Here is a 243,793-nt window from a genome sequence, read left to right as displayed (position 1 = left end):
ATCCAAATGTTAATTATGGCAGGCAGGAGCGATGGAAGCTCTCTAAAAGTGTGTGTGTGGGGGGGGGCACTGGCACCTGAACCATGGCCCTGCCCCTGCCCTGCCCCTTTCACCCAAGACCTCACCCCCCACTCGCTCCTCTTCACCCCATCTCCTCCCCCACCTTGCTTGCCCTTATGGCTGGAAAAAAGTGATGGGGCCAGGGTGCCCTGGCTCCCCCAACCACCTCTGGTCCCAGTTCATCTGATGGTAGGCAGAAATCTGTATACCAGAACCTGAAAAAGAAGAATGAAAATATTTTACCTGCCAACTGCCCAGCCCACATTGTGCATAATGCAGTGGCTCTAAAAGTGGACAATGAGTCATTGGTGATTAAGACATTTAATCACTTCAGCAGTTCTACTAAGAGAGTGGCTGTGCTGAAAGACATGTTTGAGTTTATGGACATTGAGTAAGCTGCTTTGCTGCGTCATGTCCCAACACATTGGTTGAGTCTTTCCTATCTGTGAACAGACTGGTTAGCACTTGGCAAGCAGTCAAGAGCTGCTTTGTTTTTCTGGGCAGAGACAACTGTCCACGGAGTTTGTGGCCTGTGTTTGCTGAGAGTGAGCCAGGTGAAGGAGTTCAGGAAACCAGCAGTGTTGAGGGTCACCTTTATTTTCTACAAAATGTACTTAAAGTGTTCAGCAATGCTCTGCCTGGAGAAGGCTAGTGTGACTCTGTGGGCAGTGTATGCCATAATAAACAGTCTGTGAATGAAGCTACAGCAACAAAAAAATGACCCATTCTTCGCTGCTAAAGTTGAGAATGCGTTCATTGGAATGACATCTTCGTATTCAGTCCTTCGCAAGGCCTTTACCAAACTTTATGATGTTTCGGTCAAGTATCTGGAGAAATAGTTTGACTCTTCCACTAGCGGCTATTTGTACAACATTCAGTGCTTTAATATCAGCCAAGAGAAGGAGTTGGGCTCAGGTGCCCAGCAGTAAGGGAGACGGTGCTAATCTTCCTAACATGAAGAAGCTGGTTTCCTTCATGCTCAGTATACCAGCCTGCCATGCTGATACAGAGCATGTATTTTCAGTGACAAAGGATGCATGGACTGATGTGAAGAATCGAAGCAGGATTGAGCTGGTGAGGTCCGAAATGCAAGTAAAAATGAATTTCAATACAAGCTGCAAGGAGTTCTACACTTATGTTAGGGTTACCATACGTCCGGATTTTCCCGGACATGTCCGGCTTTTGGGGGCTCAAATCCCCGTCCGGGGGGAAATCCCCAAAAGCCGGGCATGTCCGCGAAAATCGGGAGGCTTGGCCGGGGCCTCTTTGTGCGGGGCCGGGGGCATGGTGCCGGGCCGGGCCGGGAGCCGGGCCCGCGGGGCGGGGAGCCGGGCCGGGGAGCCGGGCCGGGCCCGCGGGTCGGGGAGCCGGGCCGGGGTCGGGGGGCTGGGCCCGTGGGGCCGGGCCCGTGGGGCTGGGAGCCGGGCCGGGCCCGCGGGTCGGGGAGTCGGGCCGGGGGGCCGGGCCTGCGGGGCGGGGGGCCGGGCCGGGATCGGGGAGCCGGGGGCTGGGCCCGCGGGGCTGGGAGCCGGGGGGTGCGCCGGGCCGCCGGGGGTGGTCGGCCGGGGCCAGCACCCCAGGGCCCGAGCCGACCCAGGCTGGAGCCGCCGGGGGAGCCAGCCTGGGCTGAGCTGGGCTGGGCCGCGCCTCCTCCCCCCCACACCCCCCCCTTACCTGCTTCAGGCTTCCCACGAATTAAATGTTCGCGGGAAGCAGGGGAGGGGGCGGAGACTTTGGGAGGGGGCGGAGTTGGGGCGGGGGCGTGGGCGGGGCCCCCGGGAGTGTCCTCCATTAGGAGGGACAAAATATGGTAACCCTAACTTATGTAATCGTCAGAAAGGATGTTATGTGCATGGCCAAGTCATCCAAGAAGTATGAGACTGCTGGTGCTGAAAACTGAGAGCTGTGCAATCTGTAGTACAAGGTAGGCCTATATGCATGTTCTAGTTTTATTTATTTTTTTCAATCTTATATATGCACCTCTACCCCCCTGGAAAAAGGTGTCCTGATTTTTCACACTTGCCATTTGGTCACCCTAAACTGATCACCATCTCTGGGGTTGGGAAGGAATTTTCCCTCTGGCCAGATTGGCAGAGACCCTGGGAGTTTTTCACCTTCCTTGCAAAGTGGAGCATAGGTCACTTGCTGTTTTTAACTACAGTAACTCCTCACTTAAAGTCATCCCGGTTAACGTTGTTTCGTTGTAACGTTGCTGATCAATTAGGGAACATGCTCGTTTAAAGTTGCACGATGCTCCCTTATAACATTGTTTGGCAGCTGCCTGCTTTGTCCACCGCTTGCAGGAAGAGCAGCCCGTTGCAGCTAGCTGGTGGGGGCTCGGAACCAGGGTGGTCCGGCAGCCCCGCCACCACACCCCACCCTCCCATCAGCTCCCTATTCCCCTAAGTTCCCTGTACAGCAGTCACCCAGCAGGCTATCAATTGCCGGCAGTTCAGCTGTCCCTCCCCACACTGCCCTGTGCTGCTCCTGCCCTCTGCCTTGGAGCTACTCCTGGGAGCCTCCTGCTTGCTGTGCGGGGGGAGGGGGAAACAGGACGGGGGCTCAGGACGGCGGGAGCTTGCTGGCAGCAGCTGCTGTCTTAATTTGCTAATCTACTTAAAAAGGCAATGTACTTAGAGTGGGGTCAGCATACTTAAAGGGGCAATGCGCGTCTCTCGCTCACACACAGGGTGTGTGTCTCTGTGTCTCTCTGCCATGCTGTCTCCCCTCCCTCCATTTGTGCTGCCTTGTAGAGTGTGAGGCTAAATTAACAACAATGTGTTAACACCCTTGAGGGCTCAGCCGAGTGCTAGTTCATCATTTAGCAGTAAGGCATTTCCTGGGAAATATCCCACCCTCTTCCACCCTCTGACTTCACCACCTCAACCAAACTTCATAATCATCATCATTGCTGTGTACAGGATTAAATTGTTTGTTTAAAACTTAGAGAGAGAGAGAGAGAGAGAGAGAGAGAAAGTGTGTGTGTGTGTGTGTATATATATACACATATATATATTAAAAAAACTAGTCTTGTCTGGCAAAAAAAATTTCCCTGGAACCTAACCCCCCCCCCATTTACATTAATTCTTATGGGGAAATTGGATTTGCTTAAAGTAGTATTTTTCAGGAACATAACTACAACGTTAAGCGAGGAGTTACTGTAGTGTAAGTGGGTGGATTCTCTGTGAATTGAAGTATTTAAATCAAGATTTGAGGACTTCAGTAACTCAGCCAGAAGTTATGGGCCTATTACAGGAGTGGGTGGGTGAGATTCTGTGGCCTGTGATGTGCAGGAGGTCAGACTAGCTGATCATGATGGCCCCTTCTGGCCTTAAAGTCTATGAATTAAGGTTGTCATAAAATGAATCTCTAATAATTTCTGCCCCAACCATCTATTCCTGGACACAGCCACCACATGAACAAGTATGTTCTCCTTCCCCTGCAACTCCTCCAACAGAGCATCTCCTTGGTAACAAAAATATGATAGATATTTATTGTATAGATGTCATTTGACTCCAGTTATTTATTAAAAACATTGTTTATGAGCTTGTAGAGGTGCGGACTCACCTCTGCGGCACCTCCTGCTGGTGACTTCTGGGAATTAGCTCTTCCAGCATCCAGAGCACCTCCTGTAGGCTGGTGACCCGCCTGTCCTCTGGCCCCCCGTGTCCCTCCCTGGACCCCGGTGCCCTTTTACCTGGGGTGCTGCCCCCTGGCAGTACCCGCACAGTTCTGGGTCTCCCCCTCCCAGGGGAACCCCCACCCACTATCCCCACTTTACCTCAGTCTTGGCAACTGCCCAGTCTCCATCTAGCCCCCGTTCACTGGGGCAGACTGCAGTATCAGCTACTCATCACAGGCAAAGGGGTTCGGACCTGCTGCCTCTGCCTACCCATGGGCTGCCCCCTACAATCCAGTACCTAATAGGCCTTACCAGGCCTGCAGCCTGGGACTTTCCTAGGATGGAGCTCCCCAGCTCCCTTGGCCTTTCCCCAGCCCTGCTCCACTCTAGGCACTTAGTTAAGCTCCCTGCAGCCAGGCCCTTTTCTTTCTTTCTTTCTTTCTTTCTTTCTTTCTTTCTTTCTTTCTCTCTTTCTCTCTCTCTCTCTCTCTGTTCAGAGAGAGAGACTGTCTGCTTGAGCTCCTGGCTCAAGCCTTTATAGGGCCAGCTGGGCCCTGATTGGGGCGTGGCCCAAGCTGAGCCTGCTTCCTCTCAATCAGCCCAGGCATCTTGCCCTTCCACAGCCCGCCTCCAGGGCTGTTTTAAACCCCTCAGGGCAGGAGCAGGGTAACCACCCCGCTACAGAACTACATAAATTGAAGATTCATAGATTCTAGGACTGGAAGGAACCTCGAGAGGTCATTGAGTCCAGTCCCTGCCCGCATGGCAGGACCAAATACTGTCTAGACCATCCCTGATAGACATTTATCTAACCTACTCTTAAATATCTCCAGAGATGGAGATTCCACAACCTCCCTAGGCAATTTATTCCAGTGTTTAACCACCCTGACAGTTAGGAAATTTTTCCTAATGTCCAACCTAGACCTCCCTTGCTGCAGTTTAAACCCATTGCTTCTTGTTCTATCCTTAGAGGCTAAGGTGAACAAGTTTCCTCCCTCCTCCTCATGACATCCTTTTAAATACCTGAAAACTGCTATCATGTCACCTATCAGTCTTCTCTTTTCCAAACTAAACAAACCCAATTCTTTCAGCCTTCCTTCATAGGTCATGTTCTCAAGACCTTTAATCATTCTTGTTGCTCTTCTCTGGACCCTTTCCAATTTCTCCACGTCTTTTTTAAAATGCGGTGCCCAGAACTGGACACAATACTCCAGCTGAGGCCTAACCAGAGCAGAGTAGAGCAGAAGAATGACTTCTCGTGTCTTGCTCACAACACACCTGTTAATACATCCCAGAATCATGTTTGCTTTTTTTGCAACAGCATCACACTGTTGACTCATATTTAGCTTGTGGTCCACTATAACCCCTAGATCCCTTTCTGCCGTACTCCTTCCTAGACAGTCTCTTCCCATTCTGTATGTGTGAAACTGATTTTTCCTTCCTAAGTGGAGCACTTTGCATTTGTCTTTGTTAAACTTCATCCTGTTTAACTCAGACCATTTCTCCAATTTGTCCAGATCATTTTGAATTATGACCCTGTCCTCCAAAGCAGTTGCAATCCCTCCCAGTTTGGTATCATCTGCAAACTTAATAAGTGTACTTTCTATGCCAATATCTAAGTCGTTGATGAAGATATTGAACAGAGCCGGACCCAAAACAGACCCCTGCGGTACCCCACTCGTTATGCCTTTCCAGCAGGATTGGGAACCATTAACAACAACTCTCTGAGTACAGTTATCCAGCCAGTTATGCACCCACCTTATAGTAGCCCCATCTAAATTGTATTTGCCTAGTTTATCGATAAGATGTATATCCCCTTTCCCACATAAAGACCCAACTCAACTAGTTCAATGTTTTTGTCTAAACCCATCTTTTCATCTGGGTTGTTTTCTTATCAAGATCTTTTTCAACCAAGATTGTGGTGCCCAGAATTGGACACAGTACTCCAGCTGAGGTCTTATCAGTGCTGAGTAGAGTAGAAGAATTACTTCTCATGTCTTGCTTAGAACACTCCTGCTAATACTGCCCATAATGATGTTCCCTTTTTTGAAACAGTATTACATTCATGACTCACTTAGTCTGTGATCCACTATAACCGCCAGATTCTTTTCTTCCGTACTCCTTCCTACACAGTCATTTCCTATTTTATATTTGTGCAACTGATTATTGCTTCCTAAGTGTAGTTCCTTGCTCATCTTTATTGAATTTCATCCTATTTATTTCAGACCATTGCTCCAGTTTGTCAACATCATTTTGAGTTCTAATTCTGTACTCCAAAGCACTTGTCACCCCTCCCAGATTGGTATCATCTCCAAACTTTATAAGTACTCTCTATGCCATTATCCAATCATTTATGAGGATATTGAATAGAACCAGACCCAGGACAGATCCCTGCAGGACCCAACTCGATATGCCCTTCCAGCTTAATTGTGAACTATTTATATCTAGTTACCTGGAATCTTGTTCCCCGGCAGTATACTATTAAGCAATTCAGTTAAAATAGGGAACACCTCCTATTTTAGAGCTCTATAATATTCTCTCCCAAAAAAACATTAGAACCTGGTTTTTTTGGATTTTAAACTCTTCATGATAAATTCAACTTCCTCTGAAGCAATTACCCTATCAAGAGCTGCCACATCATCCTCTGAAAACTGACATAGTTTCACACGTCTCAAATATCTATTTATAAATTCAAGATTTGAATGTTCAGAAGTGTACAAAGTATGGAAAAAGTTAGCACATATTTCAAAGATCTGTTTGATGCTGGTCACTAAATCCCCCTTTTTATTTTTAATCAGAGGGATGGCTGACTTTTCTTGTTTCTTTAACTTTCTGGCTAAAAGCCTATCAGCAGTATTGCCCTTAATATATTTAAGTATTTGCTCACCCTTTTGTTTGGAACAGGTTAATCTTCCCTCATCTCAATTATTTTCTTATACACTTTTAGATCCTGTTGATTTATGTCTACTTTCTAAAACAGTAAGTTCCTTAATCAAACTCTCTTCTTCGAGTGCTCTCATTTTATTGAGGTATGATTCTTTATTTACAAGGATCCTCCTTCTTACTGCCTTTCTGGCATCCTAGAGAACACCGGATCCCTTCCTTACCATTTTCTTCTATTTCTGAAAATTTTCTTCCAACTCTTTAATTCTAAAGCCAGTGTTGCAAGGTCTTTACGTGCCAGATATGCTAAACATTCGTATGCCCCTTCATTCTTCAGCCACCATTCCAGAGGACATGCTTCCATGCTGATGATGCTCGTTAAAAAAATAATGTGTTAATTATGTTTGTGACTGAACTCCTTGGGGGAGAATTGTACGTCTTCTGTTCTGTTTTACCCGCATTCTACTATATATTTCATGTCATAGCAGTCTCGGATGATGACCCAGCACATGTTTATTTTAAGAACACTTTCACAGCAGATTTGATAAAATGCAAAGAAGGCACCAATGAGATTTCTAAAACTAGCTATAGCACTTGACCCAAGGTTTAAGAATCTGAAGGGCCGTCCAAAATCTGAGAGGGACGAGGTGTGGAGCATGCTTTCAGAAGACTTGAAAGAGCAACACTCAGATGCGGAAACTACAGAACCCAAACCACCAAAAAAAGAAAATCAACCTTCTGCTGGTGGTATCTGACTCAGATGATGAAAATGAACATGCGTTGGTCTGCACTGTTTTGGATCGTTATCGAACAGAACCCGTCATCAGCATGGACACATGTCCTCTGAAATGGTGGTTGAAGCATGAAGGGACATATGAATTTAGCGCATCTGGCATGTAAATATCTTGCGGCAACGGCTACAACAGTGCCATGTGAACGTCTGTTCTCACTTTCAAGTGACACTGTAAATAAGAAGTGGGCAGCATTATCTCCTGCAAATTGTAACCATACTTGTTTGTCTGAGCAATTGGCTGAAGTAGAATTGAGTGGACATGCAGGCTCTAAAATTTTATATTGTTCTATTTTTGAATGCAGGGGTTTTTTTTGTACATAATTCTACATTTGTAAGTTCAACTTTCTTGATAAAGAGATTGCACTATAGTACTTGTATTAAATGAATTGAAAAATACAATTTCTTTAGTCTTTTTTACAGTGCAAATACTTGTAATAAAAAATAAATATAAAATGAGCACTGTACACTTTATATTCTGTGTTGTAATTGAAATCAGTATATTTGAAAAATGTAGAAAACATCCAAAAATATTTAAATAAATGGTATTCTATTATTGTTTAGTAGTGCGATTAATCACGATTAATATTTTTTTATATGGCGATTAATTTTTTTAATTGCTTGACAGCTCTACTTTTAATCCAATATATTAGGGGCATGATCACACTAATGTACAACTCCCAGATTAGCTTTCTTTGACTAAATTAGCCAAGGGACAAGAAACAAAAATCATATCAATCCTGGAATAAGATCCATGAGTAGCAGTCATCTCCTGCCAGACATTCACAGGTCTTCATTTTCTAAGTGATGGAACAAATTTGTACTTGATCCTCAATGGCTTGTCTGGTGTCTATAAGCTCTCTTTTGTTGGGGAGGAGATAATGCTTTTTGTGGTGATTAGTATTTGGTAACTTGGTAATGCTTCTCCCCTGACTGTGGGGGTTTACAGTCTTAGCAAACGTTTTTATAATTACAGAGCAAATGTTATAACTTTACCTTATAACAACCTGGGATACAGATATTATAAGTAGGATTAACACATGCAGCCTCCTACAAGTATTCCAGTCAGTCTAAACACATTCTTATAACCCTAATATCTATTCAACAATACTAACACACAGGTGAGTCAGAGAGGTTTCCAGCTATGCATTTGTCAGTCTGAGGCCCAGTGGCCTTGGCATGAGCTGGCAACTGATCTGCCAGCATCAAACCCTCTCACATATACCTCCTCTGCTAGTCTTCTTAAAACAGCAAGCACTCATCAACTTATCCTGTCCATCTGTACAAGCAAGCTGCCACGGACAGACAAGAAAACAGAGAGAACTCAAGAAGAAACTAACCCAAGGAAAACCTCCCCAAAACTTCAACAAAGATTAGTGAGAGGAAGTTTTTCCTGTCAGTCACCAAGCAGTTGGACCATGTACCTCCTGGAGAGGAGACAGGGGCTAAACATTGATAAACAGAGAAAAAATGGGATTTAAGATTCTGAATATTCATAATTGGCCTGTTTTAAGACAGCTCCTCAAATGGTTTCTTCTAAGTAACTGATTTAAACTTTTTCTTTAGTTTCATAGCGCATAGTTAAGATTGCTTATTTTGCCAACTATAAACTGGCTGGTTAGTTATTAATAACCAGCAGGTCCACCTGCCCTGAAACAAAATTATTTTTGCCATCTATAAATATTCTTAATTACCGAAGGATATAATAAGGAATGGAGTCACAATAATTTTAGGAAGCAATATACTTTGATCTTAACTTTCCCACAGAAAAGAATCTCCTCCTCGCTCCGGAGGTGGTTCCCTCAAGGGTGTAGTGTCTGTTTAGGCTCTCCACTGAGAGACATACAGCAGAGATTGTAACGGAAGCCACCACGTTATCAGTTGTGTGGTTTGTTTAAGGTTTTCTTTCTTTAATAATAAAATAGGTTTGGATAATGATTGTGATTATTTTGCTTAGTCTTGATCATGGTATCCCCTAAATATGTCGAAGAACCCCTGTGACTAAATAGTGGGAACCACACCCCTGAGTTGGCAGTAAGAAAAACAATTAGGCCCTACCGTTCCTTGTTTCTCTAAACTAAATATTTGTAGTCATTTTTAAAAATACAATTATTTGGCTTGTCTAGGGACCTGATATAACTCCCAGTGAAACTAACCTCAGTGGGGCAGGATCAAAGCCTGGATTCTTAATGAGATGCAGTAAAATACTACGTATGGGTCCAGCAAGTGAGACATGCAGAACAGTTGCTGCCACTGAGCCAGGAAATGGAATAAGGAAGAAAGGAAAGAAAAGTGAAATGTGCTTCCTAAGACCAAGGTGGCAGTTGCTTGTTTGAAGTAGGAGCTATCAACATGAAAAATATACTGACTACTGAAGAAGGATCAGAACCAAAATACTGGATCCAAGCATCCAGATTTAGGGGGCTTATACACCTGTGAATTTTGCAGCTTGGGCTGTTCCTGTATTACATTAAAAGAAAAGAGGAAAAAGTTGGTAGACAGGTCACACTCTCCAAGTCCCCAAGGAGTAACCTATACAAAAATGACCTTTTCTCAAATGCATAATTAAGCGCTCTCAAAAACAATGTGTTCTCCGTTTAAGCAGAGATGCAAACCACATGCTTGCTATTACATTTACGTCAGAAGCCTGCACTTCTGTATAAAGTTTAAATAGTAGAGATGGGATCGAATCGCCAGCAAATCAAATGGGAGTTGTATGCAAGTGCATGATTCTTCTCAGTGTGATAAAATCACTTTTTTTACAACTGATTCATGAAGAATACTGTTTCAATTATAGTATTAGTGTTTATTGTAGGACCTATTTTGCCTCCCTTACTCATGCTGGTAGTACCTTACTCTGCCAGTAGTCTAACTGATTTCAGTGAGACTACTTGTGTAGTAAGGCACTAGGCTGTTAGAGACCAGGACATGGGCTGGCTGGTCTAGTGGTTAACGTGAGAATTCATACTACCAATTACAGCTGGGTCTAAGATGGGCAGAGTTCAGGAGCAAGCCCTGGACCAGTGCTGGAGGGACAGAAGGCAAATGCCAAAGCCAGAGGGTAACCAGAGTCATAGGTCAGATGCAGAGTTGAGGATCAGCCCTGGAGAGACAGAAGCCAATAGGGAACTGGAGCGAGCAGGAGCAGGGACAGGCATGACACACATTGCGCAACTAGCCAGCTACTGCTGGGCTTAAAGCCAGCCAGCTGCCCTTCCTGACCGTCAGATGGTGCAGTCAATCAGGTAGCCTCCTGCAGGCCAGCTGTGCTTGTAGGGTTACCAGGTGACTGACTCTGCTGCAGGCCCTGACCCCTGACATAGGCAACAGGAATAAGAATGAATGGATTATGCCACATGTGTTAAAATGTAGTTCTACTGCTTTAATTATCTTTAAAGGGAGAGTCATTGGTGAGAAAATGGCTCTACCCCTTCATGATGAGTAGGAGACCATGTGGGCAGGTAGTGAGTATGGCCAGCAACAAAGGAAGATAAGGAACTGGTCAGTTTAGGGGTCCCCTAAACATAATTCATGAACATTAAACTAAAATATTTCTTTTTGAAAGACTAGTGACTAGATCCCCAGCTGGTGTAAAGTGGCCTGGCTCCACTGAAGTCAATGGTAAGTTACATTAGATGAGGATCAGACCCTAAGACTGGCCACTTCCGCTTCCTGACCCTCACTTTCATGAAAACGATTGGTTGGTGTAAAGGCAATAAGAGGTGCTGGTGTGCATGGCGCTCCATAAGACAGAGAAGGAAATCCGGTACCCTGCCTGAGAGCAAAACTCTTTTCTGTAAGCTTTATTTCTCTTTAAAGTGTTGCAAACATAAAATGATACCACCCTAGCAGAATGTGGTAAATGTTTCCTGTGGTTACAGTGCTCTAATGAGGTTAACACTGCTACTGAGGTTAACTCTTAAACTTGTCATGAAAAAAGAAGCCACCTCTTTAGAAGTGTTTTATAATGGAGAAAAAATCTGTCACTGATTGAGAAAATATTATGCTAAGGTAATCCTCAAACATCTCACCCCAATCCTCAGGCTCGTGTCAAGTCTAGGTTCTCTCTCCCCGCAATCCTAGGGGGTTCAGCTCAGGTCTTACTTGTTCTCAGATGTTGGCAGCAACCAGCTGCTGTCTGAAGACCCAGTTGATGAGGAATCCAAATCTCCAGTAAAAACCTGCCTCACAGACCTAGATTCCTCCCTGTAGCTTTTGTTGCCAACCCCACCACCTCAACTCTACCCTGCTGGGGACAGTTCTCACTTGTGATTTAGTGGGGTCCTAGCCAGCAGCCTTTCTCCTAAAAGGAGCACCTCTACAACAGGGTTTTTAGAAAACTGCCTTGTATAGGTCAAAAGCAACAGAGGGTCCTGTGGCACCTTTGAGACTAACAGAAGTATTGGGAGCATAAACTTGCATCAGATGCAAGTCTTGCATCTGAAGAAGTGAGGTTCTTACCCACGAAAGCTTATGCTCCCAATACTTCTGTTAGTCTCAAAGGTGCCATAGGATCTTCTGTTGCTTTTTACAGATGCAGACTAACACGGCTACCCCTCTGATACTTGTATAGGTCAATGTCTCCTAGAATCCATAAAGGTTCTTCTGGAGCACGATTGTATTTATCCAGACTAGCTAAAGTTTTGAAGAAAATCTGCAGAGTAGGGTGACCAGATGTCCCGATTTTATAGGGACAGTCCCGATTTTTGGATCTTTTTCTTATATAAGCTCCTATTACCAGGGCCAACTCCAGGGTTTTGGCCGCCCCAAGCAGCCAAAACAACAACAACAACAACAAAAGCCGCGATCGCGATCTGCGGCGGCAATTCAGCGGGAGGTCCTTCGCTCCCAGGCGGAGTGAGGGACCGTCCGCCGAATTGCCGCTGAATACCTGGACGTGCCGCCCCTCTCCGGAGCGGTCGCCCCAAGCCGGCCCTGCCTATTACCCCCCACCTCCTGTCCCGATTTTTCACACTTGCTGTCTGGTCACAATAATCTACATTAATGGGACCCTCTAAACACACATCACCCTTCAAGTGCTCTTTTTGCCTTAATGCCACATACAACAAGCAATGTATCAGATTACAATGTCTACCATTGTTTTAGAGCAGGAGTAGGCAACCTATGGCACGTGGGCCGAAGGTGGCACACGAGCAGATTTTCAGTGGCACTCACACTGCCCGGGTCCTGGCCACCGGTCCGGGGGGCTCTGCATTTTAATTTAATTTTAAATGAAGCTTCTTAAACATTTTAAAAACCTTATTTACTTTACATACAACAATAGTTAAGTTATATATTATAGACTTACAGAAAGAGACCTTCTAAAAACGTTAACATGTATTACTGGCACGTGAAACCTTAAATTAGAGTGAATAAATGAAGACTCGGCATACCACTTCTGAAAGGTTGCTGACCCCTGCTTTAGAGACTTCATGTTTTCTCCTGATTTCTCCTTCCCCCTACTTTAAAAGAAAGGGCATCTACTGGAAAGCACATACTAGGGCTACAAGGGGCAAGAGATCTCTCCTAAGGGACTTCTTCATTTCTTCTAGAGAACACCACCTGTAAAACAGGCCTCGGCAGAAATACTTTTTCCTCCATGTGGGTAACTTTCTGGAGAAAGTCTCACCTTTCAGGGAAATCCCTTACTGCCTCTTCATTCAAAAGGGATCTTCTCGTCATACAATTCTTCTTTGCCTGGAGCATTCCTTGTAGAACTCTGCACCTTATAATGAATCCATTGGCGGCTGCCTCTGTGGTGTGAATGGACTATAATCCATAGACTGGAGTAGGAGTTGTGGGTGGGCTTTGCTGCCCCCTTCCACCTGGCACCACTTCTCTCACCCACTGCACTTCACCAGATTAGAGCCCAATTAAAATTGGTCTGTCTGGGGTGAAGTGTACTTCTCCCTGTAGTAGAGGAATGAAGATGCTTGTCACAATAGTGAGTTTACTGTTCTATACTGACCTAAATGACAGGGCCAGAAGTTACAGGCAACACTATGAACTTACTTGTCAAATGGGATGGTCAGAATCTCATGTTTTAATGGTAAAAATGGCATTTGTGTATCCAACTGTCCATATGAACACTTGAAAGCAGGTTTGGTGCCAGGGCCGGCTCTAGGTTTTTTGCTGCCCCAAGCCAAAAAAATTTTGTCTGCCCCCCACCCCCGTTCTTTATTTTTGGCTTTTACACATGTTTGCACTTTGCAGTTTTGTTTTGACTTTTTAAAATTAAAAAAAAATGAAAACAGAGAATTTGTAGTTAGTGAAATAAAACAATTTCCTACTAGTGTAATTTTAACATTTAATTTTAACAAAAACACAATTACAAACAATTTGAGTTCAACTATACACTGTAATGAAAAACTTTAGTGTCTTCCAGTTTCTCATAAATTAAAAGAATTTATATGAACTGAATTTTTCTGGTTTTTATACTTGCATAGTCTTTTAATAAGTCAGTGAAATCTAAATTTTTTGCAATAGTACTTTCAATTGAAATTAATGCCAGTCCTGACATACGATTTTGAGACATGGTGGACCTCAAATAATTTTTTAGTAATTTCAGTTTTGAGAAACTGCGCTCACCAGAAGCCACTGATACTGGTAATGTTAAAAGAATGCGTAATGCTATAGCAGTGTTTGGAGTGAAAAAATCATTTCTTGCTATAAATTCTAATACTTTTAGAGGAGAAGTTTTAGGACTTATTAGCTCAGATAAAGCTATTAATTCATCATACAATTCTACTGCATCAATGTCAGCAGCGTTATCAGTACTGAGCGCTAAATGTAGGTCTTGGCACTGCTTCATGAGGTCTTCTTTGGAAAACTGATTTTTAATATTTCCAATATTGTATAAAAATTCGAAAGTTTCACAATGACCATGCAACTGACAAAATCTTTCTTCAATGGAAGTTATAGCTACATCCAAAATACAATAGAAACATTCAACTTTAAACCTTTCGTTTGGATCGAGAATAGGATCATCATGAGCCTCATAACAAAACTGTCCTGTTTTTTTCCGAGGACAAATGAATTTTTGAGGTGCAAACGTTGGTTCAAAATCAAGATCCTCTGCTATTGTTGTTGCTTCTTTGACACTTTCTTCAAATCCTTCATCTGAATGGTATTTTTTTAAATATTCCAGCATTTTATTCAAAATCATCTTTGCCTCGGATATGTCTATGGTTATGTTCTGCATAACTTTGCTGGTCAAATTAATTTGATTTCGAATATTGTGCCAAATAACCGTGCAACATGAAAATTGAAACTGCATCATTTTCTGAGTCAATGTTTCAGCTTCATGTTGAAATGAAGGATCATACGACAAGTCCTGGCTTATTTCAAATAGTGCATCGTAAATCTCTCCTGATGAATATTGGAACGGTCTAATAGCTTCTATCCTGCTTTCCCATCTAGTTTGACTCAGAGGTTTAAGTGTGAGTTTTTGTTCAAGATGCTTCTTCAAGACTGCCCAACGGTGTGTGGAAGCACTAAAAAAGTTGTAAATTGCTTGCACTGTGGTAAAATATGAAACGGCATCTTTAGATGATTTGGCGGCATCACTGACAACCAGATTGAGCGAATGCGCATGGCAAGGAATGAAAAAAGCTCGATTGTTTAAATTCAATATTCTTTGCTGTACACCTGCATGTCGTCCTCGCATGTTTGAGCCGTTATCGTACCCTTGGCCGCACATATTTTCTAAAGGTATTCCATAGTGTTCCAATCTCTGTAGAATTACATCTGTGAGGGCTTTCCCAGTGGTTTCATTCACTGGTACAAATTCTAGAAAGTGTTCACAAATTTTCACTTCTGCATTTTCATCAGTTTTCAGAAATCGTAACCCTATTGACATTTGCTCAGTTTTGCTCAGATCTTGAGTACAATCAACTATAATTGAGTAATATTTGGCATGTTTCAAATTCGATAAAATTTCATTATGCACTCCATTAGAAATTAATTCTATTATCTCATTTTGTGTATTTTTACCCAAATAATGGGTGTGAATCTCTCCATCTTTCACTCTTCGTACATGCTCAGCCATAACATTATCAAATTTTGCCAATAACTCAACCAATTTTAAGAAATTTCCATTGTTATTTTCATATAAAATATCTGACGATTCATGGAATGCGAGGCACTGTTCGGCTAAGAAATTAATGATTACCAGTAAACATTCCAACACTGCTTGCCAACGTAGAATTTCTGAATTTAGTTGACGTTGCTGTACCCCATCGATTGTTGTACCGGTACGTAATCTGTTTGACAGCTCAATCCAATTTGTCATTGAGCATAAATGATTTTTTGATGTTTCATGTTCTTTCAAATGCTGATGCAAATTTCACCAGTCATTAAAACCTGTAGTTGCCAGAAAAATGTCCGAGTTACAGAACAGTTTGCAGGAAAAACAAAAAACTACATCTTTGGTCTGTGAATACACTAACCACGATCTATTAATTTGTTCCCCATTTTTCATTTTTTTCTTCAGACTGGATGGCATAAATCGACGATTTGACTCATTAAATGGATATTCAAATGTAGGATCTAGTTTTGAAGGGCCTTTTTTCACAATAATAATTCACGGTCCTGCCCCGGCTTCACAGGACGGGCCGCTCCTCGGCTTGTTCGCGCCGCTCTCCTGCGGGCAGCGGCCACTTACCCCCCAGGTGGGAGCCAGTAGCTCGGCATTTTGCCACCCCATACATTTTGCCGCCCTAGGCACCAGCTTGTTTAGCTGGTGCCTAGAGCCGCCCCTGTTTGGTGCCCACATTAGGTGCCCATATTTTAAACTTGTGGTAAGAAGCTACTCTTAACCACAGCATTGGGATATAATATTAGACATCCCTGGAATCTGCTTCTTAAAACATTCAACCAGAGGGGGAAATTCTGTAATAAATGCAATTTAGGAGATAAGTGAGAAAGGCAGCAGTTTGGGATGGAGGGATGTGACTGGTGGAATGCTGTAAGGTAAATATTAGGAACATTTCTGTTCATTTCACACATAAATTGCCTGGAAAGAGGGGCAGAGATAGAATGTAACTAAATTTGATGCAGCTGAAAGCTGGAGCATTTCAGAGGGGGAAAGATTTTTGTAATAGGTTGATGTGTGCATTATCAGAAAGATATTTTTCTTAACAGCTGAATTAAGCCTAACTCACTGCTATCTAACAGTAAGTATGAAATATATCAGATTTCTTTTATATATAACTGACAAACATTAGGAAATTGAGAAAGGTGGTTTGTTTTTTAAAAACATTGAATAATTATAATTTAAAAATAAACTTTCCCAAAAAGCCATGAGAGAAAAAATGAGGCTGTTTCTTTAAGGGCTGCTGGGTTTTCCCACAGAATGACTCAAAGTCAAAGATACTTATCAAACTGGAAAAAATAAGCTATTCTTGAGTGATCAGTAATGTAGGTCAGGGTTTTGCTGATAGTTTCTGTTATAGCAGTGAACTCTGAATTAGTCCCAGCCTCTTAAACATGCTGTGAAGTAGCAGTGAGTAGAGAAAACAAGGAGCTGACTACAGAAATGGAACAATGGCCTGATAGATGGCAAGGTAAAAAATAATCAAACTCCTCAAAACTTTGATAAGATTTTTTTTTTAAATATCTGAAGCTGTTAGCAGCAGGCGTAGGTATTTTACTGTTTTCTTGTTCATACTTTCTGTAAACATACGGCACAGCATGTGTTGCAGAGATGGTACAACTACTTTGTCCAGATTATGTGTTGTAAATCAGTGGTTCTCAACCAGAGGTCCGGGGTCCCCTGGGGGCAGCGAGCAGGTTTCAGGGGGTCCGCCAAGCAGGACAGAAAGCCTAAGCCCTGCCATGCAGGGCTGAAGCCCAGAGCCTGGGGCTGAAGCAGAAGCCTGAGCTACTTAATTTCACGGGGGGCCCTGTGGAATGGGGCCCCAGGCAATTTCCCTGCTTGCTACCCCCTAATGCCAGCCCTGGCTTTTCTATGCAGAAAACAGTTATTGTGGCACAGGTAGGCCATGGAATTTTTATAGTATGTTGGGGGGGCCTCAGAAAGAAAAAGGTTGAGAACCCCTGCAGTAAGTTAAAATGCAGTGTTAGTGTACTAAGGTATTGGAGCACTCAGCAATGCAGCAACTAACTGATTTAGGAGCCCAAGTCTCATTTTCAAAAGGGATTCAGACACTTAGGAGCCAAAATCCAATTGCTAGACAATGGGATTTAGGGTCTTAAGTACCTAAATCACTTTTGAAAATGAGACTTAGGTGCCTAAGTCAGTTAGGTGTTGCGATGCTGAGCGCCACAACACCTAATACCTTTACAAATCTGGACCTAAGAGGTTTTTAGTAGTCAGAGTTCTTAGTAGAGATGGGATCGAATCGCCAGCACCAGATACTTCTAAATTATCAGGATGTTCAAATTCCAAGCCTGCATCTGATTCCAAAGTTTGCAGGTGGCCCCTATGAATTGGAATAAAAACGTAAATTTGAATAACTCCCAAATCAGGTGGTGTTTGAAATCCTGATCTAAATGTTATAGCTGGAGGCTAGAAAGTTCTTCTTAAAGAAGAACTTTTTCAAAGCATGTGTGGGTTTCGTATTTGTTTAGTTTAACTTGCAGGAGTGTAGCAGGATGTTGGTAGGGTGTTAAAATTCTTGTACCAGATCAGATAAGGAGAGAGAGTATGAAAGTTGATGAAGGGGATTACCAAGTATTTTTGCCATCTCCAATACAGAGGAAAGTCTTAGGACACTGGGGCAAAGGCAATACAAGGAGAAAAACCAGGATACTTGTTATGCATTAGACATTCTAGATATGTAATATTAATCTAAAGCCTTTTGAAATGTATTCTAGATCACTAAGTACAGCAGTTGAAGAATTACCATTTCCAATGGAAATATTTTTTTTTCAGATCATTGGGATTATTTAAAAAAAATTATTTGGCAATATCTACTTTTGATCATTTTTCTATAGCCTTAAGTACCAGTTTAAACAGAAGGGTAGAGCTATCATTGACCTTCAGTTAGTGCCAATCCTGTATCTCCTAGAGCTCAGTTTCAAACTGAGATCCACAAATGCATAGACTAACAAAATAGAAACACCGCTGGCTCCCCTCAGAGAGCCAGCTGCCCCAGCATACTTTCATGCGCCTCAAAGTTGTGCTTGGGTAGCTAATGAGTATGTGCAAAATGGATGTGGTACAGGTCTGTCGCATCTTACGCGCATTTAACATGCGCAATTTCAACTTTACGTTGTTGACAAAAACAAAAACAAAAAAAAGAGAAAAACAACAGTTTTAATACTATACCTGTAGTGCGGGCGATTTCGCCTGCCATTGAACTCAATGGGGTTTTGGCTATACACGGTTTTCGCTTTACGCGCTAACCGCGGAACGGAACCCCTGCGTAAGATGAGACAGACCTGTATCCCAAGAAGAGGTTTCAGCCCTGCACATCAGTCATTCTTGTATACCCATCAAAAATAAGCATGGCTGTGCCAAGTTTCACCAGCTCCAGATATTTCATAGTCCAGCCCCTTCAGAGGCATTATCAATCGAGAATTCTCTGATTTTACCCATGTTACATCTAACTTGGGTCTCATCTCAATGTAAAAGTCCAGCACTGAGAAACATCATGTAGATTTCTGGCATTCTCTGGAGGGCTGTGGGTTCATAAAAGAGAAAATGGCCAGGGACAGGCTGGTATGGAGGGATTAAAACTAGGTGTAAAGGGATCGAGTTCAGCAAGGGAAAATTGAGACTGGGTATTAGAGAAGACTTCCTGAGAGTGATAAACTAGTCTCCCAAGGGGAAAAGTGGAAAACCTATTGCTTGGGACTTTTAAAACTAGACTGGATGACACCCTAGAGAAAAATACCAGAGTGATTAATCCTGCACAAGTTAGGGGAAAGTAAAACCAACCTAATAGCATTAGAGATGGAAGAGACCTAGGAAAACAGTTACAGCTCCCACTGGATGAAGTAGTCAATAGGTGGACCGTTGGCCAAATCTGGATTGCCAGATGCTATTGAACGGACTGTGAAATCTTTTTATTTACTTATCATTATTGTGGTGTGAAAAATGTTTCTTTGGAGACTGGACCTTGACTGTACCTTGACCAAAAAATAATTTGGACCTTGACAAAAAATAATTGACTACTCCTTGCATAATCTTATGCATGTGAGTAGTCCCATTGAAGTCTCTAGCTCTGCTTCTAATAAAGATTATTCATCTGTAACTGGAGCTTTCCAAGTATATTTCCTCTGCAGATCTGATCTTGTGGGAAGATGCACCTTGATTCCATGAGCTTGCTACTAGCTGGAATGTTGTGATATTTGTGGCCATTTTTATTCCATTGCATGCTTCCAGATGTTTGATGCAAGACTAAATCTCCTTAGGTCCTTTTCCGACTACCGTTAAGTGGTGCGGTCTCAGAACCATGCTCCATTCATTGGTCTTTTTGACCCTTTAATCCTCTCCCTTTACCCATTAGTTAATTTTAGAATTATTGTAATTTAGCTAACATTTTATGTTTTTTTAAAATAGTTAGTTTTTAAATGGTAGTCCATAGTGGTACACAATTATGGACCGGTTCCTATCAGTGCAGTTGAATGGATCCACACCAGAACTATAGAAGAGATATTAGTGGGTCTAGACAAGAAATGACTTGCAAGGCTGTGTTGATTTAGACAGACACAACAGTGCACACGGCAGTCAAATAAATGCATGAATGTGAACCCAGATTCATCTGTGGGTTTAAGATTGAACATGCTTCACGAAAATGTAACACCAACAGATGCCGGTTGTCACGGGATCAAACTGGGGACTTCCGGAGCTTAGTGCATGAGCCTTTACCGCATGAGCTAAAAGCCAACTGACTGTTAGCTAAGGCTGTAGAGCAGATTCATTTCAGTTCTCTCTCTAAGTGGTCTCACTATCACTGGATGGGACAGAACACCCCACCCAGGAGGTGTGGGGGTTATATAAGCACACATATGAAAACTAGGGCTGTGTAAAAATGATTACAACAACCCCCAAAATTCAACCCAGGATTGCAAAAAGCTTTGGGGGTATGTCAACCCTCACCCTCCAATCCATTCCCAGGACACAGCTGCCACCGCTTAACAGGCTGCTGTATTCCCCATATGTCTGAAATCATCCATGGAAGAGCTCCATTCCCCCTTCCTTCTTGTCTTGACTTTGGGGGACTGTCCCCTTCCCTCCCTGCTGGGAACCTTCACAGTAACAGCAGTGCTTGGAATGAGGGGACGGGAGGGAGGAGGTAGCTCTGTTTCTTGCCATCCTACAAAAAGTCTTCCAGGGAGCTGGAAGCCACCCATTTCCATCATCCAAATGGGGTAGGAAGCAATGTACTACTGCTGCTGATGACTCCCAGTGTCACTCTACAACCAGGAGCCATGAATGCAGAAGTTTCCTGCCACACTGCTGCCTGATAAAGGGAAGAGAGTCTTCCAAACACCCCCCATCCTTAAAAGACCTTCCCAGGATTGGGAGACAGCTGTCTTATCAGACAACCCCCTGAAAAGGGGCGATAAGGAGGCCTCTACTCAGCATGCCTTTTAGATGCACAGTAAAGGGGCAGTAACCTTGTCCTTGAAGACCTGGAATGAGTGTGAGGGGAGGGCTTGCAGGCCATTGATCAGCCTTCAGATTAGACTCCAAAGAGAGGAGATAGGAAATAGCACTGGGTGAGGAGTAGCTGTGGATAGAGAGAGAAGGGCTTAATGAGGATGGAGCCTGGCCTCCTGCCATTCTGAAATTTCACATCACCTGGATGGTGCTGAGTTCACCAAATACAGTAACCCTGGAATAACACACCCAGCTCAGAGCCAGATCCGCTCCCATGCCAGATAGCAGTACCTGGTGTAAGCTCTGATGCCCTTAGGGCACAGAGGGATGTAGCACATTTTTGCATCTATTCCTTTTGTTTCTAAGCAAGTTCAGATTCAAGCTCTTAAAGTGGTGAATACCAGTGGCCTACAAGGAAGTGATGTCTCTGGATGACTTTACCAAGAAAATAAGTTTATCCAAAATCCATGCATGTCATGAATTCATGAGAAGAATGTGGGTACATAGTGAATTGCCTCTCTCTTCAGAACACTGATATATTTCCAGGCCCAGTCTATTTCTTCCTCTATGGGACTCGACATCAAACCTCTAGATCTTTACAAGCCTCAAAATTCCAAGTCCCTGCAAATGCTGGCAGAGATGTATCCAGAGCAGTGGTCCCCAAACTTTTTATGTCATGCTCCCCTTATCCGTAATGAAATCTGTCCGCGCACGCGCACACACACACTGGGAGCCAGATCCAGGATTGGGAGCTGAGGCCAGGGCTGGTCCTGCGGCTGTGAGCAGAGCCAGGAGCGGAGCTGCAGCCAGGAGCGGGGCCAGAGCCAGAAGTGGGAGCTGCAGCCAGGGTCCAAGGCCGGGGCCAGGACCCAACACCGGGACCTTGATTGGGGGTGGGGCTGGAGCGCTGGAGAAGAGACTGGGGGCAGGTTGGAGCTGAGGGGGCACTCCCTTCCCACTCCCCATAGGGGCTGGCCCAGTTCCCATCGCAACCCCCCTGAACATTCCTCTGTGCCCCGCTAGGGAGGCATGCCCACAGTCTGGGGAAAACTGATCTAGAGCAATCAGGTTGCAGTGGGGCTTAAGGTCAAGATTTTCAAAAGTGACTAGTGAATTTGGGTGCTCAGCTTTGAGACTACTTTAAAGGGGCCTGATTTGGAGAAAGTGCCGAGTACCCACCCTTTGGCCACTTTAAAGGTGTTTCAAGTTGGGTTCCAAGAGACACCCAAAATTACTAGGCACTTCAGAGGCTTAATCTAAATCTTCTAGAGTCTGATGGCACCTGCACAATAGGTCAGGTGTAGGAGGGGTAAAAATCACTGTCTCCCTACCAAAGGGAATGTGGGTGTTTGAAGATTACTGGGAGTAAAAATCCCCTTCACCATCAGAACGTGCCAGAAAGTGTCACAGGAAAGTACTAAGTAGAAAGTACTCAAGTGAATTTGCGGTAGATGTGACATCTTTCTTAAGAAGTCAAAGTCTATCTTCAAAATAAAGCAGAATAAAGGAAAGAAATAGAAAAATGAGAAAGAAAGTCATAACCAGTAGGCAAATTAACCAAGGGCTCCTACAGCAAGTCATTTTCCTTTTCTCTAACTGACAGAAAGGAGCCAGATAAAAACAGGAGCTGTGGGTGGTCCTCACTTCTGAAAATCAGGCCATATCTACTTTAGGTACTCACCGTTAAAGATCTAAGATTCCACATTATAGCTTCTGTATACTTTCCTCTCTAGCAAACCCTAGTCCTGGAACTCAGATCTCTGAATATTGCCTCCTCTGTCCAGCTCTAAACAACGCCTCGCCAAATTCACACCTCTATTAACTTCAATGGAATTGCACCAGTCATGAGTTTGGTCCACTGTATTTAGCAGCATCTAAAGATTCATCCTACTGTGGCCCACGTTCAATTTTTGCTGCTGTGGATGTGGAAACTAGCCTGAGGCCCTTCTATACGTCTGGTACAGTGAGGTAGGACCAGAGCTATAGCAGTGTGTACAGATCCAGGAACTAGCAGGACCAATGACATTTGTGTATTTGAGGTTCTGATACTGGCCTATCATGTTATTAGTTTTGTTTTGTCTTAGAACCTGGTCTCAACATTGCATTGTTTATTGTGAGAAAGGTCTAATATTAATTTCATTTTTTCAGAGGCCATGCTTTCCCACTGACATCGGCCACGAATCAATCAGGCCATGGTTAGATTTAAAGTGGCAGTGGCACTCCATATACTCTTCAGCTGGATTTACAGAGGTATAGTCTGTCTTCCATCTCACCACTTCTTAGTGCTGAATTCAGGAACTATTGTTAGTATAGTTTTGTATCTTAGAGAAATCAATCCATTTCCACTAACATAATGGAACACAGAGCTGATAAACAGCCAAGCATAAAGTGAATGTAGTGGAAATAAGATGAACAGAAACTATTTTGGGGGCTTCTATTAACTGTTTGACACCTACAGACATACAGATTTGCCTCGTTTTATTGCATATCTTAGAAATCAGAGGTTTCAATGCAGCCACACCTTTCCAGGAAGAACAGATAACGTCTGATATCGCTCAGAAGCTAAATTTGTCATCTCTGGTGCAGAGCTGTAATCTGATCATATGGGGCCCTTGTGCTTCTAATGTGGAGCTGCCTTAATCCACTTACATTTGCTTTAGCTCAGATCCGTTTATAAAAGGTTATCTCCCTCTAGTCATTACTAAAGCACAATCTGAAATTTGTGAAGTCAGGTGATTCCTATCTGAGTTATTACTGCATACCGCTGACATTTCATAGGGCCAGGTTCTATGTGCCCTCACAGGAGAATGTGGGGCATTGGGGATGAGGCACCCCTTAATCTCTGCACATGACCTGTACCAGCGAGAGCTGTGCAGAAGGGAGAACAGTGTGTATTGAGTCACTATGTTCCCCCCCTCCCACACAGATGGAACCTTGGCTTCATGCCCACAATGAATCAGTCAGTGTAGTACAGGATGTATGATAGACCACATACTCAGTACCAGTACTGCCCTTACTCCATTCAGTATCTTTGTTTTAGAAGGTATGGAAGGCAGGGCTTCTGTACTCCAGGATTCCACGGCCACCGAAATCTTCCCCTTAGCATGACACTGTGATCTTAACTCTAAGCTCTCATTAGCTATCAATAGCTTTGCGTGTGTACATGCACCCACATGTAAAATCCTGGCTGCACTGACTTCAGTGGCAAAACTCCCATGGACTTCAATGGAGACATGATTTCAGACCTTCCCCCCTACTCCATTTCTGCTCCGATAGTGTGATGGCAATCTAGTACACATCCCACTAAACATGAATGCCAAGTAATACCCAGCCTGAAATACCACCCATTAATCCCAATCAGGTGCTAATGACAAATTGTCATAAGATTGTAAATTTTCATCATAAACTATTTCACTGCTGATCCTTTTGATAGAAACAAACAAAAGGAAGTATTTCTTCACAGAATGCACAGTCAACCTATGGAACTCTTTGCCAGAGGATGTTGTGAAGGCCAAGACTATAACAGGGTTCAAAAAAAGAACTAGATAAATTAATGGAGCATAGGTCCATCAATGGCTATTAGCCAGGATGGGCAGGGACGGTATCCCTAACCTCTGTTTGCCAGAAGCTGGGAATGGGCAACAGGGGATGGTTCACTTGATGATTACCTGTTCTGTTCGTTCCCTCTGAGGCACCTGGCATTGGCCACTGTCGGAAGACAGGATACTGGACTAGATGGATCTTTGGTCTGACCCAGTATGGCCATTCTTATGATCTTATGTTCTTAAATATGTATTTCTCACACAGTCTCAATGCAAAAATCCGTGGCAAACTGAAACTGCAAGTGCAGGGTAAAACAGATTACATTTAGTATCAAAATAAATAATACAAGGGATATTATACTGATTGCCTTATTCATTTTAACAAAAGCAACACCTAACTCCTATATAATGCTTTTCATCAGTAGATCTCAAAGTGCTTTACAATGGAGGTTCATAACTAAAATCAGTAGATGTCTCCATTGTTTAAACTATACCTGAAGTGGGTATAGAACAGGGGTCTCAAACTCAAATGACCACAAGGGCCACATGAGGACTAGTGCATTTGCCCGAGGGCCGCATTACTGACACCCCCCCTTGCTGCCCCTGGCCCCGCCCCCACTCCACCCCTTCCATGAGGCCCCGCCCCTGCCTCCACCTTCTCCTCTGAGCGCGTGGCTCCCTGCACCTTCCTCCTCCCTCCTGGAAAGTGCTAAGCACCACCAACAGTAATGCACCTCACTCAAAGGACAAAACACGTGCTTAGTTAGATTTACTTCTGTTAAAGCCCCCCCACTGCACTGGGCTGCACCACCACTCCACCTTTGCTCTGCAGGGGTGAAGGCTGGGGATGAGGGGTTTGGGGCACTGGAGAGGCTCAGGACTAGGGCAGAGGAAGGGCAGCCTGCCCTGGCCATAGTGGAGGGGGCACTAGGACCCTGCGGCAGCAGGTGATGCTGGAAGCCGGCAGAGCGGAGTGGAGTCAGCATGAGCTGCAGGCTCCGGGGCAGTGAAGGGGCAGCAAGTGAGCCCAGGGGACACTCGGGGAAGATGCATGGGGGTGGCAGGCGGGGCCGGGGGAGAGACCCGGCCCCAAACATTGGGTAGCAGCGAGCAGGGAGTTTAGCTGCCACATAAAATAACTCGAGGGTGGGGGGAGCTTGGCGGGCCGCAGAGAAGAGCTCTGCGGGCTGCATGTTTGAGACCTCTGGTATAGAAGTTCCCGGATGCAGAGCACTGCAGAAACCAGGGACAATTGTTGGATTTAGGTCTGACGTCGTTCATTAAGGTCTGGTTTTAAGCAGCATCCACTAGAATCATTTGACTAGTCAAAAAGAAGTGCAGCCAAATATGCTGCATAACTGAAACATTAGCTTCTTCTATTTAAATAAGCAATCAGAGCCTTATTTTAATCAATTTATGCTTTCACAGGAGTCTCAAACGTTCACTGCTCTGGATACGTGTGGATAGAGCCAGCTCCAGTCATTCAGATGGGTTTGAACATTTCTATAAATTGCCACTCTACGGTAAACTGTCAAATGGCAAAGTTATACATGATGCTAAATAATACTCATATAGAAGACAAATTATTAACAACAATAAACAAAACTACAGTGCAACTTCAGCTTCATGATTTCAGAAAACCATATTCCATTGTCCTATGTTATGCCAAGTGTCCCAGCAAAGCTGCAGATATGATAGTATGTGGAACACAATTTTTTGCAGGACGTAAGTAATTTGCTGTATGAATGATGGTTTTTCCACTAATTCTACTTCATCCCATTTAAGATGGTATAAACTGTTATTCCTTCCTAGACAGTGTTAGCCTGCAGCCCCCAAAATACTATTTTCGGATTTACAGTATTAAATCTTTTAATATTTTTAGATGCCGCACCCCCAAAAAAAAATATCACACAAAAGCAGCGCTGGTATTTTTTCCAGTTTTCATAGATTCATAGATTCTAGGACTGGAAGGGACCTCGACCAAATACTGTCTAGACCATCCCTGATAGACATTTATCTAACCTACTCTTAAATATCTCCAGAGACGGAGATTCCACAACCTCCCTAGGCAAGTTGAAAAGTGAAACTTCCATTTTTATTTTATTTATTTAACAATAAAAGGTTTGGGGTCTTATTAGTAATTAAACCTAGATTGTAGTTAACCAGCAAGTTATGTTGTAACTGGAGTCAGCTGATATGCATCATTAATAGCAACGTCAGTGCATGTTCTGTCAGGTGGCTGTGTACAGGTAAAGTAACTCCTCACTTAAGGTCGTCCCTGTTCATGTTGTTTCGTTGCTGAGCAATTAGGGAACATGCTCGTTTAAAGTTGTGCAATGCTCCCTTCTAAGTCGTTTGGCAGCTGCCTGCTTTGTCCACTGCTTGCAGGAAGAGCAGCCCGTTGCAGCTAGCTGGTGGGGGCTTGGAACCAGGGTGAACGGGCAGCCCCCCTATCAGTTCCCCACTCCCCTAAGTTCCCTGTGCTGCAGCAGCCCAGCAGGCTACCAATTGCCGGCAGTTCAGCTGTCCCTCCCCCCACTGCCATGTGCTGCTCCTGTCCTCTGCCTTGGAGCTGCTCCCAGAGACTCCTGCTTGCTGTGCAGGGAGAAAGGGGGGCTGTCAGGGTGTCCCCCTCCCCCCTGCTCCTGCACCCCGCTTACCCCTTCTCCATATAGAGCAGGGAGGGGGACACAGACGGAGAGAGACAGAGAGTGCTTGGGGCAGCAGCTGCTGTCTCAACTTCCTGATCCACTTAAAAAAACAATGTATTTAAGAGTGGGTCAGCTTACTTAAAGGGGTAGTGTGCATCTTTCTCTCGCACACACAAGGTGTGTGTCTGTCTCTGTCTGCTATGCTTCTCCCCTCCCTTGTGTTCGTGCTGCCTTGTGTGAGAGGCTACATTGTGTTAACCCTTGAGGGCTCAGCCGAGTACTAGTTCATCATTTAACAGCAAGGCATTCCCTGGGAAATATCCCTCCCTCTTCCACCCTCTAACTTCACCACCTCAACCAAGCTTCACAATCATCATAGCTGTGAACAGTATTAAATTATTTGTTTAAAACGTATGCTGTGTGTATATCTATATAATATATAGTTTTTGTCTGGTGAAAAAAAATTTCCCTGGAACCTAACCCCCGCATTTACATTAATTCTTATGGGGAAATTGGATTCGCTTAACATCGTTTCGCTTAAAGTCCCATTTTTCAGGAACGTAACTACAACGTTAAGCCAGGAGTTACTGTATCTGGATGTGACACTGAAACTATCCTTCTCCTATCACTGTCATGTGTTTGCCAAAATGGCAAGGAGCTATTTAACTCCCTGAGTCAAGTAACAGAAGTGACTTTGTGCATCATTACAGGCTATAACACCACCTAATGCTTATACAGCAGTCTTCAGGGGTAGATTTCAAAGCGCTTTACTTTACTAGGTGGTCACTACCATTATCCCCATTTTATGTATAGGAAAACTGAGGCACAGAGAGGCAAACTGATGTGCCATGGTTTACTTCCTTCTGCATAATCATTATCATGGATACCCTGACATGTGGAGTTGAGAGGAGAAAGATGGGGCAGCCAGAGTGTGGAAAGAGTTGGGAATCAGATGGTTTCCTTTCCAAATCTGTGCATTTTATGCAGACATGGCTGCAAAAGTAAACACTGTTCTGTGTAACATTAAATCCCTCCCCCCACTCCAGAACCCCTCACTACAGCAGCCACATGAACACTTCTGCTGGCAGGAGAGCTGCCGTAAGATAGCAGTACAGCCAGATTTACCACCAGTGTGCTTGAGTGTGCTGGAAGTCACACATCTGGCCTGGGATTAATAGAGTTTGGGCAGTCTTTGCTTTCAGATCTTTGGCCACCGCCTATGAGCATTTGACAGGCTGTCCCCCGCCCCTTCATGCCTACCTTTCTCACTGTACCCATCTGTAAAATAATACTGATCTACCCCACAGAGGTGATAAATCTTTGTAACAAAGAAATGCCAAGATGCCCATCCACGTGGTATCTGGCCACACACTGACATGGCTTAAACTGGCTCATTAACATTCTAAATTAGAGGAGCAAACACACTACATTTCCCTGGTACCTGTAGCTTTAAGACTGAGCGAAGGATCTCTGGACTGTCAGCTAAGGCCCTGGATTTCATAGTTCAGTTGGACAGTTCGTCATTAGCTTGGGCAATGGGAGGTGTCTAGTAAGATTTTCTAATGTGGTCAGGTTCACGTTTTAAGTGTGTTTCTGGCAGAGTGAATTGCGGAGGTGCCAGGAATCTGGAGCCTGGAAGCTCCATCCTTGGGACAATGAGTTCCAGCATCCCAGCCCAGTGGAAGATTAATTTAATGAATACTAGTGGAGTACTTTAAAATCTCAGCTAAAACCCACTATGGAAAGCCACAGAATAACACAATCATCTGATTCTGGTACAAAAAAAGGGTAAAATGCAGCACATCTTCGTAACTTCTGTTCAAAGATATAGACCCCTATGTTTAGGTTCTACAGGACATTAGTTTCAAATGTCTAAATGTTCAGTCATTGGATGAGCTGCCCATTAACTACTGAACTGACATACATTTGCATATAATCTCTCTTTGTAGATCCACCGGACAGTCCAACCAATTTAACTTGTGTCATTTATGAACATTCAGACCACCTGACTTGTGCTTGGGACGCAGGGAAGTACACCTACATAAGTACTAATTACATTCTCTACCTGAAGAGGTAAGTCCTGCCAGGACAGCTTCTTGCTGTGTTTAGTTGAAAACCAAGAACAGTTGAAGTAGAGGCTCTCTGCATGGCTTAGAATGTGGCTCTGAGCATTTGAAAGGAATAAGACCAAGAGGATCGGGGGGGGGGGGGGGGAGGGAGGGGATAGCTCAGTGGTTTGAGCATTGGCCTGCTACACTCAGGGTTGTAAATTCAATCCTTGAGGGGGCTATTTAGGAATCTGGGGCAAAAATCGGTCTGGGGATTGGTCCTGCTTTGAGCAGGGAGTTGGACTAGATAAAACTCCTGAGGTACCTTACAACCCTGATATTCTATGCTCTCACTGATTCTCACTTGCTAGTGTGCTTTGTGGTAAAGGTGTTAATGGTATGGAAAGAAAACACCAGAACAAACTAGGTTAATTGGTGGCAATGGTTAAGACTGGGGAGCTCTTGTAACCTGAAGTACCAGTATGACTATGCGGTCTAAACATATGTGGTCGGAGTAACAGCAGCCACAAGCCAAGCACGATTATACAAATGCTCTAGTTTTGATGACTGGAAAGACAGAGTGTCCTACTTACACTTTCTAGAACACCACCTTACAGATCTCTTCAGGTGAACTCCCAAGTGTACATGCCTAGCTCTCACTTAACGCAAATGAGGTGGTATTTAGGATTTAAATCTTTTAAGACCTAGGTTTCCACACAGTGTTGTAATTATTTGTCTAATCAGTGCTATTTACAGGGCTGGCCCACAACATTCTGGCACCTAAGGCAGGGAGATCAAATGACGCCCCCACAGGGCCGGCTCCAGCATTTTTGCCACTTCAAGCAGCCGGGGGGGGAAATGCCGCGATCAACACTTCTACCACCGCTGCTTCATTCTTCGGCGGCACTTCGGCGGCAGGTCCTTCCCTCCAAGAGGGACTGAAGGACCCACCGCCGAATTGCCGCCAAAGAGCCGGACGTGCCACTCCTTTCCATTGGCCACCCCAAGCACCTGCGCCCCCATGCCCCTCGATTGGGCCCAAACTTTGAAAGATCTCAATCCTGCCTTCTTCCTGTTCTACTCCTCTCATGGTACTGCTCTGTTACCTACCCCAATAAAGGAGAACTAACAACTTAAAATTCCTTGTTCAAAAATTTTAAGTAACACTTAACTTTCAAATGCCTGAACAGCAAATGTAACTTTTTTTGTCTGCATAGTAAACACTGGCATTTTTATCTGTTTGAATAATCAAAGTGGTGCTTTCCGTGCCTTCTTGATTGCAAAGATTTGAACTGCTTCCTGAAGGTCCACAGTCTGGGCCAGCTCATGCTCTATTGAGATGGTTTCAAGGCCGACCAGCCTCTCCTGTGTCATTGTGGAGCGTAGATGTGTTTATTAACTTCAGCTTGGAGAAGCTGCGTTCTCCACTGGCAACTGTTACAGGAAATGTTAGAAGTATGCGCAGAGCAACAAAAGCATTTGGAAAGAGGGTGCCCCTCTTATTTGTGCACATATATTCCAGAACAGCCTTTGGAGTTGATCCTAGGGTGACCAGATGAGAGGAACAAAATGTCGGGACACCAGAGCAGGGGGATCTGCCGGCAGAGCAAAAAAACGAGTGCTGCCCTAGTTGATACTGCTGAAATGTATCTTGAAAGGGCTTTCAGTTTATCACCTAAATCACTTGCATCAATATCGCGCATGTCATTACCGTTGTAGGTCTTCTTCAGGTATAGTGAGGAGTTTTGGAATATCATACAACATCCCTAATATACTGCTGTGTTCCTTGAACTGCATGAAACGTTCTTCAACTGACTGTATTGCACAATCTAGCACCTGGTTAAAGAATTCAACTTTGAATTGTTGTTTGGGGTCTCTTATGGGATTATCCTGTGCCTCATAATCAAAATATCTTCTTCTTCAGTGACTCTTGTATTCTTGAATGTGTGGGAAAATAGCTTCAGCGTGAAGTTCCTCTGCCAACTTCTGTGCTCTCTTCAGAACGTTTTGAAATCCCTCAACTGACCAGTAAGACTGTAGGTATGACTTTGCTTTGTCCTGTTGTTCCATTGCTCCAGATATAGCAAGGTCAACACCTTGGAGTTTCTTGCTTACAACATTTATTTCAAACAGTATGTCATGCCACAACACTCAGCCACACAGAAATTTGAAGTTATGTATGTTTCTGGTGATTCCATTTCCCTCTGCCACTGTTCTCCCACGAACAGTTCCTGTCATAGCATTATCCTCCATAATGGCAACTCTGGCATCATCTATCTTCCCAATTTGGTGTTTGATAGACTTTCTTGCCTCCGCTCGACTTTCCCATCATGTGGCACTCAGCGGTTTCAATGTCAGAGAGGATGTTCCCAGATGTTGCTTCAAAATTTGCCATCGATGAGTTGATGCAGAGAAAAATACATAGATGCTTTGAATTACATTAAAAAATTCAGCAGCCTCACTAGAAGCTGATGCTGCATCACTGAACACCAAATTCAATGGGACAAAAAAAGCTCGAGGGTTTAACTCTTGGATCTGTGTCTGCACTCCTCTGTTCTTTCCTCTCATGTTGGCACCATTATTGTAGCCCTGACCTCTCATGTCAGCTATCGCAATTCCTGTATCTTCCAGCTTTTTAAGAAGCACATTTGTCAAACCAGCTCTCGTAGTATCATCAATGTCAATAAATTCTAGAAAATTCTCTGACAGTCACCATTGCAGGGACATTTTCACTAGGTTCTGTTGTTGTTACAAAATGCTCCATTAAAGTCATTTGTTCCGTATGGCTGAAGTCAGGTGTGCAGTCCAGAATAACAGAATAATATCTTGCTGACTTCAGATCTGCCACAATCTTCTGTTTGACTTTTGTTGCCAGTAACTGTATGATCTCATTTTGAATTGTTTTTCCGAGGTAGTGGTGTGTGTACATTTCTTGCTCCTGGAGTACAGCATCAAACTCAGCCATCAGCTCCACAATTTTAAGGAAGTTTCCATTGTTTGGCACATACAGCTGATCTGAAGTGCCACACGGTGCTAGGTTTTGGGTAGCAAGCATTCTCACAATGGCAATGAGCCTTTTCAGAACATTTTGCCAGTAAAGAGACGCTGATGCAATCTTCTCTTGATGCTGATCATCTGTGGTGGCCTTTAACCTTAGTCTCATCTCAAGTTCTTTCCACCTATGGAATGCTCTCTGGTGATTTGCTGCCTTTTCATGGCATGCCAGATTTCTAGCCAGATTTTTCCAGTCCTTTGTTCCTGTAGAACCCAATGTGGCTGGAACGTTAGACTGGAAGAGTTTGCAACAAAAACACTATGCAGCATTCTGGGTTTTTGAGTACGTAAGCCACGGCCTCTCCACTTTGTCACCATTGAGGATTTCACGCCAGTAATGTGTTGGATGGAAACTTCTATTTTCATTGTCTTTGGGGAACATGAAGTTTTTCACTTGCTGTGGTCCATGCAGTACAAGGAAGTCCCTCAGGCTACTGCTGAAGTAGGTCCACAGTCCTGGATCATCTAGACTTAAGGAACTAAACTCAGCAGCAGCTGTTTCTTGTGCCTCCACCACACTCTTTTCTGATCTACACTTTTCTTCAGGACTGTGCATGGTTACATCCATTTGAGATGGAGATATGGATACTGCAGTAGCTGCCAGGTCACCTGCACTCCGACTAACTGGAAGATCAGGCATCTCCTCACCACTCACATTCTCAATGGGGCTGGAAGGCTCACCGTGAACATTTGTGTCTATGTATCTCAGGAGAGCTCCTTCCTACTTAAATAGAAAAGCTTCCTTTGCTTTCTTTCTTTTTCTGAATGCTGCCCCAGAGGGGCGTTTTCTTCTTTCACTCATGACTGCTGTTCTGTGCCAGCTATAGTGGCTCTCAACACTCAATTGAAGGGGACAAATAAGCAGGCTGGTAGCAGGGCCTGAGTGAGGGAAGATATCCGCATCTTAAGGGCCTAACTGGCTCCTACTTCTTCAGCCGACTGCCTGTTCTCCTCAAGTGGGTTCAGGGAGGCAGCAGGCAACAGGAAGCTCCCTGAGAAGCTGGTGTTAATCAGTCCAGGCTCCTGGGGGTGCTAGAGAGGTAAATAAGAGGCTCCTCCTCCTCTCTCTCCCTGCAGCTCCTGCTGCTTTCTGTTATTCCCTCTCACCTTTTCTCCTGCCTCCCTGTTATGTCTCTTGTGCCCTCCTTCCTCCAGCACAGCACTCCATCATCTCTGTGTATCTAAAGCAGAGAGAATACATATGCACCAGCAGCAGACACAATTTTCTACACTCTGTGTCCTAGCTTGTATCAGTGCCCGCACTATGTCATCCATTGTGGTAAAAAAAAAAACTCTCCCTTTTTTGTTTGTTTGTTTGTTGTTTTTTTTTTTTAATCACCCTCCTTCTTCCACCGCGCTGTGCACCCCAAGATCCCACTGTTGGCACCAGTGTGACAAAGTTCCTCCTCTATCTTGGTGGGTCCTGCGCTTATTGGCGGATTTTCTTGCCTCAGAGATTCACCACGTGGGTTGGGGAACAGCCCAGAGACCTTCCCCTTTGGAAGAACCCACAGTCCAGGTCAATTGGGAGGTTTGGGTGGAATCCAGGCCTGCCCTCTACTCCGGGTTCCAGCCGAGGACCCTATGGACTGCAGCTGTCTAGAGTGCCTCCCGTAACAGCTGCATGACCGCTACAACTCCCTGGGTTACTTCCCCATGGCCTCCTCCAAACACCTTCCTTATTCTCACCACTGGACCTTCCTCCTGGTGTCTGATAACGCTTGTGCTCCTCAGTCCTCCAGCAGCACACCCTCTCACTCTCAGCTCCTTGCACCTCTTGCTCCCAGCTCCTCACACTCGCACCACAAACTGAAGCTAGCTCCTTTTAAAACCCAGGTGCCCTGATTAGTCTGCCTTAATTGATTCTAGCAGCTTCTTAATTGGCTCCAGGTGTCCTAATTAGCCTGCCTGCATTACCTGGTTCTAGCAGGTTCCTGATTACTCTAGTGCAGCCCCTGCTCTGGTCACTCAGGGAACAGAAAACTACTCATCCAGTGACCAGTATATTTGCCCTCTACCAGACTCCTGTACCCCACTGGTCTGGGTCTGTCACAATCCACAAAAAGTGAATACACCAGATTCTAATTTATTCAGAAAAAACAACACGGTCCGTACAACGATTCACAAAAAATATCCTGTGAATGAGAAATCACCATCTTTCTTTTTGTTTAGAATTCTGGACATGGATGGCAAAATGAGAAATAATGGGATTATGATGCAATGAAGTAGTAGGAAAAGCCGTTATTACATCAGCATCAATTTGGCAATGGTATATATTGCTAAGGAAAGAGGTGGCATCACTAGGCCGACAGTCATCCTATTAGGTCTGGATGACCAATTGTGGGTTGTTTAGGGATGCAGGAGACTGCCACAGTGCAGGAGGATTAACTTATTATCATACCACTAATCTTAAATGAGTTGCTGGGCTGCATTTGCTGCAGGAGATAAGACTGACAAAACTGTTGTAACCATGTGGTGGCCCTACCATCCCCATTCTCAGGGATTTTTGTTTTTAAATTATATTGGTTTAAACTGGCTTTTGTGCTGTTTCTTTCCTCGCTTCATTGAAGTCAATGACAAAATTCCCATTGACTTGAATGGGGCCCAGAATTTACCCCGGTGCTTTTTGCTTTTTTAGTTTACAGACAGGTGAGGAGAAAGCATTTCCTTCGAATGCAGCAATCAACATTTCATTGAGCAAATTACAAGGAGGCAAACTGTATTCTATTTGGGTCCAAGCCAAAAATGACCTAGGCACAGCACATTCGGATCATCTGCAAGTTAACCTTGAGGATTTAGGTAATATATGGTAACTCAGTAATGGCTTTGAAGGCAGGTTGTAATATGTATGAACTAAAAAAAACCCTAACCAAAGTGATAAAATCTACATCTAGATGGATGTGCAGTACTGAAGTTTTCTGAGAACATTGGTGACAAATTACACATTGAGTACTGTTTAACATTAGGGAAATAGCTGCTGATGTACATTTCGATACACTGTCTTATGGCCCTCTCTTATTTGTTCTTTTCAAAGTGGTCTGTAGTATTTTCCATAAATATTCTTTCACTGGTCACTATGCTCTCTCCTTAGTTTTTTGTGATGTGCTGGATTTGACATTGAGGCTCACAGAGCCTGTGATTTGGTAGTACGTTTCAATTAGCAAGTCTCATGCTGCCCGTCTATTAGTTCCAACATTAAATTCCCAGCATACATTAATGAAAGTATAAAACTGATTAATGGGAAGTTATCTTTAACTGACAGTAAAATTGTCCAGCGATTGTTCTCTGATGGGGCTTTTTAACAGGTTAAACTGAAAAATCAAGATACATTTTTCTCAGGAGAGAACAGATGTCTTCTGTAGTAAAGTATATTAAAAGATCATTGTAGCAGAACCTAACCGTGATAGACTGGCACCATTTTCTTCATGGGCTCAGAATAGATTCACCATTCTTTTGTCTCTCTTCTAGTGATACCAGCCACACCGGTTATCACCAATGTTGAAACTACAGACAGTTCAGCACCGAGAACCATACTCCACTGGAAAAAGCAAACATCCATGGAGAACGTTTATTGTGAAGAGAGATACAAAGCACTGGCAGACCAAACTTGGCATGTGAGGCAACCCTTTCTCAACTACATAACATGGGCCTGCTGCTGTTCCCATTGACTTCAATGGGAAAACTCCCACTACCTTCAGTGGGAGCAGGATTTGGCCCTGCGTGAAAGATTGCTGGGCTAGGTTATTGATACCAGTTCTCTGGTATCTGGTTTTTCATGCAGTCATTTGCTGTATTCAAGTAAGGAGAGGAGAACGTCTACGAAACAAGGATGTGCAAGCGATTGCATATACTCCCTACGGACATAATAGCACCATAACGACAAGGGTATTTGGGGGGTTGTTTTTAAAACATTTTAAAATGAACTAAATTCTTGTGAAAGGTGAAAAGCTACTAATCCTGGAGACCGAAGTCTTCTGTTTATTCAGACAGGTACAGCAGTAGCAGGACAGTGCAAGCTTCTTTGCACTCTCCTATCTGTGTGCATCAAACCCAACCTGGAGACATCTCCTCTGAGGGTTACTCTAAGCTTTTCCACTGAAACGCCTACCAGGAGTCAATTAGTGACGTTGGTTTTGTGCGGTGGACTTGTCCACTCATACCTGGACTGAGACTATCTAGTTACTTCACATAGTAATCTCATGGCTGTTTGAGAGTCTAACAACATTAGGGCATTTGTGATGTAGGCTGGATTCAAACCAGTGATTTGGAAGGGAGAGACTCCAACTGAGCTATTCAGTAACACCCACTCACTGCCGCATGCAGACTTGCATTGCTTTGTAACTCAAAATAATTTACCGCTGTACTTGCAGAATTCTTTAGATAAACCCTATACTACGCAAAAGAAAATTAACGCAATATTCAAGATATTTCCCAGTGCTACAGTTTAATTTAAGTCACTTCCAAAGTGACAAACTGAGCTAGAAAAGCCACTCATACCAGAATAAGAGTGTCCACCAGGGGAGTTATACCACTATAACTATTGCGGATGAAATTCACACCATCAGACTGGTATAATGTCCCATGCAGAAAATCCCTAAGAGATGAGGCTGCTTTTGTAGGTCGATTTAACATCAGCTGCTTAGGACTTAATTGTGCCCCACTCCTGATTGACTGTGCAAAAGGACCTATGTGGAGAATTTCCTCCACCCCTCACACCCTGCCAGAAGGACAGGGCACAATCCCAATCCCTCCATTTGGGGGGGCACTGCTTCCTCCTGACACCCCCAGAGGTGCAAACCCGGCCAGTACAGATAAGGAGGAGGCAGGGCCATGGCCACACCCCCCTCCACATTGGCATGAGGAGCTAGCCACGAACACAGCCCTAGGCTAAGGCATGGTCAGGAGCGGCGCCAGGATTTTTGCCGCCCTAGGCAGCAGCGCTCCTCCTCAGAGCATTCGGCGGTGGGGGTCCTTCTGCTCCGCGTCTTCGGGGCACTTCGGCGGCGGGTCCCGGAGCAAGTGAAGGACCCGCCGCCGAAGCGCCCTGAAGACGTGGAGCGGAAAGACCCCCGCCGCCGAATTGCCACCAAGGATGGCAAAATGCCGCTCCCCAAAATCTGCCGCCCTAGGCGACTGCCTAGGGTTGCCGAGTGGAAGCGCCGGCCCTGGGCACGGGGCAGTGCCCACACTGATCCTGCACTCCTAGGAGCTCTGGGGAGGCAGGTGCCTACTCCCTCAGGGCTAGGGCACTTGGGCAGGGATTGTTATAGCATCATTAATAGTTCCAGTACATGTTGTTGAAAGGATGTCTAATTTCATGAGGCTAGTTAGTACAGCTTGGAAAGTTATATTGTTTGTCAATTTTAGATGAAAGAATGGGACATAAATGTGACAAGAGGGCCACATACAGAGTACAGCCTGGAGTCGAACACAGAGTATGAGTTTCAAGTGAGATGCCGATTAATTCTTGCCAAAAGCTATTGGAGTGGATGGAGTGCGCCCTTTATTTATACAACCCCAGAAGCAGGTGAGTTCACACCCAGGCTTACAAGGGGATTGCTCCATCTCCTGCTGTCATGCATCACTTTTTCTTATTTTTTAAAAACTTTGAATGAGATCACCCCTTTTTCTGGGGCAATTGTCAAAGGGAGTGGAATGGTGTGGGCTTCTAGTTACCCTGCTATTGGAACATGTGGGATCAGTACACTGTCAGGTGTACCTTATGGGAGCAGCAGATTATATATATGTACATATGTACATATACACAAAAAAGAACTAGATACATTCATGGAGGACAGGTCCAGCAATGGCTATTAGCCAGGATGGGCAGGGATGGTGTCCCTAGCCTCTGTTTGCCAGAAGCTAGGAATGGGCGATATGGCGACTTGGTGATTACCTGTTCTGTTCATTCCCTCTGGGGCACCTGGCAGTGGCCACTGTTGGAAGACAGGATACTGGGTTAGATGGACCTTTGGTCTTACCCAGTATGGCTGTTCTTATGTTCAGATTCCCTGATCAGTGCATGCCAGCTGGAAGTCTAGCCATGCCTAACCCCTGCCGGCTCATCAGAGTCCCTTTGGGCCAGGGTGCAAGGAATGGGAATGTTAGCTGGGCCCACCTCTTAGTGCTCTTAATCACTGATGAGAAATCCTGCATCTGCACTATGGTGGTGATCAAGAAAGCTCCTTACATCTTCTTCCACCTTAATCCAACAAAGAGACCAGGATTTGTCCCTTACCATGTAAAACAGGAATGTAGCGTTTGATTTTCTAATCAGACTAAATGTAAAAAATAGTCACTTAAGCCAGGCCCTGTGTGACAATCGTTTGCTACAAACACTTCCCATTCCTCCTGGTTGGCAGGCTATAGGGGAATAAAGGTCCACTGTAAAGATATTTGTGATCGCATGTGATACATCATTTCCCACTTGACAGCATAAAGGGTACATTTTTAAAGAAGGGCTGAGGTGCGACCTCTCTTTTGACAGCTGCAGTTAGGTAGCTAGAGATGCAGGTATCCAGGTTTGCACCTGGGATTCAAACACACATGCAAAAATACAAATACAAGTGTATCTGCAAAGAGGAGATTGACCGTTTGTAATGTTTGGGCTTTCACCTTTTGGTGATGTTTAACCAATCAGGATAGATGTCATCAGAATAGTTAGTGCCATTTTTTAAATGACTCAGTCAATGGAGACACAAGGTGAGTGAGGTAATATCTTGTATTGGGCCAACTTCTGTTGGTGAAAGAGACAAGCTTTTGGACTACACAGAGCTCTTCTTCAGGTCATTTGTAACTCAAAAACTTGCCTCTTTCTCCAACAGAAGTTGATCCAATACAAGATATTACCTCATCCACTGTGTCTCTAATATCCTGGAGCCAACATGGCTACCACAGCACTACAAACAACATCAGTCAAAGGAGACAGCATATCTAATGGTTAAAGTAGGAGATTTGGAGTGAGGACATCACAATTGTGTTCCTGGCTTTGACAATGACTTAGGCAATCATTTAAATCTCTCTGTGCCTCAGTGTACATACCTGCTAGATGGGTACAATACTCATCTACCTCATAGGGGCATTATGAGCCTTCACGTATATAAAGATCTTGACATGAAAGGCATTGATCTGAGCACAGAGTATCAGCGCCAGTTACTGCCTCGTGTTTTAAACTGAGCTAATAAAATAATAATTGTACCCATTCTGCCTCTGCTCTAATGCAGCTGGCACCAGCCCTGGCCAACGCACTGTGACACCTTTCCTTAGCTCACTGCCTTCCAGCAGTGGCACATGCAGGAACGATACAGCTGCACCATCCAAAGCTTGAGCCAAAGCCACAGCAGTCAAAGGGAACCTTTCCATTTACTTCATTAGGCTTTGGATCAGGCCCTGGATTAGCATCTCATTAGTGGATATAGGTTTTCAAAGATACCAGGAGTACTTCCATCCAGGGACGATATATGACCCATGGTAGAACTCACACACTTGGCATAAAGGCACTATGTTTCTTATCTAGTTGCCGTGTGTCTCATCTTTGAAAGTAGAGCAGAGGGCTATTTCTTGGTATATCAACAGCATAATTAATTTGATCCGATTCTTATGTACAGTTGGATTATTCAGTCATTCTATGCGCTCTGCTGTCATGCAGAGTGCCACTTGATTCTGAACCGAATTACAAGTTAACCCCCCAATCCTGCAAACACTTACACTCCAGTCACTTCCCACATGTGAGCAGCTGTAAAGACTGTTTTCAAAGTGTTTTCTAGAGGAAAAGCTCTAGGTATTATTGTGCCAGGTACTGTATGTCTGTTATCAAATTAATTTTTTCCCCAGCCTGACTGAATCATGGAAACTACATACTCAGGGCTCTAGTCTCCTATAGATACAGAAAAAGATTAACGTTAAATACCTCCATAAGCAAACACCCCACAAATTGATGGGCAAATAGAGTTAACGGCACATCTAGGCAAGAAGTGGTCTCATGGTACTGTTTTACTGGTGCCCTCTGCTGGCTAATTCTGGGTATGACATTGTCAGTAGCCAGAAAACTTGCCGGTTGATTTCTGCTTCCATCTAGAGGTGATTTATCATGGGCTGTTATAGGAGCAAACTTCTCAACTCTTCCTTGAACAGTCGTGATTCGAGCCCCAGACATTGAAGTGATGGCTGCTCGGCCTCTACCCCTGTTGATTAGGGCATTCGAGATTCTGTTTTAATAATGCAGTCACAGGGTTTGTTTGTTTTTAAACAAGAACGTTACAGGATATCTTATGTGGCAAAAGTGGAGGTGGAGTTCAGGAGAAAGCAGAGGCTGTTGGAACATTACAGCCTCACAACCTTCTCTCTCAAAAGGGGAAATGGGATATTTTGTCTTCACCCACTCTGTCTCACCCTGTGGTCCCTCTCGCTCCAGGACTGCAACCTCCTCTTTGACGACTAACAGATTTATTTGGGCATAAGCTTTCATGGGTAAAAAACCACTTCTTCAGATGCATGGAGTGAAAATTACAGATACAGGAATAGAGATACTGGCACATGAAGAGGAGGAAGTTACCTTACAAGTGGAGAACCAGTGTTGACAAGGCCAATTCAGTCAGGGTGGATGTGGTTCGCTCCCAATAATTGATGAGGTGGCAGCAATACCAAGAGAGGGAAAATGGCTTTTGTAGTGAGTCAGCCACTCCCAGTCGCTGTTCAAGCCCAGATTAATGGTCTTAAGTTTGCAGATGAATTGTAGCTCTGCAATTTCTCTTTGAAGTCTATTTTTGAAGGTTTTTTTTGTTGAAGAATGGCTACTTTTAAATCTGTTATTGAATGTCCAGGGAAATTGAAGTGTTCTCCTACTGGCTTTTGTATATTACCATTCCCAATGTCTGATTTGTGTCCATTTATTCTTTTATGTGGAGACTCCAGTTTGGCCAATGTACATGGCAGAGGGGCATTGCTGGCACATGATGGCATATATCACATTAAAAAGAAGAACAGGAGTACTTTTGGCACCTTAGAGACTAACAAATTTATTAGAGCATAAGCTTTCGTGGACTACAGCCCACTTCTTCGGATGCATATGGGCTGTTATGCATCCGAAGAAGTGGGCTGTAGTCCATGAAAGCTTATGCTCTAATCAATTTGTTAGTCTCTAAGGTGCCACAAGTACTCCTGTTCTTCTTTTTGCGGATACAGACTAACACAGCTGCTACTCTGAAACTTATATAACATTAGTAGACGTGCAGGTGAACCAGACCCTGATGGTGTGGCTGATGTGGTTGGGTCCTATGATGGGGTCACTGGAGTAAATATGGGGACAGAGTAGGCAACGGGGTTTGTTACAGGGATTGGTTCCTGGATTAGTGTTTCTGTGGTGTGGTGTGTAGTTGCTGGTGAGTATTTGCTTCAGGTTTGGGGGCTGTCTGTAAGCGAGGACTGGCCTGTCTCCCCAGGTCTGTGAGAGTGAGGGATTGTTTTCCAGGATAGACTGTAGATCGTTGATGATGCGCTGGAGAGGTTTTAGCTGGGGGCTGTACATGATGGCCAGTGGTGTTCTGTTATTTTCCTTGTTGGGCTGTCCTGTAGTTGGTGACTTCTGGGTACCCGTCTCGCTCTGTCAATCTGTTTCCTCACTTCCCCAGGTGGGTATTGTAGTTTTATGCCCAAATAAATCTGTTAGTCTTTAAGGCAGGGCTTTGGAGCTGTGCTCCGGCTTCACTCCAGCTCCAGGCAAAAACCTGCAGCTCCACTGCTCCGGAGCTGCTCCGCGCTCCAGCTCCGGGCTCCGCTCCAAAGCTCTGCTTTAAGGTGCCACCGGACTTCTCATTGTTTTGGTGGATACAGACTAACACGGCTACCCCTCTGAGTGACTCGGCCCTCCGTCTGGGTCACCAAACATGTTCCCACCTTCCAGACTATTAAAGTCCCTCTTGGCAAATTGGCTCAGGCAGTCTTCCTGCTCACTGCCCCACCGGTGCCACTTTGTCAGCGGCTGGTAGGGGGACCCGGGTCCACCCTCTACTCCAGGTTCTGGCTCAGGGGCCTTCTCAGCAGCAGCCAAGGTTTGACCTACCCCATACCTCACTGCTCTTTGCCCGAGCCTTGCCTACCTCTCTGGCTCTCCCCCTTCTCTGGGCTTGCCACGCCACAGCCCTCTTCCCAGGGAGTAACTATGCTACTTGTCTCTAGCCCCAGACACGCCTCCCTTCTCCCAGGGAGCAACTGGAGACTTCTTCCCTCTGGTCCCCCTTCTGCTGTATGCTCCCAGGCTTTATGGAAGTCCCACCTATTCCTGCCCAGCGTCTGTTCCTAGTCAATCCCCTGCTCCCTGACTCCTCCTCCAGGTGCAGTCCATGGAGTTAATTGGCCTGTCTGGCAATCTGAACACCTTCCAGTCCTGTGTGGGGTAGACACCCCATCACAGGCCCATTCAAAGAAAATGCATTTTAAGGTAGTCAAGTGCAAAGTTACAATACACATCTAGGAACAAGGAATGCAAGCCACACCAACCGAATGGGGGGCTGTATCCTAGAAAGCAGTGACTCTGAGAAGGATTTAGGGGACAAAACAACTGAACATGAGCTCCCAGTGCGATAACATGGCAAAAAGGGCTAATGTGATCCCTGGATCTGTAAGTATGAGTAAGAATAAGGAGGCAATTTTACCTCTGTATAGGGCATTGGTGAGTCTGGTACTGGAATATTGTGTACAGTTCTGATGTCCACATTTTAACCAGGATGTTGAAAAATTGGAGAGGATACAGAAGAGAGCCACAGAAATGATGCAAGGTCTAGATAATCTCAAACTGTTTAGCTTATCAAAAAGAGTGAGAAGTGACTTGATTACAGCCTACAAGTACTTTGTGATGACAACATTCTTTAACAAGGAGAGAATACTTTAATTTAGTGGAGAAAGGCTAACCAAGAAGCAATGGTGGGAAACTGAAGTCAGACAAATAAGAAATTAGGCACAGATTTTAAACAATGACGGTGATTAATCACTAGAACAAACTACCACTGGAAAGAATAGTACACCTCTACCTCGATATAACGCGACCCGATATAACATGAATTCGGCTATAACGCGGGGCGGGGAGGGGGCTGCACACTCTGGTGGATCAAAGCAAGTTCAATAGAACGCGGTTTCACCTATAACGCGGTAAGATTTTTTGGCTCCCGAGCACAGCATTATATCGAGGTAGAGGTGTAATAATAAATAACTATCGAGTTGGGTTGTTTCCCTTTGTACAGTGGCAGGGCTATGTACCAGCAGGTCTCTGAGACCAGGCAGGCATCATCAACTCCTTCCCTGCTGTCTTAAGGAGCTAAACTAAAGGCAGCTCAGTTCTTAATTATTATTAGAAAGTTTATAGAAACGTATCTGCCAGAGCCTGTGTCTCAGAATGCCCCCAAGGGGGTGCTTTGAAAATACTTACTGACGCCATTTCATTTGATTTTAATACTGAACTAAGTCACATACCAAATCATGGCCATTACCTTGTACATTTAAATATTAATACCAGAAATCACCGATTCAGTTACTGTACTTCTTTTGATTGCAGCACCTTCTAAAATCCTGGATGTGTGGAGGGTTACGGGTCCAGTATACACGAACGGTAGCCAAGAAGTGATGGTCTTGATAAAGGTAATGCCATTTTCTTTTTCAAGCTGCATAGGATTCTAAAATACCATTTATTATTATTATCTGTATTACTGTTGCATCTAGGAGCCCCAGTCATAGGCCAGGACCCTGTTGCCCTAGGTGTTGTATGGACGCAGAACAAAAAAAAAACAGTCCCTGTCCTGAAGAGCTTACAATCTAAATAGACAAAAGAGACACAGGGTGGGGTAGGGGCAGAATACATCAGCAGCAGGAACAGTGTGATGACAGCAAACAGCATGTTAGTGCCACTACTTTTCTGGGGGGGGGGAGGATATCAGCGAAGTAGAAGGGAGAGGGGACACTGACAGACAGGGAGAGGGAGAAGAAGGTAAGAGGAGTGAAGCTGGGATGAAGAGACTATTGGTAGTCGTCTACACTGCCAGCTAGCTTGGGCTGTGGGGCTGTTCCATTGCAGTGTAAATCACAGGGTCCTAGAGCCCAGGCCCCACCCTGAGCTCAGACGCTGACACTGCAATGAAACAGCCCAAGTCAGCCAGCCCGGGGCCAGCTGTCGGGGCGGCAGGTTTGTATAATTTTTGGTGGTGCCCAGAACAGGTCCAAGTCTCCCTCCAACCCCCACACACCTGCCTAAGGCTCTGGGAGGGAATTTGGGTTCAGGAGGGGTGAGGGCTCTGGGAGGGAGTTTGGGTGCAGGCTCTGGGATGGGGCAGGGGTTTGGAGTGTGGGAGGGGGTGAGGGGTGCAGGCTCTGGGAGGGAGTTTGGTTGCAAGACGGGGCTTGGGGTGCAGGCTCTGGGCTGGGGCAGCGGTTTGGGCTGTGGGAGGGGGTGAGGGGTGCAGACTCTGGGAGGGAGTTGGGTGTGGGCTTTGGGCTGGGGCAGGAGGTTGGGGTGCGGGAGAGGGTGAGGGGTGCGGCACTTACCTCAGGCAGCTCCCGAAAGCAACCCATATACCCCCTCTGGCAGCGGCTCCTAGGCAGGGCAGCCGTGGGGTCTCTGCATGCCGCTGCCCACAGGCAGTGCCCCTGCAGCTCCCATTGGCCACAGTTCCCAGCCAATGGGAGCTGCGGAGTCAGCGCTCAGGGCGGGGGCAGCATGCGGAGACACACACCCCCTGGGGCTGTAGGACCGTTCTGATCACTTCCGGGAGTGGCACGGAGTGAGGCTGGGCAGGAAGCCGCCTTAGCCTTGCTGCATTGCTGGTGGTGGTCCAGGGGGCCCTTTTAAATCACCTGGAGGCGGTAGGTGGGGCTGGGAGACGCTTCGGGGGAGGTGTGCAGGGGTAGCAGGTGGGGCCAGGTGAGAGACCCGGCCCCGAACATTGGTGAAGCCAGGCCCCCGGGCCCTGAATATTCCTGGAGCACAGGCACCACGGGTCCATACAACTCACCGCCCCTGCCAGCTGTGGGGGTCTAATTGCAGTATAGACATACCCTATGAGGGAGGGAGAGGGTGATGGTTGGAGTAAGCAGCCAGTCACCAAAGGGCAGAGAAAGTCCTGTCGAAATGGTAGAAAGTTCTCCAAAAAGGACTAAGGTCCTTGCTTTGGCTGCTTCTGCCCCTCTGGCTCGCTGGTCTTTGCATCTTTCTCCCAAGCCCATGTGGTGGGGGGGAGGGAGGAGAAGAGGAGAGACACCCCTGGATCCTCATACCCCATAAGGGGGGGTGAAGGTGGCTTCCCTGCACAGTTATGGGCTCAGGAAGAAGGGGAGGGAAGAGATTTTAGTTTTGTGGCTCATCTGGGAGTGTTCCACATCCTGGTTATATGGGAGCTCAAAGCTACAAGGAAAAGTGATGTTTTTCTTGTACAAGCAGTAACCAGCCAATTTGTTTGAGGGAAGAAAGAGGACGAAGACGATGACATGCCTGTATAAACTTAAGGCAAGATTTGTTTGTGCCTATTCCTTTAGGAGACATTGTTCCAGAGTATTCTGCATGCTAAGTTGATGAGTCTCACTCCAGTCCTTTGAGATCCTCTGTCAATTAACAATACTCTTGGCACATAGTTACAATTTCATGCGGAGCACTACGCGTGGGGATGGTGAACCGAGGAATGTGTGCCCCAGCGGCAGCAAACAACACACTGTTCTATTCTATGTTCCATTCTATATGCATCCGAAGAAGTGGGCTGTAGTCAACGAAAGCTTATGCTCTAATAAATTTGTTAGTCTCTAAGGTGCCACAAGTACTCCTGTTCTTCTTTTTACTGTTCTATAAGGACATTTATTTTTTCATTGTTTTTAGCCTCTCGCTCCAAAAGATGCCAGAGGAAGAATTCTGGGTTATACTGTGTTCCATGAAAGCCGGGGAGAAATGGTTAACTTATGTAACACATCAGACACACAATGCAAAGTTCTGGTTTCCCCAGCAATGCGCACCGTCCATGTGACTGCATACAATTCAAAGGGAAGTTCCATGCCAGCCAGTATAACAGTGACCCAAGAGCACAGTAATTTTAACGGTAAGATTATGCACACATCATCATTAGCTTTAACTGAAATCTGGTTTTGTCAGAACTGGAAAGAAAAAAAATATCTTCTGTTTAATGCTTTAAATTGGAGAAAACCCTCTGGAAATTCTGCTCCTACCCACTTCTTTTTATAAATGAACTTAGTGCTCTCCAGAAGACGCCAGACTGTGTGCCCTGGAGACAATAAATAATCAGCCATATATTTCAAATGTTCCTCTCTGACATTGTTCAACAATAGCTTTAAAAATAAGTTTTGGACTGTCTGCATTGGCTGACACCAGCTGACACAACTGTGCTGCTTAATTAGGTCTTGAAAGCAGTCTCAGAACGTGGGCAATTTCCCTATGTTCACAGGACCTTAGTGAAAATAACTCCTTTCATTTCCAATAAAGGCACAGTTTCACCTTTGCATCTTGTCATTTAAAACAAACAACAACAACAACAGGGAATTAGAAGTAGTTTCAGGGTCTACATCTGCCTCAGATTCCCCAGGCCACTGACTGTGGTTTTCCACAACCACATTTTCCTGTTTTCTAAAATGTTTCTTGCATTCAGCAACGGGGGAAAGTCCCACAGACACTGCAAGTGAAAGGGATTATATAGTGAAAATGACTAAATAGAAAGTGCATTAGGTAAATAAAGTGGAAAAATCTGATTGTTCTTGAGTCTCTCTATTAGAAGAATCAGAGGTGTTTCTTGTAAAAAGCAACAGATACAGATTTTCAGAGAGAGAAAAGGTGCGATAAACTCAACAATAGGCGGTTTAATATATAAAATGCCCCAAATGCCTGTATAAAATCTCTTTCTTTGATTTCAAGATCATTTCTTAAATTATTTCAGAGCATAGGCAGTTTCCCTGTGCAGAATGGGCCATTTAATAGGCCTGCCTATGACTGGAAGGATCCGGCCCACCTTAGTCATATCACTCCTCCTACTTCTGTTTGCAGATTTCCTATCCCCCACCAACATGCAGATTAGCCATGATGACCATAGAGGAGTATCTGTCAAATGGGAGCTGCCTAAATACATTGGAAGATCAATCCTGTGGTTCATAGTTGAATGGATTTTTGCAGCTCAGCATAACCAGCAACACGATTTTTTATGGAAGAAAGTCCCCAGCCAGGATACATTTACATATATAGAGGGTAAGATATGGTAACAATCTTTTTGCTATCTACTTTCTGTATAGTGCTATAGATGTACACAAGGCCTTGTAGCTCAAAATACAACAAAAGAAAACAAAGGAACTGTGAATTTAAATTGAGCCCCAGGTCTCTGGTACTTTTAACAGTACACCTCTACCTCGATATAACGCTGTCCTCAGGAGCCAAAAAATCTTACCGCGTTATATTGAACTTGCTTTGATCCATCAGCGTGCGCAGCCCCTCCCCCCCCCCGAGCACTGCTTTACCATGTTATATATGAATTCCTGTTATATCGAGGTAGAGGTGTACAAATATGACAAAGGAGAGCAGGTGGATGTTTGTAGCAGATTGGCAGGAGGGAGGAGTTACGTGGTCTGAAAGAGGATGGGGCAGGAAACGTGGACATTAATTGGGAGGCTGTTCTAAATGTAGGATGCTCTGTGAAAGGAGGGACCAAGTCACAAAGAGGGAGAAGACATGAAACTTGGCTAGATTGTGGGAAGTAGTGAAGTCATACGTGGGCAGGGAAGAGTGGTACATATGGAAATGTGTCTATAAAGAGTGAAAATACAGGAGCAGAGGCAGTAATATGTGAGGCAGCAACTGTCTTCTGCAGTTATTGTTGCTGAACAATTGTATGGGACAAAACCTGCAGGCTTTACTCAGGCAAAATTCCTACTGAGGTCAAGCATCCAGCAAAATAAGGATTGTGGCATGTGTCCCATTATGCTGAATGCAGCGTTGTTGTAACCATCTTGATCCCAGGATATGAGAGAGAGACAAGGTGGGCGAAGTAATGTCTTTTATTGGACCAACTTCTATTGGTGAAAGAGACAAGCTTCAGAAGAAGAGCCCAATGTAGCTCAAAAGCTTGTTTCTTCTACCATCATCAACTTCTGTTGGTCCAATAAAAGATATTACCCTACCCTACCATGTCTCTCCGTTATGTTGACTGCAGATCTTGTCAGCAAAATGGTCCTGGTCCCCACATTTCCATGTGATCATTGGCATTTTACGCCCGTAAAATCAGTTGTCATAGGCTTGGTGAATTGCATGTAATGGGATCTGTATTCCTGAGCAGTGTAGCAATTTCTAGGATGAATCTCCAGTTAACCATATTAGTTGGAAAAAAGATTCTGTACTGATATATTATAAGGAAAATGTGAGAAACCAAATTCAAGTGAAAACTGGTAGCTGCTTTCATCATAATAAATACAACTGTATAATAAAAAATGAACACATCCTTTGTAGTCACCTTCTCATTGGATGCCATGTTACTTTACAAGTAAGACATGTAAATGACTATGAAACTAAAATCCCTTCCATAAACTGTTAACGAATATGGTCTTTACAGTGGAATGTACAGTGCAGAAAACAAAGCCTCACTGTAAATGACATACAATTACTTCTTCCATCTGATAAACCATATGTCACCACAGAGATTATAAAATTTGCTATGGCACATATGTACAAATGTATTTATTTTGCTAAATCTGCAGCAATACAGGTTCAGGAAATTTGGGTCTATAGTTTTATTACTGGTGAAAAGTTTGATACCCAAATTCTCTCACAACACAATTGTCTCCAGTGTTATGTATCAGAACAGATCGGTCATACATAAGTTAGCTATATTCAATATGTATTAAACTGCAATTTCCTTCTGAAGGTTTTAATAATACGCTTCTCTTTCTAGCATTTTTTATAACCACCAGTCACTGTGGTGTCAAATATCCACAGGGCTTTTCATCTTATACCTGGATTTCAGTAAAGCGTTTGATACAGTACCCCATGAGGAACTATTGGTTAAAATGAAAAACATGGGGATCGGTATGAAAATCCAGAGGTGGATAGGGAATTGGTTAATGGGGAGAATGCAGCGGGTCGTATTAAAGGGTGAATTGTCGGGTTGGAGGGAGGTTACTAGTGGAGTGCCTCAAGGTTCGGTTTTGGGACCCATCTTATTTAATCTATTTATAACTGACCTCGGGACCGATTGCAAGAGTGGGCTGATAAAGTTTGCGGATGATACGAAGGTGGGAGGAGTTGCAAACTCTGAGGAGGATAGGGATACTCTGCAGGGAGACTTGAATGAGCTTGTGAATTGGAGTATCAGAAATAGGATGAAATTTAATAGTAAAAAGTGTAAGGTGATGCACTTGGGGACGAATAATAACAATTTTAGTTACAAGATGGGGACGCATTGGTTAGAAGTAACGGAAGAGGAGAAGGACCTAGGGGTCCTTGTGGACCGCAGGATGACTATGAGTCGGCAATGTGACGTGGCGGTGAAAAAAGCCAATGCGGTCTTGGGATGTATTAGGCGAGGTATATCTAGTAGAGATAGGGAGGTCCTGCTTCCGTTGTATAAGGCGCTGGTGAGACCTCATTTGGAGTACTGTGTGCAGTTCTGGTCTCCAATGTTTAAAAAAGATGAACTCAAACTGGAACGGGTGCAGAGAAGGGCGACTAAGATGATCAGAGGAATGGAAAACCTGTCGTATGAAAAGAGATTAGAGGAGCTTGGGTTGTTTAGTCTGACAAAGCGAAGGCTGAGGGGGGATATGATTGCTATCTTTAAATATATCAGAGGGGTTAATACAAGGGAGGGAGAGGAATTATTCCAGTTTAGTACTAATGTGGACACGAGAACGAATGGATACAAACTGGCCGGGGGGAAGTTTAGGCTTGAAATTAGACGAAGGTTTCTGACCATCAGAGGGGTGAAATATTGGAACGGCCTTCCGAGGGAAACGGTGGGGGCGACGGACCTGTCTGGTTTTAAGATTAAGTTGGATAAGTTTATGGAGGGAATGGTTTAATGATAAAACATAGTAGCCAAGGAAAACCAAGCAATGGTACATGAACAGCATAATGGCCAACAAGGGCCAGGCTAGAGACTCTTGCCTATATGCTCGGGGTATTACTGATCGCCATATTTGGGGTCGGGAAGGAATTTTCCTCCAGGGTAGATTGGCTGAGCCTCTGGAGGTTTTTCGCCTTCCTCCGCAGCATGGGGCAGGGATCACTAGCAGGAGGGTCTCAGCCGATTGAAGTCACTAAAACACAGGATTGGGGACTTCAACGGTAGAGTCCAGGGAAGGGTCTTGCGGCCTGCAGCATGCAGGGGGTCAGACCAGATGATCATAATGGTCCCTTCTGACCTTAATGTCTATGAGTCTATGAGTCTATGAATCTTCAAAGCACTTTACAGACATTAACTAATTAATCTTCACCGCAATGTTAATGAGTGCTCTTCCATTAAAGATAGGGAAGCAGAGAGAAGTTTCCAAGAAAATTTGAATTTTTTGTCAGAAATTAATATATAAATACATTAATTCGTTTTAAAAGCCCCGAAAATGGAAATATTTCAGCCAAACCCCCAAAATATTTAGGTTTGGCCATGCTGCTGCAGGCAGTGCCTCATGGGAAGTGTTGTTCAGTTGCCTCACGTCTCCATTGTCCTCTATGGGCTAGGCTTCCCACCCAGACTACATCTTCCCATGATGCACAGTGCCAAGGACACCCATGATGCACTGCTTCCCCTCTCCAAAAGGAGAGCCCAGAGTGTATCATTCAGTAGTTGAATTTTCACTGCAAAAACAAACAAACAAACAAACAAAAAAACAACACAAGTTTTCCACCCCCCTACCCCACCCCACCCCAAAACAAAAATCTGACCAAGCTGGATAGTCAGTCTGAGTGATGGGAATAGAATTTAAGCATTCTTAGTACTTCCTGCTCCCATATAGTCAGACCAGCCTCTTTTCACTTTCTTTAAATATCCCATTAAAATTTTCGGCCGTTTTAACTTTAACTTGCACAGAAATGTTAAATAAAACTAACATTCGTTTCAGGAGACCTCACAGAAGGAATTCACATGAACATTTCAGTATATGCAGTGTATCAAGATGGAATAAGCAAGCCATGTCCTGGCCAACTTTATCTGGTGGATTTAGGTAAGTGCACTCTTGTGGTAAAGTCACTGTTGCTGGGATGGGAGTAACATTTCAGTGTTCAGTTTTATGGAAAACAGTCTTCCCCCAGGACTTTCCATGATTTGGCAATTTTGTAGAGCTACTTGATTTTATAAACTATCAATTTTCTCCCGCCTTCCTTGAACTATAGAGAAAGCAGAACTTTAGAAGGAGTTTAAAAGAAGGCAGGGTTTTTTTGGATACCAGAACTCCACCAGCAGGGACCTTGTCAATACAGTTGCACTTTGCCTTTGTGTGGGTATAATGTAGTTTGCAGCTCATCATGGGACACAATATAATTAAAGCTGATGCTCAAGGGAATCAATTTTCACTTTTCAAAATGGTACAAATACTGGTGTGTTTGTCAATTTTCATGAGAATCTGCAGATTTGTTCATGGGGAGAATTTGCACTTTGTAATAGAAGAGGACAAATGTTGCTTCTTTTGGGGGCACATTTGACAATTAAAGCCCATGCAATGTTGGGAAACACCATCATTTCTATGGGGAGAAAATGGCGAAGTGGTGACCCTTCTTAACCTCCCCTGGAGAAGCAGCTGTGTAGGTCCAGGGCCAGGCCCTATGTCATCTAAATACAGAAAAATAAGAGAAAGCTTTGCATAACCTCCAGTATTCTGAATGCCCCTTTCTCCCCTGTAGGATAATTGAGTGGCCTCTAGCATTGTTTTGGCCTCTGTTCTGCTTGGGAGCCAGACGTACAAAATTAATTGAGATGTTCTGTGCAACTGATCCTTGGCCAGACCACCAGCTGAAATGGCACACTGGGACAAGCCAATAGCCAATCAGGGATCTTCAGAACAATGTGGGAGAACACAAGTATTTCCCTCTCCTACAACTACGTCACATACTTTCACACCCAGATCAAAGGGAAAGGGTCCTGTTTTCTCCTGGCTTGGACTCATGCAATTTGTAATGTACACAAAGCCCAAACCTGATCTTTTGTTCTGGATCAATAGAGACACACTTTTGGAGGCCATCAGAATTCTACTGGCTGTTTTCTTCAGTAAAGAAAAGCTACTGTACCCATAACTGGAGACAAGGACAACATATGTGTTTTTTTCCATAAAGCCACAAAATCATTTTTCATGCTGCTCTGAATAGATTTCCAGATGAGCTACCTGAAGCTGTACATACATTGCCCCTAAGACAAACTGGCTATGTTTCAGGCCAGGATTTTTCTCAGGGGCAGTCCTGCCAATGTTTTCCACCAAGGAGGCATGACCTTGAGTATATACTCAAAGTTATTTGATCATTGTTTTCAGTGTTGTCCTTCCTCAAAGACAAATTGATTGTCTCCAATGTGGTGATCTAGTTACTAGATCAGCAGACAGGGTTCCCATAGAAACTAATCAGGCTACAGATATTCCATCTACTCCTTGTGAGGAAAAAAAAAAAAAAAAAAAAGGATCAGTATAAGCAAGACACTAAATCTTGAACTCTCAACAAAACATAGCTTAGGGTGATGTTTGCTGCACTGCTGAAGACACTACAGGATCTAAGTATAGAGTGTTATCGGTACAGCTGAGTTAATATATTCATAGGATTTAAGGCCAGAAAGGACCATCTAGTATGTAGTATGACCTTCTGCATTACACAGGCCATAGAATATCACCTGATAATTCCTGCATCAAGCCCATATCTTCTGGTTGCGTTAGAACGTATCAATATTTATATTGTGATTTTAAGCCACATATGTGAAATCAAATATGTGCTAGTCATGAGAAATACAACTTAATAACTGGGCTGGTGAATTCTGCACTTGCTGCAGCTATTGAATATTTAAATCTGCGTTCCCTTGTAGAGTAATCCAAGGTGACAAAGGCATGGGTGACATATATTATATATATTAGGGAGAAATAATATATTACATATATAAATGACTGGGGTAAATGATATATGTTATATAGCTATATAATTTATCCCCATCATCCACAACCACAGTTATCCAAGAGATTTTTTGTAATTACTCTAAAGCACTTAGCTAAATGAGTTTGTCTCTGTTAACAGTTGATTTAGGAAGCTCATAAATACGTCAAAGCTATTTCAAGTTCATTGGGAAAATAGGTAATATAGATGTGAATCATACTGGGGCAAAAACAACTGAATAGTTTTTCTTCTTCTTTTGTGAATTAGTCACATTCCCACCTTTGATTATAAACCATAATGTCAGCCTGAATGTCAGGTCAGATCAAAGACTGCACTGAAACTCGTACCAAGACAATTGTATGAAATAGTTTGACAGTTGACACAGCAGTGATATTGTGACACATACATTTCATCTTATATAACAGCTGTGGAGAAGGTCCAGAGAAGAAGAAGAAATCTGGTACAGTCTCTGAGTTTGGCAGTCTTCCTTTTTTGTCAAAGTCTTGGTTAAACAAGACATTTTAAAAAGGAAATGTTAACTACTGGCACTAGAGCCAGTTGAATAGCGGAAAAGGTGATTTGTGAGTATTTTTATGAAGAGAGGAGGAATACTGTGCAGGTGGGTGCACACCAGAGGTGCCCCTTTGTGATCGGGCTCAGGCATAGCAGGATCACTTCTTTTGCACTTCCACTGGTAATAGTGGCTCCAGCCATGAGGTGGTCTGCCCCTTTCAAGCTCTGGCTAGGTCACACTTTTCTATCCACCTCTTGGGGATGGTAGGGAACCCCAAGCCTGCCCTCTCCTCTGGGTTCAGATCCAGGACCCAGAGGTAGGCAGCTAAGTTCTGTGCCTGAAAGTGCCATATTGCTGACTCCTGGATTGCTTCCTTACCAGTTCCCTGTTTTCCAACAGGTAAAGCAATAAACATCAAATAAGTGAAATCAAAGAACAGAGGGGTAACCGTGTTAGTCTGAATCTGTAAAAAGCAACAGAGGGTCCTGTGGCACCTTTAAGACTAACAGAAGTATTGGAGCATAAGCTTTCGTGGGTGAACGCCCACTTCATCAGATGCAAGATGAAGTGGGCATTCACCCGCGAAAGCTTATGCTCCAATACTTCTGTTAGTCTTAAAGGTGCTACAGGACCCTCTGTTGCTGAAATCAAAGATAAAGTCTCAGACCTCCTGAGTGTGGCAAAGCTCTTCACTATGGGTTTAGCCAAGTCTCTACAACCAGAGTCTCAGGATCTCTTGTAATGCTCCTTCCCAGGAGCTCCAAGTAGATCAGTTCATCTCCACTGTCTACCTTCCTTCTGAGCTGGCCTATTCCCCTTTTGAGCTCCTCCTCCAAGCCATGAATGCTTTGATGGTGTGGCAGGGTAGGGCCTCTTGGGCTCAGAGCAACAGCTTAACCCCTTCCTTATCAGTGTGGAGTTTGAATAACCCGTCACAAGAATTCTGTTGTATTCTATATTGGTTCTCATACTGCCAGACTCTACAGAATAGAATACTCCTCATTTCTCCTCACTTGCTGTAAGAGTTTGTGTGTGTTGGGTCCCATTATTTGTTGTTTGAGAATATTTGGACAACCACTGGTTTATTCATGAAAATATTTGTGAATCCCAAATTTTTCACCTGAGCTCATCTGAAACAATAAGTTAATGGGCTTGATTCAGGAATTACCGGGTGAAATTCTACGGCCGGAGGTCAGACTAGATGTTCATAATGGTCCCTTCTGGCCTTAACACGTATCAAGCTATGAAAATTCATTCCAGACTGCATTATTTGCTATTCCTATAATTCATTCATTATTCCCAAGTTTAAAAGTATTTAGTCATCCAATCAGGGAACAAAAACAATGCCATATGCCTTTGGTGATCAATCACACATACCATAAATCACAAGTAGACAAAGACATAGTTGAAAGAAATGCTTTGTGGAAATCAGTTTGCTTTGATGAATGCTTGCAAAAACCTTTGATGAATGCTTGCAAAAACCAAATATATTCTTAGAAATCAGGACTGGGTCATGAACAGAACAAAGGGCCAAAGTGACCAGATAAACTATTTGCAATAACAGATTCAACTAGCTAAGTAACATCCATGGTTATAATTTGCAATTACCACCTGAGCCACATGATGGCAGCATTCAATGTAGAATACAGTAATTATGTGTCAACCCACTAATATTGGCTAAATATATTTTAATATATAGATCAATACATTTCTCATTTCACACCCACAACTTCCTCCCTCCCCCTAATTCTTCAGTGTTAACAAATGATATATTGTGAAAATCATCATACAACAGCAAGTCATCCTGACAAAATTTAACTTCATATAATGGGCGTTTCACATAGGCCAACAAATTACATCAGGTGAAGGTCATGTCCTTAACCCAAATAGAGCACAGATCTAAAGATAAAATAATTATGGTTAAGTCGTGCTCAATGACATGGCAAAAGTGATTTTGTGCTAGATACGGCCATTATTATTATTACTAACTGTATTGTAGTAGTGCCTAGAACAACAGGGGAACCAAAGAACCGAGTAAAATATACGGTGCATGGACTGAATTGTCCACAGTGATGACTCATTTGTATTCAATCAGTATTCAAAATGGTATTTCATATCCTGAGAATCAAACATATGTTCGGAATTCAATATATCTTGTAATTATGTTTATCATTAGCAGGATTAGCAGTTCTCGAAATCTAGTACATGTTCATGTGTAAACCTACAATATATTTTTCCTTTATAAAAAATATTGCATTACTCTACAGCAATGGCTCAAAGCTCAGTGTCATTCAACTCTACTTCTTACAACAATGTTTTATTATAAGACTTAGTGTAATGATATTGTCCTGTTATAAGATATAGAGTTCTGAACCTTTACTGTATTTTTTTTAAAAAAGGGATAAATTGCATCTGTAAACTCTTCTTTGTTAGCTTTAAAAGTCCTTCAAAATAAAGTTGGACTTGCTTGCCTGAACTGCCAGGTCTAGGGGCACAGAGTTTGAATGTAACTTTAAAAACAAAGTGAGAAGCATAGATTGGAACTTCGAAAATTAAAGGAAGAGGTTTTCCGTGGAATCAAAGACGCCTCCTATTGGCTGAGGGAAATGGAGATACCAAGGGAATTGCAACAATGAAACAAGAAACCAGGCTAGTGACTTTGTTCAGTATAAATGTACTTCCCTTCATGGAAGCTACTCACAATCACTGGCCATCGCTCTGCATCCAGCCAGTCAAAATGAATGATATCAAAAGGAATTCAGGCAAGGCTGCAGCATTCTTCTTTGCGAACATTTAGGTTGCAGGGAGAAATGATTGAGTGGGTGGAGAGTTCTCCATCTCCTGGGAGTCCAGATTATGGAGGCCTAAAATAGATATATAGATATGGATCTCCATGGCTGTAAATAGGGTTATTTTTAAATAAAGACAAGTTGTATGTTACAGTTTGTCATACCGGTCTGTGGTTTTGGCCATCAAAATCCACACTCTTTGGGGAAAAGCTAATGAAATATCTCTGATGGTATCCACTCACAGCAGAGTGGTGTAGGGATTTCTCTCTTTTACCATTTAAAAATTATACAAAGAGGCTCATTAGACAAGGATGTTTGGCAACCGATCTACTGGCAGTCAGCATTGGTAAGAGAAATCTCAAGCATCCACCCAGTTAGGAGCAGGAGAGCTGAAAAGGGTAAGTATGAGCATTCTGCACTTGTGTCTAAATTCCAGACAGGTCTACAAAAATCCATATTGAATTGCTTGGACACCAAGGCAAACAGGTGCCAACAGCTGCTTTGGGGCTTGAGTGAAACAGCTCTATTTTTTTCCCCTCAGTAAGGTCATGGGTAAAATGTTCAAAAAGCACCTAAGCGTCTTGGGTGCCTAAATGCCATTTGGAACAGATTTAGGCGCTTCGTACCCAATTTTTAAAGGAAACATATTCTGTAAGGTTGTCACCACAACACTGTTTTCTCTCCCTCATTAAATTATTTCAGTAAAAAGGCTCCCAAACACAAGCATTGATACTGATCCTGTAATCATCGCCACAGCTACAGGGAAGATTTCCTATGGTAAGAAGATAGTATTTCAGACTTGGTAAGCAAGAGTTTCTACTTGACCAGAAGTGGGTGGTTTCTGCTGTACTATGGGCTACCAATAGTATCTCAGAGACTGCGAGAGGGGAGGGCAGTTTAGTGACGTGATAACAGAGAAGTGAAAAGTTAGTAACACTTGGTTTGTTATTAGAGACATGGCCCAGCCAAAAACACACCCTTTCACAAGTACAAGAATGCTGCAGCCCTATAAAGCAAACAACACATGTTAGTTAGTCTAGGGCATAGTACTAATAGGTTGTATAAACTGTACTATTGCAACAATTATGCTTTAGGTCTTTTTGTTTTGTTAAGGCACTTAAAATTAAATGTATGGGACAACAGCTAGGATATGAGAAATTGAGACAAAAAATAAGATAGCATTTCCTGATCATACAGATAGGCTAAGCTATCTTGACTCCACAATTTGAGCCAAAGGCTTGTTTATTTCTCATGTAACACTAACCTCAGTTATTTTTCTGGTTTGTTATAACCCATAAAGGTACTTCTGTGTTGCTTGTTCAGAGTCAGGCAGCCAAAACCAAACAAAAGATCAATTTAAAAGCAGCGTACACATTTGTTCTTATGTGTAGCTAATGGTTAAACACACTGGCCATATTTCTCAGAAGTGCTTGCCTGGAAACTCCCTTCCACAGCTAGATTCTCACAGCCAGATCACAGTAGCAAATGTACATTAGTATGCAGTGTAAAGTGTGCTGCTCCTCTAGCCCCTGGTCCTGCACTCACTGAAGACAGTGAGAGCTTGGAGTGCACAGGGAATGCACAATTAAGACAACAGTGCACATTCATCTCCCTTGCTTTGTCATTTTTAAACAAACGGGCTGAATCAAGCACTAAATATTCTGTTTTGTGTATTTCATCCCAGATTTTCAACTGGTGTAAATCAGCATCGCTCCATTGACTTTAGTAGAGCTATGTTGATATATGTCAGCTGAGCAACGGGCCCCACAGCATTTCTTAAAGTAAGAAAGATTTCTTCAGCCTTTCTAAGCTTCATTTTTGGAAAAATGTTTGTCCTCTCACCAAGCCGCTGGTTTACAAATTAATGCCCCAATCCTGCAAACCCTAATGCATATTAATAACTTTATGCGTGTTAATAATCCCATTGAACTCAATGGGACTACTCACACACGTGTATACATGTTTTCAGGTTTGGGGCCTAGAAAAAAATCTTCCCTAAGATATAAGCAATTTGATTAATTCTTTTTTTTTTCCCTCCCTTTTCAGATAATGATGGAGACGTTTTTTGGGGAATAGGCACTGGTGCAATCATACTATCAATTGTTTTCTTAACTTTGATATTTAAAAAATCACTTAGAAAAAGGTACCGCTTTCTTTTCATCCCTCCTCCCCTTAGTCTCCAGAATATGCCTCTCTCTCAGAAAACCCTAGAATTATAGAAATTGATCCAGTTTTGTACAGCCCCCTGTTACCCAGGGCAACTTTTCCCATTCATAATCCTATGTTGCCAAAAGATGTCCGAGATTTTTGTTTTTTTTACCATAAGGTGGATAATCACAACACAAAATAATATGACCATTCCTCTGTAAAGCCCATATTTAGAGAACAAGGGGTATTTCATAATATAGACATACGAGAAAAAAGAATTGAAAAAAAAACCCCAAATTAAGTTTAGTCTATGTTGGCATATATTTGATCTTTTAAAACTTTATTGCTAAGGCATAAATGGAAATAACATAAGAACAGCCATACTGGGTCAGACCAAAGGACCATCAAGCCCAGTATCCTGTCCTCTGACAGTGGCCAATGCCAGGTGCCCCAAAGGGAATGAACAGACAGGTTATCATCAAGTGATCCATGCCCTGTCACCCAATCCCAGCTTCTGGAAAACAGAGGCTAGGGACACCATTCCTGCCCGTCCTGGCTAATAGCCATTGATGGACCTATCTTCCATGAATCTATCTAGCTCCCTTTTGAATCCCGTTATAGTATTGGCCTTCACAACACCCTCTGGCAAGGAGTTCCAGAGGTTGACAGTGCATTGCATGAAAAAATACTTTCTTATGTTTGTTTTAAACCTGCTACCTATTGATTTCTTTTGGTGGCTCCTTTTTCTTGTATTATGAGAAGGAGTAAATAACACTTCCCTATTTAGTTTCTCTATACCACTCATGATTTTATAGACCTCTATCATATCCCCCGTTAGTTGCCTCTTTTCCAAACTTAAAAGTCCCTGACTTATTAATCTCTCTTCATACAGAAGCTGTTCCATACCCCTAATTATTTTTGTTGCCCTTTTCTGAATCTTTTCCAATTCCAATATATCTTTTCTGAGATGGGGCGACTACGTCTGCACACAGTATTCAAGGTGTGGGCATACCATGGATTTATATAGAGGCAATATGATATTTTCTGTCTTATCTATCCCTTTCTTGAAGATTCCCAACAGTCTGTTCTATTTAAATTACTGCTTAAATAGAACTTACCTATCAAAATCCCACATTAGGATATTTAGAAACAGGAAGGGATCATAGGAGAGGGGCAGCAGAAAGAAAAATCAGTCAGAACAGTTAAAATATTTTACAAAGACTTCTTGACATCCATTTCACCAGTGATACAGTATCAAATGTATTGTATCCCCTGCTCCTTCCCTCTGAACCATGGACTTCACAGAACAATGGGCATGTTATTTGTGAATTACCTCAACATTTGAATCTTGTGCTTCACTAAGATATTGATACCTAGGAATTCATCCACTGCTGCATCAAACACACCTGTACAGGAAACTTGAATGAAATGCTTTGGTTCTTGGGCAAGCAGACTCCTGTGGCATAGACACCAAAATGGCTGATTGAAGATTTTCCTAATGTGGATTAACCTGCATATGGAGTTAACCTGCATGATCCAAAGGATGGCACTAACACAAAGTAGGCTTAAGAGAAATATGTGGACAGATGGTGTTAAGGGGTTCATAGAATCATAGAATATCAGGGTTGGAAGGGACCTCAGGAGGTCATCTAGTCCAATCCCCTGTTCAAAGCAGGACCAATGCCCAACTAAATCTGGTTCTCTGAACCAGACACAGAATCAGGTTTCATCTATTCTGCTGTTGATGCACCTATTAAATAAAAGCATTTAATTGAAACCAGAGACTCCCTATTCCCACAGGAACACTGTACCACACAGTGAAATCAATGGAAGTTTGGCTCACTTAAAGTTTCTTATAAGTAATTTTCTTTTGTGTAGGTTACAGAGCAGCTTTGATTGTAAGAAAGTCAAGTTTCAATACCACAGTTTTTCTGACCATGTGCCTGAGCCAATCTCAACAGATCAGGAAATATAGGCATCCTCTTCTTCTTAACATATGTTGTTTTTTCCAGTTTGACAGCTGGCAACAGTGTAAATTTAAACCTATACGTTTTGCACAAGAGCTTGGGCCAGACTAAAATGGCTTCCATAGCTTCTGATTCATGGGAGCACCATAGGCGTTGGAGGCTACACAGCTGCAAAGGCTGAATCAGAGAGGATATGGCCTCCTCAGTAGCAGCCACCTAGCATAAGACCAGAGTAAGCAATTTTCAGAGCCTGTCCCCTTCCCAGGGGTGAAGCCAGACTCAACCTACCCCATTCCCTCAGGCTCAGTCAGTCTGTTAGCATCAAACTGATTCACAGTATTAGTAAATGTGTGGAATTCAAACTATATACTCTGGGCTCAATCCCACAAGTAAACTTCAAATGGAGCTCTCCATGGTTTCCCTAGGAATTCTACATAGGGAAGGCTTTCAGGATCAAGCCCTGACTCTACCAAGCTACTTTCATGTTCCCAAAGAGCCCTGTTCAGTGTTTACCTTTTTCTGACTTCTATGGGAACTCTGTCTGAGAAAGGGATGCTCAATTGGGCACTTAAATTGAAATCAAGGGAAATTTGCCATGAGGTATCAACACTATTTTTACAATAAAAATGGGATTCAGTTTTCAAAGAAATTCTGAGAATTCACAGCACGCCATTATTTATATCACATTACTGTAAGTAAATGAGCCTTTAATACTCCTAGGGTAAATGTCACCCTTGGGCAGAGGGCAAATGCAAGGCCTATATGCCACTGAAGTGAGACATAAGTTGTGCATAAGTCTCATATTACCACTCTGTCCAGGGGCAATTTTACCCTGCTAAGTCACTAATACAATACACTAACTTTTTACTTAATTTTATTTTATGTAAGAGTTAGCACAGCACTTGCATCATTGACACCAAAATGGCTGACTGAAGATTTTCCTAATGTGGAAAACAGCAGTGTGGTAAAGTCACTCCAGGTAACTACTCAAAACAACATCCCAGTTGTTTTCATTTTTCTATACAGATCAACTTTAACTCCACATGCAAAAAGTCATAACAAATAAATACAGCCCAAAGTGAGAGAAATCTTCTCTCTCGGCTAGATATGCTCTGGTTCAACCAGGAATTAATTCAGGGAAGTACTATGATCTGCGTTAATAGGAGGTCAGATTAGCTTATAACAATGATCCCTTCTGGCTTTGGAATACATGAATCTATTTGAAACAGGTTATGCTGTGGTTATGGGTCGTGGCACACCGTGATTCCACAGCAAGCACTGGGACATTCTGGAGCGGCTCTGGAAATCAGATTGCAAGCTCTTGGGGGCAGGAACTGTCGTCATCTGTGTGTGCATGTACAGTGCCTAGCACCATCGGGCCCAACCTGGTTGAGATCTGGAGACTCTACTGCAACCTAAATATTAAATAATAGCGCTACAATCAGGACTGGCCTTGAAGTGTGTTGAAAAATATTCAGGCACACTCACATGTTCCCTTTCCTCTTCCCCTCTAGTTCCCTTTGCAGAGGTGGTTAAATGATGGTGTAACATGCTAACAAAGAGACTGAAAGGGAGAACAGTAAGGATAGGTGAAATGAGTAGGATTTTGAATCTGCGCTCCTGTCTCTTTCTTAGGAAACAGCAGTGACATTTCTACCATTTACAAAATATTATCTATTTGTTCATTTTATTTTATTTTTTTCAGGAAAAAAGTGAGTTAATGAGTAGCAATTCCACCCAGTTGTTCTTGGATAATGATGATCCAGTCGTTACGGAAGTACTAGAGACATCACTGCAGGAGGAGTGCAAGACCACAGACACCAAAAAGGGAAACAGAAAAGTGGCCACTGAGCATATGGCCATCTCCCAAAACTCACGGCTTGTCAGCGCTCTAGTCACTGAGCAGAACAATGGATATAAGCCCCAGGTTTCCAACCGAAGCCCACTGGGAAATGTATTTAGTAATACTTACGAAACACAGTCCCAAGCACTGGATCCAAACACGTATCTCTCAAGCCAAGATACACATGTTTTGTTAAAAGATTATACAAGTCCTATTACTTTCTTGTGGAATGCTGAAGGAACTGGGAGCAATACATTTTTACTTGAGAAGTTTAACCTCATTTTAAACAACAACAGAAGTGGACAGAGCAACATTTTCAGTACAACAGATGAGGAACCTAATACACTTTTGGAAAACCAGTGGAAAAGTCCACCGTCCACTGAAAATGTTCAAGAGCAGACGTTAGTTCCAGATGAGTTGGTCTCTTGCTTAGGAGCTGTGACTGAAGAATCCATAGGTATAAAGTCCTATTTTCCACAAACTGTTGGAAAACTATTTCAATAGAAATAATTGTAATAAAGAAATAATACTATTTTATGGCCATGATACATCTCTCTCTCTCTGAATTTCCAAGCATCAGAACTGAAAACCTAATTCAAAATCTGAAGTTCATTTTCTTAAATTGAATCAAAAGACTTTCGGATGAGATAAAACACTTTGGGTCCTTAAATCACTAATCATTTGTAGTCATTAAATTCCCTTGGCTTTTCAGAAGAGTAAGTATATAAATCAGGTGCCCTAGAGGAATTCAAATTTAGGGTATTTTATCCTGCCCGCTTCTATACTCCTTGCAGTTCTAACTGGATACAGAATTCTTCTCCTATCCTAAATCTTAAGTCATTCTCTAGTTAAATAGTTGCAATAGATATGTTTCACTCCAGAGCTGGTTGCATTTTAGTGAAGGATAAAATTATCCCTATATCTATTAGCTGAAGTTTGTAAAATATCTTGGGATCATTAGGGATGTAAAGGCACTACATTTAAGATTATTTTTATATATTGTATAATACAGGCCTGGAGGCTGAAATCACAAAATCTTTTCCATACAACTGAAAATCGATCTTTAATTGTCACTTCCATCCTGTAATAAGAACAGAAGAACTAGCCTTCAGCACACCTTGCCCTGCCCAGTTGACTTAAAACATCTTTCTAGACTTGCCACAAAACAACTTCTTCATACTAAATTAATGGGAACAATGTTACCAATTTACCACAATCACCTCCCCTCCACCAACTTCTCACTTCCTCATCAATTATTTTCTTTTAGTCCAGCGTCAGTGTTCTGAGTGACCTGCAACGTGGCAATGAGAACGTGCATTAGGTATGTTGCAGGGAATACAGATTTGTTGAAATCAAGATAATGAAAAGCCAGGCCTCTCTTTTCTGATATGTACCTATGAGGATGGCCTGGACTGCTATCATGGAAAATTCAGCCTGTGCTTTTAGAGATATCACACAGCATTCCCTAGGCATTCTAAAACTTACTTTAAATGAGACAGGGTTGTGTCATTGTGTTTAATATTTTTATTTCACATGGTGAGTCAAAACTTTAAAAAAACAAAAAAAAAACCAAATTGGCATGTGTTTTAGAGACTTAAATATGACAGTAAAGGGAGTTTAAATAAATTCTTTAAAGGAGTAATTCCACATAATTTCAAATAATTTTGTAATTAATAGAAAGTGTCAAATTTTTATATCAAACTTCCAGCAGCCCATTCAAAAACTGACTTGGAAACGTTTGTTTTCCTAATCGTTACTTTCACAGTCAGCTCTTTGGCACGGGGACCTTCATTTGGTTCTGTGTTTCTACAGCACCTCGCACAGTGGGGTTCTGCTCCATGACTAGGGCTCCTAGGTGCTACTGCACTACAAATAATAAAATAAGAATATTTTAATACCTGTAATTAAAATAAAAAAGTCTTTGTTAAGCGCGAGGTATGGACCTACAAACATCATCCAGTATTTAAATACACTGCTGGCTTATCATTGTTATATTAAGGTTTTTAGCCATCCAGCTACTCATATCCTAAACCATCCTGCTATAAACAGCATGTTACTTGTGAGATGTCTAGCTCCACCTATGGGGTTGTTTTAAAACACTATCCTGAGGCCTGGTCTACACTACAAAGTTAGGTTGATGACAGCAGCCTTGCATCAACCAATTCATGCATGTGTCTACACTCAAATTTGTCTCCCACTGATGTAAGTGCCCCATTCTGGTGATGCAGTAACAGGACCTCCCTGGACAACCTCGAGTCCTGGTAGATGTACTGAGGTTGATGCAGCGTGAGTGTAGACCTTGCATGACCTACGTCAACCCTACTAATCCTCTAGCAGTGTTTTTCAACCTCTTTGCAGTGGTGCTGGAAAATAATTTTTAATAGTGGGGGTGCTGAAAGCCAGCCCCCTTGCCCCTGTCCACACCCCTCCCCCCAGAGCTGGGGCTGGGAGCAGGGCTGTGTCTCTGGGAAGGGGAGACCCAGACAAGGGTAAGGGGGCCAAGGCTGGGGCCACAGCTAGGGGTGGGCCAGGGTTGGCAGCCAGGACCCTGTGTAAAACCTGGGGGTGCTGCAGCACCCCCTACACCTCTACTTCCCATGTCTATGCCTTTTTGATACTAGGAACCAGCTTGCTGCCTTCCTAAACTGTGTCAGGGAGATCTCAGGGATGGCACCAGTCCTCAGATCGGTCGTTGAGAAACACTGCTCTAGTGCATGCCTGACACTGACTGCTCTGGTCACAATTGTGGACTTCATTGCCCAGGGGTCTTGGAGACCAGAAGCCACTCCCCACCTTTGGAAAACACTGCATATTTTTGAAATGCTTTTCCCTGATTGTCCAGCATGGTGAGTGCCCCAGCAACTTTCCCGTGCTAGGTACAACTGCCCACCCAACCATGCCGGTCACATCTTCTAGACATGCTCCTGCCTGTAGTAGACAGGAGGTATTGGATCTCCTGGGCCCCTGGGGAGAAGGGACTGTTCAGACATAACTAAGGAATAGTCATAGAAATGTGGACATCTACAAAAAGTGAAGAAACTGTGGCAGGCATACGATGAGGTCAGGGAGACCAAGAGTTGATCTAGTGCTGAGCCACAGACCTGCTACTGTTACAATGAGTATGGCAGTCTCCACCACCACCCCTTAGACCACTACAGATACCTCCGAGGAGCCCAAGACATAGACCCTGGCCATGAATAGTGCCAAGGAGGAAAATATGGGCTATGCAGGGAGCCAGAACCTGTTTGAGACTCTACCACATTCTTGCCAGTCCCACCAGCCAATCTCAGATGAGCCCGATGCAGGGAAAGGAAACTTGGGTAACAGTGTGTATGTATTTTCCCATTACAATGTTTAAATGGAAAGATGGTGCCTGGACCATCCCAGGTTCCCAAAGACACATGCATCAACTTTTCATCAATTTACTTGTGTGAGAAAAGGTTGCAGTGCAACAAACTGAGGTAGAGTTGTTTTCATTCCCCTGTAGGATTAGGTGGGGGTGAGTAGGGAGGGCATGCAGAGCAGTTTGTTGATATACATAAGGATGTCCCTGGTATCCTCCTAAGAGATCTCGATGAAACTTTCATGGAGATACTCTGAGGTTTCTAGGGATGGTTGCCTTATTTCTTCCTCTATAGGAGGACACTTTCCCATGCTACTCCACGATGAGTTCAGCTGACACCGTTGTCAGGCCCTCTCAGAGGTCCAGAGAGGTCCGGGCCACTTCCAGTTTTTGAGGCCCCAAGCCATAATAAAAATAAAAAATGACGACACATGAAAACAAAATAAGGCACCAAAATAAAAAAAAGAGACATAATTTGAATATTTTTTTAATTAGCAAATGCTTTTCTAGTCTTTCTGTGCAAATGCACTAATTATTGAGGAAAAAATCTAGCTTTCATGCAATGTCACAGTTGATATTAAGCATGGCAAGCCCATTCAAACGCTCTTGTCCCATAGTTGAACGGTGATAGTTCTTTACCTTTTTCAACATGTTGAAGGTGCGTTCACCTGAAGCCACTGATGCAGGCAAACTGACAAAAATACACAATGCAATTGTGATATTAGGAAACAGTCCAGGGAGTCCAAGTTTGAGTATTTCTTGAAGCAATTCCTTTGGCTTGCAATCCAATTTAAAGTTTATGGAATATATTCGTTTGAGGAAGATGACCTCATCACTGAGATCTTTTGAGATTTCTTTGTTGCTGAAATTGTTCAGCTTCAGAAAGTAGATCTTCATTACTCAGTCTGTTGAACTGCCAAAGAAACCCCAAAAGGGTACAAAGTAGTCGCAGTGACTCAAATCGACATGTAAGACCTGATTGAATCAAATCAATGATAACAAGGAAGATATTGACCCTATAATGCTGCTTGGCATCGGATTCAGTAGGTAAGTTGTGATTGGTGGAGAACTCAGATGAAATGCCAATATTCTGTGCTACTAATCTGGACTCAGTCAGGATCGCATTCCATTGTTCATGAATCTATTGAATATCATCGATAAGACTTTCAATGTTTTCCCTCTCAACATCAAGTGTAACATTGCATGCTTCAATTACCAGATTAGTTTGGTGGATTGTTGTAAGTAGCTTCATCCACAAAGAGGACATCAGAATGCATTCAAATTTGGACATGTGTTTCTGAATAGACTGAAGTTCAGTTCAAGCCTATGCAGTGAGCTTGAGAGATTCAAGCTCATTTAAAGCCTTTCTCACTGAATTCAAATGCTGCGCAACTGGTTGAACACCATCAATCCGTGCAGGTCATCTAGTTTTGGACATCCCATGCAGTGAAACAGGAAGATATTGCTTCAGAATTTCCCACCTTTGTGGACTGCTACCGAAGAGATTGTACATTTGCTGAATAGTTCCAAAGTAAGTAATTGCTTCCATACATGATTCAGCACAGTCAACACCTACAAGGTTTAGTGTGTGGTTTCCACAGCTGGAGAAAATAGAGTTTGAATTATGCTCAAGCAGAACTGCTTGTACAGCTTTGTACTTCCCAGCCGAATTAGATCCGTTGTCATAGGCTTGACCAATGCAGTCTTGAAAAATTTAACTTAAAACCTTCTAGAATTGCTAGTACTCAAGCAGCAATTTCTTTTCCAGTTTTTCTTGTGAAATTATCAAAACAAAATAAACCTTTCTTCAATTGAAAATTTTGAGCGGTCTACAATCTTAACATATCGAATAACCATAGTAGTCTGTTCCTGGTGAGGACAATCTGGAGTGGCATCAGCAATGATTGAAAAATACTTGGCATTTCGAATCTCATCAAGAATTGTTTGTACGAATGACCCACATAGCTCAATAAACTCATTTTGTATGGTGTGGAGAGATAATTGACTTGCATGCGCTTTTGACTCTCTTGCGATTCTCGAATGCATTTAACATGCTCTGATAAAAGTGGGTCATATTTGCTGAGGAGCTCAACTATACCTAGAAAGTTTCCATTTGCACGATCACCAATACATTGACTGGAACCAAAGAAAGCCAATCCCTGCTCAGAAAGAAAGGATGACATTCAGGATGCGCTCAAGAAGTTTTTTCCAGTTATTAGTTTCTGTAGAGCGTTCAGTCAAGAGTAAATTCTCAACTGAACTTTCAGCTGATGCTGCCCTACTGGCTGATTTCCATGCAACATCGTTTTCTTTGTGTGACGTTGAACTCTCATGTGATGGTATTCGGTCTTTCAACTTCCTCCAACCTCTGTGGATGCTCCATCCTGATTGATCAGAGAGAACTAATGCATTTGCAGCACTTTTGTTCAAAATGAAGCAGGGTGCACAGTAGAGAGATTGTTTTTCCGTACTCCAGCATAACCAGTCTCTTGTGCAGGTCTCACTATTTGGAAGAGTTTTTGTCAGCAGACGAGTAGGGAAAGCATGATTATCAGCATCTTGTGGAATGTTACTTGGAATTTCAAAACAACTAATTTGAAGAAAAGATTGCATTTGGGCAGCATTGCTCTTGTCAATAATTCAACAGTCAAACCTGTAGTACTCATGAATTGCTCTTGCTGTGTAAGATCTACATCTTCCTGTTGCTGTTGAGTTTCTTGATCGTATACAGGATCTTCTGCTGCATCTGTTACTGTTGGCACATCTCCTTCTTGACTACTGTCCTCATGTTCAGGTATTGGCATTGAAATATCACCTGTTGCAGTTGCGGAGTTTTCATTATCTGTAGCATTGTTTGTTGGGTAAGGTGTGTTTTCCAGTGGTTTGAGAAATGAAGTTACTGGCTTTGAGCTCTTAGCTGCTGCTTCACTCAGTTGTTTTCTCCGTCTCTTGCTTGCACCACTTTCAAATCTCCTCTTCAAAGTGATCAATCTGGTCAGTATGTCGCCTATCCACACTTGAAATATTCTGCTGTAAATAAGTAGCTTATCTACACTTGAAATCTTCTACTGTAAACATGTACACAAATGCTGAAAAGACCTAAAATGAAGGAATACTAATTAAGAACACAAAAGGAAACAGTCAGACAGGTTATTATCCTTATTACTGAATCAAAACTCAAGCACGCAAGGTATAATATAACAGGTTGAGCTGAAGACAAAGGGATGACCCATATATAGTAACACAGACACAGATACAGACAGAGGGATAATGTGCAAAAATTTCAAATGTATGTCCTCACGAAACTCACTGTACAAGATTGTCCTCACAAATTTTCACCTTGAATCTGGACCTATAAACTACAAAAGCCTATGATAATGGCCTAGCTACCAAACTTGGCCAACCAACCAATCACCACTGTTAGCTACGATATGGAGATAATAATGAGGAATTCTCACACAAATAATTTATTCATCAACTAGATGTAAAACTATAAAGACACTAAAATGTGACAATTCTCTACCTTTCAACACGCACTTGATCCAGCACCAGCCACTACTAGTAGTTTGTTTATATAATCAGCTGATCGGAGAGGACACGTTCATCACGGTCTAATCTTGTGCGATCAGAACCGATATCTTTTTATTAATATTTATGAACATTTTAAACTCTTTAATATGACAAAATCTATATCAATTAACAAAAAAAAAATAAGTCTTTTACCAAATCACATCTCTTATTTGCTTAAATTTGCTGCTCTAAGCTGAGAGTGTGTGTCACATTTTGGCCCAATAGGGATGCGCATAAAAACAAGTTGCAAAACTTATCAAATGCCAAAAAATTAACAAGTGCCTAAATTTGAGGCCACCTTTGAGCTTGAGGCCCAGGCCAAATGGCCCTCCTGTGCCCCCCTCTGATTGGCCCTGGCCCTAGGCACCTCGGGTAACAGCTCCACATTAAGCTTTTCTAATGGCCTTTTTGTTTGGCTTGTCAAACTCAGCAGAGAGCCACTCCCCCACCTCCTGGCACCAACTTTTCCTCCTTGGCCTCACAGATATTACATAGGACACAACAGGCAGCTATAGCCACTGGGATATTTTTCTCACGAGAACCAATCCATAAGTACATTCAACAGTCATTTTGCACCTGCTAAGCATGTAATTGAATCTTTTCTTGGTGCTGTTGAGGTGGCCGATGTACAGCTTCATGTGCCAGGGAAGCAACGGGTCGGCTGGGTCTCCCAGGATCACTATTGGCATTTCAACATCACTAATGGTAATTGGCCAGTCAGGAAAGAATGTCTCTGGTTGCAGCTTTCTGGACAGTCCCGTGTTCTTAAAGGTGCAAGAATCATGTACCTTTCCAGACCAGTGCCACGGCTTACATAGAACAATAGCCCATGCTGCTGATGTACTCTGTTAAAAGGTTTGTCTGGTGCCAAACTAAGGATGTGCATGCCATTTGTCACCTCACTGCAGTTTGGGAACCCCATTGTTGCAAATCCATCCACTGTAACTTGCACATTGCCAAGAGCCCTGGTTTTGCATAGCAGAACACAATTAATGACCCAAGAAACATGAAAACGGCCCCAGCCATGGATTTTCCAAATCCAAAATTATTTCAGACTGACCAATAGCAATCCAGAGTGTTGCAAGTTTCCAGAGTGTGATCACCACTTGCATCTCAACTGTCAATACAGCTATCATTTTGGTGTCCATGCGCTGGAGGACTGGCCAGTGCACACAGATCCAGGAATATGGCTTTGTGTATCTGAAAATTCTGCAGCTACTGCTCGTCATGATGCAATCCCACAAATCGGTGCTTTTTTCTCGCCCAGAAGCAGCGCTCCACCATCTGAAGCTTTTCTGTGAATGACACCAACATCCTTGAATTATATTTTGCTATGTCACTCAGAAATCTGTTCTTGAAGAAATCGTCAGGTCCCCTGTTGTTTCGCTTCTTCCTGTAGCTCTGATAATCCTGGAGACTCGTATGTCCTGTATTTGCAACAGTCATGACAATAGTACAGAGCTGTGTGGGCTCCATGCTTCTGTCAGAGATGGCCGACACTGAATAGTGCCACATGGCTTTGTGGGATATTAAAAAAAGGCATAAAAATTATAGGATATGAATGCTAGTATGGGATGGCGAAAGTTGCATGCTGGGAATTTGACCCCTAGCTCCCAGTCACCATTGTGCTGCTTTGTTTCCACTCTACTATGCATTGCCCAAATTTCAGTGCACAGGACAATGGTGACTTGCACAATGAAACATCTATCCATGCACCTCACTGTAAATTGACACAAGGACACCTCATGAGTGCCGCTGCAAGGACCTAAGTATGCACATGCATGAGCAATATACTAACTGTGTCTGCTTTATGCCAATGTAACCTGTGTCAGCCTACTTTTGTAGTGAAGACATGGCCTGAATTTAAGTTTTTTCCTCAAGATCCAGATTCTTGATATCCTTACTTGGGTTGAATAGTACCTACCCCATGAATAGTTGGATTGTCTTCAAATGTGCAGTTCAGCTTGAGTAATATTATCAGTGAACCCAAGTGATTCTACGTAAACACAAATTTTGCATGTCCTTTCTAGTACAGCTACTGCAGTGGCTTTATAATTATTACCATAAAGCAATGAGACAAAGACTTACAGAGCTGGATTCTTCTCTTGTTTACACCAGTGCAACCTCAGTGGGGTTAATCCCAATTTACCCCAGTGGAAATGAAAACATAATTAAGCCTAATGGAGAAGTCAGTGGAGTTATAAAGTGAGTGTGATGAGAATCAGGCCCATTGCCTTCATTGCAAGCTTTACAATTAAGGTCTGAATAAGGGCTAGAGGCTTTGGCTTGCTGCCATTACACAATCTCGGGGGGAGATCTTTAGGCTCTCTCAAATTCTAAGATATTTTCAGCTCTGATGATATTTTAGTATCTAGTTTACATTGTTTGCAAATACATGCTCAGTCCTGCTCCATTTGAAGAGCATGGCAAGACACCCATTGATTTCAATGGAGCTGGCTTGGGTTCTGAGGTACTTAGATTACTTCCATGTGATACCCAAAAGACACTGAGAGTCACATTAGCAGCTTGTCAGGAGCCCAGGGCCCAATCTTATTTGCATATGGACTTAATTTTTATTACAAATAAATGGTCAGAGCCAAAATCTTTGGTTGTACACCAATTTTTATGAGTACATTCATACCATTTGTTGGTTGCTTTAGTTGACTAGAAATAAAATTCTGCAGAAGACCAAGCATTGTCCTTAACCTGCATAAGAGGGAAAAGGTGGGGGTAACCATAAAATGCATTTATTCCTTTTCGTTGTATTTTGGACATGCTTATTTTATTCATAGGAAGTACAAGCCTGTTAGGCTAGTTCTACTTAAATAGTAACCTTAGGCACATTCTTTTTACTATGTGACAAAGAAGCTTATACAAGTGTCTCTGACATGCTTGGAATCATAGAGGATACTGTATATAAATGGCTTAATTGGATACACAAATTGTAGGGCTATCCCTCTCTCGCTGTGTAATGATGAAGATAATAATAATATTAAAAGGAAGTGTTACCTCTGAATGCTTGCAACCAAACTGAAATGTAAAATATTAAAAGGAAACAAATACTGATTTTGTATGAGTGTATTAATAATCTTAAAGCTCAGATAAATTATAATACCCATACCAAGCTATCTAGGAACATGGCACTTAAATATTAATTATTACTACTACTATTTATTTTTTATTGTGGTGACACCTAAGAGCCCCAGTCATGGACAACGAACCCAATTGTGCTAGTACTCTACAGGCTTTTCTTGAATGGAGAGGCTCTGTACGCTCTTCTCAAATAACTGATGACGGAATGACTGATCTTTCTAATTGCTTGTCCTTGGCTTTTGAGCTGAGATAGTCGTGGACTATTTGTGGCTGCTTCCTAGTAATATGCGGTGTGCTAGTCAGATCTATGAAATCTGTCACCTTTCTACTTAATTTACAGAGTACTCTATTACCAGGTAAGTTTTTTAACCCGGAGGTTGTGGTGGTATTTTAGAAGCTGCAAACTGTCTCTAAGTGCAAGTGTTTTCCTAGCATGCAAGTTGGTCTAAAAGTAGTGATCGTTACTTGTGCAGGAAGGAAATTGTCAGAGCAGCCACACCACCCAAAATGCGAGATGTGGAAGTTAATAAACCTTTTTCTTGTCCACATCCTGACATTTCAGTTCAAGACACTACATGAGCAAGAAATGCACAGAAGTCATCACAACCTGGAAATGTCTCTTTGACAAACCAGAAGGGTCTGATCCTGCATTCCTTTTGTACTCCAAATCCCTGGAATGAAATCCTGGCCCCACTGAAGTCAATGACAAAACTCCCACTGGCTTCAGTGGGTTCAGGATTTCACTCCCAGTCATGCAGAACAGGGTCCCTACAATTGAACCCAGATCTTCTTTCATCGTAGTTGAATGGGTGCAACTCAAACATGGTGTTGGTTACAAACAGGCACTGGGTGCAGTTTTGTCCTGCGTTTGACTCTAAGAAATTGCTCCATCTCCAAGGCTGCAATGGATGGTCTGTGTTTTGACAGGTATATGAAGAAAATAAATATTTCAAATACAACATGTCACAAACCTCATTCATTCATAGTAGAAATCACCAGCAACAGGATAACTTAAGCACAACTCCATACAACTTTGTTGTATGTAGAAAGATAAGATGGATGGGGAAATATCTTTATTAGAGCAACTTCTATTGGTGAAAGAGAGAAACTTTCCAGCTTACAGAGTTCTTCTTCAGATCTGGGAAATATATTCCGTATGCGTGTCTTTTTCCTTATCTCTCTGTTTTGCCCTTTCTGAGCAATTTGGCCCAGGAATCGTGCCTTCTTTTGATTATGCACAGCACCTAGCCATCTAATCCAGTATGCTGACTAACAGTAACCATACCAGATGCGTCAGGGCAGTAGTGTGGTCTAGGTTAAACATGTGTAAACTGAGTTTACTCACTTCTCGTTTGGGGAATATGGAATTTTGGTTAGGTTAGGTTAGCTTATCCACTTCCACATCACTAATTCAGACAATTATGGAATAAGTGAGAAGTATCAATAGCCTGATACAATGTGGAATAACAAGCTGATGATGAAGTTTCTTTTTAACCCCCACACCAGTTAGTGGATGGCTCATGCCCTGAAAGATGAGAGTTTATATCCCTTCTAAAAATATTTTATGCTATCTAGTGTGACAGTGGATGTTCTCATTTCCCATCTGTCTGTCTAATCTTTTTGGAATTCTGCTATGCTCGGATATCTTGTGGTAACGTTACTTATGAGTGTGGCAAGAGTTCTACAGATTATTATGAATGGTCTAAAACTATTTCCATTTAGCAGTTCTAAACTGGTTGCTTTTCAATTTCATTGAGTGTTTCCTTATTCTTCTTATTGGGAGAAAGGATAAATAGGAAGGCTTGATTCATCTTCTGTATATCAGTCATTAGTTTACATTCCTCTGTCATGTCCCCTTTCACTAATCTTCTCTCTAAATTAAACCAACTTAATCTTTTCAGCCTTTCCTCATGCAGAAGTCTTCCCATGCTGCCTCTTTTCATCCTGTCTCAGTCCTTTCAAAGTCTGCTGGATCTTTTTGTGATGGAATGATCAGAATTACATTTCAAATGTGCATTATATTTTAGGTTTTAGAGGACCCTGAAAACCAGCTTGGATTCTGAGTCAGAGAAATGTCTAATCTTCTTAAATTATATATAATTTATCTCAAATTTATCTTGCAGCAGCCTGTTCCATGGGTTACTTATAACTTGGATGTTGGTGAATTTCCTTTTATTTTTTCTAAACGCATTGCCTTTCAGTTTCATAGTGTCCTCTACTCATTTTTGTATCACAGTACAGGGCAAAATTAATTGCTTTCTATCCCTTCCATGCATTCATAGGATGTTGCAGGGCTAGATATTGTGTTAGAATGACAGCAACTATATATACACGGGTGTATAGTTAGAATGAGACCAAATATACCACGGCGTGAGTTAAGTCTCTGAGTGTTCCCAATGTGACAGAGCTATTTCCATCAACTTGTGCACACTTTGCTTGAACTGAGAACTCATGTAGTTATAATTGAAGTGTCCTGCCAAACCTGATTCCTTACTAAATAGTACAGATACTGACTTCCCTAACAGAAACTACAACAAACCCAAAAGCGCAGAAGTTAGTGATCTTGTAGATAGTTTGATCATTAAAAAAATTGTTTAAATCTTGAAGTTATTACTCATGAGAGATCCCAGATCAACAGCCCAGGGGACTAAAATTCTAGATTTAGTCAAAAAACAGGTAAAACACAGCTACTGTTACGGTCTTAATTCCCCAGCAATTAAACTCAACTCTGACATGAAGTGACCTGTAGGGGCAAGAGGATAGTTCAGTGTCCATACTCCTCCAGTCCCGGACTTCCCTGCTGAGACGCTCATTAAGTCTTCTGATCATTGCCCATCGTGAGGGTGATTTTAATGTATGAACATTTGTTAATGGATGAAGAACATTTGCTAACTTCGTGCAGGCCATCACATTGCTATTAGTTGAAAGTCATTACAATCTATAACCAACATATGTTAGAATTCATCCTGTGACTTTATGGGCATGACTATATTTGTAATCAAAAATAATATGAAGTGAGCACTGTTCACTTTGTATTGTGTTGTAATAGAAATTCATATATTTGAAAATGTAGAAAAACATCCAAAAATATTTAATAAATTTCAATTGGTATTCTTTTGTTTAACAGTGCGATTAATCACAATTAATTTTTTAATCGCAGTTAATTTTTTTTTAGTTAATCGCGTGAGTTAACTGCGATTAATTGACAGCCCTAGTAGAAATGTCTCTGTGTTGCTGCATGCATCCTACCACTGAGCAAAATCTTTACCTGCTGTCTCATGACAGCCAGACATCCTCTTTCTGTGATATAGTGCAGAGGAACTGGCTGGTGTCAGAATATGGTGTGGGAGAGCTTCTCATGCTGATGTTGGCTTTTATGATGCACAAAAGCTGTGGCCTCACATCCTCCGCTGTTGGTGTCAGTGCAGACGCAAGCGAGGTAACAGGCCCACTCAAAATTCATACTTATCACCTTGTGGAGGAACTCCTGAATAACAGACCTACTGGTGCATGAAAATATCATGCCAGTACATGACATTGTTATGACTTTCAATCTAAATATAATATAATGGCTTAACTTAGCATCATATTCTACACAATAAAGAACTTAGATAGTCCCGTTATTATTGTTTCTCACAGCTCTAATGCAATCTCAAATGGGAGGGACCTATCAGTGGATAAAGAGAGGAAAATAATAAAAAAAAAAGAAAATACAAGAAACTGTACAGTAATCCATTAAGAGCCTGGATTTTGGATTTTACCCACAAGAACAAAAACATTCAAGCTCAAGGCTTTGATATCATCCTTAACTCAGCCCCGACAGACCTTTATATGACATATCAGAAATTCTCCTGAGACAAATACAAACTTTAGGCTCAGAGGGATCGATAGAACAGTAATGATTATGGAATCTGTTATTTTGCTTCAGTTGTTGTGTTGGTCTCTTATTTTAAGTGCATTTTAAAATTATATGTTATTCCATGAAATTAAACATGCATTGTTATTACACTGTAGATGCTATGTAGAGGAGGCAGTACAAGCGTGAACTAGTGTATAGGGCACTAGACCAGTGTCAGGAGATTTAGGTTCTGTTTCCAGATCTGCAACTAACCTGCAGTGTGGCCTTCAGCCAATCACTGTGCCTCAATTTCACATCTATAAAATTAGGATAATGATAATTACCTTCCTTTGTAAAACACTTTAGGCTCTACAGATGACAAGTGCTATGTAGGAACCAAGTAGTAGTGTTATAAAACACTAAACAGAATAGAATAATTCTTCTAATAATCTGGTATTGCTTAGTTTTACCGTGCATGTATTTTTGACATACATCACACTAAAAAGGTGTCAAAATATTATTCTGTAACTCATTAGTCACAGAGAATAAACCTTTCGGCGGGTAAGTATGTTGAAGTGACTAAAAATTGGATTAAAAGACTAAACTAAAGTTTTACAATGTTAAGTAGCTATGCTGAAGCACTAACCCATAGCATTTTTGGCTTTCAGAGTGCAAGGAAAAAAGGTTAAAGTTCAGGCAGACACATAAAAGCAAAACAGTAAATAAACTGCAGTTGGTATATCAAAATCACCCTGACAACAAAGCAACAGAAAACGTCAGAGTTTCAAGTGCTTACACAAGCAGAGCATGAATGTTTATTAGAATGATATGATTCAGTATGGTCTCTAGTATTTTTTGTTAGCACTATTAAGGATTAAGTACTTACAGGGCTAGGAGGACTGAATGCAACAGCAGAGAATGAAACTAAATATGTAGTTTCCAGAAGAGGATGTGAGAAGTCATGGCTGTGGTTTTATACATTTACCTGCTTCATTGAATGTTAGCTTTACAAATGTATTCTTATGAAAACATCACTTGTAATGTCTAGTAAAAGAATGGAACAAATATTAGGACAAACACTAAACATAAGGGATTAAAAGAACCATGAACAATTAGCATCATCTATCGTGGGGGTTTTCTGGACTGCTCCCTCCCCAACATAATCCACATATCTAAGAAGTAATAAAGAATCAATCTTACCACAAAGGGGGCGGGGGGAGAGTAGCAGCAGATTCAACAGCTGTTAGCTATTTGGATTTTAGTAGATTATTGTTACAATGTCTCACAAAATCATACTCTCAAAGTTAATTCAACTTGGCTTCAGTACTGAGGTGGATGGGAGAGCAGTTGAGGGGAAACTATATTTGATACAGATAAATAATTTTTTTCTACTGCTGGATAACTAACTTGCACTGAACAAAATTGTTGAGATAAACAATAGACACACCAGCAAAGAGCTAACAGTCAGAGTAGAGTTCATTTGTATGGCATTGTGAAGCAAACCAAGTGAGCAATACAGTAGCCCCAAATCATTCAACTCAGAGTTAAATAGAATGGTTGCAAAGAAGGGAGAAGAAGTGAGGAGATGTAGCTTGAGTCTTGGAAGCTGGTTGTGTGTGCAGGAAGCAGTAGGAAGAAAATTTAACCACCTCAAAACTGGACTACAAAGGGCCTGGACAACTGAATCACTAGCATGGGGCTCTGGAGGCCTGTCTCCATGGATACCATGGTTAGTCAGGTTACTAGGGGAAAAAAAGGAAAGGGGAGTGAGAGTAGAAGCATGAGAGCTGGCAGCTGAGTGATACTAGCTCATATGGTCAAATGGGGACACGAATGGCCTGAGGATTCAAGATTCTTTGATTTCCACTTCATTTAAGCTGTAACATAAAGAGCCTTTCCAGCTACTACATGAGGCCTGTGATAACTCTCAACAGCAATATGGAGGGGAGCAGTTTATTTGCCTTTATTCTATATTTTCAACATTAAATAAACTTTGTATTATGTAAGCTACTCAGTGTTACTGCTGCAAGCTGTTTTAATGACCTTCGCTCAACTTGTGTTCTGGATCAACCAATGGTCTTGGCCTTAAGGAGTTATTGTTATTCTGGCTACCATCAAACCAAAGCATGGGAAAGGCCCATAGAGTAAGAACAGGTGCAGAATTTGGAGGGATACAAAGAAGAACGACACATGGCGCAAAACTGACTGAATTACTGAAGGCAAAGGGTAATAGTAAATGGGAATGCATTGAACTGGGGAATGGGTGTCTATGGGGGTAGCACAGGAATCACTGTCAGTTCATGAGGATGTTAAATATGGCAGGAGCTATCTGAAAGAGGAAGACAGCAGCATGTTAGTGAAATTTGCATAGCTTCTAAATTGTAAGGGGTTGCAATCATCAGACAGAACAGAAAAATAACACAAAAGGGGCAAGAGAAGTTAAAGGTATGGACAAAGATAGCAAAATGAAAGCTTGGGGGGGAAAAGGTATGCTAATATGTTAGAATGAATCTCTGCAAGTTATGTGGAGAAAAGTAATCTAAACTACATAGCCAATAGGAGGGAGAATACTGGAAAGTAGTGATGACAAGAGTATCCTTGGCATAATAGTGAATGCGAAATTAAACTTGAATTTGTAATGCAACATGATGGCACTTGGCAATATAGCCAATGCATTTTTGGGTTGCTTGAGTGGAGACACTATGTAATTGTGACAAAGTCAGGCTGGAGAGCTGCAAGAGGGTGGTCTTCTCAATATACAGAATTGCTTGTATGTTTTTGTGAAGGTTTCATGTTCCACAATGAAACACAGTCAGTCCAGTTATACATTTCATAAAATGAACTTCAGGTTCAAATAATCCATGGGAAGATCAGTCAGACACTCTACGTTGTTGGCAGCCCAAGTCTATAATTCCACAGGAGCCCTGATCCTTCACTTCCTTATTGCTTTATGTTCCACTTCTCATTCGATAATAGACTCCTGTGTTTTTTACAGGATACTTCTGTTCTCTGCTTGGCATTGGAAGGCAGGTATATTAGCCCTAGAATGATAAAGATTATTTTCCGTATAAATTGTAAAGGGATTACCTCAGGTCAATTAGGGATCCCTACATCCATATAAAGGCTGCCTGAGACCTTTAAAAACTCCTCCTCCAGTGAGAGAGAGGGGGAGAGACAAGCTTCTGCAGCCAGGGCTAGTGGCAGCAGGAAGAAAAGGTGCTCCCGGGTGGATGGCTGCTCTCCTCTCCACAGAGGAAGCTACATAACAGATTGCCTGTTTAGTTTAGAGGAAGGAGGGGCACCCCCAGGGCCAATAACAAGGCCACCCACTCTCAGGAGTGAGGGTAGGGAAAGGTATTCCCCTCAGTTTTGTGTTGAAATTGGTTTCTTTTTGGTTTTGTTTGGTGGAGGGGCACTCTTTGGGCTTGCCCTGAGGCCTGCCTGGAAAATATTGGGAAATAACCCCCCAAGTGGGAGAGTAAACACTGTCCAGAATGATTTACTCTAGGCCCCCACTGCCAGAGGGGGAAGTGCTGAGCCAGCGGAGAAGGAGGAGGTGCATTGCCACAGTAATGCAATAGTGAAGTATGTCTTTCTCTATATGGCCCAGCATGTTATCACTCCTAGAATAGAACATTCAGTTCTGGTAATGAGGTACCAGAATAATATTGACTAATAGGGGAATATTCAGAGAAGAAAAATGATTGGAAGGAGTGACTTCAAAGAGAAGTATAAATAGCTTAGGTAAGTGATGGCAATATGGTAAGTCTAGAAATATTTGAATGTTTCATGGAGGGAGAGGAATTATTTATGGTGATACAAGAAAACATAGCTAGAGACAGTGTGGCAATATTATACAAAATTAAAAAAGAAAATGTAGGTTGACTGAGGTCAAACTTGCAAGCAGAGTGTGGGGAGTGGAGATGGAAGCATGGTCGCTTGGGACTTTTCTACATTGGATTGGACAATGTGGTAATACAAAGAACAATGGTTTGTATGGCAGGGGAATAGAGTTGATGATGTATTGTGTCTTTTCTCAGATTTGTGGGAGACATAGCAAGAAATGTTCATTCTTTCAGGGTTCAGTTCTGCAAGGTGCAGAACACTCTGGCCTCAGTCTAGAAAAGTGTTTAAGAATGTGCTTAATTTTGAACACAAGTAAGCCCAGATGATTATGATTAGCTGGATTGGGGGCCAGAAAACTCATCATATTGCAGGATTGAGCCCTTAACCCCATTGGAAGGAGTGGCTACTCAAGTTGTTCTCCAGCTTTGAACTGTCCTGTGAATAGTATCTCCCAGTTCTGCACCTGTTTTAAATTGCTAAATGATGTACTGATCTTTGTAAAACTGGCCTGCATAATCCTTTGTAGAGAAACAAAATGATGCTCAGAGACTACGGTGATGAACACAGCAGAAATGCTTATAAACAAACAACTATTTACTGATTTAATTCCCTGGGAAGAGTTTTGCTTTAATCTTTCATGACTGTCTAGTGCCTCCCCTTTTTGACAAGCTCAGTATATTGTCAGATTATATCCTATATATGCATATAGGATATAATAAAAATAATTTCAATTATAATAAAGCCTTGAAAAGGGCAGTGGGGTTTGTACAGTGACCAGCACAATGGGGTACTAGTCCACAGCACTACCACAATACACAAATAAAAATAAGAGATCTAATTACTCGAGCAAGTGTTTTTTTTTTAAAAGGCTAAAGAGATTGCATCTTAATTTCTAGTTTGACTTTTTGTTTTGTTTCCTTTCTTGTCAGACTCCATAACACTAAGCTGGATTCTGATACCCTTGCTCACAATGAGGTGCTCCTTACTTCAATGGCACCACTTGTATAGTAATGTGCTACGCATTTGCTTAAATGATTATTCTGAGAAGTGAGCGCTGTTCTGATTTGGAAGCATTTTGCACCCACTTTCCACTGATACAAAGGACTACACACAGTGCCCTGTTGATGAACTGAGCCCCAACATGAGCAAGGGAGTCAGAATCGGGTCTTTTAGGAATAGTAGGAATCTTTGTTTTACAAATGGTAGAAAGACTATGTTGGAACCAACTATAATGTAAAGAACTCTGCAAATAAGAGAGAAAAATTAAGTGTTCAGTATAAGAACATGTAGAAGGGTGTGGGGGGGGGAATTCACACCTAAAATGAAACTGGGGAAATTTGTGTTTTCATAATGTATGTGGTCCAAAACTGCACCGTTCACAGAAGCCAGCGCTGTGAATTGTCAGCAGTTTTTTTTTTAAACCAACGCTACTTTGGGGTTTGGTAAACGGAGGTGCTGAGGAAGCTAAAGTTCACAGATTAATCTTTTGGAGTCTGCAGACTTTATATGCATCTTTCTCTGGGCATTCATTTGGATGGCTGTCCTGAGAATACCTGTGTTCTGAAATTCAAGCTAGTCAAGGGGACGTCATTATCAACAGTGCCCTCTTGTTGTCAGATCCTGAAAAGAGAAGCGGCAAGGACAAATATACAAGTAAATTTTTTTTTAAAGCTAAAATTAGGTAGAAATTGACTATATTTTCCTTAATGTTCTGTAGTCTGTCCTATCAGATATTACTGAGCATGTGATTATAGAAAATTAACTCTTAAAAAGCTCTTTGGAACACATAGTTTGAGGGAGGAGAAACTATAAGGCAAAGAGTTTCCAGCACATGGAAAGAAAAAGTCACATGGGATTAAGCACAGAACAAAAACTACTCTTCAAGTTTTCCTGTTATAGGAAAATATAATGACGATAGCTTTGTCTTTGTGTCACTGCTCAGAGAAAGGAAAATATTAGGTGGGAGTGAATGTTTGAGCAAAATCCTTTCAGCAATTCTTTTTCTTTCTCTCCAAATTTCTAGATTGTTACAATAGGCATCCATCCTATGCTCTGGTCACCTAGCCCATCAATATTAAAAAAAAAAAAAGGGAGCAAAAGACTGCCACCCTCAGCTCATCATCTCCTTGAGAGCGCTTTGTGTTTTTTAAACACAATTAATATTTGAAGAGTGGGCCTACACAGTACATTTTGTGTTAGGTTAGAAGTTGCATTACAGCTGTTTAAGTGGGTATGTCACGGTCAGCCTGAAGTTGGGGAATACACAGTTTTCAAAAGTTGGTTAAGAAGCAGAATTGTTGTTTCTTAACCTGTCCTTTTCCATCTTGCTGCCAATGCTCCAGCCTCTTTGCTGTCCCCAAAAGCATTCTGGTTTTTTTGGGAATATTTTTGAAGATTAAAAATAGAATGTGTCCTTCAAGTGATTTAAGCAGCTTCAGTTGATTTCAAGCTTTTAGACTGTAAGCTTTTTAGCGCAGTGACTGTATATGTACAGCACCTACCACAATAGGGTCCTTGTCCATGGCTGGGGCTCCAAGGCACTACCACACTACAAATCATATAATCATTCCGAGGGGCATGATCCAACACCCACTGAAGTCAAGGGAAAGTCTCTCATTGGAGCAGAGCCTGTAGATTCAATGAAGCTACTGCAGAGATTTTAAACAACAATCCCCCCACCCCCAATCATGGGGGGACGGACGGAAGGTATGAGTCAAAGGGCTGGCAGGACACTCCCGAGCCATATAGCTGGCCCTGCATGGGCAGATTGCCGGTAAGGGTGGTTAAAGATTGCATTAATAAATACAAGCACCCAGAGGTGCTGGAACAATTTGCATAGTGTGTGTGTGTGGGGGGGGAGGGTGCTGAGAGCCACTGAACCAAACCCTAAACCATGAATATGAGGCAAATCGCTTCAAACCTGGGGGTGCAGCCGCACCCCTAGTTCCAGCACCTGCACCCCTGAGCTCGGCACAGTCGCTCCGTTAGTTAACAGGGGGCTCAGCCGGGTACCCAACGCCGCTTACCAGCTTCAGCCGCTCCGAGTAGTTTTAACGCGGTCCCCTCCCCCGCCCTGCGGCCAGCCCTGCCCACAGCCGGTGCCTACAGGGGCAGACAGGCGCCAGGTCAGGTGCGGGTTTCCGCAGCACCGAGCTCCCCTGCGGCGCGGTTTGCCCAGGACCCGGGCAGGCAGCGGAGGAGCCCGGCACTTCCCCCAGCGCTCGAGGGCTGCGCGCCCGCGGAGCCGCCGCCAGCAGCGTAGCTCGGCCCCTAGGGGCCAAGCCGGGCGCCGGAAAGGCCGGCGGGGCGGGGCGGGCGCCGGGGGAGGGCAAGGAGCGCTGTCCTAGGTCGGCTGGTGCTGCGCGGCGCACGCGTGTGCGCGGCTCCCTGCGCGCAGAGCTGGAGGAGCGCAGCGGGGCGGCGCAAGCAAGGAGCCCGGCCGGCGATGCTGGGCGGTGAGTGGCCCCCGGGCTGTGGGGGAGAGCTGGGGAGGGGGCCGTGCGGTCTGCGAAGGGTGGGGGGAGTTTCCAGCCTCTTTCCTGGGCAAGGGTCCCCTCCTGGAGGGAGTGGTCCTGTGCCCCTCACCTGAACTCAGCTCGCTGCAACCGGGGCACAGGGGGGTCCTTGTCCTGGGCGCCTGGTGGGGGTGGGGGGGAGCAGCTCTGCACCAGGCCCCAGAGGCTGGGCTTTGAGGGATTCTCCTGCAAGGTCAGACTTTGCCCCCTCTCTCCTTTCCAAATTCCCTCCGAACAGGAAAGCTGCGCGGTGAAGGGACACCCTCGAAGGGACGTGTCATGTTGGGTCAATGGTGGAGATGGAGCTGGCCTTTCTTGGTACCTCAGGAGCTCTCCCCTGGTGACTGGAGTCACATCAGTGAAACCAGGCAAGTCGATTCTGTGATCAGAATAAAAGGACAGAGAGAGAGAGGAGTGTCTTGCCCACAGAAGTTAGAAATGGAAAAGGCCCTGCTGGATCAGCACCTTGTTTTCAATTTGGCTGAGACAAGGTTTCAGGAGGGAGGAACGACTGTCCTTAATGATAAATATATTTGAACCCATGCTCTGCAGTTTATCCCATAGAAAGTGCTCACAAACCTTTTTGAGACATTGTACTCCAGGCTGAGAATGTCTGATCTCCTTATGCCCTTTGGGAGTCAGTGCAGGAGTATTAATAAGTACTGACACTACACCATTGCTAAACGCGATTATTAGCGATTCAATAGTTATTTCTGTTACTAAGGCAGGACACCCTGCCTTTTTATGTTACAATTATGTTTATTGTTATTATACCAGTGCATATTGGATGCTTCCGCAATGCAAATATGCATTTTTTTAAATAAATTTTTGCATGGCATTTATGCATAGGAAATTAAGATATTTCTTATGCGTCTGACGAAGTGGGTATTCACCCACGAAAGCTTATGCTCCAATACATCTGTTAGTCTTAAAGGTGCCACTGGACTCTCCGTTGCTTTTAAAGATATTTCTATTATCTAATGGGTCCAATCCAGCTCCCATTGAAGCCAATAGGAGCTGTGCTGTTGACTTCAGTAGGATGATCAAGCCCAAAGTAACCATATTAATGGTTAAAAAATATTTTATACATTTATTATTTGTATTACCATTGCACCTAGGAACTGTAGGCATAGACCAAGACCCTAATGTGCTAGGTACTGTACGGAGAACAACGAGACCATCCCTGCCCCAAAGAGCTTTTGCATAACTATTGCTAAATATAAAAAATCCATATTACCATGGAATCGTTTCTCATTATTGGATTCACACTATACCCTGTAATGGGTTCTGTTGTCAATAATCCAAATGAAAACTATAAAATGTAATATTTTGAATGAAAGCTCCACCTTCAAAAAAAAGTTGGAGGTTGTTTTTTTCCCAAGACCATATGATTGTATTAAGTAAGTTACAGGTATTTTAAAACAAATTATTTAAGATATGTTTACCCAACAGCAGAATGGTTAGGCTGCCATATAAACGCTCTAGTTCCAATCATTCTGACATCTGCATACGGCTATATTCACACCTTTCTTTGCTCAACATCAACGTCTGTCAACCCACAAAAGCGAGGACATTCCATAAGTGCTGCAACTCTATCCGTAACTCCTCGTAGTCTTGTCTAGAAAATATCTTCAGCAAAAGTGCAGCTGCAGTGGTGCTACCAGCAGTGTAAGCACTACCATAGACAAGGAGCAGGCAATTTTTTCAGACTACCTGTGAGGCTAGATGATACAATAGTAAACACTCCTATTCTTGGTGTCCATTAGATTTTATACTATCAGTACCAGTGTTAGTGGTGCTGAAAAAACAGATATTAGGTTTATTAGTATAGTATTCATGATCCCTAAATACACCTCTACCCCGATATAATGCTGTCCTCAGGAGCCAAAAAAATCTTACCGCGTTATAGGTGAAACTGCGTTATATCGAACTTGCTTTGATCCGCCGGAGTGTGCAGCCCTGCCCCCCCGGAGCACTGCTTTACCACATTATATCCGAATTTGTGTTATATCGGGTCGTGTTATATCGGGGTAGAGGTGTAGTACGTGATCTGTCATACTGCATATGCTGTAATGCATGTAATGTAATGCACTGTCAGAAATCATGCTATCATTAGAAAGACATCTCAATGTTCCTATCAATGGCAGTATATCCTGCTTAGAATGAAGTTTCTGCCTGAACTCTGAATTTCTTTGCTCTTGGAATGAGAACATCAGACTTAAAGGTGAACTGCAAAGCCTTTGTGAAGGATAAACTTCACAAACTATTTAAGAAGTAAAAATTAGTTGATCACATCAGTTACTTTAAGACAATTGTAATACTTTCATGGACACACAGAATTCACTGTCATCAGCATTTCTACATATCATGTAGACTTCATAGTTGTAAACATGCATAAGTACGGGGGAGCTTTCACTTTTTCTTCATAGGTCTGCTACCTCACAAGCTTAAAGAGAACCTCAGTTATCTTTTATTCAGTCAGTGTACAGGTAGCAAAATTTCCCCTTCCTGATATAGAATCTTAAAGGGTTTTTTTGTTTGTTTTTAAAGAAAGTTTGACGTTTATCTCTGATCTCCTTTGATATTTGCTCTTACATTTTATGCTGTATGAATTTTGCGTATGTAACTTGGTCAGTTCATTTTTATAGTGCTGTCATTGTCTAGAACTTAAGCAATAAGCAACTATCCAAAAAAGGATATGAATAGATGTGTTGTTGGCACATTGACTCAGGCAGTACGATGGCTATGGTTTTGCTGTCATAAAGCAAGCAGTCTGAAGGATGTTTACAGTTACTGGGCAATTTCAGTTTATTGGAAAACACACCATTTACTTGAATCACATTAGTGCTGTGATTGCTCATCAGTATGGTAGCTGAGGATTTCAGTGACTGCTGTAAGTAAAGTTTATGCAGAGGCTGAGGAATTTTACAGTGAGACTTAAGATTTCAATTTGAAGGACTTATAATTAGTGTCTTTATGAAAGATACAGTCTTTATGAAATATATAAGATTTTCAAAAATTACAAGCCACCACATATCAATTCCCCTGTCTTTCATCCTCAGATACCTCTCAAAAAAGGAAGAGTTCACATTTCCTTGCCTCCCCCCGCCTTCCTCCCCCAAAAAGCCTGGAAAGTAAACTTCATATTAATGTAAAAATAAATTAGCAAAGACTGGATTTTCCAGAACAATGTCTCCAGCTTGTCCCCCAAAATGTCATGCAAAGGGGTCAGGATTTACAGAGCTTCTAACAGCACAAATACTTTGTTGGAAATAAAGAATTAAATCATGAAAACATTGCAATAGAAGTATTTTCATTACAAAAGGTCAAACGATAAGAGTCATAATAGATTCACTCTGCTGTAACATACCTGATATGCCTTCACTCCTCCAATATATATGTGCAGCATTACAGGATAAAGATCAATGATCAATTACTAATGGCACTTTTAGATGTTAAAATAGGATGGAAAATAGTCCTACCTGAACTTGAAATATTTAAGGCCCCTTCTGGGAATTTTCTGGCCAAAGTTCAAACACTTCAACATCATCTATATTTTAAAAGTTGTTTATTATGACCAGAACTAGTATAGGTTTGCAGTTGAAGAGACAGATATTTATAATTTTTAAAAATGTATCAATCCTTTGGAAGCTTGAAACTTAAATCTTTTCGTTTAAAAAAAAAAAAAAAAAGTGTTTGCCTCCATTATATCTGCCTGGGCATTTGTTTATTGTAGGGTAGACTTTAACTAACAGTTTGAAAGTCAGCAGTGTTTTTATCATCTGTGCTGCCTTTCATTTTGTGGAAGTGGATGGATCAAAGAATTGTGGTATTGCCAACTTCCACAATTTTATTACTAGTCTTGCATTATTTGGTGTTTTTCGTAAAATTCTAGATCCTTGTATCTCAGGATTTTGTGAGAGTCTCAGGTTTCATTAAAAAAAAAAAAAATTGTTTATGGCCCTCATGTAGGGTTGCCAACCCTCCAGGATTGGCCTGTCTCCAGGAATTCAAGATTAATCTTTAATTAAAGATTATGTCATGTGACGAAATCTCCAGAAATACATCCAACCAATATTGGCAACCCTAAAGGCTCAAAAGCCAGAAGGCAAAGAAGAACCACCCCACTTTAGTGTTTAAAAAAAATCATGGATCAGGCCCTACACAATCATGATTTTCTTGGAGTCAGCAAGACTGATTCCTAGGAGAATATAGAGCCTTTGACTTATAACCTCTCTTTTGAATTTGGCATGGTTGAACTAATTTCCTCATGCTGGAATAGCACTTCCCATAGTGGCCTTCTCAGTAGCAAGGCTGGACTATGCCCTAATCCCTAGAGGAGTTTGGAGTTAATAGTATTCTCACACTTCTTATCAAACTGTCTGTACTCGGCTAGCTTGATTATCACTTCAAAAGTTTTTTTTCTCTTAATTAATTAACAGGGAAGCTTTCACTGCCCCTGCTACCTGTTCTGTGTATAGAGGACAGCATTCTGGTCCTTTCCACAAGCATCACTCACTTTAGGGCAATATCTTGGGTCACCCAAGAAAAGTCAGAACACAGATTTTGAAGAGTGGCGGCAGACACTATGTCCCTCCCAGTCCCTCCCCCCCTCACCCATGGGCTTTCTAACCAGTGGATCATCCAGTTCGCAAGACCACTTACTGTTCTCTTCTCACCATTCACCTGTCCTGTCCATTAACTCCTTCTCCCCTGGGCTCCTACAGAGGAAAATTGCGGAGTTTAATTCTGTAGCACACAAGAGTTGCAGAGTGCCCCTACTTGGCAGGTCTTCTTCCTTGTAGTTGTGCAAGGACTAAAATATGGCAGAACTCCAGGGAGCTGGGGAATGTCACCCTTAAGAAGTAATGGATGACTAGTCCTGCTCAGATATACAAAGTTGTGGAAGAAAGGGGAAGAGAGTAAGATGTGAACAGGGTCCCTTACGCCTACTTTGCACAGGGGCTAGTCTTCAGTCTGTCCTTGTGGTTCCTAACCATAAACACTACAATGGCTAGCACTTGCTAGTGGTGCTAACCTCCACATAGCCTTTTCAGACTGTTGGGCTGGTAAAGGAGGACTAGTGGTGGAGTCGGAAAAGCATATGCTATAACCTTTTAAAGTGCTGTGGAAGGAGAAACATTTAGTCCATATGTTCCCATGGATACAGTGCCTGCCAGAAGCAGTCAATAAGCTCTCTAGCCAATGCCTCCAGTAAGCCACAATTTATCCCTGTGTGTGAAAGGATTATTTTTTTTATTAAATATTGCAACAAGCATCTTTGGATGTTCTAAGTTGCAGATGTTGTAACATCAGGAGTATTTTAATATATTGTTTTTTATTTTTAAAAACAGGGCATTCATTTCACTTTAGAGAGCAAAATGTTCTCCACATGGCTTGTGCACATGACAATTTGGTGTTGGGTACAAGCAGTAACAGGTTAGTGTTTGATTTCTAAACAGAAACTTTGCTTAGAAAATCTTGAACACTTTAATTTGTTTCTCCTTCAGTCTTTGAGTGCTTTGTTGGAAAATGCCTTCCTTTTTTTTTTTTAAAGTTCCAGAGGGTCACGCTACTGTAACTTCGATGCCTACCTGGATTGTTTTCTTATAAAAAAAAAATCATTTTCAGTTAATTGGGTAACGCTGTTAAGAATAGTGGATGTGATTCTCTGCTGCCTTGCGCCTTGTCATTTACACCTGGTCATAGCGGATGTATGACACTACTATTCTGATTTTGCAGCATTTTATACCCATGGTGCACAACTGTAAACAACCCTACAAAGTTCAAGGCATTGGAGAATCAGGCTGGTGTTCGTTGAATGCACTTTTCAGAACCAAATGGTGCACAAGATAAGAGCCAATACATGCAACCATTGGCAACTCACTTTCATTTGTTTATACTGCATATAACTAAAGTTTCACTTCTGTTTGATGTGTGAATTCAAAGCTACTACAGGAAATAACTGCTAGTAAGTTATTTATTTATTTATTTAAAGTTAGAGGTTTGCTGTTGGTTACCTGAGAGGCACATCTTGCATACAATCCAAATAGACAGAGTTGACTAGGTTAACAAATAAATAGAAATGCTGCTCCATCATTTTCCAGGGCCACTGAGCAACATCAAATGTATATGCACATCTCTGTTTGAATTGGGTGTTACACCTACCTATCCTTGCATCTACACAGGAACTATGAAAAGGAAAATAAGGGATATCTCCCATGGAATTCAGAGGGAGTTTTACCATTCACCTCAATAGGGGCATGATTGCTGCTATTTCACCAATATGCATAGTGTTTTTTGTTAAAAGAGAAGATAAAGTTCTGCTTTCAGGTGGCTCCTTGGATTGTACTTTTTCAGTAAGAACGTAGGTTGGCTTTCATTCACGATGTCCCTTAAATCAGTGAAAATTTAGTGCCAGGCACAAATCATAATCCAGAGTTCTGAACTGGATTATGGTAGAGGATTATACTGGTGGAAGATTCTCCTTTGCTTTGTAAAATACCCTATACTTAAGGCCCTTGGTTTTCAGTTTATAACTGATTTTTTTCCAAAAAACTCCCAAGTTTTAGAAAAGCTATTACTTTAAAAAAAAAAAAAAAAAACACTTTTACACAAATTTTGGACCACTCAACATGAAAATACTGATTATGTTAAGAAAATCCAATCCTTTACATTAGGTAAATGTGTTTGTGTTAATAATAAATTAATCTAAGTATAAATGTGATGCTGTCTGTTAAAGTAAGGCAATGTAGTGAAGGATGTGCACGCATACAAATGCACTCCAGTGCTCAAGTCCTTAAAAAGAAAAGTGACAGAATTCCCTGGACCCAGCTCCCCACTGCGGAAAGAGAGATGGCAACTCAGTAATCTATTGCTTTTTTTCTGTCCTCCTGTCCCCCAATATTAACCCTGATATTTACCCAAAAAAAACTGAAGTTAATTTTTTGCACCTTTTTTCACCCCTTTTATAAATTTTTTGCAATAAATACTGATACCTTTCTAGGAAATTTCAAACAAAAGGCTTTACACATTCTAAGAAGGGATCATGTGAGTATAAATACCCAGGCGTCTGATGAAGTGGGTATTCACCCACGAAAGCTTATGCTCCAATACATTTGTTAGTCTATAAGGTGCCACAGGACTCTTTGTTGCTATATATACACACTGTTTGTTTTTCCCATTGTATTGTAGAAAATTGCAAAAGAGGAGACATGATTGCTAGCACAGATTCGGTAGTCCTTCCTGGATCAAACATTACCCTCTCGTGCCGGCTAAAACAGGGTGAACAATGCAAGGAGCTAATTTTCAATAATTCTGAAATGGTCCTTGCATATGGAAGACACACATTTAGTTGCAAATGTAAATCGAATGGAAAAATCATCTGTGGAATTGACATCTATGTTGGAAGTAAGGAGAAGCCATTTCCTATTCCTTATTCTAACACTTTCTTCCTAGGGTATCAGATGTGATGTACCTCTGAGAAGCACATCACAAAGTGGTAGTGGGATAACTACTTTAGTGAGTCCATTGCGTGATGGATAGGTTATTATAGTCAGAGTTAGTTAATTATTTACTCTGGGCCAGATTGTGCCTCAGTGGTCCTCCATACACTGATCTCCCCCCGTGCATGTGTGGGCATTCACCATTGTAGTATCATATGCTTTACTTTGGGAAGGGGTTGGACACATGCATCACCAGCCCACTGTAAACACATTGGCCCTTCCCCCTTTGTAAAATACTACATGAGGCTTTATTAATGTTTGTGCCTCTCCCACCCTCCTCAGTGGAATGCCGCTTTTAGTGTGAAGGGGACAGAAGATTCCAAGGCAGTGGTAGATGGAAAAATCCCCAACAGATTGCTCCATTGGAGGGTGCAGGGTTCCCCAAAATGCAGACATAGGGTCTCGGCATAGATGGATCTAGCCTCCAGTGGATCCCCAAGATTTGTAATTCAGGGCACAAACTCCCAGTAGTTCCCCTATGAATCCTAGTGTGAATAAGAAACTGTGCAATGGGAATCCCACAGAGTTTCCAGTAGCCTATGGGAGCTAATACTCTCTTTTGTCTCATGGGGAAAGAAAGTTTTTTAAGAACAGTCATCAGTTGCTGTAGGCAGGCTTTTGAGCCCCAATCCTATCCAGGATGTGCACATTGAGACCCCTGTGTCTATGTGGAATCCTATTGTCTTCACTGGGGCTCCGCACAGTGGTCAGCCCATGAAAACAGCTTGCCGAAATTGAGGCTTTAATTTGTTCTTCTAAGTAAGTAAAAAGCCAGTCTCCCATAAAAGAGCTAGGTTAAAAGACAGCCTGAACCCTGAACTCTTTGTTTTTAAAAACAAAGGCAACAAAACAAAACTCAAGACTGTTTAGAAGAGGGTTTCTTAATACCTCTGTTACCAGTGTTTACCTCAAATATTGACAAGAGTGTCTGTTCAGATCCTCCAGACCAGCCAGGAAATGTATCCTGTATTCAGTATGGAAGAGATGGGAACCTTACTTGCACTTGGGATAAAGGAAGACTTACTCACATAGACACTACCTATGTGGTACAGTAAGTAGCTGATGGACAAGGTTCTTTTTAGCCTACAGTTGAATAATAGCTTGAAAACTTACTATTTCTGGTAGGCCTATTTCTTTTTATTAAGGCCCCAAAAAAGTCAGTTGGCTTATGTTTAAACTATTTGGGGAAAAGCACAATGGAGACAGTATATGACTCAAGTTCATGAAAGTGAGTCTAGTTGCATAAGTAGACTATTCAGCTCACATTTTTCCCCACAGATACTGCACCACATTACCTCAGCACCTTCTGCGCTAGGCAGTGTGCAGGGACTACACCCCATTTCTAGACATGCTTCCCTCTTGAATCTGGATGTTTAATACTGGAACTGGTATTAAACAGCTGCTTAAGCTTGCCCCTTCCTAGGGAACATTCTCAAACTGTCCAGCGTCCTAATATAGGTCCAGGGCAGGTTTTTCTCTGCTCAGTTACACCATCTGAGGATTTGGCCCACAGAGTGCATGTTGAAGATTTTAATCACAGGTTTCTCTTTTGTTCTAGGCTAACAAATGAGACAGAATGCTTACGTTTTGCAGAAGAAAGCATGAATCCTAAATACGGCTCACTGAATCTGACCAAGCTGAATTTTGAATCCAATTATACAGCTGTAGTTGCTGCCTCAAATAGACTAGGAAATGCTTCTTCCCTACCCTTTACATTCATGTTGATAGACATAGGTAAGTGTTACTTGTCTCTGAAATGAGCAGATCTAGGGAGCCGGTTAGAAGAGGTCGAGGATACCAATATATGCCTTAGTGAATAAATTTCAAAAGGTTGCCAAAGACACCTAGAGCTTTGGATGGGGGTTCTTATTGTTAAGTAACGGCAATATAAACAAAGAAGCAACCCAGTGTAAATTTACCTGAAATTTATATTCCATCATATCTTACACAACAATTTCTAATCACATTGCATATCTAACTGTTTTTTTTTTTTTTTTGGTCTTTACTATTAGTGAAACCTCATTCTCCAACAGATATTTTAGTGAAATTCGACAATGTTTCTGCAACAAATTGCACTGTCTTGTGGCAGGATCAACAACAGACGCAAAGCTTTAGACTAAGATATCGACCGGTTAACAGTCACTCCTGGAATATGGTAATAATTCTTTCAAGAAAAAAAGGAAGTTGCTGGTCACTGATGTTTGGTTTTGTTTAATTATTTTTACCAGGTTTTATTTCTTCAAATTTGCATCTCTTCTTGTTGGCACCAAATTTAGGATAATGCAATAATTCATATCGGAAATTAACTTTAAATTAAACATCCATCATAAACACCATCTTTGGTCTGAAGTTTTCTGCATGTGAGGCCCTAATCCTGCAAGAACGTATTCGTGTACTTAATATTATGAATATGAATAATCTCAGTGAAGTCAAATATTCATTTGAGTCTTTTCAGGATCACGGCCCTCATGTCTGACATAGCCCTGTGTTCAGACATGTATTAAGTAACTTGCTGCATCTCTGCAAAAGCCAGAAAATTATTACACTTTCTGAGTTACAAGATATAAACATATAAACTACCACGCTTGTTAAGCTGAAGAAGGGCCTCATCCAACTCCTATTGAAGTCAATAGAAGTTTTTTCTTTTATTTTAACAGGATCCAAGTCGGACCTCAAATAAACATATTAGGGTTTTTAAAAAGTAGAAATCATATAAAGTATTGAGGACAGAATTTGTGAACAATGGAAGAGTTTGTTATCTCCAGGTTATTAACTATAGAATTTTGTTGGAAAACTGCAAACCAAAATATTCATTACACTTTTCTTTTTGAAAAGGTTATTCAGGGTTGCACTAAATTAGTTTGCCATTGGTTTTAAGCATTGTATTAATTTTTTTTTGCTACATGAGGATAGCTGGTACTGTAACTCCCAAATTGATATTTCTGTTTTTACCAATTATTTATCAAACAGAGGAGCTGTCCCCATTGATTTATTCCTGACACCACATAAAAAAAGGCCGTTAAGTTACAACTGCTTTGGGTTCTGAAAACCCTGGGTAGCAGTACAGGCTTCAGGCAGAATATAAATTATCCATAATTCAGAGTATTACTTCATTCAGTCTTTATTTCCTCTTAAGTTTAACATTACATATGCTTTAATGCCATTAAAGGTTGAAATTTTAAATTCTACAAGATATAATCTACATGATCTGAAGCCACATACAGAGTATGAATTTCAGGTTTGCTGCAAATTTCACCCCAACAGAGGAATGTGGAGTGACTGGAGCACATTTCGAATACAGACTCCAGAAGCAGGTAATAAAATATGCAGTTTGCCATGTTAATCCGTTGTCTAATGTATTTAGAAATTGTTTGAGAAGAGTTTAATATTAATAAATGCAAAGTGTGGGGCAGATTCTACCATCAGTTACAGCTGTGTAAATCCAAAAGTAGAGGTAGTCGGAAACTGGAATTCCTGTTCATTGGGAAATTCCAAATTGTCAGAAAAAATAATTCATTTGGAAATGGAACAAAAATTAAATTTCTGAAGTTTCTTCCAAAACAGGAATTCCAAAAATGTTGTTTATTAAAAGCTGAAATATTATTTCATTTTGATCTTTTTGAAATGTTTCCAAGGCTCTTGGAGCCCACAGGCAGGGAGCCCAGGAGCCAGGGCTCCTAAGAATGCTGGAAGCCCTGGTTCTGGGGCCATCTGCCTGACATACTGCCCTGGAGCTGGGGACCTTGGAAACCCGGACTGCCAATGAGCCACAAGCCTGGGAGCTGCACCCCTGAAAGCCAGGACTTTCAGGATCTCCACTACCTTCAGCCTACCAGGTGGGCTGCTGGGAGGCTAAGCATGGTGGCAGGAAATCCAGGCAGGCTTCCATTAGAAACCTGCCTGGTTTCTGTTGTCAGTTTCAACTAACTTGACATGTTTCTGTGGAACATTTTGATTGAAACAAATTGGCATTTTCTGATGAGAAATTTTCCGACAGAACGTTTTTCCAACAGCTCTATCCAGAAGTCAGTGGAGTCACTTCTGACTTACACCGTTGTAACAGAGCAGAATCTGGCCATGTGTTCTGACAATTAAACACACAATAAAGTATGAGGTGAACAGGAGATGTTGCCACTATTCCATATTGTAGGAATAGGTGACAGTTTCCAGGAACACATAGTAAGACCATAAAGAGAATTGGTATTAATCAGTTTATGCCAGCTCTAATATACGGTGTGTGATGCTCACTATCGGGTCATGTGTTTGCTTGCTTGACTTCAAACTACCCCCATGAAATCACATAGTACAGGCTTTTCAGTTCTTCTTAAAGAAGAAAAGTTCTCAGAAGTTTGTCTCTCAAAGTTGTGTTAGTTTGGCACCAACTCCTTTGATCTTACACATATCTTTGATATATTTGTAAGTTATTATAAAACCTACAGGATTTTACTATGACTCATGCAATTTACCACCATTGACAGCATCAGTTTCTGTATGAAACATTGACTGATGCAAGAGAGAAGTGTGAACTTTTCTCCCCCCTAACAATTTCCTTCTTGTAACCCTTTGTACGCACATTGGGTTTCTATAGTATTTCAGTTAAATGTTAGGATTTCAGTTAGGGTAGGGAGGAGTATTTAGTCTTTTTCCCGTGAAATAAGAATCTCAAACTAATCAACAAGTATGCTCTAGCCTCATTCCAACTGATCTCAGTGGGAGTCGTGTGAGTGAGAAGTCATAGGTACAAAATGGCTCCATTATTACCTAAAATAACTAATGTGCAGAATTCAAAGCTCTGTTTTTAATATTAGAATGAATTTTTTAAAAAGCTACTTATTTTCAATTCTCTATAGGGTCTGGTCCTGCCATGGGACATGTTATATTCAAGCACCTTGTATAGGATATATGTGAAAATAGCCTTGAAGGAGGAATATTTGAGTTTGATAAATTCATTTTTGATTCTTTGAACCCCTCCCCCCCCCCATCTCACTGTCTAATAGTGCTTAGTATTGGGAGAACTAAATCCTACTTTTTTCCCCTCCTTTAGCTAAGATTAATAAAGTTGTGGGAGATTTACAGGTGATATGGGGCAAGAGTTCTTAGCATTGCTTATATTAAGGATTTATCTCCTCCTTGCATGCAATCCCAATCACATTCCAGTCAGATTTGTCCATGAGCTCCTTGCTTTTGTTTTATGGTTATTAGTAACAATTTGTGCTTATTTGAGTTGTGGTGTTTTTCTTTCAGCATACACTAGTGAAATCAGTTTTGAAGAACCAGTCTGTAGTATCTTTTGTTTTACTAGTTTTCTTCTTATCTTGCTACTTCTTTCTGATTTTGAAGTACTTGAGCACATTGCCCACCAACTTTTGGCCTTTCTTCACACTCAATTTGCTTGATTTTTGCTACTGTGGGTTTATTAAAAACTTTAGGCAAAGCTTATCAGATATCTTATTTCTGCTAAATCTTAAAAGGTCTTTCATGAACATTTTTCTTCTTTGGGCTAACTACAACTTTTGACACCACTAATGATAGAATCATAGGATATCAGGGTTGGAAGGGACCTCAGGAGATCATCTAGTCCAGCCCCCTGCTCAAAGCAGGACCAATCCCCAACTACATTATCCCAGCCAGGGCTTTGTCAAGCCTGACCTTAAAAACCTCTAAGGAAGGCGATTCCACCACCTCCCTAGGTAACCCATTCCAGTGCTTCACCACCCTCCTAGTGAAAAAGTTTTTCCTAATATCCAACCTAAACCTCCCCCACTGCAACTTAAGACCATTACTCCTTGTTCTGTCATCTGCTACCACTGCGAACAGTCTAGATCCATCCTCTTTGGAACCCCCTTTCAGGTAGTTGAAAGCAGCTATCAAATCCCCCCTCATTCTTCTCTTCTGCAGACTAAACAATCCCAGTTCCCTCAGCCTCTCCTCATAAATCATGTGCTCCAGCCCCCTAAGCATTTTTGTTGCCCTCTGCTGGACTCTTTCCAATTTTTCCACATCCTTCTTGTAGTGTGTGGCCCAAAACTGGACACAGTACTCCAGATGAGACCTCACCCATCACATCCCTCAATCTGCTGGCAACAGGGGCACACTCTTGACTCATATCCACCTTCTCGTCCACTGTAACCCCTAGGTCCTTTTCTGTAGAACTGCTGCCTAGCCATTCGGTCCCTAGTCTGTAGCAGTGCATGGGATTCTTCCATCCTAAGTGCAGGACTCTGCACTTGTCCTTGTTGAACTTCATTAGATTTCTTTTGGCCCAATCCTCTAATTTGTCTAGGTCCCTCTATCCTATCCCTACTTATTCATTATGAACATTTATTATTTTCAGTAACATAATAAGAAACAATATATTCCCATTGAACTTAGATCTAGTGCTCTTTCTACCAAGAAAGTAAGTCACAAATAGATATAAATCATACAAGAAAAACCCTACCAGAATGTTATCTATGGAGCTGTTGCTGTGTCTTGAGTAGCCACAGAAAAGTTTGCAGATGTTGAGCCGGTAAGAATAAAAAACTGTCCAGTGCTTGAGTGCTGTGGCATAACCACAAGGTTAATTGTTTTAGTGCTGAAATGGTTTAACTCTCTCCAAGTTTTATGCAACTATTAGCAGCTGATCTTGTTAGCATGATGTTATAAATTGAATGATGGCAGGATGTAGCCTTAAGAATGTATCTGAGTTTTATGGTTTGGGTGGATGCCCTAGAATCTTGTTTTCTTTGTACTTAATCACACCACTAACATAACCTACCTGTCTTAGTACTTATATTGTCGTTCATCTATAAACATTTCTAAAGTGCCTCTCACTGTAACCACTAAGTACTATACATGAATGAAAAATTCAGAAGGGTCCCTTCAAGGATTCCTGGCTGCATGGTTTTGTGCCATTTAAAAAACATTTCTATTTCAATTTAGTTTTGTTTTCCCTCATACCTTTCAACATTTTGCAGATTTGTATCAAAGTGCAGTCATAAACTCTACACATTTTTTCTCCCCCAACCAGTGCCAAGTGGGTTGTTAGATGTCTGGTACATAATGCAGGATATGGACTCCCAAACACAGAATATCACTCTTTTTTGGAAGGTAAGATTTTACTAATCTAAGTGAATTTAAAAGTATATAGTCAAGTTTGAAGCAGGGACTGTGTTTTACTATGTGTTTAAAGAGAAAGGGCTTAGAGCAAGGAAAAACACAGCTCCGCTTCCCCTGCTAACAGCAGAAAGAGAGCTACCTCCTTGCCTCCCTTCCTTAAGAGAGCAGACCAAGGAGTAGAGGAAATTCAGCTACCTGTGAGTTTTCTTCTCCTCTTTGATCAGTGCAGCAAAGACTCACCAGGCAGGGGAATGTGAAGAGGGAGCCAGTTCCTGGCTGAAGAGTTTTTGGGGTCCCAACATTTCCTGCCAGTGGATGGAGTAGGAGTAGCAGTACTTGATAGAGGGGAGTAAAAGTGTTCCAGCTATGGTTTCCCACCCCTTTCCTTTAAAAAAGGATGCTCTCCATCACTACTTCCCCCTTTCTTCCAGGGAGATAGGAGAGACAATACCCATGTTCTCATCTCCCTCCCCAACATTTCAACTCTCAACCCTGCTGTGGGGAAGACATTTTGAAATACCTTTTGTGGTGTTATTTATAATAACTTAGTCTGAGGATCTTCTAAAATGCGGAAAGTTTCATGGGGCATTTCAAAATTTAAGAACATCAGAATGGCCACATTGTGTCAGATTAATGGTCCAGTCTAGTCCAGTATGCTGTCTTCCGACAGTGGCTAATGCCAGGTGCTTCAGAGGGAATGAACAGAACAGGCAATCGTCAAATGATCCATTCTGTCATCCACTCCCAGCTTCTGGCAATCAGAGACTAGGAACACTCAGAGCGTGAGGTTGCAGCCCTGACCATCTTGGCTAATAGCCATTGTTGGACCTGTCCTCCATGAGTGTATCTAGTTCTTTTTTTAATCCTGTTATAGTTTTGGCCTTCACAGCTTACCCTAGAAACGAGTTCCACAGGTTAACTGTGCATTGTGTGAAGACATACTTCCTTCTGTTTGTTTTAAACCTGCTGCCTATTAATTTCATTGGGTGACTCCCAGGTTCTTGTGTTATATGAAGAAGTAACACTTTCTTTGTATCTGGTAAGTTATTGACACAGCAGCTGTTACTTCTAATCACAACAAATATGCTTCTGCAAATTAAAAGCAATGTATTCAGACCTTCTCCAACATGAAGTGCCACTGCTGACTTGCTAATTTCTGGTAAGGAGTTACAGTTAACCAGTCTAAATAAGCTTTCAAATAATACCTAGGGTGTGACTGTACTTCCTCCAGTTTCTAGAACAGAGGTAGGAAGGAAGTGAAAATGGGTTACTAAAGGACAGTTGTTGATATGAGTATCATTTTCTAGCAAAGAGGACTATTACTATAAATAGCTGTCTGATTCAGAAAAATGTTACCTCATCTTGAAATGGGTATTGGAAGGAACAGTGGCTGAGTTAGTTATTATAGGTATCTTGAGGGTCTGAAGCAAGATGTGGAAGATGTGAAAAGCACTGAACAAACAGATAGTTTGTCATTCAGATTAGTGACAGACCACAGTCATGATGATTGGTAGCCACAGCAGTTGTTCTCGAAGTCGTTCCGATTTCCTGAGTTTCTTTTCCAATTCTTTATTCTCATAAGGAATATACGCACATGAGAGAAGTGTTAGATCAGACTATACCCCTTCCTGGAAAGGAGTAAAGATGTGCTGGTATATTTTTTCCAGAAAATGACAGCTCTCCCAGCTGTCGTCAGAGGAGATTCTGAATTAGGACCTGATTCAAAGCTCATCGGCTTGTATGGAAAGACTACATGGAGGACAATGGGCTTGAAATCGAGCCTTTAATGGACAAGCTATAGCCCATGTGTAGTGTGTTCATATTATAAAAACTTACAACAGGGAGATTGTATACGAGGGGACACAAGAATCTATTTTCTTTTATTGTATTAGGCAGACAGAAGTAGTAATTCCTGAGATCTGTCTATTGTTCTAATCAGTGCTTCCAGAACCGTCACAGGTCCCAAGATGGTGTTCCTTAGTAATTTTCCACAGCAGAGGGAGCACAGGTAGAATATCTTTTTGCAGGTCTTACATGAGCAATGATTTTTCTTCTTTATATTTCCACCTCCCTCTCCCCTTGCCCCTGGATAGCAGCATCTAATGAATCATTTTCTCACAAAAAAAATCCTTTCAGCACTGAAGTGTAGCTAAGGTAGTAGCGAATGGCACAACTTTGCAATGGGGATTCTCAAAGGAGGAGTTAGGTGACCAATTCCCAGTGAACTGATTTGATTGAATGGGATTTAGGTGCCTAACGACCTTAAACTCCTTTGAAAACCCTAGCCATAAGCATTACTTTAATTACGTGTAGCTACTTGGTAGAAGAGGCATTTGAGCAGAAGCAAAAACACAGTGGGTTTTTTTAAATGCACACAAAGCTATCTAGCAAATAAGTGCATTGTTTTTCATGGTTTTTGAATGGAGTCAACCAACATTACTGATCTCAGGTTTGTTAGTTTACAGAGACAGCTCTGGGAAACAGAATGCGTTAGCCTCCACGGAACCACCCCACAGGACATAAGCCATTGTTTTACCACAGGTCCCACAAATACCAGCTTTCCATCCCTCTCCTCTACAGAGAGGGAAAGCTGAATTAAAATTTTATATATTTATTTCCCTTAAGGAAAAGTTATTTAACAGAATAACCTTTCTGTATCATTTGAAACCAACCTATAACAGTCTGTACAGCCTTATTGAGTTCCCTAGGACTTTTCCTTAAAGGTATAATTGCAGCTCAAATAGTTCATTTATGAGCTAAAAGTTTTGCAATTAATTAAGGTTCTCTGCCATAGAATTAGTATGTATCTTGGCATAGATTTTAAGGCCAGAAGGAACCATTTGATGATCATTTAGCCTGGCCTCCTGTAGAACACAGGCCATAGAACTTCAGCCAACATCTCTTTGCTATATATTTTGTTATATAAATTGCAATGGACTTATGAACAATAATAATAATGGTGAGTGAACTAGAGAATGTTGTCAGATTATAAATTTAAGGTAGGTCGTATTTGGTATCTAAGCTACAGAGTAGTGTCCCTTTGATCGCTATAGTGTCTGCATATGAATTAAAAAAAAACAAACCAAGATATGCCTATGCCATCTAAATAGATTCTTTAAAAAACAGAAGATAGCAGGTTCATAACAAAAGTACTATTGAAGTCTCAGTTTTTGTTACAGTTTTTTTTGCCTTTGCAAGCCTGATGCTACTTTGGGAGGATTCTATGTCAGTGTAGCTGCAGCACTCTCCATCAGTAGATGGGGCTTGCACCAGCACACTTCCCTTCAACAGTAGGGGTTGTGGCCTCTCATTCGGTTTCTCTCTGCTGGAAGAGCCCATTGCTGTTTTTGATACTGAGTGGAAATGGCAGGATCCTCAAACTTTCTCCAGTCTTCATAATATATTTTCTAACATCCAATGGTGATTCTTTAGTAGCTGCTGCATTTGTTTCATAATTACAGAATTAACAGAAACAAAATGTTACTGTGTAGAAGGCTCTGGTACATCTTGAATATGAAAAGCCTTTATGTATATAAAAAACAAATAACTCCCCCATTATATTCTAAATATTTGATCTGAATTCATGGCTTTTTCTAGACAGGATTTCTCATCAGTTATTACAGCCTCTTCTCCTGGCATATACTTTTATGCAAATTTTTTTAGGTATCGTACCTTTTCTGTTGAGTTTAATTATTACTCTATTGAACCTTTATACTGTACATGCATTATGCACAGGCTATTGTAAAGGCACCAGACGCTCCTGTGAACGACTAGCCCTAGCTCTTGGTAAGATGTATAGTTCTCAGACAGTTAACAACATCTTTATCGAAGAGCAGACGTGAAAACTTTCCAAAGTCTCTTGAAGCACTTCAGTTAATTAATTTCAATTGAACGGCGCTAGTGCAAGGTGCTCTTAACCGTTTTGGCAAATTCCTTTTTTTGAATATTTGTGATCTTGCCAGGAAAATAATGGGGAAAAGTAATAAGGTATATTTCTTTGTAGGTTATGAGCAAGTCAGAAGCAAGAGGAAAGATCCTGCATTACACACTGACCTTTCAAGCACTAAACCAGAAGAGTCCTAGAACGACAGATGTGAACATTACCACACAAACCCACTTCACTAGAGTCCTCCCCAAGGCGGATTATAACATAATGATCTATGCTCATAATTCAAAAGGAAACTCATCTCCAACGTCCATCATTACTGATCTAAGTATTTTAGGTAAACACCTTTACTGCTTGAGTTACGAGAAATATTGGCTCTTGCTTTTGAACAGAGCAGAACTCTGTGTTCTGCCGTATTCAGCTTTTAAGTTAGAAGGTCATTCAAAGCCCTGTTACCTCTTTATACAGTTACGATTAGTGCTTATGAAGCTTGTGGTCTCTGCTAATAATTTGTCAGAGGTTGTAATTAATGAGCAATATGATTGGCTCTAAGCACATTGTGTCCACGTATCATGGTTAATATTCAACTAGCCAGGTTTCATCCTTCTCTGCAGCCTAGGCTGGCACATAGTTGCCTTCTTGTAGCCCAGGAGTAATGCTTATTTTTAAACTATCGATGGGATCCACTACTGGGCCCTGCCCTAACTTTGTAGTAGGATATTCACAGGGTGCATTGCTCCACGTTTTGCTTATTCAGCTCTGCATTACTATTTCTAGACACTCTCTCCCCAACTGAGGCAGTATGGCATATCAGCTGCTGAGAATGGGTTGATATAGGCCCTCTTTACTTAGGCTGCCTAAGATGGATAGAGACAGTTGATACAGGACTGTATTGTGAAAAACGCTGCTGAGTGGACACAACTCAACCATGTTTGTTATACCAAGGTCAGATATGTGGCATGGTCATACTTCAGTGGTAGATAGCAACTTACTAACCCACCTTTGTCACCAACTTCCCTCCCACAGCTTTTTCCTGCAGAAGAGATTAATGTGGCCCTGTGTCTGAAAGCAAAATTTTACATTTATGTGGATCAGACATGTTCCAGACTCTTGGTGGAAGCATGGGTGTAATTAGAATGGTTGGTAGGTAGAAACCATGGGAAGACCATGGACATTAAGGAGTAAAGGTAGCAGTGCTCCTGTTGCTGTACCATGATGCCAGATGGCAATAAAAAAAACCCAGCCAAACAACACACAAACCCCACCGTTTTAGCAGCTTAGTTGTAATCAGACTAGCACAGAGAGCTTTTCTCTCTGATGAAGGATTTTGTACACTGTGTAGCGCTAAGATGAAGAAAGGGAGCAACTGCACGTATCCAATCTACCAAGTCAAAATACAACAGACCATGAGTAACAGATTCAAATAAGTGATATTGTTTAAGGGAGTGTTACAGGCAACTTGTGTGTTTTTTTCTCCTTTTTAAGATTTACCTCCTCCGCAGAGCATCTCTGTTACACCAATGGGGAATACCAGCATCTTTGTCATTTGGGCACCTCCCATTGAATCTGCAGCCTTCAATGGATATATAGTGGAATGGGCAAAGACATGTAGCCCTGAACCCCATCTGAACTGGATAAAATTTCCAGCATCCAATTTGTCCACAATAATATCAGGTAATTGTACAGTTTAGAAGTGGATTCTCCTTCCAATTAGAAAGCTTTGTGTTGGGAACCATCTGATTCAATGTTAATTTCTACTAGACCAAGCTGAACAGTTACAGTATTGAAAGCATTTAAAAATAGTTAGTGGCTGCTATGTAATAATCTTAGTTGCGCTAGGTTAGACTGTCAGTGACTCCTTGTATGTTTGTAACTGGTAAATGGACTGTTCTGTGTCAGTTCTCTCGCATTCCATAAGTAGTAGTCCCTTCCAGATGATTTAAGAACAGTGCTACGCAAAGTTTGAACACTGAAACAGATTAACAAGGGAACTTAGAATCAGTACAAAGTATGCTGAAGGACTATCTAGGCAGTAGTACTTTGCTCATTACTATTATAAATAGTCTTTCCAATATACTGTACTGGTACTGTACCTTGTTGGTTTATTAGACCTTTCGGGAGTAAGGACCCTTCTGTCTCTGGAGTAGACCAGAAAACAACCAGCAAGCTCATGCTACTATCTTGTACTCTCCAGAAGGAGAGTGAGTTACTAGCAGCATCTCACAACCCCCAGAGACCCTTCTAGTGGGGAGGTGCTCATATTCCATGGTTCTGAATGTGGGATAGGAGGCCATCACTGGCACTGCTTCCAATCTGGCTTTGCTATAGCAGCCATCAATCATATATATTAAAACTGTGAACTGGGTAACAGCTTGTTTCCTCCTCTGCTTTCCCATTACTCAAAAATGGCTGAAGAGATTTGCTCAGACTTTTGATTTTTCTTCCACTGTGGTGACTCATGCTATACCCACTCCATGGCTACATAAAGGACTTCAGTCTTCAGGACTGTTAGCTTTCACAAACATTAAAGCTATTTACACAAACAGAGAGTTGCCAGAGAGGAGACCATATAGAGCCTCTTGCTCAATTTGAAGAATATATGTAATAAAATTGAAGCCTAGTCTCCACTTTAGATGGTTAGGTAATTGTGTTAATAATATTTCAATTGACCACATATCTGATCTCTCTCGTTTCAGAGAACATAAAGCATGATGTATGCTATGACATCAGCGTATTTGCACTTTATAGGAACAGAGCTGGACAAGTGGCTTCAGCTAGAGGATACTCGAAACAGGAAGGCAAGCTCTGGCTATTCAGTACGAGACATTTTGTTTAAACTAGCCTAAACGTTTGTCCTTAAAAATAAAATCTTGTGTTTTGCAGCACCATCAGCTGGCCCCCAGGTTTATGCAGCAGTAAAAGGAGATGGTGTTTGGGTTTCATGGGAAGAAATCCCAGGCCACCAGCAAATGGGCTGTATCACTAGCTACAATATATACTTGCAGAAGAAAAACTCAGAGGAAGGCCCTAAAGTGTATGGTAGGTATCTGGCAAAAAATAAGCAGAATATAAACCCTGTTCTTGTACAGGACAATGAAAATATGAACCCCGCTGTTCTAGGTAAGAGGAAAAAATGCATTTAGAAAGATACACATGAGCCCAAAAGCCACAAGGCTTGGCTCCAGAGCTGAACTTCCCCAGAGTTTGGAGCCAACCGATTCCAGGTTTTGGTTGGGGCCTCTCTCTACTAAAAATATCTGCAGAAGGGACTGGAGAGTCCGTTTTTAAAAGTGTGTCACTTGTACTAGCAAGACAAAAATAGGATATCTGTGCACACTGCTACCCTTGAATTATCTACTTAAAGCTACTTAACAGTAATTGATGTAGTCCCTTTTAGTTATAGATAGATAAGGTAACAGATTTACTCAGAAGTCACTCAGGATATACACATACCAATGAAGTTTTTAATCAGTACATACATATACACACACACACACACACACCACTTTCTTATTGTGCAAGTCATCTATTATCCCATGAACACTGTAATTCCTATATCCACCATGCCCTCCCAGAAGAAACAAACCCATATACATTCCTTTCTCAATTGTATCCAGGCACTGCAACAACAGAGTTCTTAAAACACAAACATGCCTTTCAAAATGTCACCTCACAAACATCTTTTGAGGTGAGAGTGATCTTTCACCACTAACCAGTGATATCCCAAGGATAAAAAAATCCAATATTCAGGCAATATCTAGTAATCATTGTATTGCAGGATAATATAAGTCTTACCTCACCCACAATAGTGTTAATTCTTCTGTATTCTTTCTAGGTTCTCAAGACTAATAAAAAAACCCAAAAAACTTACCTCTGTTACAGCCACACATGCTCGGTTCTCCTTACTCCCACTTGCATCACTTCAACTGAACGGTCCTTTACTGTTTTATAACACTATATCTCTCAAGTGCCTCCTGCCCAATTAAACATCTTTGTCTTTACATAGAATCAGTAATAAAAAGCAGCTATTTTCTGCTACAGCCCATATATAGACTCACCTTTTACACTGTAACCAAACAAAACAAACCCTAAATTCCACTTTTTTCTCTGCTCTCAAGTTCCTTATTGACAGCACCTGTGGGTATGATCAGGTCAAGTAATCACTGTGGGAAGGCTACAAATCTCAGGCTGTAGTATCTCTATGATGCTGGGGTGGGTCTTCTGCTCATTAAGTATGTATGAAGATGACCTACAAGGCATTTTTTTTTTTTTTTTTTTTACCTTCCTTTAAATGAAATTCAGGTCTTATCTACCCAGGTATTTTGTGTGATCAGAGAAGTAGTAAGTTTATGGCATCAGAGATATCACGGAACCGAAACCTAATTGAGACCTTGATGTTGCTTATGCATGTGTTTAACTTTATTATTGTGAGTAGTTCCACTGAAATCAATAGGACAGCACACAGTAGTAAAGTTAAGAATGTAAGTGGTTGTAGAATTGGAGCCTGAGAGAGGAAGCAGTTTATAGTCACTGCTTAAAACTATGTTTTTTTTTCTTTTTTAACAACACCCCTTTTAACTAAAGAATTGGAGAAAATGTCTTGGATAAGGATTTGGCCTGCTGGCTCCTCCATTATGGAATGAGAACCCTCCAAGTCCACATTTCTGAGGCATCCAAGAATTCTGCCAACAGACAGAGGGAAGAGTTATTGTTTCTAAGAAAGAGGGGGGAAAAAAACCACTTCCACACTTAAAAACAAAGGCCAACCCCCTCCCCCTCACTCCCAACAGCCTCCTGACAAAATGCATTCAGAACTTTAAAAAAAAAAAATATTGGAAAGAAGCAAAAAAAAGAAAGCACACTCTCATTCACCTTTAAAGTAATTTTATAGGAGCAAGTTTAGTTTTTAATTTTGTCCTCGGTGCTTTATCAAGTTGTTTTTCTTCCTTATGTAAATGCAGTTTATTTCTACACAAATAGCTAACCCAGAGAAGGAGGACAGTGGTAAGGGCACTAGCTTAGGACTTGAGACATGTAGATTCAGTTACCTGCTCTGACAGAATTCCTGTATGACCTTGAGCAAGTCATTTAGCCTCTCTGTGCCTCAACACCCTGTCAGCTTAAAAAAAAAAAAAAAAGCCAGTAGTACTCTCCTCCCTCACCAGGTGTTGTAAGAATAAATACATTAAAAGATTGTGAGGTGTTCATGTACTACGGTAACGGGGCAGTACAAGATAGCTATTGTCTAGAAGAAAACATGCCAACGTCTGCACGGATTTACATCCAAGTTCACAGTCTGAGGAATAGTTTTGCTACCATAAGGGATTTTAATGAGGTTTAATAAAATAACAAAAGCTTCAAAATGACACTCACTAGGGATCTGTTCAATGAGCATCTATTAGCTAGCTCCTAATTCTGTGAACAGACCAGTTTGTGATCTGGGAGCTTCTGATCCATTTGGAGCTACTGGCAGGGATTTTTTACATTCAGAAAAAACCAGTAATGAATCATTGGTAAGGCTAAGATTTTGTCACAGTATTTTTAGTAAGTGTTGATGGCCAAAAATACTATCAAACTACAGAAAATGCTGCGAGAACGCAACACAAAAAGCAGCCAAGTCGGACTGAAAATTAACTGCTCCAAAACGAAATTTATGTGGTCTGATACCTTGCCAAAAGCCCAAATAACAGATCAAGGGAGAACAAATAGAAGTTGAGCAATATGTCTATTTGGGCCAAGAAATTAATATGCGCCATGATCAGGAAAGTGAACTCTTGCGAAGAAAGAAAGCAGGTTGGTGCGCATTCAATTCTATCAAGGATGTCCTCCAAAGAAAAAAATCAACAAGGGAACATATGCCAGCCTCTTCAACTCAACAGTACTGCCAGCAATATTGTACGGCAGCGAAACATGGGTGCTGATGAAGTCAGAGGAGCAGCAACTGTCTGTCACGGAGAGGGCAATGGAAAGAAGAATTCTGGGAATTTCAGTCTGCAACTGAATCCCCAAAGAAGTGATCAGACAACAGAGTGGAGTGCACAACGTTGTTGAGAGCAGGCATAGTAAAATGCGAAGGGCATATAGCGAGGCTCGCTGACAATTGATGGACTGCAGCTGTTGCCGAGTGGTACCCATGGGAACTGAAACAACCGCTCGGCCAACCTCCAAAGAGATGGGAAAACTTTATTGTGAAAAGATATGGCCGTACCCGGAGAAGGGAGGCCAGGATATGAGAAGAATGGAAGATGTGTTGTGATTGGCGCAATCTATACGAGGGCTGAAGGACGATCAAGGTGATTTTTAGTAAAAGTCGCAGACAGGTCACAGGCAATAAACAAAAATTCATGGAAGCCCACAACCTGTCCTTGCCTTTTACTAAAAATACGCTTGCGGGAGGAGGGACAAAGAGTGCCGCCGGGACTTGCAGCTGCTTTAGCCCCAGTGCTATTTCTGCGGCAGGGGCTGACCGCTGCTGCTCCAGCCCCATGGTTGCTGACCCAACCCCAGCCACTGCTCCAGCAGGCTGGGGGACTGCTGCTTCGGTGGCCCTGGGGCTGAGCTCCTGGTCAGTTGGTCCAGTGGCCCTGGGGCTGGCCGCCAGGCAGCTGTTCTGGCAGCCCTGGGGCTGACAGCTGCTCCAGCCGTGCCCCAGAAGAAGTCACGGAAAGTCACGGAATGCGTGACATCTGTGGCAGAATCGTAGCCTTAATCATTGGGATAGAAAATGAAAGCACGTGTATATAATTTGTAAACCTGTCTCCCCTTTCCCCACTCCCCCGTCCTATTACAAATGCTGCATAGGCAGACTTCTGTGACCACATGAAGCTGCACTGACTTGAAGTACGGCTCTGCATGGGAATTTGAGTCCATCCTTCTTGGAGCTCATTGCAGGAGCAGCCCATAGAAAGTAAAAGTAGCTGCTCAAATATGAACACTACTCATCTGTGCTTAGTGTTCCTTTACAATTTAGGAATCACACCAGTTAGAATAGGGCAGAAAATGGTACTGTACATTCTTTATGTACAGGACATAGTTATTTACAAAGTCCTTTACGCATACATAGTGCTTAGCAAACATGGCAATCATAGTACCTACCCTGAGCAGCATATGATCTAATTCAGACAAATAGGATAACAAGATAATGACTCAGATTCAAAAGGGCAAAGGGGACAGAGAGCTGGGTTGGAAAAGCTTCATGAAAGAAGCTGCACAGAGATTTAGAGGAGAAAGCAGGGTACTTGGTGAAGGAGGATCCTGTTCAAAGCATAGGTTATGAAGAAAAATAAATATGGGTAGCTAAGAGTAGGAGCAAGCAGTGAAGACAAGACTCAGAGAACAAGGAAAGGGAGGGAGAAAAAAGTGAGATGGAGAATTGAGGGTTCCGTTCTTTAGAATTAAACAAGAGAAATAAAAACACTGGATTCTTTGTTGATTTCTCTTTTTTTCTCTTTTCAGTCATCCATAAAGAGACTTCCAGAAATTCATTTTTAATCAAAAACCTGCAGCATGGTGTGAACTACGTTTTGTGGATGACAGCTTCAACCATGGCTGGAGAAAGCCCTATAGGGAACGAGGAACTGGTTTACCTAGAAAGTAACAAATAGCTTCATCTTAAGACCTTTGTGTGATGAGCCAGCAGAAAGACACCTTAGCTATCCCTGGCCCCAGCCCTTTCACACAGATTTGGATTGTACCTACTCCTGTTAATCCTTACAGAGAAAATAATTGGATATTTTCAGCTGGTTATAAAATTGTGCATGTTTTTTTCCCTTCCAATTGCCCACCTTCCCACAAGACATCTGTAGAGACAACGAGGATATGCAAGTAGTAATTTGAGTCCAGTGGGACTGGTCACATAAGTAAGGCAAGCAGTGTTAGACCTCACTGAAGGTAATAGGAGTTTTGGCACAGACTTCAATATGAACAGTCCCAGTGGCCTCAAATTACTACTTACATATTTAAGCTAGGGATAAAGTAGGGCCTGATTATGCTCACATTGACGTGAATGGCAAAATTCCCACAGACTCTAGTAAAGAAATAAATTAGTATTATTTCTGAATTCCTGTAATTCTCAGCTATTTCAGAAGACTGAGAGGGGACACGACAGCAGTTTTCAGGTATCTAAAAGGGTGTCATAAGGAGATGGGAGAAAACTTGTTCATCTTAGCCTCTAAGGATAGAACAAGAAGCAATGGGCTTAAACTGCAGCAAGGGAGGTTTAGGTTGGACATTAGAAAAAAGTTCCTAACTGTCAGGGTGGTTAAACACTGGAATAAATTGCCTAGGGAGGTTGTGGAATCTTCATCTCTGGAGATATTTAAGAGTAGGTTAGATAAATGTCTATCAGGGATGGTCTAGACAGTATTTGGTCCTGCCATGAGGGCAAGGGACTGGACTCGATGACCTCTCGAGGTCCCTTCCAGTCCTAGAGTCTATGAATCTATGAATGGCAAAATTCCCACTGACTCTAGTAAATTAATAAAATAGTATTATTTCTAAATTCCTGTAATTCTCAGCTATTTCAGAGGTTTCCTATATTCAGAAGTTTCCCCCTTTGTGTGTATTCCACACCATTATGCCTGTAATACCAGTTACAAAGTCAGACCTCTGTCTAAATTTTTTGACTAGAGCTGGTAGAATCAGACTTTCAAACCCATGGGAAATTCCCTTAGTTTGCAATTTGTTTTCATCCCAAATTGGGACAAAGTCAAAGAACAAAATTTTACACATATACTAGAAAGTTCAGAAAAATTGATTAGTAAATATCAAAAAGTTTCATTTTGGTTTGTCAGCTCTCCTACCATGTACAGTGGTTATGTGACTCCCATCATGCACCACAGCAGTTCAGAGGAGAGGCCATGGTGCATCATGGGAGATGTCCAGGTAGGGAGCCTGGCCTGTAGAGAATGGGACATGAGGCACTCCAAGTACAGTTCCCATGAGGCTCTGTGGCAGCTGCGGCAGACATAGATTCATGTTGAACTGACCCCAGATGAAATATTTTGATTCAGTTCAACAAACTGAAGTATTCAGGTTTGGGTCGATCTAAATCAAAATATTGTGTTTCAGTTTCCCTAACAAAAAATTTAAAAACTTCAGCAAAATCAACATGTTCCCCCAATGAATTTTGATTTTGCAGAAATTGCATTTTCTGTCAAAAAAATTCCTGACCAGCTCTAATTTTGATTGTTTCACGGACACAACATAGTACATTTACTGTTTAAAAGCTTTTCTGCCTAGCCTAGCGTTCACTAGCATAGTCCATCTTACTGACTCTAGGTTTATTTGCTGCACATGTCAATGTTAAGTGCAGTGGCCCAAGACAAAAGGTTAAAGGGCTGCATATGTTAGACAATCAGTCTTGGGTGAAATTGCCCAATGGAGAGCCCCATGTTACAAAGTTCTCTTTTTTCTTAGCATTTCAGCAATGCCAAATTCCAGTTCTTAAATGTACTCAGTTCTTTTTCGTTTATGAGCAAGAGAGCATACCCCAGGACTCTCATAGGTCAACCATCCATACAGTTGAGTTAGCATATTTAAAACCTGATTTTTGCTGTTTATCAACATGGGTTTGCTGGATTTACAGGTGCTTCTGAATGGATTATTGTTTCGGCTGCTTGCATCTTCTTCGGTATTTCAGCCTGCATTTGCTTTGTGCAATCTGTTCAAAAAGCGTAAGTGAATTATTTTTATCAGATCTGAATTGCAAAAATAAAGTAGTTTCCTCTTTAGAATGTATAATAATGTCTTTTTACAACTTGTTCTCAACTCCTTTGAAATTTTACCTGAAATTTACAAGATGCCAAACAAATTGCATAAATGATATTAAATAAAAACAGCACAAAGTTAGGTATTTGTACATGTAAATAGATGCAGGTTCAGAAATGCACCAATTGAGAATGTGCACCCCTTCCCCCCGATACATACTTTTCTTTTTTTTCCCCAATTTTAACCCTTAGGACCTAATCCTTCTCCCATTGAAATGAGACACCTGGTAACTTCACTGAGAACAGAATCCAGCCCTTAGATGGAAAACTCTTAAGAGCAGGGATTGGTCTTCATAAAGCAACACACACCAAGGAAGTAATAGATGTCTAGAGACCAGAACAAAATATAGTTCATAGAACAGAAGAGCTCTCTAATTATCTGCTGCTACAGAACAGTTTTGATGCCACAGGGATTTCCCCTATATCAGCTACCTTCCAAATGTAATTCATTTAAAAACTTGAAGGGGCCACTTTTTTTTTTTTAAGATATACTTAAAGGTAAAAAGCAAAGTCGATTATATACTAGCTTGTTGACTCAGTGACCACCACAAAATGCTAACAGCAGAGACAAAGTTTGGGAGCTATATCAGAAGTGTCACTATCTGGGCCTCCAGCTTAGCAAATTTCAGTCTATATGATTAACAAAAATATCCAGTGTTACATTAGTAAGATTAGTGGATTTCTTAAGAAAACCAGACCTATGGAAGGGATGTAACCCTCATGCATCTGAGCATAAGCCAACCTGTAACTATCAGAGTTAGGATGAAACTTCCTGAAGACAGCCCATTCCATTACTGCTTACTGCAGGAGTTTCTGTGAAGCATCTGTTGCTGGCCATTGAGACTAGACAGACCACTGGTCTGATGTAGTATGGCAATCCCTATACTTCTAAGGGAGTAGCATCACAGAGGTGATGCATTACAGGTGGGAGCTACTTGCAGTGTTTTGTCCACTTAGTGGTAAATTATGATGCAGAATCAGTGTCTCAGAAACAGTCCCTTGCCCTCTTGGCCACAAGAGCGAGAGTAGTGTTTGCAAAAAGAAGAACAGGAATACTTGTGACACCTTAGAGACTAACAAATTTATTAGAGCATAAGCTTTCGTGGACTACAGCCCACTTCTTCAGATGCATATAGTAGTGTTTGCAGCTGTGAAAAATTAGGATAGGATATAAAAACAGCAGCCTAGAGTGTAGAGTTGAACTACAATCCCTACTAGAACTGGCCAGAAATTTAGATTCTAAGCTTTTGGGGGCAGGAATGGACTATTTGTTGGGTGGGCGCGTGCACACACACACACACCCAATCCCTGACTGGAGTCTCTAGAAGCTATTGGTACACTATAAGGTGAAAGTTCGGCCTTCTCAGGTGTTCAGCACAGAGTCACTGGGGCTAAGAAAAACATGCTCAAGGACCCTTTTTTACATCCCAGCACTAGGAGCAGGGATGGGAAGAGAGTTTATTGGCTTGTAGAGGTGTACATCATGCAATGTTAGTGTACACTTTACATGGTTTAGATTGAAAGTCCATCTAATGGAAAGCGTAGACAGAGATGCATCTTCCATTAGGGTTAAATATGGTCATACATGGGTTTAGAAAGTCACTGGCAATTGGGGCAGAGTACAGGTATAAGAGTGCTCCTGTTTATCTTCCCTCCTGACAAGTCAAGCAGCTGCATTCCAGACTAGCTTCTTCAAGGTTAACTCACGGCAGAGTTTTCTGCAATAGTCAAGTTTTGAGGTAAACAGATGTGCAGCCCACCTCAGAAAGGAAAAAGTGCATGTCTCGGCCAGTTGAAATCTGAATAAGAGATTTCTTGTCACTTGCCATCTGGGGAATCCAGGAGCAGCAATAAATATAGCAAGACCCTAAGTCTGCAAACCATCTGAGTGTAGGTTGGCAGGTGCCCTCAGCTGAGAGAGCAGCTGTAGATGTTAACAAAGGGAAGAGTTTGAGAACCTACCAGTCAACATCACAACAGTTTTATCCAGATTGAGCTTAAACTAAATTGCTTTAATACAAGTTCCAACAAAGTAAATTGCAAATTACCAAATACTGGCAGGCTGGAATTTCTACCGGCTCAGACTAAAGCAGTCTACACTGAGCAAAACACTGATTATTTGGTATCTTGGCATTGTGTGGTGTCCCAATTTAATATGTCAAATTTAAATGTGAGGATGTATAGATTATAGTTTGAAGCCATTACATTTGCAGAAATTAGCAATCGCGATTTTAATGCCAACATGTTCCATTTGTTTGTAGATTATGCTCACTCCTTTCTGTCCTTGTACCTCAATGGTCCAGAAAAGCCATTCCAGACCCAGCTAACTCAACATGGGCTAAAAAGTTCTCCTCTGTAGAGGTAAGTCACCTTTCAAAATTATTTTTATACTAAGCTTGTCATGCTCACTTTAAAAATGATTTTGGCCATACATGTCCGTAATCTCTTGGTACAAAGAAAGTGTGAATTTATGGTCAGTGGGATGATTGCAGGAAACGACTTTGTGAATGTTATGGCCTGTTAAGATTATCACATATCAGCCTGATACAAGGACAATGCAAAAACTTACTTTTAGGATTAGCAGTATTAGAAAGGATGTTGTGTGAAAGCTATTTGCATTTTGACAGGGTAGAAGATACTCTCTGAATAATGAATATTTTTCCTCACCCATCAGAATGAGCTGAACTTAGATTCCAATCAGTTCCTAAGCTACTTCAGCAGTTTTGAAGAGCCTGAAACTATAGAAGTAGAGGAAGTCTTCATAAAAAGGGAACCAGTGGCTTTCAAGGACATACCCATCTTCAACAACATTAAAAACAGTGAAGGTCATAATTGGCAAACAATAGAAAACAGCTTTGAGAATCAGGAATCCACTGAAAAGAACTCTGAGTACAAACCTTTGGCCCCCAGCACACCAGATGGAGACAATTATAAGTGTCACCTGCCTTATTTGTACAAAAAAGTAGTACTGGAGGGAACAGAGCAAATTCAAACTGTTTCTGAGTACCTTACTAATCCACTTACAGACATGACTGTGAACTATTTGCCTTCAAACATATTGTCTCCCATTATGGACACGAATGAAGAAAGCAATGAATTTGAATGCAAATCCTTCTCCATTTTCCCAACAACTCCTCTTCTGATGCCAATGTTTTCTTGTGGAGGGAAACTTACTTTGGATGCAGTAAAAATTGACTGCAATTCTTTCACAGACTAAGCAGTCCAGCTTGTATGTCTGGTTTTTTTTGTTTGTTTGTTTTTTGTATTCTGGCCAGGTTCTGCGCACTTTAGTCAAATGAACAAATCACAAAATTGTTTTTAGTTTGATAGTACCAACTCATCCACTTCATGTAATTTAAAGGAAAGGTGTAAAATCTAAACATACACATGGCTAGAGTTGTGTTTTGTGTCTTACTTTGTAAGATAGTACATGTTTTGCACCTCTTTCTTGTGTGGATCTTATGAGAACCTGCTCTTGAGGTAGGTGACATGTTCATACAGATAAGAAGTTGAGAGTTCTTACAGCAGAGCATATTTATATATTAACTGCCAAAAGTTCAATTTTAAGGTAGAGCAGAGGTTCTTTAACTGGGTGAGGGAGGAAATGGCACTGAATGTATTCTGGGTGTGTATGAGTAGTTTTTTTTTTTTGGGGGGGGGGGGGGGAAGGGGAACCCTTACTGTGCACATTGTACCCACAGCTATGACTAACTCGAGGTTTGAGGGAGACAGGGCATCCATCTTACACCTTGGCAGCTGTTCAATATGCCATTCTTTCACACTGCTGCTGGTGGCGCCACTGCCTTCAGAGCTGAAGGTGGAAGTCCCTTATATTTAAATGGCTCTGTTTGAATCAGTGCCTTACTGTTTTTAATATTTAGTGGGGCGGGGGGGTTTAATTGGTATATGTACTTGTGTGGGGGACTACAACAGACACAAAGCAGGGTGGGAGAGGAGGGGTGTGATCACCATTGATGTGGGGTAAAGGCTGCCCATCCCTGCCTCGTACCTGTTCAGAATGTGGCTAAACTGAAACCTTTGAAAACTAAGAAATACAGAGGGCAAATCCACACAATCCCCTCTCATTAACTTTAGACGGTGCCCCCCCCTCTTTGAGGGCTCAAATTATTTTAGGGGAGGGAGACTGTGATCAAAAGCATCCCTGTATTCACACCCTACACATCACTGTAATAATCTTTGTACAAACTATGCCTCGTGAGGTATCATTTGAAAATTTAGTAACTCGCTGGTCAAATTATCATGGGGAAATGTATGTAGCAACATTATATGTAAAGTTGTGAATTCCCCATCTGATATTAGCACATGTTCCAAAACGAACCAGCTCTGCCTAGGCAAAAGTTGTTAAACAAGCCTGTTCTAAGTAAAGAAGTGTGAGTTTACCTCAGTTTACATATAAGATGTAAACAGGGTCTTCAAGACAGTAGGGGAAGATGATGGCAGGAAACAGAACAATTTGGATTTCAGCAAACAAGTAGGGGAAGAAAGCATCGCGCCTCCTTCATCACCAGACTCCATGTCTCCTCCTTTACTGATGGAATGAACTTTACTTTGAAGAGTGACCCTCAGAAGAATCCACTTCAAAAGGTAAAAGAATGGGGTAGAGACACCCAAGCTAAATCTTTCACCTAAGACAACAAAGGCACAAGCACCTTTGCAAGATCCTAACCAAGAAAAGGATCAGTCTACTATTGCTGGCAGACTGGGGGTGGGAAAGGCCACCTTAAAACAAAGCCTTCAACCAAAGTTTGCTAGCTTAAGTTTTAGACACGTGGTTTCATTTTTATTTGCTTGTAACAATTTCTCATTTTATTTCATACTTGAATTCACTTACAATCTTATCTTTTGCTAATAAAATAGTTTTATTTTTAATCCAAACCAATCCAGTGCTGTTTGGTAACTTCAGTTAAATTAACAAATTGTTGAATATTGACTCTTTACAAGAGCAATAAACCATAATGTCTGCTGTCCAGGAGAGGGCTGGACATTGCAGAACACATTTTTGGGGAAATCCAGGACTGGGAGTGCATTGGGGTCACCTGCAGGTTGTAACCAAGTCTGGTGGAAGCCAGAGTGTGACTGGAGTGTTGCTGACAGGTTGCTGGGGTCAGAGCTGTTGGACCAGCTACAGCCATGCCCAGATACTCAAGGTGTGACCTACATGCTGGTAGTGGCCCAGGTTGGGTGTGGCAGCGGCAAGACATTTTGAGGCAACCAGGCCTACAGGGAGGTGGTGACAACCCCTCACTGGCCTGGATTGCACCCCAGAATGTGACAGAGGGAGTGTCAGGGGAAGGGGCTCTAGGTTCTGACTCATCCCTGCTCCTACAGCTCCAGAAGTGTCCCTGGTGGGACAGCTCCCTCCCTGCCCCTTAGCACTCTTCTCCATTTTGAGGACTGTCACTTATTTGCATAAGGGATCACCACCAAAGGGGCTACTTCTCTGATGGAGCAGAACCATAAGGAGAGAAGGAGGAACCATCCTGACCAGGGTGATGTTTAAAAAAAAATTGATTTTTTTTTTAAAATGGATTATTTAAATTTTAGATTAAAAAATAAACCTATTTAAAATGAAATCTGAATTGAATGCTAATTATGGTAAAGCCTAAACTTATGATAATCTCTTAAAACATTTTAAATAACTATGCTGAATCCATGGTGGACCCTCTACCTAAAACTTTGAGTTAAAGGCTGTTTTGCTATATCAAGGAGGATATTTCCCCCCGATTCTAAACTTTTTTGAGATCAAGCTTCATAAATATGGCACAAATAGGTCATGTACGGTATTAAGGGCTTGATCCTATGGAGGACCCCAGGCGAAGTACTACTGGGTGCAAGACCCAGGCAAAGTCATCACAGGCATTGGGACCTGGCCTCTGACTCCAGGAGACACCATTTTGTATCATCTCATCAGGATCATACAGGGAGCCCACTGGGTGGTCTCAAACTCCTATTTTATAGCTTCTTTCCCTGAGTGCTGATTGGCTCAGTTCTCCAATTATGACTCCATCTACCATGGAAACTTACTCTACAGCCCATGGGAAAACACTGATCTGCTCAGAAACTACCAGCCCTGGCTTCTAGATGGCTCTGGGCACTTGTCTACTTGCACCTGTACATGGACAGAGATACAAAGAAATCCATTTCTCAACTGCCCCCCCCGTCTCTAAGCCAGTGGTTCTCTACCCACAGCCCAATCAGCACACAGCTGTGGCCAATGTGACATCCTCAGGGCCACGGGTGAATCGGAATCACCATTTTGAGTCCCAAGTATAAGCAAAAAAACCACTGTAAAATTAAGTCACATGGTCTTTATATTTTTAAGGGACACAAACGCCACGCTCAAACTCCAGCTTTACACCACACCCTGAGCCTTGCTGAAGCACAGTTCACTTCAAGGCAATCGAATTAGGTACGATTTTAGCACTTCGCTGACTTTCTTTTGCCCCGGTTAAGCAGTACGCTAGTCTCAACTTTAACTATAGTGGTGCTTTGCCCACAGTGTTACAGATGTGTACATGGGTAACTGGAGAAAGGGCTTCCTACTCCATTTTTGCAGCAGATTATATGAATCACTAAGCAAAAGTCAGATTGCCTTTTTGGGTGAACCAATGGCAGGTAGGAGGAATAGTTTCCAGGAATGAAGAAACAGGCAACAAGAGTCTGCCAACAGCAAAATGTTTGACTGTTTATTAAAATAGTCTAGATACAGATTTTAAAATATTTTATATACATTCTATGATTTTATTCACTTAAAAATCTTGGAAGTTTGAAAACTACGTTGCTTTGTTCACATCATCTTCTTTTCCATTCGATACTGACTTGTTAGCTACCGTATGACTGATCACACGTTCTGGGCTACAGCCAAAGATTGAGTTTTTAATATGAGGTTTTTTGTTTTCGTTTTTTTTAAAAATGTTGACATTTCAAACAGATCTGAAGTAGTTCAGATCTTTGACTTACCTTTAATGCATTCCTTTGACCTTCTTTACTCACCATTTATAACAGCAGTTCCCCTTTCAAGGCAGGTAAAGCAAATGCTTCAACAAATAAATTAAGATTTTAGCTTGTTGCATTGCAACTATTTCAATACTATCCCAAACTGTCTCTGTTGAAATGCTATTTTCTAATTTACTGATGAAACAATCCTCAGTGAATTTGAAGAGATCTATCTATACTCCCAAAGCAATGATGAAGGAGAATTCTCCCCTCCCCCAGGTAGTAGAAATGCACCATTATTGCAAAAGACTGCTGCATTTGGACCATAGCTTTTTCCACTGAGACCAACATAGCGTCCGTACTCAGAAGTGAAGGACCTAAACTCAAGTAACTCTTGCAGGTCAGGGAGGAAGCCCTTTATTTGTCTGCAGATTTTCAAAAGACTTTTTATTCCAACTATTGCCTCTGTCAACATAGAAACTTGTCATTATGGACCCTATCACATCTGTTTTCAACATCAAAAGATCTGTCATGACATTCCTGTGGATTTTGCATGAAACACAATCACACACATTTCCCTATAGTCATTACACTTGGTCTGTAGTCAAGCATCAAAACAAAACAACAAAATACTATCTTATGGTCTTATACATCAGTCTAATATTTTTATATTGCTTGTTCATAGGAATTCATTTTATGAAATTAGTGGCTGTGCATGTGAAATAGCTAATTTTCAATATGTAAGTTATTTAGCTTTTTTTTAAAATTTGAAAAGAGAAGTGAAGTTCAAACTAAGGTCCATGGTACTGAGCCTGCAGCCACTTCTTAGGTGGAGCACCCTTCTGGTTGCTGTACAGATTAGCAGCAGAATTAGGCTCCAATGCCTGCAAGATTTCTTTTAAGTCATTTATTGTATTCAAGCAGGACATTGTCTGTCTATACCTATATACTTATTATATCCTGAGGTGTGTGTGCATCCATACATGATTTATTTATATTATATATAGGGCCTAGTTTCAGACACTATTTTGTTTTCCATGTCCAAATTATCAAAAAGGCTGAGTTCAGTTTTGTACAAATATTTATTCTAAAACATTTTAAAGCAAATTTTAATCTTAGAATTAAAATAGCCAAATGATGATCACCTCTGAAATGGTTCCCGCAGGGTTTCAAATAAATTTTGCTTTAAACTACAATCCCTTCTGAAAAATTGTCATCTTGTTCCTCTTTATTCCTGGGCTGAGAAGAAGACTCAGTTAAGAGTCTTGCATCAAATTCCTTCTCTGTCATACGATTAGAAATGTGCATATGTTACCTTCATACAACCAATCATGGCATCTTAATGAACACGAATATGACTTTGGCTCATGAAAATAGGTTACATACAAATAAAATAAATCTAGCCGGTTGTCATAGATACAACTCTACATTCTTGAATAAAGTCTATTTCCATCATATTTATTAGTCTTTTTTTAGAACACCTAGTTCTAAATTTGGATAGCAAAACTGATATATTTAAAAAAGTGCTTTGGTGTAAATCAACAAGTCTATAACAAGTAAGCCTGAGGGAGAAATAAAACTGACAAAAATGTACACAAACTGCTATAGTACATATTGTTCCAGATGAATGGCATAATAATAATAGAAGCTACAGCGTTAGGCCTAAGGTCTGTACTCTAACTGAAGTAAGAGTGTCTACACAAGGGAGTTGCCCCAATTTAACTAAATCAGTAATTCCCTTGTGTAGACAAGACTTCATGTGACCAACCTGACTACCTCAACAATTGCTCCTCCTTGGCCTTTTGGTTAACATCAGGCATAGTATCCATTTAATATTTTGTCCTATCTATAACCTACCTTTGCAGTGGGTGGCCTGAAAAATTCCAGCTGATGTTTTCCCATCTCTAAATTGTACAAGTAACCAGTCTTTTCTCAAACATTACTATTTCAGTGCTACACATTTCCGCTACTCTGCAGTAAGTCACTGAACTTCAAAATTAGAATTGGTAATTTATTCTTCCCCCAATGATGAAAGGTCCTTTATAAGGTAGAAAAGTTTACAACCACTTTTAAAGACATTTGACCTAAGGTTTTAATATCTGATCAATGAATGACAACTCAATCCAATAAACCACAAAGCTTGTCTAGCAGCTCTAAAGTCTATTTTTGAACATCTGCCAATTGCCACTGAAGCAAAAATAAGTAACCTTGTCCTCATTGTCTCCTTTCTGCACCTAATTCGGGCTTGAACTAACGTTCGGGAGATCTGGAGTCTGCTGGCCTTTAAGAGGTAGGGTTCTACGTCATTTGGAGAGGCAATTTTTCAGAGCTGGAAGGAAATCTGGGAACAGGAAAATGGATTATACACAATTAGAAGCTCCAGAAATGTTTCAGCAAAATAACTGTACCACAAAAAGGCACATTGGAATAGTGCGGAGTACACACACAAAAAGGAGCCTCATTTTATATCACTTAACAGATAATGGCCATTAGCAAAAAGTTCAAAGCCACTCAAATCATACAAGGGTTAAACGTCTTTCCTATGCATAGTTTAGACTGCTCTGCAATGAAAAAATGGACACAGGGCAGATCTAAACAAATCTTCATCTGCTTTTTAATTTGGAAATTAAAGTGATGTGCTTTATTGCTGGGGAAATCTTCACAAAGCTTTGCAAGGGCTCCATCACCGCCACTCCAATACAAAAAAATCAGGCAATCACAAGCCTTAGCAGAGGAACTACACAACTTGACATTCTCTGTGTCAAGGGCTTCACAAAGTTTCTATTTGTTATGACTGTAACTTAATATAAAGCCCAGTACCAGGAGTTAGGAGACAAGTTCTAACCCCAACTCACTGTGTCACTCTGGCTAAGCCCCTTAGCATTTCTGCATGGTACAATTGGAATGTTATTTCTACTCTTTTAAGGCTTTTTATTATACTGTAAAGTGTATTGTGCTCCCTTGATGACAGATGCTACTTACCCTTATTGTCAAAACACTTCAAATTGTCATAAAACATGGGGCAGAAATTATCCACAATATTCAGATGAAGGAAAGGCAGAAAGCAAGCTTCCCCACCCCACCTATGCCAATGTATCTGCATAGTTACTACTAGCCCACCACTTGTGTTTGGGAGTGTATACTCCCACTGACATGCAAGGTATTTATGCCCAAAACCCATTAGCACTGATCAGAATATTCCCTCTAATCCCCACAGATATCAGTGGGAGGAACCTGGATCTCCCCCTCTCTCACACCCCCCCCCCCCATTTGATCCTGGGAGTCATGATAAGCAAGTGTTTTAAGATCACTAGGATCACTTTCAATATTCATTTTATTGTTGCAGTTAGGATGGCCAAACCATAGCTAAAGATGGAGACAGTCATAGCAATTGAAAACGAATGCAGCAATAAATTGGTCGTTTCATTCCCAAAGAACTTGCTTGCTCAGTGAAGTTTCACAAAAATTTGCAACAAGGGAGAAGATCACCATCACATTTGTGCTGCTACTGATGAAGCATATTTTCTCTTGAGTACAACATAAAGCTATTTGAACTCTGGAACAGATTTGTATCATCACCTAGGAAACCAGGTCATAGACCAAGACCCCATTCTAATATACAAACACAGAACAAAAAGATGGCGACTTGTGGTGATATTAGGAGGAAGGGCCTTGAAGGGGAAATTAAAAAAAAAAAAAAAAAAGGAACTGCATGTTTATCTTATATCACCACCAGCAATGGACAATTCAGCCTCTTTTCTCCTTAACGGTCTTAAATATCTATGGGTAGAAAGTTAATCTTCTATATTGCAATGCAAGTTTTTCATTGCCATTTTATCTTGTAAATCCAAAATGAAATACTGGAATTAATCAATTTGACTTTAAAAACCGGGCAACTGTTGCCTTGTGATCAGAGCGAGAACAGACAAGTCTTTATTTTTATTCAGTGTTCTGTATAAAGAGTAAATTACAACAGGCAATGTGAACTCTCTGAAGTGCACATCTTAAAGGCTGCTTAATATACTGATCACATGTTAACTTAACTCAACTGCAACAGACTATGACCAATCCCATGTCACTTGTATTCTCTCTCCACCATTAAACACTGGGAAAATTCAGTGTTTATGAAAGTGAGAGTGCTAACATTGGCAAGAGTAAAGCCACCCACACTTGGCACTATTAAACAGCATGGTGGCCCTGTCTAACACGAACGGCCAAACTTATTTCAAATGTTTACACAATTTGGTGCACATACAAATTCTCAGAAACAGAAGTAGTTTTATGTCATTATATCCAATAAAGAATGGCCTTATTTCATTTTAAACTGTTCACACATGCGTAACAGGTATATGTCCAGCACTGTTTTGCAGCAGAGCTGAAAAAAAAAATGAAAAACCTTTAGTATTTATAGTCACTGCTAAATACATTTAAAAGACAAGTACATATGAGGCCACATAGCACATTAAAATAGTTTCTTTTCAGCTCAAAAGCACAGCGGCCAGCAAACAATACTTTGATCTTTGAATAGAAGCGGTCATATAATGACCTTGCTGCCTGAAACCCTAGTAGACTATAAGCCTCAAATTTAGCCAGAATTCTCATTCTTCGGTGTCTAAAATGCATGTCAGAGATGCTGAACACCTGCAGGTTCCACTGAATTTCCAGCCAGCAGCAAGTGGGAGTGTTGATAGAGAGCACTGACTTCTCATGTGGAAGTGTGGCCTATGAGGCTACAGCAAGTCAAAGTGCGATCGCCGCTTTTTTGTGTCTTTAGGCTAAACCAAGTAGTGCAGGTGTGTGGTATTCTGCAAGCCTCTTCTGAGGGCCAATGCATCTTACCCTGGAAGCACTCTAATAGTCCCCAGGACTCTGAGCAGATGGCCAGTTGTTTATAAGAGCAGTGCGCACTGCAACTACTTCACTAGTGACAAGAACAGAAATCACTGCTCCTTTATTCTTATTCTATATAAAATGTAAACCTTGCTGAAGGGAAAATGAAAATAGCTTTAAGCCATGACAAAGATTTGTTCTGAAGGAACAGCAATCTTTACAATGGAACTGAAAGTTCACCTGTGAACAAAGTAGACTTAAATCATCATGCCATATGGGCTTCAGGCAGCCTTGCAGACAGCCAATACAACATTTGAATTTTGTCCTAGCTTTATACAGGGCCACTTCTTATTAGTCATTCTAATGAAAGTGGTCTGCAAAACAGGAACAATATTTTTTCTCCCTAAGGAAATACTACCGGCTTTTTACCCTATCTGCTTCATTTTCAGGTCCCAGAAGCTTGTTGCTCGACAACTACTATCAGCAACACAACCTGGAGTACATGCAAAGGTCTTCAGTCCTGTGGGTCCAATGGTTTATCATTAGACTTAACAGTCAGGGAAAACAACGTATTTGGCTATGACATCCAAGAAGTTCTCTCCCTTTTCAAAAGCTGCATATTTCATCTGTTAATAACTTTGGTAGAAGATTCTGGCAGGGCATGTCAGAGAAAAAGTAGTACCCACGGGTAAGTACCTTATGGCATCTTCCCACAACCAAATTAGATGCCTGTATTATAAATCATTTGAGAATGGGAGTCTAAAAACAGCTATTTTATTTGACGTTCTCCCAGCACTCATCCACATAATGCTGCACACCACTTCATGTACAGCTAGCTGATTCTAGAAGTGCAGCATCAATAACTGTAATTAAGCAGTTAATAGAGTCTTTGCTATTATAGAATTTAAGCTCTATGAAGTCTGTTGACCCAGTAATCAGTTTCAATGTGAAACTTGCTTAAAAGCCTCGTTTCAAGCTTGAAAAATTGATTGGCATCAATCATAAAATCCACATTCAGACCCAGAGGTAAAGTACTTAAACTCCATAGTCTGTATAAATGCTTGTGAGAATAAAACATTTCTTTCCCCAACTTTTCTTTATTTCACTAGCAAGACTGTTACTTTGCTGTTTTTATTGCAGAAGCCAACATAGCTGCCTTGGCGTACGGATCAGTGTACCGGGATCATAAGACATCAGCAGGAATCTGTGCATCCATTAGTGCTCTTGTAGAGCATTACGCAGACTACATTGTGTGTGATCACATCACACAAAAGTGATAGCTTTTAACTTTACAACTAGCCATTTTTCAAGCGTAAATAAATGTAGATGTGGGAGGGATACTGAGGCTGAAGCTATCCCTATAATCAATCATAAAATAGGTTAGAAAATGCTTGGAAGGGTCAGTCCTAAGCATATGTACTGCATTTATTAAGGGACATGGATATACAAATCAACGTCACTGGGCAAAAGGTATTGGGTCAAATGACAGTAATCTCTTCTCTTTGAAAGTAACAGGTGCAGACACCATATCCACAAAAAAAGGCTTATCATCCTTGTTTAATTTTCCTTAAAATAGTTTATGCCCTTTTCCATGAGGCCAACACTTGTATTTATCTATCAATCTTAATAGTTTCTACCAGGATCAATGGTATTCAGGTTATAAGATGAACTTTCATGCTCAATCCTTTGAATTAGTACAGTCATAAGCCAATTTGTATTGTGATTCTGTCCATTTCCCTCCATAAACATTGAGTGAACTTTTCTGTTCTGACCCAGCTTTTTTAAATATGAACAAGCTCTGGTCATAGCATGGCAGCATGATGAGCAAGCAAGAGGACAAGTTACTGAAGAGAAGCTCATCAATAGCAAATATTGGAACTACTCAATGGAGGGAGACATTTACCCAAAGCGAACGGATATGCCAGGGCACTTCCACCATAAGATTTAGAACACTTGGGACAGAAACTAGAAGAGACACCTGAACCTAAATGGATTCTTATGTCTGTTTTCAGGACATGTTTAAAAAGAGCATGAAAATAAACCTTTATGTCAGTTAACACCCACTAATATTAGAGAGAGATAACTTCACAGTTTTAGTTCTTGACATAAATGGACTAAAAGAGGCAAATTTACATCTATCAGAACAGCAGATGGACCAACTTTATGTACAGGCTGTCTTTAAAAGGTGTATTATATCGGACATGTTATTCAAGGTATTGCTCTATACTCTGATATGCAAAGAGGCAGACAACTTCTGTGACAATGTCGGGGTAGCAAGGCTCAAAATGCTCGACTGGCACAGGAGTAGTCTGGATAAAGAGTTAAGATTCATGGTGGAGAGCACAAATACATAGTTTGGGTGGAAGGAATTCTATTACAGCAAAAGCTTTTCAATTAAGGTGATTCTGGAAATCAAGCTATTTGCACAGTTGTATTATCAGTTGTATTCCTAATTGACAGATGCCATTATAACCTTCAACACATTCCATGGTGTGGAATGTGCAATTGCAAAGGGAACACAAGTAATTAATGAAGATTTACCTCTTGGTGCCAGGAACTGGAATATCCCAATGCTAAGCACCTGTGTAAAACATGTTTAGTGTCTGATCCAGGAACAAAAAATGTTACTATCCACTGTTTGGAAAAATGTACTCCTTCACAGAGCCAACTATTTTAAACTGATAAGTGAGTGCACTACAAGAGTCTAATCCAATGGTATTAACATTTGTTTAAATCAGCACAAGTGTGTATTTGGGTTTTTTGGGTAGAAAATAGTTTAGATAAAGCAAGCCAGCTAAACAACAAAAGTTTCATATCCAAAGGTTTCCAATATTTTTTGCCTGTCCTATACAGATTTTAAAAAAATAGGGCATTACCATTTGTTTTCTATCTATCTGGTTAAGAAACTACAAATATTTTAAAGCTGCTCTAAGAATAAAACATTAAATAAAATGAGCAACCTGTTTCTAGTCTCCTAACAAATGCTGCAGACAAAAGAAAAAACCTAAGAAATCTTTTTTTATTAGTCGTTCTCTCAAGTCCTTTCATATTTGGAAAGTGGTAATGTTCCTGTTCACAGGGATTAAATTAACCTAGAAGGAATTTCTACAGGGCGTAGCAGGTCTTCTTACAATCACCCTCTGAAAAACATTTATTTGTCAGCGAGTAATCAGAGACCAAAGGGTGAAGAAATGGAGCAAAAATTTAGAGCAAAAGGTAAGGTTTTTTTGGTTTGTATCCCATGCAGACCACAGATGTCTCCTATTTAAGGGATTTGTTCGGACTTAAATGAGTCAAATATTCTCCTCCCAGGCCTAGATGGTGTCCTTTGTTTTCCTCTTCAGAACAAGAATAGCAGCTAATGGAACAGTGTGTAAATACATCAGATGGTGATGTATTTATATAAACATACTGCACTGCCAAAATTCCATAGTCCAAATGAAATTTAAATAGACTGTATTAGAAATAGATGATGCTCCCTTTCTCACCTCCCAGTCCTGTAGAACAGAAAGAATTAGAATTGCCCCAGTCTAGAGATACTTTCCCAAAGAATAATATTAAGTAGGATAAACAATGTTTACCAATAAAAGTATCTAGTTTTGTTGAAAGGAGAAAGGAATAAAGGTAAAAGGGTGAGTGAAAGGTGTAATATAATTTTTAAAAACTTTTTAGACCAATCATCTGCACATCACTGCTGGATCAATATGCAGGTACTTGACCAAAAACCAATGTGCTTTGACTATTTTTCAAGTATTTGATATCAACTTTGTATAAAGATTCTGCATACACAACAAACTACCAAAGATAGATGAAAAATGACTGTTTTTCCAAGTCTGAAATTAAGTATTAAAAACTAAATTAAAGTATTCCAGAATAGTATTCCACATGGTACTAACAATTTGCCAAATTAAATTCTATGTATCCCAACTGACCATGGGTTGATAAAAATCGGCTAAGTAGGTATTAAAGGAAACAGAAATAGTGTGCAATATTTAAAAACCAGTTCGTAGTTTGGAGAAAACGTCTAAAATCCCGAATTAAAAAACACAAATGAAGTGAAAGCTTTAACTGGTACACACTGTTCACACCTATATTTCAAGTTTGGAAACGCATATTTTCAAGCAGCAATACAAAAAAGTATCCATGAAGAATGCATAATCTCTGAAAAAATTATGAAAACATCCCTGCTACCATTACATTTCTAAATACAAAACTGACTACCATATTGTTGCTTCTGTGTAGCGAGAGAAGTTCATTTTCAAAACAGATAAAATTCAGTCTTTAGGTGTGAATGGTATGAATGACAGTCTCATTTTTTAAATTTCTTAGTTGTTTAGGATCCTTAAGCATGCAAGCCTCGTAGAGGAGGGCCCAGCGAGGGGGCAGAGGTGGCTTATGACATCCAGTTTAGGACAGAGCTGGGAAAGCCTCTGGGTCATCTACATCAGGAGCAGAAGCACTTGACTGAAAGAAAAACATATTACAGAAATTAACTGGAGAACCACAAAGTTTTTAATCTTTACACTTTGTCTTTTTTAATGTTATGCATAATGATACACTTGTGTCTAGCAATTTGGAAGCTTAAAGTTAAGAAAATGGCTAAAATGCCAAACAATGGGTTTTCAAAGTAGTATATAAAACAGTCAGAATAAAATTACTGAAATTTCCTATGATTTTTTTCCACAATAAATCACACTGAGAATTATTCTAAGTACTGTCAGATCTCTCACACTAACATTTTACTGCCGCTAATCCACTATTCAGTTATCCATTTTGGACATCACTATAGGTATAGTACATCTCTCTTATACCTTTTGACAAACACATGGCACTATGAAGTGTGTGTGTGTGTTTACATATGGCTGATCCCATTCTATTAGAAGTACAGCCTTAGACATGAACGAAGTGACAACCTGTGATGTGGCCATATAGTGACACAAATTCTAAGTCTTGTCATGACATAAAGGGATGGGTGACAACAGTGTTGTTGACTGTATAGTTTTTATTCATAGATGAAAATGTAAATATTTTGTCACTTTGAAATCTGTAACTATTTATGCCAACACAGAGATATACAATAGAACTGGGGAAAAATAAGTTTCCTGGGAATTCACAGAATTTAAATAAGACTAGTTTTTCAGGAATAGAATTCTGTTAAACCCAAGTCTGAGTTCAAGTGGAAACCTGTGCTAACATATACTAGAGGTGAAATACACCAAGCAACAATTGGCAAGCTAAAGCTGAACTAAAGAGTCCCTTAAGCACATCTTCAACCATCTTTTATGAAGGTTGCTATGCTGCACCTGAATAAAGATGTAATGATTACATTAGGAATGAAGAGGCTTCAACCTCAACCCAATGTTCCAAAAATCCAAACTGCAATTGCAAGCAAGAAGGAATTTCAAACGAACAGAAAGGGCAGAAATGCCAAAATCCAAATATAAGACTGAGGCAAGAAAGCAGTCCCCTATTTTTTTATATATGTACACATACACACACACACCCCTCCATCGCTGGGAGTATGGACATCAGTGGGGCAAGGATCTGCTATGCCAGGTCTCTAGCCCCCCCGTTTTTCCATTCCATCAAAACTAAAAAGATAAGCCATAAAAGCCAATCCATGCAGAAACCAATTGTCTCCACAATAGACTAGCCTAATTCAAAGGTAAAATAAACAAAACACTATCATTGTAAATCACCAACCTGATTGGGTGTGTGGATCACGTCAAACTCCTTCACCAACTGGAAGGAAACACACAAAGTCAACACAAAATAGCTGCAAGATCTGAAAGCCTTCAAGAATGCCATCACAAAAACAGTCCAAGAAATTAGATGTCATACTGGAGTACCAAGTTAGAACAAGAAATACCTGGATTTGGGGCGTGATTCTAAGGAAAGAAAACCCAATTCAACAGCATTTGTAGAAGCATTTCCCAACTACTAAATCTAAACATCCAAGATGAGCTAATGCAGAAGAGAAAAAAAACCCAGATTTCTGTGAGTGGTGCAAGTGAGCAAGGTATTTTGAATAAGAAGTGACTACAAGCTGGCCTACATTTGAAAAACTGCACCAGTGCTGCAACTAAATAAATTTAAAGGTGCAAACCTCTAGCATAGATACACTTAAATTGGTTAAATGACCAACTAAACTTGCTCATATTGTATCTATAGCAGGGATGATTTGCTTTAGGGTTATACTGGTACAGTTCTTCTAATGCAGACAAGCCCTAGGTGTTTTCGCTTTCTAGTGAGAGAGAAATGTTGCAGAAACCAGGAAAATAGAAACTACTAAAGCAGTAATGACGGAAGTCTACCGAGGACAAGAAAAGGTAGAGGGAATTAAGAAGTATTTTAAGTGAAAACATGAAGACCTGGTTTCTACAGTCTGCTAACTTTGCATACTTTTCTAGAGGAAAATTTACATCTTCTGGAATATGTCTCAGTCAATGGAAAAAATGCAACCATAAACTGTGAGTTGTGTGTCAGGGATAATATAGACAATTAGAGATGACAAAGCATTCCTAGGCACCGTGTAACCTATAATGAAACTTGAAAGAATCCCTGTAGAGAGATACTAACCTTTGAGAGTCAATTTTGCCAATAATGAAAACATTGCCAAGTTGCATCCTTAAGTTCTAGTAGAAAACTAGTTTACCTGAAACTTACAGGGATACATGCTAATTGTGCAGTTTAAGTACCTCAAAAGTGCTGATTATGTGTTTCCTAGCTGTGACAGGCTCTTTCTCCGCTCCAACAGGAGGAGGAAGGATGGACTACTAAAACAATGATCTCTATAAAAAGAATACACATATATCACAGATTCCTAGGCCAGAATGGACCACTGATCATCTAGTCTGGCCTCCCGTACAACACAGGCCACAGAACTTCCCAAAAATAATTCCTAGAAAATATCTTTTAGAAAAACACCCAATCTTGATTTAAAAATTGTCAGTGATGGAAAATTCACCACACCCCTTGGTAAACTGCTGCAGTGGTTAACTACTCATGTTAAAAATAATGGCTTATCTAAAAATGGCAGAGATTTCCGGAAAAGCTTTATCAGCTATTAACCCAATTTGCTGGGAAAGAGACTGTTAAAAAGAAAAGAATTTGTGGATCTAAGCAGATTACTTACCTTGTCAGTTCTGCTTCCACGCCCGGGCCTTCCACCACGCCCCCGGCCACCTCTACCACCTCTGCCACCACGTCCGGGGCGACCAAGGTCTCCAAAATTGATCTCCAGCTGGGACGTAATATCATTTGCTGGTTTACGGAAGTGATGATCCATTACAGAGTCTTCAGCATGAGCCTAAAATTAAAACGAAAGCATCCACCACACCACTTAAAAAAATTCCGATTTAAGGCCCTGCTCTTACAATCACTTAGCTTTAAGCAAGTACATAAGTATGCTAGGTTCAGAGTCTAAGATCAAGAAACCAGCAGGTTCTTCTCCTTATGAGAGATAGATCAACTTTGTTTGAATAATACAGAAATTCCACTGACATACAAGCTGGCATACAGCAAAGGAAACATTTACCAAAAGAACTTTAAATGGAACACACTGGGCTATTCCTAGATCTTTCCTGTATTCCATTAAAGGAACAAGAGCTGATTTAGCTTTTCTGAAAACAGAACTGAAAGAATTTACTTAGCATCCATATCTTTCTCACTAAGAACAATAAAAAGGCAATCCTGAATCTCATTTTCTATTGTTCTCTCCTCTTCCAGGACCCCTGCTAGTTCTATATTTCAATTGTTATTCACTGAATGTCGATAACCTTTGCATATTTAACATGACTGCTTTTTAACTTTCTCTATTTGCATATCCCTCTGTCCTATCTAAAGCCAAGAAAAAAAGTTTTATAGTACTTCACCCACCATACCATTGCCCCAAATGGCCAATGGATTAGATGTACGCACGATATACTACAACCATGATGGCAGCAAACATACCATGCTTAAAAAAAGAACAAATTGGTATCATGAGCTATAGTGAAAATTACACAAGAGCCCTAACTTTGTGCCATATTAGTGCATACTTAAAAAAATCTTCTGGAGCTAGTTGGCCCCCAAGGTATTCAGCATTTATTGTGTTGAGGAATCCTAAGTACCAGTACCAAAATGTATATTGGCAAGTCAGTAAGGCTGGGTGTGTTATTAACAAACACATACATAATACAATTAATCATTAAAAAACAAAATCAGTGGGAAGTCTAGAAAACTATATCAACATTACAAAGCAATTTACATGCATCTTTTTTGAGCTGGCTTCCTGAAATGTACTTACTGAAACTGAAAACTTAATAGCCTACCAGAAGAATTAGTTTTATCAAAAGAGTTAGCTTATTCAAAAACAGATTTTATCAGAATAAAGAGCCATAAATAGCAATTGTCAGTTAACATTAAATAATTTAATTTCAAAGAGAACATAATCCCCCCTTTTTTGCTGAAGTTAAAATAAATGTTTGTTGACTTCAGACCGATTATTTTCTACTGTGATTTTGGGAGGGGGGAGAGGAGGAGAGGAGAAGGAGGAGATGATTCAACTATTGCAATAAATACACATTATGGCTTGAACAACCAGAGGCTGCAAAACACATCAGAAAATGAATATTTTTAGTAAACTGGGGTAGCACATAAAAGCCCCACTGTGAGAATCATGGAAGGCCTCACTGTGCTAGGCTCTATACAAACATATATAAAGATACTGTCCCTGCTCAAAAGAACTTACGATCTAATTTAAGACAAACTAACAAGAGAGTAAAAAAACAGGAGGGAAATGAGGGCAATAGTAATAAGAACATATGATTACACCGGCACATTTTATGCATGGCTTGATGTTTCCACCTCATTTTGAAAGCTATTCTAAGTATGAACGAACAAACAGCAATTCTCTCTGGCACTATCTCGCCATTATCAGCTGATGATTTCCTGTAGGCATCATGGCAGAAGTGGGTCTTGAGGTGGGTTGTGAAAAATAACTTTATGGACTATCTCAGGGAGGTGGCTTCTGTGTATAAGGCGTAGTATGAAAAAAGTAAGAGGGACTTATGAAAGAAGTAGACAAGCAGACACTTAGGAAGCAAAGGGTTGTAATTTTGTGGGGAGCAAACATTCTAGTTATGAAACGGTCAAACGTGATACACAGCAAGGCACCAGGCATGGACAGAGATAGATAGATAGATAGATAGATATATATACACACACACACACCATATATTATATGCTCTATTGTTATTAATTTCCTTGCATATAAATGTTTTCATATAATGATTAGCTGATTAAGGAGGTCACATCAAAACATACCGTATATACTTGTTCATAAGCTGAATATTTTTGGTAAAATATGATGCATCAAAGAGCGGGGATCGGCTTATAAATGGGTTGACACCAAATTTTGATTATTTTAAACTCTATGGAATCACTGAATTGAATATCTAATTTTTTTTTTTTTTTTTTAAACCGGAAGCGTCTGCAGGCATGGAGCCCCTCAGCTCCCATTGGCTTGGAATGGCAAACCATGGACACTGGGAGCTGAAGGGCTCCGTGCCTGTGAATGCTCCAGGTAAACAAAATGTCCAGGCCCGCTAGCGGCTTACCCTAACGGGCCAGGAGCCAAAGTTTGCCAACCCCTGAAATATAGGGTCGGCTTATGAAAGGGACATACTATTGCTATTTTTACGTAACCATCTTGGGGGGTCGGCTTATAAACGAACGGGCTAATGAATGAGCATATACGATAAATATCACTAATTACAGCTATAAAGGATTGGTACCTCATTTGACTCCAGCGGACTCCCCGGCATTTCTGTCATCCCCTTTGTCTGATGCAAGTTGTGTGTCCACACCAAAGGTATAAAAACAAAAGGAAGAAATGAGACTCCATTACATACAGAAATACCAGGCACTAAGATTAAGTGAACCGGCTGAATACATACGCTACTGAGTACATGAAACAATAAAAGGCTACACAAGTACCCACAAAGAGAAAAAGACTGCGTACAATTGCAGATTCATGGAGTGACGTATCTTGATTCAACAGTGGTCAAATTTAAAATACCACAACTGCAAACCCAGTGAGGAAACAAAGATGCAAATTCACATCTCAGGTTCTCAGTGAGTGGTACAGTATAAGAACCTAAGATGGTATATTAAAATATTGCTCATCCGGTAAAAAACTATCTACACATAGTTTGGATTTGTGTGTCACTGTTCCAACTGTAAGGCTGCTATAAGAAATCTTGTGTTTTTCACAAAGGGTCATTAAAAAAAAAAAAAAAAAAAAAAGAACCAGAAAAAGTTTACAAAGAGGACTTACAGTTTTCTGAATTTTCAAAAATCTCAGGTATTTTCCAACAAACAATTTAAAGCTTTTTCAGGTACCTCCCATCACACTCTCTCTCTATGAAAATGAGGACAGGCAAGAAAGCTTGGAAGCATAGCAAACAATCTGTACAGCAAACATGTATGATATGGACTGATTTGCCAGCAAGTCTTTCACCACTAAAATTATTTAAACCTGAAACGTTAAATCCTTTTTACAATGCCATTTACATTTTGATTTTTCAGCCATGTCAACAGAATTTGTGTATTTGACTCAGTAAAACAAATCTGAAGGGAAACATTTGAGGTTTGTTTTATGTCACACAATCCAATTTAATGCGTACGTGGAAAGGGTTTTATTGGATTTGGATCAGGATTCCCAAAATTCAACAGATCTCATCTTAAATCTAACAATGAGAGACACTTTTGAGTGAATGTTACTAGACAACCACCGGTTTTTTACTGTTTCATGGAAAATCTGAAAAGGATAAAACAGCTAGATAAATGCTTGGCTGCAACTCCTTGAAACAGCAAACAAGAAAATTGAGGTTGGTATGGGGGGCAATTCTTTCATGACTTTAAGGCAGATGGCGAGCACTGGACACTTAAGTCCTCTATCCTTAGAGACTCAGGGTGGCACTTGCCCACCAATTATCTCAAAATGTATTTGAAGGGTTGAAAATTGTTCCATCACCAAGCCCATTCAATGCCTGATTACTCTGTTGAGACTATCAATTGAGGCACACTGTGATCATCTGTATCGTCCACAACAGTCCAGAAGGACCTGGACTGAAACTTCAAACTTATATACAAGCCAAACCACTATTGCATGGCAACTTTTGATTGCTATCGATGAGAGCAAAGTTTGCATCAGTGGCCTAAATATGAATTATTCCATATCACATCATCAGATTTCATGCTTTCATGGTTGATCAGGTGGTATGAAAGAAGGAGGAATGGAAATAGCTAGAAATATCGATTTCCAGATTCTGTTTGACAACTTTTGGATTATTGTACTCCTCAATCTGTTGGGAGAGAGCTCATGCAACTGCTATTCTGGGACTTACGTTATGAAAAGCTCCCTTTCCATATTTAGCTAATAAAAACGTATCTCCTTCTTTGAATCAATGACAAATCAATACGGATGGGGAGAGGCGTTTGTTGAGCTGAAATACTGAGAGTCTTTATATAAATTTTTAAAAATTAAAAATTGCAACTCCAGAAAAAAAGAGTTACTAATTAAAAGATATGGTATGTATATACCTTTGCATGTGCTCAACAGTATTGCCGCAGTATTTTATCCTTATTTTATTTTTAGAGGAGACAATAAAATTCAAGTCTCCTTGGCCAGATACCAAACTGATCTGGTTTAGAGAAAAAGGTTCCAGACTGTCTGCATGACTTCAAGAGCTGCTAAACTTCCAAAGCAATATCAGATTGCCTTAACACACAAACATATAGGTAAATAAAAAAATCAATTATTTAACAGCAATTAGAAAATTCTCTCTCTCTCTGAAAGAATTATATGGTCTATATACCCTGGAAGTCAGTTTTTCCTAGTATAATCTCATCATTCTCCACTTCGCCTTTCTAGCAAGAGCTGGATCTTATAGAAACAAATTAACCCAGGAAATTATTTTTTTTATTTGTGTTACTGTAGCATCTAGGAGCCCTAGTGATGGATCAGAACCTCGCTGTGCTGGGCAGTATATAAACACAGAACACAAACACTGCCCCAGCTTACAACTTACTTTCCCCATAAAATACGGACTCCCAAGGATGTCATTCCAAAAGGCTTTTCAGAAGAGTGAATTCGTTTATTTCCATACTGCAAGGCAAAATTTAAACTAAAAAATAAAAACCTGTCTTTTCTACTGATGCCCATGCACATTCAAGTGTTTTTATTGACAAATTTTAAATATTCTTTAGTTTAAGTAAAATGGCAACTACTGAGTCTGTAACAGCACACAGATCTAAGCACTTATATAGCCACAATCACAGTATTATCCAAGTACTGCCTAGTCTCAGAATGTACTCTTCAACAAGAGGCTAGTATTAGTACCCTCATTTTATAGACGACGAACTGCGGCTAGAGTGCTCATCTATCCATACATGTAGTTTAAATTCTATGAAAAATAAATTGTGTATGTATACTTAACAAAAGCGACAGATGTAAAAAGCTGAGAGCATCAATTTATCCAATTGGAAAAACTAAGGAGAGTAATCACAATTTACTGGCTTAGTGGGAGTCAGTGCAAACTATGGAACAAAGTTCTAGATCCTTGGCTTGTCACAGACCATGTCACTCATCCTTTTTTGAAGTTAATATTTAAAACAAAGACCAACTAAAAAGCCCCTTAACGACTGTTTGCAAAGCTGTTTTAAACCACTGGCCAGCCTGCATTTGAAAACGATGCAGTTTAAGTTTCAGGAGAGGAAGCAAATTCAAAGGAATTTGCATCTGTGAAGCTTCTAACGCCAGTGTGCGAGGTCCGATAATCTGCTAGATATTGTGGGGATTGGATACTGTGATTCTTCACAAACACAGGATTGCCCTGCTTCTGGTTCATAAAACAGTTACTAGAATGAACATTACAGAAAAATAGCAAGTACTCCATGGTTTCTTTAATTTAATATTCTTTACAAGTGCTCTAGGTAGCACTGCAAAACATCAGGATACTGACATTATGAAATTAGATGTTACAGACAGGGCCTGTATGTTCAGACACATTTGTACAGGGCCTACTAGAATGAGCTCATATCCTGACTGAGACCTTTGGGCATGACAGTAACAATAAAAAATTACTGAATGTATTATCAGATACTTGATCAAATGCCTTTCAAAGTTTAAGCTATAATTTGTTTAAATGCACGTACATGTTGATAAGGTAAGGTTTTATTTTAAATGCTCAAAAAGAACTTCCTTATGAACCTATCAAAACTGCAGTACCTCTCCAGAGTTTTACTTTTGTAGATAAAAATATAATACCCACTAAGCTAAAAAGAGACAGCCCAGTAGCCGAAACTGACTGCACTAAACAGTTTTATTTATGCTGCTTAAAAATTTTAGTAGCAAAGCACCCTATTCCTGCTTTTAAACAGCAATTTTATTGCCATAATCTTCACGTCAAGAAATAAAATCTGCAAGTCAAACAGTAAATATATTTTAACAGCATGAGATCTAGGCACTTTGGAACACCATTAAGTTTTACTTTACCTCCTCACTCTTTGACTTATGGAGAACAAATCCTTTTTTCCATTGCCCATCGGCACCCTCATTTGGTTTACGGATGTTGAATTCAACTTTTGCACGATCCTTATTCTGAATAGCTTTCCATTCATCCAGGGTCATTTCTTTTGGGCCTTCTTCCTTAACCTCTTCCACCTCATTCTCTCTGAATGAAATTCATTTTTATTATGATTACTTAATTTCTATTCATTAATATTTTAAATAACTATGCATAGCAAATCCAAAAACAGTGCATCAGTATCAGAATATAGGGGAATTCATTGTGTCAAAGATTTAGTAGTAGTTATTAGGATACAGAGTAGAAAATCTTCAGCACTCTGCCCTACAGAAAAGGTGTGTTGCTTTTCAAAAGTAAGATGGGATGTCCACCCTAACCAACCAATAAAAACTCAGCAACAGCCCCTGAACAAAATGGGAATAGAGCACAGTAAACAGTTTCAAGTTAGTAAGGCCCAATGTATTTCTATACCCATTAATGCTATTTTTCACAGCAAATGAGATTTTTACCTTTTGCCATGGAATCAGTTTTTCAGATGTCCCTTAGCAGATGATGAAAATAAGACTGGGATGGCAAGCAAATTAAGTGAGGGGCACTATCATATGCGGTTCTCAGTCTTGGCAATTTTTCAAATACGTATTTTAATAATTTTGTTTCTTCATTCAATTTCTAATCTTAAAATGCACAAAATGGTTTACACCTCCACCAGATCACAGTTCTAGTCTCACCTGCCTTGAAACAATAATGGTAAACAACTTAAGATCTGATTCCTAAGTATTGCAGTTTCACCCACTAAGTGTCTCTGATCTCTGCCGAAAAACCTCCTATTTGTAACTTTTAAATACTCGGTCACTGTGTTCAGTAACAGGTTGTGCTCTAATTACTCATACTGAGACCACAATGCTGTACCTATTTCACCTAGTATGTTTATATAGGACAAATGATTCCACTAACATTCACTATTTACATTTCATTGGACTTCTTGGGAGAACAGTTTACACAAGCATATGTAAAATACTATAAAAGCATCAACTAAATGAGGAAGTTTCTTGTTATTTAGTAACCTTAATTTTTGGTGTGATAATGGAAAGGTATTTTTTTTAATGTTAAACAAAGACTCCGACTTAAGTACTCAGCTGAAACAGTTCAGCTGTTTCAAAGAACAAGGTTATGGAAAATAAGTTTGGCCATGTTAAAAAAATTGTTTTCGGCTACTCTGCTAAGAAGCTCTACTATTCCATGCTTTGGAGGAAGGATCTGAAATTTGGCAAGGAGGATCACCCAGGTTTCAGGATGCCTTTTGCCATCTCTCAAAATTTGCACAGATGTGGAAAGATATAAGCCTCCAAAAATATCTCAGTTTGCACATGTTCAGCAAAGACAACTCCTGAGATCAGACTGCATGTGCCATCCCCAAAGAGCAACTAAGCATGCTGCCTCTAGGGGCACTGGAACTAAAAAACAGGAATGTCTGCTTTGCACCCTCAATACTACCCCCTCCTGGTGCCCACGCAGCATGGATGGAAAAGGAAGAAGCTCAAATGCAGAAGAGGATGATGAGGGAAGTGATGCTGGGCAGATAGGAAAAAAGCTTAGGGAAGATGACTAGAGGCAACAAGGAGTAGCAGAGAAGGGGACAGGAGCAGAAGTGGCAGGTAGACGGGCGGGGGGGGGGGGGGGGAGGGCAGGGGAAAAAGGGTCTGTAACCACTAAAGCACACTCTCTTAGAGCATGCTTACATCAACTTAACTATGTAAGCGTACACACCACAGTATTCCTCCTGCTACCGTAACTTGCCTGCTACACCAACCTAGTAAATCCACCTTGACAAGAGGCGTACAGCTTAGGTTGATGTAGTTTGGGTAATGCAGCATCTGTAACTGTCTGCCACAGGGAGTGGGGAGCTGAGAGCCCTGGCAGTAGCTGACCTCCAACTGGGAGCTCCATGGGGAGTTGAGAACCTGGGTAGCAGCCACGCTTCCGGCTTGGAGCTTGGCACCGAGCCGAGAGCCCAGGCTCTCAGCCCTCCACACTGCCCCTCTTCAGTCAGTGCAAGCACTCCTAATGAGGACACACACACCACACAGAAGGATGGCAGCGGGGACATGAAAAACTGCAGTAATTACTGCGGTGCTGTAAGTCGACCTAACGTAGGATTGACTTAACTTTGTAGTGTAGATGTGCCTTTAGAGAACCTAGAATTGATTTAATTATTCCTGAGTGAACTTTCTGAAACCCACTAGCAAAGTGTCTCCCCATCTCCTGCTAATGGTAGGTACACAACCTTCTTCCATTACCACAGTTACTCTATTAGCTCAAGCAGTAGAGGACTACTGTGAATTTAAAGATCCCAACCTGCTGATGACCCACGGGCAGGATTATCAATATAGTTTCACATGATTTTTTTCTTTCAAGTTTTAAACTTAAAAAAAGAAAGCACTTAGGAAACTGCATCCAGAAATCATGTTAAAAGAACATTAACGTCGCAAAGTCAAGCACTCAAAAGTTAGGAAATTCCAAAATTAAGTACAGAATTAGCCCTTCTTGTGCATATGCATTATGATACGGTCTTTAATTACACTGGTCTACAATTTTTGAGAAGTCGTCTGCTTCAGAGATAAAATGTGCTATTTATTATGTATTTTGATGTGCTGAATTCAAATATGACAATTAAAACAACTGATTGGGTACTGTTTCTAAGATATTTAAGTTTTTACATTTTAGGTCTATGTATATTGTGTAGATAGTAGAGTTTTAATCATAAATTGTAAACCTAGGTCTTTTCATGTGTTTATGGTTGCTTTATATGATAATATTTCACCTGTCCTGTTTATGTAACACTTTAAAAATCAGCAAAAGGGTTATATAAATACAATTTATTATGAAACAAAAGGCAAAAAACTATTCTGTACATAGTTTAGTCCTATTCAGTGTCTACTCGGCGCTTCTTGGCTTGTCTCTTGTATTCATTAAATGGAGCATCTCTTGTCACTGTCCAGCAATAGTCTGCAAGCATTGATGGGCTCCATTTGCCCTGATAGCGTTTCTCCATTGTTGCAATGTCCTGGTGAAATCGCTCGCCATGCTCGTCGCTCACTGCTCCGCAGTTCGATGGAAAGAAATCTAGAGGAGAGTGCAAAAAATGTATTTTTAGTGACATGTTGCAACCAAGGCTTTTGTATGCCTTGAGGAGGTTTTCCACCAACAACCTGTAGTTGTCTGCCTTGGTGTTTCCGAGAAAATGTATTGCCACTAACTGGAAGGCTTTCCATGCCGTCTTTTCCTTGCCACGCAGTGCATGGTCAAATGCACCATCTCGAAGAAGTTCACGAATCTGAGGACCAACAAAGACACCTTCCTTTATCTCAGCTTAACCTTGGAAATTTTCCATGGAGGTACTTGAAAGCTGCTTGTGTTTTGTCAATGGCCTTGACCAAGTCCTTCATCAGATCCAGCTTGATGTGCAAGGGTGGTAACAAAATCTTCCTTGATTCAACAAGTGGTGGATGCTGAACACTTTTCCTCCCAGGCTCCAATGACTGTTGGAGTGGCCAATCTTTCTTGATGTAGTGGGAATCTCTTGCACGACTATCCCATTCGCAGAGAAAACAGCAGTACTTTGTGTATCCTGTCTGCAGACCAAGCAAGAGAGCAACAACCTTCAAATCGCCACAAAGCTGCCACTGATGTTGCTCAGTTTACGCACCTCAAAAGTTGTTTCATGTTGTCATAGGTTTCCTTCATATGGACCAACTGGAATTGATGGCAAAACATTGCCATTATGCAGTAAAACAGCTTTAAGATTTCTCTTCGATGAATCAATGAACAGTCTCCACTCATCTGGATCGTGAACAATGTTGAGGGCTGCCATCACACCATTGATGTTGTTGCAGGCTTCAAGATCATCTTCCATGAAGAAGAATGGGACAAGATCCTTTTGAGGGTCAGGGAACATGGAAACCCTAACATCACCTGCCAGGAGATTCCACTGCTGTAGTCTGGAGCCCAACAGCTCCGCCTTACTCTTGGGTAGTTCCAAATCCCTGACAAGGTCATTCAGTTCACCTTGTGTTATGAGGTTGTGGTTCAGAGGAGGAGGATGGGAGAAAATGTGGGTCCTGTGACATTGATGGTTCAGGACCAGAAGTTTCAGCCTCTTCCTCGTCTGACTCAAGTGAGAAGGATTCTGGTGCATCAGGAACCGGCAGTCCTTCTCCGTGGGGTACTGGGCGTATAGCTGATGGAATGTTTGGATAATGCACAGTCCACTTTTTCTTCTTTGACAAACCTTTCCCAACTGGAGGCACCAGGCAGAAGTAACAATTGCTGGTATGATCTGTTGGCTCTCTCCAAATCATTTGCACTGCAAAAGGCATAGATTTCCTTTTCCTGTTCAACCACTGGCGAAGATTTGTTGCACAAGTGTTGCAGCATATGTGTGGGGCCCACCTCTTGGCCTGATCTCCAATTTTGCAGCCAAAATAAAGGTGATAGGCTTTCTTAACCATAGTGGTTATACTGCGCTTTTGTGATGCAGAAGTCACTTCACCACAAACATAGCAGAAGTTATCTGCACTGTTCACAAAAGTACGAGGCATCTCTGCTCACTTTGGCTAAACAGAAATGTGTCCCTTTGCAAAATCAAACACTGACAAATGAGAGCACGACACTGTATGATTTCTAGAGCTGATATAGGGCAATTTGTTCAGCAGAGTGAGGTAAGCTTCGTTATGATTGCATCATCCATGACTTCTAAGAATGAAATCTAGAGCCAATCAACAATTTTAAGCATCATTTTTGTTCTCAGTGACCCAGAATTAGTAAAGTTTGACTACATTTATTTCAGAAGCATTTTGGCTGTAGAGCAGTGTTACATGATCAGATATTTTCCCCTATATGACACAGCTTCATTCAACACAGGACAAACAGCACTCACTGATAAGGAAGCTATTCAATATTTCTTTTTGATCTTCATCCAAACCCTGTGCTGAAAACAGTATCATTAATTTCTTCTGGGCCCTTTCTATAGTGCTTATGATAATATATTGCTTTACAAACATGAATAATTTTATCTTCACAACACTCATGTGAAGTGAGGTAGCATTATATCCATTGAGAAAGAGATTAAAGCCAAATTTGTCAGAAATGTAAACTAATTTTGGGCATCAAATTTTAATTTTTTATTTTAATGTATTACCTCATTTACATTTAAGGCCTGTTTTTTCATATTACTTAGTTTTTTTATAGCACTTTATACATTCAAAGGAGAGCCCCCATTTACAACAGTTGCAGTTGTGAGTGCTCACAATTGCTGCAACTCAGACCCTGGGTGTCTCATGGGGTAACCAGAAAATGAGAAACCTAGGACTGCCTATGAAAATTTTTGTTTACACGATTTACCCAGAATCATATAATTCCTCTCTGGCAGAGGCAGGGATAGAACCTATCTTTACAGGGTGGCTTTCAACTGTATTAACCACATCCTCTCTCTACCTCATTCCATGCCTCATTCACTGTACATTTTCCAACTTCCACTACAAACAAGGTAGGGGTCCTTACAGACAACTACAAACCCCTGATTCATCCCGCAGAGCACAGTCTGTCCTGTGCATGAAGCAAGGGTCGTGTACTCTTGTAATTAATGACTGTTTCATAATGCATACTCAACAAGAGCATCAAATTAAGGTTCCACAGGCAGCCTTAATTCTGGCATTTTCTAATTTTCAGGGCTTGATTTTGCAACCTTAATGCTCTTTTAGTGTAGGTTTTTTGGATGTAATACATACTGCCATTGAATCAGACAGCTTTGCACGTCATAAATAAAATACACAACAAGAGACTAGTCTCTTCCTCCAGCACTGGAAAATTCTCTAGCAATACAAAAAGCTACAGTAAGTCACTGCACTGGCCTTTTCTAACAAATACCAGTAGGTCATGATGTGCCTACTGGTATTAAACAGGTTTAAAACAAATACAAGGGAGTTCTTCACGCAGCGCACAGCCAACTTGTGGAACGCCTTACCTGAGGACATTGTGAAGGCTAGGACTATAACAGCGTTTAAAAGAGAACTGGATAAATTCATGGTGGGTTAAGTCCATTAATGGCTATTAGCCAGGATGGGTAAGGAATGGTGTCCCTAGCCTCTGTTCGTCAGAGGATGGAGATGGATGGCAGAAGAGAGATCACCTGATCATTGCCTGTTAGGTTCACTCCCTCTGGGGCACCTGGCATTGGCCACTGTCGGTAGACAATAAACTGGGCTACATGGACCTTTGGTCTGACCCGGTACGGTCGTTCTTATGCCTAAAGAGGGACTTTAGAAGTTATTAGCGCCCAAGCCAGAACTTTCTCAATTCAATTATATTCCTCTTCCGTTAGTTCATGCTACACTGAAGTAATCAGTTGTGGCAATCAATTCCTTAATATCACACAGCCATAGTGGCTTCAATATGAGATCAATCAGAAGGAGAAAATTGAATTCAAAGGTCTTTACTTACAACCAAAGGAATAAACAAAATAATAAATTAGCGGCAAAGTAGTTTGGATTTGTTTAGTTTTGCCTCCCTGGTCTCCATTTCCAACAAAAAGTTTACCAAATACCTCATTCTAAAGTTTTAAAAACCTCAGAGAGCTTTCTATAAACCTATTTCATTAACAATGGGGTAAATAATTTTAATTTGATAGTTTAAAGAACATTAAGGAAAATAATGGTGAAGTGTATGATCATGCTCCAGAGTGCTGAACAAACATTTAAAATAAATCGAACGTAAATAAAGGAGTTCAGTGTAAACTCCAAGATATATATAGCTCTGTACAAACAGAAGCCCTATTTACATGAGAACACAACATCAGTCCCCACTTACCCACATCATATCCATTTTCATCCAGTTATCTTATGCTCCCACTCAAGCCTGTTTGACCAACCACCTCTTATCTTCTTTGCATAATTCCCAGTTTCCATGCTACTTTCTATGTTGTCTCAGGTAGTGGGGGCAGCCTCCCAATGGATAATTTCCCTTCCAATCTCTTCCATGAAGCTTATGTAAACTAACATCCACAGTTAACTCAGGCATTGGACAGTAAAGTTACCTTCTACTTATTTGTCCCCATTTGGCTAAGGACGTCCCTTCTGTTGGCATTCTGCATATTTTACTAATGGAAAGTGTCTACATGCTATTTAAACAGATTACAAATTGCTATTCCAAATTTAGGGTGAAATTCTATGTAAACCACCCCATGGTTCAATAGGAACACTAATAAATGTGTGTACTGCTCTTTGAAGATGTATAGCAGTGTGTGAGCTTGCAAACTTACTTTCTTATTTTCTATCCCACCCATCTTTTACCTAAACTTGACCAAATTAAAATTACTAGACTTCTTTCTCCTACTTTAGCATTCTATACTCCAGATCTGCTTCAAAGGTACCTAAGCTACTCCATGCTGCAGGGGAAACCTGATTTCCATTAAATGCAGCTCACCTGAGATTCACACTAGTATGCTACTCAGATGCATGCTAGAATAGGATATTACTCCAGTAACTTCCAGGAGAAGCAAAAATTGTTTGATCGACTGTTAAGCATATTTAATATTAGTAATATTAGTCTGTTCTGGTTTGAAACACTTCATTTTTAACACAAGCTTTAATAATGACAAACTAAACTTCTAACACGTCCAGCAAAATATGCTTAGCATTACAGCTATTGAAATTAGTGGTTTTAGTTTAACATAATTGTTTTCCTATAAAGTATATATTGAATGCAATTCTGGGAGGCAAATGCAAGACTTCCATGTGATACACACTGTAAAAATGATTTTCAACAAGAACCAAACTGTTTAAACAGCTGTAACAAGTAGTAATGGACTAAGTACCAAAACGCCAATGTAATTATTTTAAATAAATAATCTATCAATAATATGTTTATCATACTATTGCTCTCAACGCTGATTTTTCCAAAACTGTGTTCTGACTTACTAGTTGAGCATTTTGGGTGATGTCAAGAGCTACTTTTGGGTAAAGAACAAAATGTTAACATGTAAAAGGTATTACTATTAAAGCCACAAACAGAAGCATGCAGTTTCATTCATCCACCCAACTTCACATCAAGTGTTTCAGAGATAATCTGTTTTAAAGAACATTTTTATATTAACAACTGATTTATCATTTTGGGTAGTGGGAATCTAGTGCATCATATACTCAATTCTGCAGCACTGTGGAAAATGTAGTTATCTATAAACCCTCCCTATTGGATGGATCCCTACTCTAACCTTGAATAAGTCTCCCTTCCACAGCAGATTTATGTGTTACTGTTTTGTTGTTTTAGGGGCCAAATTTCAAAACACCAGCATGCAGCAAGTGGTTAGACTGAGCCAGAAATCCCTGGAAATGCATCACATACACTCGCCTCAGGCTCTGGAGGACCAATCAAGATGTTCCACATCCTGAGCACTTCCCTGCCATCCCTAGTGCATGGGAAATCTGCTGGTGGATCCACTGACCCCACTTCTGCTCACCTACATACTAGAAGGTGGGGATCTTCACCACAACAGAGATGCATGGGACATGGGGCAAACTGCACTTCTGCTGTACCAGAGTCTTCCCCAGCCTTACAGGGGCAAAATTTGGCCTTTAATACTCAATCTAGGAACGGACAAGGACACTTGATGATTTCCTGTTCTGTCCATTCCCTCTGGGGCACCTGGCATTGACCACTATTGGAAGACAGGATACTGGGCTAGATGGACCTTTGGTCTGACTGTTCTTATCTAAATTTCCTCACTGAATAATAAAACTTTGCCCTCCTCTTAATGACTATCCCCAAAGTCATTAATGAGAAAACTGACTGGTACTACATCCCTTATTAGAATTTTCTTAGACAAATGTACACTCCGAGTTACCCTCTAATCCAGTTGTCATTTCTTAAGAGATGGTCACATGGAACCGTATCACATGCCATACCAAAATTGAAAAACTACATTTCATTCATCTACATTTATTATCTTATCAAAGTTTCACATTACGTTTTCATGAACCCCATGTCCCACTACTGATTATCTTGTTTCCTATATAGCCACTTGCTTTTGTTCAACCAATCCAACGGGTGTTAAAAATCACTGATTTCCAATTCTCTGGTTCCCTCTTTCTTTGAGGGTTAAGTTAAATTAAATTAAAAGTAGTCAAGTTATCTGCAAATCACACATACACACAGCAACAGAACTGGGGAGACATGGAATATTTTCAGAAGTTTGGCCATCATCAATACAACTATTTTGGAAACCCAAAAGTAAAAAGAAGTGCTGCCTACCAACTATCTCCTCCTGCGTAGTTACTCTGCTCAGATGTGGCTGGGTAGCTTTCAAGTTTTTTTGTTTTGATTTGAAGATCTTATTTTGGAAGCATATTAAAACTATAATTTAACAGATTACTAGCAAAATAAATCTGAAGGTGGCCTAGTAGTTGACGAACCATTAACATGTAAACATCTAGAAATAAAGGTAGTTTAGAACATGGCCCTCTTCTCCCCAGTCTTTCAACAGTACTGTGACCATTTACGTATCTGTGGAAGAAATACCAATGGTCCCATGGGTAACAGCTCATGCCATCGGCACCATGGCCAAAGAACCCAAGAAACTAAAAAGTAAAATAGTTAAATGATACGTGAAGCAATTGAAGAAAGTTGTAAAAAGGATAGTACTCACTTATTCTCAGAATCAGCAGGTGGGTGTTCCTCTCCTTCTGGTGTTTCCTCGGTCACGTTTGACTGATCCAAATCACTGCAATTAAGAGATTTTTCTTCAAACCACCACCTAACTGTTTAAAACTACTAAGATGTTACCGAATCCCTAACGCAGACTCACTTAATAGTCATGAGTAAGGCTACGTTTTAGTCACGTATTTTAGTAAGGCATGGACAGGTCACGGGCAGTAAACAAATTCACGGCCTGTGACCTGTCCATGACTTTTACTATATACCCCTGACTAAAAATTGGGGAGAGGTGGGAAGGTGCAATCCGGGAGGGCGGCCCTGGGGGCCTGGTTCCCCTACCCTGCTCCTGGGAAGCAGGGACCCCAGCTTCTAGCTCCACCTGCTGCCTCCACTCCACCTCAAGCCTTGATTCTGCAGCTCCCAGTGGCTGGGAACTGTGGCCAATGGAAGCTGCAAGGGCTGAGGGAAAGGAGTTGCTGTCGCCCTTCCGGAGAGCGCCCCCTCACCCCCCAAAGGCAAGCAACCCCCAACCTCTATCCCCAGCCCTGGAACCCCCACACACCCAAACTCCTGCTGCTGGGGAACAGGGGGACCCCCAAGACTGCCCCAGCAGCAGCTGGCGCGCCTGGCCCATGGGCTGCCCAAGCTGCCCTGGGGCAAGACACACCAGCCGCTGCAGAAGTCACCGAGGTCATGGAATCCATGTCAAACACAGAGCCTTAGTCATGAAGTTGAGCTTTTCTCACTATTTCATGAAAAACGTTAGTCTCTTTATAGATTTAAGAAGGCCAATTGCTGCAATTTTCTGGGCAGTTTTCCCAAGACTTGTATTGCTCTTAGTATCAATCCCCAATACTTCAAGTGCCCTGCCTCTTCCTCAAATGTAAAACTGACCAAGGCATTAAAGTGAGGACTAGAAAGACAATGAAGCCCTTGAAAAAGTGTAGATGTAAAATGATACAAAGTGACAATCACTGCTTTTCAAAAAGTGGAAAAGAAAAACATCTTAGAGTCAAAAGTCCAAGTAACCTCAAATGTTAATAACAAGTTATTAGGTAACCTTTTGCTTGTCAAGTGTTAATAAGGTTTCAAAACCGATTTTAAGAGAACGAAGTAATGCTGTTTCTACTAACACTGGAGACTTAACTCCCACCAAAAAATACAAATTCCAGAGAAGCAAATACTTTTTTTATATTTTATAAATAGTGGAAACTGGGGGGACCTGTTTACATTTTTCTAATTTAAAATTTCAAGAAATTACAGATTACTAACGTTAGCTCATCTTTGACGGTTCCCCAGTTGTGTGATCCGCTGCCACCACGTTTATCCTCATGCTTTAGGCCACTGAAATGGGAATGTGAGAGAGAACTAACAAAACTGAGTTAACATAATAGTGTCTGGATACAGAAATTCAAAGGCAAATGAAGATTTGTATTCTATTAAAGGCTAATGAAAAACACAATAGGAAGAGTTTAAGACTTACGATCTATCACTTCCACTATGTCTGTCAAATTCACGTTTGCCACGGGAGTCAAAGCCATCTCCTCTGCCCATTCCACGTCCACGACCACCACGTCCACCTCTTCCGCCTGGACCACCACGACCACGCACAAGTCGGTCAATAACGGGTCTATCATAGAACAGAGGCCATTAAATATTGCATTTCCAAAATGTAAAGCACAGCTCACAGAGCCTTTCAATATATTTGTTTTTAAACTCTATGCTGTATATCGTTAGTAGAATATAAACATCCATTTAGGCATACTACGATCTAATTACTATATGAAAAAATAGCACTTTAAATGCAGCCTGAGTTCTAAAATCTTGAAACAATGCTTTAGAAGTCAACTGCATACCTTATTTCATCTAGTAATCAACCATATTTTTGCAAGCAATACAACAAATATCACAAGAACCACATATTCTCTTTAATAATGGCCATTCTCCCCCAGCTTATTTCTTTAAAAAGTAATGATGTTTTCATTATGGTACAATTGCTTAAAAATTATAATACCTGGTGGAACTGCATTTAAAACACACAATTCTGGAATTCACATAACTTAGGCCTTGTCTACACACAAGTTGCACTGGTCTAACTAAAATCAGTTTGAAAACCTCTAATTAAACTGACAGAATCCCCTGTATGGCTTAAAACTTGATCTATAGGTTTAGCTTTTGACTGTAAATTGAATAACTGTAAATCGACATAAACTAAACTGATTTAGACCTATAACAGAGTCAGGACAGAGTTCTGCACAAGTTCAAAAAAAAAAACACCACACCTTTAGTTAAAATCAGTTCAACTGTGTCTTTAGACTAGACCTTGGGTCCACTGTAATCTGGATCAAGTATATAAACAAAGTCATGCAATAACGATAAAGATCGTTATTCTACTTTGCACGATTACAAATCTTTTCTGAAGAAGTTAACAAAATTAAGATACCAATATTCTGATCCAACCAGCTCAAAGATTTTATTAATTTTGTACACCAGTAGAGGGAAATAAGAGTACTGACCCAAATCATTACAAAGATTGTTTGCAAGATGAAAAAGTCTTACTTATCCACAGAAAATTCCCCTCCTTCACCCTTCTCTTCAGCGGGTTTATCGAATCGGCGTTCACGAGGCGGTCGTCTCTCCTGTCTCCTCTCAATAGGCTTGCCTTCACCCTGAGGCGGCTGCTGCTGCTGCTGCTGCTGATCAGGCCGTCTGCCAATTCGTCTTATACCTAAAATAAGAGACAATCTGCATCAGCAAATTATTGAGCAACCAAGAAATTGTGACTCTACCAGCACAAAAGCAACACACAATACAGTGTTGACATTTAGGTTTTACTTCCAATCTCCTGATGGCTAGGTGTTTGGGAGGATTTCCTTTTACAAGTAATGTTTTGTCCTTTTACTACCACAATGTAGCAGCTCGTGGCTTTTTTTTTTTTATTGGCTCCTGGCAAGCAGGGGCAAGGGGGGTGGGGGGGTGTCAAGAGAGTCAGGGGTGCACAGCAGGCCCACCACAGTCCCAGACTGCACGCTGCCGGGGAGATCTAGTCACATAGAGTGTTGGGGTTCTTAGGGATTGGCTTGTTTTGAAATGGGATTAGCTTGATTTTTGGCTTATTGTGAAAGTCAGAGTGCTTATTTACCACATGAAAGTTGGCAACTGTGCTTCAGATGTGTCACATTAAAGGAAGTTAGCATCTGCATCAGACGCACTAGAGCTCTGCTCTGATGTGTGGATGGATGAAAGTGCCTTTACATCACCTTTCTGCTCCATCCTCACTCATCCTAGGACTGGTAAAGTGGCTGGGGATTGCCAGGGCCCCCTGTGCTCTAACCAAGCATCCTCCTACCCCAGATATTGTTTGTTATTTATATTACTGTGCTGCCTAGGCGCCCTACTCATAGAGACCCCACTGTGATATACAATGGATAAACTTTTCCCTCTGCCTACCAAATGGTGTAGAACCAGCTATTCTGGCTCTGTGACGGCGAAGGATTCACCCAAACCATTATAAACTTTAGGAACACTTTGTGCCACCAGCATAAGTTATTTTCTCCCTGCAAGAGCTCACTTTCCCCACTCCCATTTGCAGGTCACTTTTAAAGGGACATTACACCAGTTTTTCACTGTGGGATGTCTGGAGGACTCTAAATGGACAATTGTATGGTATTGTTCTTTTAGAAAAAGTTAACTTACTGCTCTTTAGAATGAAAACAGTCAGTTCACCAGAACAAATCTGTTATAAGCTCGTTTCCCACTCTGCCATTATCTTCCATAACAAGCCACATCATTTCAAAGCAACAGAAACAGCTTGATTTCTATGTTTCTCTCCTGAACACTTTCTAGTTAGAGAATTTTAGATATTTAGTTTCCCCATTTTACGCTACTACGGTTATTTTCAAGAAAAAGGAACCTTTGTTTATTGGTATTAATATCCTTCTGCTGTTCACTCCTTATGTGGAACTAAGTTAATTGATATAATCAAAACTATGTCATAAAGACCATTATGACTTCATAAGTTATGATCAGAAGGGACAAAAGAACTCAAAGAAAAAGCGACCCTGCTTTTATGCAAATCTCTTTTGTATTGCAAAGTTCAGAATGCTAAAAATATACAAAAGCTGGTTTAAAAAAAAAAAAATACATTTCCATGAAACATCAGCTGCTTTAACATAAAATCAAAACAAGCAGGAAAATAATGTATATCAACATTAGAAAAAAGCAACACAACCACTGAAACTGTTTAAAAAAAAAAAAAGATTAAAAAATTATGATTCAGCTATGAAAACAATAGCCATATTCCCCATGAACCTACTGTTTTGTAGGCTCTTATTCAGAAGAGTCAAGCCATGTTGTCTTTGATCCCAAATTTAAAACTGCCAAATTTCAATCTCTATAATAAGCCAACCGCCTGAAGAAAAAGCAATGCTATATTTGGGTGGAGCTATAAGAACTAGCACATTTGTAATGATATCCAAGCCAAACACACACAAATGAACAATAACTTCCTTACCCTACAAACATGTTTTCAAGACCCAAAACTCTTGCTAAATAATCCTTTTTCCATGTGAAAAGATGGAAGTTAAACTCACTGAGATTTACTTTAATAGAACTCTTTGGAGGAAAGGAAGTATTATCCCAATTTTACAGATGCACAGGTGAGGCAAAGAGAAATTAAGTGACTGGTCTCAGGCCGTACAGGACATATGTTGCAGAACCTGGAATTGAACTTAGATCTCAAAAGTCCAAGTCAAGTGCTTTCAGCACAAAAATCCTCATTTCTAGCAGCCTTTTTTATGAGTTCCTGAAGATGCAGTTCTTCAGCTCTTATATTTTGAGACGAATATATTGGAGAGGCAGTTTAGACAATGTTATGCCTATTTATGACTGGCATTTGTATTTACACATGTACCAATACACAAATTTATCCTAGCACATAAAATTAAGAATACCATTAAAAGTGAAATAAAACATTTGTGTTCTATAGAAAATCAGGCATGCTTACAATCATGAGTGAATTTTTCCTTAATACAACATGCCAAGTTTAAAACTCCCTCTACCTTTATTATTCCAGTGAATGGGACTTGCCCCTGTTGGTCAGGAAGAAACAAAATTAAGTCAGGCCCTTTTAATATGCTAGTTGTCCTATGGGTCAAAATCTTACTGTTCTGTAGCTTTAATCAGGAGTATTACCCACATTTAAAAATCTATTTCATGAGGGAAGACAGAGCAAATTTATGATAGCTGGTCTTTCAAAAAAAGCTACCAGGTTAGTAACTGTCAGTTGGTATTTTCTGAACCTGTTATTCCACTGCTCAGAATTACTTAGTATTTCCTTGGTTAAAGTGACATATTTTGGTAAAGTTATTCTCGCACTTACCAAAAGTTCAAAAAAAGCACCCGGAGACAATATTGCAATATACTTTTTCTTAAAAAGAAATGCAATGTGTTAATCTTTAGTACTGTAATTATTTCTACTCTTCTGTAGGTAGAAATTTTTCTACTTTTCTGAGTAAGATTTTTAAGAGCTCATTTAGTTTTGGTTAAGTCGTAATTATCTTATTAGTTTGCCAAATAGTTCTTTATCCAAATATTACTCAAGCACTTTCAATGCACTCAAAAATTGTATGATGAGCATTACAAATTTAGGCCACAATCTTTCAATCATGCATGTGCTGAAGTTTATGTACATAAATAGCCCTCAATCACTGTCCTGCTAGGGTACCTTTGGCAAGTATCTTCCCTCCCTATGCCTCAGTTTCGACATCTGTAAAACAGGGATAATGATACTGATTTCCTTCCTAAAGTGCTTTGAGATCTAATGATGAAATGTACCATATTATCTGCCAATGAACTATACACATGCTTAAAATTAAGCATTTATTTGCAGGATCAACCCATAAAAAAGTAAATCAAAGACATTAATTTTATTGTCACTATATTTTCGTATTCCTTCACTTGTTCATAAGAAAAATTAAACTTTATTACAGTCCATAAAAATGTTTACCATACATTTATTTATGAGTGTAACTTCAATAGTAACGCATCTGAAAGACAATGTACTTTTATTACTAATCTCAATCCAAATTATTCTTAAAAAAAACAAAACAGTATTTCAGAATGAATCTGAAAGGCTATGAACTAAAACTGAAAAGAACCCAGAAGAAGAGTGTTAAATTTACTATTAAATGGGACATGTCCTTAGAGATGCAATTTAGGCTTAATAGACGATTATTAATCAGTCTCTAATTCATATTCCCAAATGTTTCCTTACTCATGCCTCTCTTGCCAGTTCGGTGAGTACCCCACTTCAACAATGAAAATTTTACCACAACTGTGTCCAAACATACAAAAATAAAGACATCAGCTGCACCACAAATTAAACGGCTCCATTTTGAGCTTCCCAGCCAGTGGAAGGCGGCGGCAGATAGCTTCGGCTACTGCGTTATGGGAAGGGGATCGACAACATACTGAAAACGCACGTGGCTCAGGTATAATTAGCTCAGCTTCACTAACACTAACACGCGGCTCCCGTGCTTTGAAAAGTGATGCAACTCCCCTTGGAAAAACAGACTCGGCTGATAATTTTCCGTCCCAACACTTTAAGCGTGCCGGGCCTCCCCGACACGCGGCTGCCATCCCACCCAGACCAGTATCGTCACCAGGGTCATCCAGCCTCCAAACGTCTGTCGGTGCAATGCTCCGGGGCCACAAGTACTGGGTAACATACAAGCACCAGCAGGTCTTACTCAATCCTCTTTCCTAACCCTGCATAGTTGGGTCACCCCAAGCCTCCTCCAGCCATCCCCAGCAACTAACATGGTTAGAGCGCCTTCGGCCAGCTCCTCACCCCCACTTAGATGCAGCCCCCTCCTTCCCAACAAGCATGTGCGACAGGCCTCACTTCCCCCCACGTGGGTAGAGAAGCAGCGGCCACGGCCTGCAACTACCCCACCCCGCCACCCCCAGGAGCAGGTGGTGTCTCTGTGGGGATTGAGCAGGGGCTGGCCCACCTGGGGCTTTAGAGACTCCCATGTTCAGCCTGTGCTGCCAGGCCGCCGGCCGCGTGTGGGGGTGACGGGCTGTCACCCTGGGGCGGCAGCTCTCCCTCACTAGGCCAGGAGGGGGATGCGCCGCTTCTAGCGGCACATCTGCAGGCCCAAGGGGGCTTAAAGACTCTGAACCCTCCACCGGGGGGTACAGCCTCCCTCCCCACAGCAGGGCAAGGGGAGCTACCGCACGTCTCGCGTCTGAAACTCCCCCCGCTCCGGTCCCGCCGCCCTGGCGGATTTGGGCGCGGGCCGCATGGGCCGCCTCCCCGCCCGTCGTCCCCGCTCACCTTCCTTCCTAAGCGGCGCGGCGGGCTGCCCGCTGCCCTCCTCCCTGCGGTCGCCGGCGCCCCCGGGCGAGGCAGCGAAGGGGGGCAGCGGGTTCTTGCGCTCTTTCTGGGACTCCCTGCGCAGCTGCTTGGCCGCGCTGCTGCTGCCGCCGCCGCCTCCCCCGGCCTGGCCCGAGCCCCCGCTGCCGACCCCGCCAGAGGAGTTGGCCTGGGCCGCCTGCCCGCTGCGGGCCCCGCCGCCGCCGCCGCCGCCGCCCCCTTGGCTCCCGCCGCCGCCGCTCTCCTTCCTCCGGCTCTCGGCCGCCCGCAGCACCTCGAAGGGGTCCGACTCGTCGTCAAAGAGCTGGTCAAAGCGGTTGGTGACGACGCAGCCGAACCCTTCTTGCAGGTGTCCGGGCATGATGGGCCCCTCTCGGCGGGATCCTCCTCCGATGCTGCCCAGGCCCCAGCCCCCTGCTCGCGATACCACACAAGATGGCCGGCCCTAAAGAGACCCGCTTCTCTTCCGGCGCCAGGAACAGCCGGGCTTTGCCGCGCGCAAAGCATCGCGGGAGCTGGAGGCGGCCGACCGCGACGGCAGCTCGCGCGCTTGGAGGGGCGGGACTACAATTCCCAGGATGCAGCGCAGCCCCGCGTGCGTTGGGGGCGGGGGGGGGGTGAACGCGCGCCGGTGTGTGGCGAAAGGAGACCAACGCAGAGCTGGAGCGCAGGCCCAGCCCCGCGCGGCTGCAATGGTTCCGCAACAGGGCCACCCACGTGGGCAAGGCTAGCAACCACCGTGGGCCAGGCCTCCCCTTCCCCCAGCGCCTAGCACTGTGCTTCTGCTGGCGGGGCGGCCAGGTGCTGCTGCGAGGGAAACAAGGCCCCGCACAAGCCCAGCCTCCCTGCTGCTGCAGCCAGCACCGTTATTCCTAGTTGGCTCCCCGTCACTTTTAAAGGGTGTTCACAGCCTATGCAGGAAAGAGCCATGGAGCAGCCCCCCCTCCAGCGCCCCACTACCATAAATAGGATCGAACACTGGTATGTTTCATCACACAGATCTCGGTTGCAGCCAACTCATGTCCACACTGGAGTGGGTCCTGCTACAGGGACACCTACAGCTTAAAAAAAAAAAAAAAAAGAGGCAAAAGTGATGTTTGGTTTCTAAATGTACTGTGTTTTACAACGTGCATGTGAGGGCACCCTGGGGTCAGTTTCACCGTGCACTTGTTTCTCTCTCAACTGTGGTGAAAGAGAGACTTTTTAAAACCGGAAAATCTGATTGTAAACCCATACAAGTTAAGGGGCAACTCAGATTTGGCCTTGTAAAATCATGCTTTTAGGAAAGGTAGAAGTGTTTTATAGATTTGTTTTAATGCCAGTATAAACAGTTACTTTAAAACAAAACTTTGGCTGCAGTATTACCTCACCCATCTTGTCTATTTGTAATCCAGACATTTAATGGTTTACAATAATAGAAATAAATTGGCTATGAACTTAAGTGAAACTATGCTGTTCAGATCTTTTTACTCTCAAGCCTGACAAGATTTTTTAAGGTTTCAGAGTAGCAGCCGTGTTAGTCTGTATCCGCAAAAAGAACAGGAGTACTTGTGGCACCTAACTTGTGTTAGTCTCTAAGGTGCCACAAGATTTTTTAATTGTTTTTTAAAAATTGACAATTTTTAATTCTCCATTTTACTTTGTACCATATTTATGCTTTAAAAAAATAAACTTGTCAGCCATCTCAGCGTGAACAATGAAAGTCAATTTTAATATTTTTTAGGTGTTAATAACTAAGGCTCCACTTAGACAATGAACTCATCACCATACTGTCCCCTACTGAAACTCTGTGCAAACAGAGGTTTGCTCATATGGCTCTCTCTAAGCCTGAAATGGGCTCCACAGCGGATATATGTGTAACACAGCCATTAACAATATGATCTGAGCTATGTCATTAACTCTACCCACCATACTGCTTGTGTGATGGCTGCCATCTTCACCAACCTAGAGATTGGTCCAGGGATCTCCAGAGCTGAAAGCAGGAGTCTTGGCAACTTGAGCTAGGTGCTGTAGATGAGGGCTGTAACATATTTTCTGTTACACACGCGCACAGATGGCATCTCATAACACACACTGACCAGTGCCAGCAATGCCCCTCTACCATGTACATTGGCCAAACCGGACAGTCTCTATGCGAAAGAATAAATGGACAAATCAGACGTCAAGAATTATAATATTCAAAAACCAGTCAGAGAACACTTCATCCTCCCTGGTCACTCAATTACACACCTAAAAGTTGCAACAAAAATCTTCAAAAACAGACTCCAACGAGAAACTGCAGAACTGGAAACCATTAAATTAGGCTTGAATAAAGACTGGGAGTGGATGGGTTATTACACAAAGTAAAAACTATTTCCCCATGCTATTTTTCCCCTACTGTTACTCACACCTTCTTGTCAACTGTTTGAAATGGGCCATCCTGATTATCACTACAAAAGTTTTTTTCTCCTGCTGATAATATCCCACCTTAATTTATTAGTCTTGTTAGAGTTGGTATGGCAACACTCATTTTTCGTGTGTGTGTGTGTGTGTGTGTGTGTGTGTTGTATTTTCCACTGCATGCATCTGATGAAGTGGGCTTTAGCACACAAAAGCTTATGCCCAAATACATTTGTTAGTCTCTAAGGTGCCACAAATACTCCTCGTTCTTTTTACTGACCAGTGGCTTACACTAGCAATAATCAGAAATGTATCAGATTTAACTGTTGAAATGGAAAAACTTAATGAATACAGGAATTACCTTAAAGAGATATTGCCAAGGTTGGTAAATCTACAGTTAAACCTAGTTTTTAAAACATCTTTGCAAGTTACACCACATTTTAATGTATAAAAGCACGCATGCCTGAAAGCTATTGAGAATCTTAAATACTTTAAACCAAAGAAAAAATGACTTAGTATTAACATGGCTCAGCAATCACAGGGGCTACAGGAATATAAATATCAAGCAATAAGCAAAATCCAAGTAGTTGTCGCACTCTCAACTCATATCTAAATGTGATATTTAAAAAAAAAAAAAAATCCATGTCAGCTACCTACTCAAAACACCTCATTACAGGCCCAGTACATACCCGCAGATAAGGAGTCAGTAGAGAAACATTGCATTTCAGGATTCCACTGTGAGTGTGGAACCATTTATAAAATATTCTTCAGGTATCCTTCCAAGGACATTTAATCCTACTTTTAAAATGAGACTGAAGCCATTTATAGGGATTGTTTAAGGGATTACTCAATTTGGCCACTGTATATTTACAATTTTCAGGTACTTTTATATAATTATTTGTGTACAAAAACATTTTAAGAGTATGTTCCTGATCCAGAGTGAAGGCAAGAATCACAGAACTGTGACTGACCATATTTTTTACATGTTCAGATAATTTTACATGATATTTTAAAATCTAAAATAGAGGTGTCAATCCATCCATGAAATTGGATATAACTTAATTTACTTTTATTTTTATTGCCCTATTGACCAGTGGGAAACATTGTTTAGATTCCCCCACTTCCAATTTTAATATTGAAATTACTGTACTCAGTAATTGGTGTTTTGTTGCAATTAAAGTTCCTAGCACAAACCCTTTGAAACATAGGACCCCTTCTGGCTGCATACTATGTGGCAAAATGTCATTGTTCCTCCCATAGCCTCTACTGTTGTATTATTTCTGAGTTCAGATGCATCTAATAGCCACTTTCAGGACTTTCACATATTAAGCAGGAGGAAACAATGTTAGTGTGCTATGCACTGAACGGCAGAAAGATGTCAATTACTGTTATCTACTATTTGATTTGGAGATTAACAGGATTCTTACATGCTGATTATGAATATTGTTAAATCACGGTCCTCAGAGTAATGCAGATAAGGTAGGGTTACCATATCTCATAAATAAAAAAAGAGGACCCTCCACGGGCCATGGCCCCGCCCATTTCCCCACCCCTAGCCCCGCCCCAACTCCGCCCCTTCCCCCACCCTAACTCCGCCCCCTCCTCCCTCCCACTCCCAGCCAGGGGGAAAGGGCTGCCCCAGTGCTACCAGCTTCACGGTTTGCCGGGCAGCCCCCAGACCCTGCGCCCCCGGCCGGCGCTTCCCCAGCGCAGCTGGAGCCCCAGCGCGCAGGGTCTGGAGGCTGCCCAGCAAACCGTGAAGCTGGTAGCGCTCGGGCTTTGGGCAGCCCCTATGCCTCCGGACCCTGCGCCCCCAGCCGGGCACTTCCCCTCCGGGGCTCCGGCGGCTCTGCGTAACTTACACTGTATAAGTTACACAGAGCCGAAGAGGAGCAGAGCCCCCGCAGCTGGAGGCTCTGCTGCTCTAAGAGCCGGGCTGCCCCAGCGCTACCGGCTTCGGGCAGCCCCCGTGCCTCCGGACCCTGCGCCGCCGGAGCCCGGGAGGGGAAGTGCCTGGCTGGCGGCGCAGGGTCCGGAGGCAAGGGGGCTGCCTGAAGCCGGTAGCTCTCGGGCAGCCCGGTTCTTAAACAGAGCCTCTGTGTCAGTTACACACAGCCCAGGGGGCTGGAGGCTTTGCTCCTCTTTGGCTCTGTGTAACTGACACTGGATCAGTTACACAGAGCCCCGGGGGCTGGAGGCTCCAGCCGCCCCCGCTCTGTTTAAGAGCCGGGCTGCCCGAGCGCTACCGGCTTCGGGCAGCCTCCGTGCCTCCAGATCCTGCACCCCCAGCCGGGCACTTCCCCTCCCGGGCTCCGGCGGCGCAGGGTCTGGAGGCACGGGGCTGCCCGAAGCCGGTAGCGCTCGGGCAGCCCGGCTCTTAAACAGAGCGGGGGCGGCTGGAGCCTCCAGCCCCCGGGGCTCTGTGTAACTGACACAGTGTCAGTTACACAGAGCCGCAGCCGCTGGAGGCTCTGTTTAAGAACCGGGCTGCCCGAGCGCTACCGGCTTCGGGCAGCCCCGTGCCTCCGGACCCTGCGCCCCCAGCCGGGCACTTCCCCTCCCGGGCTCCGGCGGCGCAGGGTCTGGAGGCACGGGGCTGCCCGAAGCCGGTAGCGTTCAGGCAGCCCGGCTCTTAAACAGAGCCGCCATTTTCCCGGACGTGTTCGGCTTTTTGGCAATTCCCCCCGGACGGGGGTTTGACTGCCGAAAAGCCGGACATGTCCGGGAAAAAGAGGACGTATGGTAACCCTAGATAAGGCATGAAGATCACCTACATGTTAAATGCTGGGTGAACATTTGAAACCCCACCCCCTCCACCCCCCACATAATTAAAGGGTAAACATGTTCCAGCAAAGTCACTAAAGGAATGTGTACCCAGGATGTGCAAGATGCATTAACATTGGAATTACCAGATTGGATCAGATCCAAAGTCCATCTAGTCCACTATCCTGTCTCTGACAGCAGCCAATACCAGATGCTTCAGAGGAAAGTGTAAGAACCTTGCAGTAGGAAGATGTGGGATGATCTGCCCCTAACACAGGTCTCATTCGGGTCTCCAATAGAGACTGGTTTAAACCCTGAAGCATGAGGTTTAATATCCCTTCCAATTTTTTCATAGTGATTTATATGGCTATTAAAAATACCCAGAGTTACTATAAATAATGTACAATCCCTTTTTGAATCTGGTTAAATTTGTGGTCTCAGTGACTTCCTAAAGCAATAAGTTTCACACTTAAACCACAGCTGTGAAAAAAGTCCCTTTATTAGTTTTGAATTTACCACCTTTTCATATAATTAAATGTCCTTCTACTCTTGTATTATGAGCCAAGGAGAATACCTTAGTACTTGAGATGTACAATCCTACTCTTTTAGAGAATCAGAAATTTGAGATGAAAATGGTGCTACTACCTAGTCCATCATATTTCACAGCTATTACTCACCTCTAGGTCACCAAGTCAAATCCAGCTTTGATTTAATGATCAACATTAGTTATCGCCTGCTTGGGTCCTCTATAAAATGTTCGGGTGATCTCATTCTAGGTCCTGGTGGATGAATAGTCACATCATCAGACAAAAGCACCTATTACAACTGGTACCCTAATTTACAAACTTGGCAGAAGTTCCTAGGATTAATAGCCATAGAGACTGAATTACTTGGAGTCCCTAAAGGGTCTGATTTTGGCCCCGGCATATACAATTTTAATATCCCTATTTTGGCACCAGACCACCTTGCCACAGAAAGGTCTACTTTTCTATGCCTCCTCCCCCCATTCAGGCATCGCTTAGCTGAGTTGTTCTGGGATCAGCCCACACATCAGGAGGAGTTCCACAGCTGGGCCAGCCAGTGAGAGGCTGTACGTGCTGATGCTGGAGCAACTCAGCTAAGGGGCATCTGAACAGGGAGGCCATGGCCCCATCACTTATAGAAGTGGGAGGGCATTTTTTTCCTGCCTTATGGGCAAGCAGTGGGAGAAGAGAGCAGAGAGGAGTAAGTGGGGGGTGGGACACAGTTCTGGTGCCGATAGCCCCCCCCATTTCTAGGGAGCTTCTGGCACTCCTGTATGGAGGGGGAACCCCCCAAGGCTGCAACAGTAGCAGCGTCAAATAAAAACACACAGATATACTATCATCAGTATAGTCACAATGGAAAGTGAAACTTAAGATTCTGAACTCCCCCTTCCCTTGCTCCCTTTAAAGTTTTAACCAAGACATGCTTATTGACACATCTGCATCAGAGTGCTTGTGTATAGCACCACTCACAGTATCAGCCATGGTGAGTATGGCCCGCCAGGCGTGTTGGAAATGAGAAGGGAATTGCTTGGTTATATGAAACTATGAGTATGGGACAATGGCACTGAATATTGGCACCATTTTCCACAGGTAGTGGTGACTTTAGTTGAGGGTAACTAAGACACAGAGAGCACAGCTGCTGTGGGCTTCTTGGAGTCCGTATTCTGCTAGTCTGCTGTGTGCTGCAATGGTGCCTGCTGAAGTGATTGCTGACTGGTGTCGGGAAGCATCCTACCACAGAGGAAGAAATAAGGCTGCCATCCCTAGAAACCGTCGGGAGAGGACTGCAGAGTACCTCCACATAAATTTCATTGAGATCTCTCAGGAGGATTCAAGGGACATCCCCGTGTACATAACCAAACAAACAAACTGAATGACCCCTCTTGCCCAACTCTACGGGGGAATGAAAAGGAGAACTCTTCCTCTCTTTGTTGTACTGCTACCTGTTCTAGTATGAGTAAGTTAATGAAAAGTCGATAGCTGAATCCTGTTAAGTTGGGGGCACCATCAGTACGTCATTGCAATGGGAAATACAATTACACACTTACCTGAGCTTCCTTGGGCTAACCATGCTTTGCTGCTTGGATTGACTGGACTGTGGTAGAGTCTCAAACAGGTTCTGGCTAATGGCATAACTGGACCCGTTGGTTGCATATCTAGGGTTACCATCTTTAACAAATTAAAAAAGAGGACCCTCCACGGGGCCCTGGCCCCGCCCATTTCCCACCCCAGCCCCGCCCCAACTCCGCCCCTTCCCCGCCCCCTCCTCCCTCCCACTCCCAGCCACGTGAAAAGGGCTGCCCGAGGGCTACCGGCTTCACGGTTTGCCGGGCAGCCCCCAGACCCTGTACCCCTGGCCAGCGCTTCCCCAGCGCAGCTGGAGCCCGGGAGGGGAAGCGCCCAGCCGGGGGCGCAGGGTCTGGAGGCTGCCCGGCAAACCGTGAAGCCGGTAGCGCTCGGGCTTCGGGCAGCCCCCATGCCTTCGAACCCTGCGCCCCCGGCCGGGCACTTCCCCTCCCAGGCTCCGGCAGCGCAGGGTCCGGAGGTATGGGGGCTGCCCAAAGCCCGTAGCGCTCGGCTCTTAAACAGAGCCGAAGAGTCGGGGAGGAGCAGAGCCGCCGTGGCCGGAGGCTCTGCTCCTCCCCTGACTCTTCGGCTCTGTTTAAGAGCCTAGCTGCCCGAGCGCTACCGGCTTCGGGCAGCCCCCATGCCTCCGGACCCTGCGCCGCTGGAGCCCGGGAGGGGAAGTGCCCAGCGGGCAGCTGGGGTCCGGAGGCAAGGGGGCTGCCTGAAGCCCATAGCGCTCGGGCAGCTCGGCTCTTAAACAAAGCCGAAGAGTCAGGGGAGGAGCAGAGCCGCCGTGGGAGGGGAAGTGCCCGGGCGGCATTTTCCCGGACATGTTTGGCTTTTTGGCAATTCCCCCTGGACGGGGGTTTGATTGCCGAAAAGCCAGACATGTCCGGGAAAAACCGGACGTATGGTAACCCTATGCATGTCACACATCCTCTTCCTCCATTTTCTCATGGTTCAGGCCAGGAGGCTGTGGTATTCATTGTGGTCTGCAGGGTGGAGGTGGGGTCTCCACCAAACATGGCATGCAGCCTTTTGTAAAAGCTTCAGGTCTGTGGCTCGGCACTGAATCGACTGCAGTGTTGGCCTCCCTGGCCTTCTGATATGCCTGACGCAATTCCTTCAACTCACGCGTCACTTCTGCTGGTCCCTGTCATACCCCTTCTGCATCCCCCATGCAATCTGCTGGTAGATGTCCACATTTCTATGGCTGGTCTGTAGCTGTGCTTGCACAGCCTTTTCTGCCCATAGGCTGCAGAGATCCAATATCTCTCGTCTACTCCAAGCCAGAGCGTGTCGCCGGCAGGGTCAGATCCTCACAACAACAGAGAGCTGCAAGGTGTGCTCACCAAGCTGGACAATCAGGAAAAGACATTTCAAAAATTCAAAGGGGTTTAAAAGGGATGGGAGGCCGTCTGGTGTCTGTGACCCCTGAGCAGTGCAGTTCACAATTGTGACTAGAGTGATCAGTGTTGGGAATTCTCGGACAGCTGCTAGAGGACTGTTAGGATTGACATAAGTACCGCAGAGTCTACACTCATGCGGTGTTGACCTCAGTACATTGACCATGGCTCACCGCTGCTCAGGGAGGTGGTTTTACTGCTTCACTGTAATTGTGCACTTACATGGTGGGACACATGAATGGCAGGTATAATAGGCATGGGAGACTCTGACTCCCTCAGCGCTGCCACGGCCACCGGACCTGCTGCGGCCGCTGGACCCCCAGTTGCGGGGTTTGGCAGCGAAGTTTTTGTTTTATTATGTCCCATGTAGGTTCGAGGGTGGCTGAGGAGGCACATATGCCTCCTCAGCTGCCCCAGAATCTGCATGGGGCATATCAAAAGCATCTTCTAACAGACACTTTTCCCCTGGGCAGGCTGGGTCCGAGGAGGGAAGGTGCAGCACGGCTTCGGCCAGCCCGGGGCTCCTGCAGCCGGAGGGGTGGGGGGATTTCCAGGCTGCGGCTGGTCCATTGCTCCTGCAGTCAGGGGTGAGGGGGTGGGTTCTGGGCGGAGGGGGCTTGTGATTCCGGCCACAGGTGGGGCAGGGGGTTTCAGGGCTCCTGCCGTGGGAAGAAGGGGCAAAGCTGAGGGCTAACCTCCCCAAAGGGGGGCTCCACCCACCGCCCATGGTGGGACACAAATTTAAGCATATACACATGCACAACTAGACCACCACCAAGTCACCTTATGTTGACCTTACTTCATAGTGGAGACCAGGCCTTCATATCTCCACACATTCAAGATCCTTAAAGAGTGACCTGTCCTTCCCCGCTTTCATCTAGATTTCTATTAACATCTTGAATAAGTCTGTATTAAACTAAGTCACAAACAAAGTCTGAAATAAAAGGTAACATGCCAAAGAGTTCTCAAAATATACTTAGTATCATGTTTCAATTCATCTCCTCATAAGTGACACAGAAACCTACACACAAAGGATGCTACAGTCTGTTTTCTCTGTTCCCATTCCGGCAATATCTCCTTGTTAACGAGTCACAGTCCCAGCAAAGTGGGACTATAAACTTAAGTGTTTCTAACATCAACATCTCCAGAATTGTTTTGGAAATGCTTATTTCTTCACTTGGAACAAACTAAATGGTTCCATCACAACCATTAATGCACCACTTAGCAACGTGCAAATAAATAAATTAACTTAATAAGTAATCTCACAACATTCCCCAGTTCATAAGGTGAACAAGAGTAAACAACTGTTTTAGCCATCTAGAGAGCCATAAAACTCTAAGACCAACTCACATAATGACTTTTTGGTTAAGGCTTAAAACAGGGGTCAGCAACCTTAGGCACGCAGTCCGTCAGGGTAATCCGCTGGTGGGCTGCGAGACATTTTGTTTACCATGGCTTTCCACAGACAGCCCCCCGTAGCTCCCAGTGGCCGTGGTTCGCCGTTCCCAGCCAATGGGAGCTGCAGGCTGCAGGGATGTGCTCGCCACCGCTTCCCACAGCTCCCATTGGCCAGGAACAGCAAACTGTGGCCACTGGGAGCTGCAGGGGGCCATGCCTGTGGACGGTCAATGTAAACAAAATGTCTTTCAGCCTGCCAGCAGATTACCCTGATGGGCCGTGTACTGAAGGTTGCCGACCCCTGGTTTAAAGTGATCAAACAAAGGTTTTTGTATCACTGAATAATTTCACATATATATGGAAAAGTGAGTGAGGTAATATCTTTTAGGGGACCGACTTTGGTTGGTGAGAGAGATGAGCTTTCACAGAGAAGCTCATTTCTCCTTAGTAACAGCTTCTCTGTGAAAACTCGCAGTGGTGTTGGAACAATTTTTATAGTGGGGGTGCTGAAAGCCACTGAACAAAACTGTAAACCCTGTACATGATGGAAACCACTTCAAGCCAGGCGGTGTGGGTGCACCCCCATCTCAGCCCTAGTTCCAGCACCCCTGAAAGCTCATCTCTCTCATCAATAGAAGTTGGTCCAATAAAATATTATCTCACCAACCTTGTCTCTCCAATATCCTGGGACCAACACAGCTACAACACTACCACAAACATATATATGAAAATATCTTTTTACTAACAAAAAGAAGATTTTGGTATATAGAACTGTAGTGTACGCTCACAAATTAACAAATCCGGAAACATGGTATAAAAAAGATTAAGTGGAGCAACTGTGAAGCCATTTTTAGTAAGAAGGAGCACTCTTGTTGTGTTGCTAGTGTTTTGAAGTATCGGGGTAATGCTTAAAACCAGCTAATCTATTCTAAAATTCTGATTTTATAATGAACCTGGAAGTTGTTGTAAATTAGAATCAAATGGGGGATAATTTCTTCCCATATTTATAAGTGGGCTGGAACAAAACTTTACTCAAATTAAAGTTAAGAGTATGAAGAATACAACTTCCGGAAGATAATTACCTAGTTACAATATGAGAAAGCTTTATTCTGTTGTTAAATGGTGGTTCGAGAACTAGAAACAGAAAGCGAGCCAAAAGACTCTTTGAACAATTCTGTTAGTGTATATTTTAATTAACTATGCTAAAGAAGACACTAAGGATTCCAAGGAAAGGCTGGAAACCCTTGGAAAGGAACTTTGTGTGACGTTTGAATGCCATCTATTGGATGGGCAGGAAACTTGCCATGACACTTTGACCTGTCCAGTTAATCAATGACCACCTCCCCAAAAGAAAACGGGCCAATGGAAAATTGCCAAATATGTGCTTTTGGGGGTAGACCAAGCTCCCGAATGCAATCAAAGGGGAGATTATACATAGAAAGGATTGTCAAGTTCAAAATCTTTGTTCAGCAAAACCTACCTTCAACAGATCAATGACCTGGTCCATTCCACGTAATAAGTGTTTGTTTAACTCTGAGAGATTTTTTTTTTTTTTTAATTAAGAGTCCTTCACTAAGAACAATCTTAGATCCTGGGACACTAACATCCAGAATCATAATTATTAGCATCTTGGGGAAAGAGAGATTTCCCTGAAGACAGAATCCTAAGTCCCACCACGAAAAAAAGACTGCACAGAGAACAACAGAAGGAAGAGTGAGAAATTCCACTGGCTTAAATGTGCAGAAAGATTTAGGAAGTCAATGCTTATTGCTAAAATTCCATGGGGCATTTCTGTGCTTCAAAGAAAGGCCAGAATTTGGCCTCAAAGAGCATAATTATTGTTTTCCTAGAATACTGAACCTATTAGATTTTAGCCCTATTCCATAAAACAAGACTCTTGGGGTGGTAGAAACTCTTCATTGGAAAATACCAAAGTCATAAGCATATCAGTTTCCATAGATACTATAAGATAACCTGATTCCAAATAAGCCAATAGAATTATAGTAGACAGAGGAAAATGAAACAGAGACTTAAAGTAGCTTAAAATTAGGAAAATTCTCCTACAAACATAACTGGATTAAGTTATAGGATTTAAATCAAACACCATTGTACTTAAAACTGATTTGGTGCCGATGCTTTCACCTGTAACTGCCAGAGTTATTGTTCACACCTGATGTGTAGTGCTGAGCTCACTTCACTTGGCTTACAAAATTATCTGGCTTACTGCTTAAGAGAGCTAACCTTTGGTTTGATAAGTACATAACCTATGTACAGTTAAGAGAGTTATATCTTTGTAGAAATTCATTGTTTAATGGTTAATTTTGCTTTGTTGTCTTGCTTCAAACTTAATTCCTAACTTTGAGTGCCATTAAGAAATACTGTAGCATCTTTGTGAAATCATGTTCTGCTTTGCCCTGTATTATATACACTCAAGCATCTGAAGCTTTGCTGCCTTGCATGTGTGAGTGAAAATTACCTGAGAGACAAGTTAGCTGAGGTTCTATCTTTTATTGGACCAACTTCTGTTGGTTAGAGAGAGAAGCTTTTGAGCTTACACAGAGCTCTTCTTCGGGTCTGAGAAATGTTTAGTGTCACAACTAAATACAAGGTGTAAGAGATCATTTAGCATAAGTAGTTAGCATACTACTAACCATACTACAACAAGGGACCATTGAAGGGGGAGGAGAGAGGAAAGGGGGGGAAAAATCTGGGAGTGGGGAGGTTTAGGTGGGCTGTAGATTGTTGCAATAAGCTGTAAATCGAGTATCTCTATTCAGTCCATGATTTTTAGTATCTAGCAAAGCCAACTTAAAGAAGAATTTCTGGACAAATCACCATGAAACCAATGATATACCTGAGATACATCAATGAGATTTTCATTGTCTGGACAGATGACCTAAATTGCCTCAAATTTCCACCAGAACTTCAACCACCACCAGTAAAGTCCCTTTAGAACACTCCCACGCTAGTATAAACTTCCTGGACACCACAATCAGCTTCAGCAATAGAACCCTACAGACAACAATATACAAGAAATCTATGTATCACCACACCTACCTTCACAGGTCCAGTAGCCACACCAAATACACCAAGAAGTCGTTATCTACAGCCGGGTACTCAGATATCACAGAATATGCTCGGAGGAGAAAGTCCAGAATATACACCTTAACACACTTAAAACTGCCTTCACCAAACAAGGGCACCCCACCAGATAAGTAGATTGTATCATGAAATGGGCCACCCAAATACCCCGAGAAAACCTGCTACAATACGGAAATAAAACCCCCTCTGACCGCACACTTCCAGTTGTCATGTACCTCCCCACACTGAAACTCATACTGAGTATAATCAAACAATTACAGCCCATACTCGATGGGGACCACATCCTGAAAGAAATGTTTCCTGAACCCTAACTTCTGGCCATCAAACAACCTCCAAGCTCACTATCAGAAGCAAGCTCCCCAAAGACCAGGACACACTAACTCAAAGCAGCAACAGACCCTGCCACAACAACAGATGCAAAACCTGTAGACATATCTGCACAGCTACAATGATCAACACTGCCCACAACACATCTCATCCAGAGGGTACCTCATCCAGGGGACTAAATGCCTCCAAAACAACTATGTGGGTGAAATCAGACAATAACTATGCTCTCAAATGAACTCACACAGTAATATGATAAAAGACAAAAACACCCTATCATCTGTGAGTGAATATTTTGCACAGAGCGATCACTCTATATCTGACCAATCAGTCCTTACCCTCAAAGGAACCTGTACAACACCTTCAGAAGACAATACTAAAAATTCTGGACTGAATAGAGAAACTGAATTTATGGCTTATTACAACAAGCTATAACCCATATAGCCTTCCCCCTATTTCTTCCCTATAACTGTTAACTACTTATGCTAAACAGTCTGTTCCACCTTGTATTTAGCTGTGACACACTGAGTATATTTCCCTGGACCTAAGAAGGGCTCTGTGTAAGCTCAAAGTTTTTCTCTCTCACCAACAGAAGTTGGTCCAATAAAAGATATTACCTCACCCACCTCTCTTTCTAATATCCTGAGACCAACATGGCTACAATAACATGAGTTACCTATCAATGAGAGAAGCATCCTTGGATCTCTCTCCCATAGAATAGTACAGAGTGTGGGTGTGAGAGAGAGAAGCTAACTTCAAAATATTACTTCATCTTTATTTGTGTTATAAACTTCAGAATATTTTCCCACTAACTTTAATTGTGTTGTGTGTTTTGAACTACAAAAAGTTATCTAATATATTTTATACATTATATTCCACATTAGCCTCTTTCCAATCTTGATGAGGCAACTTAACTAGTGACAATTTTACCTTTGTCTATTTTAAATACCAAAAGCAAGGTACTTTGTAACATTTAAATACAGAAAAGTATTGCAGTGTTTAAACACTAGTGCATAGTATTACCTTTAATAATTTCTTCTGCCAATTAACTCAGACACCAGGATCTCCCTTCAATACTTATCAGCTCTCTACGAACACTCCCTCAACCTGTTTGATTAAGCAAGATATTAAAATTAAAGTTAATTAAACTGCTTTCTAAGCATTTACAGTTGTAAATTGACTATTGACTCCACTATATCAGAGCTTATCTGATCTGCTCTGGGCTGCTGTATCTATGGGCATGTCTACACATACAGCACTGCAGCAGCGCAGCTGCATTGATGCAGCACGTCTGATGAAGATGATCTAGGCCAATGGGAGAGAATTCTCCCGCCGGCATAACAAAACTAGCTTCTGCCGCTTGCAGAGGTGTATCTGCGCTGTCCACACCGGCGCTTATGTCAGGGTAACTTATGTCACTCAGGAGGCAAGGTGCTTATTCACACCCCAAGTGACATAAGTTCTGCCAACATCAACTGTAGTGTAGACATAACCGATCTCTCATTGGGTGATTCTGGTACTTCAGCTTTGTATGAGTCATTGTAACATTTCCAGCTAGGTACATGTTTCTAAACACAGCTTAATTTTGAGCCGTAATGGTCATATGACTGTGAACTTGCTTTAAGAATCATGGTTAAACTCAGAGTATGTCTACACATAAACCGCTATCATGGCAAAGCTGCACCACTGCAGCAGGTCAGTGAAGACACTACCTACACCAATGGGACGGGTTCTCCTGTCAGCATAAGTACTCCACCCTCACATAGTTATACCAAACTAATTTCCTAGTATAGTCCAGGCCTCAGAATACTATTTTCTTAAAACAGAAGTAATAGGAGTAGTAATGGTTTTACTACCTTTTGTTTAAGTTAACACTACTTGCAATTAAATTGTCCTATTCAACCTATCTAGTGTCATCCTAATTCATTTGTTAGTTTAAGAGTTTTGCTGTAAAGTTGAATTATAATTTCCGTAATCTAGTGATTTTATTAAATTAAAGGAATAGTATATAACAAAGTATTAAGCTTAGCTGTGAAATGATGATAATAATGTTTGTTTATTGTAATTAAGACTAACTAGCAGCAATCTGTTGATGCTGTTAGTATCCTAAGTGAATACCACTGTGGTTGATGCTCATAGGTTTTGAATTTTATACTCAGTTGTATACTACTAGTCCATTCAATACAGTTAGCCAACTTTGTTTTATTGTACTTTATATTTTAGAATTTTGTGTTGTTTTAAATATTGCTACCTTGTATCACTCGTTTTATTTACCTTTTTATCTGGTGTATCTCATTTGCATAATCCTTGTTGATTTAATTGTTTGGTTTCTTTTATCATTTTGATTTCAAAGTCAAGTTAATTGTTTATTTTGGGGCATCCCTTAGTGTATAGGAGAAAAAATTTCACCAAGGATTCTATGTGGCTACTCCTTGAATGCAATCTCAATAACAATAATCAATAATTCCATCTTTTGAGTTGGTTTTCCTGAACTAGTCATAGGAGAGTCAATTAATAATGTCATCTAATTAATTGTTGTTTCCTTATTAATTTTGATAATTGTTTTCTTTTGGTAATTTTACTTTGAAAATTACTTGGCATCCAACGCCTTTCTACCACACATATTCAATTATATAAATGACACCTCTGTCAGGAGAGAGACGCATTGGTGGTACAGCTTACTTTATTGCTACCCAGGTTGCACTTTTTGTGGATATGCAGAATATCTTACACTCTAGCACTATCAATGTGGCATTTTTCATTAGCATTAAAATTCACATTTAAAAGAAAATACTAGTTGATCTTTATGACCTAAGTGTTGCTTTTTCAAGTGTTTTGCCACTGAAGGCATCTTCAGTGTATCCTACTCAAAGAAACCAGATCAGAGAGTCATTGTTACACTCATCAATAAAACCTGTTGATTGTTTTAAAGAGAGAAAATCTTAGAAGTGGGTAACAGCCACAATGAAAATGCTCTCGATGTATTAGTAAGTAAATGAATTTTAAGATTAACTAATTGTTTTATCTAATCAGGAAATAATCAATTAGAATGAAACAGCATCAAGTGAAGAGTCTGAAACAAGAACAATTAGTATTGCAAATATGTGCAACAACTCAATGAAAGTATAGGCTATAGCATATTTAAAGATCAGAATGTATTTCATAGACCCACACTTAAATAGATACCCTTCTAACTATAATTACCTTAGGCTATGCATTATGCTATGCCTTTCAAATCAGTTGCAACACTTTTGTTACAATAGATTTTAAAACCCGTCAAGTGACAATTTCATATTAACCTTTTTTCTTGTCTACTCTCAAAAGTTGCATCAATTTCAGGTAGTTGCCTTAGAAACTGATTTCATTAAATCAGTTTAAGAGTGTATACATTAAATTGGTGCAACCCCATGTGTAATCGGGGGGGGGGGGTTAAGTCAATTTTTGCATTAAAACAAGGCTGAAATCATTGTATTTTCAGCTCGTCATAGCAGCCCAAGTTTCAATGTATTTGCTGAACAATCTTTCCTACAATGGGGGCTCTCAGGAGTCCCTTATTAAAATGTTGCTACCAAACTGAAAGGAAATTTGGGATGATTGTCCTTTGTAAGGAAGCTCACCCCATTCTCAGTGTGCTAACTCATTGTTACCACAAAGATATCCCTAGTCCTCAAAAAATATTTTGCTAGAGCAAGTATTTTGCTATTGGAATGGATCAGATTTCACCAAATAGCAGGTAAATAAAAAAAATAAAGGGAAAATACTCCTGGATAAGTGTTCTGCCTGTCCCATCCTCCCTTCAAATTACACAAGTTGAACACTGTGCTAAAATATCAATACACAACATATTTTTCCAGGAACAAAGTATAAACATTTCCCACATTAGATGCTTAATGTACTTGTTTGCTGAGTGGTATTGATAGTTTTTTATTGGTTTGTTATGATAAGGCATATGTTTATACAAAGAGATTCCACAGTCAAGTACCCATAGAACATGGGGTTTTTTATAGGCTAAGGGGAAGTTTGTGGGCATTCCTTGTTAAAATATTTTGTTTTATTTATTAATGAAGATATCCCATCTCCTAGAACTGGAAGGGACCTTGAAAGGTCATTGAGTCCAGCCCCCCTCCTTCACTAACAGGACCAAGTACTAGATTTTTGCCCCAGATCCCTAAGTGGCCCCCTCAAGGATTGAACTCACAACCCTGAGTTGAGCAGGCCAATGCTCAAACCACTGAGCTATCCCCTCCCCCATAGCACACAGCTATAAAATCCTATTGCTTTGGTTTGCAAGAGTTTTCTGATTCTTTTCAACCTCATTTTGCTTGAGCTCCACACTAAGGTTTCCTTCAATCAATGAACAAGTTAAAACGATAAACTCCTAGGGTGAACAAAGAAATTAACATGTTTTAACCAACGTGTTCAAACTACACCTTCTCCTAGTGTAAATATGTCCTAAATCTGTTTTAAGGCACACATTTGGTTAAACCCGTGCAATGTGTGTAGCACAGGCCTTAGACTAGACTTGTTATATTAGAACATCAGCTTAAAAGTAACCCAGAGAATACCATTTTTATGTGATCACTGATTAATCAATTGCTATTCCATTGTATAAAAGCAACAAAATATTATGGAGATACATGATTCATTCTTTAACTTTTCACTGGACTACATGCCTACTTTAGTTGCACACCAACATGTCTATGTACTTGGTATTGACTCTAAACATGTATTCCATTCAGCCATGTAAGTCAAACTCCAATATTTAAATCAAATTCTACAGAAGACCAAAAACATTAATTCATAAATTGCAGAATTCAGTTTTCAGGCATCTGCAATTTTCTACTAGGGCTGGCCATAAAAACAATATCCATTTCTAACATCCTGAAATAGTGTGTTTAGAGTCTACATCTAATTTTAGATACCTCCTATGAAAGCATAGGAAGAAACCTTGACTCATATAGAGAATGGACAATCATCTTACCTTTCAACGATAAAACAGAACAATTTTGCTAAAATGGAAGGGTTAATTGGCTTTAAGTTAAACTTGAAACCCAACTCACCAAGTGACATGTTTAACCTGATAAACTTCTGCCTACTTTTAGACCATGTCAAATACAGTGTAGCAGAAATCATGACTAGAATATCTCTCCCCCTTCCAATTCAGTATTGTAACTTACTGTTATAGAACATCTCTCTGGAGCAAAGTACAGCTGGAAGGTCCTCAAAAGTCTTCATCCTTACCCTATCCATGTCTTGCTGCTCCCTGTGCTAAGCCGGAATACATACTGGTTAAAGAGCTTTGGCTGTTTGCCAAACAGACAGTCCATTGGAAAAACAGGCAGAAGACAAGATTATGATTGGAAGAGCCATCATAAAAGTTGATAGTCTTTTAATGGCAGTGAGGGGGAACATTCAACCAAAAGTCATCACCTAGAAGAATACACTTGTACATGGGCCGGGGGAAACCATTCAAGAAAGGTGACATTTTAATGTATTTGATTTGAACTGAAACATAGCACAGCAGGTTTCAGTCAGATAAGCCAAAGAAGTTGATTTTTCTACAAAATGTTGTTGTAAATGATTGAATGGGGGATCCCCTACAGCCAGCTGTTTCTGGCTCCCAGCCTTGTGCTTGGTCCACCAGGCTACACTGCCTTTTCATCTCAGGGCTTGTGCACAGCAGAGTTTTATAAATTGAACTAACGCTGATTGCCAATTAGCCTGAATTAGCCAACATGTTTGTACATGACTGCTTTGTTTTCAACCAAGGTTACTCTAGTAGGGCCTAAGGGTCAAACGAGCATGGGGCCCGTTGCGCTAGGCACTTTACAGACTTGTGTGTCCTGGAAAGATCAGTTTGTGGAGTGTCCAGATGAGCATGTACACGTGTGTTAGCCAACCTCAGTTAAACTCTATTGAAACAAACCCAGCTACTTTTTACACTAAGTAAGGACAGAATTCGTGCTACAAACAGAAAAGAGACACACAAGTGATGGAGTTTTAGGCTTCTTTACTTTCTAACTGCCAGACACATAGCAAAATAAGCAGCTAGGTCAGGGAAATAACACTGATTTTCTACTGGAAACATGTTTTCATGCACATTCCATGATACAGAATTGTAGTTAATCCTAAAAGTCTGATCTGTGACTAGTCCTTGCTTGAGAGTTAAATAGCATTTGGCAAGCATTTTTAACCTACACTTTTGCTTGTAATCAAGTCTATGTATTGTATTAATATTTGCAAAGCACTGAACTAACACACATTGCCCTCAGGTTAGTCACCTTATTAGTATTGTGTACTGATAGGAACCTAATATACTATTAGACAACAAATGAAAAATAATTTGAGTTGAAAATTCTTAAATACTGAATAGATTAATGCAGCTTTGGGCTTTGTATAAGACAGATTCATTTGATCAGTTATCATTTAGCATTGCATCAAAGCCAACACTTTCACCACCCACAGAAACAGATCACTGGTGCTATTTATAGCTGTAACATGCAACACTGTTACATGGCTGCAACTGACCTATAGATAACCTACCAAAGGAACTACTGCTGCACTCCTTACCAAAAGAGGAGCTGAGAGCTTTATGACATGCTACACTGTTGTCAAGCTTGGCTAACAGCTGTTGGCTGGCAGCTTGTTAAGCACTGTTAGTGGGTAATAAGAAATGCAACAAGTTTAAGGGGGAGAAAAGGCACCTGTCTGCAGTCTGGCTCCATTAACAGTATTTCTGATGTTTCCACATCAAGCTGAAGGTTTTTAAATCTTGCAGATAGTTGTCAGATGTATGTTTTACAGAATATTTCACTGTCAAAGTGTACGGTATTGTGAAGATAACGACAATTTTAAGAGCTTTCTTTTGGGACAGATCTTTTCCCACTCTTCGTGTGAGTTTCTGGATAGAAAATACTTGTCTGCTTAAGAACAAGGAGAAACCTGATCCTACATACCAAATCTCAATAAGTATTCAATATACTACTTTATTGTATTAAACAATTAACTAATTGACTGAATTGATTTTGTTTATTTAGCTCAATTTGTTGCTCTGGTGAGCATTTTCAGAGCACTTGGAATTTGCTTCATGAAAAAAACAAGCATTCAAAAATTGCTGTTCCACAGCTGTAGCCTCTATACAGCTTGAATGAAGACCGTGACAGAGTAAAATGTGATACTATGACCTATTCCTTGCACCTTATTCTTTCTCAATACAGAACACCGATTAGCTTTCAGTGCTGGTCGATTCTGAAATAAGACAATTATTGCAAGAAGAAGAACAGATATTAAATTCAAAGTTATGGCTGTTGAAGTTTACATAAATACCACATGCATAAGAAGGGCCAAAGAGATGCTTAATGTTTGTTTTGTTCTAGACTATTAGATATTGCTCAGGTGATGAATTAAATGGGTTCTAAGGAAACTTGCTGTTGATTTATCTGCTTGCTTTTTTCCAGTGTGCAAGGCTGAGTTTGTAGCACACATGACAGGAAGAGGGTGAACACTAGTTAGAACTATACAGCACTTACATCTATCATCATAGTATAACAAAGAAACCCATAGCGGCAGGCAAAGCACAGGCAGGAGTCACACAAATTTCCCCACGCAGCTTTGACATCACAGCTATCCTGCAGTAACTTGTCCATTTCAGCATAGCACTAGACTTTTCCCAAGCAGAGAAAATGGTGAATTTCTTATGGCAAGGGTTAAATATTTGAATTACTACAATATATCTGTATTAAGCAGACACATAACATATAACATAACGAAGACAGACTTAGTGGTAGGGCTTTCAACATTATGACACATTTCAATTTTGCTGTGCATGTTAATTACAAAGCAGCAAACACATTTGATTGGAAATTAAGACTAATGTATTCCTTTCTAACCTTTCTTTCTCTTGAATGCTCAGTAATCTGCAAATCAAACTTCCAACTCCTTTCATAGAGAGGAAAACAAAATGATTGACACAGGTGACAGATACTCAATATGTAAACGCACACATTGTATTTTAAAAATTGAGGTAAACACATAAAAATCCTTTTATAATCACTTTTGTTTGACCCCTCTAAACCTCTCTCTTTCATGGGGCCCTCTGTAGAAGCTTCCTAAAGGCAAGCTAGCGTCCCACTGAGGATTTTTAAAGGGGCTCAAAGTCTGCTCAGTTAAACATGCAGCATCCCCAAAGCAGGAAATCCAAATTAAAATCATTCCAAATGAATTTTTATTTACTGTCACTAGCACTCCAGTTTGCTTGTGTTCAGAAGCTGACTATAGGAGAGGTGAAGAAAAGTATTTCCCCTCCCAAGAAAGGTTTTTAGGGCCCAGACTGAAATCCATGTCTGGATTTTGGAGCCTAAGTAACATCACTCAATCCAGTATACCATCATCCTTCATTCATAAGAAGAGAAATTAATTAAAGATTAAGGCCCTGATCTTACAAGCAAATACACATACATTTAATTTTATGTGAATAAGTTATTTCAGTGGGGTTTTGAACAGGTGCCTGTGTGGAACAACATGCAGGATCAGAGACATAGATGGCAGCACACCAAGCACAAATTTAGTCATACTAAAATAACAGATTTAAAATTCATTTATTGATGACTTTATAAAATGTGCCTATCCAAAGCTCTGGGTGTACTTACAAAGATTAACAATGTACAAGATTAACAAATTTCAACTAAAACGTTCATACTGTAATATCTGAACAGTAGTGGTAGTTCCAATTATATACTTGTAGTGAGTCGGTGTGGCTCCCCTCCTGTCCAGAAGAGGGAGCCCACGTGCCGGCACCAGAGTGGGTGGGACCACCACCGCCTGTCCCCGCCCCCCGGAAGTCAAGGGGCGGGACAGGAAGTATAAAGGCCGGCCGCCAGAGCTCAGTTGGAGCCCAGCCACCGCAGGGAGCAGACGTGCGGCCGGGAGCTCCTGCCCAGGAGACCGTTGAAGACCGGGGCTTGGACCCTGGCTGGCCTGAGCTACCCCGGGCCCGCTACGAAGAGGAGCCGCCGGAGCCCGCTCACGCCCGCCACTGGGAGAACCCCTGGGAACCGGACCCCACTAACCCTGAGGGTGAGACTGGACCCGAACCCCTCCGCCCCTGCTGCTACCCAGAGGAGCCGCCTGGGGACCGTTGGCCTGACTTCCCGGCAGAGCTACCGGACCTGCCACCGAGCCCCGGCCCAGAGGAGCCCATGCAGGTGGACTGGCCTGAGCCCGGCGCGACGAGCGAGGTAGGACCTGAGGGGGATCACGGAAGTGGCCCGGGGATAGCCGACCCCGGTCCGGCTGCAACTGAGTGTGAGCCTATGTCAGTGTGTTGCGGTCTGGATACCCCACTGACCAGCAGCGGCAGCAACCGCTGTTAGGGCCCCGGGCTGGAACGCAGTGGAGTGGGTGGGCCTGCGTTCCCCCCTGCCACCCTCCGTACGGGTGGCAGGCTTCTCCCTCACCCAACGCTCGGCTACAGAAGCCTGGGCCTTGAACTATTTGCCTGCTCAGCCCCTGCAACGAGGGCCTGAGCCTAACTGTGTTTGCCCCGCCCTGATCCAGGGCCTGGCCTCTGAACTATTTGCTCGCTCAGCTCCCTGCAACAAGGGCCTGAGCTAACTGTGTTTGCCCCGCCCTGATCCAGGGCCTGGGCTTTGAACTGTTTGCTCGCTCAGCCCCTGCAACAAGGGCCTGAGCCTAACTGTGTTTGCCCCGCCCTGATCCAGGGCCTGGGCTTTGAACTATTTACCCGCTCAGCCCCTGCCATAAAGGACCTGAGCCTAACTGTGTTTGCCCCGCCCTGATCCAGGGCCTGGGCTTTGAACTGTTTGCTCGCTCAGCCCCTGCAACAAGGGCCTGAGCCTAACTGTGTTTGCCCCGCCCTGATCCAGGGCCTGGGCTTTGAACTATTTACCCGCTCAGCCCCTGCCATAAGGACCTGAGCCTAACTGTGTTTGCCCCGCCCTGATCCAGGGCCTGGGCTCTGAACTATTTGCCCGCTCAGCCCAGCCAGCAAGGGTCTGAGCTAACTGTGTTTGCCCCGCCCTGATCCAGGGCCTGGGCTCCTGAGCTTTAACTGTGGTTGCTCCGACTCTACACCAAAGAGCCGGAGTTTCAGGACTAACTGACTGCTTATTCCCAGAGTAGTGAGTCGGTGTGGCTCCCCTCCTGCCCGGAAGGGTCGAGCCCCGGCTAGGACCTACTACAATACTCCTTAGTGTTAGAAGGAATTTATGGGACTACATGACCCAGATTCCTCAACAGAAGCTGGGTTCGTCTGTGTTTGGAGAGTGAAAAATAAAACAAGATGAATTGTTAGCAGAGGACCTCAAAGTCTGATCTTCCCCACAAGCACCTTTTACTCCTCTCCCTCCACCCCAAAAACAAACAAAAACAAACAAAAGCGGAAGCCTGAGTAAACAGAAGAGTCTTGCCCTAGGTCAACAAATTTAGGCTTTGATGACCTAAAGAGAGAGTGAATTTCAAGGCTAAGGGCCTTCCAATGAGGCCAAAAGTGTTATTTATCTGTACAGGCCACCAGCAAGAGCCATAGACCTCAACTCTTGAGATGGCACATGACAGAGCAGTCTCTCTCAGAGCCAGGCCTCATTCCAGAGGGCTTACCATCCTAGGTTGCATCTGGAAGTGCTTCGGAAGCCAGTACCGCTGGCTGGTATAATATGCTTCCTGCAGTCAGGGCTGCCAAGCCAACCAGAGACTGGTGCTGGAACATTTTTAGTAGTAGGGGTGCTAACAGCCAGCCTTCTTACTCCTGTCTGCCCCCCCCCCTCGCCTCCGAGCTGAGGCTGGGCGCAGGGCTGTGTCTCCAGGATGGGGGGACCTGGACAGGGATAAGGGGGCCGAGGCTGTGGTCACAGCTGGGGGCGGGCATGGGGCCAGGAGCAGAGCCCCGGGCAGGGACTGGCAGCCAGGACCCCATGTGCGGGGCCAGAAGCAGAGACCCATCCATGGGGACAGGAGTGGAGCCCTGGGAGTGGAGCCCTGGAAGTGGGTGGCTGGGCACGGGGCCCCAGGAGCGGATCCCTGGGAGTAGGGGGCCAGGCATAGGTCCCTGGCAGTGAAGGCCTGGGAGTGGGGGGGGTGCCCGGGCACAGGACCCCGGGCAGGCGGCCGGGGAGCAGAACCCTGGGTGCAGGGCCAGGAGTGGGGCCCTGGACGTGGGCCTCGGGCACAGGGCCAGCAGCCAGGGAGTGTGGCTGGCGGCCAGGTGCAGGGTTGGGGAGTGGAGTGAGAGGTGTGGGGCCAGCGGCCGGGGAGCGGGGCCAGCGGGTAGGACCCAAGCCCCAGACCGGGGAGCAGAGTCCCAGGCGGAAGGCCAGGAGCAGGGCCCCGGTGTGGAGCCAGCGGCAGAGGAGCTGGGCGCGGAGCTGGTCCCCAGGACCCGAGCTGGGGAGTGGAGCCCCAGGCGTGGGGCCAGCAGCCTCGCATAAATTCTGGGAGTGCTGCAGCACCCCCCGCATCCCTACTTCCCACACCTATGACCAGAGAGAACAAATAGACTTGTGGTCAAGGCATTGGTGTGGGATTCAGAAGATCCAGATTCAATTTTTGGTTCTACGAGATTTCCTGTGGAATGTGAATAATAATTGCCTATCCTATGAAGATGTTAGGGGGATAAATTCATTAATGTATGTGAGGTATCTTGAGAAACAAAGCAGACTAAAGAATGCAGATACATGCTTTAGGGCAGGTCTACACTTAAAATGCTACATTGGTGCAGCTGCATTGATGCAGCCGCGCCGCTATAGTACTTAAGAGAAGACACTCCTACGCTGATGGGAGAGTGTCTCCTGTTGGCATAGTTAATCCACCTCCCCAAGCAGTGATAGCGCTGTCTACATGGGAGGTAAGGTTGGTATAACTACATTGCTCAGCGGGGGTGGATTTTTCACACCCATGTGCAACGTAGTTATACTGGTATAGGTCTGTAGGGTAGACCTGGCCTTACTCAACCATCTCAAACCGAGCAGGAACAGACCTTACATCAGGGGATGAGCAACTGGCAGCACAGTGCTCCATCTAGCCCACCAGATCATTTTATTTGGCCTGCCATAGCCCAGCTTGAGACAGGCAATCTGGTGGCATCAGGACTAGGAAGGGGGCAGGGCATTGCAGGGGGATGGGAGGGGAAAGGGCTGTCTGCACACAGATGCACCTGTCACATGACACTGTGGTGAAAGCCAAAGAGCTAGAGTGTGGAGCCCAGCCCCCAGGTCAGGACCTGCCACACACCACTCCCTATGTCAAACCTCTTGGCCTGCCAAAGGGTTTTAAGTTGCCCTCTACTATCTTAAATTTGCCTATCCATGCCTTAAATGGTGATTCCCTGTAGCTCGGTGCAGACAGTTTAGTATTACACTTTTCCTGCCTACGTTCCTCCCTCTTTTAAAAAACAGTGAAAGAATTAACTTTGTTTTACATAAAAGCCACTGGTGCCACTTCCTGTGACAGTGAACAGAACTGCAGCTGCCACTACTAGTCCCAACCTCAATCCATGCAACTGCTCAGTCTTCAAATTTGTACCAATGGTTCAGATGTGTTAAATAATATACAAATATGAATCTCAGCATGGTGACGTCTTCCAAGTATAAGGAATAAAAAAAATCCCTCAATCATTACTTTCCTTGTAAAAATAACTAGGCTTGGGCCCAAATCAAAACCTCTCCCTCCTAACACACTGAGCACTGGGTTTATTAAAAATCATTGCCCAGCTCTACATTTTGCAAGTGTCCCATATCTTTACAACGGGCTGATCCAAAACCCCAGTCAAACACACGTGTGAACTTCCTGTGCAAAATCAATTTGTGGCTTAAACGCATCTCTGAAAATAACCCTTAAAAATACTGGATCTTACACTGCTATTACTTCTAGAGTTCAAAGCTATTGTTTGTAGTATTGTTCATACAAGGGAAGGTTGCTTCATAGTACTCTCTTATTCAATTAAGAGACATGTAGAAATTTGTTTTCCCTTCTTCTGCTGTACTCAGAAGCAATGCCAAGCCCATCTCTGCAGTGAAAACCAGCCCTTCCTGTTTGTACACACAGAGCAAACTTGGAGAGCTTGATGTTTCAGGGTGTGGAAGAGGGTTGAGAGAAAGCAGAGTGAGACCTCAGGGAAGGCTTCTGAGCATGCTGCTTTGTTAAGCTCCAAGAAGGTGAACTAAGGAAAGTGCAGGTTGAGGGGTTTGCAAGAACGCTTTGGCTCGCATGTGTCATGAGACTTTGAGCCACTGGCTGTGGAATCGATGGTTTTATTAAAATCCTTGGACATATTTGTGTCAGTCACTGGCCTTCATGGCTTCCCCTGTTCCCAGTTTCTTCTAAGGTCAGCTCTTAAACACACTCAGGTAGCCACTGCTTCTTATGGGCAGTAGGAGTAACAGAAAATCCTTAAAATATCTGAGATTCACATCATTTGTATTCTTTGGATTGTGTATAAGCACCTATGCCAGACACTTCGGCCCACTCCACCTGTTCCAGCTCCTCCCATTCGCTCCCCTACTTATCCATGCTCAGTTCAGTGCAGGTGTCGAGGTTTTTTCAGTTTGCTGAGTACGGTGCATGTTTCTCCACCCTATAGCAGGAGTGCTGAGCAAGCGCTTTCTCGGCCCAGAGCCCTGCATAGTTAGCCACGTTTCCTTTCTTCTTCGTGTCCATCTGTAAAACTCATAGTGGCTTTGGCATCACTTTCTAAGTGTCCCCATTGTACTAAGGCTGAGTTAATCTGCTGTATCTCCTTGTTAAGAAAAGTATTCTGCATTTATTGGAGATGGGAGAATGCCTACAGTGCAGAATGCAATCATTGGAGGCAGTGGTTGGAATATGATGGGACTGGATGGCTCAGGGGAGTGGCAATGGATACACAGCTCTTCCTTTCTAATTCAGTAGCCCAAATCTACCACAAATTACCACCATCTGATAGCTGCTTAGCGAGTTGTGGGAATAATGAGTTTGCGATCTCAGTCCAGTTCCTAATGGACAGACGCCTCCAGGAATGAAGCACCACCACAATTTGTACCTTTGATGGCAGCCTCAGCAGAGAGACCAAGAAATGAGCAAGCACGGAGACTCCCCTCTCACTCCCAGAGTGGTTCTCTCCAGAACCGCATCAAGGCACATTGTCATGACAGCATGGGGAAGCATGCACTGCAGCTGCTGGTACTGCCCCATCACAGGTACTGTACCACGTTCAGACCAGATGCCCAACGTAATCATAATAATTTTAAAAAATCTTTTTGGCTGCATGCACTGATCTCCTGCGAAGCGTGGGTTACAGAAACACAGCTTCATATAAAACAGGGTATGAGTCCACATCCTAAACGTGGATGGCTTTATCTGTAGTTGGACACAGATTGATCTTGCCATTTGCCTCTTTCTACATGTGGCTGAGCGCTGAGATGCCTCTTCAGTGGCATATTTTCATTTCAGATTAAAACACTTAGATCAACAAACCATCCTCTCATGGAGAAAACAAAGACGTAGCTACAGGAGGTCCCACTCCAGATTGGGTTTGGGGCACGTAGGTAGGGCAGCATGGGAGAAGCTTGCGCTGCATTTACCAGGGCTCTATCTGTTGTGTAGCTAAATAAAAGACCTAATTTTCCAGGCAAACCAGCACCTTTCATAAACCAATTCATTCCTACCCCATCCCCCCATGTAACAAGAATAGATGCTGTATATGGGACTTCGGTTATTGGATTTTACATTTTGGGGTTTGATGGTGCAAAATTACATTCAAGAGACCAAGCAAAGCCCTAGGAGGATGGTCACTCTACAGGGCCATCTACTGACCTAAAAGCAGTAGCTAGCATTAAGTGAGCTCCCACTGGAGTTCATGCAGCCTCATAAGAATGAGAAGGGTATGTTCACAGAGGAGAGGTTACATCACATGAGGGCTTGGCTACACTTGCAAGTTACAGCGCAATAAAGGAGCCCCAGGCGCACTAGCTCACAACCCGTCCACACTGGCAAGGCACGTAGAGCGCTCTGACTCCGCGGCTACAGTGTTGCTGGTACTCAGGGCCGATGCAACCACTAGGCGAACTAGGTGGCCACCTAGGGCGCCTAGTGGTTGAGGGCGTCTAAAAGCCCGCTCAGGCGAGGAGGTGGAGTGGCGGTGAGCTGGGGCGCGGGGAGGGCCATCCGCAGTAATGGGGGGGGCACACAGGGGAACTGCTCCCCACGCCAGATCACCTTCACTCTGCCTCCTCCGCTGAGCACACAGCCCCCGCTCTAATTCTCCTCCAATTGGCGCCGCAAGCCTGGGAGGGAAGGAGAATTAGAGCGGCGCCAGCGTGCTCAGCGGAGGAGGCAGAGCAGAGGTGAGCTGGGGCGGGCTCCCCAGGTGGGGTTAGCTTCCGCGGGGGGGGGGCCTCCCTGGGCAGGGTTAGCTGCCGTGGAAGGGGGCTCCCCGGGTGGTTTCGCTGCAGAGGGGGGGTAGCTGCTGCAGGGGGGGGCTCCCCGGGCACGGGGGGCAGCGGACTCCCCGGGTGTGTGGGGGGTGGCGGTGGCGGCGGCGGGCTGGGTTAGCTGCTGCGGTGGGTGGGGTTAAGTGCCGTGGGGGAGGGCTCCTCTGGTAGGGTGGACGGGGGGGGCGTTGTTAGCTTCTGTGGGGGGGGCAGGGTTAGCTGGGTAGGGGGATGGCACAAGGTGGAAGTTTTGCCTAGGGCGTGAAACTTCCTTGCACTGGCCCTGCTGGTACTCCACCTCGGCGAGTGGAATAATGTTTGCTGCGCCCCTGCTGGAGCGCCGCAGCGCCAGTGTGAACGGGCTGTTGCATTACTGCGCTCCTGATCGGCCTCCGGAAATGTCCCATAATCCCCTTATGTCAAGTAGCCACTCTTGTCTTTGTTTTGAATCACAGCAGGAATGCAGATATGCCCTTTGAAAGCTCCATTTCTGACAGCAGGCTGCTTATCTGCCCTGAGACAAAGCAACCATTAGTATAGAATGCTGTGAGTGAGAGAGAGAAGCAGGGGGTAGTGGGGGTCTGCTGCTGTCTGAATTTACAAGACAGCATGCTGACATGCTCTCAGCCCCCTAAAAACCCACTCTCTCTCCCCCCACATACAAACAACACACTCCCTGTCACACACCACATCATCCCCCCGATTTGAAAAGCACGTTGCAGTCACTTGCATGCTGGGATAGCTGCCCATAATGCACCGCTCCCAATGCCACTGCAAGTGCCGCAAATGAGGCCATGCCAGTGCGCTTGAAGCTGTCAGTGTGGACAGACTGCAGCGCTTTCCCTACTGCACTCTACGAAGGCTGGTTTAACTCAAAGCGCTCTACATCTGCAAGTGTAGCCATGCCCTAAGAAGTTGGGGAAGGGTTTGAAAACATGGACACTGTGAAGGTGCAGGCTCAAATACACACTAGGCAGCTCAGTGAGGAGCAAGGTTATGTCCCAAAATTCACCATCCAAGTCAGTCAGGTTGCCAGCTTTTCACTGAGAGAGGGGGCTTGTGTCATAGGGTGTGGGGTAACTACAAGCAATTAAAAAAATGTTCCAGAGCACACGTTTTCAATTTTCAGCCCCCACTTCCCAATGGCTGTGGCACTGCTCTGTCACTCTGCACAGACACACCCTGCTCTTTGAAGCCTACTCCAGGACTTTATCTAGTGCTTCCAGAGGCTTTTCTAACCAATAAACTAAATGCCAACATGCAGGAGGAGGCCAGCACCAGACAGCAGAGTGACCTGGGGAAATCAGAGAAGTGGGAGCTGCAGGCAACAAGGTCCTAATCAATGTCAAGTTCCACACCCAGGGTGAGGAAACCCAGACAAGTCGTAAGGGGAGAGAAGCATAACCAAGAAGCACCCACGCCTAGTGCATTAAAGCACTTTCATTTTCATCCTGCGTCTTTCACTCTGTCCTAATTAGGTGAGGGCCCAGCAAGCTTTGGCTTTTTCCAAAGTTCAAGAGTGGCTGGATGCAGGGTTTTAGCAGAGGCCTCTCCACTCTTCATTATTCTCCCAGTCAACCACACACCTCATTTGGAACCACAAGTACATAATCAGGCAGCAGCAAAGACAAAAAATAAAGGCAAATACAGCCCCTAACCGAAATAGGTATGATGGCAAAACTTAAGTGCTGATCAGGCCTAAAGCCAGTTAATTAGTAGACATCAGTACTGTAGCTCTTTGTATCACTCTCAGTAGTTTATAATAAAAATAGTCCTAATCCAAAACCTAAAGAACTTTACAACTGAAACCGATTGCTACGTACAGCTTTTTGTTATGTGCACCAGGGAACTGACAGATAAAGAATGTTCTGTTTTTCCGAACCCTCTCCTGAGAAGATAGCTAAGTAGTACATGTTCTGACACATACCTACAGTAGCACCTCTGCTGAGTCACATAGTTCTCACAGCAGGATGTCACTCTTTCTGCCAAGGAGTTATTGGTTGCTACTAAAGAAATTATTGAGAAATAGATGGTTAAATGATTTAGTGAAAAACAGATTGAAGACAGGATTAGAATTGGGGATCAGAAAGTGTTCTGAGGACATCACAGCTGGGACATGGGCAGTCTGACTTAGTGGTCAGAGCAGGAGTCAGACTAGGTCTAATACCAGGAGGTCAGCGTCGAGACAGGCCAGAGGGCAAACCGAGGTCAGGAGGCAGGCAGGGTCAGGTTAACCAGGCAACCAGCAGTAGATGCAAGTATCTCAGGTGAATTCCACACATCTCTGTGGTGTACGTGATGGGTCTGAAATGCAAAATATTAGCCATTCTAGCCATAATGTGGGTAAGGAAATACAGTACTGGAAAACCAAGACTGATTCGAACATATCAAAGGGAGATTATAATTGCATCTGCTGGACATATACAATTATTCATTAAGATTATTACTGTAAGGATAATTAAATTAATTCTTCCCTGATGCATTCAACCTAAATGATTCTTCAAAGTCCACAGCTATCAAACAAAATATAATGACGTGGGGCAATGGATGACACAGGGGACTGAATGTGGGATGCAAAGCATTTTGCTTTATGTGGGTTGTTCATTCACTGTTATGTGGATCAGATTTAAGGGAGTATATTGAGGAATAAAATTTAGGATAAAAATGAGCACAGGATGCAAGAATTACTACAGTAACTTTCAGTATCTAATATAATAATATTAAAAAAAACATGCATTATAAAGCACCTTTTGTCTCAAAAAATCCCAGAACACTTTACAAACATACATATAGGAGTCACTTCACACACACACACACACGCATTCACTGAAATGCAGCCACTTCCTGGGTGGAACACAGTTGACAAATAACAATATACAGCAACACTGTACCACAGTCTGGAACAGGAAGTGTAGAATACAATTTTCAGTTGAAACTGCAGGGGAATTTAAAGAGGGAGAAATTAATTACTCAGCTGGGAGTTTGGCCAGAACTTCTGGAGTACTTCTCTCTTATGAATACAGCACGGTGATATTTTTAATGCCTGCGGTGGTCAACCTTTTACTTTCTAAAGTCTCATCTCAAAAGGGCACTTCTAACAGCAGAGTGCCCACAACACCCTCATGGGGCATTAGTTCAGCACTGAAGAATGGCACTTCAATCATCAGCAATGTACTGATTTACCACAAATGTGCCTTACTCTCAAAACAACTAAACAAAGCCAACTTCTTACGGATTTTCTAAGTATTTTTCTGATCAATGAGCAGCTTGTAAAGATATTGGCCAACACTGTCGAAGGAGGCAATGATTTTGGGTTCCTAGCTTCAGCCACTCAGAACCTGCTTTTCAGAGATGCTGAGCACCAACAATTCCACCGGAAGTCAATGGAACACAGAGGTGCTGAGCACTGTGAAAAATCAAGCACAAGATGGTTCAGGTTGAGTATCCCATTCACTCAGTCATGATGGGTTCTTCAGTACGGTAGGAGGCAGAGTCAGAACTTTTTGATTGGCTGAACTGACTTTCCAGATGACTCCTCCCCCTAAAGAGTTCCTCCAGAGCATCATTTCCAAAGCAGGTAACTGTTGCATCTGAATAAAACACTCTTTCCAAACACATTCACAATAGCAGATACATCTGCCCAACAATAAATAGCACCATCCAACCTGGCAAAGATAAACTGGGATAATCCCAACTCAATGTAAAAACCACGTTTTCCCCCAGCGCTCCCTAAAACAAGAAAAACAGGGCAGCACTGTTGAAAGTTTACCTCCCGATAGAAGAAGATGAAGTGTATAGGGTGGATGAATTTATGGACCCAACCCTCTGCTCAGAACGAAAATTTCCTAGTGAGACAAATTGTTATTCTCATTGCTGGGGATGGGTCCATACATTCAGTTGAGAGGGGATTTTTTGTAGCAAATACCCCTCAGTTCCCCCCCGTCATTGTCAATTGTTGTATGGGCTAAGAGTGAATAGCAGATCTGGTGTGGATCATAGTGGTGGTGGAGGGGCTACAAATATCTCCACGAGGTCTGAAAACCAGGGATGTCTGGGCCAGCACAGTGGAATCAGTATAACTGTCACCTGTTGTCTGAATAGCTGTTGGATGATGCGCATTATCAAGAAAAAAGGAGGAACTGCATATAGCAGAGTCCTTGGCCACACTTGGTAGAAGGTGTCAGTTCCCCAGGCCCCACGATCTCTCCTCCTGGCATAGAAGTTTCATCTCAGCATTGGAGCTGGATGCAAAGAGATCCCACATTGGTTTCCCAAAGGTCTGGGCTACGCGATCAAAATCCCTCTGGTAGAGACACCACAACTCTTGGACCATTCTTCTGCGGCTGAGCCAATCCACTGTAGCATTCAGTTTCCCTTTGGACTGACAGAATGTTTCTCTCAGTCCACCTGAAGACAGTTCCGCTTGTAATGAGCTCGTGCTCTCTGTCTGTTTATGTATGCCATGGCACTGGCTTTGTCAGCATCTGGAATCTAAGGTAGGAAGGAATGCCTGAAGGTGGGCAAATTGCTCGCAGCCCCAAATGGCTTTTGGTGTAATGAGATTTTGTCCACGACCACTGACCTTGTACCACATGCATGAGTTCCCATTCCTCCAAACTGGCATCCATCATTGTGGTGTCCTTCTTCAGATGTAATCAGCATCCAAGGGCCCTTTTTTCACTGTGGAGGGAAGTCTTACACTTGAGAGCAAATGTGAGCAGGGAAGTTCAGCAGGTAGTACTGAAATACCTGAGATGAAATTTTGCCCAGGGGAGCAGGTAGATACATGAAAACAAACATGCCTCGTAGACGTAGTGAGCCCTTCATGTGGGAGTGTGGACTGTGAAGAATCTTGTAAATTTGCTCCAGAATCTGTGCTGACTGTGTCCACCAAGGAAGGCCTTGTGGAGCTTCGTGTTTGGCAAATGCCCCCCACCCCCCTTGCACCTTGTTCTATTGTCTGTGTAGGGATGGGCTGGCTTTTCTCCAGATTGACAAAATGGGCTTATACTCAAAGGATGCATACTGTCAGTTGTGTGTTCCTGACTGAATTCTGTAGGAAGGGGGCTCTTATCAGTATGTCGCTGAGAGGAAAAGGTACAGAATTACCCCTTTTTGATGTAGGGATGCCACCATTACTCCCAGAACCTTTGTGAATACCCTGGGGACAGCAACAATGCCAAAAAAGGGCACTGCACGTGATGAATGCCACTTGCAAACCTGGGACACCATCTGTGTGGTGGGAGGATGGGGATGGGGAGCTATGTCTCCTTTAGGTCCACCTAGGTTAGGAAATCCCCCTGGGTGATAGCTGCCTTGGTGGACTGAGTGGTTTCCATTTTGAATTTGTGGGTGTTGATCAACTCATTGAGATTCTTGAAACCTAGGACAGTCCTAGAGCTTTGTCTTTCTGGAACCCTTGTTTCTCCATAGCCATTACCGTGCTGCCCCATTGGGATGGGTCAGGGGCCTGCTTTTTCACCGCAGTGGCACCAAGGTTGGGGAACAAAAGGAATACCTTTCCCCTTTAGTACACTTGGCCCAGCGTACAGGCCTTGCCCTTCCCCTTTTTTGCTTTTTCAGCGATTACCAGTGACTAATGTGAAGAGAGAACTTGGTGAAGTCCCTGCAAGTGCCCAGAGTTCAGCAAAGCAAGTGTAAATATAAATGTAACAAATAGGATGGACCCTCATGAATTCCCAGAATACTGGACATTCCAGTACTTCCAGGAATGGGGTGGGCTGCCCCACCAGCATGACCCCACCATCACCGGCATAACCTCATATGGATGGTGCATATAAGGTCACGCTTCACTGAGCAGCCATTTTGCAGACTGTGCCACTCCACCCCTGCCAGCATAACTTCAAACGCACTGCGTTTGCAAGGTCATGCCAGTGGGATGGAGCAGCGAGCTCTTCAGAATGGCATCCCCCATCTTCAGAATGGCATCCCCCATACCAGATGGGAGACAAACCACCCAAAAAAAAAAAAGAGGACTGTCCTGTTTAAAACCAGACAAATGGCCAGCCTATTAAAAATGTCAGTAGTCCTGAACTGAAAGAATGGTGAACTGAGGGAACAGGTCATGTAGGGGGGAGGAGGGAAAAAGAAGAAAAAATCATTTGGTTATGGACAGTCTACGGAGGACCTGACTCTTAGTCTGCTTCACTTTGGAGGCAGAGAAAATTCTGGAGAGGCCTTTCAGTGGGAGGAGTTATCCAAAAGATCAAACTGTCTCCCACAGCATGGGAGACTGAAGAACCCCACACTACTGAGTGTATGGACTTATCCCCAAAGTGAGACCAAGGAGTTTTTCACCCTTTCCTGAAGGTTTTACCATGGAAGAACAATCTGGCCCACTTTACAATCTGCATAGGCACCCCATTTGCTGTGCAAGTTTATCCCAAATCTGGCCTGAGTTAGGTTTAAAAAGTGTTGACCAAATAAAACAAATAACAGAAAGTTCTAGCTTACATTAGGAAATTAGGCCTAAATTTCCATCCCTGCCCTGCTGTACATAAATACCAGGGAGACATCCAATACATTTTGCACTTAGCTATGAATTTTTAGCTTTGCAAACAAACTCTCTTTTATTTTCCATCATAACCTTAATATTACTGTAATACAGCAGTTTGTGTGTGTTTTAAGGTCATGGTTGCTGTTAGTTTAGATAAAGAGACAAATAAGTGGAAAATTGCAGAGGCTGCTGGCTTAGATAAGACGATACAAGAAATATTAGTGCAGCAGATCCCTAAAGCGTCTTATTTACGATGAGAACAAATAATAAGGTAAGGCGTCCATACTTGCTTGCTTTGATAAGGGGACAAATGTAACAGTGGGATTGTCCATTGCTTCACATAGGGTAGTATAGTTTTAAACAAATCAGATGAGACATGTTCCAATTAACCATGTTAGTACACGGAGTCATTAAACAAGAGACTTCTGAGGACTGTGGGAAGAATCAGGCTTAGACCCTTTTTTCTGGTTGAAATTCCATAAAGAAAATGGGTGAAATCCTGGCCCCATTTAAATCAATGGAAGCTTTGCCATTGACTTCAACTGAGCCAGGATTCCAGTGCATATTACAGTACCAGAAATATATGAGAAATAGGCAGAGATCCAACAAATCTCATTTAAAAATAATTCTCAAAATCCTAAGCACCCTCCTGCTGCCACTTGGGTTGGGAGGTACCAGCTAAAACACCTCCTCGTCAGACCTATGATCCACAGCTTAGACCACAATAGGAGCTAGGAGTTCTGGGTTTTATGCCTAGTTCTGCTTCTAACCTGCAGTGGACTTGGGCAAATCACAACTTCACCCTGCCTGAGTTTACATATCTGTAAATTAGGAAGAATAATACTTGCATTCATCAGAGAAGTGTTGTAAGAACTAATTACTGCTTGTAAATGCTTTGAGTTCCACAGATGAAAGGAACTAAGTATTATTACTGTTATATTATTATCCTTAAATCAAACTACTAAATGATGAGAAGTGACATTTCTGTACAAGGGCTGACATAAAGGAGGCAAAAAATACTGGAAGGAAATCTCTGGTGATGGGTCTTGGTGTAGATACATAGGTGCCTAATACCTTTAAATATCCGGCTCATATTAACTGCATAGTGGTAGGAAAAGATATTAGAATCATTGTTCTAGGTTCTAGGTTATCACCCAAACTTTTTATTTCTTGAGTTTAGAAAGGAATCTGCGGCTGCCGATAAAGCCCTCAGCCTGTGGCTTCAAGCAGTTGTTCTCATTATCCGCTATTTTTTCACCCTCAGGGCAATAATTTCTGTTGTAGACCCTGATTCATCAAAACACTTAGTCCCATTGAAGTCAGTTAGCCCTTATACATTTATTTAAAGTTAAGTATATGCTTAAGTCTTGTGCTGAATTGGGGTCATAGTTTCTAACCTTCAACCTTCTTTCCTCTGTCAATTTTGTGTGTGTTTGTGTGTGTGTGTGTGTGTGTGTGTGTGTGCAGACACATGTGTGTAATTACTGTAATAAGATGAGCTGGGCCAATAATGAAAAAATGTTATTTGAATATTTGCTTAAGTTTTTAAACAACATATGCTGCAACTGTATTTGCCCCATTTTAAGTTTGCTTTCGGCAAGTATTCTAGCAAACATGTTTAGTGGCAAGAATGACTGTGAAAAAAAACGAGTTTTTTAATATTGGAGAACATTTGCAGGCAGAGAATGCTGAATTTGCAAATGCTAGTATTTGATCTGGAAACCTGATTGTAAGAGTTGTGTTCATCCAGTCAGGTAAGAGAAACATTCCTTGTGACCTATGTGTCCATTCAAAAGAGTTTGAATATCAGACAGACAAACACTCACAACTAAATGCTCATGAACAAGTTACAGACCAAAAATTAGTGACTGAAACTATATATTTGTAGAATGTCGAGCACAATGTGTCCAGATGGAGCCTCTGCCTGCTATTGACATGCAAACAAACTATATTGTTTTTTTCTGATTAATTGGAACTTACTCTCATAATATGGATAATTGTTACAGGAGTAATTTAAAATAAAAAAGGACAAAACTGCAACCTGTTGGCAGACAGCTCATGAACAGAAGAGGTGAACTTCGAATTAATTAGCTGTTATAAATTGCTGGAAACTCTGGTTTTAAGTGAAAATAAAACTAGCATGTACCCCTGCTACTCCATTAGTCTCTCACCTTTAAAAGCACTATATTTTTCTTAATGAGGGAAAAACGGGTTTGGTCTGAAAGGGATGTGATCATGGTTACAGTAGAAAGATAGGCATATTTCTATATTGTTAGATCAGGTATATTTTCATAGAATCATAGGACTGGGAGGGACCTTGAGAGGTCATCTGTTCCAATCCCCTGCAAAGTATTATCTAGACCATCCCTGCAAGGTGTTTGTCTATCCCAGGGGTCGGCAACCTCTGGCACGCGGCTCGACAGGGTAAGCACACTGGCGGGCCGGGCCAGTTTGTTTACCTGCCGCCTCTGCAGGTTCGGCTGATTGCAGCTCCCACTGGCCATGCTTCGCTGCTCCAAGCTAATGGGGGCGGCGGGAAGCCGCGGCCAGCACATCCTTCGGCCCGCGCCGCTTCCCGCCGCCCCCATTGGCCCGCAGCGGCGAACTGCAGCCAATGGGAGCCACGATTGGCCGAACCTGTGGACGGGGGCAGGTAAACAAACTGGTCCGACCCGCCAGGATGCTTACCCTGCCGAGCCACGTGCCAGAGGTTGCTGACCCCTGGTCTATCCTGTTCTTAAAAAATCTCCAATGGGCACAACCTCCCTGAGCAATTTATTCCAGTGCTTCACCACCCTGACAGTTAGGAAGCTTTTCCTGATGTCCAACCCCTTGCTGCAATTTAAGCCCGTTGCTTCTTGTCCTATTCTCAGAGGCTAAGAAGAACAATTTTTCTCCCTCCTCCTTGTAACATCCTTTTATGTACTTGAAAACTGTTATGTCCCCTCTATGTCTTCTTTTCTCCAGACTAAACAAACCCATTTTTTCAATCTCTCCTCATAGGTCATGTTTTCTAGACCTTTAATCATTTTTGTTACTCTTCTCTGGACTTTCTCCAATTTGTCCACACCTGTCCTGAAATGAGGCGCCCAGAACTGGACACAATACTCCAGTTGAGGCCTAATCAGAGCAGAGTAGAGTGGAAGAATTACTTCTTGTGTCTTGCTTACAATACTCCTGCAACTACATCCCAGAGTGATGTTTGCTTTTTTTGCAACAGTGTTACACTATAGTTTTTATTCATATTTAGTTTGTGATCCACTATAACCTCCAGATCCCTTTCTGCAGAAATCCTTCTAGGCCGTCATTTCCTATTTTGTATGTGTGCAACTGATTGTTCCTTCCTAAGTGGAGTACTTTGCATTTGCCCTTATTGATTTTCATCCTATTTTCTTCAGACCATTTCTCCAGATTATTTTGAATTTTAATCCTATCCTCCACAGCACTTGCAACCCCTCCCAGCTTGGTATTGACCGCAAACTTTATAAATGCACTTTCTACCATTATCAAAACCATTTATGAAGATACTGAATAGAACCAAAACCAGAACTGATCTCTGCGGTACCACACTCAATATGCCCTTCCATCTTGACTGTGAACCACTAATAACAACTATGATTACTCTCTGGGAACGGTTTTCCAACCAGATATGCACCTACCTTATAGTAGTTCCATATAGGTTGTAGTTCTCTAGTTTGTTTAGGAGAAGATCACGCGAGACAGTCTTACTAAAGTCAAGATATATCACATTTTTTGCTTCTCCCCTACCCATAAGATTTGTTATCCTGTCAAAGAACGTTAGATTGGTTTGTTCTTGACAAATCCATGCTCTTACTTATCACCTTGTTATATTCTAAGTGTTTGCAAATTGATTGTTTATTAGCTATTTTATCTGTCAGAAAATATACTCATAGAAAAGTCTTATATAGAATTTAATTAAAAAAAACTATAACATGTTCTATTTTCTAACTATTCTATAAAACTTAATAGAAAATTATATCTCTGCTATACATTTCCATTGAATGGTTTAAAAAATGTAAGCTAGTGGTCTGAATGATCTCTCTCCTGCCATCTATTGATAAACTGTGGGAGAAGACCTCAAAAGAAGCAGACAGTATTTGGTTAGACATACCTACTTCACTTAGATCAGGGGTATCAAACTCAATTTACCTTAGGGCCAGTGCCAGTCCTCAAATCCTCCCAGCAGGCCAATGTCACTCACGCCTCCCAGAACACCCCCCCCAAAACTCCACCCCCTACCTGCATAAGGCTCTGGGAGGGAGTTTGGGTGGGGGCGGAGGTCTGGGGTAAGGGATTGGGGTGCAGGCTCTGGGAGGGAGTTTGGGTGCAGAAGGGGTGAGAGGTTGGGCTCTGGGATGGAGTTTCGGGGCTGGGGTGTGTGGGAAGGGAGAGGAGTGCAAGCTCTGGGAAGGGGTTGGGGTTGCAGCGCTTACCTGGGGCCCCAAGGTGGGGTGGGACAAGGGGCCTCCATGTGCTGCTGCCCCCAGGCACTGTTCCCACAGCATCCCATTGGCCGCGGGGGCGCTCGGGGCAGGGGCAGCGTGCGGAGGCACAGCCCAGCCCCGGGTCGCAGGGAGGGGCCGGCAGCCATCAAACCGAGCAGGCAGACGTGCTGCCATGTCTGCTGGCAGGGGGGGGGGGACAGTGCCCGTGAGTGGCAGGTGGGGCCAAGGGAGAGACCCAGCCCCAAAACTGCTGGAGCCCCACGGGCCATATTGGGGAGACCTGTGGCCCGTGGGCCGTAAGTTTCAGACCCCTGAATTAGATGACCAGCAGACAGACCTGCTTTGCCAAAGTGGTCACTTTTGGCTATTGTGGTTTAAAATTATCTTAACTCTTGGATGCAGGCATAATGAAATGTTGTTATCCTAATTGTATGACTAAAGGGCAGCAGAACTGTGCTTAACATGCCCTGATGAGGGGTTCACCCTAACTGTGCTCCCAGTCACTAAGCATGGGGTAGTATGCCAACACCGGCTGAAAGACAGAGGTGAGGGGAGGTGAAGGGAGGCAGAGTGGTGGGGACAGATGTTCCAATCTGGTGGTGTAGACTCTAATACAGGATCCTAGATGACACTTGTTCCTTCCTCTTCAGTGTTTAAAGACAGAGCTGATCAGACTCAATTGAGAGTCTTTGTTTCTTCTCTGTGATCACTAGAGCTGAAATCACTGACAGGCAGGTATAGGGTGCCGAGCATTTGACCTGGTGTGAGGACAAATGTGGCGGTGAAAGACAAGGCAAAGGAAGCAGCAGCAGTAGTGAGGTTCCCCATGACCCAGTGAAATCACTAAGAGTGGGGTTAGGTGCCGGAACCTCAAAACACAGCAAAGGCAGAGTGGAGAGCACACTCAGCAGTGCTGGTGAGCAGAGGCAGAGATGGAAGCATAATGTGATCAGCACCACTCCTCAGCCACCTATATCCCAGACTTTCTAGAGCCCTCCTAAACGTGGCCACTCTAGGCCTTTGTTCATGGTGCAAGGTGGGAAAACTTGAATATCTGAAAAACTTAACTGTCCAGAGGACAAAGAAAGTTGGCCCATGGGATACTTTTGGCAGACTCGCAGAGCACGAGGCCAGTGGAGCTGTGTCTACACTACAAAGCAACAGGGCTAGAACCCTGGGGTCTCAGCTTGACTCTGGTTAGTCCCTTCACCTCCATGTGGTTCTGGGACTCTGGGTCTGAGCCATGGGTTAGTGTGATTTGTGTGTAGACAGAAGGGAGGTTAGGGTTGAGCCTGAGTTCAAACCCTGGGATAACATTGCAGTATAGACATATTCTAAAACCAGATTCTGAATCAGGTTTGAGCCCAAGCCACCTTTTCATTCATCCACAAATGAGTCTGATTTGGGTCAGCAAACAGTCAGAACCACTTTGCCTAGACCTCCCCACTAAATGGAAGGAAAGGCTGCTGGATTTGTGGCCATTCATGGAGATTTCTCAAGTTACAAACAACAGTTTTCACTTCCTGGGCCATATATTGCCTCAGAAACATCCATGGAACCCCATTGTTATTGAGGCAGAATTTGGTGCAATGTGTTTACATATTTCACATTTTTTTAAAATATCATACTGTGATAGGGACTTAAGGCCATGTAAGAGCAGGATGCGTGCAAGGTCTGAGATGGCCCTACTATTCAGCCTGTGGGAGCTGACAGGATCACAACGCAAGGTGGCATGACCTGGCTGCATACCGTTCCAGCAACAGTTAATAGCTGAACACACAAACCAACACACCCTAGTGGCCACCTGCTGGCCAAAACAGCATATTAACATGAGAAGATTAAACAAGCTTTAAATGAAGAATGCTCCCACTTAAAAGAAGATGAAGGTAACTGAGGAGGCCATACAGTACAGAATTTCAAGCATTACTTCTAACAACAGCTATACAATAAACATCTATATACTGCCCTGGCATATCATCAGCCTATTATAGGATGTCTCTATCTTTTGAACTGTTGGGGCTGGTCTACACTGGGGAAGGGGGGAGATCGATCTAAGATACGCAACTTCAGCTACGCAAATAGCGTAGCTGAAGTCAAAGTATCTAAGATCGAATTATCTGGGGTCCACACGGCGTGGGATCGACGACTGTGGCTCCCCCGTAGACTGCGCTACTGCCGCTCACTCTGGTGGAGTTCCGGAGTCAATGGTGAGCGCGTTCGGGGATCGATATATCGCGTCTTAACGAGACGCGGTATATCAATCCCGGATAAATCGATTGCTACCCGCTGATACGGCAGGTAGTGAAGATGTACCCTTGAATTGTACTGTAGGACTGCAAAGCTGAACCATATACATACTACAAAGAAGGCACCAGTAAAGCCATTTTCAATGTTGCCAACTATTAGGATTTGATTACGAGTTTTGTGATATTTTGTGTTTGTCTTAAAGTCCCAGCTCCTGGACTTAAGTGATTATGCGAGAATCTCAGCTGTACATTTCTAATCCTCATTATTGTGAAAAGAAGCATGAAAATGTGAACTCTATGGGCTCAACCGCCAGAAGGCAGATAGAAGATCCTTAACATGGTTTTTTTAAAAAAACCTTTTGATTTTTATGAAACAAACAACAACAAAACAAAGATTTTTGGAGCCTTCACTCGTGATTTTTGAACACTTGGGGCTGGCAACAAAACTTTTCTCACGGTCTTAGCTGCTAAATGTGAATCGTCCGCTAGTAGAATCTAACAAACTTTGCCCGGGTGATACAAAGGGTGACAATTTCAGAGTCCAGCCTCTGACTTTGCATTTGCACTTCACAGATGCCAACACCTGTGCACTCACTTTCAATAAACTAACCCCTCTGTGTTTTAAAATGTTGCACCTATGCAATCTACTGCCACTAATGGATTCTGCAAGTGCAAATTCTAACACACCTGTGCAGCTGCTAGACTATTTAAAGTATGTTGGAGGTACAAATCCCTGCATAGTTTGGGCACGAATATGTGCAGGGACAATTTTGCAGGTGCACAAGTATACGCTTGGATGTCTGGTAAGAAGCCCTTAGAAAACTTGCTTCCAGTGTCTTCTAGCTGATTTTTTCATGTGAGCTTTGTCAAAGCATCACACTCTGTTTTGCCCCTTCCAAAACTCTACGTATACTCAGTAAGGTAAGACTCCTATCAGTCTTTCAAGCCAATACTTGAGAGATAAGGTGGGTGAGGTAATATCTTGTATTGGACAAAGAAAGCCAATATTTGTATAATAGTCAATGCAAAAGATATTTTCCTTCTCTTGCCTTCCCTGTTTTCTCCTGGATGTAGGGATTGATCAGTGCTACTGCTCCGTAGGTGCAGGGAAGGGTCTGGAGGAAGCAGGGCCATCATGGGCCTGTCACCTTCCACACTGGCCATCAATGCTGACCGGCTACAGGGGAAGGAGAAAGGGCTGATGTAGCAAGCATGCTACCTCTATACGCCACTTTAGGAAGGCACTACAGTGCCTGGAACTTCCCCTGGGGCAGTGCTGCTCTTGTGGCTTAGTGGCACAGTCTGGTCTTACTATTATGCACTGGAAATGCTGACACAGACGTAAGGACTGCTAGGATAATTACCACCTGTAATAAAGAGATCACTGTTGAAACAGAATGTTCATCCTGGTATATATGTTGGTAAAACAAAATGGTCTTCAATTACACAGTAAAATACGACAAGACATGAGCCATGCTGTAACAGTTCACATGTGGGGACATCAACCTCTTAGGGTATCTCCATGGCTCGGTGTGAAATTTTGCCCCTTAATTTAAGCACTGGAGTGTTTTATAGCATTTGGGAAAATGTTTGCTTAATCTTTGGACACATGCCAAAAGCTCAACAAAAAGTGAATGGAACATCTGACAAGATGGCCTCAAATGCTGGGGTGTGTATGACGGAGGGGAGATGGTGCGATAGAACCTAACAGGGACCTGCAAGGGAAGATATTTGTAACTGGCCTAGTTGTGTGTGTGTTTGCGCATGTACACACACACACACACTCGTTGTGGGCCTGATTTTGCTCTCTCTTAGATTGGTGAAAATCAGGAATAACTTCACTGAAGTCAGTAAAGTTACAGAAGTGTGAAATCAGAATCAGGCCCTAAATAAATCTATGGGCCAGATTCTGTGCTGAGCCCTTCATGAGTAAAGGGAGCACAGCAGAAGCTGGGTCTTTATCTATACGATGATAAAATTCCTGTGAACAAAATGGTCCATGGCCAAGAGAACTCAGTAATAAAAAACTAAATAAAAAACCAAGCAAATCCCTCTTAAAGATTCCTCCTCTCACACCCACGTAATTCATTTCGATTTCATTTTAAAATCTGAAACACTGCAAGTATATTGAAGTTCTATTGACTTTAAGCCTGAAACAGTGGGGCTGCCATTTGGTTCGCAGGCCTTTTGAAGTTATATCGCTGAGGATGGAATCTGACCACTTGAAGCCTTTTTCAGATCAAAGTCCAGGCTTCAGGCTTAATCTAACATTAAAAAATTGCTAGATTGTTTGGAAAAATCCTCTTAGAATTTGAAATTTTTTTTTGGAACAAATGTTCTTGCTGATTTATGGCTAAGCTGTATCGTTACTGTGTGTTGGCTGGGCATCTCCCCAGCAGAGGTTAAACCCAGGACTCAAGCTACGTATGGTGGAGTTAACAGCTGGAGTCTAAGCTCTTTGGGGCAGGGACAGTCTTTGCTCTGTGTCGGTACCTACCACAGTGGAGTCCTGCTTCATGACTGGGCCTTGCAGGTATCTCTACACTGCAGCTGGGAGCATGCCTCCCAGCCAGGGTAGACAGACTCACACTAGCTCTGATCAAGCTAGCACACTAACCATAGCAGCGTGGATGTTGTGGCATGGGCACTGGCTCAGGCTAGCCACCTGATCTCGGACCCAGGGTGTTGGGTGGGCTTGGGTGGCAAGCCCGAGATGCTGCCTGTGCTGCAACATCCATGTAGCTATTTTTAGCGCATTAGCTCGAGAAGAGCTAGTGCAAGTCTATCTACCCGGGCTGCGAGGCATGTTCCCAGCTGCAGTGTAGATGCTACCATAATAAATAATAGCTGTGACATTTTTGCTACATCACTGTCTGTGGATATTTTGTAAATGGGATTTATTAGCTAAATTATAACCTGTACTGATCTTCTTTCATATATATCACATTAGCCACACATAACAAGCAAGAACGGAATTGGCAAGTATGTTGCACAAACAGAGTCAATGACCCACTACTGATCAGTCATAATGAAAAGCTTGTCCACTTGAACACTGAGAATCTCAGACATTGGCTTGGCTAAGGAGCACAGCCTGCAAAACCATTTGCAAAACCTTTTAGGCCTTTTGTTTTTTTTCCTCTGTACCCTACGACACTCATAAATACTGAAAGATTATAAAAGAAGAGAGCCCTTGAGGCCACAGCAACGTCTCAGAAAGAAAATACACTTTAAGGGAATAACCTCTCCAAAGAGAAAAGAAAATCCAGCCCCAATTCAGCAAAGCGTTTAAGCACGTTCATTTAGACATGTTCGTGTATCACACTGATTTCAACAGAACTTGAATGCTCTGATGAATCATGACCTCAATGAACTGCATTACTCAGAAAGGAATATGGATCAGTAAGCATCCTAGTGGTAGGGTGGGAATGGGCAGTAGGGATGGCAAGGAGGACATATTTTCATGGCTATGGTTTTCTGTCCCTACACATGTTGCATCTTGATTAATTTCTCCTGCTTTTAAACAAACTTTATTATTAATCATTGTTCTAAGGCACAGGTCCAAGAAATGCAAGATTTTGACCTTCATAAGCCAACAAGGGACAATTCAACAAGAACTTGGCGCTGAACAACCAAACGGCCAAACTTCCATTCCATATGCTTCCAGAGCCCCTCTTCCTGTCTGGCTATTCCTTGCTTTTTTTTTTTTCTCGTGTTATTATAGGTCAAGTTCCTGCTGATAAGCACATAATGCACAGTTTTAATGTGCTCTGACTCTAGCCATGTTTCTAGTCTGGCCAGATTGTTTGGCTGACGAAAGTAGACAGATATGTGCCAGTTCCTCAAACTTAAATCCTGACAGTGCGGAATCATTACTGGTCGGACCTGATCCTCTCAGACATAATGGTGAGCCTCTGTTGGCTTTGACAGTATCTTCCTAATTGCCTCCTCTCTTGTTAAGAGCTTGAGGTTTATTCTTAACTCAGAGTTTTCATTGGAGAGTAATTTAGAGTTCTTTCTACATCAGCATTGTTAATTTATAAAGTTCTTCACGCCCTTTGTTCAGCATGTAAGTCCATAAATGGTTTACTCAGTGGATACAAACATATCCCCTCCTTGATGCAACTCCTCCTATTAGAGGTAATTTGAAGTTCCATAAGTGAATCAGAAGGAGGCTGTCCTCTGAGTCAATACCAGACCTCGGGGTTGGTCTCTTAAGATGGGGGTTGCTTGCTTTCCCCACATACACTTTCACCTGCAAGTCAGAACAGTATTGTTATTGAGCTGAACAATACTGTTTTATTTCAATGTGTAAAAAACAGATAAAAGACAGAACGCCTACCCGAGGCACTAGCTCCCCTTGGTACTAGCTGATTTTTAGAAAATGCTAAGCAACCACCCTCTGAAAGTCAGGCATCTACCTGGTGTCTCTGGTATTGGCCACTGAAAGATAGAGGCACCCAAAAATCACTAGCCACTCTTGGCCACTATTCTTACAGTTCACAATTCCCTCGGTTTCACCTAACCCCCTATCCAACAACAGCCAGCAAAAAATAGACACTGAACTATGTCCCCCTCCCTTGCTTCTCACCGCTCACAACCTTCATATGACTCTCCCTTCTTGAAAAGCCAGAGAGACTAGATGGGCTTTTCAGCATACCATGGTTCAGGCTATTTGACAGGGCTCTTGCAACGAATGCCTTGCTAGCATCCCTCCGCCCACCGCCCACCCCCGTTTCCCCCATACTGAGGAAGTTCCAGCTTGAGCAGACCCACTCACTACAATTCTGACAGGATGGAAGAGGGCGAGACAGTCTGTATGTCTACATTAGAGCTGGGAGATATCAATTTCAGCTCGAGGAGACATACCTGCACTAGCTCTGATTGAGCTAACATGCTAAACACAGCCGTGTAGCTGCAGCAGCACGAGGGATGGGAAAGGCTCGCCATCCCAAGTACAGTCCTGTCTGAGACCATAAGTAGATACTTGGGGTGGCTAGCCCCGCTGGAGCTACACTGCTGTTTTTAGCAGGCTAGCTCGATCAAGGCTAGTGCAGGTATGTCTCCTCAAGCTGATATTTACACCTTCCAGCTCTTAGAGAGGAAATGCTTTCTACCTATAAGGATAGTTAAGCACTGGAACGAGTCACCTAGGAAGGTTGTGGAGTCCCCGACCTTGGAAGTTTTTGAGAACAGGTTAAACAAGCACCTCTCCGGGATAGTCTAGGTATACGTAATCCTGCCTCAGCACGGCGGGGAGGGCAGGGGGCGGGGAGGACTAAATGAGCTCTCGCGCTCCCTTCCAGCCCTACCTTGCTATGATCCCAGGCATATAAGATCTAAGCTTTATAAGTCAAAATTTACACCTTAAAGTGTACCAATTTACATTTGAAACTGGTTCAATCAAAACAATCCAGACTGCCTAGTCTATGGCTCCAACCAGTTTCTAAATCAGTTCGAATTCTGGGGGAAATTTCCCCAGACCGTTCTTACTCAACAGATCTGCTCTGTGGTGTATTCAGTGAGTACTTTAGCTCGCTACTTTTTACTCCTGTTTGTCCTGTAAAGCCATTGTCTTTTCTACTGGGGGTGACGTGGAAAGAACTCAGCTTGATGCAGATTCCAGGCTGTCCCCAGGGTGAGCAGATAAACCACTCCCTCAGCTCCCCACCCATCATCTTTTTACTTGAAACCTGAGCACATTTGTCCTGAACTCCTGGAGAGGTGATGTAGTACATGGAACCTCACAACGCCACACGTAGAGTCACTTTTCAGAGAAGAGCAACATTATAAGATGGTCACTAGAGTGGGCTGAGATTTTTTATAAAACTTTTTTTCAATCAGAAACTGATTCATCGAAGCTGAAATGTCCCAGGAAATTACTGGTTTCAACAAACTTCTCAACACATTTTTTTACAAAAACTTTGGAAGTTGTCCAAACATTTCATGTTGACATTTTCAAAATGACTTTTCATTTAGAAATTTAGTAATTTTTGTTAAATGGTCAAAATCTAATGAAATGTTTCAAAGTTATCAAAAATGAAATGTCTCAATTGACCCAAACAATTTTTTTTGTTTGTTTATAAACTTTGGAGATTTTTAACCCAGTTCAGGATGGGATTTTTTTTTTTTAATCTAGAAACGTTTACAAAATGGGAAACCCGTTTCCTACCCAGCTCTAATGGGCACTTTCTTCTGGATGCACTACCAGCCTGGCAAAAACAAAATACACTTCCTCACTTAAGGAAAGACCATGCCAGAAACAGGCAAATGTGCATATAATCAAATAGGTTAAAAAAAGAGAAAAAAGATGTGGGAAAGTATCTATCAAAAGCAATTAAAAACAAACACACACTGGATAACATCATAAAGGTACGAAAGGTAGAGTTCTCATGGTCTTTAAAATACAGGTGCAACATTGAACATAAATTCTTCAGTCAAAAAGGCAAACTAGAGTCACGTGGAGTATAATATGATTGAATAAAAGGAGCAGCCACAAGATGGCACTGTTCCATATGAAAACTGCTCACTTCAAAATGGTTTTGTTAGATTCAAGTCCTCATTTTTCCATTGCCTTGGACCTTGTAGAGTCTTTTACATCTATGCAAGTGGATGTAAAACACTACCAGTTACAGCTCTTCATGCACAGCGACAGTGGTGTAAGTGATTAAATCAGGCCCTTAGTTTCTTGACCCATTAATCTATTGAGCCCCTGATCTCCCCTCACAGTCATGCTTTATGAGACAGACAGGGCCGGCTGTAGGATTTTTGCCGCCCCAAGCAAAAAAAATTTTGCCTCCCCCTTTTTTTCATTCCCTCTTGCCCCCGCTCCAACTCCACCCCTTCCAAACCCCTTCCCCAAATCCCCAGCCCCGCCTCCTCCCCTGGGCATGCCGCATTTCTGCCCCACATTGCTTCCTGTGGGCTCCCCATGACCTCCCACCCAAGCTCACCTCTGCTCCACCTGCTCCCCCGGGCGCGCCGCCACTCCACTTCTCCCCCTCCCTCTCAAGTGAAGGAGGGCGGAGCAGCAGAGCAGGGGCGCGTTCAGGGGAGCAGGCGGAGCGGAGGTGAGCTAGGGTAGGAGAGGTGCAGGAATTAACGGGGGAAGAACTGCTCCCCACTCCAGATCACCTCCGCTCCACCACCACCGCCTCCCCCGATCGCCCGCCGCTCGGGGGAGCAGGCGGAGGCAGAGCGGAGGCGAGCTGGGGCGGCGAGCGGGGCAGTGGGAGCACTTTTTCCCCATGCCCCGGAGTCGGCGCCTATGATGGCCGGCGCCAGAATGCCGCCCCTAGAAATGTGCAGCCCCAAGCACCTGCTCGTTTTGCTGGTGCCTGGAGCCGGCCCTGGAGACAGATATTCAAAAGTAGCTGTTAAAATTCCAGACAAAAAACTCTGATCATTATTCTCCATTTCCATGCAGCTTGTATAGCCATTTACACGAATGCAACCTGAGTGTAATGCACTATCAAATCAGAAAAGCACGGCCCTAATGAGGCTAAGGCTCCCCAAACCACACGCCACCGAGGTGGGAGTCAGTGGCAGATTTGGGGGCCACCTGAAAATTCTCCCCCGCTATGGCCGTGGCGGGGGACAGAGCTTTTCCGGTCTTGGGGTTGCAGTGGGGGAGGAAGAGGCAGAGTGGGGGCGGAACAGGGATGGGGCTGTGGGTGGAACAGGGGCGGAGGGAAAGAGGTGAAACCAGGGATGGGGCTGCAGGCGGAATGGGGGAGGGACTCTGGGCTCGGAGCTCCAGCCAGGACAGAGAGTTCCGCTGCAGTCCCAGCCGAGCTCTCAGCCCCCTCCCCAGCTGGAGCCACAGGGGTGTGTGCTGGGAGCAGCGAGCTGGGACAGGGCCTCAGCTGGAAGAGGCAGGGCAGGGGGCTAGTCTCCCCATGGAGAAGCTTCCCCTGCCACCCATGGTTACACCCACTTTGCACGCACTCTGCCTGGCATAAGTATCTATAGAAGGGGCAGGGCAACAGAGAATCAGGTTCTCTGCCTTCACATTTTAGATCACACAAACACGGTGAGTTTGTGTGCAAATGGCAATTGCAATCATAGTCAAAGGCTATGTCTATGCTAGAGACCTTACAGCGGCACAGTTGTACCAATGCAGCTACGCCGCTGTAAGATTTCGTGTGTAGCTGCTCTGTGCCAATGGGAAAAAGCTCTCCTGGTGACATAATTAAACCACCCACAATGAGTGGCGGCAGCTATGTGGGCGGGAAAAACTCTCCCGCTGATGTAGTGCTATGTACACTGCCACTTATGCTGGTGAAACTTATGTTGCTCAGCGGTGTGGTTTTTTCACACTCCCGAGTGACATAGTTTTGCTGACATAAGCGGCAGTGAAGCATGGCTTTAGATGCAGAATTGGGCAAATGTATATGCCATGATGAGGCCCCTTTGAGAACAATGTTACTTAGATGATAAGTTCTTTTGGCCAGGTACTATCGTTTTGTTGGGTTTGTACAGTGCCTATCACAATGGGCTCTTACACACACATGACTAGGGCTCTTACACACTACGGTAATGCTTATATGCTGTCTTTTGTCCAAAAGGATCTTAAAACATATTACAATGCTGTGCATATATTGACACTGCTAAAATGCAGTCACCTCTTGGGCAAAATGTGGTGATTGTTTAACAGCTGACAGCAACACTCCTCCTTCACTTGAAGGATGCACCTCCAGAAGTGGTTACCTTACAACTATGCATGGGCTTTGGTTCAGTACTCACTCCGCGGAAGAATGCCACCCACTGAATCAATTATTCCACTCCCTGCAGCACCTTTAATTTATCTTTGTAGGATCAGTAGGGTCTCCAAGCCAAGCACTGACCAGTTATCTTGACAGCTATCAAGATCCCAGCTGATGGTGAAATTTCTATTTTCTCATGCTCTAGCCTTCTTTTTCTTTTACTATAAAAAATATTCTAGCCCAGACCATCAGTATGGCTGAGGAGTACAGATACAGCTAGGGAGGAGGTAAATGTGATCTAAGGGCTGCTCTAAGCTATAGGGGATGCCAACAACCCCAATGTTATAGCAGCCAAGGATCAGCAGGGCATAGACTGTGCCCCCTGTCTTGATGGCATTGGAGAGTCTCCCTTCACTGCAATGGTCCTCCTGTGACCACTACACCTACTTTCGGTCCAGCATGTGACAGCAGTGTAGTGCAAAGTGTACTGCACATTATGATCTGACCTTCCCACTTAAATGGCTGGTTCTGCTCTGGAAAACAACCAAGTAGCAATGGTGCATTCTTGCTTAATAGAGTCAGATTCAACTCTGCTCCCTTCTTTGACTAAGGTCCACATTCCACCCTAGTTGTAAGCAACAATCATTCACTTTGATTCTGCTGTAATCACTTCACTACCTTTCTGGCTTAGTGTGAATCATAATTCATTTCAAATTGCACACAAATATTGCAGAGGAAAATCTGGCCCTCATGTAAGTTACTACTGGTTTTACTACTTGAGTTCACACTGCAGCACTGATTCAGCTCTGGGAGAGAGAATTGGATTGTATTTGGTTTGTGCATCATCAACAGAATGAATGATCTTCTAGTATCAGAATTTCTATTGGTGATGATGCACTAGCCAGAAAGAATACAGCGTGACTTCCAGATCCCAGGCTGAGTTTGCCAGGCTGTGGTGATTTGATCAGAAATCACAGAAGCACCAATGCAACCCACCCGCATCAACAGGTGGGGGAAATTGATGGGGTCAGTGGTGAAAGGAGGATAGTCCCAGTAGCAAAGGAGGGAGGCACTTGGCAAAGGACAATAGATAACTCCTCTCATGAATCTCTGGCACCCACTGGCCAGTGGGGGAGAGGGGTGTTGATTGGCCAGCATTCCCCAGGTCCCAGGATTTAGCCCAGTGCAGGGGCCATGTGGAACCCGCTCCTTTCCAGTGCGGTTAAGAGAATAAAATGAATGGTTCCCAGAAGCAAAAATCCTGGGAATTTGGTGATGGGCCTTGGACTCATGTGATAGGGAGAGACCTTGTGGCCTTTGCAGGCCGAGGTCAGACCTTGTGGCCCTCGTGGGCCAAGGTCCTCACCGTGCTGCACTCTCTGTCCCTCACAGCAGGGAGGGTGCTAGGATTCAAAGAGAACTGGGTCCTGGGGGCCAGGCTGCGGAGGGCCTACCACATGCTATGGGTTATATGGTAAGGAGCCCTGTAACCCCCACACTGGAAGGCATTAAATGCTTGGTATAGGAGAGTGTGGGTGATCAGCGGATAGTGCCCCTTCCTTGTGCAAATAGTTGTGGCCTGCTATTTAATTCCATGCAAGTTTCTGTCCTCATTTTGCCGCCGTGCCCACGTCAATTAACATGGCACTCACCGTGCCATTTTGACAGATTCACTCTTTAGAACTGCACTTTGAAAAGAAAAGGCTGTCCATGGCAGGCCACTTCTCCCCTTGTTCCTTTAGCCTCCATTGTTAAATAAATATGTTGGCTAATTATGACTAGCAATCAGCCAGAAAAACACAGGGAAGGAATTACAGAGCAATTTTGCTAAGCAAAGAGCTATTTTTTAGAAAAGTGCAAAAATTTTTTTTACCTTCCTGCACAACAGAAGGTAAATAACATTCCCAAGTTAACCTTTGAAGGAATGAACCTAATAAGACAATGGAAAAATACAGTTTCTGTGCTCCTAGCCAAACATATATTCTGACACAATGGGGCCCTTTTAAATGAATACTTCCTGCATGTACAAAAACAGACTTTCTGAGCACCTTAGTTATATATTGAACAGGTTTCCACTCTGTGTTGCAGAAGCTTATTGGTTTAGAGACCTATATTGTTTCATTTCAAATGGGTCCATTCTATTTACGGAAGGAAAAGAAATGCCCCCATTTTTTCCCCCAGCAGGATACCTCAAGATCCTCTCTTCCACTACCTCCTCTTAGTCCCACCCATGCCATTCAGTGTCCCTCCCTTGTACAGAGTGGAGGTTAGTTCAGGATGGGTCAGCCAGAAGAAGTGGCTAAATTAGTTGGATATATTTTAAATATGTACAGAGCGCTCTGGCTTTGCAATCAGTTAAGTCAGAGAGGCCCAGGACCAATTATCAGTTACTGAAGTTGTTATGAGGAAATTGTTTACATGGGGAAAATTCACCCTGGGCCTGTGAAGTGAGCTAAAGATAACGTTCTCCTCTCTGGGAGCTTGATGATTTACCTAAGCTGCAGTCACAGCTTCTATTACATTGTAGACATACCCAGAGTGCCTGGAAAGAAGTATTTATGTGACACTAGATTTTGGCTCTGAAAATGGATATCCCCCTCCCACTGAGGGGGACTGCAACCAATGGGAGCTGCGGGGGCGGCACCTGTGGGCGCGAGAGCAGCGTGCGGGACCTCCCTGGCCACCCATGCGCATAGGGGCTGAAGGGACCTGGCAGCCACCTCCTGGGAGCTGCGGTAAGCGCCGCTGGGACTCCGCACTCCCTCCTGCACCCCCAACCCTCTGCCCCAGCCCAGAGACCCCTCCCGCACCCAAACTCACTCCCAGAGCCCGCACCCCGCAACCCCCCTCACACCCCAACTCCCTGCCCAAGCCCTGAGTCCCCTCCTGCAACCCAAACCCCTCATCCCCATCCCCACCCCAGAACCCACACTCCCAGCTGGAGCCCTCACCCCGCTGCACTCCGACCCTCTGTCCCAGCCTGGAGCCCTCTCCCACACTCTGAACCTTCATTTCTGGTCCCACCTGGAACCTGCACCCCCAGTCCAGAGCCCATACCCCCCCCCAACACACACATCCCAAACTCCTGCCCCAGCCCAGAGCCCTCTCCCATATCCCAAACTCCCTGTCCCTGGCCTCACCCCAGAGCCTGCACCCCCAGCCGGAACCCTCACCCCCTCCCACACCCCAACCTCTTGCCCCAGCCTGGTGAAACTGAGTGAAGGTGGGGGTGTGCGAGTGATAGGGAGGGTTGAGTGAGTGAGGGGCGGGACCTTGGAAAAGGGGTGGGGCAGGGGCATTCAGTTGTGTGCGATTAGAAAGTTGGCTGAGATGGAAACATGAAAATGGCCCACTTAGCATGCAAATTTAGTATCAGTCACTTGAGAAGCATTTTTGGAGAAGAGAATACTAAAATTCTAAGTGTTCAGTCCTGCAAGGTGCTAAGCACTGCTACAAGGTAACAAGCATCCTTGAGTGGAGCATGAGGCACTCTGCAGAATTGAGCCCTAAATGGACATAAAGAATGGCAAATATTTTAAAGTTGACTTACAGCAGTTCTGCCAAAGGAAGCACCTTACAGAGAGTGGTTAATTATGTAGTTAAAGGTAGTAAACATCCCATTATATAATAAGTCCAGAGGCTTTAATCAAAGATCCTGACTGTAAAGTTATGAAGCATCGTGCTGGGGGAGGGGGCGTGTCTGAGTAATTCCCCTCCCCCCCCGTCAAATTAGAATACATTTTAAAAATGTAGGCCAAGAATTGGCCCTAAAAGCATTGGCAGAGTATTTTATACCCTGATTCAAACATTTTCTGTTCCGAATTCTGTCACCACACCTATTTTTATATATGCTCGGAGAGAAATGGCACTGAGCTTCAACTGGAAAGTTGCTGATATTGCAATGCTTAGGGTACATCTACCCTGCAAAAATACCCATGGTAGCGAGTCTCAGAGCCCAGGTCAACTGACTCGGGCTTGTGGGGCTCATGCTGCAAGGCTAAAAATAGCAATGCAGACATTCCTAGTGGGGCTGGAGCTCAGGCTCTGAAACCCAGCGAGGGAGGCAGGTTTCAGAGCCCAGGCTCCAGCCCCATTGGGAAGGTCCTGCAGTGTGAGGCCCACAAGCCTGAGTCAGTAGACCTGGGCTCCGAGACTTGCTTCCGTGGGTTGTTTTTTTGCATGGTGGACATGCTCTCAGTTTCAAAGCACCACTTTCCCCTCTGTGAGAGAATGACTAGATTCACTGGTCTGCTTTTGCTGCTTTGCACCACTCTGGCAATGCCAAGCAGCGGCAAACCCATCTTAACTGGTTGGTTGGCATTGCTGGAGCCACTCAGAGAGGCTGCTGAATGACACAGAATTTGACTTAATGAGTGTTTTTCCTTTGACTTCAAAGGAAGCAGAATCCAGCTTCTAATAAGGATCAATTATTTTTATTGTGGAAGCACCTAGAGGCCTTAACCAAGCTGAGGTCTCATGGTGCCGGGCACTGTACAAACATATAGTAAATTACAGTCTCTGCCCCAAAGAGCTTACAACATCAGGCTCCAATTCTGCCAAGGCTTCTGCATGCACTGAACTTTACACACACTGTGTTGACCACTATATACTGGGCTAGCATATTATAGATCTATACATTGGTATAAATCACACACACATATAAAAATCGGTATATATTAAGCATGTAGTAGTTATCCAGCCTAAATTGGCCCATGCTTTTTATAAAACCCTGCTCATTTATGCTAAGTATCCCATAACCCCTTGCATTCAGCAAAAGCTTACTTCAATTAAGTAGATAGGAAAACTGTCAGGATGAGGACACACAAGTATTTTACCATAGCAACAGGTAGGGAGTTATTCTCACAGGCCAGTACTGGAACATCCTAGGAAAAGGACAAGATATATGATTGTTCTACCCTGGTACAAACCTAGGCAGTACCTGCACAGATCAGTACCTGGAATGCTAGTATCCAAAACAAAGACAAGGAAAGGAACAGAGCAACAAGTTAAGGAACTGGGACAACTGATGGGTTGTATTTTAGTGACATGTAAAGAGATGTGTAACTCGTAAAATCATTCTATAAATACTGCCAGCTGAAATATGTAACTTCAGGAGCACACCTGCTGTGAATGTAACACCACGTGAGACAGCTTCCCAGAGACTGGTATCATATTGAACCTTTTTCCTGTACTATGCTATTATTGGCTTAAAACAATAAACCTGACTTCGTCATGCGTCTGATGAAGTGGGTATTCACCCACGAAAGCTAATGCGCCAATACATCTGTTAGTCTATAAGGTGCCACAGGACTCTTTGTTGCTTTGTACAGATCCAGACTAACACGGCTACCCCTCTGATACCTGACTGATATTGGTTATTTAGTCTCCTGAATAGATTTCATAATCCAGTGTGGTCAAACAATTGACTATACAACTTATCAACGGTTCTATGGAAGTCAATGGAACTGCTTCCAGCACCCAAGTTAAGCACATGCATGACTTTGTTGCATCAGGCCTAAACAGATGAGGCATAAAGGATGGGTTAAACAAACAAATGGGTGGCAAGAGTGGGAGAGCTGGTTACAAGAATAATAGGCTGTTTTAGCACAGATTAGTTGCATGCCCAGTTTGTAGCCACACTCACCTCCTGCCTACCTGTTAACTAATGACTAATCCCCTTTTCCATATTAATCTCCAACACAGAAGTGCCACTGTCAATGCACAGCAGCTCCCTCTGCATTGTGTAAAAAAGGATAACAAACAAGACCTCAGTGCCCTCCCTAAACTAAAATCCAGTGGGGACAAAAATAGACCTGCCCTTTCCCTAGACGTCAAAAACAAGCGCAGCAGAACTTGTTTGCTTCATTGTGCGAAAAATAATCCAACTGCTCTCACATCTTGGCCTTTGCACACTTGGGTGAATCCTAACCAGGTGTACAGCACTTTAATGAAGCTGATCAAACCAGCCATCTGACTAGACCGGAATGAAACGTGACGAACATTTTTGTTCTCAAAATAAAAATGATTCTTGCACCCTTCTTTCTCAATGTCCTTGTCAGAATCAGAACTAACATCACCTGCTGCTTCCTGCCCACTTTTTCTTGGCCACAGCTTATTATCTTGTATGCATTTAACAAAGCAAAAGTCTAATTACTTCTTTTTGCCCAGCTCTCAGGGGGGGTCTCTACTCCATTTTTCTGCTCCTTGACCCCTCTAGTGCTTTTGATACTGTCGACTGTCCTCTTCTCTTAGACATCTTATTCCCAATGGGTTTTCATGCTACCATCCTCTCTTACCTCTGACTGTTGTTTCAGCCTCTCTCTTTACAGGGCCTCCTTTGCTACTGTTTGTGGGAGGTACCCCTGGGCTCTGTGCTTGGCTCCCTGCTCTTCTCTCCTTACACCCTCTCTCTGGGCAATTTCCTCTATTCATATGGCTTCAGCTGTCACCAATATGCTGATGATTCACAAATCCACCTCTCCAACCCTGACCTGGCACCTCCCATCCAATCCCACGTCCAACAGTGACCTTCTGACAGCTCCTCGATGTCTTGTCATCCGCTTAACCTGAACATGGCTGAAACTACACTCCTTACTTTCCACCTTCTCTGACACTGTTGACAACACCACTTTGCTGCCTGTTACTCACCACCCATAATGCGGGGGTGAGTTTTGATTTCTTCCTCTTCCTTGCTTCATACATCCAGGCCATTTGCAAATTTTGATGATGCTTTTTCCAAGATCTCTTCTTTGCTTTCCATCTCCACAGGTAAATCCCCCCATTATATCCCACCTTCACTACTGCACATCGCCCACCCACCCCTAGGAGTGTCATCTTTCTAATGGCTGGTGACCGGGCCCCCAAGGCCCCACCCCCTGCTCTTCCCCATGCTCCTGCCTCCTGCTCTGCCTCTTTCCCCCAGATAAAGAAAACCAGACATCAGGGTTTGTCAAATGGCACCCGGACACACAAGCCGAAACCCAGACTATCTGGGTGAAAACTGGCCGGGTAGCAACCCTACCCCCCACCCCCATAAGTCCAAAGGAACGCTATAGGAAAACCAATATGTTCTGATTTGTAAAATAAATCCCACATTTAGTTTGGGGGAGGGGAGAGGAGACAGTGTGAGGCGTAACGGGGCGGGGGGTGATCTATGAAGGAGAATTTGCAGGGAGAAGAAGAAATCAAAGGAATGGGTTCCCCCACACCATAAGTAACTTCAGTAACAGCTCCCCAGATATTAAAGCCAGCCTTGTTTCTGCCCCAAAGAACAAGAATGGCAAAAGAGATGTGCACACAGGTTTAGGGCCACACTGTGACTCCCGTTAACTTCAGTGGGACTCATGTGACTAACTGTTCACTAATGTGAATAAGAGGGTCCCAGTCTAGACTGTACACTCTTCAGGACAGGGCCCTGTCTCCTCTCTTTGTCTCCTGCAAAGCACTTAGCACTATATAATAAATAATAATACTGCACATATTGCTGGTGGCATTTCTATGTTATAGAATTATCCCCATGCCATCCGAACACTAACCAGTAAGGCTGCCTGAACCAAGCCTCAAAGGCACAGACACTTGCATATTGGATAAAATTATTTAACAGGACAGCAGGAGAGACAAATTTCCTTTCTTTCCTCAGCCTTTACCACTCAAATAAGGTTGGAACATGAGGGCTAGAGGATTAATCTGTGCATGGGCTGAGTTAGCTCAGAGGTCTCTTACACTCATAGTTAAATTCAGCCTGGTTTGCATCAGCATAATGCCACAGCAGCAGTAAATCCACTAGGGGAGAAGGCTGTGGTGATAAAAAGCCTCTCTCCTCACTTGGGGTGGCCACAGGAGCCCAGTGCAGACCAAGATAATGGGGCAGAGCTAGCCAGGGAGTTGACATAGGTAGGGCCGCTGCAGATGCACTGGTTCAGTATATCTATTTACCAGCCCCTGCCGGTGGGAGTCTTAGGCAGAGGCCAGACTTAAAGCTCTCCTTTCTGCAAGTGGAAAACTCTGAGGCAGGGACACTGGGTGTAACCTCCTGCTCTCCATTAGGATGAATCCGTCCTGGGATGTCTGAGGCCAGGAGGGCAGACAGAAGTGTCATTTACTGCTCCATGTGCCAGCATTCTCCTTGAGAGGAGATGGTCTTCTTAGGGCCGGGTTATCAAACTACCAGTGACATAGTTCATATAGTCTCCTCCTGGGCATAAGTTTCCTTCTGTTGTTTAGCCTCCTTTTGTCTTCCCATTGCTGTGACCATTCTTGCAGCCTTACACAGTCTCCATTCCTGGCACCTGCTGCCACAAGCATAAAGAACAGGCTTCTAGCACAGTGGTTTTCAAACTGCGGATTGCAACCCAGTACTGGGTTGTGGGATGTAAGGCACTGGGTCGCTGCGGCTCTGGTCAGCACCGCCAACTGGGCCATTAAAAGTCCCATCGCCGGTGGTGCCTGGCTAAGGCAGGCTAGTCCCTACCTGTTCCGACCCCGCGCTGCAGCTCCTGCACCCCAAACCTCTCATCCCTGGCCCCACCCCAGATCCTGCACCCCAAGCCCAGAGCCCTGCTTTCCTCCTGCACCCCAAACCCTTGCCCCAGACCAGAGACCCCTCCCATGCCCTGAACCCCTCATTCCCAGCCCCACCCCGCAGCCCTCACCCCTGTACCCCAACCCTCTGCCCCAGCCCCAAGCCCCTCCCACACCCCAAAACCCTCATCCCCAGCTCTGTTGGGTCGCAGGCATCAACAATTTTCTTCTACTGGGTCACCAGAAAAAAAGTTTGAAAACCACTGTTCTAGCAAATTGCAGCCTTCACTAAGTGGCATCGATTTCTGCAGCCTCAAGCTAACAGGTGCTACTATCCTCACATGATCCTTCAATTCTTACTCCCTGATTGGAACAAAAACCAATTACCAGGAAAAGGAACAAATCACCTTCCCCTTACTGAGGCTATGTAGATATGGACTGGTATTTTTTTCCATTTAGATGAGAAGAAAACTGACCACAACAATCTAATAAGTTAGGGCCATTATGAAACAATAAAATTATTCCAGTTTATATTTCCTGTTTTCAATGCTGTCATTGTTACATAAACACTCTGGGCAGTGCAATAAAAAAACCCCACATACATAGGTGGATAAAAGCGAGCCATAGTAAAACGAATAGCAGTGAATGGAACACTAGGATCTTTAACTCTGATCCTGCTGCCACTGGATAGAAGCAGTGGCAAATACAGTATTCTCCATTTAACTCCGGTTTTAACTCATGTGCAGGTTATTTGCTTATCTTTCAAAGTGAGGCACCAAGCCAGACTTACAACCATTCTTGGCCCAGCTGTGTGCTCCTTTTTGCACAACTCAAAGACGTCCAGACAAAACATTGCTCTAGCTTTGTTTTCAGTTCCCACCATGGACTTTAGCAACATTTTGTGTTTTCTCCTTGAGATTTGATAATCCAGCAGGACGTGTGTTTTAGTCTGAAAATAAGACATTGTCACTAAAGAGGTTTTTCAGATGCATGTTGTAGGAGGCTGACTGAGAATCAGCAGAACTATTCGTTTCTGACCACTTATAGGATGTGGATTCTTTCCCAGTTTCATGTAAAGCTGCTTTTCTTTAACCCACACTACATAGGAGCTCAGTGCTCAGCCCCAAAACTGAATACACTCTGCCCTGGCAGGAGATCAGCTAGATAACCTACTGAGTCCCATCTCTAATTTCTATGAGACTTTGATTCTATGAAGATAGCAGAACAGCAATAGGTGGCAATTTATCACCTCATCTGCACATGGGGACTTTTCTTTGACAGTATGATACATGGGTTAAAATTAAATAGGCTAAACTCTCTGCACCCAAACACACCCAAACTTTGGGGAAGTTCAGCTCCAGATCCAAAGTTTGCAGTTTGGGTCTATGCTGTAGACAGCAATAAAACTGTAACGTCCTTGCTCTTTGTTTACAGCACCTCTACCTTTCTAACTCCAGGAGTCACTTTAATTGCAGTGTAGACATATCTGAAAACAGACGCTCATGGCTGGCCCGTGCCAGCTGGCTCCAGTTTGCTGGGCTGTTTAATTGCGGTGTAGACATTCCGGCTTAGACTGCAGCCCAAGCTCTGAGACTCTCCCACGTCACAGGGTACTAGAGTTTGGGCTCCAGACTGAGCCCGAACATCCATGCCACAATTTAAACAGTCCCATTGCCAGAGTCTGCTGGCATGGACCAGCAGTGGGTTTTTAATTGCAGTCTAGACATACTCAGAGTTTCTGAAGCCTGGTACAGAGGTGATAAACACATGGAAGTTTTACATTTGTTCTCTTTCATTTTCCTTATTCTAAAATAAATAGCCAAAACTTCAGCTTTAAGTGGCTTTTGGGTACAGAAACAAGTTCCAGAGCAACATTAAACATAGCAATTTAAGGACTGATTTGCACAGCTTATCAGTCATCAACATTTATTTCCTTCTGAGCCAACACTTGCTTTCAATCTAGCCCAGTAATTCTCTTCTTACTGATGGTTAGCACTGTGAAATCTTGCTCCCAGTGGCACAGGGTTAAAAAAGTGCCAATAACTAACTGGCAGTTACAGTTTAACTTCTTGCCACCTACAGCTACACAAACAAAACCCCAGCAGCTATGGACAGTGTTTCAGAAATTGTGGATTTTGTTTAGATTTTATGCAGCCAGCTTAGCCAGCACCTTCCAGGAAAAAAGGCTTGACTTCTGCCAAGCAAGTCCTGTTCTTGCTTCATTAACTTCTAAAACATGTTTTTAACTGCTGGGCAGTTTGAGAAATCATATTTTTCTCAGACCTGCAGCATTTTAAAATACCCTTCTGGTAAACTGTTTGGTCAGCCTGTTCATTGGACTAATCATTGCAGATTCAGCATAGGACTGATATTAATACACAGAAGCTTGGATTCAGTAGCCTTTTCAAGCTGTGTTCAAATGGAGGCTCTTATGCATCTGTACTAGACTACTAAGTATCAGTGAAGAACTATTATCATTGCTCAGCACATAGGTTAAGTATAGAACAATATTAGTGAGTTTCCTTTACTGCACATCTCTCCTGCATCAACAGGAAGTAAAGCTAATAATTAGCAAGACATGTAGGTAATTGTAATTCGTTTGATGTAAAAAGCACTATGCAAACATCTTCTTGTGGACTGCCTTGACCCTGACATTTAGGAAGGCTGTTGGCCAGATGCCTAGGCTCATGTGCACCCACATGGCTCAGAAGCCAAACAAATTGAGAGAGTTGCATTTTCCCAGCTGCATTATGAACTCACTGAATGTCTGGCCAAAACAATAAAAATGACCCAGGCAAGCCAGCAGAGGAGAGGGAGTTGCTTCAGCTGAACTTTGTTTTTTATTTTCATTAAGAATCAAGAAACGCCTCTAAGTAAAAATGCGGGAAACAAATTTCCAAGGGTTAGGGGCATATTCTCTCCCAGATGAACACACCTAACTCCCATGCTTAGTGACAGGAATGGTGTGCAGTTGGCTGAAATACACCCTCTGGATACAAAAGCCCAAATAAATTGGCTTTGTACTAAGAACTCTGTAGAATGCGGGGGAGGATGTAATCCTCAACCAGGCCATGGGCAGCCCCTCCATGACCGTTCCGCACCGATGAGCTGTAACTCATTGGTAGGGTCCCTGGATACTGGATTCATATGTGAATAAATCCAGTGGTCTCTCCCTTATCTGTCCCCAATGCTTCCCTCTATGCCAGTATCGTGGGAGCCAATGTGTAGTTGTTTCCTCTGTATGTAGGGTACCATAAGGGTATCATGGCATGGAGGACCATGTGTGAGCCTTCTACCTATGTGTATTTGTCACCCATGTGGTATAGCACAACTAGAATCTGCAATTCAGAGATAAAGGGTGAAATTCTTGCGCCATGGGATGTGAAGGGGCTTCAGCATAAATGAGAATAGGCTCAGTCTTTAACTTCAGAGAGACAAACTGATCTAACGACCCGATCATGGGCCTGGGAGCCAGGAACTGCTGAGCTCTGATCCATGGTTGTGTCATTGACTCCCTGTAACCTTGGGCAAGTCACTTAACTCTCTGTGCCTAGTTCCCCCTAAGTGGGGATAATTGGCAGAGGCTACGACAGGGTTGTGTTTTGCCACCCACAAAGCCATTATCCTCACTTCATCTAGATCCCACCTGAGGGCCCACTTCTAGCAAGAGACAACTGGCAAGTTCATCAGCTTATCCATTTCCGGTGTCTCTCTCAGGAGTGACCTGCTCAGAGACATGGAGAGAATGGTAAGGCCACTAGAACTGAAACAACAAAAGAATCAGCATGGGAGAAAGAGAAGTAGGCGGGATCCTGAAGGGAGGGTTGTTTGTGTGTTATCTTCAAAACTCCCACAGATGAATAACGTCCACCAAACCTATAATTTAGCAAGACATGTGCCAGTCACGGCCCTTATCACTGTGATTGGGTGTTACAACGCCAAGATCCTTCTTTGTCTGAAAGCTCTTCAGAGCAGGGGCTGCGTCTGTCTCTGGGTTTGGAACACATAACATACCATGGGCTCTACCACAATCCAGATAAATAATAACTGAAGCCAGCATCTCCGCTGAGCCTGATTGCCACTCTCTCTATGGCAAGGGTTGCCCACTTTGGGCCCCTGGTTGAGGGGGCACTTTATGCAGCCCCTCTTGGGTGCAGATTTTCCACCACTAGGTACCTTGCTTCCTGATTTCCACTGGCGGAAAATCTGGCCTTTAACATTAAAGGCTCTTTTACTCTTTGAGTTACTGTACAAAAACCTATATTTGACCTGGTTATTTTGCAGCATTGCTGGTGACTGAGTTCTGAAATGAAAGGAAGAGGTTCAGACTTGCTTCTCTATGCAGAGTTCTGTCCCCAGCGCCCTTTGCAAATGAGAGTGGAGGACAGCTGGGAGCCAAGAATCTCATACTGCCAACTGGCAAGGCGTGGCAGAAATCTCACAAGTCTGGTGTGTACATTCTAGTTCACCACAGAATGTCATGTGAGTCTCAAATGAGAGCCAGTGTCCCACTGGTCATTAATAGCATTGTGAAATGTATGTAGAGATACGGTGTAAGGAATTACGTATATATACACTGAAAAGATGTTCTTAAAGTCTGTATCAAGGTATTAGTCACCAGCAATGGTGAAAACCAGGTTTTCCTCCAGACAGGGGGGAAGAAATGTGTACCTCTGTTGGTTGTAAATTAAGCACTGTAAGCTAGAAGGATGCCTGGTTCCATCATAACAAAGAGATGTGAAGTCAACAGAGAAGGAGCGCACACACAAAAAACAACACCACAATTCCCAAGGGAGTTATCCTGTCTAGGTTATTTCTAGAAGGCACAGAATACACCTTAGTAGGAAGTAAATGGACAGAGCATTTACATTCATGAAAACAGCATCTCAGCCAACCTCGGTTGAGAAGACTGAAGAAGACTGTGGGTGAGATAAACTTCTTTAGGTAGAAAGCGTATTGTGATTTTGTTTGATATGTAGCCATTTGTTTCCACTATGCTTACTCTCTATCTCCTGAATCTCTAGTCTTTAATAATAAATGTATTCTTGTTTTCACTATAAACATACCTAAGTGCTGTTGCTGAGCTGAATCTTACAAGCTGGTGTGCGCACAGTTCCTTTGGGAACAGCAGCCCCCTATTTCTGGGAATGCTCAGGGAATAAGGGGCTGGACACTACAGGGAATGCTCAGAGAGACATGGGGCTGGTGTGTGACGTTCACTGACCTAGAAAGAGGGAGCGAGGTCTGTGAGGCAGGGCTTGTGCTGCCATAGGCTGGTTGTTTTAGGGAGCTGAGCCACAGTAGGCACAGACAAGATTCCTTCATGCTAAGGGCAAGGAATAGCAAGGTGCTTCCCAACCCTGGGTACCCCTGGGGAGCATCACAAAAGCTGCCGCCACACCTGTTTTTCTGTGGAATGTGTTCTCTCATCAAAATGAGACACCCACGTTGAAAGCCTGCTGGACTCTAGCTGCTTTCATGGTAGCGATAGCCACTTCACAATGCTATTATACGCAGATTGCACCAGAGAACAGAAGGGAAGGCTGTAGAATTATTTCTGAACTTGGGGATATAGTGTCAGAGGGCAGTTCAGTGACTAACGCTGTAAATATTCTCTTGAGAAGGGCAGATCCGGAGCCCCAGCTCATACACGGCACAGCACGGGTGCTCCAGTCACCGGGCCTCTCTCACACTGCCACTTTACAGCGCTGAAACTTGCAGCGCTCAGGGGGGTGTTTTTTCACATTCCCTGAGCGAGAAACTTGCAGCGCTGTAAAACGCCAGTGTAGACAAGGCCTTCTAGTGAATGTAGCACTTGTGAACGGTGCTGGATGGATATCCCTGGAGAGGGAAGTCTTCTCCAAACTCATACAACAAAGGCAGAGTCAGTGCAAGAGTAGCACATTGGCAAAGTGTGTGTCACCCCCGCTTTACTGGCTGGTCCGCTAGCGGACAACAGCTTACCATTACTAGCTAATGGAGTTGCTCCTTCAGCTCAAGCAGCATCTGTAGCAGGATTTTGGGTGGTTTTCATGAATTCTGTGTAGATGCCCATGCGGTGTTGTTATATCAGCAACACTGCTAATTACTTCACTACTGATTCTTAGTGTGTTAATTCAGGAAGCTCACAGGAACTTGCGCTACTTGGAAAATGAAGTAACTGAGAGGATTTTAAGGGGTCTGTGGAATCTGCTGGCTAGTGTTCACTTTTCAATGGCAATCACCATAGTGGTTCTCTCGCAGATTTAATGGGAAATTAAAATTACAATCCAGAGTCTGAGACAAACCTGAAAGTTTTGCTATGTTTGCCTGCCAGAGAGCCTGCTAACTGGTGCAGACAACATACTTCTGTACATTGTTGACCAAAGAACCAAATCCAGGGCCTTTACATAGCAACAACATGACAGAGGGGAAAGCTCAGTGAAGCAGACTAAAGATTCTAATAAAGTCAACAACAGCAGGCAGCTGGTGACAGATTTCCACAGCAGGAAGGAGGCAATGCAAATGACAGTAGGACAGAGCAGAGATTGGACTGTAGGATGGAAACTGGGCCAAATGAGCACGTCAGCAAGGGATTGAGTAAATGTGGAGCAGCCGGCATGCAGGCAGCCTCCGTGTCCTCTTTTGTAGGAAGAAAAGAAATGCTGCTTTAAAAAAAAAATAAAAAAAATAAAGGACATTCCACACTGGAATAAATGTATAGTTACTTTTCACTGAGTAAAGAACTAAAAGTTACCTTTCCCTTCAGCCCCCCCGTTTCAGATCAGACATTCATATACAAAAAAAGGACTTTTCTAGTGTTAAAAACTTCTCTCAATAACTGGATGCGTCTCTCTCTACTCTCCAGATGGATGGATAATGAAAAGTTTCCTCTTTTTTCTGTGAGCAAATTGTTTCCTCAAATTTATTTGCTATTTGAGATTTACTGAATGCTCTCAAACAATTTTTCTTCATAGAGAGCTTGCTGTGAGTGCTCAATGTTTAACCATCTGATTGAGCACATAGGTCCCAGTGTATCCATCCTACCCCCTGACTGGAAGAGCTTAACTTTAAGGGCTAGATTGCGATGTTAGGCACAGTTCTGAGCAAGGGATGTGGTGTATGGAGCTACTCATGGGAGCAGCATAGAGGGGAATTGTTGCTCAGAGACACACTCTGAAGGCTCAATTCCATCCTGCTCTGCATTTCTCTTGTGCAGGTGTGTGTATTGGGGTAGGGTGGGGTAGACATTTGCTGCAGCCTATAACAGCAGCAAGTTACAACAGCTCTTGTGTTGGCTCAGCTACACTGGCCAAGCCCACCTGGTCTAAGAGGAGTCAGTGAGCACATACTCCCTGTTTACCACTGCATGCCTGCAGTCAACCCCCATATAGCCAGCGCACAGGTATAAGGAGGGTTCTTACTCTCCTGCACAGGTATGTAGTCCAGCCCTTAGAATCAGTGTGAATGCTCCCAATTACAAATTCAAAATATGCTTCCTGTGACTATTCTGGAAATCACTTAAGATCTGATGCCTCTTACCAGAAACTACCACTGCTAGAGTAACACTGGTCTACAATTTTTGAGAAGTCGTCTGCTTCAGAGATAAAATGTGCTATTTATTATGTATTTTGATGTGCTGAATTCAAATATGACAATTAGAACAACTGATTGGCTACTGTTTCTAAGATATTTAAATTTTTACATTTTATGTCTATGTATATTGTGTAGATAGTAGAGTTTTAATCATAAATTGTAAACCTAGGTCTTTTCATGTGTTTATGGTTGCTTTACATGATAATATTTCACCTGTCCTGTTTATGTAACACTTTAAAAATCAGCAAAAGGGTTATATAAATAAAATTTATTATGAAACAAAAGGCAAAAAACTATTATGTACATAGTTTGGTCCTATTCAGTGTCTACTTGGCGCTTCTTGGCTTGTCTCTTGTATTCATTAAATGGAGCATCTCTTGTCACTGTCCAGCAATAGTCTGCAAGCATTGATGGGCTCCATTTGCCCTGATAGCGTTTTTCCATTGTTGCAATGTCCTGGTGAAATCGCTCGCCGTGCTCGTCGCTCACTGCTCCGCAGTTCGGTGGAAAAAAATCTAGATGAGAGTGCAAAAAATGTATCTTTAGTGACATGTTGCAACCAAGGCTTTTGTATGCCTTGAGGAGGTTTTCCACCAACAACCTGTAGTTGTCTGCCTTGTTGTTTCCGAGAAAATTTATTGCCACTAACTGGAAGGCTTTCCATGCCGTCTTTTCCTTGCCACGCAGTGCATGGTCAAATGGATCATCTCGAAGAAGTTCACGAATCTGAGGACCAACAAAGACACCTTCCTTTATCTTAGCTTAACCTTGGAAATTTTCCATGGAGGTACTTGAAAGCTGCTTGTGTTTTGTCAATGGCCTTGACAAAGTTCTTCATCAGACCCAGCTTGATGTGTAAGGGTGGTAACAAAATCTTCCTTGAGTCAACAAGTGGTGGATGCTGAAGACTCCCAGGCTCCAATGACTGTCGGAGTGGCCAATCTTTCTTGATGTAGTGGGAATCTCTTGCACGACTATCCCATTCGCAGAGAAAACAGCAGTACTTTGTGTATCCAGTCTGCAGACCAAGTAAGAGAGCAACAACCTTCAAATCGCCACAAAGCTGCCACTGATGTTGGTCATAGTTTATGCACCTCAAAAGTTGTTTCATGTTGTCATAGGTTTCCTTCATATGGACTGCATGACCAACTGGAATTGATGGCAAAATTAAACACTGACAAATAAGAGAGCACGACACTGTATGATTTCCGCAGAGTGATGTAAGCTTCGTTATGATTGCATCATCCATGACTTCTAGGAATAACATGATGCAATTCATATCATGTATGACGCAATACCAGCTTCAGATTGCATCATTCATTGTTTTGCCTAAAAAGCAAGTACTGTCCAAACCCAGTCATTGATTTATTCATAGATCCAGTCAAAGATGTATTTTAGTCATTTCTGGTTTAAATTGAGATCCCTTCCCTTTATAACTCACTTATCCTCCGCCATTCCCAAGTCAAGGGTCGTATATACTGACCCAATAGTATATCTTGAAAACTAGAGCCAATCAACAATTTTAAGCATCATTTTCGTTCTCAATGACCCATAATTAGTAAAGTTTGACTACATTTATTTCAGAAGCATTTTGGCTGTAGAGCAATGTAATCAGAGAAAGTGATTTCAGAAGGAAAAGCAACTGTGTTTAAAAAGGCAAACAAATAATCCCTCAAACTTTTGCAATATTTTCCCTGCTCTAATATATGCCTGGTACAGGATACATTTAACCCAGCAGGATTCAGCCCTTCTCCCTCACTGATATTTATGCTGTGATGCACCTACTTCATTTAGCATTGTATTTTTCTGGTTCTAAAACTAAACAACAAGTCACTGCGACCTCAATTCAGGAAAGCACCTAAGCACATGTTTAAGTGCTTTGCTGAATAAGAGCGTCTGTTGGGTACTTCCAGAAACATAGAAAGATACAGGGTTCAAGACACAGTTAGCATGTAGCAATGCATAAATTCTTAACATTGTTCTTATTCTTTGCTTCAGCTCATTTCCAATTAGAAAATTCAGGAACAAGTAGATCTGGGAGCAGAGTCAGACACTGTACCTGTAATGTGGGCTCTAGCCAGTTAATTTCACTAGTTAACACATTTAGCGCATGGGCCACATAATTTATATGTGGTGGAAGTGTCTGAATCACTGAAAATAAAGTTAGACTCCTCCTGCATAATAGATTCAAACAATTTCAAAAACAGCTGGGCAGGCTTGCTTAGTTGTTCCACCAAACCCTAAATTTGTTAACTATGAGGAAGCAAGTTGACTCTGTTTGATTTATTCTTGTTTATTTGACACGAGCACAGCTCAAATTCCCACTTGCAGGATTTGATTTTTGGCCTTATTCCCCAAAGAAGTGAACTGTGTTCTTACGTGCAGGGTGTGGTGTAATATTTTAGCTTGACCGGTGGAGAATTATCTGCTCCTAAATCAGGAGGGATTTCTCTTTTGTTTTTTTTTTTAAGTCTGTTACATTTCTTAATTATAATATGTCCATTTCTCTGTTAGTACTGCTAATGCATCCCCCACCATAGTCTGCATGCTTTTGTCCACAATCAAAGGGTTTCTGAAAAATATGACCGAGATATACAGCTGTATCTCTGTGTGAAGAGCTTCATTTTGCAAGTATAAACAAGAGGGAAAAGTATACAATACACATTTTGCAAAATGCTTTATTTGGTATTTTACTGGAATAAATTCTAATTAAAGATCAGTAACTTTGCTGACAGACTGACCCAATCTCATATTACTGGCTGACTATAGGAGTTATGCATGTATAGGGTCACTATCTCAGATGTCACAATAGTGCCTGTGACTATTGTATTTAAACACTACACTCTGCAACTGAGGTGGCTCTTAAGCAAATACTTAATTACAATTAAACCCTGATCCATCTTTTTAAAAAATCCTAAAGTTAGGAAGTGTTTGAATGGGGGATTTTTGTTTAGGCTTGTAAAAGGGCATACCTACCCTCTAGCACCCCCTGCTGGCTCTGAGGAGACCAACTTCAGTTTCCCCTTCTCTCAGGGCTCCTTAATAAATTTCATACAGGCCCTCTCATAGCTACCACCCCCCCCCACCCCTCCAGGCCTGGGGCTGGTTTAATAGCATAAGTTAAAAACAACCCCAAAGTCCTAAAATAAAGTCCATGAGCACAACACAAGAGTTCATACTTAGCTCTAGCATTTTCAGCCAGTCCTAGAGATCTTCTTTCCAAGTCTGCTCCTCACTAAGCAACCACTTCCTGCCTTTCCTCACTGGGCCTCAGCCTTCTTCATCTCTTTCTCACCGTCTGAGAGAGGTCAGCAGACAAACCCTCTCTACTGCTCTTGTGGTTACCACTCAGGTAGGGTTACCATACGTCCGTATTTTCCCGGACATGTCCGGCTTTTGGGGGCTCAAATCCCCGTCCGGGGGGAAATCCCCAAAAGCCGGGCATGTCCGGGAAAATCGGGAGGGAGGGCTGGGCCGGGGTCGCGGGGCCGGGCGCGCGGTGCCGGGCCGGGGTCCAGGGGCGCAGTGCCGGGCCGGGGCCGCGGGGTCGGGCCGCCGAGGGGGTGCGCTGGGCCGCGGGGCCGCGGGGTCGGGCCGGGAGCCGGGCCGCCGGGGGGGTGCGCTGGGCCGCGGAGCCGGGAGCCGGGGGGTTGGGCTGGGAGCCGGGCCGCCGGGGGGGTGCGCGGGGCCGGGGGGCCGGGGGGGTTCGCTGGGCCACGGGGTCGGGCCGGGAGCCGGGCCGCCGGGGGGGTGCGCGGGGCCGGGGGGGTGCGCTGGGCCGCGGGGCCGGGGGGGTGCGCTGGGCCGCGGGGCCGGGAGCCGGGGGGTCGGGCCGGGAGCCGGGCCGCCGGGGGGGTGCGCTGGGCCGCCGGGGGGGTGCGCTGGGCCGCCGGGGCCGGGATCCGGGGGGTGCGCTGGGCCGCCGGGGCCGGGAGCCGGGGGGGTGCGCTGGGCCGCCGGGGGGCCAGGGCCGGCACCCCAGGGCCCGAGCCGACCCAGGCTGGAGCCGCCGGGGGGGCCAGCCTGGGCCGCACCTCCTCCCCCCACAACCCCCCTTACCTGCCCAGGCTTCCCGCGAATTAAATGTTCGCGGGAAGCAGGGGAGGGGGCGGAGACTTTGGGGAGGGGGCGGAGTTGGGGAGGGGCTGGGGGCGGGGCCAGGGCCCCGTGGAGTGTCCTCCTTTTGGAGGCACAAAATATGGTAACCCTACACTCAGGGTCTCCTTTCTGCCCTGCAGCTGTGCCACAGCTTCCTTTACAGCACCCTCACTTCCCTCCCTTGAGAGAGACCAGGACATAAACATCCTCCCTTTGTTACTATCTCCCGTGCCTGCCCAGTTGGACAGTGTGTAATCAGTCACAGATACACTGGACCCTTCTCCGTCTTAAATGGACTTGACAAGGCTTAGTTGATGAGGATTGGAAACCTCTCCTCTCTGAGTCACAAAGCTGAATCTGGTTATGGTCAGCAGAGATTGAAAGCCTTAGCTGACAGCTATGGTGACCTATGTGAAATGGTTTGGTGATTTCAATCTGGTTCCTAGTGGCTGTAGTAGCATGCTGGTTTTGAAGCCAGAGATTGAAAGGGCAAGTAGAGTGAATCACCATAGAGACAGCATAGCCTAGGCCAGGGGTTCTCAACCTTTTTCTTTCAGAACCCCGCCCCCCCCCCCCCGACATATTATAAAAACTCCATGGTCCACGTATGCCACAACTGTTTTTTCTGTATATAAAAGTCAGGGCCGGCATTAGGGGGTAGCAAACAGGGCAATTGCCTGGGGCCTCACGCAACAGGGGGCCCCCATGAAGCTACATTGGTCAGGCTTTGTCTTCAACCCCAAGTGGTGGGACTCAGGGCCTCAGGTTTCAGACTCATGCAGTGGGGCTTTGGCTTTCCACTCTGGGCCCCAGTGAGTCTAACACCGGCCCTGCTTAGCGCCCCCTCTCCTCCCCCAAGGGCCCCAGACCCTGGTTGAGAACCACTGGCCTAGGCCCAAGCATCTGAACGTTGTGGTAGGGCCAGGAATTCGGCAGTTCTAATACTAGCTCTCACATTTGCCCTGTGTCACCTACAAGGTCAACATTCACAGAATTTACTCATTTACTGAAACTTTTCTATGCATCAATATAGTCAAAACTTGCTGAACTGAAGACTGAACCCTGGTTAAATAAAACAAAAACTAGAAGCTGAAGCTAGACAAATTCAGTCTACAAATAAGGTATACATTTATAATGGTGGGGGTCAGGCCCTGATTTAGGGGAAGGCAACCAACTGATGTGCTGGGCTGGGGGGTGGGGGTGGGGGGTGCCGGCTTGGGATGATGTTTTTTATTGTTAGTGACAAAAGGGAAAACAAAATATTTGAAGTAAAGTGTTTCAGGTATTCTGTATGTGGATTCATTTTTCCTAACCTCCTAGAATGTTCTGGACCTTTGTAGAATCTCATGGAACCTTCCAGACTTTCTGAGAACTGCATTTTTCTCAAACTTCTTAGAATGTTGTCTGTCATGCCCTCACAGGTATATAAAGGGCAGGGCGTCGCCAGTCAGTCTTATATGACAGGGAAAAATCATGTGTGCAAATCATGCATCAAAGTTGTGAAATGGGCTACAAATGCAATAACCAATAAGGTATTCAGAAGTTTAACAAATGGGAGGGGCGCCAAAGATGCGCCTCACCTGGGGCGCCATTAGATCTAGGGCCAGCCCTGGTGGGGGTAATTAACCAGTGGAATAAATTATCTAGGGACATGGTGGATTCTCTGTCACTAGAAGTCTTTAAATCAAGACTGGATATCTTTCCAAAAGATGTGCGATAGCTCAAACTGAAATGATGGGTTTGATACCTAAACTACTGGGTGGGTTGTATGGTCTGTGTTATGCAGGAAGTCAGACTGTGACTCTAAAACTCAGTTATCTTAAATTAAGATATGGTGTAAAAGTGGAGGGTGGCATGGGGATGGGCTGAGGATCTCCATGACATAGGTAATCAAAAAGAGAAAACCTCCATGCTTTGGGTAGGCTTGACTACCCCTTGTCACTATATGGACGTAGTCAGCTTAAAACCACTTGGTTGTCTGAAAACTTTTCATGTACTAGTATTACTGGTAACATCTATAGCAGGGGTAGCCAAACTTACTGACCCTCCAAGCCGCATACGACAATCTTCAGTTTGAGAGCCAGGGTGCACCAGTCTCGCTCCTGCTGAAGCCCCTATCCCTGGCAGGTGCACCCTGCGGTGCTGAGGCCCCAGCCTCCCCTCCCCACTGGGCAGAAGCCCCTACCCCATCACCCCGCAGCAAGGCAGAGGCAGAGGTCCCAAGCTCCCCCCTGCACCAGTCTGGTAGGTGGAGAATGGGGAAGGGGCTCTGGGAGCTGCACTTTAACAGTAAAAGAGCTGCATGTGGCTCGCGAGCCGCAGTTTGGCCACCCCTGCTCTATAGTTACCAATAACAGAGAGATTAAAGGGGGAAATGTCTCTGTATTTTCAGTTTGTTTACATTATGCATTTGACAGTACATTGTGTATAGTCAATTTAGGAGTTTCCCCATTCCAGTGCCTTGTTTTCCCCTGTTCTTTGTATGGGTCTTTCACACAGCAACAAAGGAGAAAAAACATAAACAAAGATAAGAAAGTGAGATTGTGAAACCAGAAACATTGGCAGGGGGACTCAGGGACTGGAGTACAGTAATTCCTGAAACTGCTTTGAATCGCCTCTTTAAACTCACTAGATTTCAAGCTGACGATGTCCCTTCAAATTCTCTGGGCCAAATTCAGAGGTGAGTCAAAAGGTGAGACTTCATACAAAGTTATAGCAGTTTAACCAAAGGTGTGGTTTTAAACCGATTGAATCTAAAAGCTGTGCAAATACTCTAATTTTGGTTTAAACCAGGTTTATTTCAGTTAAACTGAAACAAGAGTGTCCAAGCAGCCTTTTGCAACGACATAACGAATCTGGATTTAGGCTACGTTAACACTATGAGCAAGGGGTGTTCCTAGCTCTGACTGAGCTAGTGCAAGTATCAACAGCAGGTTAGCTGGGGTAGTGTTGGTAACGGCAGCAGAGGCATGGCAGAGCTGTGCCCAGTATAAACCTGCCTGAAATCGGCGGGTTTGTGCTCAGCACGGCTGAGCTGTGTCTCCGCTGCCAATGCCTGTGCAACCGCCCTACACTGCTGAGTTAGCAGGGGTCTGTGTACAGGAGCAGGGGAATCACACCTCTATCTTGTAGTGTAAACATTGCCCTAGTTAGCAACTTTCGCCTAGAGATAAGACCTAAGCTGATGTAACTTACATCTTCTTCTGGACCCGCTGTACCATGTGAGTTATACCAGCTGAGGCCTTGTCTACACTGCAGAGTTTTGTTGGCAAAAACCAGTGGAGTGCAGTACACACTGCAATGCCACTTGTGGTGACAAAACTCTTCAGTTTTGGCCACAGAATAAAACCACCTCGACGAGAGACATAGGACTTTTTGCACAAAAGTTTTGTGAACGAAGTGCCAGTGTAGACGCTGCCGTTCATTATGTCAACATAACTGGCCTCCCCCGTATCCCGCCGTGACCGCTGTGCTCACTTTTTTGAACTCAGCTGCCCTGCAGGCATGTGCCCTCCTCTTTCAAAGCTCCAGGAGGCTTTGACATTCCTCAGCACAGAGAGCTCACAGAGCTGCTCAAGATGCCGCTCCCGGTAGCTGAGAAGGTGGTGGGAGAACTGGAGGCAATCACAGAACCGCAGGCAGGTAGGGCAGGCTGCTGCTGATGCAGAGTGGAGGGAAGAAAAGACTGCTGTGCTCAGGGGCGGCTCTAGCTTTTTTGCCGCCCCAAGCATGGCAGTCAGGCTGCCTTCGGCGGCATGCCTGCGGGAGGTCGCACCCGTACCCACGGCTTCGGCGTACCCGTACTCGCCGCCGAACTGCCGCTGAAGCGCTGGTGCCTGGAGCCGCTGCTGGCTGTGCTCTGCTGTGCAGAGCCAGGGGCTGATGTAGGGGGTGTCCTCCTCCCCATAGGCACCGGCTTCTAATTTTCCTAGCTGCCACTCCACCCCCTCCCCAAGACCCTACCCCCACCCTGCCTCTTCCCGCCCCCACTTCACCCCCGCCTCACCTCTTCCTGCCCCCTCCCCCGAGCACACCCCATCCCCGCTCCTCCCCCTCCCTCCCAGCGCCTCCTGCACGCCGGGGAACAGCTGTTCTGCGGTGTGAAGGAGGCGCTGGGAGGGAGGGGGAGGGGTTGATGGGCAGGGGCCACCAGCGGGGAACTTGGCTGCAGGTGGGTGCTAAGCACCTGCTAATTTGCCCATGCCACCCCCCACCCCCAAGGATTGGTTGTTCAGGTTGCTAGCTGAAAAAGAGACAACACTCACTCTTCCCAACACACATCCTGTTTCTGTCTCTCCCCCAACACATACATTCCCTGTTACACACTCTCCCTCTTCTCCTCCCCCACATATACATCAGTTGAAAAGCGGCTGGCAATCTAGTAGAATGCCTATGGATAGATGGGATTGAGAAACCTGCATCATGTGACTCTGTAACTGCTCCAGGAGGCATTGCAAACCCTTCCCAAAGCACCCTGCGACCAGTTGCACAGTGGGATAGCTACCACAGTCAGGGCCGGCTCCAGGCACCAGATGAGAAAGCACGTGCCTGGGGCGGCACATTGTAAGGGGCGGCATTCTGGCCAATTTTGGGGCGGCCAGCCCAGCCCTGCAGGGGCACGAACTAGCGATCCCCGCCGCTCACCGTGCCGCCGGGCTCCCCGGGACGCGCCACTCCCCACCGCCTGCACCAGCCTCTGCCTCCTGCGCCGCTCTGAGCCGCCTTTAAAGGAGCGGCTGAGCCAGCACTTCCTGCAGCCCCCGGGGGCTCCGCCTGCCTGACTGGGAGAGGCACCCCAAAGCCGGAGGGCTACCCACGGGCAGAGGGAGCGGGCGGGTGCCTCCCTTCACCCCCCTGCAAGCCTCCACGTGCTCCCTGCGGCTGCCGTTTTTTTTTTGCCTGAGGCGGCAAAAAAACTAGAGCCGGCCCTGACCACAGTGCACTGCTTTCTGTGTCGATGCAAGAGCTGCTAGTGTGGATGCGCTCTGAGCATAGTGTGGACATGCAACAGCGGTTTAATTAAAATGCTTTAATTAAAGTGCCATAACTTTTGTCGACAAAACCCTACAGTGTAGCCAAGGTCCTAGATTCTGTTAGGCTGAGAGGGCCAAATTCATAGATTCATAGATTCATAGATTCTAGGACTGGAAGGGACCTCGAGAGGTCATCGAGTCCAGTCCCCTGCCCGCATGGCAGGACCAAATACTGCCTAGACCATCCCTAGTAGACATTTATCTAACCTACCCTTAAATATCTCCAGAGACGGAGATTCCACAACCTCCCTAGGCAATTTGTTCCAGTGTTTAACCACCCTGACAGTTAGGAACTTTTTCCTAATGTCCAATCTAGACCTCCCTTGCTGCAGTTTAAACCCATTGTTTCTGGTTCTATCCTTAGAGGCTAAGGTGAACAAGTTCTCTCCCTCCTCCTTATGACACCCTTTTATATACCTGAAAACTGCTATCATGTCCCCTCTCAGTCTTCTCTTTTCCAAACTAAACAAACCCAATTCTTTCAGCCTTCCTTCATAGGTCATGTTCTCAAGACCTTTAATCATTCTTGTTGCTCTTCTTTGGACCCTTTCCAGTTTCTCCACATCTTTTTTAAAATGCGGCGCCCAGAACTGGACACAATACTCCAGCTGAGGCCTAACCAGAGCAGAGTAGAGCGGAAGAATGACTTCTCGTGTCTTGCTCACAACACACCTGTTAATGCATCCCAGAATCATGTTTGCTTTGTTTGCAACAGCATCACACTGTTGACTCATATTTAGCTTGTGGTCCACTATAACCCCTAGATCCCTTTCTGCCGTACTCCTTCCTAGACAGTCTTTTCCCATTCTGTATGTGTGAAATTGATTTTTCCTTCCTAAGTGGAGCACTTTGCATTTGTCTTTGTTAAACTTCATCCTGTTTAACTCAGACCATTTCTCCAATTTGTCCAGATCATTTTGAATTATGACCCTGTCCTCCAAAGTAGTTGCAATCCCTCCCAGTTTGGTATCATCCGCAAACTTAATAAGCGTACTTTCTATGCCAATATCTAAGTCGTTGATGAAGATATTGAACAGAGCCGGTCCCAAAACAGACCCCTGCGGTACCCCACTCGTTACGCCTTTCCAGCAGGATTGGGAACCATTAATAACAACTCTCTGAGTACGATTATCCAGCCAGTTATGCACCCACCTTATAGTAGCCCCATCTAATTTGTATTTGCCTAGTTTATCGATAAGAATATCATGCGAGACCGTATCAAATGCCTTACTAAAGTCTAGGTATACCACATCCACCGCTTCACCCTTATCCACAAGGCTCGTTATCCTATCAAAGAAAGCTATCAGATTGGTTTGACATGATTTGTTCTTCACAAATCCATGCTGGCTATTCCCTATCACCTTACCACCTTCCAAGTGTTGGCAGATGATTTCCTTAATTACTTGCTCCATTATCTTCCCTGGCACAGAAGTTAAACTAACTGGTCTGTAGTTACCTGGGTTGTTTTTAGTTCCCTTTTTATAGATGGGCACTATATTTGCCCTTTTCCAGTCTTCTGGAATCTCTCCCGTCTCCCATGACTTTCCAAAGATAATAGCTAGAGGCTCAGATACCTCCTCTATTAGCTCCTTGAGTATTCTAGGATGCATTTCATCAGGCCCGGGTGACTTGCAGGCATCTAACTTTCACAGGTGATGTGTTAGTTATGTGATAGCAAATGGGTGTGAATCTAAGGGAGAATTAGTAGGTCTCATTTACAAGCATGAAGGGGCTAGAAAAAGGCAAAAAGTTACCCCAGCTCAGAGCCGCCTCTCAATCTGTCTCTCAGTTTCTCATCCGTACAACAGGGATGTTAATACTGACTTACCCACCTGACATGGGCGTTATGAGGATTAATTTATTCTTGCTTGGCAAAGGGCTAATTATTGCTATTAGCTTTTCAACGGAGTGGTCCTTCCAGGTCAGTGCTGAGTCACATTGGTGGGGCAGTGTGAGGAAGTTTGCACTCCTGCTGGCTGTGCAGTACGTGCACCTCTGGGAAGACATAAGACTCGTGATTCCAGTGTAGTCCTTTCCTGGGAATTAAATTAACTGGAAACAGAAGAGCCCTCACTTGGCTACTAAAGGAGCGTTACCATCAGCAGTGAGTCGAATGCAGAGCCATGAAGCACTGCAAACCCGCCCTCATCCTGGCAGACTTCAGCAAATCATCACCTGAAGACTTGGCCTGTGTGCAAGGGTGCACAGAGGAGCTCCTCTACAAGAGGCATGTGTGGAGAAATACTCGAGCAGCTGCATCTCAGGCTAATTGCAGTTTCTTGACAGAGTTATCAGGGAGACCCATAAAGAGGGAATTACAAGCATCAACCTGGCAAATTATGAAAGTAGGGATTAAAGCTCAGAGTTTGTGTGAGAGTGAAACGCCTTCAGCACTTTTTGGCAGGTGATGAAAGGCAGATTTAGTGACAGCTGCCAGATGAGACTCAAGGGCCAACTGAATCCATATGGATATCTAGCTTGTTGGCAAGCTCTGAATCTTCTAATGTATCATGGTGGGAATAATGGGGGAGCCTGACTCAGACAGCACTTCAGGACAGTCAGGATCACATCACCTTTATCTGACTTTAGCCAGAACCAATTTTGAAACACTCCATCCTGACCAGCTGATGTTAAGACAGCACTAAGCCTACCCTTCCCCCATTCCCTTAGCCACTTTTACAAGATAAATCTATAGGCTGGTCACAAAGCAGAGGAATCCCAGAATAACTGAGCCAGCTGAAAGACATTTAAAGGGAAATTGATTAAATCAGGTAATGACAGTAACTCATAGGCCCTCCATGCGTTCACAGGGGTGAAAGAACCCAATGATCTAGTGCATCAAGCTGGTTGAAACTCTGAATTTCTGTTCTGTGGGAAATCCTGACATTTCAAGATTGGTCCAAATCAGAACAAAACAAGTAAAATTTCAAATTTCCTGCACAATGACATTTCAGACAAATTTTGTTTCCAAAATATCAAAATGACCTTATCTAAACATTTCCTTTCGATAAGATCAAAGCACTTCACTTTGAATTAGAATAGCCTAGAATACAAAAATCAAAAGAATAAAGTCAAAACAAAACTCTTTGATCTTATCAAAATAAAATGGTTTGCCCTTATCAAAGCAAAACATTCTGATAATTTTTCATCAAAAGTTTCCGTTAACTCAATATGTTCCTGTAAAATGTTTTGATTTTGTGGAATCAGCATTTTCTGAAATGTTCCACTGGAAAATCTTCGACCAGCTCTAGTCATCCCTAATAATACAAAGAATATAAAGAAAGACAAGATGAAACCACCTATTTACTGTGGCAGAATTAACAGCCCCATATCAGTCTGTCTTTATGCTGTGTCTACTTCTAAAACCAAGTGGGAATTTTCATACGAGCAACGGTAGATGGGATGCATTGCTACGCCTTTCCCTAAAACCTTGCTCACAAATCAGCCGGTCTGGAAGGATCTTAGTCCATACAAGAGAGGAGAAGGGAGAGAGGTCTTTTCAGCAAAACAAATAGTGCATCTAAGTACACAAAGACATGCCACACTCTTCAAGGGGAAATGAATTATCCTGGCCAATATTTGACCCAGGATTAAAAATAATTGAGTAAGCAGCTAGGCTGATCATGGTCCATTTGACAGAGGGCAAGGGTGCATCTGGTTTACCACTTTACGTAAATCTGTTTTGGAAATCAACTCAAAAGTTCCCCCAAGTTCTAGCCAGCAACCTCAGCATGAGAGGGGGCCCTGATTCTGAAAATGCCAGGGTAGGACTATTGTGGAGAAGGATGAATCTGTGTCATTGTCAGAGCTTTTTTGAGCTTATCAGTAAAAGGAGAATGGTGGGGAATTGCCCTGTGTATGAAAATCCTGAGAAAAGACCCATTTTTACAGCACTGCACAGGGTTTCTAATGTCCTGGCTTCAGGGGGTTACTGACACCCAGAAGAGAGAAATCGGCATTTTGTTTTGCAGTTGACTTTAAGACAGATTTGGCTCTACAAGCAGTCACAGATGGACTTGCACTGACAGTTTGTCTACGAAGTTTAAACCTGATCTCAATCTCATGCAATGAAGTCTGAGATTTTAGTTGCTAGGGATATGTAAAGATATAGTAAATTAACCGAACTTAATTCAGATCACCATCAAACAATAGTTCCACCTGTTTTGCTCTTGTCTTACCATCTGCCATCCCCCTACCTGCTGCAAAAGAAGCTTTTCCCTTTCCCCATATGTGATACATATTGTTAAGTCATGTCATGTCACATCTGATACACTAAGTGCCACCTTAGAAGTGAGAAAAGGACAATACAATATGCAGGCTGAGCTAAGCTAGTGAAATGTGCCCACAACTGTTTTCTTGCCCATGTCAGAAGCAATTAAAGATCCACAAATTTTGTATTTAATTACCCTTTTATATTGTGCTATGGCAGATAGTAAGAGCTGAGTATGAAACTAACAGATGCTCAGATAAATGGTTCTATGTATAGCATACAGCATAAACCTTTACCTCATTTCGCTGCATGCTTCAAGCTATGATTTTAGAGGGTTTCAGACATGCATTACACTAGATTGACTTAATGTTCTGAAATCCAAGTTGCCATTTATAACAAGCAAAAAGCAAATCTGAAAACAAACAACAAACCATATTAAACCACATTGCCAAGAAGTCTTTAATAGATTTTTCAGGGCCAGATCCTTAGCTGAGGTCTGTTGAAGTCAAGGGAGCTATGCTGTTTTACACCAGCAGAGGATCTGACCCTCCAGCTCTGTGTTTCTGTAGATAATGTACAATGAATTCTGGAAAAGGGAGGCTTGCTTCTTGGGGCAGCAGCTGAGAAAGCATGATCTCTGACATAGTTCTGATTATAATAAACCCTCCCCTGTAGGTCTTACAGGGTGAATGGGAACATATGGCAGCAAAAGTTCAAAGAGAAGCACTGGGCTGACTACTGTCCTTACAAGGCCTTACAGGTCAACTGCAGAATCTGAAAGTACAATCTACCACGTTACAGAAAGCCAGTAGTTTACCAAATGCAGGAGTAAAGCCTAGTACAGGGGTTGGCAACGTTTGGCACGCGGCTCGCCAGGGTAAGCACCCTGGCAGGCCGGGCCAGTTTATTTACCTGCTGACGTGGCAGGTTCAGCCGATCGTGGCCCCCACTGGCCGAGGATCGCTGTCCCGGGGGCGGCGGGAAGCGGCGTGGGCGAGGGATGTGCTGGCCGCGGCTTCCTGCCACCCCCATTGGCCCGGGACAGCGATCCACGGCCAGTGGGGGCCACGATCGGCTGAACCTGCCGTGTCAGCAGGTAAATAAACTGGCCCGGCCCGCCAGGGTGCTTACCCTGGGGAGCCGCGTGCCAAATGTTGCAGACCCCTGGCCTAGTAGCTAGCCAGAGAATAGCCTGATAGAAGTAGTTTGTGTTAGCTAAAGGTGGTGGATTATCTTCTCCAGGAGTCTAAGGCCTGGGCTACACTAGTGGGGGGGTTCGAACTAAGATATGCAACTTCAGCTATGCTATTCGTGTAGCTGAAGTTGAAGTATCTTAGTTCAACTTACCTGGGCGTCCTCACGGCGGCGAGTCGACCGCCGCGGCTCCCCCGTTGACTCCGCTTACTCCTCCTGCCAAGGTGGAGTACAGGCGTCGATTCGGGGATCGATTTATCGCGTCTAGACGAGATGCGATAAATCGATCCCTGATACATCGAACACTACCTGCCGATCCGGCGGGTAGTATAGATGTACCCTAAGTTACAAAGTGTTCATAGAAGGTAAGCAACTAGAAGGTAATAAGTAACAGTCAACATGATTTGTCAAGAACAAATCATGTCAAACCAACCTAATATCCTTCTTTGACAGCGTAACAAGACTTGTGGATAGGGGAAAAAGCAGTAGATGTGATATATCTCAACTTTAGTAAGGGTTTTGATACTGTCTCACATGACCTTCTCATGAGCAAATTAGGAAAATAAAGCCTAGACAAACCTACTATAAGGTGGGTGCACAACTGGTTAGAAAACTGAAGGATAGTTATAAATGGTTCACAGTCAAGCTGGAAGGGCATAACAAGTGGGGTCCTGCAGGGATCTGTCCTGGGTCTGGTTCTATTCAATATCTTCATAAATCAGTTGGATAATGGAATAGAGTGTACACATATAAAGTTTTCAGATGATACCAAGCTAGGAGGGGTTGCAAGAACTTCAGAGGACAAAATGATCTTTACAAAATGGAGAAATGGTTTGAAATAAATAGGATGAAATTCAATATGGATAAATGCAAAGTACTCCATGTAGGAAGAAAAAATCAAGTCCACAAATAGGAAATGACAAAATGGGAAATGACTGCCTAGAAAGGAGAACTCCAGAAAAGTATCTGGGGGATCACAAATTAAATATGAGTCAACAATGTAATACTGTTGCAAAAAACCCCCAAACATCATTCTAGGATGTATTAGCACATCTGTTGTAAGCAAGGCATGAGAAGTAATTCTACTGCCAGACTCAGCACTGATAAGGCCTCAGTGGAAGTATTGTGTCCAGTTCCGGGCAACACACTTCAGGAAAGATGTGGACAAATTGGAAAAAGTCCAGAGGAAAGCAGCAAAACAGATTAAAGATCTAAAAAACATAACCTACAAAGAAAGATTGAAAAAAGTGAGTTTGTTTAGTCTGGAGAAGAGAAGACAGAGGGGGGACATGATAACAGTCTTCAAGTATGTGAAAGGTTATTAATAAAGACAGGGGGGATAAATTGTTCTCCTCAACAACTGATGACAGGACAAGAAGTAATGGGCTTAAACTGCAGCAAGGGAGATTTAGGTTAAACATTAGGAAAAACTTCCTAACTTTAAGGATAGTTAATCACTGGAACAAATTTCCTAGGGTGGTTGTGGAATCTCCGTCATTGGAAGTTTTTAGGAAAAGGTTAGACAAACAACTGTCCGGTATGATCTAGATAATACTTAGTCCCGCCTCAGTGCAGTGAAAAAAACCTATCGAGGTCCTTTCCAGTCCTACACCTCTATGATAAGCAAGTATCAGATAAAAGGCTATGTATAAACAAAGCTTCCAAACCAGGACTAGTTAAAATAGATAAAAGAGTTGCTCTAGCATAGAGGGTGATGGGCAATCTTCTCACCCCTAATTGCCCAGACCACCATCTCCTTTCCATCAGAGCAAGAATTTCAATGGAAAGCAATTACATGCTTCTTCTACATCTCAGTAATCACCAGCAAAATGAATCCCAGTCCCTCCTGTAGGGAGATAAGTGACAAAGGTGGTGGCAACTTGTTAAAAATACAAGTATAATTCAAAGGTAATCCTGCACCTTCCTCAAAGCCAGGGGAAAAAAACAAAACCCCAACAGGTTAGCTAAGGTAGAAAGTGAAATGCAAACTTGAGCCTCAGATCTCTGTCCAAGCTGAGCAATATTCTGTGCAGAACAAGAGGGGGAAGAGACAACATTGGTTTTAAGCCACTTTTGAATGGGAAAGTCTGAGATTGTATGCAGCCTTTTGTTTAGCTGTTCATTTGCATTTTATAAGAGTACTTCTTGGTAAGGCCAAAGGTAAAGTATACATGTAAATATTTGGCGTAATATTGCAGAACAGAAAGGGACAGTAGGTTTTGGTGTGGTATTGTTATACATACATATGTGTATAGCTATTGAGTTTAACTATTGTATATTCAGAGGTATTCAGTGCAGCACGGTTATACACAGGTAGGGTAGGTCTGAGATTGTTATACGCAGATACATGGCTGGTTTGTGCAGCATTGTGTTCAGGTTGAATTTATTCAGTGATTGATATTTTTTGAGAGATAGTACAATGGAACTTTAGCCCTGAGGCACTGCCACTTGTTTCCTGTGTGTTAGCTCTTCAAACAAGTTACAGATTGTCTGATTTAAGAAGAGATCTATTCCCTTTCCTCTTTTCATATTTCGTTTAGCTATGTTGTAATTTTCCTATGAGTCACAGTCTTTGCTGCTTCAGTTAATATCTTTTGTTGCTTTTTTGTAGGTTGGGGTGTATCTCCGGGAATGTAGCAGTGTAAGGTCAGTGGAGCTGCACTGATTTACACCAGCTGAGGACTGGGCTGTGATTTTTTATTAATCTCTCTGGTCTGTCAAAGGTTTTGTAAAGTCTGATCAAAATGGCAGGATTTGGGGGCAGTGCCAGAAAATGTGTATGTGGCAACTAAAGATGCCATCCAGGGCTTAAAGAGAGAAGACACTGAACAAAATGGAAGGCTTCTCACAGTACCTTTTAGAAAAGTTATTTTGTTAATATTGCAGTGATTGCAAATAACTACCTGGCTTTGGGGGAGAAGCATAGCCTGAAGGGTCAAGCCTCAAGTTTGAAGTAACTAGATTCCCTAGAATGAAATGCTCATCTCCCATCAGTTCTAACATAGATCAGTTTGGTTCCATGCAGCTTTTTGTGTGGGCTCATTCAGGTCAGGTCTGACAGTGTGGATCCACCTGTGAGAATTACTATTTATTTGGGCTTATTTAAACCATACATTTAAAAAGTGCCATGATGCTAGGAGGAGGGCCTAACCCTAAAAGCTTCTGCAATGTGCTGAGCAGCCTCAAATCCCACTGAAGTAGGGTGACCATCCGTCCCACTTTTAACGGGACAGTCCCGTATTTAAGCCCTACTGCAGGTGTCTCGCCTTTTTTTAAAAAACGGGCAAATTGTCACTTATTTTCTGCTCCCCCTGCTGGTCAGTCAGCGCAGCCCCAGCCGTGTCTTGTTTGTGGCTGGTGAGCGAGTGCGGCCAGGTGGTGGCTCATCAGAGAGAGCACGTGGTGGCCTCAGGCCAGGTGGAAAGGCGGGAAGATGACACATCAGGTAGCCCCGTGTGCGAGGGGGTAGGGGTGTGTGTCATCCCTCGCCATGTGAAACCTTAAGCAGGGGTTCTCAATTAAGGTCTGCAAGCGCAGACGATGCTGAAACCCAGGGCCTGAGCCCCAGCGCCACCCATGGGGCTGCAACCCTGATTCCCAGCGCCCACCGCGGGGCTGAAGCCGATGCCACGGGGGGGTGGGGAGTTTAAAACCCTGATTCCCAGTGCCCGCGACAGGGCTGAAGCCAGAGCCGGGGGAGGTGTGTGTGTGGGGGGACTGAAGCCCTGATTCCTAGCGCCTGCCGTGAGGCTGAAGGCAGGAGCCGCGGGGCTGAATCTTGGATCCCCGGTGCTCTCCATGGGGCAGAAGCCCCCTGAGCAGAGTTGGGAGGCACCGGGAATGTTGCCACCCCAAACTGCAGCTCCACACCCCCCCACACCTCCTTCTCTCTCTGCCCTCTGGCCAGTTCAGAGGTGGGAAACTAGAGCTGGGCAGTGCGGTGTTCCCTCCTCTCCTGCTGGCTGCTCCTCAGCTCTCAGCCCCCTTTTCTCATGCAGCTGGTAAGTGCCGTAGGGGTGGGGCTAGGGGACCAGATGTCCCAATATTATCAGGACTGTCCCGATATTTGCTTGTTTGTCCTGCGTCCCGACCGATGTGCGGTCGGCACACTGGACAAACAAGCAATTTTGCCCTCCCGGAAGGGCTCTTGCCCCACCCCCTGCCCCGGCTCCGCCTCCTCCTCCCACCATTGGCTCCCTCCCCAAATCCCCGCCCTGGCCCCGCCTCTTCCCCAAGCATGTGGCATTCCTCCTCCTTCCCAGGCTTGCCGCTGTAATGGCTCCTAGCACCCTGAGCTACCCCGTGTCTGCACACAGCCCCTAGCTACCCCCTCACTTCACCCTGAGCTACCCCCTGCCCATACACAGCCCCTAGCTACCCCCTCCGCACACACAGCCTCCAGCTACCCCCTTTGCTGCACCTTGAGCTGTTTTCAAACTTTTTGAGCTGACCCCCCCCCACACACCTTTGAGTTATAATTTTTGGTTGTGCCTCCCTCCCGTCACAACCAAGACAGGCTGGGTGGCCTCTTGAGGTGAGTCAGGGGGTGAAGGTGGCACTCCCTCCGCAGACCCGCCATGTGGCACTGGCTTGAGCCCTGCTGGCCCCTGCCCCCCCAAAATAGAAGTCTACTATGCCTATGCCCAAGGCCGCAGCCCCCAGACCCCTGAGGACCCCTTTTCCTTGCTGAGCTCTGGAGTTTTTATAGCATGTTGGGGGGCTACTGCATAATTCTGATTGATTGCTGTTGAATATGAGCAATTTTACAAGGTGTCCCATATTCAGCATAGGGAAATATGGTCACCCTACACTGAAGCCAATGGGAGCTGAGGGTGCACTTTGCCTTCGAGGTGGCTCTCAGCACTTCACAGTTATCAGTGGTACCTTATCAGCAAGGGGCAGATATAAAGTGTAGCCATGGTGTCCCTTGTAGAGATAGTATTGTTATTTTAAGACTCTATGCCATATTTAGGGACCCTGTGCCCTTCAGAGCCCAACAGATCCAAATTTATGTGCATCAGAGAATAAAGTATTCTGAATCCAATAACGGTCTAAGACAGAAAGTATGTTTTCTAGGAGAAACATCTAAGGGTGACCACCAGCCCCAAGACTCTCTGTCTAACCATCTGATTTACCACACAGTTTAATACAGGAAGCTTTCTCCAGTTAAAATCTTTGGTGAAAAGATCACATCAGGCATGTGCATGACTTACAGAATGTGCAGGGCAGAATTTAGCGATGGCAGAAGATGACACAATTAACATGTTTATAATTAAAAACCATGTTATAATAACAACTAGGCGTCTGGTGGCACCTTAAAGACTAACAGATTTATTTGAGCATAAGCTTTCGTGGGTAAAAAAACCCCACTTCTTCAGATGGGCTATTTACCCACGAAAGCTTATGCTCAAATAAATCTGTTAGTCTTTAAGGTGCCACCAGACTCGTTGTTTTTGTGGCTACAGACTAACCCGGCTACCCCTCTGATACATGTTATAATAAAAGTTATAGACATGAGAAACCTGTAGGCTCCTAAAAACAAACCCAAATGTTCCACAAAGTCATTGACAAAAGCTCCTATATTCTTTTGAGGACAATGTATGGAGAGGACATTAACCCCGGCACTTAAATGCCTAATAAGGCCAGATGTTCAGAAAGCCATCAAGGCTGCGGGATAGGCTGCATTGTGTAATCAGGATATACAGTATCTGCTGCACACACGGCCCTTCCACCTTCTTCTACTCACTCTTGGCACTTCATTAGTATAAGTAATTTGAATTGCTGCACAATTAAAATGATAAAATACTTAAGGTAAATTAAAAAAAGCAGAGGGGATATTTCTTTACCAGCTTCTTGGAGAAAAACAGACATAAACCTATTAAGTTGTGGCTGCATTTTTCGCTTCAGAGTTGCCAGATCTCTGTATTGTATTGGAAGTCCCGCAATATTTTGTGCTTTGTTTTTAAAGCCCCAGCTGTTGGAGTCAGATTATGAGCTGAGTATCTCAACTTTCATTAAAAAAAGCAAAATAAGTCTCTAGCCCCCCTGGCTGTGAAGAACAACTTGAAAAATGTGACTTGAGTGTACCCTAAAGGCCTAGAAACAGGATGGCAAATTAAAGAGAAGCCCATTTTTTTTTAAAAAATCATTATTTTTAAGCCAGTGTTATGATTTTGGGGGGGCCTAACTTGTGATTTTTGAATGCCTGGGGTTTGGCACTATTGCACTTAAGAAATTCTGGTACAGAAGGAAAAGTGGTATCATTGGGCCAAATGTTTCTCTCAGTTATCTGAGTAGAAACCAGAGTGACATCCTCGATCCTGGTACTAAGCACATACCAAATTAACTCTGCCTAAAACATTCCCAATTATGCAGCGAAATGCAGCGCCCAACTCCCCCATTTTAAGCACCAACTCACCTCCGTGCCACCCATAGTTTCTATCTCACTTTTATCACAGTGAATTATTGACATAATGCTGATTCATGCAATGGATATGATAGAAAACTTTGTACCTATGCTAAATCAGAGGCACCTGAATGTAATGTCACTGAGAGCTGTATTGGCAATTGGCCAAGGGCTAGACCTGGCTTGCATGTACATTTATCCCCAGTAGACGATTGAATGTGGGCCTTAAAATGATATGAGAGTCATTTCTTTTCTCAGGGGCTGCCCATTGTGCGGCACAAAGTCTAAAGTGTGATTTCAGTCAACGAGCTATCACTGCTCCCCTCTCAAGGAAAGTACAAGTTCAGTCACTTCACACTTCTAATGGTGATATGACTTCATATTTCAGGATTTTTTAAAACAGATTCAGCCCTGATTGCCAACACAGATGTCACTGACTTTACCTTTGGGCATCTTCTTGCTTTAGCCAATAACAGCGCCTTCCCCCTCCCTGAACCTCTCCCCACTGACCCCTATGCCCAGCACCACCTGCCAAGAGACCCCTCCACGGAATGGAGACAGGAGCGGAGCCCTGGGTAGGGTCAGGCAGCAGGGACCCCGGACCCCGCCGTGCAGCAGCCCCGAGTTGCTGGACCCCGCCGCAGGGGGCTGGGTGGTAGGGCTGCCAGGCAGCAGCCCAGACCCCAACCCCTCAGGGCTGGCCAGCAGCCTCAGACCTGGACCCTCTGGAGCTGTGCGGTGACCCCAGACTTCTGCTGTGTGGAGCCGGGCGGCAGCCCTGGACCCCAGACTCCTGCTGTGTGGGGCCTGCCGGTAGCCCCAGACCACGCTGTGCGGCCCGGCGGCCTTTAGTACACAGCTGGGCCACAGCTGTGTGATAATTGGGCTGCATGCGGCCCATAGGTTGAGAACTGCTGGCCTAGAGACAGTTTTCTGTCATTTCTACAGCATGAGTCAGCATAATCTTACGTCATTAACTTACTGTAATAAATGTGAGATAACAGATTTGGGTGGTACAGAAGTGAGGAAGAGTTGAGAAATGCATTTCAGTGCATGAATGGGAATACTTAGAGTGACTTGGTCTGATATGCACTTACCACTTACTTATTTCCAGTCTATTGTTTTTCCTCCAGTTACCAACCCTTAACTAGGGAGATCAGATTTTTGAAGTGGAAAACCAGGGCAACTGCCATGGTAGGTTGTGGGTGGAGAGGCCAGTGCTCTGACTGGACATTAAGAGGCACTTATGACACTGCCCTCCAGAGCTAGCTATGTGCCCCACCTCCAGAAGAGAAACCAGGACTGTTACAGTAAAGGATGAAGTGGGAGAAAACAGTCCTTACATCCCAGTGCTCCCTTTAGTCAGTCTCAGCCCCACCTCGTGCAGGCTTTGCTCCCTTTTTAAATTTTAGTCCAACCTTACTTCCTTATTGCTGCTCTGAGTTTCTGTCACCCCAAGTTCTTGGTGCTTTAT

At 43.1% G+C, this 243,793-nt stretch overlaps 3 protein-coding genes across 4 annotated transcripts; 2 read left to right on the top strand and 1 right to left on the bottom strand.

Moving 5' to 3' along the window:
• The first annotated feature begins 755 nt into the window (after positions 1 to 755).
• IL23R (interleukin 23 receptor) lies at positions 756 to 63,067 on the top strand. Its single transcript, XM_054038487.1, is given in 16 exon segments — positions 756 to 883; positions 23,074 to 23,107; positions 23,109 to 23,175; positions 25,896 to 26,192; positions 29,068 to 29,191; positions 34,859 to 35,019; positions 35,689 to 35,834; positions 37,588 to 37,747; positions 43,769 to 43,851; positions 46,073 to 46,289; positions 47,246 to 47,443; positions 51,298 to 51,399; positions 57,308 to 57,382; positions 58,652 to 58,748; positions 61,609 to 61,699; positions 62,426 to 63,067. Coding segments are annotated over 16 exon segments (2,622 nt in total).
• Positions 63,068 to 89,126: 26,059 nt separating this feature from the next.
• On the top strand, positions 89,127 to 115,418 carry IL12RB2 (interleukin 12 receptor subunit beta 2). Its single transcript, XM_054037803.1, has 15 exons — positions 89,127 to 89,207; positions 90,963 to 91,178; positions 92,210 to 92,324; positions 92,832 to 93,007; positions 93,286 to 93,428; positions 94,443 to 94,587; positions 98,283 to 98,362; positions 102,375 to 102,594; positions 103,743 to 103,931; positions 104,954 to 105,055; positions 105,141 to 105,296; positions 109,713 to 109,850; positions 111,844 to 111,931; positions 114,286 to 114,385; positions 114,699 to 115,418. The coding sequence occupies exons 1-15, from the start codon at positions 89,150 to 89,152 to the stop codon at positions 115,239 to 115,241; spliced, it is 2,469 nt and encodes an 822-aa protein (XP_053893778.1). The 5' UTR covers positions 89,127 to 89,149; the 3' UTR covers positions 115,242 to 115,418.
• A 9,800-nt stretch (positions 115,419 to 125,218) lies between these two features.
• On the bottom strand, positions 125,219 to 154,932 carry SERBP1 (SERPINE1 mRNA binding protein 1). Of its 2 annotated transcripts, none has more exons than XM_054036590.1 (10): positions 154,427 to 154,932; positions 149,647 to 149,815; positions 148,571 to 148,717; positions 148,360 to 148,455; positions 147,080 to 147,154; positions 137,352 to 137,529; positions 133,588 to 133,635; positions 130,947 to 131,120; positions 129,515 to 129,553; positions 125,219 to 128,275 (listed from the first exon to the last, which is right to left on the bottom strand). In XM_054036590.1, the coding sequence occupies exons 1-10, from the start codon at positions 154,824 to 154,826 to the stop codon at positions 128,219 to 128,221; spliced, it is 1,383 nt and encodes a 460-aa protein (XP_053892565.1). In that variant the 5' UTR covers positions 154,827 to 154,932; the 3' UTR covers positions 125,219 to 128,218. The 2 variants fall into 2 exon arrangements, with proteins under 2 accessions (XP_053892565.1, XP_053892566.1); XM_054036591.1 differs by having other exon boundaries at positions 148,360 to 148,431.
• Positions 154,933 to 243,793: the final 88,861 nt, after the last annotated feature.

This window comes from Malaclemys terrapin, chromosome 8 (genome assembly GCF_027887155.1).
Source record: "Malaclemys terrapin pileata isolate rMalTer1 chromosome 8, rMalTer1.hap1, whole genome shotgun sequence".
NCBI classification, from domain to species: Eukaryota; Metazoa; Chordata; order Testudines; family Emydidae; genus Malaclemys; species Malaclemys terrapin.
The sequence above is the reverse complement of the archived record's forward strand: the minus strand, read 5'-3'. Positions and strand labels throughout refer to the sequence as shown.

Coding starts and splice junctions, on each gene's coding strand:
- IL12RB2 (XM_054037803.1), top strand. CDS start 89,150: ATGTTCTCCACATGGCTTGTGCACATGACAATTTGGTGTTGGGTACAA. Junction 105,056..105,140: donor AGGATACTCGAAACAGGAAG/GCAAGCTCTGGC, acceptor TGTGTTTTGCAG/CACCATCAGCTGGCCCCCAG. Junction 105,297..109,712: donor GGAAGGCCCTAAAGTGTATG/GTAGGTATCTGG, acceptor TTCTCTTTTCAG/TCATCCATAAAGAGACTTCC.
- SERBP1 (XM_054036590.1), bottom strand. CDS start 154,826: ATGCCCGGACACCTGCAAGAAGGGTTCGGCTGCGTCGTCACCAACCGC. Junction 147,155..148,359: donor ACCGTCAAAGATGAGCTAAC/GTTAGTAATCTG, acceptor TCTTAATTGCAG/TGATTTGGATCAGTCAAACG. Junction 128,276..129,514: donor TGATCCACACACCCAATCAG/GTTGGTGATTTA, acceptor TTTTTCTTTCAG/TCAAGTGCTTCTGCTCCTGA.